The 288,358-nt window shown below is 39.6% G+C and overlaps 4 protein-coding genes and 2 non-coding genes across 13 annotated transcripts; 3 read left to right on the forward strand and 3 right to left on the reverse strand.

Moving 5' to 3' along the window:
* Window positions 1-3,576: 3,576 nt before the first annotated feature.
* On the reverse strand, window positions 3,577-37,216 carry WBP4 (WW domain binding protein 4). Of its 2 annotated transcripts, none has more exons than XM_030830373.3 (10): window positions 36,606-37,216; window positions 35,542-35,614; window positions 33,080-33,142; window positions 32,867-32,990; window positions 28,781-28,948; window positions 27,661-27,707; window positions 27,110-27,185; window positions 24,949-25,154; window positions 21,162-21,325; window positions 3,577-6,461 (listed from the first exon to the last, which is right to left on the reverse strand). In XM_030830373.3, coding segments are annotated over exons 1-10 (1,134 nt in total). In that variant the 5' UTR covers window positions 36,608-37,216; the 3' UTR covers window positions 3,577-6,250. The 2 variants fall into 2 exon arrangements, with proteins under 2 accessions (XP_030686233.1, XP_060143802.1); XM_060287819.2 differs by lacking the exon at window positions 36,606-37,216 and adding an exon at window positions 36,180-36,433.
* On the forward strand, window positions 36,716-142,311 carry ELF1 (E74 like ETS transcription factor 1). Of its 5 annotated transcripts, none has more exons than XM_060287818.2 (9): window positions 36,716-37,417; window positions 88,124-88,422; window positions 109,854-110,034; window positions 122,806-122,913; window positions 124,516-124,611; window positions 130,302-130,385; window positions 131,334-131,526; window positions 132,482-132,925; window positions 140,388-142,311. In XM_060287818.2, the coding sequence occupies exons 2-9, from the start codon at window positions 88,351-88,353 to the stop codon at window positions 140,980-140,982; spliced, it is 1,773 nt and encodes a 590-aa protein (XP_060143801.1). In that variant the 5' UTR covers window positions 36,716-37,417; window positions 88,124-88,350; the 3' UTR covers window positions 140,983-142,311. The 5 variants fall into 5 exon arrangements, with proteins under 5 accessions (XP_060143801.1, XP_030686228.1, XP_030686225.1 ...); XM_030830368.3 differs by having other exon boundaries at window positions 36,717-37,417; window positions 124,444-124,611; XM_030830365.3 differs by lacking the exon at window positions 36,716-37,417 and adding an exon at window positions 65,569-65,658 and having other exon boundaries at window positions 124,444-124,611.
* On the forward strand, window positions 37,448-37,519 carry TRNAE-UUC (transfer RNA glutamic acid (anticodon UUC)). Its single transcript has one exon. It is a non-coding gene; the product is annotated as a tRNA-Glu (tRNA).
* TRNAK-CUU (transfer RNA lysine (anticodon CUU)) lies at window positions 55,126-55,199 on the reverse strand. Its single transcript has one exon. It is a non-coding gene; the product is annotated as a tRNA-Lys (tRNA).
* A 9,782-nt stretch (window positions 142,312-152,093) lies between the features above and the next one.
* SUGT1 (SGT1 homolog, MIS12 kinetochore complex assembly cochaperone) lies at window positions 152,094-195,395 on the forward strand. Its single transcript, XM_030830364.3, has 13 exons — window positions 152,094-152,252; window positions 152,346-152,403; window positions 158,834-158,924; window positions 159,597-159,666; window positions 160,371-160,441; window positions 161,533-161,586; window positions 161,971-161,987; window positions 163,311-163,345; window positions 164,989-165,085; window positions 165,882-165,989; window positions 181,600-181,690; window positions 185,638-185,819; window positions 194,832-195,395. Exons 1-13 carry the CDS (start codon window positions 152,215-152,217, stop codon window positions 194,931-194,933), a joined length of 1,014 nt encoding a protein of 337 aa, XP_030686224.1. The 5' UTR covers window positions 152,094-152,214; the 3' UTR covers window positions 194,934-195,395.
* Window positions 195,396-209,656: 14,261 nt separating this feature from the next.
* On the reverse strand, window positions 209,657-238,205 carry CNMD (chondromodulin). Of its 3 annotated transcripts, none has more exons than XM_030830363.2 (7): window positions 238,070-238,205; window positions 237,510-237,650; window positions 231,812-231,952; window positions 224,135-224,248; window positions 218,650-218,803; window positions 214,397-214,566; window positions 209,657-210,285 (listed from the first exon to the last, which is right to left on the reverse strand). In XM_030830363.2, the coding sequence occupies exons 1-7, from the start codon at window positions 238,139-238,141 to the stop codon at window positions 210,073-210,075; spliced, it is 1,005 nt and encodes a 334-aa protein (XP_030686223.1). In that variant the 5' UTR covers window positions 238,142-238,205; the 3' UTR covers window positions 209,657-210,072. The 3 variants fall into 3 exon arrangements, with proteins under 3 accessions (XP_030686223.1, XP_030686222.1, XP_060143915.1); XM_030830362.2 differs by having other exon boundaries at window positions 209,657-210,288; XM_060287932.1 differs by lacking the exon at window positions 237,510-237,650 and having other exon boundaries at window positions 209,657-210,288.
* Between the last annotated feature and the right edge of the window lie 50,153 nt (window positions 238,206-288,358).

Here is a 288,358-nt window from a genome sequence, read left to right on the forward strand (position 1 = left end):
AATTGAGCCATAGAGAGATTAAATGACTTGCCTAAGTCTTAACCAAGGTCTATTAGGTACAGAATAGGAATCGGCAATGAGTCAGTCTGGCACTAGAACTTTTGTCTTCAACCAGTGCACTTTTCTTCCTTTTTTGAATCTTTCTGCTTCTTTTACCTAACAATGTATCTTGCAGATCAATCCAAAAAGCGCAGGGAGGGCCTTTGCAATTTAACCAGTTTTTTTTGTTTGTTTGTTTTTTTATTGGCTGCGCTGCGTGGCATGTGGGATCTTAGTTCCCCAACCAGGGATTGAACCTGTGCCCCCCGGCAGTGGAAGTGTGGAGTCTTAACCACTGGACCACCAGGGAAGTCCCTAACCAGTTATATATATATATATATATATGTATATATGTATATATAAAAGGTGTCATTTACATCCCTGCAGTCCTTGTGAATATTAAGTGCCTCAAAGCACTGGTTTTAAACTTGCTGTTATGGGAACGGCTATAAGGTGGCAGGATTTCTTCATACCCAACTCTAGTCACTTGGGCAACCAGAGCCTTAGAGGAAGTCGTGTTCCTGGGTTGAAATTAGAGTGGAATATGCCAGAACAAACACCCAAAACCTTGGGTCTCGTTACTACTTTTTTTTTTTAATTTAATTTTTATCAGAATAAAGTTGATTTACAATGTTGTGTTTTTTCTAGGTGTACAGCATCTTGTTCAGTTACACATATACATATATCTATTCATCTTCGGATTCTCTTCCCATATAGGTTATTAGAGAGTGTTGAGTAGAGTTCCCTGTGCTATACAGTAGGTCCTTGTTATCTATTTTATATGTATTAGAGTGTGTATGTTAATCCCAACCTCCTAATTTATCCCTTCCCCCCAACTTTCCCCTTTGGTAACCATGAATTTGTTTTCTGAGTCTGTGAGTCTGTTTCTCTTTTGTAAATTAGTTCATTGATATCAATTTTCAGATTCCATCTATAAGTGATATCATATGATGTTTGTCTTTCTCTGACTTACTTCACTTAGTATGATCATCTCCAGGTCCATCCATGTACCTGCAAATGGCATTACTTCATTCTCTTTTATTGCTGAGTAATATTCCATTGTATATGTAATGTGTATATATACACACACACACACACACACACACACACACACACACACATCTTCTTTATCCGTTCCTCTGTTGATGGACATTTAGGTTGTTTCCCTGTCTTGGCTATTGTGAATAGTGCTGCTATAAACATAGGGGTACATGCATCTTATTTTTCCTGGTTATATGCCCAGGAGTGGGATTGCTGGATCGTATGGAAATTCTATTTTTAGTTTTTTGAGGAACCTCCATACTGTTCTCCACAGTGGCTGCACCAATTTACATTCCTGCCAACAGTTCGTTCCCTTTTCTCCACACCCTCTTCAGCATTTGTTATTTTTAATGATGGCCATTCTGACTTGGTGTGAGGTGAGATACCTCATTGTAGTTTTGATTTGCATTACTCTAAGTGATGTTGAGCATCTTTTCATGTGTCTGTTGGCCATCTGTATGTCTTCTTTGGAGAAATGTCTATTTAGGTCTTCTGCCCATTTTTTGATTGGGATGTTTGGGTTTTTTTTGTTGTTGTTATTAAGTTGTATGAGCTGTTTGTATATTTTGGAAATTAAGCCCTGTCGGTTGCATCATTCGCAAATATTTTCTCCCAGTCCATAGGTTGCCTTTTCATCTTATTTATGGTTTCCTTTGCTGTGCAAAAGCTTATGTTTGATGAGGTCCCATTTGGGTTTTTTTTGCTTTTACTTCTCTTGCCTTGGGAGACTGACCTAAGAAAACCCTGGTACGACATATCAGAAAATGTTTTGCCTATGTTCTCTTCTAGGAGGTTTATGGTGTCATGCTTTATATTTAAGTCTTTAAGCCATTTTGAGTTTATTTTTGTGGATGGTGTGAGGGTGTGTTCTAACTTCATTGATTACATGCAGTTGTCAGGCTTTCTCAACACCAGTTGCTGAAGAGACTGTCTTTTCCCTATTGCATATTCTTGCCTCCTTTGTCAAAGATTAATTGACTGAAGGTGTGTGGGTTTATTTCTGGCCTCTGTTCTGTTCCATTGGTCCACGTCTGTTTTTGTGCCGATACTACACTGTTTTGATTACTGTTGCTTCGTAGTCATTGTACAATTACCGTGGTATTGTCTGAAGTCTGGAAGGGTTATGCCTCCTGCTTTGTTTTTTTTCCCTCAGGATTGCTTTGGCAATTCTGGGTCTGTTATGGTTCCATATAAATTTTAGGATTATTTGTTCTAGTTCTGTAAAAAACGTCATGGGTAATTTGATAGGGATAACATTAAGTCTGTAGATTGCTTTGGGTAGTGTGTCCATTTTAACAGTATTAATTCTTCCCATTCAAGAGCATGGGATATTTTTCCATTTCTTAAATCACCTTCAATTTCTTTTATTAATGTTTTATAGTTCTCAGCTTGTAAGTCTTTCACCTCCTTGGTCAGGTTTATTCCTAAGTATTTTCCTTTTTTTGGATGTGATTTTAAAAGGGATTTTTTTTTACTTTCCCTTTCTGAATTTCACTGTTAGTATAAAGAAATGCAACCGATTTAACAGTTTTATATTGATAGACCCTAAGGTTTTTTCAAATTGCTTATTTAGAAATAAGATTAGCCTTATGCCTGTCATTTCTAACATGTGTGAGAATACCTATAATAAATTTCTGGAAGCGGAATTACCCAGTTAATAGATACGTGCTTTTAAATTTTGGTATTTTGTTTTGTTTCGTTTGTTATTTCGCGGTACGCGGGCCTCTCACTGTTGTGGCCTCTCCCGTTGCGGAGCACAGGCTCCGGACGCGCAGGCTCATCGGCCATGGCTCACGGGCCCAGCCGCTCCGCAGCATGTCGGATCTTCCCGGACCGGGGCACGAACCCACGTCCCCTGCATCGGCAGGCGGACCCTCAACCACTGTGCCACCAGGGAAGCCCAAATTTTGGTATTTTGAAAACTTTCTCTATTAGAAGTTGTATCCATGTGTACTGTTCTACAATGTGCATGTTGGATATGGAATGGTAAAAGTAGGTGTGGCCACAAGAGATGAGAATGAGGCTTGGGAGGAGAAAGTTTATTATACTCACAGATCTCAGAGAGGAGGTGATCATGTGCCACTCAGGGCTACAGGGGAAACACCAGATTTGGCAGAAGATGGGAGCAAGGGGAAAGTCTAGGCCAATGTCTTCAACAGAGTTTGTTTGGAAGAGGCGACGTAGGGCAGAGTAAAGTTTAGGATTGGCTCGTTTGAACAATTCAAGTGGTCTCTGGGCTATAGAAGTGGCCTCTAGTTGCCTGGTATCTGGCCCTGGGATGATTTTAGAGCAGAGGGAATATTTTATTGGTGTGTGAGAATTAGATAAGGAGGTGGTTGGGGCCACAGACTTGGAATTGGCTGGTTTGTATGTGAAAGATGTGCTCCTGGTCAAGCCCTTTGTTCTAAGAAGGGCTAACCTTGGGAGAAGCAGTCTCTCAGCCTGCAAACTTTTTGAGATGTAAAGACGTAATAAAATACAGAAAAATTTAAAAGATTAATGCATATATTTTAATAGTGTACAAGATCACCTATTTTCTCACAACTTCAACATTAACAAATTTATGTTTGGTAATCTGGTGAAAAATGACATCCAGTTGTAGTTTTGAGTCATCTGTATTTCTTTTTTTTGCTCTTTTTCTTCTATTTTCTCATTCATTCACTAAAAAATATTAACTGCCTACAGTATGCCATGTACTTACGATGTGGGCACCCTCAGAAAGCTTACATTTTAAGAAATGAATAGGGCCCATTAGAGAGAAAACTACACAACTTTAGAGAGACCTAAGAAAACTGACTAACTGAAAGGACAATGTTGATAGATGAGAAGAATCAATGTGAAAAACAATTATGCCAGCTATTACCAGCTCAGTAGGTGTGGTATGGGATCACAGAGTTTTGGGGGGAAGGCAGAGGTGGCAACTTGAAATAATGGATAGATATGAACATTTTTAAACCGAAAGGTACTATGAGGGTATCTGCTTCACCAGATGTTAAAACATACTATGAAAACACAATAATGAAACCAGTGTGGTGCTGGTACAATAACAGACAACCAGAAACAAACTCTAGTTTATGTATGATGGGTGAGCAAGTACCATACTATTTTAATTATTACAGTTTTTCAATACTTAAAAATCTGGTTGTTTCCCCCAGTACAGTTTTCAGAAGTTATAAAAATTGCATTAAAAAACAAAAACTGCTTTTGACTGTTTGGATTATGCTTCTTTGAATACGATTTCATCCAGAAACCAGACCTCATAGATCCAGGTGTCATAAGGGTTATCCACATATACCCACAATATTAACATGCTTAGCCAAAAAAAACACAAAACAAAACAAAACAAAACCAAACCCCACAGTGGCCATGGGGGAGGGGTCAGAGATTACTGGGACTTTTTTTTAAACACTTATTTCTCTATTGTTTAGAATTTTTATATATAATAAAAATACATTGACTTTATAATCTCCTAACCATACAAAAATATAGGCAAAACAATATAATAGAAAGGTGTGATGGTAGACATGATATCAAATATTTAACTTCTGCAAAAATCCAGTAATTGAAGCTGGTATATTCTCTACTTATTCTTTCAAAGCAAATAGAAAAGTATTATTTTTCATGATTTGATTTACTAAAATTTTTGTGTTTGTCAAGTCTTTTCTGAGCAATCCTTAAAACCAGTTTCAGTTTAAGGTGAACTGCCTTTAAACTTCTGAGAATACTGTCTTGTTACAAAGGTAAAGGAGATAATTTAAAGAATGCATCAAAGAGAAACACTTCACATAATGAGGTGTGGTTTTAAAAATGTCCTCAGATTGTTTATTTTGTATGAGCTAAATATGTGGGTAAAATATAGCAGTACTCCATTTATATCTTATTATCTTTTCCAATTGAGGAGAGTCAAGCACCAAAGTGCACTGCTTATTAGCTAGATGACAAATGGGCTTGGAGAATGTAAAATACTTCTCTGTAACACTATACATTCGTGAAATAGCCAAGTAAGTATACTGAACAAATATAAAGACAAGTCTCCAAATACTATCTGTCTCACCAATGCTAAGTTGACACTGATCAGTATTAGAAGAAAAAAAAATATATTTAATTTACTCTTTCATAAAGTTTTTAATAAGCTATAATTTTCTTACATGTACACTAGTAACCTTAAAAAGACAAATACTACCAAATGTTAACTACTGTACAATTTATAAAAAATATAATTTTAAGAATTTGGAATAATAAAGGGAAGGTACCTACTTCAAATGGATTAAATAAGAAAATGCCACTTTTTAAGAAATTTCACCAGGAAATGGAAAATTTCCAATTTGTCTAAAGGAACACTAAAACCTTTTACTGAAGTCAGAGACCTTGCTATTTTTGTTCAAGACTTCATCTACACAGTTTCAAATAAACCCTAAAAAATATTATCCAGTACATATAAGGCCGCTACACAGAGTACATGACGGGAAAAAAGGACTCCGTCAGAATGAGAAGTCGTGAAGAACAGAGATATGTCTTGCTCACCTTTACATCTCCAGTTCCTAGCACAGTGCCTGGCTCAAGGCGAAAATGCTTAAGCAATGGTTGTTGCTTTGCATTGAACCAGGCAGATACACCCTTCTACCTTTGGTTCGATTTTCATTCCATATTAAGCACGACCTAAGCTTCAGTCCTGGTTCTTGGCCCTTGATGTTAAACTGAATAAAGCAAGCCAATATGCATACACTTCCTACATCAGTTCTTCTGACAGGATCCTCAGGACTGACTCATCACGGGCTGTGAATCTTCTCTTATGTGGTCTAATTCTTATTTCTTGGATAATATCTGCATGCAAAAGTAATGCATTTTCAGTGCAGTACAAGTATGTTCATATGAGTAAGAATGGAATAAAGGCCTTTCTTTTCCATGTTTTAAATAACAGATACATAGCATCTTATGACATAATTAGCAATTTTTAGACACTGAACATAATACACTGTATTACAATGCAATGTGGTAGGCTTCCATTTTAGGAACAAAAATCAATTTCACATGAAAAAAGATTTATTTTACATTTAGAATAAGTCTAAATTTTTAGCATTTAAGTACTGTAAAATAAACAGAGAGGAGCTTTTAAGATGTATTGTCTCCATTCTGTCCAAAAAGCCCGTACAAAAAGCTTTTTTTACAGTTATTGATCATCACCTCGTTGCCTTAAATTTCTAGATTTTCCATTTTCAATTCTTCTCTTTTTGAAGACTGGGGCCACTCCATCTGCCACGACTCCAAGAGAAGTCACTGTTTTTTCTTTAAAAACCACTTTGGGTTCCCCACCAACATCAGCCTCTGAAGTTGATACATATTCATTCTCAGCGCTTGGAAGTTCCAAATCTACCTTCTCACTGGAACAGAAAGTAAAAATAGAACCATTATTTGACAGAGTAAGATAAACTTTCACCTAATGTGTGAGCCCACCAAAGCCTCAAGGTCTTCTTTCTAATGATAATAATAGAAGTTAGAAGCTGGTCGTTTGGGAGTAGGAAACTATTTTAAAACACTGATTTTATAATATTATTTAAGATACTGAGCACCTGTTTATGTGGACACATGAGGAAAAGTCCCATCTATTCTTTTGTTCCTGTTGGGTGTATCACTGATGGAAATGCTTGTACTTATGATTAGCAGTATAAGTTACACAGGTGGATAAATGAGAAGTATCTTTGGAAACGGATTTTGCTGTGGACTGACAAGGACTCTGAAGGCTTACACAGCACAAGACGAAAACCATGGAATCCCAATGTTCTGGTGTAGCGGACTCCGTGAGACTGTTTGCCTAGCATCTCTTTTCTAGGACTAGCCCTTCAACTATCCACTTGGTTAGTATGAATAATCAGACGACTAGTACAGAGCTCAGTACCTAATTAATATGAACCTATCATAGTACCCTACCGTCTACATAGTCAACTGGTTTGTGAAAGAGTAAGTAAGTCACACCATACCCATCAGTCCCGACCATGAGCTTTTTGAACATGGACCAGAAAGACCATTATGTTTAATACTCTAGTGGCTAAGAATGTAAAACCTGTTGGGAACCATATATCCTATTTAGAGAAAGGAGTTCTGCAGAGATAGAGAGTAAGGCTGGCATACAAAGAAAAGTAGGATGGGAGATGGAGAATCCTGCCAGTGTTTCAGGCCTGGTTCCAATAATTCGTGAGGCCCAATTCCTACCCCTCCTACAACTTGTAGGTAGAACCTTTCTGGGAATCTTTGAACTAATAACCTCTTTTTTCAATTTAAGGTAACTCAAGTTTCTATCACTTGAAACCAAAAGATTACCTGGTCAGCATGAAAGGAAGAGTGATGACAATAGAGAAAAGGGAATAAAAAGTAAAGGTATGATTTAAATGTTAGAAGTCCCAGATATTATATTTCCCAGTTGAGAAACCCCATCTAAGAAGAGTGAAGATTATACAGATCTACACTCCTCAATCTCAGAAGAACCCAGGTAATGTAGTCATTCATCTTGATTCTTGGAAATAAAGGGAGAAAAACCTTTCCTGGAGGCCAGGAGAAGTGTGAAAGGTTATGGTAGATCTACAGTAGTAGTTAACTCTAATAACAGCAGCTATATAGTGAATGTCTACTATAAACCAGACAATGCACTAGGCACCTGGAATAGAAATATTCTCTTTTTATTTGGGGTCTTCTAGTTAGTGTCTTTTTTAGCACTAGAACACCTTTTAACTTTTTTTCCCTTTTGGGAACCACCTCTTCTCCCTTCTGAGTTTTGAGCTTAATTTAGTTCAGGTCCAGTCAGAATTCACAGTGGTTAGCTCAGGAATAGGAACTGGGTATGTGATGAAAGCTAACCAGGATCACTTTTGGAAGTCGCAAAGCAGCACCTCTTTTTTGCTGGGATCTCTAACTGTAAGTATGATATAAGCCTAAAGCTTTGCTATCAAGTGGGGAGAGCCTGTGAGAAAGGCAGTCAAGTCAGAGGAAAGCAGAGACAAAAGTCAGAGACATTCACAGTGATTTCTCATCAACTACGGCTCTTGACAACTGCAGTTTAGAGATAACATGATTTTTAGGTGTTTGCTTAGAATTTAATATATGCTATTCAGTTCAATTATCTTAAAAGTACATGATAACAAATTTGCTTCCCTCTCACACAGACCATGTAGAAAGGTCTGTGGTGGTAGAATTGAGAGATCTTTTTATGTTCCAACCTATATATACATGGGTTAAAAAACAGGTTTAAAAGAGGTCTCTAAGCATTGTAGTAATTTTTAAAAATGTAACAATAGTTAGGAATTTGCTAGGACTGCAAAAAACAAAATAAAGAACATAAGTACAAAGGATATAAGAACAAGGAAAATTTCAAATCAGTAATGGATAGTTCAAAACTAGAAAAACCAAAACCAAAAACTATTCTATATAATATAAAACTTGAGGAAGAAGCTATCTTAGTAGATCATGATGTTATATAACATTTCCTCAAAATCTGATGAGGGGATGCAAGAAATAGGAATTCTCACTGGAACAGGTCCTAAATTTGATTTGTTTTGAATAGAGACGCCTTCCGAACTTTATTGTATTAAAAATATATGTTAAATGCCATTTTTGTTTGCTTTTCCTACTTCCCTATCTTCCCTTAGATTGCCAACAATGGTGCTTTCCAAGAAGGCCAGCAGCCCCTAAAGTTGATGGGGTATTCATTCTTGGCTTTGTATTTTTATGTTTTTACAGGAGTGGAAACTGAGGCTTAGAGAGAAGTTAAATAACTTGGTCAACTAAACTGTTAAGGTAGTAATATTATTTGGATTAAAACCCAGGCCTGTGTTGATCTAAAACCTATATTCTTCCCCCTAGACCACTCTGCTTCTGGGTGAAACTAAGAAATTCCATTAGCCAAGCAGAGAAAGATTTTGAGTAATGAAGAACAGTAGGGTTTGGTCGCTGGACAAATGAATCTCTGTCCAACAAAATCTATGAGAGACTCATTTAATTTCACAATCTTGGTGTTTTGTGTTGTATTTTGATAAAGTGATCAAGTCATAGTATTACTTCTTAAGTGGGATTACGGGAGAGATAAAATAGAAAAAGAGTCCATTTTTGAAATCATGGTCCTAGGGAATTCCTAAGTGGAAGCTAACAGAAGTGGCAGTGAAGTAGGATATACACCTGTGTGACATAATCAGAGGAAAAGAAGTTTGTATTTGAAAGAAAAGAGTCTGCAAATAAAATATCTTACAGAGAATACACCTTCTTTTCAAATAACTTTAGAACAGTTACAAAAAATAATTACACAAACACTTCCTCAAAACCACGGTCATTTCCAAATTCAAAATGTAAAAATTGTAAAGGTTATAATACCTGAACACAATGTAATAAAGGTGGGAAAAAAACCCCAAAACTTCCACCTATGTAGAGATTTAAAAATAAGTCCTTTTGGAAAACCACCAAGTCAAAAAAGAGTAAGCAAAAACACAATATTAAATTGTTCCAAAAACAATGAAATCAAGGAATCATCACCCAAAGTTTATGTGATATATGGACAGAATTATATTCAGAGACAATACAGCTTTGATTATTTTCATTAAGAAATAAGAACAGACCCCTTCCTTACCTCCTGTCAATAGTCTTAAGTGTTCATCTGAAGAAAGAACAAACACAAAGAAACTTAAGAAAAGTCAGGGGAAGAAAATTACAAAAGTAGAAATGAAGAAACAGAAAATCCATTAATAAATGGATATGTAATAAAATACACAGTTAAAAGTAAGAGCTGATTCATTAAGGAAAAACAAATTTAAAAAGCCTTTAGTGGAGACCCCAGTCTTCATTCCCACAAAATGATCAACAATTAGATAGCTACCCACGAAGAAAAACAGCTCTAGGAGAGCTCTGGAGTCCATTTAAGAAATTTAAGCAACACAGTGGAACAAAATACAATGAGAATAATTGCAAAAAAAGATAAGAAAGACAACTTCACTTTGCCTGCATCATCCCATCCCCCGAGGTGACACCGCTCAGAGACAAGAGGAAACCTCCCAGTTGGAAACAGTTCCCCTCAACATGAAAAGAAGAGTGGGTGGGTGACCAGCTGATGCAGCCTTTTGGGCCACTGCAGGAAGGTCCTGCTTAGGTTTCACTCCACCCACAATGGCGAAGGTGAGACCTATAGAGACTGCTAGGAACAAGGAAAAAAATCAGGGACGACCAAGAACAGCCATGCAGTGGGAGTGATTGCAGTTCACAGTGATCGGCTCTGCAGGCAAACAAAGCAGCTTTTGCCACTGAAGAAAGAACCAACAGACATCACAGCTGCTTCAGAGCCCTGCAGATTTCACCAGGTATTGTGCTGCACAGCTATTAGCTTTCACTTATGTCAGCTGCCTCAGTCCCTTTGCCCTTGCCACTGCCAGAGCCCAGGAACCACACTGCAGTCAGCTCAGGCCTCTGTGCAAGATGGCAGCCTAGACTCCCATGGCTGACCCCACTGCCATTTGCATGCTTGGGGCTAGCCCCACCAACTCTGCACTTGCATGGTGCTGCCCTGACACCCATCACCAGCCTCTACTGCAGTGCTTACCCTCAGGGGAAGATTGTGCAGCCATGGGAAAGCACCCCGACAGCCAGGGTCCCTGAAGCTGTCAGTGAACGTGTAGTTGACTCTGGCCCTTTGCTGCCTGCCTGGCCCCGACCACTACATACACAGGCATCTATAGCTGGCCCTGCAGCCGAGTGCATTTCACCACCAGAGCCGGCCACCACCACTGCCTGTCCTGGTCTCTAGCTGCTGGACCTGGAAGTGCTGCTGAGGACCCCAACAGCCCTTGCAGCCACTGTGGAACCCTTGCAGTGTTTGCCAAGAACCACACAGTTGTTGGACTCTAGTGACCTGAGCTAAAGTGATGACAACCCCCCAGCCCCACTGCTGCCACATGCCCCCTTGGTGGCCGGTACCACCAGACCTGCTCCAGTGTGCCCCACCTGCAGGTGGAAGTTTTCCCATAGTGACATTAGTCTATAAAGTCTACAAGAGGTTATTCCTTTTTCAAATGTGTAGACACCTACACGAGGCTGCTAGGTTCACCAAGAATCAGGGAAAAATGCCTCTACCAAAGGAATACAGTAAACTTCCAGTAACTAGCCCAACCATCCAACAAAGAGTTCAAAAAAACTGTTCTACAGATGCACTGAGAACTATAAGAGAATACAGGCAAACAATTTAATGATATCAGGAAAACAACAGAAGAACAAAATGAGAAATTCAAGAGAGATAAAAAAACATAAAAAAGAACCAAACAAATCTTGGAGCTGAATAGTACAATGACTGAACTGTAGCATTCAATAGAGAGCTTCAACAGCAGACTTGACCAAGCAGAAGAATCAGTGAGTTTGAAGACAGATCATTTGAAATTCTGTAGTCAGAGGAGAAAAAAAAGAGTGAAAAGGATGAAGAAACCCTATGGGACTTTTGGGACACAATCAAGAGAACTAATGTATGCATCCTTGGAGTCTCAGAAGACGAAGAGATGGAAAAAGGGGCAGAAAGATTATTTAAAGAAATAATGGCTGAGGGAATTCCCTGGTGCATCAGTGGTTAGGACTCTGCTTTCACTACTGAGGGCGCAGGTTCAATACCTGATCGGGGAACTAAGATCCTGCAAGCCACATGGTGTGGCCAAAAAAGAAAAAAAAGACAATGGATGAAAACTTGAAAAATGTGGGGAGAGATTTATGGGTCCAAGTTGAAGTTAGTAGGTCACCTCAAAATTTCAATCCAAAAAGATCTTTTCCAAGACACATTTTACTAAACCTGTCTAAAATCAAAGAATTTTAAAAGCAGCAAGAAAAAAGAATTTCTCTCATACAAGGGAATTTCATAAGGCTAACAGCAGATATTTCAGTGGAGACCAGGATGATATATTCAAAGTGCTGAAAGAAAGAAAAAAAAAAAAGCTAACCAAAAATACTTTACCAAACTAAACTGTCCTTCAGAAATGAAGGTGAGATAAAGACTTTCCCCCAAAAAATAAAAAAACCCGCTGAGGGTATTCATCATCACTAAAAGTGCCTTATGAGAAATGCTGAAAGGTTGCTAATTACCAACATGAAAACACACAAAACAATGGTAAAGGTAAGCACAGAGTCAGATACAAACCAGTTTAATAATATAATATGGTGTCCTGTTAACTACTTAACTCTAGTATAAAGGTTAGAAGACAAAGGTATTAAAAATAGCTATAGCTAAAACAATTTGTTAATGTATACACAATATATAAAGATGTAAATTGTGACACCAAAATAATACTGTAAATCAACTATGCTTCAATAAAACATTAATGGGGGGCAAGTGAAAAGGTACTTTTTGTATTCAACCAAAGTTGTTATTAGCATAAAACAGACTGTCATATATATATGATCTTTCATGTAAGCAGCATGGTAATTACAAAGCAAAAACCTAAAATAGACTCACAAAAGATAAAGAGAAGGAAATAAAAGCACACCACTATGGAAACTCATCAATTCAAAAAGGAGAGAGAAAAAAAGGAAAAAGGGAACTACAAAACTGCCCCAAACCAATAAGATGACATTAGTTAAGTCCTTAGGTATATTAATCTAAATGTAAACAGATTTAATTCTCCAATCAAAAGGTACAGAGTGGTGGATGGATAAAAACACAAGAACCAACTATATGCTGCCTACTAGAGACTCACTTCAGATTTAAAGACACACATAAGCTCAAAGTTAAGGAATGGAAAAGGATATTCCATGCAAACAGAAACCAAAAGAGGGCAGGGGTAACTGTATTTATATCAGACAAAATAAACTTTAAGCCTAAAATGGTAACAAGAGACAAAGAAAGTCATTATATAATGATAAGGGGGTCAATTCATCAAGAAGATGTAACAACCTTAAATATATATGTGCCCAACACTGGAATATATTAAGCAAAAACTAACAGGTATGAAGGGAGAAATAGACAACAACACAGTAACAGCAGAAGCCTTAAATAAACCACTTTCAACAATGGATAGATCATCCAGAGAGAAAATCAACAAGGAAACATCGGACTTGAACAATACTTTAAACCAAATGGACCTTACAGACATATAGAGAACATTCCGTCCAACAGCAGCAGAATACACATTCTTTTCAAGCACACACAGAACATTCTCCAGATCAGATCACCTAATAGGTCACAAAATAAATCTTGGCAAATTTAAGAAGACTGAAATCATACCAGGTATTTTTTCTGACCCAAATGGTAAAAAACCAGAAATCAATAACAGGAAGAAAGATGGAAAATTCACAAATATATGGAAGTTAACACACTCCTGAACAGTTAATGGGACAAAAAAGAAATCAAAGGAACTCAAAAAATATCTTCAAACAAATGAAAATGGAAACACAATATACCAAATCCTATAGGATGCTGCAAAAGCAATTCGAAGAGGAAAGTTTATACTTGATAAATGCCTAATTAAGAAAGAGATAGATCTAAAAAAAACAACCTAACTTTACACCTCAAGGAACTAGAAAAAGAACAAACTAAGCCCAAAGTAGCAGAAGGAGGGAAATAACAAAGATCAGAGCAGAAATAAATGAAATAGAGACCAGAAGAATAGGAAAGATAAGAAACCTAAAAGCTGGTTTATTGAAAAGAAAAACAAATTTGACAAACTTTTACCTAGACTAAGAAAAAAAGAGAAGACTCAAAATCAGAAAAGAAAGAGGAGACATTAAACTGATACCACAGAAATAAAAAGGATTGAAAGAGACTACTGTGAAGAATTATACACCAACAAATTGGATAACCTAGAAGAAATGGATACATTCCTAGAAACATACAACCTACCAAATGAATTGTGATAAACAGAAAATCTGAACAGATCAGTGACAAGGAAGGATACTGAACCAATACTTAAAAACCTCCCAACACAAAAAAGGCCAGGACCAGATGGTTTCATTGGAGAATTCTATAAAACATTTAAAGAATAATTAACGTCAATCCTCCTCAAACTCTTCCAAAAAACAGAAGAGAATATTCCCAAACTCATTACAGGAGGCTGGCATTACCCTGATACCCAAGCCAGATAAGGACACTACAAGGAGAGAAAACTATAGACCAATATCCTCGATAAATATAGATGCAAAAATTCTCAACAAAATATTAGCAAACTGAATTGAACAGCACATTAAAAGGATCATACACCATGATCAAGTGAGATTTATCCCTGAGATGTAAGGACAGATGGTTCAACATTTGCAAATCAATTCATATTGATTGAAGAAAGATAAAAATCTTATGATCATCTCAACAGATGCAGAAAACACATTTGACAAAATACAACATCATTTCGTGATAAAAATACTCAACCACTTGGGAATAGAAGGAACATAACATCACAAAGACCATATATGACAAACCTACAGCCAATATCATACTCAATGGTGAAAGACTGAAAGCTTCCTCTCTGTGATCGCAAACAGGACAAGGCTGCCCATTCTTGCCACTCCTATTCAACATAGTACTAGACGTCCTAGCCAGATCAATCAGGCAAGAAAAAATAAAGGCATCCAAATTGGAAAAGAAGTAAAATTATCTCTCTTTGTAGATAAGATGATCTTATATATAGAAAACCCTAAAGACTCCCCATGCCCCCCTCCCCCTCCAGCAAACTGTTGGAACTACTCAATAAATTCAGTAAATTTGCAGGATACAAAATCAAAATACAGGAAATTCCCTGGAAGTCCAGTGGTTAAGACTCTGCGCTTCCACTGCAGGTGGCGCGGGTTCGATCCCAGATCAGGGAATTAAGATCCTGCAAGCTGCACAGAGTGGCCAAAAACAAAACCAAAATCAAAATACAGAAAGCAGTTGCACTTGCATATACTAGCAACAAAACATTTGAAAAAGAAAAAAGAAAACAATCCCATTCACAATGCATCATAAATGATAAAACACTTAGTGATAAATTTAACTGAGGTGGTGAAAGGTCTGTATACTGATAACTACAAGACACTGAAGGAAATTGAAGACACAGACAAATAAAGATATCCTGTGTTTATGGATCAGATCAATTAATATTGTTGTAATGTCCATACTACTCAAAGCCATCTGTAGATTCAATGCAATCCTGATCAAAATTCCAATGGTATTTTTCACAGAAATAGAAAAACAATCCTATAATTTTTATAGGAACCACAAAAGACCCCAAACAGTCAAAGCAATCCTGAGAAAGAAGACCAAAGCTGGAGGCATCACACTTCCTGATTTCAAACTATACTACAAATCTTTAGTAATCAAAACAGTATGATACTCTCATAAAAACAGAAACATAGACCAATGGAAAAGAATTGAGAGCCCAGAAATAAACGCTCACATGTAGGGTCGACTAACATTTGACAAAGGAGCCAAGACTATTCAATAGGGAATATATATTCTCTTCAATGACTGGTGTTGGAAAAATTGGGTAACCACATGCAGAAGAATGACATTGGACCCCTATATCACATCACTCACAGAAATTAACCCAAAGTTTATTAAACACTTAAACATAAGAAATGAAACTGTAAAACTGCCAGAAGAAAACATTTAAAAAAAGCTCTACCTGACACTCGTCTTGGCAATGATTTTTTGGATATGACACCAAAAGCATGGTCAACAAAAACAAAAATCAACAAGTGGGACTACATCAAACTAAAAGCTCTGGGCAGCAGAAGAAATAATCAACAAAATGAAAAGGAAACGTACAGAATGGAAGAAAATATTTGCAAATCATATATTTGCTAAAGGGTTAACATTCAAAATATATGAAAAACTCATAACCCAATTACAAAATAACCCCAAAGAATCCAATTAAAAAATGGGCAGAGAAAATGAATAGACATTTTCTGAAGAAGACATACAAATGGCCAAAAGGTACATGAAAAGATGCTTGACATCACTAATTGACAGAGAAATGTGAATGAAAACTGCAATATCACCTCATACCTGTTAGAATGGCTAGTATTAAAAAGACAAGAGATAACAAGTGTTGGTAAGGATGTGGAGAAAAAGAGATACCTTCAGCACTGTTGGTAGAAATGTAAATTGGTACAGACACTATGGAAAACAGTATGGAGGTTCCTGATATTAAAAACAGGACTACCATATGATCCAAGATTCCCACCTCTGCATATACATCCAAAGGATATACAAACAGGATCTTGTAGAGATACCTGCACCCCCATGTTCACTACAGCATTATTCACAGTAGCCAAGATATGGATAAAGAAGATGTGGTAGATACATACAGTGGAATATTATTTAGCTATGAGAAAGAAGGAAATCTACCATCTGTGACAACATGGAGGGACCTTGACAGCACTGTGCTAAGTGAAATAAGACAGAGAAAGACAAATACTATATGATACCATTTATATGTGAAATTGAAGAAATCCAAACTTACAGAAACAAGAGTTACAGAAGTGGTTACCAGGTCTGAAGAATGGGGGAAATGGGGAGATTGAGCAAAAGGTACAAATTTCCAGTTGTAAGACTATTTGGGGGAATCTAATTTATAGGATGGTGATTATAGTAATCATACTGTGTTACATACCTCAAAACTGCTAAGAGACTAGATCTTAAATGTCCTCACCACAAAAAAGCCAACCAACCAACCAAACAGAAACATGGTAATTAAGTGTGACATGGAGGTGTTAGCTAACACTATTGTGGTAGTCATTTTGCAACATGTCAATCAAATCAACACACTGCACACTTTATTTATTTATTTATTTTGGCTGCACCATGCGGCTTGTGGGATTTTAGTTCCCCAACCAGGGATTGAACCCAGGCCCTCGGCAATGAGGGTGTGGAGTCCTAACCACTGGACCACCAGGGAATTCCTATGCACACTTTAAACTTACACATGTTATATGTAAATCATAGTATCTTAACACAGCTGGAAAAAAATTCTTTAACAAATATCATCCCAAAAGAATAAAAAAGTTTACAATGTGAAAGGATTTAAAAATTGAAAAATTTCAACATACAGGAAGTTTAATGTATTACCATATGTTTTAAATTTTAAGCCCTTGATGAAACACAAGATTTTAGGGGAAAATATGAATTACAGAAACTGACTAGCTGAAGCTATTTCCTACCCCTGCCCCCCCTAACACCAGCTGCAGCATGTAACAGTGACTGAGTGCTTAGGTGTTCTAGGTACCAAGTATGAACACAGTGATAAATGTGTTAACTTGTTTTTTTCTAATTTATTCCTCACAATAAATTAGAAATTAGGCAGGAACTATTATTATCCCATTTTACAGATGAAGAAATTGAGGCTCATGTAGATTAGGCAACTTGCCTAATGTCACATAGATAGTATCCAAGAGACTAAAAAAGCTATCAAAACTTACCTCCCCCTAGAACTCCAGGACCAGAAGATTTTACTAGTGATTTTTTTAAAAAACTTTCTAATCCCAGGGAAACTATTAACCATTTTAGAACATTAAAGAAATGGAAAGCTACCTAATCCATTTTATTTAGCATAAGTCAGATACAAAAATCTCATAAAATTATCATACATTTAACAAACAAAAACAAAACTAAACCATAGACCACCATTTCCCAATCAGTTTTCCACATCAGCGCTATGGCTACTGAAATTCACCAAAATATATTTCTGATAATAATCCTTGAACAATCCAGAAATAAAGCACACTTCCTTAACATAATAAAGATTATCTATCTTAAGCCAATAGTCAATATAATCCTCAATATAAATTTTAGAGACATTTCTATTGATATCAGCAACAAAACAGATGTGTAGAAATGCCCACTCCCCTTATTATTATATAACATTGGGCTTAAAAATGTAACTAAAATAAATACGACATGAAATAAATAGGAAGTAGTATCAACAGAAAAAAATAAAAAATATTTGCAGACAAGTTTCTACATGGAAAACCCAAGACTCAAAAGAGTAAGTCTTAAAAATAATAAAATAATCAGCAACATAATTGGACACATAGGCTTTTTCACACCACAATTACTGGTTTACAAAATAATGGAAAAAATGGACTAAATCTGCAATTAAAAATAGCAAAATATATAAAAGCTTATTCAGGTACTTAATAAACATGTACTAAGCACCTATTATGTGCCAGTCACTGTTTTTAGTCCTGGGGTTACAGAAATGAATCAAGTAGACTAAGTGGCTACTTAGCTTACATTCAAGAAATGCAAGCATGAGACTTACACTACAAAATGACTTGAGTAAAAAGAGGCATGTACAACATTTTTTGATGAAACTATGAAATATTGAAAACATCAATTTTTGCCAAATTCAACAAGTATAATTTATTTGTAATATTTATATAAATATTGTTGAACACTTGCAAATGATTTAATTAACATGGAAAAAATGGGAAGAGACTACTTAAGAAAATTTGGAAAAAAAAAATACAGGGATACACCACCAGATATCAGAACATACCATATAAAAGGATATAGTTAAATCATAATAATTAAGGCTTTATGGTACTGTCACAAAGATAGATGGACCAATGGAACAGAATAGGTAGCCAGAAACAAACTGATAAATTTAAGAATTAAACACAAGATTAAAACAAAATGCCACTTTAAAATGGGGAAGAATGGTACTGGCAAAATCGGTTTGCCAGGTAAGATAAAAAATTATTTTACAATCTCATCTTGGGACTTCCCTGGTGGTCCAGTGGTTGAGAATCCGTCTTACAATGCACGGGACACCGGTTCGACCCCTAATCAGGGAACTAAGGTCCCACATGTTGAGGTGCAACTAAGCCCACTTGCCGCAACTGCTGAGCCTGTGTGCCACGACTACTGAGCCCACGTGCCACAACTAGGGAAAAGCCCACGCACTGCAATGAAGAGCCCGCGAGCCACAACTGAGACCCGATGCAGCCAAAGAATAAATAAATATTTTTTAAAAATCTCATCTCATACAATGTATCAAAATTATTAAAGATGGATTAAATAACTACATAAAAGATGGATTAAGTAATTACATAAAAATGTGGGCTTCCCTGGTGACACAGTGGTTAAGAATCCGCCTGCCAATGCAGGGGACACGGGTTCGATCCCTGATCAGGGAAGATCCCACATGCTGTGGATGGAGCAACTAAGCCTGCGCGCCACAACTACTGAGCCTGTGCTCTAGAGCCTACAAGCCACAACTACTGAGCCCGAGCGCCACAACTACTGAAGCCTGTGTGCCTAGAGCCTGTGCTCCGCAGCAAGAGAAGCCACAGCAATGAGAAGCCTGTGTGCAGCAACGAAGACCCGACACAGCAAAAAATAAATAAATTAATTAAAAAAATAATAATAGTTACATAAAAAAGAAGTAAGATCACACAAACCAGGAGGAGATACAAGTATAAACTTGACTTTTGGATGAAAAAGGGTAGTATCAATAAAACAGATCACAAAGGAAAAGAAATCAGACTAAACATTAGAAAGTTCTACACATCTAAAACCATTATAAGCACAATTAAAAGTCAAACTACAAATGTGGAAAATCCACCATAACTACTACTAATAAATGGTTAGTGTCTGTACTACATAAGGATCTTATGCAAGTAAGGAAAGACTAATACTTCAATAGAAAAATATGCAAAGACTATGAACAGACAATTCACAGAAGAGTAAATACAAAACACTGATAAATACAGGTATATGAAAAAAATGTTTCAACCTCACCAGTAAATCTACTTAGGAAGTCAGACACAATCCATCACATACTAAATTGGCTGCTGTTAAGAATAATGGCTTTACAGTAAACTTATCACATGGAAAACAAAATACTCAAATTTTAAGAAATCTCAACTTTGAAGTACAGGAGATATTGGTATAGGAAGGCCATCCTCCTATTGTAAGTCACTTAGGAAATCACTTAGGGGCTGAAGTAATCAATGCAGTCTATTATTTCTGCAACTTCAACATATACAGTCAATATACTTACGGTCCCTGGCACTATGTAGCATTAAATACACATTTCCTAATATTTCATTAAGTAAAATAAGAGCTGAATATTTAATAAAAACATTTTAATAGTTCAAAGCTATATTATGGTACAATATCACTAATGAATCAATTCTTATTAGAACAAAGCTGTCCAAAACTTGTATTACTCCGTCTTCTGAAAAAACATGACCTTTTCATTAAAGTACAGTTTTTTGGTTTGTTTTTTTTTGGCTGCCCGCACGGTACGCGGGATCTTAGTTCCTCGACCAGGGATCAAACCCAGGCCCCCAGCAGTGGAAGCAGAGTCCTAACCACTGAACCGCCAAGGAAGTCCCCTAAAGTACAGTTTTAACAATGAATAATTTCACTTTAGAAGTATGCATGGAACAGTTATATTACATTACCATTTCAAAGCATTAATGTTTGGAGAAAAACTGCTTAATTCATATAAATACTTTTTTCCCACCTGAAGATATTTTTTAAGCATTTAAGAAACACCAATGTGTGAAGGTGGGGGTGACATTTTCCTTTCATTGTGTAAATGATCCTAAGACAATAGCTGATATGAAAACATATCAGCTATTGATATGTATGTAAATGTAAACCAGGTATCATCTTTACCATGATCTTGTTTAGTTGATAAAACTGCCATTTTTTGAATAAAAACTTAAAAACTTAGCTAAGTGTCACAAGCCATTTTCAATACAGTAACAAAACAAGAGCTTTTTTCTTGCCTTTAGATAGATCCCATGAAGCATGTACTGAATATGCAGGTATTTGTTTCTCTGATAGAATAACGATGGTTGAGCGTGAGAATGCACATGTGTGTATGGTATGTTAGTGTGGGAATGTGTGGTCAATAGAAAGGTCATGTCTTAGTAAGAATTAAAACAATCATTAGTTTACTTTAAAAAAATAAACCTTAGCTTACATTTTAAAATATTTAATTAGAAAAAACAAAACCATTCTAGAAGTAAAGGAAATGAGCTACACTTTTAATGAGCACCTTATTCCTGAAATTAGGTACTGCAATTTATGGAAGTAATGGGACGTAAAATACCTGTAATAACAGTGGCATTAAGTTTCAGGTACTTACTGGGACTCAACCTCTTGTTTAATTTCTTGCCATTCTCCATATGGGTTTGATTTTTTATGAGCTTTGGGTTTTTCTTCACTTGGACCTGATGAATTCTTCCCTTGGGTATTTTTTTCTTTCTGTGTTTCTGGTTCAGTTCCTTTATCACTATTTTTATTTTTTTCCTGAAATGTCAAAGTTAAGAAATAACAAACTGCAAGCAAAACTGCCAGGACCAAAAATTTCTTTAACGTAGTCTTGGTATTGATTTATAAATAATACATTAACTCAGCAGTTCAAATTTGCATGTAATACAACAAACGTACATAAAAGAACTCCTTTAATGCTTGATTAGGTTTTTCATTAAGTCTAAAATGCTAACACATCATGGCCAAGGCTGTTTTTTAAAATAATATAACACGATCCTATTAATGTTCTACCCCCCCTCAGAGACATACACTGGCCTTTTTATCCTCTCTTCTCCACTTTACTGCTTCTCTCCTTACTTACATGTCCAACAGTGACCTCCCTTTATACTGTGCCCCTTTTGAATTTAACGCCATGTCGCTGGACCCTTCTATACCCATTATCTATTTAAAGAACTCCCTCAACAAATTAGTGTTAACTGAAATCCATCTTCATGTTGAGGACACTGCCAAAACCTCACTGGCCTGTACAACTGGTAATGATGTGAAATTGGAAAAAGACACACCCCTGTGGTAGAAATAGCTCCCAAGGAGCCCCTGGAGAGGGCTGGTGCTTTTATCATCTGGGATAACAAAGCCCCGTGGCCCGGTTTAGCATGTGGACCATGCATTAGATTTCAGCCTCTTCGTAAACTTGCACAACCATGGGTGGCAGTCCTGGAACACTGTTTCGTTTGCAATTCTTTGAATGGATGTTAACTCATTCCCTTATGCTGCTGATATCACAGAAGTAGGAGACAGCATCAGCTTTCTCTTAGCCAACCTGACTGCTTCCAGGCCACGACATTTTTAAAGTGAGGTCATGCAATACATGCCTCCCCCTCTGAGGCTCACACCACCTTCTATATAGTTCTCTTCCATTCTTCCTCTCATGATCTAATGACCTCTGGCCACTACTCCATATATATATTTTTTAATGTTCACACTTAATTGTATGTATGTTTTTTCCTTTATTTATTTACTTTTTGGCCATGTGGCATGTGGGATTTTAGTTCCCTAACCAGGGACTGAACCCACGCCCCTGCATTGGAAGCGCAGAGTCTTAACCACTGGACCGCCAGGGAAGTCCCCATTTCTCCATATCAAGTGATGACTCTGGCAACTCTGTATGTTCTCTCTGTTCAAATTCTTGTCCTCCACACTGTAAAGCAACTATACTCTAATAAAAACGAAACAAAACAAAAAACCAAAACTCTTGTCATCCCAGAGCTTAAAAATTCCCTACCCTCAGTTTTGTGACCCACAAAACCAATGACTTTGGCCTTCACTATATTTCAGCTGCCTAATAAGATATTCTCCTCATATGTAGTACCTGGTGCATAGGTAGTATTCAAATATTAGATCCTCACACTTATGTTCCTTTTAATTTGAATGAGGTCATCACTCAAAAATGCCCCACTTACGAAATCATAAACTCCAAAAGCCCACCCTCTGACCACAATGTTATTCTTTTGGCTTTCTGGCTCGCTTACTTCTACAATACCTCCTATCCAACATCATTACCATCTCTACTACCTTAATTTCCTGTGTTCTGAGTTTGTTAGTCTCATCTAGACTTTACATTCTTCGTTATCAGGCCCCAGCCCACGGAGAATCACGTTATAAACATTCTTTTGCTAGCACCCTTAAAATATCTTTGTCCCTATGCCTGTCTATTGCGTAGGACCTAAAAATCTCCAACACAAATCTATCCAACCATTAGTTTGTCAAGTGTTACCAAAAAAAATCACACAACCATACAAACTGATGAGATTTCAGAATTTATGACATCCAATTTCAGCAGAGACTTTAACACTGCTTAGTAATGTGTCTCCAGTTATTTCTTCTCCTGGTCCCCTTAGTGATTATTCAAAATACATATTCAGCTCCACAGGGCTGAATTAATAATTTTATATTCATATCATGGAATACTATCCATCCATTATTTTAGTACATGAAGACTTAATGATGTCTTTGTGACAGATTAAATTGGAAAGTGATAATAAAACCTTATTATAGTATGACTCCATACCTTGTTTAAAGCAATGTACAAGTCTGAATAGAAAATTATAGACCAAAAACATCAAGGTATTATACTGATTTCTCTGGGAAACGGCAGGATTATAGTTTGTCCTTTTTTGTTTATCTGTGTTTTGTAATATTTTGTTTGCTTGAAGTTAATAATATCTGTCCCACGTTGGATGCTGGGTTACCTGAATTTCACTATAAACATTGTAAGATATCTACTACACAAGAGCTTTCCTGCTGCTCTTCTATAAACTGGATACATTCCTCACCCTAAGTTCCACCAGGATTTATGGGGTAGGTTGAGAAGTTGCAGGCAATGACAAGACCCTAGGTAAGGCTGGAAGTGCCCTCTCTCCAGCATCCTGGATATTACTTCACCTCTCAGGCCAGTACTCAACCATGGATCAATGCTATGTATCTTGTCTGCTTTGGCACCCAGGCTCCTGAGTGTTCCTGGAAAGGTCACAAAAGCAGGAGGACTAGCTATACTAGCTATACTATACTAGCTATACTATTAACACTACTAAAATGTCTGTTCTACTTTCCCACCATGGTTGGGTACTTAGCACCACCACCTGTCAATCCTCTTACTTACTTCATTTCTTCTCCCACCCTGGCTCAGTGATTATTTTAGTCTGTTAATGTTGTCAAGCTCCCCAAAGCTTCTCACTCTCAGCAAGCAATCTTGATTTCTTTATACATGAGTAAATTGAGGCTAAAAGACAGGACTCTTCTTTCCTGGCAGCAAATCATCCATAGTCATACCTTACAGAAAATGAAAACCTTACCTTCTTACAGAAAATGAGTTTATTCCTTGTTCAAGACCAACCTATCCACTTACCCTTGTTGGTATTCCGTTTCTACCTCCTTTGGAGTCCCTCTTAAGGAAAACATCACCACCACAAATCTCTCACAATTAAAAGTCAGTATGTAGCCACCATCTTATCATCTAATTTCTACTTTTCATTACATATCCAAACCACATATACACTGTGAACCACTTTTCATCCTCCTGTAATCTGAGTTTTCCCACCTAAAACTCTGGTATAACTGCTAGAAGGATATCAAGGACTTCCTTACTGCAAAATTCAATGGACATTTTTCCTTTTCTAGACCTAGTTAATCCCTGATGTTCTCTACTCCTTTGGCTTCTGGGATACTGAATTCTTCTGCTTCTCAGCATACCTTCCTAATCATTCTTTCCTCATTCTGCCTTGTGGGCTCCTCTTTCTCTCCTGTACTTAAATGTTTAATATTCCCCAAGGTCATTTTCCTAGGTTACTTCACCCACTCTGAGACTTAAATTACTACCAGTATGTTGATGATACTCAAATTAACATTTCTAGCCTAGACATTCATACTTGCGTGTTCAGACAGCTCTCTGAATGTTACAGAGGCATTTCAAACTTAGGAGGTCTAAAAATGAATTTACTATATTGTTATCAAATAGATATCAATAAATGATACAACCATTTATCCGGGTGCCAAAATGCATCTCTTGGTTTTATTTCTATCTTCTACCAGAAAGCTGAAGAAAGTCTGTAGATCTTTTCATAAATTAACAAACTGTTGTAAAGAGTAAATCGAGAACTTACCTTAAACTTTATTTTTAGCTTTTGCGTTTCTGTAGAGACCTCTCCTTTTTTTCCTCCCTTTTCTGCTTCTTGTTCCCCATCAGAATCATTATGTGAATCTGATGATTTGGACTCTTCTAGGGTGCCAAGTGACTTTTCATTGACTTTACTAGAAAGCAGATCGCCAGAGTGTGGAATGAAATCATCAGGTTTTTCCCATCTGGATTCTATTCAACACATTTTAATAGTCATGTTATTTAGTTACCAATTCTATTTAGAAGAATATTCCCAATATAATGTTTCCTGTCACTTACAGTATATTAAGTGACAACACTGCATCTGTTTCACACCATCACTTGATCAAGAAGATAATAAATAAGAGATCCCAAAGGTCTTGCTATTATCTTTCAGAAATTAAATTCAAGCAATCTGGATTCACTAGATGTATAAACTACAGCCCCAATGGAAAGAGACCTAAGAACTGGTAATACTTTCTGAGGACTCAAAATTTAACCAACACCAGTTTCAGAAAACATCGTAATGGGCACACATGAGATTTCCTGAAATTTATTTATCACAAAATTTCCCTGGGATCTTCATAAAGTGGAATAATATGGCGAAGATCTGAATGAATATAATTTGTCATTTTATAATAAGGGGGAAAAAAAAACTCAGTTGAACTCTACTGCCACCCAGTGGTTTGTTGGGCTTTTAGTAAAATGATAGCAGTTCTAATTATCTGCAGTTACTCTCTATTTATAGTTTAATAAAAGGGACAGGGATTCTAAAATTTATTGTTCAACTGGGAAAGTTTTAAGAGTAAAGGGGGCTCTATTAATAAGCAAATTGATCCAGATATAAACTGAAATTGTTGAGGGAAAATCAGTATGTATAGTCCCTCATTAATTACAGGGTTCTTTCCAGCACTAATGAAAAAAATTACTTTTTCCTTGTCTTTATTTCACACAAGTAATAAAAGAACTTACAAGAAATAATTGGTTAAGCATCTAATATGTACCAGGCACTGTTTGGGGAACTTTAGAGACACATGACCATCATGAACTCACAGAGTACAGGATCAGCTCTACTTAAGAGCAAATATAGGCTCAGTGACTTACCCACAATCATAGAGCTGGTAAGGGAAGCTGTGCGTTGAGCTCACTCAGATCTAACTCTATAGTTATTTGTTATTTTATCTTTATAAGGATTCAGTACATCAAGTTTACTGAGGTAGAAGCATTGTCATCATTGGGCAAGCTGGGTATCTACTTGGAGGTCAAAAGGGCCTTTTCCTCCTAAAAGACTTAATGCTATGTAGCAGTCTTTGGATAGCAGGAATTAAAAAACAAACAAACAGGGCTTCCCTCGTGGCGCAGTGGTTGAGAGTCCGCCTGCCGATGTAGGGGACACGGGTTCGTGCCCTGGTCCAGGAAGATCCCACATGCCACGGAGCGGCTGGGCCCATGAGTCATGGCCGCTGAGCCTGTGCGTCCGGAGCCTGTGCTCCGCAACGGGAGAGGCCACAACAGTGAGAGGCCCCACGTACCGCAAAAAAAAAAAAAACAACAAACAAACAAAGCTCAAAGTTACACCAATACTATAGCTATTTTGGTATATTTAATTGCAGAAGAAACCAACTATAATTACTGGCAAGACTAGTTTTATGAAATTAGATAAAATCTTAATTTGAAAAACAGATAATAATTAGGTAACAATAATTCTGCATGTTTTATAAATATTTATATAACTGAAAATTATTAAATTAGTAAAAGTGAAAATTAGACAGTCTTATTAGCCACTGCTAAAATAGCTTCAGTTCTGCTTTTTAAAATAGGAGAAGGCAAGTTGAATGAGGTGATCTTCCAAGGTAATGATTATATTTCTAAAATAATCCTGATAAAAACCAATGATGGTAGAGAAAGTAAAAATGATTTTCAAAGTAAAAAAATTTGTGAATGCAGTATCACCTGAGAAGAACAACACATGGCTCAGTATATTACAGAAATCTTTTTGCTTTTCCATTGTATTAATGTTTCTAAATTATAAAAAATACATACTTGCTACAGAAATATGTTTATCACTATACTAAAATTCTCAAGTTCAGACAATTCCTCAGCAGGCTAATAAGCAATGTGAGGTACAATTTTAGACAGCTTAACAGATAAACAAAGGTAATACTTACCCCCTGTTTCTGTATTATAATAATAGGTATAGCCATTTTCACTTAAACCTTCTACCCAAACGGTCTTCACTGCCGTCTAATGGGAGGAAAAAAACCAGCATAAACTGAAGATGTGGTTATATATTAGATAACTAAGGCAGACTCGGCCAGCCTTTCCTTTCCTCTTGACACCTGGCAATTAGGGGTGGTGGTACTGATCATGGCCAGGAAGCTTGATTTGTGTTAATCATGAGCCACCTTTCAGGGAGGGAGGGAATGCCTTGCCTCTGAAAGCCAGGAACAGTTCTTTGCAGACTGACAGGGACATGTAAATGGCAACTGACTGCAAACCAACTAATAATATTTGCCCTGCGTGGACTTTTAGGGTAGACATCACTTTTCCACCACCATGCACCCTTTTAACAAAAGGATTATAGAAAGAAAGAAACAAGGGGGGTTGGGGGGACAGGGAGGCTTATCTGGAAGTAAATTTGCTTAATCAACCCTACAAAAATCCCAGAAGCCAATCACTTAAAAGAATTTAAAAAAGACTATTAATGTGCTTCAGTTACCTTTTTTAAGTTTCCTTGAAATCCTTCAGGTTTCTCCCACTGAGATGCTTAAAACAAAATATACTGCATTTGTAAAATCTTCCCAAAAAAATTTAATTTGGCAAAAAATTATAAGATATTCAACATGAATGAAACACTACGTGTCTACAGTTTAAAACATAATTGAAAAATAAAAAGCAACAACATACATCCCAGTAGTACTGTGAAGAATACATGTGAATGCTATGTAACCAAGAAGGAAGGCCAGAATGAAGGATAAGAAGTTACTGGTACTTCACAAGAATTATTAGAGCTAGGTAGGGCTTCTCTTAAAGATTTCTTGGAATTCAGGCTTGATAAATTTTGACATCTTGGGGCAGGGGAGAGTGAGACATGGAATGAATGACTCCAAAGAGGAATAAGATGAAGAATGCAGGAATTAAAAACAAATATTGCTGAGAGCAAGAGTATATAAAGTAGGATGGTGAACAAAGGCAGCAAGGAATAGGCACCAGAAGGGAGAAAAAATGTAATTAATAAATAATTTCTATGTAAATTTGAGAAAGACTTATAATCCCCAGCATACAATTATTTATGGTTCACTGCTGAACAACACGCACTTCACTTATGGCTCAGTGCAAACTCTCAGAGATTGTTACTATTTCTATGTCGTCAAAAACTGACTATGATTCTAGAGATCTTAATAATTCCCATAATACTGGTAGCCCAAGGTTTTCTTCGTGATTAACTCTCTAATCTCATTTCCTACCTTCCTGACCATTCTTACCTTTTCTTCTACCCATTCCTTTAATATATGTACCACCCACCCTTTCTACTTCTTGTTCTCTTCTTTCTCCTTGTGATCTCATACACTCCTAAAAGTTAAAATATTTACAAAGCTTTATTGAGAAAATATAAAGCTATAATTTATTTGTAAGGAACCCACTATTAAGTCTTTAATTATGACCTTGAGTCACTATGAGAAGGGTACCTTTTTAAAGGGCACATAATTTTTTTACCAGTGGCAAAAACGTAAAGTTAGTCTTTCATTGTTTAAACGTTCCAATATTAACTAAAAGTCCTAACACGAAACAAACTGTCAGTTATCATTCTCTACTATTTTTATGCGTAAATGACTTACCTCCTGTGATAAGATCATAATAGTAATGGTAACCCTCAGAGGTTATGCCTTCTACCCATCTGCCCTTTGAAGGGTCTTTTTTCTTTTTCTTCTTTTCTTTCTGCTGATTTGATGCAGAGGTGGGTGGCATAGTGCTGGTTACTGGTGACACGCCTGGATCTGAAATTTCTGAAGAAAGATGAGAGAAGGGTGAAGTAGCTGATGTAAATTTTTTTTCCTGTTATAAAACACTAATAATTTTATTCCAATTAAAAGCCTGACAAGATTCTTTTGGGAACTTGACACGTTATTACAAAGCCTATTTAGAAAGCTAAATATGCAAGAATATAAGAATATCCTGGAGAATTGTAAAAAAGAAGTGATGAAGGGAATCTAGTCCTACTAGATATTAAAACATTCTGAAACTCTGATTAAAAAACCAATAGTATAAAACTGATCCAGGAGTAGACAAACATATGACTGAAACACAATAGTACAGAAACAGTTCCAACTGCCTATTTCTAGTATTTCTTATTAGAGAAAAAAAAATAATTTAACAAACGATGTTGGACTGACTGGTTAATTATTTGGAAAAAAGTAAATTTATTGTCCACTCCCTGCTCCTCCCATGTTTTTACATCAATATAAATTTCAGATCAAAGATATTTACAAAAAAACCAAAAAGTAAAATAATGTTAAATTTGAATGCATAGAAATTCAAATATTTGGTATGGCAAAAATAAAAACAACAAGAAAAACGTAAGACAGACAAATGATAAATCTTTACAACAAATATGACAGAGGATTAATGTTCCTAACAAAGATCCTTTACAAATCTAACATTCTAACACAAAAATGGCCAAAAAGTACAAAGGTACTTTAACACTTAACTTCACTAATATCCAAAGAAATGCAAATACATACAATTTTTTTTGCATTAGATCAATAATACTGAAAAGAATGACCAATCCACAGTTAGTCAGTATGATCTATTGGATATTTACATGGGTATAAAAAATGGGTAGTTTTTATGGCTTTGCTTTTTTCCAAAGGAATAATTATTCCCAACATTAGTTAATAAAATAATTTTATTTCTAGAAAAAGTATAAATCAGCCCAACATTTGTGGAGACAGCTTGATTTCATTAGTCAATATACAAAATATATTTACACTTTAAATCTGCAATCTCACTGCTAGAAATTGAGCCTACAGAGATAAATGTGAAAACATGCCTACATAAGGGTGCTCACCGAAACATTCTTCCTAACAGTAAAAAACTCCAAGGAACCTAAATGTTAATCAGGAAGAGACTAGTTACATAAATTATGGCATTTTAATGGCATCCTATTATGGCATTTTATACCCTTTATTGAACACTTGTTACAAGTGGTCACAGTAATGAGCAATTCATACCATTATGTTACTTAATTTTAGTAAAAATCGAAAGTCGTATCACTAGCAAGAGGCTATTCTGGTTGACCCCAAAGCTTGTGTTTCTAAACACTCTGTAGCCACTAAAAATAATGTGTATCTTTAATTATTTAAAATAAAAGACGTATTTGACATATCATTTAGGGAATAAATAAAACCACCCCCAAACAGACCACAGCATAAAATGTACAGTATAACTTTATTAAAAAAATTCTAAAGATGTCTGGAGAAATCTTAAAAGCAGCTAGTTTTAAAAACTCTTTTCTTTGCCTATACTGTTTCACTTTTAAAGGAATACATATTCTATTTAGAAAACAAGGCTATTAAAAACATTTGATAGGAAAAACCCAATTAAATATAAAACACTAAGATTTATTTGCTCATAGGGCAGCATAATAGAATCTCCCGATCTACCTAATTGATGAGATGAATTTTCAACTACGTCTTTAATTCTGCAGGAATGCCTACAATCCTTTTTCCCCTTAAAATGAACATAAAGCTTTAACCTTGTAGAAATACTACTACCCCCGCTTTTTAACTAATAATGTCAAGGATATTTTAAAAGTCTGGTCACGGACTTCCCCGGTGGTGCAGTGGTTAAGAATCCGCCTGCCAATGCAGGGGAGAGGGGTTTGATCCCTTGTCTGGGAAGATCCCACATGCCATGGAGCAACTAAGCCTGTGTGCCACAGCTACTGAGCCTACGCTCTCCAGCCCATGAGCCACAACTACTAAGCCCACATGCCACAACTACTGAAGCCCGTGAGCTCTAGGGCCCACGTGTCACAACTACTGAGCCTGCGTGCTGCAACTACTGAAGCCCATGCTCCGCAACAAGAGAAGCCACCACAATAAGAAGTCCTTGCATTGTAACGAAGAGTAGCCCCCACTCGCCACAACCAGAGAAAGCCTGTGTGCAGCAACGAAGACCCAACGCATCCAAAAAAAAAAAGTCTGGGCACAACTGTTCTTATGTGATGAGGGCAACGCCAATTAACTGTTACTCTGCTTAAAAAGTTAATCAAAAGCAGTTTTTGTTAGAAAATAAAGAATACCGTTCCATGTTGACTACTGCAACCATTATGCAAGATCAACAACTGAGATCTGGTTTCAGGATGATGGATTTGTCATGGAAGAAATGCTTTATAGAAAATTACCAATTTAAAGTCTAAATTCAGTGACAAGATAGATATACTCCACTTAAATAATGCCTTTTATCTGGAAATGAGTTATCCTCACACCCTCAAATTATCTACCTTCTTGCTGGCGGGCATGTGGTAAAATGGGAGCCTTCATACACTGCTGGTGAGAATGTAAACTGGTTCAACCACAGAGGAAAACAGTATGGAGGTTCTTCAGAAAATTAAAAAATAGGTCTACTATACCATCCACTAATTCACATCTGGGTATATACCCAAAGGAAATGAGACTGGATTATGAAGAGATATATACTTATTGCAGCGTTATCACAGCTAAGTTATTCATAGCTAAGATAGGAAACGGCCTAAATGCCCATCAACAGATAAGTGGATAAAAAAAGATGTGGCGCACACACACACACACACACACACACACACACACAATTCAGCCATGAGAAGGGAGGATACCGTGCCATTTGCGACAACATGGATGAACCCTGAGCACATTATGCTAAGTGAAATAAGCCAGATACGGAAAGACAAATACTGTATGGTATCACCTATATGTGGAATCTAAAAAAGTCAAACTTGTAAAAGACAGAGCAAAATAGGGGATGGGGGAGTGGAGGGATAAGACTGATGTTGTTTAAGGGTACAAACTTGCAATGAATAGTAAGTAAGCCAGAAGTCTAATGAACAATATAATGAACATAGACAATGATATCATACTATAATTATGTAATATGATAAATATTGCTATAATGGCAATCCCATTACAATAAATGTATCAAAGTAACACACCATGTTACATACATATCCAATATATTCAATAAAAAAATTAAAAAGTAAAGAAAAAAACTACCTTCTAGTAGTAAAGTCACTTGATTTGTCCACACAAGGTTAATTCACTATAATTCAATTATATAAATAAACATGATTCATAGTTTTGACCATATAGATAAAGTGAACGGGGGTTATAATGCAACGCCAATTTTTTTTTTTTTGTTTAGCGGTACGCGGGCCTCTCACTGTTGTGGCCTCTCCCGTTGCGGAGCACAGGCTCCAGATGCGCAGGCTCAGCGGCCATGGCTCACAGGCCCAGCCGCTCCACGGCATGTGGGATCCTCCCGGACCAGGGCACGAACCCGCGTCCCCTGCATCGGCAGGCGGACTCTCAACCGCTGCGCCACCAGGGAAGCGCCAACGCCAATTTTTTAAATGAATAGATCCATTTAGCCAAATAATTAGAATACATAAAAACTCAAGTGTCTCGGAAATGAACCGCTGACCTACGATAGAGCGAGGACTAGGAAACCCCAAGAGTAACACAGTTGTTGTGAATGGAGGTACTGAAAGATGAAGATTTAAAAGCAAAACAAAAGTGCACAAGCAAAAGTCCCACAGTCTCAATAGGGCTGTGATGTACAGGCAAAGCACTAAGAGTATACCGAGTGTACAACCTCTCTATGGAAACAATAAGAGCTCACTGAGCATGACCTCTGATGTTACTTTTAAAACATGCTGGCTCCTTTTTTACCTGACTCTAAGCCAAGCCTTTTCAAATCCTCTTGGTATGCTTTCAGGGCAGCTGCCTCCATTGCAGCAAACTCCTTTGATGCCTTTTCTTCTTCCTTTGCCTTATCCAGGCTTTTCTGTTTAATCTGAGCAAGACACATACAAAAGTGAAAGCTAGATAAAGGGCTGATATTTACATAGAGAAATTGGCAAAGAAAGAAACAAACTAGATTACCTCACTGATCCTCCTTGCCACATTTTCCTTATGATTCTTTCCTCTTTCATGAAATTCAATGCTCTTGAAGATTAAAAAAAAAAAGAAGATACAAAGGAAAACTACACATAATGTTCACAGCAAAGTAACAGTAAATATATGGAACATAACAAAATTGAATTACAATTGGCAGAAAAGATAAAAATAATTCTAATGCAAATTGGTCCTTTTTATCAAATGATGCTAAGGAACTAAACCACATTATTTATTATTATGCCCTCTGACTACGTTTCCTTTGGTGCTTAAAATAAACTATGATGACCATATTAATAGAGAAATAGACAAGGTACCCCTGATGACTAATCTAGTGAATATGATTGTAAAGAGGACTCAAACAAGACATGAAGCCAAAGGAGGAGTGGAAAAAAAAATCTTAACTTCAAGAAACACCTCTCAACATAAAATGTCAAAACCGGCGAATCTCTAGAATTTGTACTGCTCTACTTGCCACATTAGGTAAAAGACACAGAGAATAAGCAATGATTCTTAGAACCTTATTCTTCCAAACTGCGAGAAAAGTAGATGTTAAAAAACTCCTCCTAAATTGTAAACAAATACTATTACTATGTGGTAATGGTACAAAATGTAAAACTTCTATGCAGGGCAACTTGGCACTATCTGTCAAAATTAGGCTGCTGTAACAGAGAACAAAGAAACTCCTTATATACTGATGATGAAAGAGCTCCAGCATATGGTGTCCAGTTTAAAAAAAACAACTGTGATGCACGGCAGTGTAAACAGCATGCTACCTTCTATGCGTGCTGGAATCAGAACCTGTATCTATGCCTATAGAAACAATGGAAAATTTAAAAAGTGGTAACCTATAAGGAACGATGGTAAATGGATGGATGGGGACAGAGTCGGTGAGTGAATGCTATTACCTATTTAACAGCCAGAATGCTCCCTAAATTACAAATGTGTTGTTGTATGCAGTAAGAAATTTCTGGTAACTTTTCAAAATAAGTTTTGTGAGTCAATTCTTATCTAACACATTTCCTGATTATTCTAAAGTACTGCTGTGAATTCCTCTTTAAAGTGTGACTTCATAAAGCAAATATTCATCCTCTATTTTTCATATGTTCGTTTCCTAAAGTTGGTTATATTACACAAAGAATATTTAAGGCCTGTTCAAAAACAAATTAATTTTGTTTCTAAAGGTTAAATCAATGTATATTAGCAATTCAAGAAGATGAAGAAAGACTATCCTAGAAGGAATTATTTACTCTGGATTGGTGGTCCCCAAACTTTTTGGCACCAGGGACTGTGGAAGACATTTTTTCCCTGGGGTGGGGGGTGGGGGGTGTTGGTTCAGGCGGTAATGTGAGTGATGGGGAGCGGCTGTAAATACATATGAAGCTTCACTTGCTCGCCCACCACTCACCTCCTGCTGTGCAGCCCGGTTCCTAACAGGCCGTGGACCAGTACCACTAGAGGCCTGGGGGTGGGGGACCCCTGCTCTAGATCACTCAAAAACACTGAATTGCTTGGATACTTCCAGGGAAGAGACTATCAGTGATTTGTGTAGCTTTTAAAATTTGTGGCATTTTTTTTTTTTTAGGATGGCTAAGTCAAACAAAATAGTCAAGAACTTTAGCAACTATTCAAAAAGACAAAAAAAAAGCAAGACAAAACTGAACAGAAAAAATCCTTAAACTCTTTGCAGATAATACTAATAAATGTCTATCAAAGAAACATAACACTGTTAAAGATGGGGCTACTGTTCTTCTGTGCCTCCCACTCTACCAAATAATAAGGATATGAATATACATTTAAAAGATACCCTACCGTTTATGTACTATGTACATAGAGTATGACATGCATGAGATGGGGAAAAAAACAAAAATCAATGGTGCTTTTTGTTTCATGTCTTAAAAGCTGAATTTGGACCAAGACATACAGTAATAATGTGCTTAAAGGTTCCTATTTTCACATTCCATGACAAAGGTAACAATGTTCTTTCAAATTTAAGCATTTAGAGATATAAAGCTCTGCATCAAACATATTTAACTATCTCTAAAACAAAACATACAAGAAAAAGTACAATGTCGCTTCTTTCTACATATTAAGGGCTTTCTGCTTTTACTTTTCTTTGTATACGACAACATTACAAACAGCACCATCATAACGTAGGTGTTTCATAAACATTAATGCGATGACCCACGCAATGTCCAGTTCCTTAATGTGACTGAAGGGCCACAGAGAAATAATTTGGCTTAGTACATAATCAAATTTGGGCTGATGAAAAAGAAGGCGGCTCACAGCTTTCCTACAAGGAATGAAAAGACAACAAAAATTGTTCGATGTTTTGAAAAATCAAGAGCAATGTATATGAAACTGTTTTGTAAGCTCTGAGTTTAGATCAAAAAGGAACATTTCACATGAATACAATATTATGAGAATCTTTAATAGAGAAATTATCATACAGGCCTATTGTCCGCTATCCAGCACTTGCAGTAATCACAGAATTTCTTTGGTTGGGACTTCCAGTAGTCTGCCCTGGAAAAGGAAAAACAAGTTTAAGTTTATTTACAATTAAAAAAGGTAAATTTTTGCATGATTTACAACTTCTTAAAAAGGCCGAAATATAAGCCTCTGCTACTGAATCTTGACTTGTTACACACAGCACCCTGCTTTATTATTTAGCTGAATGAAATCAGTCAACTGAAATTCTGTTGCCAGTAGAGTGGGAAAAGTCTGCAACGGATTTAAAACGCCCTTAAACAAAATAGCTTTTTAAAAAATGCCTCATTTGTTACTGTCATCAATGTGAAGAAATAAGGAACATCTTGGAGAAGATTATCTATTCTTTCCATTCCTTTCTGGCATTTTTGGAGATTACTGTTAATTGAAACATGAAGAAACTCATAAAGTTCACTTTAAATCAAGTTATTTCTACCCAAAAAACAAAACATAAGACACCTCTGGTGGGAGGCCGTGGTTCCTCTGAGACTATCAGTTAATACAGTTTGTTCTTGAGCCTCATGGCAAAAGAGAATTAGAAAAGCCAAAGGATCCCTCGGCCGGCAAGACCAAAAAATAAAAAATAAATTCATAGGCTAACCAAGGCTGGCCGCTTCTAGTAGGCGGAGGAGGCAGCGGTGGCCGCAGCCCAACCCTACAATTTCACAATACCCCACGGTTCAAGCGCTACAGAAACCAGAAGGATGCTCTCGGCCCCCAACCGTGTAGGTGGCGGGAGCGCTCCGTCGCTTTGCGGCGGCCGTCCAACCTCCAGGGGCCGCAAGCCTCCCTCCCAGAGCCCGTGCTCCAGGCCCCCAGGGCGCTCTGGGGGGTAGCATCCCCACCCCGCCCAGAAAACGGGCCCCGCCTGTCCGCTGCAGACCCCGAGCGAGTTAAAGAAGCTTCCGTCACGCCCCCCGGCTGAGGGCGGGGGGAGAGGGGTGGTGGCGGAGCTAGAGACCCGGAGGGGGAAAGGGCCGCCCGGAGAAACAAGACCTCGTTGTTTAGAGCCTGAGACCCGACTCACATGACAGGACCAGCCGCTCCGCGGGTCGCTCCGGGCCCGGCTGAGGCTCGTGTTCCCCACGCGGGACGAGTCGGAGCCCAGCTCACCGCGAGGCCCACCGCGGTCTGTGAGCCCGGACACCTCCCTTCTTCCCCCGGACCAGTGTTCCACGGTTCCCAACTACGGGTGCCCAGACGACTCAATCCGCGTTCGAAATTTCCTCTCCTTCCCCTCCCCCTCCAGGGGCGGTACTCCCGGCTCCGGAGAGGTGGGGTTGCTATAAACGGGTTGAGGTCACGGAGAAGGGGCGAAAGCGCGACGGGACCTGAGCTGAGGGACGGGAAGCTCAAGCCTCACGTCCCCGCGTCATCCCGCCTTCTCTTTTTTTCCCTGAGATCCAGAACCTCCACCCTTCTTCTAGGCTCGCTGGCTCGTGGCCGAGGAGCTCGCGCGCCGCCTCCGCCCCGAACGCAAACAGCTGTTCCTAGAGACGTCGCCGCCCTCAACTTTGCCAACTAGTCCGCACGCACTTTGACCAGCAGAGCAGCCCGGACCTGTAGGCTGGGGGCCGTTGGCGGAGTTAAAAAAAAAGAGGTGAAACAGCTGGTTTCGGAGCCGAGAGTCGCTTGGCTCGGCCTTGCCTCAGAACTTTCCTGAGGCGGCGGAGCGACCCAGCCCCGCCCCCCGGACGCCCGCGCGCTCGGGTCGGGCGCGTTCCCTGGCTCGCGAGCGCGTGGGCAGCGGCGGTAGCGACTCGGGTGGCGCAGAGGCGGCGGCGGCTGGAGTGGCGGTGGGCGGTGGAGCTGGGGAGCGGCGGCGTTTGCGCTTGTCAGGTGAGTCACCGCAGCTTTTTCAGCAGCACTTCCCATATGGTCTAGCGGTTAGGATTCCTGGTTTTCACCCAGGCGGCCCGGGTTCGACTCCCGGTATGGGAACGGTGTATCTCTTTTTAGAAGTGGACAGGGGGGACTAACTCATTTTTATTTCCAGCGGCTCTGGCTCTTTTTTCCTGCCCCCTACCCCAGGTGATTTCGTGGAAAACGCGCGTTCGAGTAGTTGTTAGTGACGCCGTGAACTGGGCTGCGGCTTTGGGAGACACGAGTGCCGCGCCGGGCGGGCTGGAGGAGCGAGTGTACTCAGGGTTCTTCTCCTCCTGCCGGAGGCTGGCGGGGCTGAGCTGCCGGGAAGGAGTTTCACTTTCCCCGGGGCCGCCCTCCCGCCCCTCCGGCCCCCGGCCGTCCCTTTCCAAGCGCTCGGGAGGTGATGATTAACTCTGGCTTCTCCTTATCTGTCCCCAGTGCCCCCCTCGGGCCCACACCCTCCTCCTCGGCCGGCCCCTTCTGACGGTCCCAAGCGAAGCGGGTCGTGTTGCCCCCTGCCCTCGGCGCCCGGGAGCCCGCGCCCGGCTTGGAGCCCCGTTGTCTCGGCCGGGTGTTGACTAGAAACACCCCCGACACAAAGCAGCCCCCTGGCGGGGGGGGGGGGCGCGGGGAGGCGCCGAGGGCTGTCCGGAGATCCTCGGTGCCCGCGGGTGCGCTCTCCTGACCGCGCAGCTGCCCGCGGCAGCCGGATTGGCCGCGTGTCCACCCCGGGCTCCCGCGGCGCCCGAGCCCCGCCCCGAGGCCGGCCTGCGAGGTCATCCCAACTTGACATTGGGGGCGCCGGCCGTAGTTCTCAGAAAGTACCCCAGACTCCGGAGCCACAGACTTGAGTGTTTCTGCTCGGAAAGGCCTCTGGGGAAGGGCGTCCGTCCCGTTCTCCGCCCACGTCCGCCCCCCCCCCAAAAAAAACACACACACACACGCTGTGGAGAAGAAAAATACCACTAGGATGAGATGTCTTTAAAGAAGAAATGTGACTTTCCAAAAGGGTCTAACGTTTTGAGCGCCGCGGATAGAAAATCCTGGGGTGGAGGTGGGGCTTGGAAGAGAGAAAATTGGCCGGAGACTGGGGAGGGGATGTTATAACAAAGTTTCACTGTATTTTTAAATATAGAAGCCCTGTGTTTATTACAAAGAAGGGGCAGCTGTGTCAGCAGCATGTGAGCTGTAAATGAAACAAAAGCGTTATCTTAAATGCAAGCTGAAATTAGAAAATGGGGTGAGCTCTGATGTTTAGTCTATTGGGCCTCCGGGAACAAATGAAGAAGGAAAAAGTGGCTCTTGTGGACGAGTCTCTGGTCAGTGCCATTACGCAGAGCAGAAGGATTAGTTGTTAGTATGTGCCTTCCCAAACTGTGTTTGATAGTTTTAACTGCACAGTGAATTTTGAACTAATCTGTTAATGTGGACAGTATGATTAAGGATGAATTACTTTCACATTGTAAATAAACTTCCACAACTAAAAATGTTTTAGATCATCTTCATTAGTTCAAATATTTGAACGTTTTCTCTACACCAAGCATCATCAGATAGTCTTGGAAGTTAACTGATGTTCAGGTTCTTCATGTTAGGAGGTTTTGGAGAGAATCCTGAATGGAGTCATATTTTGGCCCTTTTGATTAGCTGTATGACCTTGTGGTAGATCTTTCACCTTCTCTGTGCTCTGGGTTTAGAGCCATAAATTCTTGATGATACATACCACTCACAACCTTGAGAGTTAAAAGAATTGTTGAGCAATTCTTGTGTCGGTAATAAGAGTGGAAAAGTTTCATTTAAATAGAGGATTGTGTCATTGTTCAGAAACCATTTACTAAAGAATTAGGCCTGAGCGTGGAAGGAAGGAAAGATCCTTCTGCCTTAATTGCCTCCAGAAGAGCTTCAATCTTGACCTCATATTTTGTGACGACTTGGTATCAAATTGTGCTAAAATGGATGTGATTTTCAACTGAGCACCCGGTATAATTGCAAATAGCTTTATATATATTTGAGGGTATGCTGAGAGGAGTAGTTTGGTGACAATATATCTGTCCGAGACATAGACTTATATATTGTTGTGTACCAGGCACAGTTGGCTAGGGCAGCATCTGAGTTGCAGAATTCCTTCAAGAGCACATAGGTGAGAAGTCACTTCTACTCAGGGAAGAGGACTAGAGACCAGACAAGGAAGGGAGAGTGTTTGCCCTGGACCTTGAAGAACAGGTTGGATTTCTCCTGGTGGGGAATGTGTATCAGAAAGCGGAGGTTGGGGCAACAAGTGTGAGGCTGGCTAATAGCCTGGCTGGGTAGGAGCACACAGTGCCTGGAGGGAGAGCCATGGGGGTCAAGTTGGGATGGTAAAAAGGGAATTTTAACTGGATAAATTTTGACTAGGTAACAAGTTGTTTTATGGCATTTACGTCACTAGACTTTTTAAAACATTTTGCGTCTCTTTGAAGAAACTAAATATAGCGTAATATGTAAAAATTTCTTTTTTTTATGAGTCAAACAATATAGAAACATGTAGAATATTTTGTGCCCATGGGTTTTATGTTTAGCAATTAGATATTAATTTTTAACCAATGGAGTGGAGAAAATTAACATTTAAAAGAATGAAATCTAGGTTTAGATTATGAGAATGATCTGCAACTATATTCTTACTGGAAATAGTCTAAGACAGAGCTGCTAGTTACTGTCGGTGAAGCATACACCTTAAATTGGTCAGGACTAGGTGATAACTTTGTAAGGGTTCATTCATACGCTTGTGCCTTGCTTCCAAAACACCATTGGTAGTCATGTTTTACATGTTCTTTCTTGAGCCACAAAATAAAGTGATACTAAATGAGTGGTGTGGATTACCCAAATAGTCTCTTTACTATTTGTTACTATTAGGTGCAGCTAGAAGATGTACGACAGTTCAGTAAACGTTTGCATAGATGAACACCTGTACGTAAAGAAATGTAAGGGTTGGGAAAATGACGATGGCATTTTAAAATCCAAAGACTTTACCCTGGTCTCTGAGCCTAACATTGTCTAGCCTCTACTTGGGTCCTCAACGCCACCTCCTCCCTCTTCTCCCTTTTCATTGTACTTTAGCTGCACTGGCTTCTTGCTTTTTGTTCCTTGAATGTGCCATACTTGTTCTTTTCTCAGTCTTATGTCTTGCTGTTTCCACTGCCTGCAGTATTCCCCCTCCAGCTCTGCACATCTCACTCCTGTCAGCGTTACCTTATCAGAGAGGCCTTTCTGTTTACCCTCACTAGAGACTCCCTTTTCTGGTTACTGTCTGGTTACTTTATGCTGCTTTATTTTCTTCTTTTGCGTATCTGAAATAAACATGTTTGTTCCTGTTTATTTCTTGTCTTATTCTACTAGAATATAAGTTCCATGAGAGTAAGGATACTGTGTAGTGAGATCACTCTTGTTCTGTAAGAGTCAAACAGTAATGAAAAAGTTGGTACCGTCATAGGTTGCTGGGGGAAATGTAAAATGGTGCAGCCACTTTGGGAAACTGTTTGGCAGTTCTCTCAAAATGTTAAACATAGAGTTGCCATGTGACCCAGCAGTTCCACTCCTAGGTGTATACCCAAGACAGATTAAAACATGTCCATGCAAGAACTTGTACACAATTGTTTATAGCAGCATTCATAAGCAGAAAGTGACAGATAACCCTAATGTCTGTCAACTGAGGAATGAATGAATAGAATGCAGTGTACCCATACAATCAAATATTTTTTGGCAATAAAAAGGGATGAAGTAGTGATATATACCACAGCATGGATCAATCTCAAGAACATTATGCTAAACAAAAGAAGCCAGGTCCAAAAGACCACATTTTGTATGAGTCCATTTATATGAAATGCCCAGAATAGACAAATCTGTAGAGAAAGAGGATGGATTATGGTTGCCTAGGATTGGCCGGGGTGGGGGAGGATGACACGGGGGATGGGAAGTGATTGCTAATGTAGGTCCAAGGTTTCTTTTTAGGGTGATTACAGTGTCCTAAAATTACATTATGATGATTGTTGCACAACTCTGTAAATATACTAAAAAACATTGAGTTCTACTCTTTGTGTGGGTGAACTTCATGGTATGTAAATTATATCTCAGCAAAACTGTTAAAAAAAGATTGAGGCAATCAAAAATATAGAATATTTTGTCTACATTTTACGTTTATCATTTGGATATTAAATATTTAAAAATAATAATGGAATGATTTAACACTGCAACTCTAGCTCCTAGATAGTCCAGGAATGTAGCAAGAGCTCAGTATATAACTGACGAAGGAGGTTGAAATATACAGATAATTACGATACAGTGCATAGTGTAATAAATGCTTAGAGGAGACTAAGCCAAGGGTTACAGGGGTTTGAAGGTCTCTAAAATGTCACATCTGGGTTTGTGTGAAGAGAATGGGGAAAGGCCTCTAGGAGGCAGCGTTTGAGATTGGCTTGGAAGGCTGCTTATGCTTTGCGGGTGGAGATGATTGAGCGGGAGACAAGGCTATAAGAAGGAAGCAGGCAGGAACAGAGGTCCCTAAACAGTTGCTAGCACATTTTGGCTGAGCTGAGAGTACAAATAGTATAGGAATGGACCAGTAGTAGTATAGTAGTATAGTGTAAGAGTGCAAGAATAGGCTACGGTCTGTAGCAGACAATGTCAGTGCTGGCAGATCTCCTCTGATGTCTTTTTATCATCCCTCCCAACCCCTAGTGTGCTTCTGATGGCTCATACTTGGGAAGAGTTGTATCCCTTGCTGGCAGAGAGCTGGAAGTACCTGGGGGTTTATCCCCCTTCCCCTAATAGCTCTCAACCCGAGACTGTCCTGTCAGGAGAATATCTTCGGAGCAGGGACTTTGACTTTTCCCCCCGTTCTGTATCATCAGCACTTGGGGCAGTGCTTGGCACTTGTTGAGCATTCAGAAAATATTTGAATGAATGAATGAATGAATGAAAACCAGGAAGTTGCAAGGTATATTCAAAGTGAAGTTTATTTCCTAAATCCCCTTGACTCTTGCAGAGCATTTAGGAGATTTTGGAAGGTTGTGATTGTGAAGGTCCTTGAATTTTGGAGTAAGGAGTTTACTTAGCTAAAAGAAGGAATTTCTGGTAATATGATACGTGTTTTAATGAAATTAATTTGGCAGTAGTGTGCAGGATGAACTGGGGGATGGAAGGGTTGTGTCTGTGGTGTCCACACTGACCAAGGTTGGGGGGGTCTTCTGCAGTACAGTAATAATCTAACAACTCTCCTTGCCTCTAGTGTCTCCCTAAATAGGGTGGTGGCAAAAGAGTATAAAGGATTAAATAGAAGACGTGCATTGAAGGAAAAATTTAAGATGTCAGGAGTATAAATACTCCTCAAAGAAATAGGGAAGTTAGGAAGCATAGATTTTTTTTGGAAAGGACAGACAATTTTTGCGATTGTTGGCCAGACAGTAAATTATTATTGCCCACCTGTGTGTGTGTGTGTGTGTGTGTGTGTGTCTTTTTGATCACTGAAATTGTACCTTGAATTCAGAGACAAAATTAAGACTGTGAGACTGCCACCCTGTGGACAATATAACTTAGAACTGAAATCCTCAAAAATTATAATAAAACTTGATCCACTTGAAATTAACTATTATAGAACTGATTATGGTTCTTCCATATTGGTATATGTGGTTATGCTCATTAAATAGAAAGTTGAAATTAGTTTTTTTTCTGAACTTTTTCTGGGGCTTTTAAATAAACGGAATTTAAATGAAATCAGTAGCTTTAAAATGTTGCAAAGAAATTCAGGAATGCCTTTTAGATGGCATACTTCTTTCTCTAGAAATTTCATATCAAAGAGTGTGTTTTTTAAAACATGGTGGCATGTATGCCTGTTGTAAGGTGGTGCTTTTTTCTTGTATATTTTATCCTATTTTATACATATGTCCTTGAGAGTTATATTTCTTGAAAAATATGTGAGGACTTCCCTGGTGGCACAGTGGTTAAGAATCGCCAGCCAGTGCAGGAGACATGGGTTCGATCCCTGGTCCTGGAAGATCCCACGTGCTGTGGAGCAACTAAGCCCGTGCACCACAACTACTGAGCCTGTGCTCTAGAGCCCGCGAACCACAACTGCTGAGCCCGCATGGCGCAACTACTGAAGCCCACGGCCCTAGAGCCTGCGCTCCGCAACAAGAGAAGCCACCACAATGAGAAGCCCATGCACCGCAACAAAGAGTAGCTCCCACTCACCGTAGCTAGAGAAAGCCCGCGCGCAGCAACGAAGATGCAACGCAGCCAAAAAAAATAAAAAAATAATATAAACACTTGTTTTGAAGAAAATAAATATTTAAAAAAGAGAAAAATATGTGAAAGTGTACCCCATCATTTTTTTCCTCTTAAGTGAAAGTGGCTTTCCCTTCCCATTTTTATAGAGTAGGATTCTATTGTTAGAAATTCACCATGCTTTGAAGAATTGCCTTCATTGTAGTTTTGTAAATAACTTGGCTTTTATTACAGGTTATTTATTTAGAAGGGCAGTCTGCTCACAAATTAAACTGGTAAACTAGCTTGAATCAAAATGAAATTGTGGGTGTGAAAAAATTGTTTGCTCTCTGCAACTCAGGAAATGGTTTTGTCTAGAACTCTGCAGAATAAAACTTTCCCAGCAGATGAGCTGCTTACAGCCTAATGTTGTAAATGGCTTACACGCTTGTTTTCCCTGAGGAGTCTGGAGGGGTGGGGTCGCCATTTAGCGCTGGAAGTTTGTGTTAGCGGTAAAGCGGAAGTGGGCTGAAGCCCCATTCTGAGATCACAGTCATGCATCCTTTCTGAATGTGATATCCAGGATGAGGAAGAGAACGAATGGCGCATCTACTGAACCCCTACCCCCTTCACTTTAGGGACCTTATGTTTTGGTCACGGAGAGATTTTCAAATGTAATGTTAATGGTTTAAAATATTCAAATATTTCTGAGTTATTTTTCTCAAAAGTGTAGCATGACAAACATGATAATAGACTTTCAATATTAGGTTTTGTTTAACCTTTTCAAAGTAAATAGATGAGATTGTGACTTTTCTGAACTATTTTTTCCTACATTTATATCTTATATTCCACAGTTGATGTATATGGTGTGATTTGAAGTAGACTATTAATGGTGAAAATGCAAATGCTTATCTAGGTCTGCAAGGTACATTGCCATATAAAAAACAGTATTATTTAGGTACTGTTTAAGGAAAGTAACTTTCAAAATACTTCATGGTCTATTTGCTCCTTTCCTAAGTATTGGGACAAAGAGCCAGTAAAATTAGAGGTATATTTCTGTTTTCTAACCTTCTTTAATGGTTTAATTATCATATCATTTTTAAAACTATGGAATTGAACTTATATAAAGACATTTTTAGCTTAATATTTAGCCTGCACTTAAACTTTGTTATCACGTGGTATCTGCCTTTTTAATGCTAGAATGGTGATTCTTTTAGGATTAATGGTAGTTAGTGTTCCCTTTTACTTTCCAAGCATGGGTTCATTTTCATAACTAAGTATAAAACATTTTGTTCTTTGAAAAATAATTCCAGCATAGATGACTTGAATTTTGATAATAACAATAACAACTGTCTCATGAGTTTTGTGTGTCTGTTGGGTGTGTGTTTACAAATCTTAATAGGTCTTTTATTTTAGAATGCAGACTATTCACTATTAAATAAATACCTTTGATTTGAACCTTTTTTTTTTTTTTGCTTTATTTTAGATGTCTAGGGAGGTACTTAGCCTAGTGACTTCTAGATCCAGAGGGTCTTCTAGATAGTCTTAAATATTGTAGTTTAATCTTTTAATTTAAAGTTTCTTTTGGGTTCAAAATCCCAAGATCAGGATACATTTCTGATTTAGGATGTGTTGATATATTGCTTTGTGTGAAGCTTTTTATCTGTTTCCAGATTTAATTAAACACTTAATTCAAGTTTTCAAGGTTGTAATGGGATTTGTTTTGCCCCATCTGTGCTTATCACTGATACCTTCCTATGCCAAGGGACCCAGTGACCCTATTACCTGGGAAGGATGGGGCCCTGCCACCGAGTCATCCCCTGAGTAGGGCAGGCACTGACCCAGTCACAGAGCTGAAGTGGAAAGGAAGAGTATGATGGGAAGGGTCTGTCCCAGAAAACAGGTGGCAGGTAGGGGGAGGGGAAGCATCCTGATGGAAGGCCAAACATAGGCTTAAGGAATTCAAAACTTCTTGCAGGCAGTTGGCATCAGGAAATTTCAGATATGAGAGGGAATGCCTTTGCATTATTTATTCTCCCTGTTTTTTTTGCCCTTTCACATGAACCACAATTGTTTTTTAATTAACTGATTTATTTTTTTGGCCGCGTTAGGTCTTCGTTGCTGTGCGTGGGCTTTCTCTAGTTGCGGTGAGCGGGGGCTACTCTTTGTTGCGGTGCACGGGCTTCTCATTGCAGTGGCTTCTCTTGTTGCGGAGTGCGGGCTCTAGGCATGCAGGCTTCAGTAGTTGCAGCACGCGAGCTCAGTAGTTGTGGCTCACGGGCTCTAGAGCGCAGGCTCAGTAGTTGTGGCGCACAGGCTTAGTTGCTCCGCGGCATGTGGGATCTTCCTGGACGAGGGATCGAACCCATGTCCCCTGCATTGACAGGTGGATTCTTAACCACTGCACCACCAGGGAAGTCCCCTGAACCACAATTTTATTGTCCCTTAAATCCTGCTTTGAAAGACTGTTTCTTCTTTTCTATTTTCAATACCTTCTAGAATTGTCTTTTGCTAGTTCATGGAACATATTTTAAGAGGGCTTTTTACAAGTTTGTAGGAAAAAGAAAGCACATAAAGTTTATATAAAAGTAAATCTGCCACCTCACACTCATTAGGATAGCTACTATCAAAAAAACCCAAAAAACCAAATAACAAGAGTTGGTGAGGATTTGAGGAAATTAGAGCCCTTGTGTTCTGTTCATAGGAATGTAAAATGGTACAACCACTACGGAAAACAGTTTGGTGGTTCTTCAGAAAATTAGAAATAGAATTACCAAATGATCCAGCAATTCTGTTTCTAGCTATATACCCCAAAGAATTAAAAGCAGTCTCAAAGAGATGCTGTACTCCCATGTTCTTAGTAGCATTATTTACAGTAGTGAAAAGGTGGAAGTAACCTAAGTGTCCATAAGTGGATAAATGGATAAACAAAATGTGGCATACACTTACATGGGAATATTTTTCAGCCTTAAAGAGGAGGGAAATTCCGACACGTGCTACAACATGAATGAACTTGGAGAACATTATGCTAAGTGAAATAAACCAGTCACAAAAAGACAAATACTGCCATGATTCCACTTACATGTGGTAACTAGAGTAGTCAGAATCATAGAGACAGCAGTAGAATGTTGATTGCCGGGGGCTGGGGAGAGGAGGAATAGGGAGTCATTTAATGGATACAGAGTTTCAGTTTTGCAAGATAAAATGAATTATGGAGATTGGTTGCAAAACAATATGAATGTACTTGTTACTACTAAACTGTACACTTCAATGGTTAATTTTACCATAATTTTTTAAAAAGGAAAATTTGAATTTGTATTTGGATATGCAAATTGTAAGAGAGTAAAAAGTATCTGTAAGGAGATTGAAGTTACTTGATTTGGTCAATATTTAGATGCTTGGGATGTAACAACGAAAAAATCAGACAAGATCCTCATGAAGCCTACCTCTTAGTGGGAAAGATAGACATTGATTGAACAAGTAAAAAGTGTGTTTGAGTGTTACATGCAGAACAGGGAGACAACTAACGAGTAGGTGGCAAGGCGGCTGTAGTGAAAAGGCTTCCCTAAGGAAATGACATTGAAGTGGGATTTGAAGGATGGGTAAGCACTGGCTAGGAGAAAGAGAGGGATGGAAAGTGATGGGAGGCTGAGGGAGTAGCATTATGGAAATGCTCCAGAGCAGCAAAGAAAGGGTATTATGCTTTGGAAAATGGAAGAAGGTGCTGAGGGCTTAATGTGAAATGTGATGGGAGATGAGGATGGCAAGTATCAGACCATATAAGGCATTGTAGGTCATGTTAAGGATTTTGAGTTTTACCTTAAACAGAGTGGTTAGACATTGCTGTGTTTCAAGCCAGGGAGTATGGAGGTGAAATGGAGTGGAAGTAAGAAAAAAAAATGTGTCTTTTTATACAGTGTACCCTTTAAATGTAAATTACCTCCTTAATCTGGTGCTTGAATGTCAGAAGGAAAAGTGGTTCAGTTATGTTTATTCAGATGATATATTGGTTGCCAGTGTGGCCTGTTAATGTGGTAAGATGTACTTAAAGGGTGAATTTAAGGGAATTGTCAAGGGTAATTGAGTAGAGGCGATTTTTACCTTTATATTCTGACTTGTTAGTTGAAACCGTAGAAATGGATGAGTTTGCCAAAGGGAGAGTCTGGAGTGAAAAGAGGCTTTTCAACGGAACCTTTAGGACATCCAGTGTTCAGTCATGAGATAGAGGAAGTGGGGCAGAGAAAGCTGAGGAAGAGTAGTGCAGCATTGGGGGAAAACCAGGAATGAGACTTACGAGTCTAACAAAACAAGCTCTGAAAGTGTTAATTGGGTTTAGCCCAGTGTGGTCATTGACCTTAGTTAGAAGAGATTTAGTGGCATAGTACAGGCAGGATTAGATTTGATAGACGAGAATGAGTCAAAGAATGTGTGGGAAATGAAGAAATGGAGTATAGACAAATCTTTGAGGAAGGTTGGCTGTGAAGGGAGTGAGAAAGGATGGTAGAAGGGATTGAGGTGTATGTGACAGTTGGGGTGTCAAATAACGGAAGCTTTTTTTTTTAAAGAAAAGCTTGAATTAAAATAAAAATCTTCTTTAGATCTGTGAAATATTTGAAAAATGTATTACACACGTTGCTGATTCCCTAAATAGGATCTACTGAATACAGATGTGAACCCATTGACTTAATCTAGATATGGTATTGTGGGACTGTGTACACACAGGTGCAATCAGACCTGCCTGGTGAGGTACAAAGGTCTGTTTGTCACTATACTAATTTCTGGTCATCTGGGCAGTAAATATTGCAGAATCCGGAGTTCACTTAAGACCAACTAATTTGAGTCTTTGGTGTAGGACTCTGTGTGTGTGTGTGTGTGTGTGTGTGTGTGTGTGTGTGTGTGTGTGTGTCTTTAGATGATTCTTATGCATCTGTTTTGTGGACTGTCTTTGGAGAATCATCCCAAGAATGTTTTACTTTGAAGTCTTCTGAATCCTTTTTTTTTTAAAAAACATTTATTTATTTGTTTGTTTATTTTGACTGCACCGGGTCTTAGTTGAGGCATGCAGGATCTTAGTTGCGGCATGCCTGTGGGATCTAGCTCCCTGACCAGGGATCGAACCGGGTCCCCTGCATTGGGAAGGTGAAGTCTTACCCACTGGACCACCAGGGAAGTCACTGAATGCTTTTTAATAGCTCTATCACGAGGATTAAATGAGGTATGTATGTCAAGCACTTAGCAAGGAAAGATTTTCATAACTTTGCCTGTATGATTGGAGTAGTGGTAGTGTTTTTGTTTTTTAGCATGAACCTAGCTTGATCTTTTTTCCTGACTGTAAGGGTAATACACATGTCCCCCCCGCACCGCCCCCCCCCCACCGTAAGTCCTTCTTTAGCCACTTTTCATACTTCTTCCCTCCTCCCTGCTCTCTAAGGGCCATGGTGCTTCCTCCTATTGCCTTGCCTTTGTTCACTCCTACAACTTCCTCTGCTGATAGTACTCTGCCCCAGCCTTTTACATGACTGCCACCTTATCATTCAGGTCTCAAAGCAGCTGTCATGTTTTCTGAGAGGCCTTCCCTTATCTAAAGTAAGTTTTCTTGGTCACCCTTTGTCACTTTGTTGATTTCCTTCATATGTGGGCAGGGACTATGTTCGAATTGTTTACTTGAGTCCACAGGTAAACTGACTATATCCTGAGTCTACAGAAGAGTGCCAGGCACATAGAAGCTACTTAAATACCAAATATCACAGATGAATAATACAAATCATAAAAATTTTACTAACCGGCACAAGTACTGTTAGCTTTCAGTTGATCATTACTTCAGATACTGAAATGTGGACCATATATGCATAAATGTCAATTGTGCAGTGATACATGCTGTTTTCTGACTTGCATATTTCATGTAAATACATTGTGGAGATTTTTTTTTGGTACACTGTTTTATATAGATAATCATTCTTAACAGCTGAATAATATGGTACGCTCCATATAATGAGATATGGTTTCTGTAACACCTAATTTATTTAACAGTTTGTTTTCAATTTTTTACTGTTTTGAACGATGGTACTGAATTTCTCTCTGTATCTTTGTATATGTTATTTGTTTTGTTAGAATAAATTACTGAGACTGAAAAGGTACGTAAAGACCTTTTGGGGACTTCCCTGGTAGTCCAGTAGTTAAGAATCCACCTTCCAGTGCATGGGATGAAGGTTTGAGCCTTGGTCATGGAACTAAGATCCCACATGCCGCAGGGCAACTAAGCCCTCACGCCATAGCTAGTGAGCCTGAGTGCTGCAACTACAAAGCCCGTGCTCTCTGGAGCCTGTGTGCCACAACTAGAGAGAAGCCCGAGTGCTGCATTGAAGAGCCCACGCGCCGTAACAAAAGATCCCGCATGCCGCAACTAAGACTGGACACAGCCAATAAATAAATAAATCTTTAAAAAATATAAATTAAATGGATTAAAAAAAAGACCTTCTGGTTGTGAAATTGCCTCTGGAATGCTATTCTTATACTCTCAAAAATAGAGTATGAAACCATTTATTTCCCCATACCCTCTCTAATCATCTTACTTTTTGCTAATAGGTGAAAAATGGTATTGTTTCTCTGCTCTGAGGTTGTGAGAATGAACATCTCTTGTATTTGGCCACAGTTTGTGAAGTGCCTCTTCATGCCCAATGCCCATTTTTCTAATAAGAGTGTTTTTTTCCCCCCCAGGAAAAATCATTTAATATTCATTTGCCAAGCACAGGGTATATTCAATTTGTGGGTTAACACTTAAAAAATACAGACAAAAGGCAGAAAATATTGATTTTAAAAGAAGAAAAGGGGGAGGACATTTAAAAATCCATTTAAAATTAAAACTTTTCACAGAATCTCTAAAGTGGATCTAATAAATCCTGTGTCTCAGTATAAGAAACAGGCTTAATAAGAGTGTTTGATTCAATTAATAATAGTGTTTTCTTTCCTCCACATTTTATTACGAAAGTTTTTAAACATGCAGCAAAGCTGAAGTTTTATAATGAACACTCATACACCCACTATCTAGATTTTATCATTAACGTTTTATAATATTTGCTTTACCATACTTTTATCCTTCTATCTAAAGTAAATTGCAGGGACGTCCCTGGTGGTCCAGTGGGTAAGACTCCGTGCTCCCAGTGCCGGGGGCCTGGGTTCGATACCTGGTCAGGGAACTAGATCCTGTATGCATGCTGCAACTGAGAGTCTGCAGGCTGCAACTAAGGCCGGGCGCAGCCAAAATTAATTAATTAATTAAAAAAAAAAGTAAATTGCAGGCATTAGCACATTTCCATCTAAGTACTTTAGCATGCTTATCACTGACTATAGTTTCAATATCTGTTTACTTTTTTCCTTTTGAGGTACAATTTTTGTAAAATTAAATCCATGAATCTTTTTAGTTTAAACATTTTATTTCAATTTAAAACAATTGGATGTTCATTGGTCAACCTTTGAAGAGGACAAGGCTTTTTCTTTGAGAATGAGCTCACTGTTGCATTTCCATATTGTATTGCCTTTCTTATATATTGCCTTTCTTATGTATTGCCTTTCTTATTGGCTAAGATTTCTAGTTGGTTTTTTAAATGGAGCAAGAACTTTAGTTTTTGTAAAGCATTTGTTGAGTTTCAACAAATGTTTTTGCCTGGGTAAGCCAAACCTAAGACTAGGTTTTGTTTCTTTTTTCTTTTTTTTTTTTTTTTTTAATTTGTCATATGTTCCCCCTAGTTTATCCTTTGCCTTACCTTTGGTTATGGTGCTTTTAGATTTTTATGTAGTCAAATGTCATTCTTTTCCATATCTTTTTTTTTTTGCTGTTTGTGTCATACATGGAAAGACATTTCTTACCAAATAGTATATAAATGCTTATATTTTCTGCTGGTCCTTTTTTTTTTTTTTTTTACATTTAAATCTAATTGGAATAATGTGATATAGGTTTTGTTTTTTTTAATGATTAGCAGTGGTTTGAAATTGTTAGTTAGCTAATACTGTCTAATGAGCCCTCTTCCATTCTGTGGGGTTTTTTTTTCCCAGACAAAATAGGATTTAATGTTTTTGTTGATGCTGTTTTTATTATAACCTAAGTTTGTATAGTATCAGATTTCTTTCTTTGGTAGTATCAGATCTCTTTTTAAAAAAAATTATTAACGTATAGTTGATTTACAGTGTTGTGTTAACTTCTGCTCTACAGTGAAGTGACTCAGTGATACACATACATTCTTTTTTATAGTATTTTCCATTATGGTTTATCCCAGGATATTGAATATAGTTCCCTATGCTATCCAGTAGGACCTTGTTACTTATCCATTCTATAATAATAGTTTGCATTTTTTTTTTAAAGAATTCCTCACTTTTCTTATTTTCTTTCAGATGAACTTTAGCAGAGTCTTGAAGGATGGGGTGAAAGGATGGTGGGGAAGCAACAGCAAGAGCCAAGGCAGAGAGATCAGTAAATCCTGGGGACTTGTTTCTCTAATTTGTAATTGTCTGAATTCTTAATCTGTGTAACAGATGACACATGCTTATTTTAGTATCCTTAAATTTGGGAGATGTCTCTAGGGTGGTTCAAACTAAATTCTAAAGTTCAAAATGTTTATGAGGTTTTAACAGTTTGGGATGTTATAGAAAGGGCATAGGATTCTAGGGTGAGAATGGTTTTAAATCCCTGCTTTAAATGAGCAGGTCATAATTTTTGAGCAACTATATGCATCACCTATGCTGTTATTTTTCATGATTCTGTGGGTGGACTGGCTGCTTCTTCAGAGCTGACTCAGCTAGGGCTGGATGCATAATGTAGGGTGGTTTCACTTACATGGCTGGGACCTCTCTGTGTGGCTCTCATACTCTGTGGTGGCAGAAGGGATCCTAGCAGCATGAGAGGGTAAGCCTCTGTGTGCCTCAGCTTTTCAAGCCTCTGCTTGTGTTTTATTTATTACTAATCCATTGGCCAAAGGAAATCACTTGCCCAATTCTTCATTTAAGGGATGGAGAAGTAGACTCCGCCTCTTAATGGGAGAAGAGGCAAAGTCAGTCATGTTTCACATAGGGAATTTGAAACAAATTAGTAGCTATTACTGCAGCAATTTAGCACAGGAGGTAAAGGCCTTAGCTACCGGGATATCTAACATAAAAGGCAGTGAGAACAGGCTGTGCAAGACCTGGGGGGGAGGAATGCTTGATGTGTTCATGGGATAGCAGGGAGATATCAGTGTGACTAGAAGAGGGGGAGCAAGCGGGAAGTAGGAAGAGATACAATCACAGAGGCTGGGGCAGGGTACGATCTTGCAGTCCTGAACAGTTACGAAGACTTTGTGTGTGTGTGTGAAAAGAGGCACTATGGGAGGGTTTTGAAGCTGGAGAGTGATATGATCTGACATATCTTTTTAAATGGATTACTTCTGATTGCTGCTTTGAGAGTAGACTGTAGAGAGAGAAGCAGCAATCAGAAGTAATCCATTTAAAAAGATAGGTCAGGCTGCTTGGACTGCCTCAGTGATTGATGCAGGTAAGAGATATCAGTAACAATGAAGTTGAGTGTTAGGGTTTTATATATATTTTGAACATTGAACCAACAGGATTTCCTGACAGATTGGATGTAGGTATATGACAGTCAAGAAAGCCAAGGTTTCTGGTCTGAGCAGCTAGAAGTATTGAATAGCCACCAAGATGACTGGAGAAAAGTGTGGGTGGTAGGGTACTTTTTGAAGGGAACATCAGGAATTCAGGTTTGGATATGTTAAGTTTGCCAATCAGACATTGGAATGGAGTTGTCAAGTTTGATAGAGGAGTCTGTGGTACAGGAGCAAGACCTGGAGATAGAAATTTGAGAACATTAAAATACTTAGAGCATCATATATGTCCAAGAAGTATTTCATAAAATAAATAAATCTAAATTACTTAAAAAATTTCAAGTTTTATCTGTATAAGTGGTATGGTTTCAAGTATGGGAGAAGAGCAGCAGAGCAGTTTGGCTGTAGCTAAAATGTGTCCTTTGTGATGAGAGTAAATTATGAGTTCAAAAAGTCATTAATTGGGCTTCACGGGTGGCGCAGTGGTTGAGAGTCCACCTGCTGATGCAGGGGACACGGGTCCCTGTCCAGGAAGATCCCACATGCCATGGAGCGGCTGGCCCGTGAGCCATGGCCGCTGAGCCTGCGCGTCCGGAGCCTGTGCTCCGCAACGGGAGAGGCCACAACAGTGAGAGGCCCGCGTACCACAAAAAAAAAAAAATGTCATTAATTGTCTGAATGGTGTTGTGAAACATGAATAAATAAAGCCTGTAGTCTAAATATTTTATTTGAATATTCCTCTTTACTGAAACGTTTACCAACTTGTTTCTAATTTGAGAAGTTTATTGACAGGATGCCGTATAAGTAAAAGCCTGAAAAGGACAGAAGACGAAAGTTGAAAGAAAGGGCCACTGATTAGGATAATCAGTCCTAATCTATTGGGGAGTCTCCTCCTTTGTTCTGTCTCTAATTTTATTTGTAGACTTAACATAATGCGATGTTCAGGTGTAAGCACTGGGACTAATCCAGAAGCTGTTCTCCTTTAACAAATGCAGAGCTTTGCTGCTGTGGGCTTGACCATTAAACAGGGCTGCCAGACCCAGCCTAACCAACCTATTCATCGGAATTGGACTGTTCAGGAAAGTGAGAAAGGGGCCTCGCTTTTTGTGTAATTTAGACTTACAGAAATGACCTGGGAATGGCATGGACTGTGTGGAAGAGAAAAAAGCAGATTTATGATTGAGACAGTATTTAGTTGAACCTCCAAATGTTTTCATTCAGCAAATATTTATTAAACACTGTTGTGGGTCAGGAATGCTATCCAGCTGAAATAAATGACCAATGAGACATGTAAATAAATGATGAAAAAACAAAAAAGAGTGTCTTCACCAGATATTCCAGCAGAGTAAGCAAGAGGAATTATAAAGGAAATCAGTTCACCTTTAGGTCCCCGAAAGCTAGAGTGCTTTGCATATTTTAGCAGTGTATATATGTATGTATGAATGGATAAACAATGTGATTCGTTTATCTATTAGATCACTTACAAAATACTGTGGGAGCACAAAGGAGGAAGTGACCAGTTCTTCCCTCTAATGGTGAAAGAGAGATTCCCCAGGTGGGGAAGGCCAGCAAATGTGGAGTGAGAAAGCGTGACATGCTCTCAATTAATAAGTTCAGCAAAGCTGGATTATAGGGTGAATGTTGGGAGGTGGCATGGTCACAGGTGAGGCTGTAATATGGTAGACCAAAGTCAAGATGCAAAAATGTATTGGAATTTACTCTGTGGGTGCTGGTAGGCCATTGGAAGTTTTTTGGGTTTTTTTAATAAGAATATTAGGAGGTAGAATTTATGAGAAATTCCTTTAGGAGGACTTCATTCTTTTTTTTTTTGGCCGTGCTACATGGCTTATGGGATCTTAGTTACCCTGACCAGGGATTGAACCTGGGGCCCCAGCAGTAAGAGCGCTGAGTCTTAACCACTGGACCACCAGGGAATTCCCGGAAAGAATTCACTCTTGAATTGGAAAATCAAATGTTGATAGAATTTTTAAAGTTATAAACATATACACTGAAAGTGAGCACAGTAAGTCATATAATTTATGGTAGAATCTGTTTTATCCCTTTCAGATAATATATATGATCTTAGTGCAGGTAAGACCTACACTAGGTAATCAAACTACACCAGGGTGATCAAAATATGCAGGATGGCATTGGTTTGTTCCTGAAAGAGAAAGAAATGTATTTTTGCTTTATGAAATTATTGCGAACCTTTTTCTTAAAGATTCTGGCATTTAACTTACTTTGAAATGATTTTAGGCTCATGGAAGAATTGCATTAATAGTACAGAGAGTTCCTGTATATTTTTCATTCATCTTCCACTCATGTTAACATCTTATATAGTCACAGTACAATGATGAAAACTAAGAAATTAACATTGGTGTAATACCATTAGTTAAACTGTAGTAGGATTTTTTTTTTTTTCGCGGTACGCGGGCCTCTCACTGTTGTGGCCTCTCCCGTTGTGGAGCACAGGCTCCGGACGCGCAGGCTCCGGACGTGCAGGCTCAGCGGCCATGGCTCACGGGCCCAGCCGCTCTGCGGCATGTGGGATCTTCCTGGACCGGGGCACGAACCCGTGTCCCCTGCATCGACAGGCAGACTCTCAACCACTGTGCCACCAGGGAAGCCCTGTAGTAGGATTTTTATAGTTTTTCCACTAATGCCCTTTTTCTGTTCCAAGATCCACCAAGGATACACAAATTACACTTAGTTGTCATATATCCATTCAAATCTGTGGTGGTTCCTTGTCCTTTTTGACCTTGACACTTGGAAGAGTACTGGTCAGGTATTGTGTAGAATGTGCCTCAATTTGATTTTGTCTGATATTTTCTAATGATTATGGACTGGAGTAATGAGTTTTTGGGCTACTGGAGTTAAAAACAATTTTTGTTTTATTTTTTAACTTAATCATAAAGTAGAATTGATTCCCTTATTTGCTGTACAATTCTATGAACTTTAATACAAGTTTAAATTTGTGTAGCCACCAGCAAAATCAGGATATAGAACAATTCCATCACCTTCATGCTCTGTCCCTATAGTCAGTCCCACCGTCCCCCCAATCCATCCCCTACAACCACTGATCTGTTCATCATTACGGTTTTGTCTCTTTGAGAATGTCATGTAAATGGAATCGTATAGTATGTAACCTTTTGACGCTGGCTGCTTCTTTCACTCAACGTAATGCTTTTAAGAGTCATCCAAGTTGTATTTATCAATAGTTAATTTCATTTTATTGCTGAGTATGGATGTAGTATTAGTATGTTTGTTTATTCCCCCTTTTTGGATAGGTATTTCAGAACACATTATGTGTCCTGGCACTATAATAAGCAATTTAAGTCAATTTTTTGTGGATTTTCAGGGCTAGTTGCTAACGTTAGTTTCTTCATTTCTCTATTTTGACCAGCAATGTAATTAAGAGAAATTGAAGTTCTTGTTTCTTTAACATATCCTAAAATTCCCCTACTTTTCTGTTTATATTTGGTTCTTTTTATTAAAGAGCAAAAGTAATAGCAAGGTGAATTTTTTTCATGTTGCTTGGTTTTAATCTTCGGGGCTGAGCCTTCTGTGATTCAGGCCTACAGCAAAAACTCAAGCCAAGTAAGTCATCGGTCCACAAGGAATGATGAATTTATATTGAGTGCATTTATTTATAAGAAAGCCATAATACTTAGCTTTTTTATTAGTCTCCTTGTAAGTAGGGCCTTTAATTTGTTTTATAGATAAATAAGAAATATCAAATAAAAATAGACATTGTCTAAATCAGGGTAGTGTAAAATAAGAGGCTTGACCTCTATCATATTGTCTTAAATTTTACTAATGGCAAAAGGTAGTTGTCTTTTGTTTTTAAGAGCATGGAGTTTTGGTGTATTTTAAGATGAACTTTTTGGGACTTGTGTTAAAAGTCTATTTGCTTAAATATCCTACTGCCATAAGATAAAAAAATGTTTCCAGAATATTAGTATAGGTTTTCTTTTTTTTAAAACCTTTTATTAGTAAAGTGTAATAAGTATAATTGAATTTTTGGAGGACTTTATAAAGTTTCCAGGTTGTTCTGAATATCTGGTAATTTTATATACTACTTTCAATAAATTATATAAAAATTTGAGGAGGAGACTTCTCTTTTAAATGTAGCCTTAATGTGATTTTTGTTTTCAGTTCCTCAAACACTATTCAGAGGCCTCAGAGAGGCTATGGAGTAATAAAATGTCAGAACTAAAATGGATTTTCAGAATTACCAGATTTCTAGACTCTCTCAGTATTTTACAAAAAAATGAAACTGAAATCCCATAGTGGTGTGAAGTAACTTGTTCACAGTCACAGTTGGTTGTAGAAGCTGCGTGATACAGTTCCTCCCCTCAAGTGGGTAACTGGTTTATGAATGTAGACACAGAGTTGTACAAAATTAACTGCAATACAAAATGGAATGTTCTGGGCAATAAGAAAGGCACTGCTTTTCTTAAACAACAGTCTCTCCATCACCCCAAAAATCTTTTCTTGACCCCTTCACAACAAAATTACTTTCTGTCTTTAGTTTCTCACCCCTCATTCTCTCCTAAACTCTATCTGATCAGATGTTTTGCTTGTTTCTTTTTCACCTTTACCACACCATGAAAATTCTTCTTTCAAAATCAGCAGTGATGTCCATGCTGCTAAATCAACTGTCGTTTTCCTCTCAGACCTCATCTCATTTGATCTGTTGTCAGCATTTGGCACAGTTGCTCATTCCTTCCTCCTGGAAGTACTTCTACTTAAATTTCAGGTTAATGCCACATTTGCCTTATTTTCCTGCTGCATTTCTGGGTACTCCTTTTCAGCCTTCTTTGCTAGTTCTACCTCATCTCCCCTACCTCTAAATAGTAGAGTGTCCCCAAGCTTCTGTCATTGTTACCTTTTATATCTGTAGCTTTAATATCAAATAGATGTTAATGACTCCCAAATTATATATACCTAGCCCAGACCTCTACCCTGGGCTTCAGGACTGTGTATTCAGCTCCAGGACAATACCATTTTGACATCTTTACTTGGATAGCTAATGAGCATCTCAAACTTAGTGTGTTCAGTAACTCCTGATCTCCCCCTACCCCAAACCATCACCATCTGTGTTCACCTTAATGTGTTCAGTAACTCCCGATATCCCCTTACCCCAAATCTATCACAGTTTTGGCATCTGCCGTCTTCCAGTAGCCAGAAACTGAGTTTTGAAGCCTTATTTCCCCCACAACCCACTTGTTGTCCATTCAGAAATCTTGTTGGATATTCCTTAAAAACATACCCATAATTTACTCATATCTTCTTCTGCCTCCTTTGTCTAAGCCATTATCATCTTTTCTGAGTTATTGCATAAGCTTCTCCTTTCTTCCAACCCTGGCCCACTGCAGGTTTTTTTGCAACACAGCAGTCAAATCTTATGACTCAGCTACTCCAAACTCCCCTGCTAAAGTCTCTAAACAGTGAGGCTCTCCCTTAGTTTCTAGTGCTCTTCCTCCTTCTGTTACTCTCTTCCTTATTTTCTCTACATGAACCACACTGGCCTCCTTGCTTTCCTTGAACATATCAGGCAAGCTCCCTGTTAGAGTCTTTGCATGGGCTTTTTTCTGCCTGAAATGTTCTTCCTTAGATGTGTCTTCATGGCTAGAGGTCTTTACTCAAAAGTGACCTGGCAAAAGGAAGTCTTCCCTAGCTAGTTTGTGTAAATTGTCATATTCTTCTCATTGCTGTTTTATTTTTTCTTATTCGTCCTTATCACTAACATACTACACATTTTATTGTGTCTTTTATTTATAATCAACATACTATATATTTAGTTCATAACATTTCTCTCTTCCTGGCTAGAATGTAAGCATCATGTGAGTAGGGGTCGTTTATCAACAATGTGTCGTCTTCTTCACTGCTGTATAACAAGGGCCTAGAGAAGTACCTGGCACATGGTAGGTGCTCAGTGAATATTTGCTAAATGAATGAGTGCCTAAGAGTACCTCAGATCTGTTACTAACTTGACATTGGTCAAGTCACCTCTCTGTAGACCTCCTTTTCCTATTGTTAAATGAGACTAGATTGTATCAGTGTTTTAGGTTTTCTTAAAACACTGAAGACTTAAATGAATGTAGTATCAAATTTCCTTGAAGGTTTTTATAAGAATTCAGTTACTTAACAGAAAAGTTTAAAAACCACTGGACTGAATAGAGGATCTCTAAGTTTCCTTTCAGCCTTGTGGTCAGTTCTTGTAATAATAGTTATAAGTGGGGCAACAGAGGGAAGCTTTCATGTAGAGAAGGCATTTGAACTAAGATTATGAAGGATGGATGAGTAGGCAGAGATAAGGGAAAGGGTAGGAAATAAGGTAAGTGCTTTCCAAGCCCAGAGAAGGCAAACAAATAGGAATGGAGCAATCCAGGTTTCAGTAAGGCTGGAGAGAGAGAGAGAGAGAGAGAGAGAGTATGTGTGTGTGTGTGTGTGTATAGGGGTGGGGAGGGAGGGAGGGAGAGAGAGAAAAACAGACCCGAGATAGACAGTGAGGAAGAGGTGGAGAGTGGGGAAGATAGGACTGGAAACAGGTAAAGTGAGGTCGGATTGTGAAAACTTTGAACACCATGATAAGTAGTCCAGCTTTTTGCCTCTAGGGAATCAAAGTTTGTTTTTCAGCCATGAGTGATCATCACATCACTCACAGAGTTGTTCTTTAGGAAGATTTCTCTGAGAGTGGTGAAACATGAATTGAAAGTAGGCAGTTGGTGGTAGAGAAAGGGACAGTTAAGATGTTGTTGAGATATTATTTTTCTCTGATATGTTGCTTTTACCTGAAGAATAGCAAAGGAGGAGCTGAAGTTTCACTCTCATCTCAATATAAAAACAGAAGATTTCCTCTCTACAACATTTGGAGGTTGCTGAATCGTAAGGTGACAAGAGTCTTTCTGAGCAGCTGCTGTGTGAAGAGCACTAACTACATTAGGTTCTAGGGCTCTGTAGCAGCAGAGCAGTGGTTCTCATAAGCCTGGGCTCTATCCACACCACTGAATCTGTTTCTAGGAGTAGGCATGTATCTTCAGAAGTTTCTTTCGGTAATTCGGAGGTGCATCCCTGGTTACAATCCACTGAAGTAAAAAATATATTGTCTTCAATATTGAATTTTAAATTGCAAGAGATAATTTCATGGTGATATAAAACTTGAGATTGCACTTAGCATATTACCTGGTAGCATTATAAAGAATATAATTGTACAGTCAAGTCTTGGTTATTTTTGACAAGAAAGGAAAGTCTAACACCCAAAATAACACATACAATAGAATCTTGTAACATAGTTCCATGAATTCAGCTGTATCAAATCATGGGTCAAATCAAACAACCTAAGTGTCCGTTGATGTATGAAGGGATAAAGTAGATGTGTATATATGTATACACACACATACATACAATGGGGTACTACTCAGCCATAAAAAAGAATGGAATCTTGCCGTTCATGACAACACGGATGGACCTTGAGGGTATTACGCTGAGTGAAATTAGTCAGACAGACAAATACCATATGATTTCACTTATATGTGGAATCTAAAAAACAAAACAAATGAACAAACAACACCAAACCAAACTCATAGATACAGAGAACAAATTGGTGGTTGCCAGAGGGGAAGGGGATTAGAGGGTAAATTAAATGAGTGAAGGAGGTCTAGTTATAAAATAATTAAGTCATGATGATGTGATGTACAGCATGATAACTATAATCACTAACACTGTATTGCCTTTTTAAAAGTTGCTCAGAGAGTCTTAAAAGTTCTCATCACAAGGAAAAAATTCTATGGTGACAGATGGTAACTAGACTTACTGTGATCATTATGCAGTGTGTACAATATTGAATCATTACATTGTACACCTGAAACTAATATAAAGTTTTATGTCAATTATAACTTCAGTTTGAAAAAAAATCATGGGTGAAATCATGTCTGTTAAAAGTATTTTCAGTGTACAGGTAAAATCCTGATATGCTAAAATTTCCCTTCAATGAACTGTTTGAGAAAAGTTATTCATTCATGTCTGAGTTTCTGCTATGTGTTGGACCCTGTCTTAGTGGTAGGAATACAGTAATGAACAAAGCCAGGCAAAGCTGTGGCCCCTTTTGCCTTTGGTTTGCCTCTGAAAACACACAGACACTTGACCAGGAGGACGTTCTTATGGATGAGTCTTATAATCTGAAGGGGGAAGGGGAAGGGGGTCTTGGTTTAACAAATCTAGTGATAGATAATAGAGAATTACAATTAAGCTCACATTTGGAAATGCTGCACGTTGCTCAGAACCTGGGATTACGCTTTGGAGGTTTTAACATCAACAAAATTAATGCTGTCCTGCTGAAAGATTTATAACACTGAATCTTGGTCTTTAAATTTTTATTTTTATATTTAAATAGTAGGGAAGAGTGATTTTGGTCATTTATCATTTTAATGGTTTGATCTTTTCTTCTTCCATCTCTGGATGGAAACATGTTAGCTGCAGATCCAGAAAGATTCAAACCATGCCTTTTTCTTAGCCCAGGGTTCCTAGATATGAAACTTAGACTGTTCTGTATTTTCACGTACTAGAAGTTCTCAAATTTGAGTTCAAGGAGAAGAGGTAAAAATAAAAGGGAAGAAGAGAGTGCTTGCTTACACAGTAAATGCTTTTCATAAGTTCTATTTTTAAACAAAGAAATGAACAGTGTCTTAACTTCAGTTGGCATTTAATAAATTCATTCAGTTGACATCTTTCTCAGCTAATAGTTCAAATATAAATGTTGGCAATTCCCCCAGGTGTGACAGCTCTATATTAAGATATATACTGACTTTGATATATATCTAATTTTAGAAATAAACATACCCACAGTATATACAGGTGCATTATATTTCCATCACAAGTCTAAGATGCCACATTTTATTTACAAATTTAGAGACCTAAAGTTTGTCATCCTGAAGTATTTGATACTGGTTGCTTCTGCTATGAAGCATAATAATAACAGCTAATGTTTATGAAGTGTTTATTAAGCGCCTAGTACTGTATTGTACATGAACTGGATTTCTTTTTCAAGTCACATTTGTTGAGGTATAGTTTATATACAGCACAATTTGCCCTATTTAGTTATACAGTTTTGCAATTTTTGACATGTACAGGTATTATAACCAATACCACAGTCACCATACAGGATATTTCCATCACCCCAAACAGTTCCCTTGTTCTCCTTTGTAGTCAACCCGTTCCCCTCATTCCCATCCCCTGACAACCACTGATACAATTTCTGTCTTTTTTGTTTTGCCTTTTCTAGAATGTCATATAAATGGAATCATACAGTACGTATTTTGAGTTTGGCTTATTTCATTTAGCCTTATGCTTTTAGATTCATCCATGTGGTATCATCTGTCAGAAGTGTAGAAGTTAATACCTTTTTATTGCTGATAGTATTCCGTCGTATGGATATACCACAGCGCGTTCATCTGTTCACCAGTTGGTGGACATTTGCGTTTCCAGTATTTGGTGATAATGAATGAAACTGCTATAAATATTTATGTAGTTTTTTTTTAATAGACACATATTTTCATTTCTCTTAGGTAAATATCTAGGAGTAGGACAGCTGGATTGTAGGATAAGTGTATGTTTAACTTTATAAAGAATTGCTAAACTGCTTTCCGAATAGGCATTCCCACCAACAGTGTGTGAGAGTTGTAGTTGTTCCATATCCTCACCAGCCCTTGGTATTGTTAGTGTTGTTGTTGTTGTTTTTAATCTACTGTAATGGTGTGTAGTGGTATTCTGACTTTAATTTGCTTTTCTCTAGTGAGTAATGATGCTGAGATCTTTTCTCTGCTTATTTACCATCTGTATCTCTTCTTCGGTGAAGTATCTGTTCAAATAGTTTGACCATTTAAAAAATTGGCTTGTTTTCTTATTTTTGAGTTGTGAAAGTTCTTTCTATATTCCAAATAGTAGTATATGAACTGACTTTAATTCTCACAATAACTCTTTGAGTTGGAGGTGGATACTGTTAGAAGTAATTTCCCAGGATTACACAGCTAATAGGTAGCAGAGCTAGGATTTGAACTCAACCTGTGCTGAACTGTTTGCCAGGGTTTTTTTTTTTGTTGGTTTGTCTTTTTTTTGGGTGGAGATTGATTTTTGGGAGCTGTGAATAGAACCAGGATCCAATTCCTGTAGGTGGTAGGATAACGCTTATAGAGACACCCCTGAGCAAAGGGGCAATATATTACAGTAGCAGCTCTGGATTGCCTCTTTGGGAACAACTCAGATGTTTGTTTCTGTTGAAGAGGGGTGATTATTTTTACTTTACATCTTTTACTTCACTTCTACATACCGGTGGCCAAAAGTACTTTTAAATTACAGTCTGAATATCTGCCATTATCAAGTAATAAGGTACTTGATACAAAAGGATTTTCTCAATAGCAGAAGCAAACCCTTTTATATATCTATACTTCATAAAAAATTTCACACATTTGGTGTTAGTCATTTGTTTTTTAAAAACCTTTATCATAATAATGCTGACTTCTAGGCACTTACTATTTGGTGATATCCTCAGGGAATATGTAGAACTTACTGACCTTTCAGAGTGGCTTTGGACCCCAGTACTTCTAAAGTTATAGTCATAGTCTTAGATGTTTTTTAAAAATCTTTCATTATCCACTCTGTCACTTGTTGGTTCGACATCATCCTTTCACTAGTCCCTCTTTCACTACTTATAACTTCTAATTCTGATTAGGTAAAAGATAATCAGATCGTTAGGCTTATTTGTGGATATTATCTAAGATACATTTTAACTCTGGGAAACGACTTGGGGGATTTTCCAGTGAAAATTTCCCGTGACTGCTCAGAGGATCTTTTTCCTTGGTGTTTGGGTTCCAAGTAGTCATTCTGGATAAATGAGCTCTAAAGCAAGTTAAATATAACATTTGTCAGTAGAAAATGTGATGTATTTTTCTTTTTAGCATAATTTTTATTAATAATTTGTTAAATCGTGGAGATTATTTTAGTAAAAATATTAGTCAAGCAGTGTTCAGTGGCATGGATAGACAGGCACTTAATGGACAGAAAGTTAGTTTACAATCATTATGTTTTGTAGCAGTTTGTAAAGTTCCTGTCAGTGACAGCTTGTCCTCTCAGCTGTGCCTCTAGTAAGGCAGAATAATTACTTCCAAGTAATTAACTAAAGGAAGAAAACCTTGCTAAATCTTATTTACTTTTTGTAAAAGATAGGATGAAGCCTAGCTAGTGAGTTGCGCTTCTTCATTTCAAGTACTTTTGGAAGTACTTAATGCTTTTAAGCCATTCTGATCAATTTAAGCTCTTAGAGTAAATTAATAAATACTCACCCAGAGGACAGGGTAAGTAGCTGTAATAATTACCGTTTCCACTGCTTGGGCACATTGTCAGATGTACGATGACTTGGAGAGCAAACTGCACTGGCCATATGTTTTGTTGACACCCTGGGGCTCACCAGAGCTGTAACAGGGTGCTTTGCACACGGTTGGCTTCTATGTGTGGACAGTTTTGTTTGGAAGGTAAAGAAAACTGTGGCTATCACTTGGCAGTAGTAGAGTTATGAACAGTGATTGCATTGATAATTTGTTTCAAATAGAGTTTTGTGAAGCTTGCAATTCTATTTAAAATCATTTTGCTATATTAAACTTTAGTTCCTTTCTAATCCCAAGTTTGCTTTTTTATTCTGAAAACCAGATTAGTAATTCACACTTACTTTTCCATTGAACTTTGAATTTTCTAGTGGATTTTATCTGTTTAGCGAATGTATAAATCTGCATGTGGTATTACAGTGTGCTAGCTTTTCCAGATTACATAGCAATATACCCCTTTTATATAAGAGTTAATGAGTTGCCAGGTTAGACTCAGCAGGCCATTGTTACATTAAAAGCCAGAAAGTTTGCTGTCTCTCTTCCATTCCCTTCCCTACTTTTTTTTTCTTTCATAGTTTTATTTAGTTGCTCTATGAAAATAACTTCTAAAAATTGAGATTTTTATTTTTTAAAACAACATAGAGGTTTTTCATTTTGCTTCCTTACAGGTTCTATCTCATTGTTAATTTTAAATTATGGTAATTAATCTGAGCTGAGTAATGGTTTAATCAAGGTAGACCTTGCTCCTTGGCTGTGCCTCTCTCCTTTTTCTACCCCTCTCCCCGTTTTCACCTGTGGATTCGCATGTCTGACCTAGCAGAGTAATTGGGTCCACGGCAACATGGGCGTGCCTCCCTTAGAAACACTCAGTCTCACATATGACTCATAAGCTGAAGCACAGACACCACTTCCCCAATCTACAGGAGCCATTTTAACAGCACAAAACTTGCCGGATTGCTTTTTACTTTCAAGCCCAAAGGACAGTATCTAAAGAGAACGAGAATATTTGAAGGTAACTTGTTAAGATTTTGCGTGTTTGCTTCTGGCTGTTTCCTGAGCCTGATAAACGGAGGGTGGTTCTTACCTGTCGAAGGACAGGGCTGAATGTGTTCTTTAACTCTCTGGAAAAAATGTGTGTAGTCAGTCACATGCCTGATTGAACTTCACTACTAGGGGGAAACAAAGCTTTCAAGTTCTGGAAAGTTTTAGATCTTCTTGGTAAAGCATTTTTTATATTTTGTGTGATTTTTTTTCCCCCCCATATGACTTGAGAATAAAGGAGATTTTTCTTACTTTCTTTTTCATACTACAAAGCAAACTAGGTCAAATTCCAATTTTTAAAAATGTAATTGTATTTGTGAGGGTACCCTGTAATTTACAATTAAGTAAACTATATTATTCACCTGTGATTTGGGTGTTAAGAAGTTCAAGAGCGAAGATTTTGTTTTGGCGTTTTAGTTAAGGGGAACTTTGGGACACCTCAGTCATAGGTGTTGCTCATTGACTGTAATGCCCTTTGTAATATCCTTTTTTCTTTAAAGTTAATGAAATTATACTAAACACTTAATTTTGAAAACTATATAAGTTTGAGTAAAATGAATGGTCATTTAGATAACAAGTTGAAGTGATTATTAAATAAAGAGGAAGAAAGGCTAGAATGATTCATTTACTATTAGAAAAAAATAATAAAGTTTTATAATTCACACTGGAAACTTATTCTGTGTAACAGCCTTAGAAGCATAGCTAGTTTCTGAGGAAACGTAGTATTTTGATTTGTATAAAAAGAAAAAGTAAAGAGTATTAACCTTCTGTCTATACAACTATTCTTAAAATTTGCTTGTTTGGAGTAAAAAAAAAAATACCTAGAAAAGGTTGCTTAGTTTTTTCCTGAAATATTTCTCATTATTGAAATTAGGAGATTCTGGTGTGCCTTGAAGTTCTAGGTGCTCTGAGAAGCTGGATGCAGCAGTATATTGCTTACGAAAGTTATTTGTGAAACTAAAATTTGAATGAAAGTAAAATTTGAATATGCAGTGATTCCAAATACAGTTTTTAGAAATAAAATTTGCCAAGTCATTTATTATTGAATGTAATGATATTTAGCTAGTTCTTTGAGAATTTGCTGCTAATAAATTTCTGACTGCTTGAAGGCCTGTCAGATGAAAGTGAAGATTTCTAGGCCATCAATTACTATTTCTTACTCTTTGAAAGGATTGTTCATATTATCAGATCTCAGTTTATGGTCTTATAAGACAGGCACAAGCAGACATTTTACCAGTTCAGCTCTGAGCCATTTGCTGTCATCTTTGTTTGCATATTGCTGGTTTAGTCAGCTTTTGAGTAAGCAGAGGTTGTATTTACTTCTAGTGTGCTCTGTGTGAAAAATCTAATGAAACTTTTTTGCCTTTCTTTCTCTCTTTTTTTCCTCCCTTCCTTCCTCCCTCCCTCCCTCCCTTCCTTTTCTTTCTTTCTTTTATTTTTTTTTTGAGTTTTTAAAGGCCAGCGACCCGCAGAGAAAAATCAAGGGGCACACAAAGAAGCAAATAATTAAGATTTTATTTATTAAAGAGAAGTAGAAGAATTTAGTTTCTTAAAATGAAGACATTGGTGCAATTCAAATAAAAATAAATACCAGTCATATATTTCAGTTTCTTATTATGTGGAGAAGACTGAGGTGGGGCTTCAGGGAGAAGGGAGGAAAAAAAAAGCATAGAAGCAAAGGAAGGCCAGTACGACTTATTAGGCAGTCCCCTTCCCATCCCACCCCTTTCCTTTTATAAGGTTGAATATGAGTTTAAAGTGAGTCATCAGAATTAAACTTAGAATTACCAATTTGAAGAACTTAGCGTTAAAAAAGACTGAAGATCATCCAACTGCCTCACTTTTATAGTTGAAGAAACAGTGGCTCAAAGAGGTCTTGTGACTTGCTCAGGGTTATGTAGTGCTTGATGGCAGGGCTTCCAGCCTGGAGCTGCTTCTGCTAGCCCACACCAACAAGTGATGCTTTGTTTGAAATGGTCTGTATTTCCTCAAGAGTAAATAAAGCCTTAATTAAGTTGCTTGGTGATCATTTTGGTGATAAGGTATGACCAAATGAATTAACTAATGATTTTGAAAATGTGTTCAAACTAAGTTTCCTTTTTCCTCAGCGAGAGGATGAGCCATTTGTTTAATTTCTACAACAGCTTTTTTTCACTACTATTAGAATTTTTTCATAGTTGAAGCATTGTGACATTGCATGTTTAAGATGGGCCTCAGGGAGATGGAAATACAAGGACTTGGGAATTTACATTGAACTTCCAGATAGAAAGACAGGTTTATTTCCACTTTAATTTTACCTCATATTGTTTTGGGAGGGCATATACTGTTTAGTATGATACCTTGTTCTATTAAAGTGTGTGTGTTAAACTTTGCATATGTTTACAAAAATCTAGAGGTCTCTAAACTCTAACGTAAGTACAATCTTGACTTTAACCTTCCCGTAATTAATAATCTCATTCCATTTGTTGTACCCTACTCCTCTTCTTTGAAAGTTTACTTTACATACTGGGCACTTGAGTCTTAGAATCTGGGGAATACAAAATCTTTGTCTATTCACTTTTTGATGTGTTTTTATTATGGTGGTTGAAATTTACTTCAGATCTGCCTTTCTTTAGATTTTTTAAATGCTTTGCATATGACTGTTGAATCTTTTAAATTTCCAAGTCCCCTAACCTAATTCAGCGTCAGATCCTCCACAGTGTGGCCATCATTGTTCTAAGCAACGAACAGGGCACAGAAGGCTAGAAAACCTGGGCTCTCGTCTCACAAACTTAGATTCTTACTGGGAAAACGTAGGTGAAATAAGTAAAGAATGGAACCAAACCACTGAGTTGTTAAATTTCGGTTCAGACTGTTTGCCTAGAGGTGAAAGGTGACTGAGACTTAAAATAGGCAGAAAAGTCTATGAGTCTTTAGGAATTATGAGTATTGAAGAATGAATAGCATTTATGTAGGTTAAGGAGAGTGTCTTCAATAAGAATAAGAATATAAGCTCTTAGAGAGCAGAGATGTTTTATTCTATTTCTTCACCTTTTTCAACCTTTGACAGAGTATCAAGCACAAGTGTATAGGCCGGTGTTATTTGCTGCATTAAACCCTTGGCTGCTCAGTTGGGCAGGTCCTGTTAAAGTTAGTGGTAGCAAATCTTTAAAGGGCATGTGGCCTTCAACTTAATCTCTGATGCCTGCACATTGCAACCAAAGAAGTAATTAACACCTGCCTGGTAGTATACTACCTTTAAAGTAGTAATTTTTGACCTTTGGTGTAACAGAGAATCACCTGGCTTCAACTTAGAGATTTTGGTTCCTTAGGCCCTGGGGTTTGACTTATCCATCTGCAATTTTAATAAGTACTCTAGATGACTGTGATGCACAGGCTGCCACACTTTCTTGGAGAGTTTGCAGGCTTAAGAGCTGTGAAGAGTGATTAATCAGTTACTTAACATTTTAATATCTGAATTTTTAAGGAACAGTGGTATTTTGAAGCCCACGGCCTGTAGTAAGTAAGAAAAGTCACTAGAACTTATTTAGCCTCGTCTCCCTACCCCAGTTATCCCTTTGTCTGTTCCAGTTTTTTGCTGTGGTATGTTTTTCAACTTTGTGGCTCTCCCTGTTTCCTTTTCTCTAATTCTACATTTTCTCCTCCGGCTCCCCATTCACTACCGGCTTGACCACAATATATAATTAAACTAATTATTTTTGTTTTTCAGGTATAATTAGCCTCTTCTTTATCTCTCAGCGAGCCATCACACTCTCTCCAATGTTAGTTTTTTTTTTTAGTTCCCTTTGGTGCTTCATGGTATCTCTCCATTCTGTTTTCCTTGGGTTAGAGCCAAAACAGCCCCTTCCTGATTTAGGGTAGCATTATAGTCTTTGAAAACCCTTCTCTCCTGGGAAATACACTATTAGTGTTTGTAATTGTTTGAGTCTGGCAGGGAGTAACTTTTTTTTACCGTTTGAGTTTCTTTGGACATTTAACTGCATAGTTGATGGCATATTTGTAGGCTTTGCATTACATTACGTCTCATCTAATGGGATATAGGTGTTCACAGACTCTCATAGAAATGGGAAGAAGAGTCCCATCAGTTGAATGGTCTGAATATAATTTTGCTACCATCAGTTGGCCAGAATATTTTGCTCCTTTGTTTAGGAGCTGCCTCATAGAAATGGTAGGAATTAAATTAGTAATATCATTGAGTCAACCTAAATGATTAGGGCAGTTTTCAACTGTCTGAGCAATCTTTCTCCCATTAGTAGAAGAGGAACTCCTAAAGAGCAAGTTATTTGTCACCTCTATCTTTGTGTCTTGTCAGACGATCTGTATACTAGAGTAAAAGTGGCTATTGAGCTATACTACAAATGTGTAGGCACCCCACCCTTTTTGAAAAAAATAACTCCTGGGCTGTTTGCTTTGTTGGTAGAGGTAAACTTCTCTTTTCACTTTCATTCCCTTACCCCTGTAGGAATTCAGAGCTCTTCTTTCATTTGTCTTTTAATGCTGAGTAGCAGGATATCAGCTCTTTTTTATCTCCATATTTTGTAGCTTGAGATTGGTTGCCAGCATCAAAACAAACCAAAAAAAAAAAGCACAACAGTAAACAATATGAATGCCTTCTGGAGTTTTTATGAAGATTGATTTAATAATTTTTATATTAAAAAGCTATCAAAATGATGCACATTGTTAAAAATCTAATAAAAAGCCTTTAGTGAAAAGCAGCCTCTCTACCCCTTCCCACTCTCAGTCCTGCTGCCTAAAGGCAACCACTTATACAAGTTTTTGGTTTTTTGATTTTTCAAACTTGAATTTTCTTGGATCTATCCTTTTCCAGTCTTCTACCCCATGGAATAGAAGTTCTTCAAGGTAGCAGGAACCAGTGTGACTTCACATGATATAAAGTCACGTAAAGTTCATTTTCTATGTGGTAGATGCTCAGTAATACAGTGGTCATTGTATTTGTGCAGAGTTGTATGGTACAGTTTTACAAATCTAAATTAAAGAAAATTGGTTATTTTCTGTGTTTTAGAAAACAGTCCTGTAAACAGTGAAACTAGAAAATTTTACAATTAAAACTATAAAAATGAGGTTTTGATTTAATAACTTAGTTTATATGCATCTTATTTTTTATACCAAAATACTAAATGGAAGCTGAGTATTGTAATGGAGCAATTCATTATCCTTTTTTCTTTAAAACTGAAATGTGCATGTGGGGGAATGTATAAAACATATACAGTTTAAATGTAATTACATAGTGTTTACCCATGTCACAACAGAAATAGAGCCTGTTTATTAAGATAGAAATCCCCCAGCGGGACTTTCCTGGTGGTCCAGTGGCTAAGACTCCCTGCTCCCAACGCAGCTGGCCCAGGTTTGATCCCTGGTCGGGGAACTAGATCCCTCAGGCCTCAACTAAAGATCCCGCATGCGGCAATGAAGATCCCAAGTGCCACAACTAAGACCCAGCACAGCCAAATAAATAAACAAATATTTAAAAAGAAAAAAAGAAATCCCCCACTCTGCCCATGTCTATTTATCCTTAAAAATAACTATTATCCTGATTTTTGTGATAAGCTTTTCTTTATAGTTTTACCCCTTTGAACTTTATTTAAATGGATCACACCATATATATTCTATAGTGACTTGCTTCTTTCATTTAACTCTGTTAGCTTTATCTTACTTAATTTTAATTGCAGAGTAGTATTACATTGTCTGTATCGGAATGTATTTATTCCTTCTTGTTGATGGCAGTAGATTATTTCCAGTTTGGGAACACTCTTGCACATAATTCTTGGAGCATACATGCAAGCATATGTGAAGAGTTTACAAAGAGTATGGAGAGAATGAATATTTAAGATACTTCAGAGTTTTTCATTATCTTTCCTAGGAACAGATGCCTGCTATTGATGCCTTCCTACCCATTCAGCATCTTACTATGGTGTTTTGCCCTGGGGACTAAAATCTTCCAGGACCCTAAACAAATGGGCAGTTGATGCCTTTAGAGTAAGTTGCAAACATTAGTATATTTGACCACTAAACACTAAGCAGTTTAGCATGGCTGTCATTTATTAACTAGAGTTTAATTAGTTCAAACATAATTTTGAATAAAAAACAAATTTTGATAGACCATTATAATCCCTATTATATACATAAAAACAATATTATTATTGATATGTATGAAGTAAAGGTATAAAAATATAGACAGTTGGGGCAACATCAATTTTAGAATAGTCGGAGGAGATTGGTGAGGGATATACAGAAGGCTCTAACTATATTTGACTTTTTTATTCTTAAGAATCTGAAACAAATTATGGAAAAGTGTTAATGTAATGTGAAGCTGGGTGATGGGTATGTCAATGTATTCTTTCTTTGGTTGAACTATTTCACAGTAAATTGTGCTATATAAGGGGTAGTTTATTTTTGCCCCACATTTACATATAACTGAGAAATAATGTTTAATTTGTTGAGGAGTAGAAGTTGATTTTTTTAAAAAGTGAATAAACTCTACATCAGTTAAAAAAAAATCACCATTTCAGTGAAGGAGATTAGGTAGATTCAGAATTAAGTTATAATAGGACCGTGCATCTGTCCCACATAACTAACAAGATGGCTCTGGGCATACTTCTTTTTTTAATAAATTTATTTTATTTATTTTTATTTTTGGCTGCGTTGGCTCTTCATTGCTGCGCGCGGGCTTTTTCTAGTTATGGCGAGCAGGGGCTACTCTTCTCTGCGCAGACTTCTCATTGCGGTGGCTTCTCTTGTGGTGGAGCACGGGCTCTAGGCACGCAGGCTCAGTAGTTGTGGCGCACAGGCTTAGTTGCTCCGCCGCATGTGGGATCTTCCTGGACCAGGGCTCAAGCCCATGTCCCCTGAATTGGCAGGCAGATTCTTAACCACTGTGCCACCAGGGAAGTCCTCTAGGCATACTTCTGATGAGTAAATGATAATTTCCAGTTGAGATCCATTGGAGCTATAGTTTGCTAGAAATAATTTAGTCTTTAGAATCATCACACATTCAAATATTTTTCAAAAACACATTTTAGAACAAAGATTCATAAAACATAATTGATATAGTATTAACTGACACTGATAAACTTTTAAGTAGCTAATACCCCAAATCAGACTTTTACATCTAACCAGATTTATTACCATAATTAGTGTTTCATCTTGCTTCCTGATATGGGTGTCATCTTGTTTCCTTAAAATTCTTACTATAATGATAGTAATTCTTGCATTTTTAGTGACTTTTTTTGTTATAAACTTGATATGGAATCTTTATATAAGATTTCCAAAATTTAATAATGTAAATGTGGGAGTTGTTATAAAAAGGGAAACATAGATCTTAATCCAGTGTTTTGCTTTTGCAGTCATCTCTTGGCTCTCTTTTTTGAGCTCTTTTTCACAGTGTCCGTATAAGTAGTGGCAGGGACAAAGAGGAACAAATGAAAGTAGAAGTCATAGGATTTTATAGTTGGAAGGGTTCTTAAAAGTCATGCAATTCAGGGGGCTCCTGGATTTGTTATTATTATGTTCCTTTTCATCCTATATAATTCATTGATTTCATTCAACAATTATTTATTGTCTGTTAGGGAGAATTCTTGATGCTGGGGAGTACAGCAGACAGAGATTTTCCTATGGCAATTTAGAACATATCCATGCTGATGGAACCAATGCCGTATTTTGTGTTCTTGGCCGCACTGTGTGGCATGTGGAATCTTGGTTTCCGGATCAGGGATTGAACCCGTGGCCCCTGCGTTTGACGTGCAGAGTCTTAACCACTGGACTGCCAGGGAAGCCCCCAGTGCTGTGTTGGTGGTGGTGTGTAGCCTGTACCTTTTAGGCAAGATAGAAAAGGTTAGACCCGCAAGCTTCTTGTTAAGATCTCTACACATGGCATTCCTAAGGTGGGCTATAGCCTTTGTTCTGCAGAAGGTCAGAACACTTTGTGAGAGGCATCACTGAAGATGGGCTGCTTTTTGCATCTTAGATATTTCTGTTTGTTATAATTGAAGCCTAATAATCATGATTTATCTTTCTTTGGTAATAATATTTTTCTAAGCACTGAGTCCTAGCGAATGTTTAAAATTCCTTTCCAGGTAATCTTTGTGTTTATTTAGAATTTTATGTCTTAAAGAAGCTTGTTAAAGTATGCTGGAAGAATATATACAGTATTATACTATTTATATAAGGTTAAATATATACCACACAAAGCACACATATATTAAAGCATAAAGAAAAAGAACGTGAAGATTTTAGATTTAAATTAGAATAATCTGAATTAACGTTATATGTGTTTTAGTTTGAGAGACAGTTCATATTTAGAAACAGAAATTTGTGTTATTTGTTTATTCAGAACGTTTTATGGCATGAACTGTTAAGCTGGGTGTTATATTTGATCCTTTCGTCTTTGGATCAGAGACAAATATGTGGGCTGTTATAGGATCATTTATAACCTGTTAGTCTTCCGAATAAACTGAAAGGAAGGTGTACTGTTCGTCTGCACTTGGAAGAATAGAACAGCTGCTCACCATTGTTAGCATATTTGATTGTTGAGAAGTGGTAGACGCCAGGTTCTCTGCAGATGTCCTGAGACTTTTCTGACCATTTTCGGGTAGTTCGACCCAAGCATCAGAGCCAGAGGCTATGGGAAGGGAGCTAATGTGTAAGGAAATGGACAATTCCCTTAGAGTTCAGGGAGCATTTATTCCCTAGATACTGGGGACAGTTGAGGGTAATACATTTACAAGTAAGAGCAGAAATATACTAAAGATATGCTAGGAAGGCACTAGTAGCTCTTAACACTGTTGAAAAGAATGAACTAGATATTTTCATTGAAAAATACTGAATAAAAATGAAATTGTTTTCCAAGATACTCATTTAAGAAATGTTACTTGCTTTAGGAACATGGTGCCATGTTTAAAGCTGATTATTACATGTATATTAAATTCTCTTTAGGAAAGAAAGACCATAAGATGAGCTTACTTGCAGTAAAATATTGAGTCATTGTGGACATTGACCTAGAGACAAATAGCACTATAGCCTGGTGAAATTGTAGTTGTGGTAACTTATAGCTTAGGTAAGAATTGACCAATGGAGAAGATGGCTGTATTGTGCCCAAGTTTTTATGGAATATGACGCATATGAGTGATGAATTGAGGTGATTCTTAGGAATTATTAGTTGGGGAGGCAGCTAGGCATGATGAAAAGTGAGCATCTCTGTTTTAGTTGTAATTAATTGCAAGCTTGCTTAAAATGACTTAAAACAGTAATAAGTATTCACCTATTGGGAATGGAGTTCTATTTGCTTTGCGTATAGTTGGGGAACATATATGAATAGATAATGTGAGCCATGTTTTGGATATACTGAGAAGAGAGCAAGGGAGTGGAGGTAGTTAGATTGGGGGGGAACACAAATTGTAATCAGGGAGAAGTGCTCACAAGGAGCCATGGTAAAAATGACCAGAGATCAAAGAGGCAAGGTGTCTGTCCTGCTGTTTTGAGTCAGTTGTTCAAAGTAGTTTTTTGTTTTTTGTTTTGTTTTTGGTGGTAGTTATCTTTTTTGAGAGGTAAAGGCAGGGTGGGGAGAGCGTCTTCTGTCTAGGTGGTCACATGTTATTTACCTAACCAGTTGGGTAAAATAGTTTGGGGGCTGTCCTGTTGTTCAGAGACTTGATTTTTTTACTCACTCATTGTGGTTTTCAAGTCTTAATTTGTAAGGTACTTACTCCTAAGAATACTTCTTAAGAAATCTATTAATAACGAGTCTTCATGTGTGTAATGAACTTAGATCCCAACCTCAGAATACCTTTTTAATTGTTCTGTTTTCATAAACACTCTTTGCCAATTCTATCTTATACTTCTGACACCAGGCTTTGATACCTTTTCACATAAACTATTGGACTATTTATAAAACAAGACATAAAGATGTAGCAGAGAAGGCAGGAAATACTTGACGTTTGTATGCCATATCTTGTTCTCTGCTTCCTGTCAGTTAAACCACGATGAGAGGAACAGAGACACAGATGTACAATTGCTGCTCTAATTTCCCATTCGGGAGACCAATTAGGTATAAAGCTTGTTTCATTAAACTTCTGTCACTTGTTGATTCTAGGCATGTTGTAGTCTTGTTTTGTGTTATATGGGTTGTATGGATCACAATTAGATGTTTGATATAGAAAATATAAAATGTGTTTACTTTTGTGAAATTTTTATAAGTCATAAAAGACTGGCATTCAAATTTGTATCTATGGTATACATGCAATATGAAATGATAAGCTAGTATGTTGGTCTCAAAATTTTGACAAGCATTAATTTATTTTTGTATTTTGGTTTATCAGTATTTTTTAAAACTTTTAGAGCACTTTATGGTTTACAAAGGAAAATCTTACTAGGTACAACTTTAAGATGATGAAAGGAAGCCCACAGAGGTTGACCTATCCAAGAAAATAAAGTTAGTAAATGGCAGGACTAGGATTTGGATGCAGGTCTTCTGATGCTAAATCTTGTGTCCTTTTAGGAAAAGGTTTGTTTTCATTAAATTACTATTTTACCTATTATTCAGTGATTTAACCTTTTAGGTTTTCCTTAGCTTCTTCTATCTGCAATGTCCCCCCAGCAAATAATTACTGAATATTATGGGAGAATAAGCTTTGTAGCCACTTCTGCTATATCTTTTGTCTTAGCTGATAGACTGATTGCCCGTAGTGTCATAGTGTTTTTTTCCTGTCCTTCTCCCTTACCCACTGGTGTCTGGCAGATAGGTCCCTAATGAGCACTTGTGAAATAAGTAAAAGAATGTAGATAGTACTGATATGATTTCTGAAGGCCACCTAGTATATAGGAAAAGATAATACAGGGGGAATTTTCTCTTCTTCCTTGAAGTGTTTATATTTGTGAAGGGAATGCTTTAAAAAAATTCCAACAAACTTTTTTGGTTGTTGTTAAATTTCAATTAACTCAAAGTCAAATTAAAAATTAAAGTGAAATAGAGGCCCTGAGGTTTGCCTGGAAGAAGTCAGCCATTGGATTTAGCTGTATCTATTTTCACCTCAAATTTTCCCTTCGCCTCTCCTTATGTGCCTACAGATGGTCTGAAAGGTAAGAAATTCTCCCACAACTCTTACTGTCCACTTCGAGTGGGAGAGGTCACATTTTCTGTGTCTAGTTGCCAGGGATCGAGAGGTACCTGGAAGTTAGACATGGGAGGAGAGGGGCAGAGTTTCTTCTGTTCATGGGTTGTAAGATAACTGTATTGCGTGATAGTCTCACATTTTTAAAGCAGAATATTTTGAGGGGGAACATCAAGATCACCAGATTAGAAGCCCTTCAAAGGCAGAAGTTTTGGTCTGTTTTGTTCTGTGCTGTATTCCTGCCACCTAGAATAGAGTCTAACATGTTGTAGGTACTCAGTGGAGTGTATGAATAGATGAATGAGCAGGAGCTGAAGTCAGACGTGCTCAAACTCTCTCCGAGCATCTTGAGTATTCCTTTGACAAATAGTTACCATGGGCCGTCTGTGTAAGCTGTGGGAGTATGGTGGTGACCATGAGAAAGTCCTTTTGCCCTTATTTGGTTGGCTTTGTCAACCAAATGCATGGTTATTACTGATATGAAGATTAAATGACAGATATAGCAACATACTGTAGCATAAGGCCTGGCACATGTAAATAGTAGCTATTATTTTCTTCTTATTTATTTCTAATTTGTTATCATCTCTTTCTTAAATTCCTTGAGGATAAGTATCATGGTTTCTTCGTATCTGTGCAAAAACATCAGTGGTTGTAGAGATGTTTAAGAATTACGTAAAGTAGTATATATGTCTTGCTTTATAAATTGTAAAAGCACTTATTAGACACTAAGATATTACCAACAAATGATCACGTAAATGGACCTTATTGTGCTGTTGTACAATTTCTGGATGTGTCTTCATGCTAAAGTATTTTTAAAAATCTAATAAGTGCCTGTTATATCTACTAAAGCAACTTTGAATTCTTGAACTTCCAAAGAGTAAGGCAAAGCCATAAAGCAGAAAATACTTCTAACAAAGAGCAAGTTTAATGCAGCTAGACATTCTTACAGGAGTATCTCTCTTCTAAACATCACCCTGGAAGGAAGTAGATTCCTTGAAAGTTGGTGATAGAAGTCTCTATTAAGTGACTAAGAAACTTTCATCTGTCATGGGTATCATATCCTTCTTCACTAACTGAATCAGCATCATCTTTTCAAAATACTTAATACTAAATGGCAATATACAATCATCCATAGATGCAGTGAGTTCATAGATTTCAAAGTTTCACTGGTATCCAAATGGATGTAGGACAATTTTGATGTTCAATTGAAGAACTTGTAAGAAAGGTTATATCGTAATAAGTCATATCTTTTTGAAAATTTTATTTTCCTATTTCTCCCTTCTTCCAATCCTTAGGCAGAGAACAAAAAGTTGAAGTAAACTAGTGATTTTTGTTTGTTTTGAATAACCTCCCCACACCCTGGGTAGTTTAAAAATCATTGTTGAGAATTTCTATTACAAGTAATTAATGAAGAATTTAAGGAGGACAGTATACACATCAGTGGCTAGAAGTTATCAGTGTAGCAGTCAAGCTATGGAATGTTTGTTTAAACTGTCCTCATCATTTTTAGATGGTAGTTACCAGATCCCACTTGCACTGGGCTTTGTAATCTTGGGACCACACTCTGTTGTTGCAACCGGATATGAAAACCTCCAGGAACTTTGCACTTCTTCTTTCCAAATCAAGCCTAAATTCCACTGCCTGACTTTCAAGACCCTCCATAATTGGTTTTGCTTTGCTTATTTAACCACATTTTCTACTATTTCCCATTGTCAACTCTTAGCTCTGGTCAGGCTGTTAAGTATCTCCAAACTTACTTTGGTAGGTTTTGATTCTCTTTATTCTTCTGTGTCTCAGCCTTCTCTCTGTCTCTGTCTCTCTCTCTCTCTCTCTCTCACTCTCTCTCTCACACACACACACACACACACACACACATGCATGCACATATGTACACATGTATGCACATATAAGCAAACATGCACATACACACACTTTCCCTTTCCCTGTGGTCTCTCCACATCCTATGTCACTTTAAGGTTGAGTTTAAGTCCTTTATTGTCTAAAGTGTTCCCTTGATCCATTTGACCGTCCCCTTTTCTGAAATGCTACAGTATTGATCAGCTTTATTAGCGTTTAATTAAATGCTAACTTTTGGTGTTCAGTTGTTTTCTCTCTTGGTCTTGTTTCCTGAACTAGATTGTGAGCTTCACAGGAACAAGCCCATGCAGTATCTCTTTGTCTTTCCCACAGTGCTGAGCTAAGGGGAAGTTCACTAAATATTCACCAATTTTTTTTTTACCACCAAGTCTATCAGTAGACCATGGTTGCTTCTGAAAATGGATGTTGTGGAAGGCCTAAAAATTGAACTGTTCTGTATTATAAATCTTTTTTTTTTTTTTTTTTTTTGCCACACCATGCGGCCTGTGGGATCTTAGTTCCCCGACCAGGGATCAAACCCGTGCCCTCGGCAGTGAAAGCGTGGAGTCCTAACCACTGGACTGCCAGGGAATTCCCTGTATTATAAATCTTTATATTACTTGTGAATGATATTTAAAGTTTGCTTCAACTTAAGATATGTACAATAGGAAGATACGAAGTTACATGTGTAATTTATACTAAGCCCATGCCCCTCCACTTTCTCATCTCACATCTTGTGGTTTTACTGCTTCTAGTTTTTTTGGTGTCATTGAGTTTAGCATCTTAGGTGAGAGCCAGGTACTTAACGAGGATGATTGTAGGAGGAATCCCATTTTAAGGATCTTGACATGGAGCGTCAGAATCTTTTGATTATATCCAAACTTATTTAAACTAGATTTCTATTATCTAGAGAAGAAAAGGGGTATGCTATGAAATTGGGGATATTCTCACACATAGTGAGCAGGAAGTTTTGTGCACAAGGATCTTTGAGTCCATCAAACTTGTTGGTGACTTGGGAAAAGGTGAAAATGCTTTGCATCTCTAGAGTTTATATCCTTAAGTCTGGTCCCACTGTGACTTGGAAGAGGCCGCTAAAATGCCACAGGTATAAAAGGTTATGATCACCCAAGAAGATGTGGAGAGATCTGGATTGAGCCTATCATTCAGCACAGATGAAGCCTGGGAAAGGGTAGTACATACAGGGTGCTGGGGGGAATTGGGGCAGGGCCGACTTGGGCTTCTTTAATTCGGGGGTGGGGTAAGGGGGCCATGAGAGACTATAAAATGCGGAAATGCTGGTGTACCTATTTTTGAGATGGGAGTGAAGAGAAGTAAAAAAATTGTGACAGAGGTGTCCTTTTTAAACTTGGTCCGTGAACATTCCCAGTCAGTCTTCTGGTGCAGGTGATCAGATACCCCGTTTTTACAAATCTGACTGGCTGCATTTTTCTCATACCTTTTGGGACATCATGAAGAGCCACTTCAGCCCTGTTAATGAATTTGAAGTTTTTCTTATAGGCAGTGGAAGCCACTGCTTAGTTTTTTTTTTTTTTTAATTAATTAATTAATTATTTTTGGCAGCGTTGTGTCTTTGTTGCTGCACGCGGGCTTTCTCTAGTTGTGGTACATGGGGGCTACTCTTCGTTGCAGTGCGTGGGCTTCTTATTGTGGTGGCTTCTCTTGTTGCGGAGCATGGGCTCTAGGCGCGCAGGCTTCAGTAGTTGTGGCACGTGGGCTCAGTAGTTGTGGCTTGCGGGCTCTAGAGCACAGGCTCCATAGTTGTGGCACACGGGCTTAGTTGCTCCGCAGCATGTGGGATCTTCCCGGACCAGGGCTTGAGCCCGTGTCCCCTGCATTAGCAGGCGGATTCTTAACCACTGTGTCACCAGGGAAGTCCCTTTTTTTTTTTTTTAAATTGAAGTATACTTGATTTACAGTGTTGCGTTGATTAGTTTTAAGTAGAGAAGTAAGTTGATCATGTTTTCATTTTTGGTTAATTACTCCTATTGCAGGGTGAAGAACCACAAGGGGAGCTAGAGTAAAGGTAGTAATGACCCATCAATTGAACACAGAGCTCCTATCACCTAAAAATACAATCTGTGGCCGTTAAGCTTTTCATGTAACCTTTGATTTTGTTTTCACCTGATGGTGTGTCTCTTCCTAAGAGTGAAACTTCTCATGACAGAGTAACAGTCTCTTCTAGAAGAGTATTGTGTAGTGTGGGAGTTAGAGATGGCAGGAGCTGTGTCCTGTAGCAAAATCTCCTGTGGGACTTCACAGCAACATCCCTGGCTTTTCCCCTTCACTTTGGGCCAGAAGGAAACACTGTTATTGATGGGAATCTGCCATATTCTCAGGTGAGGGAACCATTGGACTAGAGCGTATCTTTTCTCTGATGATAATATTAAACAGGGGAATAAACAACCACAGAAATGAAACAGTTTTCTTGTGAGCTGATTCTTGTTTGTTACAGAAAGAAAAATGTTAACTGCCTGATCAGGTCTTGCTGATAAGCACATTTCAGCATATTTTTGTTCCCGAGCTAGGTGTGTTTTGTCGGAGTTTAGATTTTGCGTGCTGGAGGAAAGAAAGTTCCTTCAGTCAGTTTATTTGCATAATAAAAACACCAATAAATGACATTTTTGACAATTATCACTTTCAGCCACTTGGGGAAAGTAAATTTTTTTTTTTCATGACCAAGGTTAAAAGACTATCTGATTACTGTTGGGTATTTCTCTTTGGTTTTAAATTCTCTTGTTTTCAGAACATGCTCAGAAAAAGGGTTAATCTTGAGACCACAGGTAAGAACAGGTCTAGGTATGTGGTATGGTTTTGCAAGGTGCTACAAATGCTGCCTGAGTGTAATGTGACACCAGGTAGGCCCAAGTGGCCAATGATGGGAAGTGGAGAACAATGTGAAAGAACCGGCCTTTCAGGTCTGGGGAGTGAGTAATTGCAGCCTGTCCTCTGAGTACTGGAACTGTTCTGGGGTGTCAGCAAAAAGGCCAAGCATAGAGAAGTCAGCCTGTTCCCTTGATCATATTGACTTTGTGGGGTTTTTGTTGTTGTTGTTGTTGTTTCACTTTAGCATGGTTGAAGCTAAGGTGAGCTTATTCAGGTTTCCAAGGCCTGCTTTGGCTTTGCATATATCACCAGAATACAAAAAACATCAATTTGTGTTTCATTCACATGGAAATAAAAATATACTTTTGAAAAAGATCTAAGTACTTCACTTCCCCTGCCCTCCCCCTCAGTTTCAATGAAAGATGCCTAAAGCAGCAGAGCTACTTAAAAGATACAGATGGTTATATATATGGTACTTATATGATTCCAAGAACATATTTTTAAACTTTTTCTACATTTTCTTGAATTCCTTGAATATTTGAAATGAGTTAAAGGTGGTAGTATAGAACATTTTCTTTTTGAATTAAGAGAACCCTGAATGCAGTAGGGAATGATTTGCTCCTCTGTGACATTTACTTGTATTTTTTTCTCTTCTATTTTGTGTATAGAGTACATGATTTAGAGAGTGCTATGCAGTGAGATTTATTTTACAATTAGTGTCTTTTTTTGTTTGTTTGTTTCCTTATTCAGTAGAAACTGAGGGTCTACCCTTGTTGGGGGAGGTTAAAGTCTGGTTACTTAACTGTAACTACATTTTGATGTGTTTATTATTTTTTTTTCTTATCTACAAGTTTTTAGTGTGATAGCAATAGTGTATTCAAAGAACTAGCAAGAAAAATGTCAATAAAATTTATTTTAAAGTATTTTAATGAGTTATTGTGGTAGCTTTATAAAAAGGCTTACTGATGTTTCCTTTTCACTTTTTTAGGCTGAGTGAAAGGTAAAGCAAGATAGTATGATATGATAGAACTTGGAAACAAACAACAATAGTAAAATTTTAAGATTTAAAGCAATAATAGAAAAATCTAGAAACTCCTCTTTTTCAGTTATTCCACATAAAAATGTGGAAAATGATTTACCAGGTAGCAAATATGTGTATGGGATTTCTTATTTGTCCAGATATTCTACTAATGAAAAATACTAATGAAGTTCTATTAATGTAGAGAATTGGGCTGGGAATTGGGGAAAAATAGAGAATTGTTGCTTTCTTTGTCATTAACTGTCTGTGTGACCTTGGACAAGTCAGACTGGGCTAGGCCCAAATTCTCTAACTGTTCAACAAATGCATTGTCCTAGGTAATCCTTACATCTTTTTTAGTTCTAAAAGTGTATGATTCTACACTTTTCAGATTGAGAATGGGCAGACCCTTGGAAGATTGTATAGAATTTATCTTGTTACCACTGATTTATTATTTTCATTTCTGCTGGGAGCTAATATAAAGCATTCTACCATACTAGAAAACAACTGGAAAGGCCTAACTATGGTCTGTTACAGAAGAATTCCATTCATTACAGTTTATGGATTTATTGCTTGCTTCTCATTTCTAACTTGAATAGCTTCTCTTCTCTCACGTTTCTTGCTCTATTTTCTTTAGTTTTTATTGTATTTCTTCTAGTTTCATGGTTTTTCCAATATACTTCCTGTTCTTACGATGGGTGTATCTGTATGCTGAAAAGGGTGGTTTATCAGGTTACCACTTCATATAAAAATACTTTCCGTTCAGGTACTTGGCATCTGGGGTTACTACATAGTTCCAGTTCTTTAGATACTCCCCACCTTATAAATACACAAACACACACACACACACACACACAGAGTCTGAATACTTTATTAGAGATAGTCATTCAAATTAAAGGTAGTCATTCAACCACCCAATTGCTCTAAGTTGGTGTATTTTACCTTCTTTGGGCCAGAACTGTCTAATCTAAAAACTTGTTCCTCTTTTATTTGATTGGTTCCCTTTGTCAGTTTTCATATTGAGCGTAATGAGTTGGTAGCCTAATAACTTCCAAAGGTTGGCAGTGATTATTTAAAAGTATCATTATGAATTAATGGGTTTATAGACCCTTGTGTTTAAAGCCCTTTTGAAGGGAACTTAAATTTGCATTCAATTAGGGATTAGAAGGCAAGTGTGAAAAGTATTAAAAACTGATTTTGACTATCATATGTTTATAATACCTGAAATCTTTTATAATAAGTTATATAACAATTAACCATTGAGTTGGCTGTAGTAGCCAGTAATGTGGCTAAGGGTTTTGTATTTACAATCAGTAAATTCATTTTGTTTGGATTAGGGACATAATGGAACTCTGTGTTAAGGGAGCCTTGCCAGACAGGGTGTGGTCCTAACCTTGAAGCAACTGGATTTATCAAACAGGTGCCAAATTTTTAGGCACTGGAGTAGAATTATACTTTTGTTGATAATGGGGCTATAGTGTTCTTTGTTGGAGTCTAGCAAATAGCTGTGGTAAAGGAGACTCCTAGGGAGTATGGAAATGAGACTTAAGGAATAATTTGTTATCTGGCAAGCATGTGTTACATATCTCTTGCACTGTACATAGATTATAATGAAGCTAATGTTTATTGAGTAAAATTTATATGCCAAGCATTCTGCACATACATTCGCATCTCATCTTCACAGAAACTCTAGATGTTGGTGGTGTTATGCCCATTTTACAGAATGAGAAAACTGTGGCTTATACCTATTTTGCAGAAAGAAGAGACTGACACTAAGTAAGTAACTTGTCCAAAGTCACAGTGCAGAAGATTCAAACCCAAGTGGTCTGATTCCAGAGCCTGTGCTTCTAACCATTTTGCTTGAGCTACTACTTTACCTTAAATTTGAAGCTTAGTTTGGCAATAAGCGGTGAGGACCTCATTGATGAGACATTCCTTTGGCATGTCTCCTTGAAGAATAAGAATATGGTCCTTACCGAGTTGAAAGATATGACAGCCAGCTTGGGGAGTTTTTATTATTTGATGGATTCCCAACTGGATGACTGCACAAAACTGTGAAGTAAGTTAACTGTCTGTGTCTTTGTGTTGAATTAATAGTTTTCACTTTTTACTTGTTATTTTATAAAGACTAAGTGACACTTTGAAAATGAAATATGTTTGGAAACTATTAATACAGCAAAGTGTTCCTGAATATAATACATATAGCTAATGGTTAGTAATTCAACCAATTTTTAAATTTCCTGAAGACCTTATAATTTTGTTGGGAGTAGAAAAAAGCCCTCTACTTTACGCTAAGTACCCATGTTTTTTCCACACTAGAGCAGATTTGAGGAGTAAAATGATAAGTTTAGTTTTGGACATGTTGTAGACACGTTGACTGTGAGGAGCACTGACACGGACTTATCCACTAGACAGTTTAGTGAGTGGATTTGGACATCGGGAGCTGAACTAGAGAAGGAAGTTTGTTTTTTCTAATTTGATATATGTATTTACTTAGAAACCTGTGTTCTAGGGAATTCCCTAGCGTGGCAGTTCAGTGGTTAAGACTCCGTGCTTCCACTGCAGGGGACACGATTTCCATCCCTGGCCGGGGAACTAAGTTCCTGCAAGCTGCACGGTGCGGCCTAAATAAATAAATAATAAGAAAAAAACCTTAAAAAGAAAAAGAAACCTGTGTTCTGAACTATTACAGCATAAAGGATTTGGGTAGATTTAGAGGCTGTGTATTGTAGTCATGGACAGAGTCCTGATTGAGATGAAGATTCTAGTTATAATTCTGTTAATGCTTTCAGATTGTGAGACCCTGGACACAGAACTCAGTTTACTCATGAAAAATTGAATCATTGATCTAGGTGTCCAGTCTCATCTCTTGCTGAAAAAATTTTAATACACTGAGGCTGTGTTACTTAAGTACCTCTAATATGTATGGGTGGTACCTCTGGATCAGGAATTAGAAAAATTCTTCCCAAGAACCACCTTGGTGCCGTAGGCTGTATAACTACTCAGAGAAGAGGAAGAGCAGTGGGATAGAGTGAAAGAAGACAGAGGGTCAGAGGACTAATGAAGCCAATAAAATAATGGAGGAGCTTTCCTTTACTTACACATTTTCAGTTTATGAACTTCTATATAGAAATGAACAGAGTGAAGGTATCTCTTCCTATCCTAACAAAGGCTTAGTGATGATGGGCTGTCATTTCAGTTTCGGTTGATTACTGTTGGTTCCTAGTGTGTACTGTAAGATATAGGTATGTTGATTGCTTGTCCTTATTTTTGAGACTAAAAAAAACATTTATTAAAGAACAGTAGCACTGTGGAAGTGCTAGTAAGAAAAGGTTTGTGACTGCAATGGAAAAGAAAGTGAAACTTTACACAGATGTGTTCACACTGGTCATTGGGACAGTGTCACCTTTGTATTTATGAATAAATGGATTTTGGAATAGTCTTTTGGAATCTAACCTTTTACAGAGAAATTTTCCTATCAGGAAACATCCCTTGATTCTGGTTATACTTTCTTACTGTGGTTCTTTAAGTTTAGAATAATGATTTCCGTCTTATCAAAAGTACTACAGTAATTCTTTCAAAGAACATACATAGAGCGTAAATATCTGTGATAGATTTTCAAAACAATATCTGTCAATATTATCCTTTTTATTATTAGTATTATATTATTATCATTAATATAATCCTTTTTATTATTATTACCAAACCGCAGAGGTTTGGTAGGTACAGAAGAAACTTTAGACAATGGTTATTTACCCAGAGAAGTTTTGCTCTAATTATTTTGGTGCCTGGTACATAGCTTTGCAAATAATAGATACTGAAACACGTACTCAGTTGAATTAGGGGGACATAATTTTCAAGTGTGAGACAGTGTACAGTTAGTGCTAATTTGGTGGTAGGGGCAATAAGTACTGTATTTTTGAAGGCCCATGTAGGTCAAGGCATAGAGGTTGGGAGGCTCTGTGAAAGAAATGGGACTTGAGCATTGAAAGATGGAGAAGATGGGAATGGGTACTGAGAAGTGGGAGGGGAATTCCAGGAATGGGGAATAGTAGAAGTTGAAAATGGAGGTAAGAATGAATGTAGTTTGTGTGGAGGACCTAAGAAGGAAAGCCTAGTACAGAAGAATTGGGTGAGAGTTTAAAGGAAAATATTGTATGTATGTTTTATGTTTCTATGTCTGTCTGATGAATTTTGGTCAAAGTACTTTCCCCCGCACCAGACATGGTACAGTACTCAAAAACTACAGTGCTAAAAATACTTTCCCAGTGTTGGAGTTGAAGTCTTTATTAAAAGAGATGGAGTGGGTGTGGGAAACTGCTGGGTTAGAATTTAGTGAGTAGAAATATTGAATTGAATTGAATTCTTAACTTTTTTTTTGGATTTCCTGTTAGGGAAACCACAGTCATCCATGATGACCCCCTAGAGTCTGCAATATATACGAAATTGGCTTTACTGAAATTAGGAAAATGAGTATGTGATTTAGCTAGCACATACTGGCTGGATTTAAGTTTTCAGGGAAACTGATTTCACGAGATCAGCTTCATTCCTGAACTTGTCTCTTTAAAATTAAAATTGTAAATGCTGTTTCAAAGAACTAGATGTTATTTAATGTGCTTATTTTTATGTCTTTGTCTTTTCATGTCATATTTATGGCCATAACCGTATGAAGCAATATTTAATAAAATTGTGATAAACTTTTAATTTCCCTTTACTTTTGTTAGTAGTGGTAACTTTAAAAAAATATATTGTTAAATATGCAAACATCTTTGGCAGGCACTCTTTAAAGTTTTTCTCCCTCTGCTGCGAAATTGTTTTCACTCTTAAGTTGCGTTTCTGTTTTTCTATTGTAAAGTGCACTTCTTTGCATGTTCTAATTTGCCATGACGTGGTCAAGTGCTGTTTCCTTCCTGTTGCTTGCAAGCCTGTGCTAGAGATAAGGATACATTTCAGTGCATTAAAAAAGAAGCCACCGAAGACAGGCTTAAGCATGGTAAAGCATTCTACTTATCAGAAACCTTTTTAAAGAACAGAAAGAGTGAGCTTTATTTCTGCTTATTTTTAAAAGCTCTTAAAATAGTACTATTAAACTTTAAATGTATTAGACAGATTTTAAATCCTTATATATATTAGGCCTAACAAGGATACTGTCTGAATGTTTCTATTAAGGCAAAAATATATGTTATGAAATTACTCATGGAGTAGGAATTCCTATGTGTGTGGTTTGCTAGGTTAGTAGAAAGAAGGAAATTGTTTATATATGCTTTATTGCAATTAAAAAAACCTAGTTATGGCTGGGTAGATTTTTTTTTTTTAATAAATAGTACTTTGTAGTTTAATGGGGGTTCGGGTGGGGGGAGAATGGCTTCAATTTTCAGTAATGAGAGGTGATCTTATCTTAGCAGGAATGAAATCTTAAAAGAAAATATATGTCTAGTATTTTTTAAAAAAAACAACCCTGTATTCACTAGTCATGTTGGTTTTGTTTAAAAACATTAACAAAAAAATGCTTTGGAGACATTGCTGTCTGTATTAACTGTTATATTCAAAATAGTATGATTGCTTTCTCATAACTAACTTATGTTTTTCAGGTCAAGAAGTTCTAGAGAAGAAAAATTTCAGAAAAATTGCCTCAATTTAAGTAAAATCCCAGTGAACCAAGAAAATTTGAAGCACCTTCCTTAAAGAAAACCTGGTATACAGTAACTTCACAGACTTAGCTTGGGTTATTTACACAAATTGGTCACTGGACTCTGCTGCCTGGTACTTGAACCTGTTTGGAATTTTTCTCATGTGGATCTAAGGGGAATGCTTTATTATGGCTGCTGTTGTCCAACAGAACGACCTAGTATTTGAATTTGCTAGTAACGTCATGGAGGATGAACAACAGGTATGAATGAGACTTAGAGAAAATCAGATTTTAATAAATTTATTATTTTACTTTTTCTATTTGTCTCAAAATTATTTCCTTTAAAAGACAGTAGGAGAAACTTTATTAATGTAAAAATTCAGATATTAAAAATGTGGAGGTAATGTGATTTTATGTGTTAAGTACTAGTTAATTCATTAAGAAAGAATCTTATCCTTAGCTTTGATGTGGTAACAAGGATATAATACTATTGGGGTTAGCTTGTTTTTCTGTAAAATGAGACTTAACAGGAAATACCTTAAGTAATTATTTCAGAGTACTTTGAAAAGTTCTAGATGACATACTGACAAGACATGTAAATTTTTCTTAGGACTGGTGATTGTAATAGTTGCTTGCAATTACACAGTTTTAATATATGTGGTTAATTAAGATTTATAATCCTGGACTATTCCTTCAAGGGGATGGAAAGATGTTAGCAGTCTCATTATCAGACATCATTTCAGTCCAAAGCATGTGACTCTGAGGAAGTTACTTAACTTCTCTAGATCCTGATTTCATCATCTGCTGAATGAAGGGATTGAACTGAAGAATTTCTAAATTGGCTTTCTTTTATTGAATTTATACAAGATGTGTAAATTACTATTTCTAGAGTGTAAGAAAGATCCAAGAGATAACGAGAAAAGGACTGAGTTAATTCTGGTCTCCTCCCTCCCCACTAGAGGTTCTTGGGACTTGATAATTTACTTCATTTTGAACAGGTTATTTGGGAATGTAAGACGTGATGTGAGAGAAATCATGTGTTAGAAAGATTCATTGTACTGGGAAAAATATTTTGAGGGCTAGTAGACTTAAAATAATGTCTAATAAAGTTGATTTGAATATTGAAGTAAGCCTAATCCTAAATATCTAACTTTAATAGGCCAATTATAATGTATCATGCTTTTATTCTAGGTGATTCTTACTTTTGGCAGGGTATTGTAATTTCTTAGTTCTTTGTATTGTACTGTTGAGTGAAGAGACAGAATAAAACATTTATAAATAAACCTACAAACGGTGAGAATTTCGATTAAGGTGCTGTAAAATCAAGGTGAGCTTTGGCTAGGGAGGAAAAAAGTGTGAGGGAGAAGATTGCATCCCAATTAAAAATAGTTTATGGATTTAATCTAGGGACAATAGAAAAGACATTTTAGAAGGAGAAAGTGTTTTGAATTTGTTTTAAAACAGTATGTTTCTGTGTACGTTAAGGTTTGAAAACTGTGTGTTTACTGTGCAGCCCTCGAAGATGAAAGATGTGGTGAGGTTTGTTCTTGGGATGTGGCCACAGGGGACAGAGCTCTAAGCCGCTCACTGGTATATGCTTCCAGTGCACTGGCTTTGACACTCTTTAACCATAAGAAATACGTTTTACATCATGGTGCAGCATTCATACATGTATCTATATAGGCTTAGAATAAGTTTTCCAAGACAGTACCTACCCTTACCATCTGTGATGTACTTAGTTTAACTTGGAGAGGTTATTAATGACTTTGGATAGGGAGATGCATTAACATCACAATGCACGTATATATTTTTTCTTATTTATTTATCTATCTATTTATTTATAAAAAGTTATTTATCTTTTATCTAACAAAATGAATATGTATTAGTTTTTTCAGATATTATTATAAGGACTTAACAAATGTGAAACATAGGGCAAATACTATCATCCCTATTTTACAATGAGGAAATTGAGAGAATAGATAGGTTGAGTGACTTACCCGAAGTCATACATACAGTTGGTAAATATTGGAGCTACAACTTGAACCCAAGCAGTTTGACTCTCACTAATGATGTTGAATACTCTTGCCATGATGTATGCTGATTGTACTATATTATAATCAGTTGGCCAGGTTTAGGGTTTTTCCATCTGTGGCCATGAGCACAGCAAACTTAACTTGATGCTTGCAGGGGTAGATCCAGTAGTGTCAGATTTATTAGCATCTTATCTATTAAGTAGATGTAGCTCTACTTTGTTGTTTTTTGTTTCCTTAAATTTGTTTTCGGTATAAAAGTCGTAGCATGCCAATTATAAAACAAGTCATCTAATAGAAAAAGAAAGTAAATCGTGAGAGTCTCTTTTCAGTTACTGTCCCTAATCCTGTTCTCCCCAGAAGATACCAGTATTGACTATTTGATGTGTAATTTTTTGGACCAAGGCCTAAACAAAAGAACAATATACATACATACCAATCTATATACACAGGTTGTTTTTAAGATACAAATGAAAGAATGTAATATCTTTTTTGTGACTTATTTTCACTTAATGTATTATAAATATTTGTGTGTTTGTATGCCGGCTCTGCATCATTTATTTTTCTACATGGTGGATGGATTATAATTTATTTTACCAGTATTTGATCATGAGCAATTGGCTATTCCCACTAGTTTGCTAATATATTATAAATGAATATCCTTGTTTGGGAGGCAATAGACCTATAATGGTTAAGAGCTCAGATACTGGAGTCAGAGCACCTGGATTTGAATCTTTGCTCCACTACTTACTATCTCTGTGACTTTGGGCAAGTTACTTAACCTCCCTGTGTCTTAGTTTCCTTACCTGCAAAACAGGGATCATAATAACAGACTTGGTATTGTAGTTAGGGTTGTGACAATTAAATGTGTTGATGTATATAAAGTTCTTAGAACTGTGCCTGGCACATAGTAATATTTACTGAGCACTGTCATTTTATTACTTCACGTGCACGCGCATGAAGTTTGTAGTGTATCTTTGTACACTTGTATGACTATTTCTGTAGTAAATTTTTAAAAGTAGAATTACTGAGTTTACTAAAAGTATATTCAAAAAACTGTATCAGTTTCTACTACCACTAACAGTATATTTCTCAAACCGTCACTAACAGAAATCCTTTTTTTGTTCAGTCTTTTGGGTGAAAAAAATTACATTAAAAAAAATTAAATTTTACCATTTAATTTGCATTTTCTTGACTACTAGTATTGAGGTTGTGGGATTGTTCCATTAGCTTTATTTATTGTTGATTTGAATTTTCTTTGAATTAATAATATCCTTTTGCCTGGTAGTTCTTTATATATTATAAATTTACATCAGTGTCATTGTCTTCTAATTCACTGTACAGTCAATGGTTAACTCTCTTTTTATGACATGTGATGCAGATATTTTGTCCCAATCTGGTACTGTCTTTTAACAATATGATATCTTGTGCCCTATAGAAATTTTAAATATTTATGTCATAAAATTTACCAGTTTTTTTGGTGATTTTCGTTTAGGAAAGCTTTTCTTACCCCTAAAACTATTAAATACTCTCCTATATTTTCTTCTAGTATATTTTATAGGTTTAACTCCTTAGTCCATATGAAATCTACTTTTTTTAAAAAAAAATTAATTTATTTTATTTATTTTTGGTTGTGTTGGGTCTTCGTTGCTGTGTGTGGGCTTTCTCTAGTTGCGGCGAGCGGGGGCTCCTCTTGGTTGTGGTGTGTGGGCTTCTCACTGTGATGGCTTTTCTTGTTGCAGAGCACAGGCTCTAGGCTAGTGGGCTTCAGTAGTTGTGGCTCACGGCCTCTAGAGCGTGGGCTCTAGAGCGCAGGCTCAGTAGTTGTAGAGTATGGGCTTAGTTGCTCCGCGGCATGTAGGATCTTCCCGGACCAGGGCTCGAACCTGTGTCCCCTGCATTGGCAGGTGGATTCTTAACCACTGCACCACCAGGGAAGCCCTGAAATCTACTTTTGTAGGATGTGAGGTATAGGGATCTGACGACTCTCCTCTCCCACAAATGGGGATATTGGCCCTTCACCATTTATTGAGTGTTTTATGATTTCCACACTTAGACTGCTGCCTCTGTTGTATACTAAATAACCATATGTATAGACTTTAGTTTTGAACTTGCCCTAGTGTATTTTATTCCATTTACCTGTTTTGTATTGTGCCAATCTCACATTGCTTTCATTAGTATCACTTCATAGATTTGATATCTGATAAAGATATTCTTCCCCCCTCCAAAATTGGGATAGAGTTTTGAATGAATTTTAGAACTGACTTGTTAAGTTACATAACTCTGTTGGGATTTTGACTTTTCAAAGTTAAGAAGTATTTGTATCTTTAAAATAATTTGTTTGTTTTATGATCCTATATTGGTTTAATTGGTTGGTCTTTATAAAATCACTGTTTGAAGGTATCAGATTAGAATGTATTTCCTGTTTTTAGTTATGGTCTGTGGTTATTAATGTAGTCGTCTAAAGAAACTGACACCATTAATGTGTGGTTTCCACCACCTTGATCATTTTCCCTTATATCAATTCGTACTCTTTTCAGAATTGCTTGGAAGAACTTTAGGCAGGAATGAGGAAAGGGGTGTTGGAAAAGAAATATCAATATTGTTATTTCTGACAAGCCATTTAGAAGTCTGTTCTTGCTATCCATTCCAAACTGGGCCTATTTGTAGGTGAGAGCGAGGTACTTCTGTGGGAGAGCAACACTGTCGGTATTGAATTACAGTATACTTTCATTTGAAAGTGCCTTGGTTTGACCTTATTGAACAGGTATGTTTGCCTGGTGAATGTATGAGATAAAAAGAAAGCTGAAGGTTGTGGACCTAAGTATCTAAAGAGAAGGAAACTTGACTATATGCTCAAATATTCCAGAAGTTAATTGAGTGAAAAACAGCTGTTAGTTTAATGCTTTTTATAATTTTGGTATATCATTACATTATATGTTTTTTCAGATGTTGGTTCTAAAAGTAGAACTTAGCAAATCATAGTTATTTGTGCTTAACGGACTCAGCTCACTAGGGAGAACCTTGGTGACATACTAGGGAAAGTAAAAAAAATATTTTTATAGAATCCCGTCCCAATGTAAGGAGGTGGTCTTATGACTTTCGTTCTTAGGGTGTAAATTGGCTCACTCTGCTGATTCCTAGAAGCTAAAGTGTAAACTGCTGTCTTTTCACCAAGCTGCCCGTTAATTCTCATTCAGTGTTTGGCAATCACTACCCAGTGTAACAGAGGTCAGCACAGAGTGCTGTGGATACAGAGAAAGGAGCCTTTGACGGCACTGCAACTTTGGGAAAGCTTCACCATGGAAATTACATTTGAACTGGACCTTGAAGGAAGATCCAGTTTATCTGACAGATGAAGAAGAGGAAGTGTTTCAGAACAGTGGACTGTACCAGAAGTTTTGATGTATTTCTCCTGACTGTATAATCAAACTAAACACCTTAACTTACGGTTAGAAGCTTTTCATAGTGTGACTGTTTCATGCTCTTTTCTTTCTTGTACTACATTAGTTTTGCCAGCCTACTGTATGATTTTCCCAAATGCTTTTCTGCTTCCCCACTGTTTGATCTTCCACATTCATACCTGTTACCTGTTTAAGTTCTAATCATCTTTCAAGATTTTAGGACAAAACCTACTTATTCCAGGAACTTATCCTAAAATCATCCCTTCAGGAATTAACAACTTTATCCTGTTATTCCTACATGACTTAATGTCATTATATACATTTGCCCGTTAAATTTTTATATATACATTATTAATTTCCCAGATAAATGCTGAACTACTTGAAGAAAGGGTTGCCTCCCCCCCTTAATATTCCCCATGCCTTTAACATAATTTATCATATATTTATGGGTTGAATCCTCTTAAAGTTTCTTCTTCCTTCTCTTAATCTTGTTGGTAAAATGGTGTGGGATCTATATCTGTTCAGTTATGGCACTTATTACATCAGAAGGCCTTTCTTTTGGTTTGTTTGTTTTGCTTTTGTTTTGTTAACATCTTTATTGGAGTATAATTGCTTTACAAAGGTGTGTTAGTTTCTGCTTTATAACAAAGTGGAACAGCTATACATATACATATATCCCCATATCTCTTCCCTCTTGCGTCTCCCTCCCTCCCACCCTCCCTATCCCACCCCTCCAGGTGGTCACAAAGCACTGAGCTGATCTCCTGTGCTATGCGGCTGCTTCTCACTAGCTATCGATTTTACATTTGGTACTGTGTATATGTACATGCCACTCTCTCACTTTGTCCCAGTTTACCCTTCCCCCTCCCCGTGTCCTCAAGTCCATTCTCTAGTAGGTCTGCGTCTTTATTCCTGTCTTGCCCCTAGGTTCTTCATGACCACTTTTTTTTTTTTCCCCATAGAGGTCCATCCACCTCACTAAAAATAACTCAGTTTGTTCCCTTTTATGGCTGAGTAGTATTCCATTGTATATATGTGCCACATCTTCTTTATCCATTCATCTGTCAACAGACACTTAGGTTGCTTCCATGTCCTGGCTGTTGTAAATAGAGCTGCAGTGAACATTGTGGTACATGACTCTTTTTGAATTATGGTTTTCTCAGGGTATATGCCCAGTAGTGGGATTGCTGGGTCATATGGTAGTTCTATTTTTAGTTTTTTAAGGAACCTCCATACTGTTCTCCATAGTGGCTGTATCAATTTACATTCCCACCAACAGTGTAAGAGGGTTCCCTTTTCTCCACACGCTCTCCAGCATTTATTGTTTGTAGATTTTTTGATGATGCCCATTCTGACTGGTGTGAGGTGATACCACATTGTAGTTTTGATTTGCATTTCTCTAATGATTAATGACGTTGAGCATTCTTTCATGTGTTTGTTGGTAATCTGTATATCTTCTTTGGTGAAATGTCTATTTAGGTCTTCTGCCCATTTTTGGATTGGGTTGTTTGGTTTTTTTGATATTGAGCTGCATGAGCTGCTTGTAAATTTTGGAGATTAATCCTTTGTCAGTTGCTTCATTTGCCAATATTTTCTCCCATTCCATCAGAAGGCCTTTGAATGAGAGGTGATATCCTGCCCCACAACTCTCTTGACTACAGTACTTTTTTTTTCTGGGACCTGTGTGTCCACATTCTCACTTAGTGCATGGGCAGTATGGCATGTCACCGCAATTCCAAGACCAGAAACAAATATTCATGGAGTTTTTTTCTTGAAAATGTATTTAGAACTATTGTGTTAAATGTGTTTAGTGAAAACTGCCTCAAATAACTTAAGATTTGTTATTGAAATTATCAGTAAGTAAATATCCATTTAGAGTTTTCATGTTTCTTGGGAGACTCGTTCAAGTTGTAGAGAGGAAGTTTTTGACATGGTTGTATCTTGAGAACGAGGTTGTATTTTGTAGACTGAGAAAAATATAGATCACATCAACCTGCCATTTTTTAGCTGAAATGGTAAAATTCTGTTAGGCCAGGGAGTTAGTGTACCTTAGAGTAGAAGGAATGTGTTGACAGTATTCTGTGTGTAACAGCAGCAGTGTTGTGGAGACAGGAAGTTGGAATGATGCTACTAACCTGTGCGTGGACATGGTAGAGCCTCTGTTATTTACATACAGTTCCAGATTATATTGACCAGTCTATCTGTTCCTGTTGTCCTCATTCTGAATCTTGCCAGGTCAGATTTATCAGACCCATTAAAAGTTTGACCATCTGTGAAACTAACATACAGAGATTGCTTGTTTCTTTTCTGTACATGTGGAAAAGCCTTCATCAAAGGAGTTATGCTATAGAGCTCCCATTACAAGCCTTATTATGTTTGGGAAAAGTCTGACTTTGCATAAGGCCTAAGGCCCTCTTCAGGTTATATGAAGGGCCAACCCTGCTTGTGGCCTAGAGTTTGGCCTGGCTTATCTCCCTGCCGACTACCAGCAGCAAGGAAGCTGATGGTTGTTAAGAAAGAAGAGTTGGTGAGGGGAGCAGGAACTTACTATCACTCTCTTTTGCAGAGTCTTCCTCTAAGTGTCCCCCAGCCATCACACAGAGGCTCCATGACAACGTCTTAAAAATGAATATGGATGAGATCATTGCATAGGGTAGGACATGGACTGGTCTGGCACCAGAAACAGTCAGTGCTGAATTTTAGTAACTGATGTTTACTTAGCATTTTGTTCTGCATACTTTGTGCTTTACAGGGATTGTCCTAGTTAATTCTTACAACAACTGATGAAATAGGTATTCTAATTCTCAATTTACAGAAGAGTAAAGTGAGGTTCCGAGAAGGGGAGCAACTTGCCTGTAAATGCTAAAGCTGGGAATTGCAACCAGCTTGTGCCTTAAACAACTATATTTGGATAATTCCAGCCACTAATACGTGTAAGTGGTAAAAAAGTAGTTTTAAATGTGGAAGAATTATTATACTTGCATTTGTTATGTTAGCAAAAAGAAAATGTTATTCATTGTAGTTAATTTGTTAGTGTAGTTACAGGTTGACAGTCTTCGTGCCTGATAAACCTGTGTATTTCTTTTTTTAAAACAACAGTTTGTTTTGTTTTGTTCTTGCTTCTTATTTTTTATTTGTTTTGGCCGCACTGCACTCGGAATCTTAGTTCCCCGACCAGGGATTGAACCTGGGCTCTCAGCAGTGAAAACACCAAGTCCTAACCACTGGACCGCCAGGGAATTTCCTAAATAACAGTTTTATTGAGATATAATTTATATGCCATATAATTCACCTATTTAAAATGTGTAATTCATTACACGTCTAGTATATAAATGGCATCCATCACCATAATCAGCTTTCAAACATCTTAATTATCCCAAAAAGAAACCTCTACTCATTAGCGGTCGTGCCCTGTTCTTTCCCCCACTCCTAGCCATTAGCAACCACTAATCTACTTTTTGCCTCTATGGATTTGACTATTCTGGACATTTCTTATAAGTGGCATACAATATGGTATCTCCTATGACTGACTTCTTTCACTTAGTAGAGGGTTTTCAGGGTTGTAGCATGAACAAGTACCTCCTTTTTGTTATTGAATAATGTTCCATTGTATGGATAATACCACATTGTATTTATCCACTCTGTATACCTTTCTGGAGAAGCTATTTTTTCAGTGAGGTTTGTGTTGGTCAGTTTTTTTTGAGGATAGACTTAGCAGTCTCTGTTCTCCCAGATAGTACTCCATCTCCTAGAGCACCCTTGCTAAGTAAGGAAATTAGTACCTCTTTGATGTATCTCAGTTTAGCTATGTAATCTTGACATTTTTTTGCCCCCATTCTGTTTCACTTAACACATAACACGTAAAGGATAAGCCACTATATATACAGGTGGTGTTACTGTGTTACTGGCCTTTCCTGTTTTAAAAGCCATGGTCACCTTCAGTACTATTTAGAGAATACTGATGACGATAATGTCCTTTGATTTAGTGAAATAAAAAGAAAACTGATAAATTAAAAGAAAAAAAACTGTTAATGGTTTGTTAAAGTGTGAATTTAACAAAGTGATACCCTTAATAATGTTCATAAATCTAATATGCCTAATATTAAATAAGTTAGAATACAGGCAGAATTTTTTTTTTAACACGGTTATAACCAAAATTCTCAATATTAGGCAATTCTTTTCTTGGAAAGAAGAATTGTAATGGCTTGGTGATACGTTTGTGAGCTTAACTGTTTCATCTGTTCCCACCTCTTGTCAATTAAGAGTCTTTGTGATGTAGCATCAAGTGTATCAGCTTGGGGATGAGGCTCCACAGCTTACTAGCTGTATGATTTCAGACAAGATTTTAAATTTCACTGAGCTTTGATTTCCTCCACCAAAAGTGAAAGTTACTTCCCAAGGTTATGAGCAGTCAATGTTTATGTAAAACATTTAGCAAGAGCGTAGGGCAAAGGAAGTAGTCAATAAATGTGGCAGTTGCTGTATTAATGACCTGAGGTAAATCAAGAAAAGGCATTAAGGTTTGTAGTGTTGCACTGTGTACTCTGCATCACTCAGTTGTTTTGGATAAGTGAGGTAATGAAGGCAATTTTTATGACTTGGATACCAGATAGACAAATACATTCACCTTTTTTTTCCTTAAAGTTTTCCTATTTTTTCTTTGATACTTGAGAATGACTGACTTGTTTCTAGAATAAGCCAATAAACTTTTCATTCAGGATTTTAAAAATCTGGGAGATTCATTCTGTAGGGGAGCACTCTCCTTTAACATTGTAGCATGTTAAGTTTATTTTGATGTAGTTTGATCTGGAGTTCAATTTTTTGCAGTGACTCTAATTTCTGTCATTGTCTCTGATCATCTAGTGTGACTTTTGATTCTGGAAAAGGCTTTGTTGTAGCTAAACTGCCTATATTCACGAATGCCCTGGCTCATTTTATTCTACGAGTTGTACATATATAAGATTCTTGTCAAAGTTCATCTTTTAGAAGTAGGAATTACCTCTTTAATTATGATTTTACTTAAATTCTTTGAGTTATACAGAATCTGCATGTTTAAAACATTTATCAGTCTGGTACTGACTGTTGTGATGTTGCCTAGTTAGTTTGCAAGTCAACATTTAAACCTGGTTAAAATTTACTACACCTCCTAAAATTTACCTTTTTTTTTAACCTCGTAATTGATTCTGTTCATACTTAGCTAGCCACACACACACACACACACACACACACACACACACAGATACACACACACACACACACACACACACACACACCCCAATATATTAAGCTTTTAAAGTGGGCACTCTAGTAAAAAAAACTAAGATTGTTTTCAGTGATTATTTTACTTTTTTGAGATGCATGGCCAAGTTGTAATTTATCCTGACTGAAAAAAGAAAACTCTGGGCAAAGACTAAAGAAGGCCAATTGTCATGAAAGACCTAAAATGAGATTAGACTTAGCTAAATCAACTCCACAGGGGTTTACAGTGGAATTTCAGACATTATCTTGGGGAAGTCTGGAGAAAAGACCATTTTACTTAGACCTTTCTGTTTTTCATGGTGCTGTGCAAGAGAAAAGGCTTCTTCAGAAACACTCATCTCTACTGGAGTCAACAGAAATAAAACAAAATTTTTCAGCTGTAGCTCTAACACAGTGTACATTAAGAAAAAACAAAAACAAACAAACAAAAAAAATATATATATTTTTTTAAACCCACACTTTAGCTGAGATGAAACTTTTATTATGACTATAATTTATCTGTAGGATCCTGTACTTGTGGACTCTGGAGTCAGATTGCCTGGGTTCAGATTTCAGCTCTGCCTCTGGCTGACCAGTGGCAACAAAACAACAGCACAGTGTTGTGGGTTAACTGGCATAAGCCATGTGAAGTGCTTAACATAGTAACTGCTTTCATCATCACCACCACCACCATCGCCACCACATTAAGAATATCATTTTATTTTTACTTTATTTTATTGTTTAGTGAGGAGCTCTCAAAAATAGAGACTGGAGGATACAACATTGTAATGAGTTCCTTTTTAATCTGATTAAGGAAGGACTTTGACTATGTTAATTACCAGGAATTTGAATCATTTTTCCCCTTATACCAAGCCCCTGGCTGTAACATAATGTTTATCTACATCATGGTATAAAAGGTACATAACCCATGAAAACCTAGGATATTGGAGAACTGAGGGGACTGACAGAAGCATGTATTAAAATTTTGTGCCTTGATGCTGCTTTGGATGTTTACCTGTGTGCCAAGAAAACATTACCTGCTGTATTGTTAAGTAAAGTGTAAAAATAACACTGCCTAACATTTTGTAGAGCCGTTTATAGTTTACAGAGTCTTCTCCACGTACTCTTTGATTCTCACAAATCAACCTGCAATACAGTATTCTTTCTATTTCCTGTAGTAAACTATTATCTTGAATTTATTACTGGATAACTAGAAGCACTATATTAGAATCCTGTAATAGATTCCTAGGGCAGGGTTACAAAGGTACCCAGAGTATTGTTCAAAATAACCTGGCTTATTTACTAAAGGTATCTAGATTCCTATTCTTTTAAAAAAAAAAAAATTATTTATTTATTTTTGGCTGCGTTGGGTCTTTGTTTCTGCGCGGGGGCTTTCTCTAGTTTGCGGCGAGAGGGGGCTACTCTTTGTTGCGGTGCACGGGCTTCTCATTGTGGTGGCTTCTCTTGTGGAGCATGAGCTCTAGGGGTGCAGGCTTCAGTAGTTGTGGCACACGGGCTTAGTTGCTCCGCGGCATGTGGGATCTTCCCGGACCAGGGCTCGAACCCATGTCCCCTGCATTGGCAGGCAGGTTCTTAACTGCTGCGCCACCAGGGAAGTCCCATCCTATTTTAATAACATTCTTTTAGAATATCAGTTAGTAGATGGTTTGTCTTATTATCTGTTTATTTCCTCATTAATTTTTTTGACAGAACGTGATTTGTTTATATTTCTATTAAGAGATGATGCAGAACTGTGTAGGGATTTTATATACTGCTTTAGCTAGTGCATTGAAGTATTTTTAAGTTTTCGGAATGTTAGTCATCAATGTTTGGTGTTCTGTTTAAAATGAAAATGTACTAGTAACGACAACAACAAAACCTGGGGAAATTGCCAGGGAACAATCTCCATAAGCATAAAACTGGTAGGCCCAAAGACTTCCGTGGGTGAGTTATCTTAAACTTTAGTGAATCATTTAAACAGTTTCAGTTCAGAGAGAGAAGTTCCCTAATTCATTTTTACAGAGCCAATATAACACTGATGCCAAAAACTGGCACAGTATATGCATACACACATGAACAATAGGCTAATTTCAAGATGGATATTTTGTTTAACTATATGAGGTAATATTTATTGTCTCTTAGCTTTACCAAGTCCTGTAGGTGATGTGCATTCTCTCGATCCTCACAATAAACCCTGGTACAGTATGGCAACTGTTTTCCCCATTTTATGAATAAGGGAGGTCTTTGTAAAGAGGAATCTCGAGAGGTTTGAATGAAGGAATGAGTATTGCCCAGAAGCACAACTGTAAAGTGGCAGCGCCTGCATTGGAGTTGAGTCTTTGACTTGAGAAAGTCCAAAATCTTAACCATTATGCTAGGAGAGATATAAGAGATAAAAGGAACTTTGAATGAAAGAGAGAATCTGGAAGAATATTAAGTAAATAGCCTTTTATAGGGATTAAAATTGTGATAAATACAATAGGATTTTTATTTTCTCCCTAATACATTTACATATTAAAAAATTTTTAAATTAGATTCATGTACTACACTTTCAGTCAGGAAGACTGTTTATAAGTTAGACCAGTGTGTTGGGTAATGTGCACTGCAGCTCCTTAAGTAAGACTTTTCTGCCTGATTGCTAAAACTGCTTTTCATTTTCTTTTAAAATAAGACTAGAAGGGCTAAGCTCCTATAAAGAGAACTTGAGTCAATCAACAGAAGTATTCTCATTTGCAGATAATGAAGCTGTTTTAATGACAGATTTTCAAAGTATGCCAGGAATCTGGCTGTGAAGAATCCTTCACAAGAACTTAGTGCTGAGTCCCAGAGACCAGCTATACAATCCTGGCTTGTTTTGTGTAATACATTAATTCCTGAAATCATTTAAAATGCACTTTGGAAATTGGTAACAGTGGTAGCTATTGGGGATGGGGAACTATATAGAAAGGGGGACAGTAATGTTTTACACTCTTGGAATATAAATATGTTCATATATAAATCTATTCCCCAAAATAATTTTTAAAAAATGTACCACGGGAACTTGTATGAAGGATTTTAATTTTGACTCATTTCGTTCACCAGTCACCCTAATTTTGTGCGTGTATATCCACATAGATGTGCTGTGTCTAGAGATTTTCTTTAATATTATTATGGTTCATAGGAGGGGATGAAGGAAGACCATCCTAGTGTTTGATCTGGTCCCAGTCTCCTCCCCCTAACTGCTCTGCTTTCACTTCTGCCTGAGAATAGTGCTCAGAGCTGAGAGCACTAGAGTACAATGAGTTGAAGGTATTTTCAGGTTCTTTTTCTCCCATGATATGGACCTCTGCTTTTTAAGCTTTTTATTGAAGTATAGCATAAACACAAAGATGCACAAATCATAAGTGTACAGTTTGATAAATTTTCACAAAGTGAACACATATGTATCCAGCTTTTGCTTTTAGTTGGAGCTAAATGGTTGTTGCTGGGAGTAGATGGTTTATGTTTCATGCAGCAGTTTTCTAAAAGGACTCTTCTTACTAAAAACAAAACAAAAGGGACTTCCCTTGCGGTCCAGTGGTTAAGACTCCGTACTTCCAACGCGGAGGGCGTGGGTTCGATCCCTGGTCAGGGAAGTAAGATCCCACATGCCAAGTGGTGAAGCCAAATTGAAAAACAACACAAAACAAAAAAACATGCCTGTCAATGTACGATTGTAGTAAGCCAAGTCCTGCCCCCCCAGCTTTATTACATATAACATTGTTTAAGGTGTGTACAATGTGATGATTTGATTTGTGTGTTTGTATATATGTATATATAGTAAGTCAAGTTTTAAGAGTGTTTATTTTTATCTAAGTCAAATATTGAAGGATTTTGATCATCAAAAAATTCATTGAATGCTTGCTATATGCCATGCAGTATAAGTGATGTATTTACATGTTATTGAATTTTTACAACAACTCTAGAAGATACTATTATTCGTATTTTAGATGGACACAAAAACTAAATCCTAGAGAGACTGAATCATTTGCCTGAGTTCAAGCACCCAGGGCATGGTGTGCAGTCTGGCCTTAAATAGGGTCATTCTGACTCTAGGGCCTGAGTAGTTACTGTTATATCCTGTTTTCACCATGTGTATTTCTGGTGCATTTGCTTCATGGTAAATATTGTCAGATTGTGTCCTGATAGAGTAAGGGGTGGGGTTTTTGTTTTTTACATCAAAGGTGGAGGAAGTCATTTCAAAGCAGTGTCTTCATAGGATGAGGCTTCGGGACAGCATTCTGATCGGAAGAGAGGGCACAAGATAAGTTTTTACAAGTGCGCTGTGCTTAGTTAGTTTGCATGTTTTTTGGAATGGGAGATACTGAAGGTATCTCCCACACCCCACTCCTGGTATCGCCTTGACCGGGGGCAGAGAGATGGTGTAAACTACTGGAAAGGTGCTCATTTAGCATCTTATCTTTAAAGAGGATTATCTCCATTGGGGAATTTTTCTTTTCTTTTTCCTTTTAGCCGCGCCTGCTGCAGGGCATGCGGGATTTTAGTTCCCCAACCAGGAGACCAGGAATCGAACCCGGCCCCCTGCAGTGGAAGCATGGAGTCTTAACCACTGGACCACCAGGGAAGTTCCTCCATTGGGGAAATTTTTAAAGACTGTTTTTAACCACCTTTTTGTTTAGGAAAACATTTGATAGATACTTCATTTTAAGCAGTTTCGTAGGCGATCGGCAGGACGTTTCACAACAGCGCGGACCAGATTGAGCTCTGCTATTGGAGAAGCTTGGCAAACAAGTTATTTGAAAGTTCTTTTGCTTTTTTATATCTGAAAACTTGTTGAATAATTAATAGAGTTGGAATAATGATCCATAGTTTCTTAAGTATCTGCCTAGGGCTTTGGATCATGGTATACTGAGGAAACAAGCAAGCCTACTCAGGGTAGTAACATATTGTACTGCTTACAGATTGGTCACTTTCCTCCTCTTTCAACTTGATGGTGTTTCCACATATATCATCAGCCACAAATGGCAACTACATAGTGGACAATGTTGAAATTTGGGGAATTGTTTCTCTTTCCCGCTAACACTTGGTTTGATTTTTATTACTGCTGCTAAAAAAAATTGTTAATTTTGCTTTCATCACATGTCATAAATTTACCTGAAATTAATAAAAAGGGAAACCGGTATACGTATTTTTCTGTCCAGACCTGTTAACACCTTCACTAAAGTTACAAAACAGTCAAAAGTCAGTTTTTCACTACAGTTTAATTTGCTGTGGAAGTAGAGGCTTTAATAACTCTGATCTTTAAAACAGATTTTAATTCTAAAAAGCGTTCCCTCTCTCTTCTCACCCATCATTTGTGATTTATTTTAGTTCTATTCCAAAAGCAAATGGGAAAATAATCTGCAAGTGCCAAATAGCAGAAGATCTCGTAACGTAATAATACAACTGTTTGTCTCTTTGGATTACTAGTATCTCAGACATTGGCATAAACAATCAGAGTTGACTCAATTTAGGGAATGCAGTTTAGAATCTTGTAATTCTTTAGAGCAGTGGTTCTGACCCCTACATACTCATTGGAATCACCTGAGGAGCTTCAATAACATGCTCTGGTTACATCCTTAGATATTCTGATTTGTTTGATCCCGTACAGGGTCAGGTACTGATATTTTTAGATGTTTCCCAGTATATAGTCAGGGTTGATAACCACTGGTAGTTTACTGAGATTCCCTGGTTCAAATAAAAGGTACTGAAGAGGCGATGCTTATTTAATCTAATTATTTAAATGAGGAGAGGGTTTAGAGCTGATTTAGAAGATTTGGAGAAAAAAATTTTTTTGAGTAGCCAACCAAATGAAATGTAATATTTTTGTTCGGGCATCAATGAAGTGTTTACTCCCTCATTTCTTAAAAGGAGGTAACAGATCTTATTGCTAACTATTAGAAATGTGGCCATTTTATGACTAGCTCTGACCTTCCTAAAACTCCCTTTTTAAATAAATCTTGGGAAGGAGTCTGGTCAAAATGATATAGAAAAACTAGGTGGATAAAGTTTGATGGTCTTCAGCAAAGAAACTTGACGAATAATGTCTAACCTTAATTTATGAATAGTAACAAGAATATATATATATCTATCTTTACTGCCATAAGCTGCCATAGGATAAAGGGAGCTGGTTGTCATATGAGAGATTTAAGCTAAATAAAATGGAGTCCTGTTATGGGCTGAATTGCCCTCCACCCCCCAAATACATATGTTGCAGTCCTAACCCCTGATATCTCAGAGTGTGACCTTGTTTGGAAATAGGGTCATTGTGGATGTAATTAGTTAACATGAGGTTATACTGGAATAGGGTAGGCCGCTAATCCAGTATGGTTAGTGTCTTTATAAGAAGAGAAAACTTGGACACACACATATACAGGGAGAACACCATGTGAACATGATGAGGGTCATTTACAAGCCAGGGAGAGAGGCCTGGAGCAGATCCTTCCCTCAAAGCCCTCAGAAGGAACCAACCCTGCTGACACCTTGATTTCAGACATGTAGCCTCTAGAATTGACAGACAATCCATGTCTGTTGTTTTAGCCACCTAGCCTATGGTGCTTTGTTACAGCAGCTCTAGCAAACTAATACAAGTCCCAATATTTTATTTATTAAAAAAATTTAAAATCTAGGAAAATTCAGCATTTGGAATTTGGCAATTTTTTCATTTAAGAGGCTAGGGTCCATTTCTTTATATGGAATGTTAGAATGTGTGGTTATGAAGTTTTTAGGTTCCTGATGATTCAGTTACTAGTCAGTCAGTTTAGTCAATCAGTTTATAAGGCAGGAGTTTACCATGAGCCCAGATCGGCAGCTGGAGTTTCTGGAGCGTGTGTTTTCCTTCTGTTTATGGTAATAGAGGGAGAGATTCTTTCCAGTCACCTGAGAGGGGTTTCCTAGATCTATTTTGTATATACAGATTCAGGCTTGTTACCTAAGATTCAGAGTTGGTCTGTTTATTGTATGTGAATTAATAGCACCCTGGAGAAATTAGAGATGAACAACTATGAATATATATCTCAGTGGACTAGAAAAGAGTGGCCTATGTTTTTCATGAGAGGAGCAAGTATCTAGAAGGAGAAGACAGTATGGTTAAATTGGGAGTGATCCTGGGAAGTCCCTGGTGACCAAGAGGGACTGGCTGTGCCTTCAAGACAGTTTATAATAGATTTGGATTGGAGAAGCCCTGAAAAAAGATAATATTGAAAGTCATACTGCAAACACAGCTCCTTGCCTATTCTGTTTTTCTAAACAGAGCTAAGTAAATGTGCCAAAAAAACAAAAACAAAAACCAATCCCAAAACAAAATGGCACCATGTTTAAGACTGGTTATAGTAGGGAATAGGTAAAGAACATGGACTCTGGAGTCAATTTAACAGTCTTCCGGGGACTTCCCTGGTGGTGCAGTGGTTAGGACTCCGAGCTCCCAATGCAGGGGGCCTCAGTTCGATCCCTGGTCCAGGAACTAGATCCCACACGCATGCTGCAACTAAGAGTTCACATACCACAACTAAGGAGCCAGCAAGCTGCAACTGAGGAGCCCACATGCCACAACTAAGGAGCCTGCCTGCTGCAACTAAGACCCAACGCAACCAAATAAATAAATAAATACTAAAAAAAAGTCTTCCACTTACAGTAAATTATTTCCTTTCTCCTTGAGACTTCATTTTCCCATGTATAAAACAGATAATCTTATGTGTCTCCTTAATTGGATTTTGTGATGATGAAATAAGGTGGTAATCCATGTGAAGCAATGAGCAAAATGCCTGGTGCTAATAATGTTAGCTAACAGCAGTAGCAAAGCCAGAAGGTTTGTGACCACTTGTGCATGCGACTCCCTCCCCCAGTTTAGTCCATAAGAATGAGTAATCTCTTCTACTGTAATGTTATCAACAGGCAGTTTTCAAATCCATACCTTTAAAATACATCTTAAAAGCCGGAAGTGCCCTTGGGATCAACTAGTGCTCTTCTTTCATTTAAAGTGAGGAAGATAAGATCATGATAGTAGGATTGGAGAAGGCCTTGGGTCTCCTGGTTCACAGTCTTTCTTCTTTACTACAGGTTGCCACTCTCTAAATCACACAGCCACATGTCCCTTTTCATTCTTAAGTAACCTTTTACTTCCGTGGAAACTAATTTTTTCTCTCTACTTTTTGTGTGTTTGAAATTTGTCTTAAACAGTTTTAAAATTATTTTAAAATTTGAACTGAAATTAAAAATGATTGTTTAACGCAAATTAGAATATGCTTGATTATCCACAGACTGCCTCTGTTAGGGAACAAAGAAATTGGCAAGAGTGGTTGCTTCTGGAGAGGGGCACTGAAGTAGATGTAGCATTGATTATAGTGGTATATGACAGGGTGTTCTAACACCTGTACATCTGGAGACTAGAGTCATCAGCTCCAATCCAGTTACAGAGTAAGAGAATAGGACAAGGCAGAAAGTAGTAACACGTATCTGTAGTCCTTTGAAACTTGGGAACTTTATAGGTTCAGAAAAAATTTTGGAGATGTCCCTCGTAATAGCCACACTCTAAACACTCACTACCCAAACTTAAGGAGCCAAATAGATGTGGGTAGGGAGAAATACTTTGCTTTCATTTGAGGGCTTCTGTGAATTGCATCGACCTGCCTCTGTCTCTGACTTAGTGGTGATCTTGGGTAAATTTTTTAACCTAATTCTTTATCTGCCAGTGGATAGAAATGATAAGCCCTGTCCTTACCTGGTACATGGAGTTGTTGCGGCTTAAAATGAAATCATGAGAATTAACTCAACTCTGGGCTCAGCCTTGTCAGAAGACGAGGAGCTTAAGTTTAGCTCTTAGGAGAGAAGAGGAGAAGTGCTGTCAACAAGCATGTGCTCATGCTAAGTTGGGTTGCATGTGCAGCATTCACTCTCAAAAAAGAGAAGGGCAAGGCAATGACTATACTTTGGCTACTCTATATGATACTCTCTCTAGTGCCTCCCTGTGTGTGTTTTACATTGTAATGTTTGAGCCTCTTTCTGTTTTAAAACTTATGATTTGGAGAGCCAGTTCCTTCTGACTAACTTTCCTCTTTTCTGAAATAGGAAGAAACATTTTAAAATAAAGCAATCCAAATATGTTTTAGTATTAATGTTATCTATAAATTTCAGAACATAACATTCTTGAAGGCACAGATAGTATCTGTTTAGTACCTATGATACCATATATTTAATTTAGGTAATTAAATTCTTATATAAGAAGTAATATTTAACTTCTATGCACTGCTACAAACATTAATTTTAAAAGATTGAGGCTGCTTAGTTATAATGAAATCATAAATAATATTTTCAATATATATATATTTTAAGAAACAGGATATTTACATGAGCTATCTTCCCATAAGATACTTATTAATTATGAGAGGAAAAATAGTAACTTTATGGTAGAGAAGCCTGGTACACCCCACCCTAACTGAATGATCAAAGTTAATATCACTAGTAATGGGACAAAAAGGTATTTTTTGACCTCCTGATAAGATGTATTTGAAAGGACACAAGATTACTTTTTTTTATTCTAGCCAAAAATGCAGACTGAATCTAATGATGAGTTAATCCCACAAAAACCCAAATTGGGGGACATTTTATGAAACAAATGGCCTGTATTCTTCCAAAGTGTCAAGATCATGAAAGACAAAGAAAAACTGAAGAACTGCTCCAGATTAAAGGAGAAGAAATTGTTCTAGATTAAAGGAGTTGTCATGAAGAAACATGATATTTACTAAATGAAACTTAGGATCCTGATCTCAATTTTTTTCCCATTTTTTGAAAAAAAGACATTAATGAGATGGAGAAATTTGAATAAGGTCTATAGATTAAATAATAGTACTGTATCAGTGTTACTTTCCTGGTTTTGATAATTGTGCTATCTTTGTATAAGATAATGGTCATATATTTAGAAAATATATACTTAAGTATTTAGGGTTAAAGGAGCAGTATGTCTACCACTTTCAAATAAGTCAGAAAAACTATAGATATAGAAATGATAATATAGAAAGAGGATGATAGACATGATTAAGTGTTAACATTTGGGGAATGTGGATGAAGGTTGTAGGAGAATTCTTGGTACTACTTTTACAACTTTTTAAAGTCTGAAGTTTTTTAATTTTTAAAGTAAAAGAGAAATGTAATGACATCTTAATCGTTTTTTTCATCAGTAGACGGTTTAGTGTATATTAGTGGTTTAGGGGATGATGATTTGCAGAGAAATGTTACTATGAAAGTGTAACAAATGAACAGAACCCTTACCATATGACGAGTAGAGCAATATAAAACAACTTAATAAATGTCAGCATTTTTACTATATTTAAAAAGTAATTCTTTTATAGATAGCCCTTATTATATAGTATTATGATTCATGTATACTTAGGTACATTCAAAACATTTTTTTATTTGGCTTTCACTTTTAACATTGAATTTTTTCATGACTAATTCACTGATTTTTGAGTAGGCTGTTAAAAATCCTCTCTGCCTCAGTTTCCTCATCTGTAAAATGAGATGGCTAGACTAGAGTTCTTCCAGTTCTCGACTTCCCTGATCTTATAACCAGATAGAAAGTGAAAGTTAATTTTCCCATTTGAACCAAAAGCAGTTAGTTGTTAAACACGGCCTGTGTGCCAAGTGACAGTGTAATATTTATTAAGCTCATAGATTTTTTTCTGTCAAAGAAACTTTTGCTGAGATTTTAGTTGTACATTTCATTTGTATGCCACTTCTTATGCATTAATGATACTAGTTTTTTTAATTTAGTGAGCTTTAAAAACATACTTTTATGGGACTTCCCAATGAAAACTTGGCTGTTAAGACCCAAAATTGGTAATGAAAGTTTTATTTGGTCTTAGTAGATATATATTCTCTGTATCATAGAAAGCTTGTCAATATACAAGTAGCTGATGATGTGAAAACTGAATTGTGTAAAATAATTTGGGTTGTATTTAACAAAAGCAAAACTTTGTTAATCCTTTCTTTCCTTCACCCCTCCCAGCTTGGCGATCCAGCTATTTTTCCTGCCGTCATTGTGGAACACGTTCCTGGTGCTGATATTCTCAATAGCTATGCGGGTCTAGCCTGTGTGGAGGAGCCCAATGACATGATCACTGAGAGCTCCTTGGATGTCGCCGAAGAGGAAATCATCGATGAGGATGACGACGACATCACCCTTACAGGTGTGTGTGCCTCTGACAGCACCTTCCTTCAGCATAGTTTTAGTCAGTGGGTTAGCCCTGTGATTTGGGGGATATAAAAAGTTCTTGACTCGGTTTTGAGTAACTCCGTTACCGGCAGAAGCTAGAGCCCTGTGGGAAGAAGGAAATGACGTTTTCTTTCTCATCTGCCTGTGCTTCATGGTGCTCGCTTATCTCCTCCTCCTTCTTTCCTAAATAGACAGAGATGAACGTGACGAAATAGAAGGTGTGTAAGAGGAACCAAACCAGCTCGGTTCACCAAGTTTTCACTGAGCACTGTTTGTGTGCCTAGCTCTGTACTCCTGATAACAGTGAAAGGTTGTTTGCAGGGCAAAAGATAGGAATATTCTTTTGTTACTGCTGCTGCAGGAAGCAAAATAGGAAGCCATGACCCAAATGTAGGATAAGGTGCCGAGGTTTAAAGATTTGTTCAGTCAGAACTAGTAGGATATTTCACACTGAATGTAAGTGTTGAGGTGGTGCTTTGTTCCATCAGTTTTAGAAACTGGTGCATGCATTTGTAATTTTATACATTTACATTCATATATCTTGGCCAGAGATGTTGGAGGTGTTTGAGAAAGTTAATTACTTAGAAGCAAAGATTATTTGAATATTCTTTTTTTTTTTTAAGTTTTATTTATTTATTTATTTATGGCTGCATTGGGTCTTTGTTGCTGCATGCGGGCTTTCTCGCGAGTAGGGGCTACTCTTCGTTGTGGTGCGTGGGCTTCTCTTGTTGCAGAGCACAGGCTCTAGGTGCGCAGGCTTCAGTAGTTGTGGCACGCAGCCTCAGTAGTTGTGGCGTACAGGCTTAGTTGCTACACCTCATGTGGGATCTTCCCAGACCAGGGCTCGAACCCGTGTCCCCTGCATTGGCAGGCAGATTCTTAACCACTGCGCCACCAGGGAAGCTCTGAATATTTATTCTTAAATTAAAAACCAGAAATTAACATTAGTCACAGTATTATCAACTAAACCTGGACTTTATTCCACGCATTTCACACTAACATCCTTTTTCTATTCCAGGATCCTATCTTGAATCTCACATTGCAATTAGTTGGTAATTTTTCCTAGTCACTTCCAGTCTATGACAGTTCCTCTGTCTTTCCTTGTCTCTCATAACCTTGATGCTTTTGAGGAGTACTGGTCAGACACTGTACAATGCTCCTCAGTTTTATTTCTGTTATATTTTCTCATGATTGGAATGAGATAATCCATTTTGGGCAAAAATACCTCCCAAATGGCATTGTCTTCTTATCATTGTATCATATTAACATAGTAGATTTTTTTAAAAGTACAGATTTAATTCTCACAGCAGAAAAAGAAAACTGAAATTAGAGAAGTTAAATGACTTGCTTATGTCATGCACCCAGTGACTGAGTCATTGATAACGTTGATGAACAACGCTTAGTTTTTGTACTGTCCTCTTATTTTTTACAAAGCATGTTCTCATATATTCACATTTTTGTTCAGAGCAACCCAGTGAAAGTTTTTGATAAATCTATATTTGTTTCTCGCTTATCAATAAGACAGTTGGATTAATCATATTAGAGGTTTCAACTCATCACTGACTGTGTACTTCGTGTTTTGTATAACAGAATGACCACCACTATGCATGTATGTGTTGTGTAGCTAATGGGGTTTTCTCCACAGTGCGTTCTGACCTACTTTCTTGATGCCTTAGGGTAAGGCTACACTCTTTGTGGATAGGGAACCAGGGTCTCCCCTGAAGGGGTGTTTATTCCTGGTTTTAGTCACTAAGGAAGATACTGGCCCTCAAAGAAGAAGTGGAGACTAGGAAAGCAGATCTTGGATCTTTAGGGGAAGGAATTATTTCTTCCTTCCAGTTGTTCACTCTCTTGGGCTTAGACTTGAAGATAGCTGATGATGAGATGCAGACAAGCTCCTTCCTTCCTGGAAAACAGAACTGGTATGGAATGGATCCAGAAAATAAGCCGCATCTTGAAAATCAGATTTGCTATTTGCATGTTTCTTCTCTCTTGCCTTTCTTAACTTCCAACCCAAGCCTTTGTTTAACTCTTCTGTACTTGTTCGAGTCATGTCATAAGAAATGAAAGGATCTTATAGCCCTCCTTAGTCCAGAGTGGGAGAGGGGAGAGTACTGTGCTTTTGAGAGACTACAGGGAAGATGATGATGGGGATAGGACAGTTTATAAACTAATTATGAGACCTAGGTAGCACTTCAGGTGATAAGGAATATTGTTAACATTTTTAGGCATAATAGCATTGTGTTAGATTCTTCATCTTTTAGATACATATGCTCAAATACTTAGAGATAAAATACAGTGTCATGGATTCCTTCAGAGTAATCCTGGGGGTCAGGGTGTGTGTGAGGGGACCTTGAGCAGTAAGTGAAGTATGGATGAAAGATCGACTATGTTCTGATAATGATTGATGCTGAGAATGGATATGTGAGAATTCATTATACTATGTCCCATAATTTTGATTCTGTTTTGAAATTTTCAATAAAAAGGTCAAACTATTTTTATGGACTTGAGGGTTATATTAGACGGCAGCTGTCATTGATAACCCCTGATTTCAAATTTTCATGTTCATCAGAACACTTTTTTTTTTGTTTGTTTGGTACGCGGGCCTCTCACTGTTGTGGCCTCTCCCGTTGCGGAGCACAGGCTCCGGACGTGCAGGCCCAGTGGCCATGGCTCACGGGCCCAGCCACTCCGCGGCATGTGGGATCCTCCCGGACTGGGGCACGAACCCGTGTCCCCTGCATCGGCAGGTGGACTCTCAACCACTGCGCCACCACCCAAACACTTTCATTTTTATCATTTATTTATCTCATATCAAGTTTGATGTAAATTTTAACCTTTAAAATGTATAATGATAAAATACTACTTTTATCTGTTTATATGTTGGGGTTTTATATAACATTTCCTTTGAAACAAGGCTGTGCTATAAAAAATTTATGAAAAGCATTTGACTATGAGCTTTATCTATGTGGAGATCCTTCCATTACCAGTCTTGAGTCTAAAATTGAAATTATTAAAGGAGATGGACCCCTTTGGACCCCTCAGCCAGCTATCTGGGATCCAGCCCCACTCACAGGTGGGCCAACAGCAGCTTTTGGACACCCTTGACCCCACGGCCAGCCATATAAGGAACTGGCCCTGCCCACCAGCAGGCTGACACTAGATCTTGGGATCCCGAGCCCCACAACTACCCACTCTAGAACCTAGCTGTGCCCACTTGTCAGCCAACACTAGCCCTGGGACCACCTGGGGTCCCTGGCAGCCTCCACGCAAGGCAGGACCTGGCAAACAACTGGAGCACAGGCCAGCCACACCTACCAGACCATCCACAATAGTTAGCCTATCACAAGAGAAGGACCCACGCAGTCCACTGGGGAGCACCCCAGAACACATAGCTCTGGTGACCAGAGGGGAGACCACTGCTGGGATGCATAGGACGGCACCTACAGAAGACCACTTCTCCAAGGTCGGGAAATGTAACCAACCTACCAAATACATAGAAATAAAAAGAGCAAGTTAGATAAAATGAAGCGACAGAGGAATATCTTCCAAATGAAGGAACAAGATAAAACCCCAGAAGAACTAAGTGAAGTGGAGACAGGCAGCCTTCCCTGTAAAGAGTTCAAGATGATGATCGTAAACACGTTCAAGGAACTATGGAGAAGAATGGGTGCACAGAGCAAGAAGTTAGAAGTTTTTAACAAAGAGTTAGAAAATGTAAAGAACAGCCAAACAGATGAAGAGTACAGTAACCGAAATGAAAAATACAGTGGAAGGAATTAACAGTAGACTAAATGACACAGAGGAACAGATCAGTGAGCTGGGAGACAAGAGTCGTGGAAATCACTGAAGTTGAACAGGAAAAGGAAAAAAGTATAGAAAGAAATGAGACAGTTTAAGAGACCTCTCAACAACATCAAGCGTACTAGTATTTGCATTATAGGGGTTCCAGAGGAGAAGAGAGAGAGAAAGGGGCAGAGAACATGTTTGAATACATAATAGCTGAAAACTTTCCTGACCTGGGAAAGGACATAGACATCCATGTCCAGGAAGCACAGAGAGTCCCAAACAGGATCAACCCAAAGAGGAACACATCAAGACACATTGTAATTAAAGTGGCAAAAATTAAAGAGAGAATTTTAAAAGCAGCAAGGGAAAAGCAACAAGTTACATACAAAGGAACTTGCATAAGGCTGTGAGCTGACTTTTTAGCAGAAACCCTGCAGGCCAGAAGGGAGTGGCTCAATATATTTAAAGTGGTGAAAGGGGAAAACCTACAACCAAGAATACTCTACCCAGCAAGGCTTTCATTCAGGTTTGATGGAGAGATCAAGTTTTACAGACAAGCAAAAGTTAAAAGAGTTGAGCACTAACAAACCAGCTTTACAAGAAATGTTAAAGGGATTTCTCTAACCAAAAAAGGTCACAACAAGAAATATGAAAATTATGAAAGGAAATATTATGAAAGGAAAAATCTCATTGGTAAAGGCAAATATACAGTAAAGGTAGTAAATCAGCCATGTATAAAGCTAGTAGGAAGGTTAAAAGACAAACATCGTAAAACCATCTGTATTCACAATGAGTAGTTAAGGGATACACAAAACAGAAAGACGTAAAACATGATGTCAGAAATAGTAAACGTGGAGTTGGGGAATAAAAATGCAGGGTTAAAATGCGTTTGAAATTAAGTGATCAACAACTTAATAGGTATATTGCTATATACAGTGTGGAGAATACAGTAAATAACTAGATAGTATCTTTGTATGATGATGTGTCTTAACTAGACATATTGTGATCATTTTGATATGTATAGCAATAGCACATCACTATGTTGAGGAACTAACAGTGTTGTAGGTCAGGTGTACTTCGAAAACAAATAAACAAACTCATAGAAAATGAGATCAGATTTGTGGTTACCAGAGGCAGGGAGGGGTGGGGGGAATGGGAATTGGACCAAGGTGGTCAAAAGGTACAAACATCCAGTTAGAAGATAAAAAAGTACTAGGGATATAATGTACAATATGATAAATATAATTAACACTGCTGTATGTTATATATAAAAGTTGTTAAAAGAGTAATTCCTCAGTTCTTATCACAAGAAAATTTTTTTTGTGTTTCTTTAACTTTGTATCTGTATGAGATGATGGGTGTTCACTAAACTTATTGTGATAATCATTTCATGATGTATGTAAATCAGATCATGCTGTACACCTTAAACATACACAATGCTGTATGTCAATTCTAACCTCAATAAAATTGGAAGGAAAAAAAAGGCTTGTCGGTTTTATTGTTGCTTACAAGAAATTTTTGTAATCCATTTAATGAAGGGCAAACATTTTCTCTATATTTTTAAAAGCTTAGTTGTACTTTTTTTTTGGTTTTCATTCCTGTTTCACGTAGCAGCCACCAATTTATTTTGTATTTCCTGACCTAAGCACTGAAGCGAAGTGGAATAAACAAAGTTTTACAAATTAGATTACTGATATTAACGACATTAAACTTGCCTTACGTTTTTGAAATTCAGAAGGTAGTATGATTTCTATAGATAGTTGTGGAATGATTTCTGTATATAGTTGTGGAATGATTTCTAGTGTATATGAAGTTTAAAAAGCAAGGGTCAGTACAGCACGAATGGTTACCTATTATTTAGGATAGGGGAAAGAATATAAATGATATGTATGTGTTTGCTTACATTTAAAAATAGAAAGATATGGGCTTCCCTGGTGGCGCAGTGGTTAAGAATCCGCCTGCCAATGCAGGGGACACGGGTTCGAGCGCTGGTCCGGGAAGATCCCACATGCTGTGGAGCAACTAAGCCCGTGTGCCACAACTACTGAGCCTGCGCTCTAGAGCCCGTGAGCCACAACTACTGAGCCCGCGTGCCGCAACTACTGAAACCCACATGCCTAGAGCCTGTGCTCCACAGCAAGAGAAGCCACAGCAATGAGAAGCCCGCACACCGCAGCAAAGAGTAGCCCCTGCTCTCCACAACTAGAGAAAGCCTGCGCCCAGCAATAAAGACCCAACACAGCCAAAAATAAATAAAATAAATAAATTTTAAAATAGATAAAACCAAAAGCTAATAAAAATATTTTAAACTTAGTGGTCACTTTTTTTTTCTTAAATACTTATTTACTTATTTATTTATTTGGTTGCGCCGGGTCTTAGTTGCGGTACGAGGGATCTTTTAGTTGTAGCATGCGGGATCTTTAGTTGTGGCATGCGGGCTCTTAGTTGGGGCATGCGGGGTCTAGTTTCCCGACCAGGGCAGGGGTCGAACCTCGGCCTCCTGCATTGGGAGCATAGAGTTTTAACCACTGGACTACCAGGGAAGTCCCAGTGGTCACTTTTGAAAGATCCCATTTATTATTCTGAAAATCAGTAAATAACGGAAAAAGAACCAAGCGTTTAATTTGCCTTTATTGTATGAACCGTAGCTCAGGGTAACCAGATAGTTTATGACAAAGTTCTTCCTTATAGAGAATTCTAGCTAATAAATGCTAAAGGAATGATAAGATTAGAATTATCACCATTTTGAAATGCCTAATGAAATAGTGCATCTAGGTAACTATCATCAGTAACTTCTAAAGCCATTAGGTAAAAGGCTGATGGAGAATTTTATGCTGGATAGATCAGGTTGGCAACACCTGAACCTGCTTCTCAATCCTCGAAGTACTGAAGGAAGACCTACCTACCTTCAAAAGGCCCATTGAATCACACAGCATCACCTTTGAAGTATTCTTGCCAAAGAATTGAATGCGAATCAAATCAATCTTCTAGATGTAACTACCAGTTTACAGGAAATACACGGGGGGAGGGATATGGTAAGTGACACCACAGGTATATAATCAGCAAAATTTAGAATGTGGGAAACTACAAACAGATGACCCTGTTTCTCCTAAGATGAACAACAAAAATGGAAAAAAGCCAAATACTAAGGAAGGTACGTGCCACCAAATGTAATGCGTGAACTTTGTTTGAAATCTGGTTAACAAACCAACTTTTTCAGATTAAAAAAAATCTGAGACAGAAATTTCAATATTAAGTGGATATCTGATTTAAAGAGTGATTTTTAAAAGATGTGATCATGGTATTGTCTATATACTGTAATATTTACTATTGAATGATAGGCTCTCTGGGGTTCACTTTGAAATAATCCCATGTCTGTGTTGGGCCAGGGAGTATAGATTAAGGAAGATTGACTGTTAAGTATTGAAGCTGGGCCCTTGATACATTCAGTTCATTATAAATATGATTTCCTATATGTTTGTATATGTTTGAAATTTTTCATTATAAAAAGCTTGATAAAGAAGTGATTTGAAATTCTCATTGTATTTTCTTAATTGATAGGCAACTGAATAGTTATACATACTAATTTTATCATTTTTATTGACCCAGTAGACTTTAAAATATTTATAAAACTTACATAAATGAACATTTAGAGTTATATAAATGTTTAGAAGATGGTAATTAATTATGGAGCTACCTGTGCCTTACTTGCCTGATTTTTTCAAAAATTTAGTTTTAGGAGGATATTTTCTTCGATTCATAGAATTTCAAAGCCTTGACAGAGGAGCAATATGCTTTTCTTCTTTTTTTTTTAAATAAATTTATATATTTATTTATTTTTGGCTGCATTGGGTCTTTGTTGTTGGGTCTTCGTTGCTGTGCGCGGGATTTCTCTAGTTGCGGTGAGTGGGGGCTACTCTTCATTGCCATGCGCGGACTTCTCATTGCGTTGGCTTCTCTTGTGGCAGAGCTTGGGCTCTAGGCGCGCAGGCTTCAGTAGTTGTGGTACGCGGGCTCAGTAGTTGTGGCTTGCGGGCTGTAGAGCACAGGCTCAGTAGTTGTGGCGCACAGGCTTAGTTGCTCCGGGGCATGTGGGCTCTTCCTGGACCAGGGCTCAAACCCGTGTGTCCTGCATTGGCAGGCAGATTCTCAACCACTGCGCCACCAGGGAAGTCCCGCAATATGCTTTTCTACTATGCCTTAAATCTACAAGATTTTAAATAGGAGGCTTAAGTTTTTAAGAGCAAGTGTTACAATGCCTTATTTTAATCATTTTGCTAGACTTTTTGAAGTATTTATCTTTTCTGGTTTTAACTATTATGGAGGAATTGGACTTCTAAGCACTTTTTTTTTTTAAATTCTTTTAACGTTTTTCTTGGAGTATAATTGCTTTACAATGGTGTGTTAGTTTCTGCTTTATAAAAAAGTGAATCAGTTATACATATACATATATCCCTGTATCTCGCCTCTTGCGTCTCGCTCCCTCCCACCCTTCTAGGTGGTCACAAAGCACTGAGCTGATCTCCTTGTGCTCTGCGACTGCTTCCCACTAGCTATTTTACGTTTGGTAGTGTATATATGTCTATATATACACTACCACTCTCTCACTTTGTCCCAGCTTAGCCTTCCTCCTCCCCGTGTCCTCAAGTCCATTCTCTAGAAGGTCTGCGTCTTTATTCCCGTCTTGCCCCTAGGTTCTTCATGACCTTTTTTTTTTTTTTTTAGATTCCATATATATGTGTTAGCATACGGTATTTGTTCTTCTCTTTCTGACTTACTTCACTCTGTATGACAGACTCTAGGTCCATCCACCTCACTACAAATAACTCAATTTCGTTTCTTTTTATGGCTGAGTAATATTCCATTGTATATATGTGCCACATCTTCTTTATCCATTCATCTGTCGATGGACACTTAGGTTGCTTCCATGTCCTGGCTGTTGTAAATAGAGCTGCAGTGAACATTGTGGTACATGACTCTTTTTTTTTTTTAATTTTTTAAATTAAATTAAATTTATTTTTTTATGCAACAGGTTCTTATTAGTCATCCATTTTATACACATCAGTGTTTACATGTCAATCCCAATCTCCCAATTCATCACACCACCACCACCACCACCCTGCTGCTTTCCCCGCTTGGTGTCCATAGTTTGTTCTCTACGTCTGTGTCTCAGTATCTGCCCTGCAAACCGGTTCATCTGTACCATTTTTCTAGGTTCCACATATATGCGTTAATATATGATATTTGTTTTTCTCTTTCTGACTTACTTTACTCTGTATGACAGTCTCCAGATCCATCCACGTCTCTACAAATGACCCAGTTTTGTTCCTTTTTATGGCTAATATTCCATTGTATATATGTACCACATCTTTATCCGTTCGCCATGACTCTTTTTGAATTATGGTTTTCTCGGGGTGTATGCCCAGTTGTGGGATTGCTGGGTCGTATGGTAGTACTATTTTTAGTTTTTTAAGGAACCTCCATACTGTTCTCCATTGTGGCTGTATCAATTTACATTCCCACCAACATTGCAAGAGGGTTCCGTTTTCTCCACAACCTCTCCAGCATTTATTGTTTGTAGATTTTTTTTTTTTTTTTTTTTTGCGGTAAGCGGGCCTGTCACTGTGTGGCCTCTCCCGTTGCGGAGCACGGGTTCCAGACGCGCAGGCTCAGCGGCCATGGCTCACGGGGCTAGCCGCTCCGCGGCATGTGGGATCTTCCCGGACCGGGGCACGAACCCCTGTCCCCTGCATCGGCAGGCAGACTCTCAACCACTGCGCCACCAGGGAAGCCCTGTTTGTAGATTTTTTTGATAATGGCCATTCTGACCAGTGTGAGATGATATCGCATTGTAGTTTTGATTTGCATTTCTCTAATGATTAATGATGTTGAGCATTCTTTCATGTGTTTGTTGGCAATCTGTATATCTTCTTTGGAGAAATGTCTGTTTAGGTCTTCTGCCCATTTTTGGATTGGGTTGTTTTTTTGTTTTTGGTTTTTTATTTTGCAGTACGCGGGCCTCTCACTGTTGAGGCCTCTCCCGTTGCGGAGCACAGGCTCCGGATGCGCAGGCTCAGCGGCCATGGCTCACGGGCCCAGCCACTCTGCAGCATGTGGGATCTTCCCGGACGGGGGCACGAACTCGTGTCCCCCGCATCGGCAGGCGGACTCTCAACCACTGCGCCACCAGGGAAGCCCTGTTTGTTTTTTTGATATTGAGCTGCATGAGCTGCTTGTAAATTTTGGAGATTAATCCTTTGTCAGTTAAGCACTTGTTTTTGATAGAATATATAATTAAAATTTAATTGATTTATTTTTCATTATAATTAGGGGAGGTAGTCTCGTAACAAAGACTGTGAATCTCCTAATGAAGTTTTGTGTATCTTGGTATGAAAATGAAAAGGACACCTACTTTTAGAATTAAAAAACTAGTCAAAAATATATTCAGGTGCTCTAGAGTGCTTTTTGTAGTAACTCAGAAACGTGAGCACTGGCCTTAAGAGGAAAAGCTTAAAGCCTTTAAAAGAGGAAGACTCTATAAGGGTTAAATTGCTGTTAGAGAAATCCAGGCTAGATTAAAATCCTTGCCTCTTTTTATGTTGGCTGTCTTCTTGTTCCTTGTCGTCCCTGTGACCTATAGATATTTGGGTTCAAAGATATTAGCTGAGGGAATGGAGCCCAGAAGGTTGGAATTCTGCAGATACATCTTTCATATCTGGAAGAAGGAGGTTCTCTTCTGGCTTGGCAGGTTGTGGGGACTCCCAGTGTTAGCCAGTATTTTATGAGAGAAAATGTGCTTTGTTGGGAGTTTTTCCTAATTGAGAGGAGCTGACTAGTATATAATCCAAGATCCAGAACTTCTTTGAAAGCATCATTCAGGAATTGTCTCTGGTCTCTGCTGCTTCAGCAGACCATGCCTTCCATTCCTATTGTGGGATTCCTCCCTTGGGGAGGCAGTCAGCCACATTAGTCAATTTGTAAAGCAAATTACTTAATATGCTGTTATTATAATAATCTTTAGCTGTTACACATTTTGCTTTCTAATGGTATAGACTAATTATCTCATTTTCTTTAAATGCATAACACTTCTTCTCATGCCCTTGCTTCTACTATTATTCTTGCTTTAATTTCTCTCTCTTCCTCTCAAAGTATTTAAATCCTAGCTATCTTAAATGACTCAGCCTAAACCCATCTCTTCAGGAAATCTTCCTAACTTATAATGATATACAGTGCCTGTAGTCAGTCTGCTCTATACTGTAAAACTGATCACTTTGTTATTTTCTTAGACAGTATCTAAGTATCTGTTACCAATAGATAAGGAAAAAGGTCATGTCCTATACTATTGTATCTTCCACATTTCCTTGTACAGTTACTTAAGAGTGATAGTCATTCAGTATTTTTGCCAGCTGGGGATTTGGAATTAACGAAGAATTTTGTAGATTCTTGGAAATCTTCAGTCTAAAAGAGAGTGTGAATTGTTTAGGAAATATTTAGGATAATAAATGTTATAATATTCTAATGGAAAGTTAAGGTAAATTTCAAAGAACTACAGATTTCTTGGAAATCTGGTTATAATCTTAATAATGAAGAGGAAAATGATTTTGTTGCTTCTCTGGATTGAATAGGAATAGGGAGAGTACAGTGTATAAATGATCACTTTCATTCATTTGATTGAGAAAAAGAACTTTTGCTTTAAGTACTATGTTTGTATTTACTTTCTAATGTTTTGTAAAATTAAAAGGCTTATATTCATTGAGTTATAAACTATCAGTCCAACCCTGAATCTGAAAATCATGATTTTATTTATATATATATTTTTTCAAACTTTAAAAAATAACATGTATAATTTTGTCAGTATTGAGGGGAAAATATAGCAAGTAAGTACAAGGGATTATGGATGATAAATACCACATTCAGGAAACTTGAGTTTATCCATGCAAAGAGAGCATTGGTAGCTCTATTTAGTTTCTTGGTGCTGATCCTAGAACTGAGGGGCTAAAAGCCATTCAAGGAATTTGCTGTGCAGCTATTTCGGACACCTCTCTGGGATGCAGAGAAGTGTCTAGTGTCTAGCATGTATTTGGATTAATTTTCATTTGTATTTTAATATTTTTAAAGAGCATAAAAAAAAAACTTGCACTAGGCACAGTTCACAGTAGGGAAATTAGTGTTCTATATTACACATTAGAGAAGAAAGGTACCAGAATACTATAATTATCAAAGAGTGTTTAGATTCTAATCATGTGACTACGACTAAAACTTTTGGTGATGATGGCAATTCACTAATTATAGAAGAATGGAAGAAGATTCAGAAATTAACAGAGACTCATATTCATTCCTGTGAGTGAATTAAGAGTATTGCAATCAGTTTTAGAGCTGAAAGGGACCTAAAACTATCAACCCAGTCATTTTAAAGTATGGAGTCAACAGAAACAGCACGACCTGCTCAGTGACATCTTAGTTTACTATTCATGTAAATACAAGAATTATCAGGAATGACTGGTGTTTTCCTCCTGGAGTATGAGTTCTATTTTGCTTACTTTTTTATCTCCCAGTGTCTTGCAGAGGTTTTTGGTTGTTGTTGTTGTTATTTTTAATAAAACCCCCGCATCTTGCAAAGTTTTAAATGAGAAATAATGGTGATTTTCAGTACAGATTTTATATGTTGAGACAAACTATTGTTATCAACCAGAGTACTAAGTGATGTATCCTGGTTCAAGAGATGAGAATCTATGCTTTTTAATTCATTAATTTATTTATGTATTTATTTATTTACTTAGGCCATGCCACACGGCTTATGGGGTCTTAGGTCCCCGGCCAGATATTGAACCTGGGCCCCTGGCAGTGAAAGTGCTGAGTCCCAGCCACTGGACCACCAGGGAATTCCCGAATCTGTGCTTTTTAGAAGAACAAATGTCTTGTAGCTAATTCTGTTTTCTCTTTAAATGTATTGTAGTTGAAGCTTCCTGTCATAACGGGGATGAAACAATTGAAACTATCGAGGCTGCTGAAGCACTCCTCAATATGGATTCTCCTGGCCCTATGCTGGATGAAAAGCGCATCAGTGAGTGTTGTGTTATGACTGTTCATGTTTATATGCTTTTTTTTTTTGAAGTATAGTTGATTTACAGTATTGTGTTAATTTCTGCTGTACAGCAAAGTGATTCCATAATACATATGTATACATTCTTTTTTGTATTCGTTTCCATTATGGTTTATCATAAGATATTGAATATAGCTCCCTGTGCTATAGTAGGACCATGTTTATATGCTTTGAAAAGCTCTTCTTCCATCTCTCTCTCAGATGATAAATATCAAGAGACGAGAGACCATGTTTTATCTTTTTTTGGTCCCAAGTGCATCTTAAGGTACAGTACTAGTTGAGGCACCTTTGCTAAAGTGTTCAGTTAAACAAGATTTTTTTTTTTTAATTTGGGGAGTGAGGACATTAAGGATAAAAAAGTAATTTAGTTGTCAAATAGAAGATTATGCAGAATTTCTTCTTAACCTCATTGGTGAAGTATTTAGGGCCCAAACTATTATAATTTAGTGATCTTTAGTCAATATTGATCTTTATTGATCAATAAAAATTGATCTTTAGTCAGTATTCATCAGTGAATAGGCAAAAATCCATTGCAATGTTTTCTTAGACTTGATGGCATAAAATTCACTGCCACATTTATTGATCTGCTTTTAAATCCATGTTCTCCTTTGGATGTAGTCAAACTCATAAACTTAATTATTATTAAATCAATTTAAGATGTTTATTGAATATTTTCTATATGCACAGCAATGTATCAGGCAATAACATGTTATGGAAATGAACAGATCTTGTTTCTTTCCTCAAGCTGACAGTTTTCTTTTGAAGATAGTTGTTTATGTAAATAACTGTAAAAGCCAAAAATAAAGGCCATGAGAGGGATAGCAGAGTGTTCTGGAAGGAGAGATTTCTCTAGTTGAAAACACCTGAGACAGGCTTTATGGAGGCAGTGTTTTGACCTGGGCGATTAGTAACAAATAAGCTTTTCATGGGTGGAGGAGACAGGAAGGGGCATTCAACATAGGCAGAGGCAGACACAGACCTGTAAAAAAAAACAATAAAATGTTTGAGATTCAAAATGCTTTGGTATAGCTGAAGTATAAGCTTCATAATGGTTTGTAGATTGTGGAAGCTCAGAATGGCATGCTATGGAGTTTGGGTTGTTCCTATCATTTTTCCCCTGTAAACTATGGGAAGATATGTTAATTTTATTTTTCTTTCTAATCTTCAGGGTGTACAGTTTTTATAGAGAAGAATAATATGGTCAGGCCACACTTAGGTTTTAAAGAAAAACTTTAGCAGCAATGTGAAGAATGGAGAAGACAGACAAGATAGACTGGGGATAGGAAGTCAGGTAAGGGAGGCGTTGAATAGTCCCATCAAGCCTGGACTGCCTCAGGGTACTTGACTTAGGGCAGAGGAAATAAAAAGCAGGGACTAGATTTCAAAATCTTACTTCTATTTTAATCTTCAAAGAAACAGGAAATATTTTATGAAATTATTTTGATTTATAATACAAAGTTGATTACAATTAGTTGATTTTATTTCCATTAGATAATAATATATTTAGTTCATCTGAAGATGACATTGTTGTTGCCCCAATCACCCATGTATCCGTCACATTAGATGGGATTCCTGAAGTGATGGAAACTCAGCACGTTCAAGAGACATATGCACACTCACCAGGACGCTCATCACCAGAACAACCTAAGAGAAAGAAAGGTGGGTGGTTAATTTGTTAAGGGAAAACAGTCAACTCTTGATGTGGAATCTAAATATAACTTTTATTCAAGGATATTTCTACCTGAATTAAAACTTACGTGAGAAAAAATTGAATGTACAAAACAGAGTTATTTCTTCGTATTAGATGAATTTAAAGAATTATTTTATACTTTTTTATACATTTAAAATACTTGGTCTACCTCACAGAAAAGGGATTTTCCAACTTTCTAAAGCCTCAATCTTTTATCTAAACTCTTTTATCCAAGCTCAGAAAGAGCTCAGGGGTAAGGGCTGAGGTCAGTTTCCTTCCGCAGAACATAGTTTGAAAACCACCAGCATAGATTCCAGTATAAGATTCCAGTGGGAAGAATACAAGTTGGGAATCAGCAGGTAAGTAATTGAAGAGGGAAATGTTAAGAATGTGTTAGAGGGAATTTTAAAGTTTTCACAAATTAGGACCATACTTACATTCTAACACTGACACTCTTCCCACTTCATTGCCTTTTGATTCTACCCCAGCTTGTTTGATATTTTGAGTTTAATATCTTGGTTGATGGCATCACCAGCCACCACATAACCTAACTTCACATGAAAGTAAGGGAAATTCCAAGAGCCAAAAATGCAGAGGAAAATGAGAGTGACCTGACACTGCAACAGCTCTGAGGGCTGAGAAGGACATGTCAGTCTGGATGTCCAAGGGGCTTGGTTTTATTGCCCACATAGAGTCAGATGCTTAAGTCTTGGTCCAGTGCAAGATGGGCTATTAGACAGAGACCTCAGCATATAATTGGGATCCCTTAGCTATACCCTAAGGGGAAAAACAGTCCACCCTTTGGCACAGACAGATGTTAAGAAGCTTGTATTTCTTAGCTGGGTGGAAAAAATTTTTCCTTTGAGAATTCATAATCCTAGGTTTGTCTTAACTTAGGTTTATGATTAGATTTTAAACTGTTACTGACGTTAGGAATTTCCAGCCAAGTAATTAACATAACAATGGCCCCAGGCTGGCAGTAACTTTGGGCACCAGGCGAAGCTCTTGTAAAATTGCTTTGGCACGTCGTATGTTTAATCCAGGCTGCACAGTATTTCTTCAAATAAAACCCTGTTGAAGGTGAACTCACGTTTCAGTATCACAGAATGCATAAGAAAGATACTTCCTGAATGAGAAGCAGCAGACATAGAAAACCCTAAGGTTAGTTTGCTAAGAACCTCAGATAATAGGATTATCAAATAGAAACTTTCAATGAATATGATTGTAATTATTAATGCAAGGGAATAAAAAGCATTGTCAAAGAATGAGACTATTAAAAAATACCAGGTGAAACTTCCTCTTCTAGTCCAGATGGAGTAACAGAACCTGACTTGGCAACAATTTATTGGATGTGTCACCAAAAGCACAAGCAACAGAAGCAAAAATTAATAAGTGGGACTACAATAAACGAAAAGACTCTGCACAGCAAAAGAAACAATCAACAACATGAAAATGCAACTTACAGAATGGGAGAAAATATTTGTAAATCATATATCGGATGAGGGGTTAATATCCAAAATACATAAACAATTCGTATAACTCAATAGCGAAAAAAAATCCAATTAAAGAATGTGCGGAGGACCTGAATAGACGTTTTTCTAAAGGAGACATACACACAGCTAGCAGGTACATGAAAAGATGCTCAGTATCACTAATCATCAGGGCAGTGTAATCAAAACCACAGTAAGATACCACCTCACACCTATAGAATGGCTAGAAAAAGTGATAGAAAAGACAAGAGATAGAGTGTTGGTAAAGATACGGAGAAAAGGGAATCTTTCTGCACTGTTGGTGGAAATTTAAACTGGTACAGCCACTGTAGAAAACAGTATGGAGGTTCCGCAAAGAGTTAAAACTAGAAATACCGTATGATTCAGCAATCCCACTTCTTAGGTATATATCCAAAGGAAGTGAAAACAGGATGTTAAAGAGATACTTGCACTCCCATATTCTCTGCGGCATTATTCACAGTAGCCAAGATTTGGAAACAACTAAGTCTTCATCCACAGATGAATGGATAAAGAAGATGTGATATATAAATACACAGAATGGAATATAATTCAGCTCTGAGAAAGAGGGAAATCCTGCCATTTGTGACAGCATGGACAGACCTTGAGGACTTTCTGCTAAGTGAAATAAGTCAGAAAGACAAATACTGTATGCTATCTTTTTTTTTTTTTTTTTTGTGGTACTAGGGCCTGTCACTGTTGTGGCCTTTCCCGTTGTGGAGCACAGGCTCCAGACGCGCAGGCCCAGCGGCCACGGCTCACGGGCCCAGCCGCTCCGCGGCATGTGGGATCTTCCCGGACCGGGGCACGAACCCGTGTCCCCTGCATCGGCAGGCGGACTCTCAACCACTGCGCCACGAGGGAAGCCCTATGCTATCATTTTATGTGGAGTCTGAAAGAGCCGCACTCATGGAAACAGAGAGAAGAATGGTGTTTGTTGCGGGGTGGAGGAAATGGGGAGATGTCAGTCAAAGGGTACAAACTTCCATTTATATGATGAGTAAGTTCTGGGGACTAATGTACAAGCATGGTGACTATGGAAATTTCTAAGAGAATAGATCTTAAGTGTTCTCAGAAAGGAAGTGATTATTATGTGAAGTGATGGGTATGTTAACTAACCCTACTGTGGTAATCATTTTGCAATATATAAATATATCAAATCATCATGTTGTACCCTTTAAACTTACACGATATGTCAATTATATATCAATAAAGCTGGAAAAAAAAACCCAACAAAAACAGAACCTGGATTTACCCTCCTGTTTGAAACAGCTAAAACCACAGATAAAATATATGAAGCAATGGTACTAAAGAAAGTGGTGGACATCTGTCAACAAAAGTGAGTGATTCCTGGGAAACAGGAAACCAATGAGGTGAGCCCTATGATTACCCCACCTTCCTGCATGGAGGAAATATTTTTGGAAAACAGTTTGAAAATTCCTTAAAGAACTTAATGTATACTTAACATGTGACCCAGCCATTCTACTACTCAGTATTTACCCAAAAGAAATGAAGCCATACACTTAACAGAAAAACTTATGCATGAATGAAGGTTCTTAGCAGCTGTATTTGCAGTAGCCCCAAACTGGAAACGACCCAAAGGTCCATCACCTGCTGATTGGATAAACAAATTTGTGGTATATCCATACAATGAAAGACCACTCAGCAATGAAATGAAATGTACCATTGATACATAAAACAAAAACGGATGAATTTCAACATAATTATGCTAAGGGAAAGAAGGCAGACTCCCTCCCCCTCTGCCAAAAACAAGAAGAGTATAGTTCTGTTTATATAAAATTGTACAAACTGTAAATTAATCTATAATGACAGAAAATATATGAGTGGATTGGGCAGGGTGGGGAAAGGTGAGATGTGAGGATTACAAAAGGGCACAAAGCACTTTTGGGGGCGAAGAATATGTTTATTATCTTTGAGTGTAGTGATGGTTTCACAGGTGTATACATATGTCAAAACTTATCAAATTGTAAATTTAAACATAAGCAGTTTATTGTATATCAGTTATACCTCAATAAAGCTGTTTTTAGAAAGTGAAAGACTAACATCCTATTTAATGGTGAAAGGCTGATATGATAAGGAACCAAATAGAACACATAATATATGGGTTAAACAGCAAATGAGTCACTGCTTAAGGGAGAATTTAGTGAGCTCCAATACAGATCTGATGTAGAATAAAAAATATGAAAGAGTTAAAGATGTGAGGATTGCGTGAAAAGGTCTACATGTTTAATCAAAGCTCTAGGAGGAGAGCATGTGTAGAGTGAGGAAGAGGCAGTATTCAAAGATAATGACTGAGGAATTTTCAAGAATGATGTTAATCCCAGCATGGTGGATCCTGAGTAGCATAACTAAAATAGATCCAAGCCTAAATATATTATGGTAAAAATGTGGAACATCAAAGACTCCCCTCCACCCCCCGTCAAATAAAGAAAAGAAAAAAAAAAAAAAAGGAAGAAGAAGCAAACCAACCAGGGAGGATCTGCATTACCTGAAGAGGATTGATTATTGGATTGGCAGCTTACAAGCTCCCAGTAAAGGCTGGAAGGGCTGGATATGTTCAAAGCACTGAGAAGAAATAACTGTTACCAGAATTTCTATACCCAACTAATCTGTAATTCATGTGGAGCTGTGTACATTGCCACCGTGAACAGTAAGGAAGATGATGGAGAGGATGGATATTGGGTAGGCTACTGACAGTATCTGCCATGACTAAAACAAGTGGAGGAAAACTGGGGAATAAAGAAAATATTATCAGAGCAAGTCAATAAATAGCATAAAGTAAGATGGGAGGAAGGATAGGAGCTAACTGAAGTCTGGCTTCTCTCAGTCCTTACTGTCATGAACACAGTTAGCTAGAAGTCTCTATGTCATGCAGAGGTTCTCTGCAGATGTCTGCAGTGATGGAAGTTGAGACACCAGGCTCCTACAGTCTACGTTTGTACATCTGGTAGTTTCAAGAGGAACCTGGCCTTAAGAGTGACTTTTTTGACCCTCTTTTCCTTGACTCTTACCTTAACTTCAGAAATGTTTTCCTGGGAATTAGCAGTCCAGTGGTTAGGACTCCATGCTTTCACTGCCCAGGGCCTGGGTTCAACCCCTGGTTGGGGAACTACAATCCTGCAAGCCACGCGGCATGGGCAAAAAAAAAAAAAAAAAAAAAAAAACGTTTTCCTATTCAGTTTGTCTTGGGATGTGTTGTCACTAACCTTGTGACTTTAGCTAGGATTCTGCTTTTCTAAATTACTGCCTATATTATATTACCCCAGCATTCACCCTTATGATCTAAGATCAGAGAGTCAGCTTCAAGAATGTAGGGGTAAATGGTACTAACTAAAGTATCTATTTATGCTTAATCTTCATTGTCTCTCATATACAGGGTGGTAGTCTGTTCAGACAGCATCATCAGCTTAACCTAAATCATAGGCAGCGTTGCTACCGAGTTGTGGTTCTAGATAAGTGGCAAAAACAGATCACAAACGCAGTTTTAGAATAGTTGGTTGACCCAGACTAAGGCTGCACAAAATATAGTTTAACTCTGTTGCATTGGACTTGTTTAGGACTGGATGATGGATAATCATAAAGTAAATTTGTTTGCTGTAAATTGAAAGAAATATAGAAGAATGAGATGTTTAAAAATACACAATAAAAATGGACTATGTGGTTCACAAAAATTTAGCCTCACTTATTTTTTATATCTCTAGAAGTTTTGGGTAGTTTCCAGTATTTGAGAACTAACCAAGAGGCAGACAAACTGTGTGGCTTATTTTTTGAGCCCAAGTTTTATCAGCATCAACAATATTCCCCCAGATTTTAAGAAAGCACTGTCAGTATTGTCACCTCAAAGACAAAATGTAAAGTTTAAACTTAACCTCATTTTTACAAATGAGCCAAAGTATCGTTTTCTACATAAAAGTGTTTGTGATCTAACCTAAGTTAATGTCAAATTTTTACTGAAGTTATTTTCCTTTTAATAAATAGCACTTAGGAGACCAATATATGTGTTCCATGTATAAAATATTTGGCACTTGAAATTTAGGATAAATGACAAAACAGCATTTATAAACAGCTAAATTGTCCATTCCCTCTCTCTTTTGAGGGCAAATATTTATGTAGAGCCATTGTGATTTCAGGGAGAAAAACTAAACCACCACGACCAGATTCCCCAGCCACTACACCAAACATATCTGTGAGGAAGAAAAACAAAGATGGGAAGGGTAAGTACTACTACTGTAACTTCCCTATAATACTTATGGGTCAAGTAACATTCAGATTGCTTTAAAATGTCTGCATATTTTAAGTAGAAACCACCAGCTTTTATTGAAATGGATCTTATTGCTGTCACATGCTTATAAGGTATGGTTACCACCTTCTGTAGAAAGACTGGTAATAATGTAGTCCAAGAAATCCATCTAGGAGATTTTCACTTACCTGTCAAAATAATCCATCCTTTCATTTTTTTTTTTTTTTCGGTACGTGGGCCCCTCACTGTTGTGGCCTCTCCCGTTGCGGAGCACAGGCTCCAGACGCGCAGGCTCAGCGGCCATGGCTCACGGGCCCAGCCGCTCCGCGGCATGTGGGATCTTCCCGGTCGGGGGCACGAACCCGCGTCCCCTGCATCGGCAGGCGGACTCTCAACCACTGCACCACCAGGGAAGCCCATCCTTTCATTTAATAAAGAGCTTCTTGGAAGAATTCAGCCACGTTAGGTTTTCAGTTCATAGACACTTTATTATATTGTCTTGGAGTTTTAGTATTTTCATAACTGCTGCCTAAATTTGAAGAAAATTTTTAAGGCTAATCTGCTGGCTCTTTATATAAAAAGAACAACTATTGAAAGGTTTTGTACAACTCTTTCTCAGTTTCTTAGGCGTAATAATGGTTCTTAAAGAGGCTGAAAAAAAAATTTGTCTCAAAGTGCTTTCTCCCTAAGTCATTACACATCTAATTGGCAGGATTGCTCTGTTCAGACATCTTATACGGGACTAATAAAAAGATCTATGTTAGACCCTAAAATTTATGACCATTATATCACCAGTACTAACTGAACTGTGTAGTATGTTTGTATAATTATAGATGGAACTTAAGAAGACCTTTAGTTGTGTTTTATTGTGTTCTTTCAAATGAAATTTTGGGCAGTTAAAAAGAAATTGCTTTTGTTTCAGGAAACACAATTTATCTTTGGGAGTTTTTACTGGCACTGCTCCAGGACAAAGCTACTTGTCCTAAATATATCAAGTGGACCCAGCGAGAAAAAGGCATTTTTAAATTGGTAGATTCTAAAGCAGTGTCCCGGTTGTGGGGGAAGCACAAAAACAAGCCTGACATGAATTATGAGACCATGGGAAGAGCCCTCAGGTACGTGAGGCTTCTGTAGTTCACTGTGTGACCAGTAGCGGTTCCTAAATACTGAAAAGTAGGTGACTTCTAAAAAGTGCATTGGTTAAAGAAATGGTGAATTTTATTGTTGAAGGGCTAAAACCTCACTGCTTGTAGAAATGAGTGTGTATTTAAGTTGAAATCTTATTTCAGTCTGGGAAAACGTTCTCCTTCCTCCCCCTAAATCTTCATGCAAACGAGATATTTTATTTATGAAGGGATCAGAAAATGTTAAGCTGTCATCAGAAATTGTAAATTGACCACAAGGCTCACGTTTTGAGTCATTAAACTTAAGTTCAGCACAAAGTAACAACTAGTGGTAATGCAGGCACTGAATAAGAGGGTGCATTTTTAAACATGAATCTCAGGTATGATGTGTAATATATTGTGTTGGAATAAATTAATGCTTCGAGCATAATATTAGCCATTGTGAAAATGTTGAACAAAAGTATCACTTAAACCCACTTTTAGTTTGTGTTTCTTGTGATCATGTCATTTAGTCTTCAGGATCTGGGTATATTTGAGAAAGATTTATTAGAAATATCAGTGATCTGAGAACTCGGTAAACTTTTAAAACCAGAACTATTTAGTTACAGTTGGCATTTTATTTTTTAACTCACACTTTTTAAGTTCTTGATTTAATTAAAATAAATGACAGAATTTGAATCACTTCTATTTGTACATCATTAAGTTTTATACAGAAAATTGTTTCAGATTAACTGAAGCAAATTTAAACAGGTTAGGGACATTATAATTATAGTAAGCTATGGAAGAGAAATAAAATAACTACCCTTCATTTAGAAAGTCTTTTCTCACCTGTTTGTTTCTAGCTTTAAACTTTTGTTTATGATTAGGAAATTTTTATTGTGTTGAAGATTATTTTAGTTTATGTATAACTGAATACAACATTGATGGAATTGTCTGCTTTGAATAGGTACTATTACCAAAGGGGTATTCTGGCAAAAGTAGAAGGTCAGCGCTTGGTGTATCAGTTTAAGGATATGCCGAAAGACCTTATTTATATAGATGATGAGGATCCAAGTTCCAGCATAGAGTCTTCAGATCCATCACTGTCTTCAACAACCACTTCGAGTAGGAACCAGGCAAGTCGATCGAGAGTATCTTCAGGTCCAGGGATAAAAGGAGGAGCCACTACAGTTCTAAAACCAGGGAATTCTAAAGCTGCAAAACCCAAAGATCCTGTGGAACCTGCACAGCCATCAGAGGTTCTTAGGACAATGCAGTCCACACAGACTCCATATCCTACCCAGCTCTTCCGGACTATTCATGTAGTACAGCCAGTACAAGCTGTTCCAGAAGGAGAAGCAACCAGTAGCATGCAGGACGAAACATTAAATTCTTCCGTTCAGAGTATTAGGTGAGAAAATTAAACTTACTGGTGCAGATAATTGTACGATGTTTCTGACCAGAGTCGTCGTTAAACGTGTCAGGATTCAGAAGTGAAAATAAAACTTATATACATGTCAAGCTAGAACTCTTGGTCAACAGATTGTTTCAGCAGCGTTGCATCAGTCCTGTGATTGTATCAATGATTCCTTATTTTTATTTATTTATTATTTTTTTTAAAGCACTCTTTTTTTTTTTTATAAATTTATTTACTTTATTTCTCTTTGGCCGCGTTGGGTCTTCGTTGCTACGCGTGGGGTTTCTCTAGTTGCGGTGAGCGGGGGCTACTCTTCGTTGTGGTGCGCGGGCTTCTCACTGCGGTGGCTTCTCTTGTTGCCGAGCATGGGCTCTGGGTGTGTGGCCTCAGTAGTTGTGGCGCATGGGCTTAGTTGCTCTGTGGCATGTGGGATCTTCCCGGACCAGGGTTCGAACCCATGTCCCCTGCATTGGCAGGCGGATTCTTAACCACTGCATCACCAGGGAAGACCCTATACCTTACTTTTAAACTGTGACATTACTTGATGTTATTCAGTCAATTTGAATCAGTTCTCTATAGCTTTGTGTAACTGAATTGATCCATATAAGAAGGGATCCACATATAAGAAAATCCAGAGAATAGTTTCAGATCTTTTTTCAAACAAAGTTAGAAGCTGTAAAAATTTAACATAAATTTACATATCATGACCCTTTGGAATGCATTGAGTTCTAAGAAATCCACATTAGTCTTTGGGAAGATACTATCTTCTCAGATAGTATCCAGAATAGTTCTAAAGTTCAAACAGGTTGGAGGCCAAGAATCGAAGGTCCTCTTTTTCGGGCTTTTAAGGGGCAGAGTTGGAAGAATAGTTTTGTGGTTTAATCAAATCTGCCTCATAACCCCAGAAAAGACATGAAACAACAGATTAGCCTGCTCTATTGCAGACACTTGGGACTGGTCTTGACTGATTTAGAATGGGGAAAAGGGAGGAAGGCAGAAAATTAGATGGACATTTTCAGGTTCTGTTTTTCCATTTCTACTGCCATGAATTTCCAGAACATGAATTATAATAAAATATAGGAGCCCCTCCAAATCCAGTAAAAATGATTCTTTGATTATTTTCATTAGCTGACTTCAATCGTACAGTTGTATATTCTAGAATATAAATGCTGGGTTTTTGTTCAATTGATCTTGAAGTATACATTACCTAGAATCAAAACAGACTTATAGACGATTCAGTCTTCCTTGTATGGTCCATTTAAACTTTCGACAAGTTTGATTTAAGAGAATTGAATTCTCTTAAATCGTTGACTTGTAAGGAGTATAAAGATCACATTTTTTCCATCTTAATTAAAGAAGTACTTATTTAACTCTGTATTTTCCCTTTAATGTTTTATTTTCCTCTAAGTTCTGTTGGTTACTTATGATGACTGAATATCTGATGGAAATTATGTGGTTCCTCGCGTTGATTTCTATGCTCTTTGTCATCTTATCATTGTATGTATTTGTGTTGATATGAAACATACAATGGCCACAGCTGATCACTGGGACTCCCTTCTTGGACTGATTCAGTTGTTTTTTAGCATCTCTAATCAAAGTTTCCTTTTTAGACCTAGAGAATAAAAACAAACCAGAAGAAAAACAACAAGAGCAACAAAAACACATACCTTTAGCTCTGAAAGATAGTAAATTGTGTATTATATTGGATAGTTTATTACTCTGAATGTCAATTTCTGAGTAAGACTCACTGCCAGATATTAAAACATTGTAATTACACTCCCTACCTCTGATTTTCAAACTGTCTTTGGTGTACCTTTCAGAATCTTCATTTCCACAGTCTCAGAGTTCTGAGGACTCTCTGCCTGCTTCCTGTTTCTCCTATTTTTTTCTCTGGCAACCTACATGTTACCAATGCATATCATTATGTGATGTTTCTGACCAGAGCCATTCTTTGTTTAATGGCTCAAGAGTCAGCATTCGTGATAGTGCCTTCTTGCAGCTTTTGTTAGATCTAATTTGCACACAGAGTGCAGTCCAATTTCTGTAGCCTCCACTGCCAGCTCTCACTCTACTCATAATTCCTTCCTTGCTCTCCAGCTAAAGCTTACTTCTTGCCTGTACCACATTCTGGTACGTAAACCAGGTGTTTCCGGTGACTTTAATGCCTGTCTCCTGCTATACATTTAAATCTGTAGGAGCTAGATTCTATTCATTGTCCTTTTCCTAACACCTAACATAGTCTGACATATAACACCCCTTCGTATTTATAGAATTTATTTTGAAGTAGTGTATATGATCATTCTTTTTTTTTTTTTTTTTTTTTTTTTGGCGGTACGCAGGCCCCTCACTGCTGTGGCCTCTCCCGCTGCGGAGCACAGGCTCCGGACGCGCAGGCCCAGCGGCCATGGCCCACGGGCCCAGCCGCTCCGCGGCATGTGGATCTTCCCGGACCGGGGCACAAACCCGCGTCCCCTGCATCGGCAGGCGGACTCCCAACCACTGCGCCACCAGGGAAGCCCCGTGAAGTAGTGTATATGATCATTCTTTATCTCCTTTTAGAATAATGAGTTCTCTAAGTGGACTACTTATAAAATGAAGCAATATAAAATTTAACTTTCCAAACTTAAAGACAGTTTTTTTGTTTTCTTTTCTTTTCTTTTTTTGACCATGCTGTGCGGCTTGTGGGAGGGATCTTAGTTCCCTGACCAGGGATTGAACCCAGGCCCATGGCAGTGAAAGCGCTGAGAACTAACCACTGGACCAGTGGGGAATTCCCAAAACACAATTTCTTCTTGTAGAAATTATTATGTATTTATATGAATGTATGTATGTATCCACATACATTGTTTTTTTTAATATAAATTTATTTAATTTATTTATTTTTGGCTGCGTTGGGTCTTCGCTGTTGCACATGGGCCTTCTCCAGTTGCAGCAAGTGGGGGCTACTCTTCCTTGTGGTACATAGGCCTCTCGTCGCAGTGGCACCCCCTATTGCAGAGCACGGGCTCCAGGTGCGCGGGCCTCAGTAGTTGTGGCTCGCAGGCTCTAGAGAGAATGCAGGCTCAGCAGCTGTGGCGCACAGGCCCAGTTGCTCCACAGCATGTGGGATCCTCCCGGACCAGGGCTCGAAACCCGTGTCCCCTGCATTGACAGGAGGATTCCTAACCACTATGCCACTGTGGAAGCCCCACATACATTCTTAATCATTCATTTGACTTTAAAAAAAATTATTTTCTCATTTGGTTATATTTTATTTTCCTCCCCCAAATCCTACTTATTTTCACTGTAAGTATCCCAACTTTTAACTATGAGAAATTTCAAAATATGGGAAGGCTGAAATAGTACACTGAACAACTATACCATCCACCTGGATTCACAGTTGATAGCATTTTGCCTTATTTGTTTCCTCTCTATATTTATTTATACCCTTTTTTTTCCTCTTTGGCTGTTTGTCAAGTCAGTTGACATCACCATGACATTTCACCTCTAAATACTTCAGTGTACACTCTTTAAGAATAGAGACATCCTAAATAATCATATTATCACTCCTAAGAAAAGTAACAGAAATTTGGCTATATCTTTCTTGACTACTTTTTAATAAAATCAAAGACCTTTGAAATATTTTTTCTATAGTTGAGGGAAGGTCAAATGATTATGACTTAAATTTAGATTATTAAATTAATATACAGCAAGAGATGATACTTTCAAAGAACTCTCTATATTCATATACTTTACATATATTAATGTATAGAAAATCCTTATTGCTCAGTGAGGTGTAGGTAATATTCCTGTTTTACAGTTGAGGAAACAGAGTCAAGGAGAGGCCACGGAGCCTGGTCACCTTTAGTAAGTGGTGGAGATAGTGTTTTAATGCAAGCAGTTTAGTCTAAAGCAGTGAACTTAATGAGTTGCCATACTGTCAGTTAATTCACATAATCACATGAAATATCACTTACCTACAATGAAGTAGCAACGTATTTTTTCTCAAGTTTTTCCTTTGCTCTTTTCTTTGTATCTCACATAATTGCACATAGAGTTATCCCTCAGTATCCTCAGGGGATTGGTTCCAGAACCCCCTTTGGAGTCCAAAACCTGAGGATGCTCAAGCCCCTTATGTAAAATGGCATAGTATATGCGTATAAGCTCCATACACCCTCCCATATACTTTAAATCATCTCTAGATTACTTATAATACCTAAAACAGTATAAGTGCTATGTAAATAGTTGCCAGCATGTGGCAAATTCAAGTTTTGTGGTTTGGAACTTTCTGGAAATTTTTTTGGGGGGGGCGTGGATATTTTCCACCAGAGAGGTTGGCGGAATCTGTGGATGTAGAGACCGTGGATATGGAAGGCCAGCTGTATCTATATTGAAATTGATTAAATTTCCTTAATTGATTTAGGGTATATATGCTCAGTTTTACAAATTTTAACTTTGGCTTCACAAAAATAAACCTCTGGTAAAATATTTTCCTAAAATTGTTCCTTGGTAAATCTGCAAGTCCATATACCAACCCAGTATAACTTATTTCTCAATAATGTTTATCCAAGTACTAATAGTTTGTCTTAGGGTCTTTTAAATAATTAGCCTCTAAAAATGTATAATGTATACATTATACATTTTAAAGCAGTGTAATGGAGTAGAAAGAATGTGGGCATAACCTTCTCGCCCTCCAGCCTTGTCAATTATTAGATGTGACGCTGGATCACATTAACTAACTATTCTGAGTCTGTTTCCTCCTCTATAAAATGAAGATGATATTATTTAAGCTTACAGGTGGTTGTAACAATTAAATGACACTTTCTGACATCTGATATTCAACAAAAGCCAAATATTATATTGTATATGTTTCTTAGCTTCAGAAAGTTTGAGGAATTTTAAATTACCAATACTGTACCAGTTGGTTACAAGCAGCTTACGTTTTTTAAAAGTAGTTAACTGTAATATAACCTTTGGTATATAATATAATGAGACACAACTGACAGTTTAATCATTAACTAAGAAAAAAAATAATTTAAAATTCCTGTGTTTAGGAAAAGGCTGTGTAGTATTTAATCCTTTAATCTCTGAATTTTTTAGTGAAAATTTATTGTTTTAGAATTTGTTCAAATAAGCTAATATATTTACATTGCAGATATATATATATATATGTGTGTGTGTGTGTCTCAGTATATATATTTTCTGGCAGATGGCAGTCAGGTGTTCAGGAAAGGGACATCTTTTTATGACTTGAATAAAAGCATTGAAAGTCTAGTGGTAGCCCTGATGAGCAATAGGGAAATTTTCCAAGTACATTATTGCTCATGCCACATCTGAGAGAAGGAAAGGGGAAGGGGGAGGGGTATGTATTAAAGGTTGTTAACTCCCTACAGTTTAAAGATCTAATAGAAAGTATTCATCTTTGGCTGAAGTTATTCAGGACTTAAGAAGTGACAGTATGTTGTAATGGTTAAGCACATAGGCTCTGCAGTTGAATGACCCCTTTTCTTATCTAACTGCTCACCTTATGCAAGCTGTTCAACTACTTTGTGCATTAATTTTTTCATATGGAAAATTGGGATAATACTTATAGGGTGGCAAGGCTATACATATTTATAGATACAATCTGTGTGCTTCCTATATGCCAAGTTCTATTTTATCTATACATACATGTACATGAACTCTTGGCATGGGAAGCCCTTGGGTCTTTTTTATTTAAAAAATGGTATCTGTCAGCTACTATTTGCAGGCTTAGATTCCACCCAAGATATCCTGATTCAGGCGGGCAGGGAAGAAGGGAGGCACAGTGTATTTTGGAAAAGTGCCCTAGTTCCCGAAGTTATTCTGTATCCTTCCTACTCATCCCTTCCTGCCCAATAGTATTAGTACATCTGGCCATACCCTGCCAGCCTATTAAATCTTCATTACCTGACTCATATTCTCTTCTAGCAGTGTCCTTCAAGAGAGCTGCCGATCTCCTGCTGTAGACTACTCCTAACAGTGGTGACTATGGTGGCAAACTGAACTTGGGAATCAGTATCCTACATGTATGGGTGGGCTGCAGTTATCATGTGTCTTTCTGCTTCCTTTGAACTTCTTCTGAGTTGTGCTGAGTCATCTTTCCATCTAGCCCATTTGTCTTCTCCTCCGGAATTTCATTTCTCACATGTGACAGGCCACATAATTGTAACTTGCTAAAATTTACCTGTGATAGTCTCCTGGCAATAATTAACATTTGGTTTACGGGGACTAATCCAGCTCCTAGCCATTTGGAGTAGCAATCATCTCCCTTTTGTAAAATAGCTTTATAGAATTCAGAGGAAACACAGTTGAGATCCAGATGCTGAGTTTTTTCAACAGCATTTGTTTTATATTAACAATGGCCATAACTGTAAACTTCACAGCTGTGAACTTTTAAAATTAGATTGACTTATAATATCATTTATGTACCACTTTTCTTCAATAAATGGAATTAAAACCTTACATAAACTGGATTTTACGTTAAAGGATTTTTTAAATTTAAAAAATTTTTTTTGCGGTACGCGGGCCTCTCACTGTTGCGGCCTCTCCCGTTGCGGAGCACAGGCTCCGGACGCGCAGGCCCAGCGGACATGCCTCACAGGCCCAGCCGCCCCGCGGCATGTGGGATCTTCCTGGACCGGGGCACGAACCTGCGTCCCCTGCATCGGCAGGCAGACTCTCAACCACTGCGCCACAAGGGAAGCCCACGTTAAAAGATTTTATGTTAAAATTGTATCTTTATGACTAAAATTTGTGAAAATTACTTGAGCTGAGAAAACTGCTAAAACACGCCTCTATTTTTGCCAAGGGTTGGCCTTATTTTTTATTCTATCTGCCAGCCTAAAGAACCCTCATGAGTTAATTATATTCATGACTTGTTTTATGTAATATGAACCGTGAACCATTAAAATTCTTCTAATAATTCTGTCTCATACATTTAAGATTGTTTTTTATTTTAGTTAATTGAGCGTTTTCTCTATATATAGAAAAACAGGTTGAAAACAATTATAATCATGTGAAGTTTGGTAATTTGGTTGGGTATATTGATGACATTACCCCTCAAATATTAAAATGATAGTGAGTCCAATATGTTTATTTAAAAGTCCCTAATTTTCTTTCAGGCAGCTTATACATAACTTCCTTGGGAAACATTTTGATATCCTCCTCCCCCAACAAAATTGCTTCCCCATTTGTGTTAATATAGCACTTAGGATAGACTTTTTTTTTTCCCACCAGATGGTATCATAGTTAATGGACTGAGAGTTTTGTGTTGGGCATTTCTGTATGTAGAGTGTTTAATGCAGGGTCTGGCGCAATGTTTATGTTGTGTTGAAAATATGGGAAGGAGCATTTGAAATGAATAACTCATGTTCTGTCAAAGTGAGTTGTCAAATGTTAAGTTTTAAACAATGTAGAATATGCTAATTTCCTCACTTTTATTTCATAATCTCAATAGGACTATACAGGCTCCAGCCCAAGTTCCTGTGGTCGTATCTCCTGGGAATCAGCATTTGCACACAGTAACACTTCAGACAGTGCCAATCACAACAGTTATAGCCAGCACAGATCCATCATCAGGTGCTGGATCTCAGAAATTTATCTTACAAGCCATTCCATCATCACAGCCCATGACAGTACTGAAAGAAAATGTTGTGCTCCAGTCGCAGAAGCCGGGCTCTCCTCCTTCCATTGTCCTGAGTCCTGCCCACGTACAGCAGGTTCTTACCAGCAATGTTCAGTCCATTTGCAATGGAACCGTCAGCGTGGCTTCATCTCCGTCCTTCAGTGCTACCACACCTGTGGTGACCTTTTCTCCTCGCAATTCACAACTGGTTACTCACCCACCTGGCACTGTAATCACTTCAGTTATCAAAGCTCAAGAAACAAAAACTCATATACAGGAAGTAGAGAAAAAGGAGGTTGAAGATAACTTGAAAGAAGGCACTGGGGAAACTGAGCAGCAGTCACAGCCTTATGTGATGGTGGTATCCAATGGATTTACCTCTCAGGTAGCTATAAAAAACGAACTGCTGGAACCCAACTCTTTCTAAGTAATATACCAAAGGAATTACAGATGGTGGTTTTTTAATTGAACATTTTCAGTTGTATGCAAACTATTGATTGATTCTAAGGTAAATTCTCCAAATGTTCCTAATTTTATAGTTACTTGTTAAAAATAATAACTTAGAGTTAATTTTGACTTTGTTAGATGAGGGGAGGAAAACCCAAGTGTTTCCTTTTGTTCTTCAAATGTTTCAGAATTCAATTGTGAAGGAACAGGCGTTTTATACTATGAAGACATTCTTTTGAGATTTTTTCCAGTGGCTATATCATAAGCATTTTTAAAGTTTCTTTTTAAATTTTACATTGTATTAGCTTTTCTGATTCTTCTGTAAATACAGTACTTAAATATGACATCAGGAAATTTATATAGGAGCTATTTTCATTCCACTTGTATAGGTTAAGTCTTGACTCTTTCAAATGCAAGACACCTATTTTATGCCTTGTTAAAATTATGATTTCACTTAGATCGACTTTAGTTTGTTGCACTGTATATTGAACTATGACTATGTAAATTATAACATTAAAAATCGAAATGTGCCCATGATATGGCTGAACCTGTTTCAGAAGCAGGATAATGTAAAAGTATCAGCCTAAGAGTGGCTCTCCTACTAACTAGTTGTATAACCTTGGGCAAGCCACTTGACCTTTCTGGGCATCATAAGAGGAGGGATGTATTGGATTAGATTAGATGAACTCCAATTTCCTATCTAGTTCTAAATTTTATGATTCTAAGCCCTATGTTTTAAGCTTATCTCCTACTGTAAATATAGCTAAAATATTGCAGAAAAATTAATGACCCTACAAAATTCATTTTGCTGTTACCTGTTAAGATTTGCTCTGAACCTGAATTCCTCCTAAATACTTTGTTCATTAACTCTTTAGGCCACTGTGCATTGTGGTCCACTAGTAAAAAAACTTATGTTGCTGAGTGCTAAATGATATACTGCTTTTCTGAAAGAGTCAGGGCTCTTTAAGGCCCCAGAAAGCAACCAAGCCTTGGGCTAATCTGGCTGAGTAGTCAGTTGCTATAAAAGCATAATTGCTTTATATTTTGGATCATTTTTTTTTATTGAGAGTGGGGGGAGGGGGAATTGCATACAAAGATATACATTATATATCCCAGTTTCTGAAATGCAATAGTTTTTAGATTACTTTTTCAACTGTAAATAATGTACATTTAATTTCACAAGAAAAATTGTTTTCTGCAAATTTTCTAGTATAGCAAAAAGAAATTTTTGTAGTTGAAAGAATCATTATGTTTAGAGGTCTAATGTTATATGTTTTCATGTTACAGAGTGAATTTGTATTTAAACAAAAATTTAAATTTTGGAATCCTCTAAACGTTTTTGTATCTTTAATTGGTTTATTATTAAATAAATCATGTAAAAATCCTGTGTTTTTGTTTTCAAGAAAATGTTCCTTAAGAACAAGTATACGGACAATGTTGCTAGTATTACAGTATTATTAAACGTTTATATAACAGCCTCCATTAGTCAGATTAGAATTGCAGAATGTCATCCTCTCAGTTTTCCTTTCTACCATACCAAATGGCAGTTTCCGGACACGACACAATGGATTACAAAGCTCCAAAAATTAGAAAATAAAATGTTCCCAGCGATAATATTAAACACACTCTAAAAAACAAGTTTTCTAATTAGAAATTAGATCAGTTAATTGTTAAACTTGGAAAACACAGAAACAGAAAAATGTAACAAAATTAAAATCTCAATCCAATACGCCTATACCCAGTAGTAACTTCCACTTATTCATTTCCTCATGTCAGTTAATATTCTTCCCAAATATGATTTTTTTTTTTTTTTTTTTGGCAATACGCGGGCCTCTTACCGTTGTGGCCTCTCCCGTTGCGGAGCACGGGCTCCAGACATGTAGGCTCAGTGGCCATGGCTCACGGGCCCAGCCGCTCCGCGGCATGTGGGATCTTCCCGGACGGGGGCACGAACCCACGTCCCCTGCATCGGCAGGCGGACTCTCAACCACTGCGCCACCAGGGAAGCCCCCCAAATATGATTTTTAAAGGAGCATTCTTATCTCTGAAGATGGAGGGAAACAGAGAAGAATCTGAAGGAACAGACCTTGCTAGTTTTCTCCAGTTTACTACCCTTAGCTTATACCCTTCTGTTCCATTGTTTTTCTATGACTTTCCATTCTTCATCAAACCTAGTATAAAAATGTTCAGGCTTAACCATTTCTTTGAGTCTTCATTTCCTTATGGAAGCTCCCACGTTACAGAAAACTTAATATGCTTTTCTTCTTTAATGTCTTTGTCAGTTTGAGCTTTAGGCCCAGGCAGGGACCCTAAGAGGATCAAGGAAGAGTTTTCCTCCCTTAGAACTCTAGCCATGCATCCCCTAATATAATCTCCCAGTACTGAACTCCTGAATAGGGACATAACTCTTACTCAGTACGTGGCCTTTCTACATCAAGTCATTGATTCAACATGTATTAAGGAAGTACCTGCAATGTTACTGTCACTGTCCTTAACTTATAAACCTGCTGCTTTCCTCACTTTCCATTCATTCTTTTTCTTAAAAATTTCATTGAAGTATAGTTGATTTACAGTGTTAATTTCTTTTATACCGCAAAGTGACTCAGTTATGCATTTATATATTCCTTCTTTTTTTGGCCACTCGGCATGTGGGATCATGGTTCCCTGACCAGGAGCCAGACCCGCGCCCCCTGCAGTGGAAGTGTGGAGTCTTAACCACTGGACCACCAAGGAAGTCCCTATATCTTTTTCATATCCTTTTCCACTGTGGTGTGCCGCAGAGTATTGAAAATAGTTCCCTGTGCTATACAGTATGACCTTGTTGTTTAAACATGCTATATGTAATAGTTTGCCTCTGCTAATCCCAAACTCCCATTGCTTCCCTCCCCTAGCCCCCCCACCCACCCCGCTCCTTGGCAACCACAAGTCTGTTCTCTGTATCTGAGTCTGTTTTTATTTCATAGATATGTTGATTGGTACCATATTTTAGATGCCACATATAAGTGATATCATATGGTATTTCTCTTTCTGATTTACTTTGCTTAGTATGATAATCTATAGGTCCATCCATGTTGCTGCAAATGACATTATCTCATTCTTTTTGATGGCTGAGTAATATTCCATTGTATATATGTACCACATCTTCTTTATCCATTCATCTGTCAGTGGTTCTTTAACCCACTGTAGTAGTACATTTGCCCTATTACCCTGAAATTACTGTTGCAAAAGTCACTAAAAAGGAATCAATTTCCATATTGCCAGATTCCCCCCTTCTTCTCTTTCTTGACCTCTCCAATATTTGATAACCTTTTATAACTCACTGTTCCTTTAAACTCTCTATTGCCTTTACTTTTGTGCCCAACTCTCTCCGTCCTCTTCCTGCCTTTATAATAATTTCTTAATGTTCCTCTTGGGTTGCTCCAGAGACTTTTTCAAAGGTTAGAGTTCTCCCAAGTTTTATCTAAAGATCACTGTTCTCTGTTGTCTTCACCTTGTCCCCCTTCAATGTGTTCTTCCCCAGTGCAACAGGGGTGCACTTAATTGTACCAAGCCATTCAGTGGTTTCTTACTATCCTCAGCTGGATTTGAGGCCCTGCATGGTTTCACAAAATTCCTTGATCCCACCAGCCTTATCTTCAAATTTTACTCTCCAAATCATACTGTCAGATAGGATTTGGATGCTTTCAATTGCAAGGAACCAAAAAACCCTATTCAAAATTATTCAATAGTACAAAATTAGAAGTCTAAAGTTCGGAGGTTTCCAGGTTTGTTAATTCAGGAGCACAGTAGTGATGTTGAGCAACCAGATTTCTTCCATCTTTCTGCTTTTCTCAGTATTTTGGTTTAGTTTCCAGGATGGCTTCTGCTGTGGTGCAAGATAGCTGCAGCAGTTCTTCTATGTTTCTGTTTATCAGTAAGGAGACCTTTCCCAGAGCACCCTGAGCAGCCATCTCTTCAGAGCTCATTGGCTAGACTGGTCATATATACCCCTTCCTAAACCAAGTGCTGGCCAAGGAAGCAGGATTACCATAGATGACTTAGTCATGTGTTGGGGAGATGGACAGTCAAACAAAATTGGACTCCATAGCAAGGAAGAAGGGAGGAATGATGTAGTCTACTGTCATCTATACACAGCCTTCTTCCCACACATATACTTCCAAAAATGCTCACACCTACAGAAAGCATGATTTCTCTCCTAAAGAGAGATCAGCTGAAGTGTCATCCAGCTACTTGATCCAGTTTCATGACTAGGGTCTTCAAGGTGATTCGCAGTCCTCTGTTTCAGATCACCTGTGGCCCCTGCTTTCTTGTCCTCCACTGCCACACCAGCATGAGCACTGGGAATAAATCTCTTTCCAAGGCTTCTCAGCTTTAGGATACATTTCTTGATGGTGTCAGTTTGATGTCCTGTCTCAGGGTCACCATTTTCCCAGTCTGGAGTAGTTGTCTTCAGTGCCTTGCATCCTTTCTTTTCCATCTGGCGGGTGATACATACTAGAGTCTGTTTTGTAGCATTCCACTTCCAAATACCAAACTGTCAGTTTGGGTTCTTGGTCGTTAGCAACAGAGATGGATTCTGGTTTTCAGCATAAAAGAAATTTTATTAGAAGAATATCATGCAGTTTACAGAACAGACAAAAAGACTAGAGAATCAGAGTCAGTCTGTGTCACACAGTTAAACAAATCGCAAAACCATATTGCACAACTGGTCCACTTGGAGCCACTGTTGCCAAGCGCCTAAACACCGAGCTTTGTACCACTGTCTCTACTGCTTCCGAAATTTGAGAGAATAGAATTTGCATCTAGAGAGAATAACCAAGGTCCTTCCTTGACTCCTTACGTTAACTAGCTACCAATTTATGTGACTGGCTGCCCAAAAGAATGACCGATGTCCTCTATCGGGGCAAATCTAGATTTTTATGGGGTACACAGTTTGGTGGTTGGATGGGTGAGGGGAACTTACTTAGGAAAAACAGAAAAGTAGAATACCAACTTAGAGGGTTTGAAGGGGCTTATGCAAATGAACAGCCCTAAACGCTGTACTTGCCAACTCTTTGAGCTCCCTTTACTTTCCAGACCTCTGCACTTGCTGTCACTCTGCTTGGCACAGTTGCTCTCATTCTATTTGGCTAAATTCTATCTTCTACCTTCAGGCCTCAGCTTAGACATTACTTCCTCTGAGAGCTTTCTCTGAGTTCTTAAAAGTTCCCCACTACTGTCATAGAGCCTTTTAGTTTCTCATTTGGGCACAGATGACACTATAATAATTGACTGCTGGTATGTGTGATTCCAACACTACATTATAAAGAGCCAAGACTGTAGTCATTTTAGTACCCTCAGTCCCTACTGTAATATCTCCACATAGTAGGTACAGTACTCCATAGTTATTAAATGTGACTAAGCTACATACATGTTCTCTTTACCTGTTTTTATGTTCGTGTTCTCATGTTGCTAACCACCATCTGTGTGCCAATGACTATCAATTCTTACCTACAGCTCCAAGCTTGTTTTACAGATAGCTTTATAGAGCTATAATTGACATACAATAAGTGGCACATATTTAAATAGAGTATAAAATGAAATCATCGCCATAATCAAGTAGTGAACCTACTCATGTTTGGTGAACATTAGCCTAAAAGTTTCCTTGTGCCCCTTTGTAACCACTCCCTTCCTGCTGATCTGCTTTCTGTCTACATAGATTATATTAGTTTGCATTTTCTAGTATTTTATGTAAATGGAGTCATATAACATGCGCTATTTTTTTTGGTCTGGCTCCTTGCACGTAGCGTTAACTTTTTTGAGATTCATCCATGTTGTAGTCTGTATCAGCATATTTTTCCTTTTATTACTGAAAAAATTCCCTTGTTTTCTTATAATATTCTATTACATGGATATACTAGTTTATCCATCCACCTGTTAATGGACATTTGGGTTGTTTCTAGTCTTCAGCTATTATCATTAAAGCTGTTAGGAATATTCCTGTACAAATCTTTATATTGGACATGTATTTTCATATCTGTTGAACAAATACCTACGAGTGGTCTGGCTAGGTCATACGATGGTTGTACCATCTTACGTTCCCACCAGCAGTGTATGAGGCTTTCAGTTGCTCTACATCCTCTTCAACATGCTCTTTTATAGTCAATATTTTTGCCATTTTAATGGGTGTGTAGTAGTATCGCATTGTGGTTTTAATTTCCCTAACGACTAATGATTTTGAGCAATTTTCATGAGCTTACTTGACATCCATGTATCTTCGATGAAGTGATTGTTCAGTTTTTTTGCCCATTTAAAAATTCCCTTGTTTTCTTATTACTGAGTTTTGAGAACTCTATATATTCTGAATACTAGCTCTTCATCAGATATATGATTCACAAATAATTTCAAAGTGCAGAAACTTCTAAATTTTCATAAAGTTTATCAACTTCTTTTATGGATCATGCTTTTGGTGTCATATCTAAGAAATCTTTGTCTAACCCAAGGACACAACGATCTTTTTTCTAGAAGTTTTATAGTTTTAACATTTAGGTCCATGATCCATTTTGAGTTAGATTTTGTAGATGGTGCAAGGTATATATTGAAGTTCACTTTTTTGCTTTTGTATATCCAATTTGTTGAAAAGACTATCCTTTTCAATTGAAAAGTCTGAAAGGACTATCTTTTTCAACTGTCCTTTCTGCCCTGAATTACCTTTGGACCTTTGCTTAAAATCAGTTGTTCATACACATACGAATCTCTGGACTCTCTTTTCTGTGCTATTGATTTGTCTATCTTTGTACCAATACACAAGATTGATGTGTTGAAATCAGGTAGTGTTAGTTCTCCAACTCTGTTATTTTTCAAAGTTGATTTGGCTATTCTGAGTCTTTTGCATTTCTATTTAAATTTCAGAATCAGTTTGTCAACTTATAAAATGGAAAAAGTCTTTGGGATTTTGATTGGGATTGGGTTGAATCAATAGATCAGTTTGGGAAGAACTGACATCTTAAGTCTGAATCATGAGCATAGAGTATCTCCATTTGTTTAAGTGTCTTTAATTTCTCTCAGCAATATTTTGTAATTCTCAATGTATATGTTTTGCACATCTTTCGTCAGATTTAATTTTCAGTATTTAATATTTACTGCTATTGTAAATATCATTTAAAAAAATTTCAGATTGTTTTTCATTGCTGACTGTTTTAATCTTTCCCCCTACTGAAGCATAAAGTGCACAAATCTTAAGTGTATAAGTTGAAAAAATTTGATGTGTGACTACATTACTGTAATTGTCACCTAGTCAAGATATATAACATTTCCCACATCAGGAAGTCTTCCTCATGGCCCTTCCCAGCCAGGAGATCACTCTCTGACGTCCCTCACAATGTTTTTTATTTTCATATAAATGGAATCAACCAGGATGTACTCTGTCTGGCTTCTTTAGCTCAACATGATGTATGTGAGGTTCATCCATATTGTTGTGTGTACTGGTAGTTCATTCTTAGTCTTTGATCTCTAGTATTTTTCTTCTGTGAAAGGACATTTAGGTTATTTCCAGTTTTTGCTACTGTGACTAATGCTGCAATCAATATTCTTGTACACAAACTTAAGTATTCTTTTCTCTTGGGCATATGCCTAGTGGTAGCATTTCTGGGCAATAGGGTTCATGTACGACTAGCTTTAGTAGATAGTGTCAAAGTTTTCTAAAGTAGCTATACCAATTTATACTCTCCCTAGCAATACGTGAAAGTTACAGGTGTTCCATATCCTTGTCAATACTTGGCACTGGAATTCTTTTTAATTTTAGCCATTTTGGTGGGAGTGTTTAGTACCAAATTATGATTTTACTGTCCCTGATATAGCTATTGATGTAGAACTTCTTTTCATATGCATATTGGCCATTTAGAGAACATCTGAAAATCAACCAAAGTAATTAGCATTAACTTATTAAAGAAAAAATAAACATGGACATTTCAATAAAGGCAGAAAAAGCATTTTATATTGAATGCTTTCTCCCTAATGTTACAATCAAGATAGGAAGTCCATCATCACTACTTTTACTCAACACTATAGTAGACATCCTAGCCAGTGACAACCAGCAAGAAAAATAAAAGGTATAATGATTGCACAGGAAGATGTCAAACCATCTATCACAGATCACAAGACACTGTGATGACTGAAATTCTAAGAGTCTACAAAGTATTAGAAATAGTAAGGGAACTTAGCAAGATGGTTGAATATAAGGTCAATATGTAAAAACCAGCAGTGTTTCTATACACTAGCAACAAATATTAAAAATTTAGAATGCCATTTAAAAAGCATAAAAACCCTCAAATACCCAAGAATAAATTTAATGAAAGATATGTAAGACTTCTACACTGTAACCTACAAAACACTGCTGAGAAAAATTAAAGACCACTTAAATAAATGGAAGGGTGTATTATATTCATGGATTGGAGGAATCAACATAAAGATGTCAGAAAAAAAAGAAATGGAGGCAACCTAAATGTCCATCAACAGATGAATGGATAAAGATGTGGTATACAAAAAAAAAAAAAAAAAAGATGTGGTATACAGATATACGATGGAATACTACTCAGCCATAAAAAAGAATGAAATAATGCCATTTGGAGCAACATGGATTGGTACAGAGATTACCATACTGAGGTAAGTCAGACAAAGGCAAATATCATATGATATCACTTAATATGTGGAATCTAAAATATGATACAAATGAACTTATTTACAAAACAGAAACTGACTCACAGACATAGAAAACAAACTTATGGTTACCAAAGGGGGAAGATGCGGGGAGGGAAAAATTAGGAGTTGGGGTTAGCAGATACAAGCTAGTATATATAAAACAGATAAACTACTGCATAGGATAGGGAACTATATTCAATATCTTGTAATAAACTGCAATGGAAATGAAAAAGAATATCCATCTATCTGTATCTGAATCAGTCTGTGTACACCAAAAAGTAACACAACGTTGTAAATTAACTGTACTTCAATTAAAAAAAAATTAGGATCAGTTTTCCCCAAACAGATTGATCTATAGATTCAATGCAAGCCCAGTTAAAATCCTAGCAGGATTTTTTGTCTTGGGGCGGGGGTGGGGGTGGGGGGTTCTTTTTTTTTTTTGAAATTAACAGGTTCGTTCTAAAATTTATAAATAAATGGAAATAAGTTCTAGAAAATGTATAAAATGTAAATACAGAGGCCTTTGACTAGCCAAGGCAATCTTTAAGAAAAAGTTATAGGGCTTCAAGACTTATAAAGCTACATTAAGATAGTGTGGGACAAGGTTAGACAGACCAACGTAATAAGAACCTGGAAACAGACCCTCATATATGTGGTCATCTACTTTACAGCAAAGGTGCCATAATCATTTAGTGGGGGAAATGGCAAATGACAGCCTTTTCAGCAAGTAGGGCTGGGTCAATCGGCTATCCATAAGGGGGGAAAAGGAAACTTGATCCCAACCTCCTACCTTTCATAAAAATGAATAAACCTGTCTGTGAAAGGTAAAATACTCAAGCAACAAGAAGAAAACACAGGTGACTATCCTCATGGCTTTGGAGCAGACAAGGCCTTACATATGATACAAAAAGCACTGATCACAAAAGGAGAGATCAGCAAACCCAGGCAGTTTTACCTCAATTATTTCTGTAATTCTTACGATCCCCTACAATCACTAACCTATTTAAGAGTCACTTGGCCTGTAATACAGCAGTTGTCTCCCAAAAACTGTTCTTTTCCCTTTAATCATTCTTCCATAGTACAGACAGAATAACATAAAAATGCAAATTTAACTGTTACTGCCTTTTTTGAGTAAAACTCCTATAACGGGTTAACATCTTTAAGAGAATTACATCCAAACTTCTCAGCAGATTACAACTAGCCCTTTATAATCTGGCAGTTACCTGCCTCTCCACCACCCAGTCAGTCTGCTTCTAGCTTGAATTTTGGCTCTACCAATTTCAGAGTTCACATTATCACTTTCTAACATTCGGCCTATTCTGCCTGAATTGCCTTTTCCATTTCCTTCACTAATTCGAATTCATCTTTCCAGACTGAGGTTCCGGTACAACTATTTGAGGATTCCATCCGTATACCTTATATTCGGCTGCGTCCCTTGTTGCTATCACATCACTGACTATTGCCCTTCTTTGGTTTTAGCACTTTGAACAAAACTGGCTTAAGTTTCTGGAAGGCGTTAACATCATTGAATCCCAGGACTTAGTTTAGATTCGGGATGTGGCAGACACTCGAGTTCAGTTACTTGTTTACCTCTACTGAGAGCCGCTCACTCCCACTCCTTCCTGCTCCCCCCCCCCGCCCCCATCCCCGTCCCGTGGAACTTGCTGGAAGCTTCTTCTATCTGAATTGCACGGGTCAAAGGGCGGTGACGGAAGGCCTGACCAAAGAGGTGGAAAGTAAAGCAGCACTGAGACAAATTCAGGCCACCTTTCTCCCTTCAGTGCCTTCGGATGGTACACGTTTGTCTTCTGTCTGGGAAGCCAAGTAGGAAGAAAGCCTGGGCCTGTGTCGTTCTGGGGAAAGGAACAGTTCACCCGCACCGGAACCAAAAGGTTTCCTCCAGTCCAGCCTCTGCAAGGGCGGAGCGACTTCCGGCGAGTCCGAGGCCTTTAGGGTTCCCAGCGCCAAGATCCCGGCATCGACGCGCCATCCGGAACTCGCTCCCGGAAAAGAACACGTAGCCGAGAACGTCACGGGTCACGAAAAGCTTGGCTGCCTCCGGGAGCCATGATGAGAGCTGCAGAGAAAAGGGAGCTCGATGTACCTTGTGTTATTATTATTAACAGACATACAAACGACCCCAAACGCCACACGTTCCTGAGCGATAACAGTACGACACAAAAGTCCTTTCGACCTACCACCCACTGAGGCTCTGCGCCTGTGTGGGTGCGCGCAGGGACTGGTTTACGCCGCGGCCTGCGTAACCATGGCTGCAGGGGGCGGGGCCTGACAGGCTGCTCGCCGGCCGGGGGTGGGGGCGGGGTGGGCCAGGAGAGTCGGTCCTCCAAGGTCCCAGCCCAACACGCGCCCGCGCTTCACCTCCCCTCCCCTCGCGGCACGCTACGTGGCTGCTCATTGGCTACGTAGGACGGAAGCTCGGTTGGTGTTTCTCCAGAAGTTCCCCCTTGGGCGGCGGCGGAGCTGGTAACCTCGGTAGGAGCAGCACCAGCAGCGGTAACAGTAACTGTTAGAGATGGCGGCGGCTGCTGCGGCACCTGCAGCAGCCCAGAGGTGCGTGTTTTTCCTTCTCTTTGCTATTATTTGTATCCCCCTTCGTCTTTCTTTAGTTAGAGAGCCCTGCTGAAGTCGTTGTTTTCCTGGCAGGTTTTTCCGGAGCTTCTCTGATGCTCTGATCGACGAGGACCCCCAGGCGGCGTTGGAGGTGAGAGAGCCGGTTCACTGTGCTCTGGGGAACGCAGCCGCGTTGGGTTCCGGCCCACCCCGCCTCTTCCCAGCACTGTCTTCCTGGGGTCGGGGCTGCTGCTTTTCCTGTCTCAGCCCCGATGTTGACAGACTCCGCCTCTCCCTTCTGTGTCCCGCAGCGGCCCGGTTACGCTTCCCATCCCTAGTCCGTTCCTGTATCCTTGGAGCTGCTTAGTAAAACCTGCTCTCCATTTTGGGGGTAGAGGTAACATTCATAGTTGGTCTGAAAGGGCTTGTTTGTTTTTTAAATGGCATTTGTGACTGAGAGCAAAAAGTGAAATCTAAGGCTTGATGTTTATTCATTCGGTTTTTCGTTTGACAATCATCCTTGCCATTTCTGTGTACCAGGTTTGTGCTGAGTGCGTGTATGAACTCACACTATTGGAACAGAAACCTTTTCCCGTGTGTGCCCGAAAATTTCCAGATGTCCAGTCACTGTTCATTACCCACTCATTTGTTTATTTCTCAAAACAATTTCTTGGGGGCAACTGTGGAAGGCACTGTCTGCTCTGGATTAAAGTCTTATTTATGTATTTAACTGACTTGGAAGGCACTTTGTGTTTGTGTTAAGTGAAAAACTATAACGCTGTGAAGGAAAGCAAAAGAGCAAGAGTTAAATAATAATTTGAAGTAATAAAGAGAGCCCAGACTAAGAATACATGATGTAGTGGGTCACAAAATTTAGCCAGGGGTTTCTTGCTTTGAAGCATAAAAAAGAGGAAACTTTGTTTTGCTCTTATGGCTTAACATATGTAAGGTTAGGAATTTGAGGCAAGAGAACCTTTTTCCTAGCTATGACTTCTAAAAGAAATTTGTTCCGTGGTTAGTGGAGGAGGTGACATTTGAGAAGAGGCATGAGGGAGTGAGCTTGGAAGCTCTGGGGAAAGATTATTTCAGGCAGGAAGAGGAGTCAGTGTCAGGATGCTGAGGTAGGAATGAAGTCAGCTGTGCAAGGAGCAGCAAGAAGGCCCATTTGGTTAGAGTGGGATGAAAGTGGAGTAAGAAATGAGGTGGGGAGGAAACAAGGGCGTGGGTCCTTTGGGGCCTTTTAGGTTGGATTATGCTTTTGGGGCTGGGATACGAACACCTTCAAATAAAGTGGTTGATTACTCGGTAGTGTTGTGATGTTTCCTAGTGATGCTTTTGGGATCACTATTAGAGTAATGTTACCAGAGGCACTGAGAGTTTTTCTCCATAATTCCTTATGTCAGCTAAATAGCTGTTAATTTTCAGAATCTACCTTTGTTATGGTCCTCTTAGGCCCCATGCCTCCTTTGGAAATCTAGTTTATATAATAGTTGCTATTAAAGGATATTAATGTAATGAATTCTTTGTCACGTTACATCTCAGTTACTTTTAAAATTATCTATTGAAGTGGGATATCTAACACAAATCTTAAGTCTGTACTAATGAACTTGAAGTTTTACATGTATGTATACCACCCAGATCAAGATATAGAATACTTCCATTCTCAAGGCTTTCTCGTGTTTTTCCCCAGCCAATAATTCCTCTTACCCACCTGTTCTGTACTCTGTCACCATCAGTTAGTCTTTCTTGGACTTCATATAAAAAGTATCATACACTAGGTATTCAGTTGAGTGTAGATATTCTGTCTTGCTTTAAACATTATGGGAGATACATCCATAAGTTATTTGCTTTTCACTGCTGTGTAGTATTCCACTGTATTAATATAGCACAGTTTATTCTAACAGTGAACATTTGGGGTATTTCCAGTTGTTAGCTAGTATGAATAAAACCACTGTGAATTTTCTTGTACATGTATTTTGGTGAACACATGCAGTCCTTTTTTTGGGAGTGCATTTGTTTTTTTGTTTCTAGGAGTGAAATTGGATAGTGTGGGTGTGTGATTAGCTTTAGTACATTTGTCCGTAAAGTGTGGCTCTTGGACCAGTAGCATCAGCATCACTTAGGAACTCAGAGAAATGCAAATTCTTGGACCCCACCCCAGATTTTGTTTTTTATTTTTTTTGGCTGCGCTGCAGGCATGTGGGATCTTAGTTCCCCAAACAGGGATCAAACCCGTGTCCCCTGCAGTGGAAGCATGGACTGCCAGGGAATTCTCCACCCCAGATTTTCTGAAAGTACTTATGAATCTGGTAGGCCAGTTCTCCTTACCCGTCCATTTTACAGAAGAAAACAGACCCAAAGAAGTCCAAGTGATCTGTCATAGAGATGTATGTGGCCAGTTAGAGGCAGAATAGGGGCCTCAGGACACATGTTTCCTGATTCTTAGTCTAGTGCTGTAGAATAGCGGCTTTCAAAAGCATGATCCCCAGACCTTCTGCAGAAGAATCACCTGGGAATTTGTTAGAAATGCAGATTCTCAGGACCTACCACAGGACCTACCACCTGAATCAAAAACTGGGAGTGGAGAGAATGATCATGATAAGAACCAGCTTGTGTTAAGAGGAAATGTTCTTTTTAAAACTTAAGATGACCTTCTCACAGAGATAAACAGGCAAATGTTAATTACTAAGTAATTGGTAATAATGAGTAGGGCCGGAACCTTGATGAGAAGTGAGAGTCTGTTTCCCTCTAGATTTTCCCAAGGGTTGGTTTAACAGTAGCTATTTTAAAATTAAGGTCGCTTGATATTACATCAGTTAAAATGTCACATTTTTATATAAGACCATCAATTAAGAATAAAGAGAAAGTGTATCAAGCTGATTACATTTTTCATTCATTAAACAAACAACGTTAGTGGCAAATGCTGTACTGGGAGCCAGCGAGCTAAAGATGAAACTACTGTAGTGAGGGAGTTTGTAGTCTAGTGGAGAGAGACAGGCAAGTCAACAGATCATTAAAATATAAGTACTCCAGTGGAGTGGTGTATCAGGTACAGTAAAGAGCGTAGCAGAGGCTAACTGGGGAAGTAAAAAAAACTTTGCAGAGGAAGTCTTAATTCAGTAGAGGGAGGAAACATATATGTGGATTATGAGAATCTTTTGAGGCCCAGTGTGAGTAGTGCTTAAGAGCATGGGCTCTGGAATCAGACTGCTTGGGTCCATAGCCTGGTTTCAAGAAAGTTCCTGCTATCACTTTTCTGGATCAGGTTTCCTGTCTGTAAAATGGGATTAACTAGGACCACTTGAAAGGGTGATTATGAGGATAAGTAATGTAAGGTACAAGGGTGAGGCCCTTGAGGTAGACATCTTACAGATTCTTCTCTAGGTTCTAGCCACGCTGGCTTGCTTTCTGCTACTCAAATGTGTCGAGCTCAGTCCTGGTGCAGGGCCTTTGGACTTGGCAGTTCTTTTGCCTAGAACGTACTCTCTATTGACTACCTCTTGTTTTGCTTGGAAATGCTCATCACTCTAGATTTCTCTGAAATGTCACCTTCTCAAGGAAGCTGTTTTCTCTGACGACCTTATCTGAATTGGGCCCCAATGTAAGCTTCAAGAGTGCAGGGGTTTTGTGTATCTGTTTACCACTGTGTTCTCAGCGTAGTGCCCGGGATGTAGTAGGCACTCAGGTGTGTTAGATGACTCCTACCACAATTCTTGGAACAACTGTGAGGTGCATTTACAAGGACGCTGAGGCTAAAGAGATTAACTTGCTCAAGGTTATCGAGTTTAGAAGTGACAAGTCGCAGGTTCAAGGTATCAGGGTCATCTTCTGGAGGAGTGGGTAGGATTGGGGTGTATGATACAATTGTTTGGGAGCTGACTTTGAAGTAGTTGACCACAGATAGCTTTGTTGAGGGCATAGCTGGTTAGCATAAAGTATACCAGTTCTACATGGTTATGTGATTTTTCTCTAGGGGTGCTTGCTAGTTTAGGAATGGAGAAGGCTTGATACTCTTGTTTATCCATGATTGGGGTTTAGCTGTGACTAGAAGAAAATGGCAAGTGGAGACAGGCTGAGATATTCAGAGCTAAAGGCCTTTAAATGTTAGGTCAGTCTGAGCAGTCTGCTTTTGCTTTTAATCTTAACAAGTAACCTTTTTGGATAGCATTTTAAGAGAGCCAAAGATTTGGAAATTAATTTTCTAAGATCCAAGTCTTAAACAATTTTAATGCCTTAAAAAGGAATTTTCCCCCTCTCGTTCTGTGTTATCAGGGTACTTCCTTTATCATTATCTTGTTAAAGATTTCAGTGTAATTATATTTTACACTTCATGGGTTTCTTTACTTTTGTGAACTATAACACAACCCATTTTCTGTGAGAAGTACTATATCTTTGGATACGTTTTGTGTAAGTCTGATTAAATAGCCCTTTGCTGCTGTGATTCAAATGTTGGCCCTGAAGTCCTTGCCTTTTGAGATACCTCTCTTTAGTCCCTTTGTATTCTAGCAGCCAGCAGCTGTTGTCACAGAAACAGTAGAACACTGAAAACACTGCCACAAGTCAGATGTAGTTAAGACAACCACAAGTAATTATTTTAACGTCACTTTTTCTGGTATATTCCTTATTCAAAATAAATTTATTGTTGTGTTTTATTCATGACTTACAAGTTGGTGTGTTATAATGTTCAGTTTGTGTTGAGTGGTTTTTTGGTAACTTTTTTTATTGATAGCTTAATAAGTCAGTTGCTTAGTTTATTTAACTGAATGACCATAACTGGTTCTCCTTAACCAACAATTGGTTTGTGTTTTTAAAGGTCACTTGCAAGTTGGTTCAAAATTCAGAAGTTTATACCTGACTCCTAAAGAAAAGGAATATTTTATTCATCTTTGAACCTCCAGTGTCTGGCCTATGTTTATTCCATAATATGTGTTTAAAAATACTTTTTGAAAAACAAACAGAAAAACCTGACTACTGAAAAAAATAAAAATACTTTTTGAATTGATGATCCAGATATTATTATAATCTGTAACAGCCTTTTTGACCTATAATATACATTTTCTGGGTGAGGAGAGGCTGGAAATGTGGTTTTATGATATATTTGAGTAGATATGTAGGAAGCCATCAGCTGTTTTCAAAATTGTTTGAAAGCTTAGTGGAAGATGGTGTTTTTAGCTTAAGAATTTCAAAGTATTAGAAAATCTTGTATTAGTACAAATGTTAGATGGTGTGTGAAAGAAACTTGGAGTAAAATTTTACCATGAGGCAATGTTTAGTGGTTAAAATTTGATTTGGAGTCAGACAGACCTGGATTTGAATCCTATCTCTGGCGCAGTCACTGACTAGGAAGTGAGGGAATGGATTTTCTGCGCACATCTGGGGGAAGAGCATTCTAGTGAGAGGGAGCAGCAGGTGCAGGGTCCTGAGATGTTCGAAGAACAGCAAGGAGGCCATTGTGGCTACAATGGTGGCGCAAGGAGAAGAGTTTTAAGAGGTGAGATGAGAGGGAGAGCAGAAGGTTATATCGAGGAGGGCTTTGCAGATCATTGGAAGGACTTGGGCTTTTGCTATGAGTCAGCTGGAAAGATGTTGGAAAGTTTTGAGCAGAGACATAGTAACAAGATCTGATTTTCATTACTGCTTGGATCAGGGTGATAGGGGTTAAGATAGTAAAAAGTGGTTTAGATCTTAGGTATGTTGGGTTTTAGGTTTACGATTACCAAGTATAGTATACATTGCTTTGTGAGAATCACACTGCGAGGTTCAAGCAAAGCCACATGTGTGGCTATTGAAGTAATTTTGCCTGTTAAGGAAACTACCAAGTCCCTAGGGTGTGTGGGCAATGGGTAGAGAATCAAAGCCTTCCTGTTTGCCTGCATTTGTCCTTGGCTTCACTGATCGTGCTCTCTCTTCTTGCATCAGTATTGTTCCAGCTACCACTTATGAACTGTGACTGCCCAGACTGGCAGAGTTTTAATCGCTCTGTTAATTCTTGATCAACTGATAGTAGCTATCTATGAGATATTGCATCTGGGCTTTTGACAGAATGCTGTAATTTCTTAGGCCATTGATAAGAGGATAGGAGAGGACCAGGTAAACTTGATTATGTATTTATTGGTTCCATTAACCTCTCTGAGCTCTAGGTTTAACTTCCATTTTTTAAATTTTTTTTATTTTTGTTTTTATTGGACAGCTTCACATTTTCTAGGCATCTCAAACTGTACATGATCTTTGAATCTTCTCCAAATTAGAAGGAGAAAATCAGTGGTGGTCAATGTATATGAACTAAACTCTCCAGAATAAATGAGGTGATAATAATGACCATTTATTGAGTTCTGCTGTAGGCCAGGAACTGCTAAGTGCTTTAGGTAGATGTTACATTCAGTTGTGGTCTTTTGAGGGGAGAAGGGAGGAGAAAGGGGGATATTGATCCTCTTGGAAAGAAAAGCTCCAAACTTGTTTCCCTGTTATCTTTCCTCCAAATACTTTATGATAATAAGTTATTTGATTAAAAATCATGTTTAATTAGAATTCGATGGCTTTTAAAAAACATGTACTGACACTCAACGTGTTTGTATTTGTAGGAGCTGACTAAAGCTCTGGAGCAGAAACCAGATGATGCACAGTATTACTGTCAAAGAGCTTATTGTCACATTCTTCTTGGGAATTACCGTGGTAACTTTTCTTACAAAGTATACTGACTCTATAAGTTACTTACAAATTTTGCCCAAGATACAATGAATCAAATAAAATAAAGGTTATCTTCCAGGATTTTTAACTTGGTCTTTCATACAAGGTAAAGTAGCCGAAATGTGACAAACATGTTAAGCATCACCCATTTAAATTTTATGGTTGTCCGTTCTTTCTTCAGTGGGTGTAGAATTTGTACAGATTTCATTCATGGTTACTGGATATGCTAACAAAGAATAACATCAAATTTACTATTTTACAAAGTATTTAAATGAATTCCCTTGTTTTATTTTTTTATAAAAAGAATGTATTTCTATATTCTGTAATTTTAATTATCTGGATAGATAATCTGAGTAGGGAGAAATTAAATACCTTGAGTCAGATTACATAAATGATGTTAATGAGAAAATTAGATGAACTTTGTGATACAGAGCTTTATTCATTGCCTGAAGCGCTTTAAGAAGGAAGTTCAATATTAGGTCATTAGGAAGGTATGAGGGTAATTTTATTTTGGATTAACTTTTCCTAATTTAAAATCATTTGTCCATTCCACCAGCTTGAAAACTTAAAAATCAGAGGCTAATTCAAATTTTGTGTGTAGTATTTGTTAGGATCCATAAGTAACTGACTAAAAAACCCATTTTTTTTCATATGCAGACGCTGTTGCTGATGCAAAGAAATCTCTTGAACTTAATCCAAATAGTTCCATTGCTCTGCTGAGAAAGGGGTATGCAGTAACTACTCTTCTTGCTGGGTCTGGACTATAGTTTCTTGAATGAATTAATTGTAAGCTTTATATAAATAGTAAATTCTGTATTTATACATTTTATAGCTGAGATAGGATTCAATTTTAGGTATATTTTATACTTTTATTGTAGTATAGTTAGTATATATATATATAGTTTAAAATAGTGATGGTTGAAGGCAAAGTCTAGATGAAACTCTTGGATTTCACATCCCTTTTTTGCTTCATCATTTGGAATTTACTGTATTTAATTGACTAGAGAACATCTGTTCCTCACCCAAGCTGGACAGGCTACATTTAATGAAGACTCTGTTATCTGTGTACTTTATATCCCAGTTTGTTTCTGTTGATAAGTGTGACTTTATTCTTTAAGAATCAGAAACGTCTTTAATTCCTTAATATAACTATATTTTGGAATAAGCAAGAATATACAATTAAAATCAAGAAATTCCTTCTGAAATGAGTTCCAAAATTGGATTCTAATTATACTAGAATTTATTATACTAGAATTATACTAGATATTATAGTAGAGTATTTTAGGAAATCTCTTGGCTGGCTTATTAACATATACTTAAATTCTTTCTTTTAATAGTAGGGAAAATAGTTTCTTTTTTTTTATTATTTAGAAAGAAGGCTGTTTTTCATGATCTCATGTGTGTGTATTTGTTTTTAATATTCTCATGCAGGATATGTGAATACCATGAAAAAAACTATGCTGCTGCTCTAGAAGCTTTTACAGAAGGACAGAAATTAGATAGTAAGTATTAGAATTATATGTTAGTACACTAATCCATTATACCTATGTGTCTTAAATACCATAGCTGAATTTTGTTAGTGTAATCTCAAGTTAATTATAGAAACCCAGCTTTTTTCTCTTCTTGATGACATTTCGTGTTGATTGCAGAATTTGAATTTACTTAAAAATTGATTAAATTGGCCTTTCTTTAGCACTTAAATCACAGATAAACTATCATCAGAAGCAGAAAACTACATAAACACTTAGTGTGCTCCCAAGTACTTAGTCTGGCTTTATTTTTTTTCTAATGGATAAGTGAAAGTATAATTTGCTCTCACATTCAGAAGTCTATTTAAGTTATTATCCAGATGGCTGAGATAATGAAATCTTAAAATGAAAATTTTTATTGAGAAATGAAGTGTTAAGTTTGGGGTAAAGTATGATAGGGTATTGAAGAAACATGGAGGTTTGAGAGTATTGTGAGTTTCTAATATCACCTTTTTGAGAGAAATAGATGAAAATTATCACAGCAGTATAGATATCTGTGCATAATATATAGAAATTGTAAAATCCAAGTATCAAAAACTCTGCAGAGTACAAAAAGGTTGTAAGTAATCTATAGTTACAGTACATAATCCTAATTGTGTACTATCATTTTATCTTCATCTTATGATAGAGTGTCATCACAATTCTCCAAAGCAGTAGCTCCTAACTGGGAATGGTTTTGCCCCATAGGGGACATGGAGCAGGCTTCAGTAGTTGTGGCTCGCGGGTTCTAGAGCACAGGCTCAGTAGTTGTGGTGCACGGGCTTAGTTGCTCCGTGGCATGTGGGATCTTCCTGGACCAGGGATCGAACCCGTGTCCCCTGCATTGGCAGGCAGATAAAATTGATTTTTTAAACATCAGAATTCTTCAGGATGAACAAGTAACTAACAGGTTTAATATTAGGATAGCTATAAACTCTGTTAGGACAGGTATTTTTGTCTAATTCACTGTTGCATCCACAGTGCCTAGAATAGTGTTTGGAACATAGGTATTCAGTAATTATTTGTTGAATGAATATGTGAGGTTGTGCGGATGAGTGATGTTACAGTCAGTTTGTTCTTTCTAGGTACAGATGCTGATTTCATTGTCTGGATTAAAAGGTGTCAAGAAGCTCAGAATGGTAAGTATGCAGGTTTCCCGTGGTCTTTCCGTTTAAAAAGAAGTAAATGTTTGACATTTGTTTGTTTTGAACTTTATAACTTATAATTTAAGTAGTGGATGTTCTCTTAGGTTGGGCTTTCCCAAGGTATTTTGATTTTTTTACCTCATTCGATATGTTGAAAGAGAAATTTGGATGGATTTGTTTTGCAGTGGTATTACTGGTAAGAAATTACTGAGGAGTCTCAAGTGACTCCAGGATGCAGTTAAACCCCTTTCCCTTATTAGGTATGCATGGAGAATTGGTTTGCTTAATCACTATGTTTGTGCCATAGAAATCATGTATGTAATTTTGCCTGTACACGTACTGTTACCTGAAAATGTTTCCTTTTTATGTTTTTAATAGGATCACAGCCTGAGGTGGTAAGTCCAAAGGTTTTATCCTTTGTGTGTGTGTGTGTGTTTTTTATTTTTTTTTAATTTTTGGCTGTGTTGGGTCTTCGTTTCTGTGCGAGGGCTTTCTCCAGTTGCGGCGAGCGGGGGCCACTTCAGCGCGGTGCACAGGCCTCTCGCTGTCGCGGCCTCTCCCATTGTGGAGCACAGGCTTCAGACACGCAGGCTGAGTAGTTGTGGCTCACGGGCCCAGCCGCTCCGCGGCATGTGGGATCTTCCTGGACCGGGGCACGAACCCGTGTCCCCTGCATTTGCAGGCGGACTCTCAACCACTGCGCCACCAGGGAAGCCCCTATCCTTTGTGTTTTTACTTAATTATATTATTACTAAGTATATTTGAGGCTGGACTCGGAATGAGCTTTCTGTCAGTTACATATCTCTCTAGGGCAGTTTTACTAATTTTCTTCCTCCAAACGCTGTCTCTTCCCTTCTTACTTAGGGACAACTTGGAGGCCACCATTGACCCAGGACAAGTTCTTTAGATTTACAGTCTGAACTGGCACACGTAGTTTAGAAAAGTTTGGATTGGTTAAGAGTCACTTTGTTTCTCAGTGGTCAGTGTAGAATGTTTGTTGCAGAGAGGCCAGCCATAAATGGTGTAAGACAATATCAGGAAGGCACCATGGAAATAGTGCTTCATATGTTTTTCCAGAGCAGTTTGATGCCATTGTTAAGCCTGAAGGTTATGCTATAGCCTTAAAAATGTTTTTTTAAATGTTATTGTTATTTTCAGCTTAGAGAGTTACTGAATCTTGAAACTGGACATTTTATATGTAACCTTTTCCAAACATATCTTCAGAAATTTTTCTGTTTTTTATCCTTCTTTTAATTTAGAAGAAAAACGGTTTTTTGAAATTGAAACTCGTAAAATTTTAAAAATGCTGAGTAACAGGGAGATCAGCTCGGTGCTTTGTGACCACCTAGAGTGGTGGGATAGGGAGGGTGGGAGGGAGGGAGATGCAAGAGGGAAGAGATATGGGGACATATGTATAACTGATTCACTTTGTTATAAAGCAGAAGCTAACATCATTGTAAACCAATTATACTCCAATAAAGATGTTAAAAAAAATAAAATTAAAAAACAACAACTGAGTATTCTAATTCCTGTGAAGATGAGTATTATTTAACAATTATGGATACCATGCTCTGTAAGAAGTTTTCATGTAGTTATTCCATATCAAAGTATTCCATATCAAACTGTAACACTGGGTAAATTAATAATACATGCATTTTTAATATGCAGTTACTAAACTAACTTGTAAAAATCTTTCTCTTTGAACTTGTCAAAATCAGTCTGCATCCCAGAGGACTTATCAGTCAAAAATCAAGTAAGTGTTTGTTTTTCATAATGCGTGATAAATATGCCTAAAGGGAGAAAACGCTGTTGTTTAATAGTAAGCAAGTCCTTACCTGTGATTTAAGTATTTCTTAGTTTATAAAAGAAATCATATTAAAGCCTTGAAAAACTAATTGTAAGACTGTTAACTGATTTGAATTAGTGTTTATATTAAGGTTAAAATCAAATCAATTGCCAATTAAAACTTACTTCACCTGATTCCACATTATGTCACCTTTCCATGTATTAAAGAGAGTCTCTTCCATTTAAGTTATTGCTGTTACCTAGGTAAATAAGTTAGTAGACTTGATAGAATTGTAACTCTACCTGCCTTTTATATATGGAGTAAATTTTTCATAGAATAATTCTGCATGAGTTGAAAGTCACTTGCTGAGGGCAGCAGTTACAATCATGAATAAGTATTTAGCAAGGATTTGAGTTATTTTTAGTTGGTCATTAGCTGTGTGTACAGCTTGTATTCTCAGTGTAACAGAAAGAAACACAAGGCATTAATCTCGGGCTTTGCATCCTAACTGAATTTCAAAGGAAAACTGTGCGTCTTTTAAAGATCCAGTGCTTTTGACGTAAAATGGCTTGAAAATCTTAAAACCATTTACTCGTGTTCTTTCTGGGGAGATACAGGATGACTCTCCAAGTACCTAGTAAACAAGGAACTTTAGTGACAGGAGCAGGGGTAGGGTACATAAACTTTATAATTGGAGCGTTTGGAGTATAAAATAATCCCACATTGATGTAATAAATATACCATGTATCAGGGTACTGTGCTTAGTCCTGGGAATGTGATAGTGGCAGGATAGATAAATAGCTCTGCTCTCATGGAGTTTATAATCCACTCTAATTTGAAAGTGATGATATATTTTTAGAGCTTTCAGTGGGAAAGATACACATAATTAGAATCTCTAGGCACACTAATCTTTCCACATACTTTGAGATTGAAGGAAGGTACTATGTTTAATATTGTGCCTGGCAGAATGAGTTAAATTATTTTAATTTTAGCTCATTTGCTTCTGTTCCCTGTGCTCAGGGCTGTTTGCCCTCAGCTTCAGTAAAGAGATCCTGGAGTGCAGGGTCAGGTTGACCTGGGTCCAGTGTAACACCTGCTACTGATGTGCCAGTTGCCTCACCCTTCTGAGCTTACTTTTTTTTTCATTTGTAAAATAGGGATGGAAGTGTTTACTTCTTAGTATTAGGTTGAAGTGAGAGGATAAAACTGTTGGTGTATTAGAATTGTTACCTGTTAGAATAAATTTTATCTTTAAAACTAGCTGTGCATGTGGCCTCATGCTGTGTGGTGTGGCCAAAAAAAACCAATTAGCTTAAGCACAACAGTATTAGAGATATGTTAGAACCTAGAAAATTATGTAAGTATTTATTAAATCCACTGGAGGGGTTTTGGACATCATCAACCTTACTTTTCTCTTCCCTTAGTACAGGTCATATGAAATTAGTTACATAAAATTGTTTCTGTGAATCAACAGCTGCTTTGCTATTTTGTTCCTCAAGGTGGAGCTCTTGTTGTTCATCAGATTATATACAGTTTTTATCTTGACAAAACAAGCAACAACTTTAAGAAAATTTAAGTTCGGTTTTAAGTTTCCTTTTTCTTTTTTATAGGTATGACTGGTATCAAACAGAATCTCAAGTAATCATTACACTTATGATCAAGAATGTTCAGAAGAATGATGTAAATGTGGAATTTTCAGAAAAAGAGGTTATTATAGTTTTTGAATTATTTTTGGTTGAGGTTAAATACGTTTATTTGTAAATATAAATATATATTGCAGAATAATCTATAGAAGTCTATTAGATATATATCATTTTTTCCTGAGATAATGTGGAAAATGCTGATGAAAATCTGAAGCATTGCTTTTCCATTTGAATCATTTTAAGTTTTGAAATGAGTATGTATACTGTAGGTTATAGCTAGGTGTGCATTGTTTTCTCTTTCTTTAGATTTGGAATTCAAAGCAGAATTTGGTTGACAAATATAAAAGACATTAGTAAGATACGTGCTTTGGTTACACATATGTGTGGTATACTTCATGAAAAAGATCCACTTAATTTTTGTGACTTATATATCTTAGAGTTTACTAACCATATTAAATGAGTATAACTTTCAATAACTTGGTTTCTTAGCATTTAGTAGAAAACCTTGTGATAGATATTTAAGAGCGTTCATGGTAGAACTAGATGTTTTGCACATGAATATTTCTTTGTTACGTACTGTCTTATTTTGTTCTTGTAGATTGAGTTTCCTTGAGATTTAAATGTTCAGTATGTGTTATGAAACATACTCTGTTCTGCTACTTAATTATGTATACGAGAATTCATGCGAAGGATACCAGATTTTTAAAAGATTATTTTGAGATTCTTAAGTCTGATATTCCATAGAAAGTTTTGAAAATAATCTGCAGCAGTACTGAAGTTCTGTAATTGTAGTCAGTTTAAGTACTTTACCCTTCTTTAAATAAATTTATAAAATGTGCTACTAATTTTGTGATCATTAGTTGTCCGCATTGGTGAAACTTCCTTCTGGAGAGGATTATAATTTGAAGCTGAGACTTCTTCATCCTATAATACCAGAACAGAGCACATTTAAAGTACTTTCAACAAAGGTAAGATAATTGAAAATGGTTGTCAGTGGTAATCTGTGATTGTGAGCTTATAGATCCTTCCAGCTACATATCTTTAAATTAAATACAAACAATAATTTTTGAATAGTTTTTCCACCTTCCCAAATTCTAGGAAAATGGATTGTAAAAATCTAACCTCAAAAGTGTTTATATGCTTATTAAGATAGGTAGAATACTTCTCAATAAAGAGGTTTTCATAAAAGATACAGTGATCAGCATTTTTTTAAGATTTGATACTGACAGTGTCTCATGTCTTGAACTTGTCATTTTGGTCTGTTGTGATATACAAATACTTCTCTCACACTTTCTTATGCAGTTAAAAATACAGACTACTATAAAGATGAATCTGCTTTCTTGTTTTTTAGTTAAGCTGACTTTTAGGTTACTTTGTTATGAAGGATTAATGAATAATTTAAATTGCTGTTTGAGTAACCATAATTTTTAGATTCCTTTATATTTTCAAAAAGAAGTAAAAATATGCAATAGAATTAAAATTCATGGTATATATCAGCTACCAGTCAAAAGATGTAGTACGAGTACGTAGAAGTATAATTTAGGAGGAAAAATACTAATACTAAGCTGAAAATCAAAAAATCTGACTGGTTCTTTGCTTGCCCTGTTAATTTAGAGTAGTCACGCATAGGACAAGATTTTCAGCATCTATAAAAATGAGAGGGATATGGACTGTGAACTCTGAAATCCTTTCATCTGTAAGATTGTATGAAGGTATATGATGAGTTAATGAGTAAGAATGATATAAATTCCATTACTACACCTTTTTTATGCATATGTCCTGCAACACAGTGCGTTATTTAACTTTTGAGTTTAGTTGTGTGAATTTTCCTCTCATAGAATAGAATCAGGGTTGGCCTGTGTCATGAAGAATGGTAACTGGGCCTGCAGGAAGAAGGGGACACCTGAAGAGGGTTGGAGCAGGAAGTAAAGAAGTAAAGAAGCAGTAGTTTTTGCATCTAGTTAAAAAAGATCTGCTCACTTATCTATTGGAAATGTACAAAGTACAAAGCTGTTTACTTAAGAGGCAGAGATAGGAAACAGTTGCTTGGACAATAGAAAGTGAGAAAAAGGGTGACATACTGTGAAGATTTTCATCTTACTGGCCCCATCCACATTGGGTAGAATTTAATAAGATATATTGGGTACAATAAGCACAAAACTATAACTAGATTTGAGAGGGAGATAGGTCAGAAAATTAGGAGTTTGGCATTTTTGTACATCTTTCTATTGAGAGGTTGTTAATGCATGTTTTTTTGAAGTAATTTAAATGTAAATTGATTTGTGTGATAGATGGCAAATAACTTAAAAACCTGTGTTACTGAGCCACCTTGTATAATGGAATAGTGTGGTTGGTGAATACACAAGTATGTGTGGCTACAATTGAGGATTTAACTAAGCAGTGTCCTGTCTTATTCTTTATTTTCCTTTGAATCTTGTGAGTGCTTATTGATTCTAACCATTCCCCAGCCCCTCTTACTGTGTTCCCAGTTTACTTTTTTTGCCCCTTGCTCCTTTCTTTAAATGCTACATAACTACTTTCCTTTCCTGTATACTAGTTTGTTTATATGTATACATTTATTTCCCTTATTCTTTTTTTTTTTTTTTTTTTTTTTTTTTGCGGTATGTGAGCCTCTCACTGTTGTGGCCCCTCCTGTTGCGGAACGCAGGCTCAGCGGCCATGGCTCACGGGCCCAGCCATTGCGTGGCATGTGGGATCTTCCCGGACCGGGGCATGAACCCATGTCCCCTGCATTGGCAGGCGGACTCTCAACCACTGCGCCACCAGGGAAGCCCTATTTCCCTTACTCTTAGTAAGTCTTCTGAAGATAAGAAGGTGTCATATTTGTGTCTATGTATGTGCTTCATGTAGGGTTACCAGATACGGTATAGGATGCCCAGTTAACTTTCTGTTTTTATTTTTCTGAATTTTATTTTATTTATTTATTATTTATACAGCAGGTTCTTATTATCTGTTTTATACACATCACTGTGTATGTATCAATCCCAACCTCCCAGTTCATCCCACCACCACTCCACCCCCGCTTTCCCCCCTTGGTGTCCGCTTTCCCCCCTTGGTGTCCACTTTCCCCCCTTGGTGTCCATACATTTGCTCTCTACATCTGTGTCTCAATTTCTGCCTTGCAAACCAGTTCATCTGTACCATTTTTCTAGATTCCACACATATGCGTTAATATACAATATTTGTTTTTCTCTTTCTGACTTCACTCTGTATGACAGTTTCTAGGTCCATCCACATCTCTACAAATGACCCAATTTCGTTCCTTTTTATGGCTAGTATTCCGTCGTATATATGTACCACATCTTCTTTATCCATTCATCTGTCGGTGAGCATTTAGGTTGCTTCCATGACCTGGCTGTTGTAAATAGTGCTGCAGTGAACATTGGGTTGCATGTGTCTTTTCATTTTCGATGTACCACAGTTTATTTATTTAAATTTATTTATTTTTTAACATCTTTATTGGAGTATAATTGCTTTATAATGTTGTGTTAGTTTCTGCTGTATAACAAAGTGAATCAGCTATAAGTATACATATATCCCGATATCCCCTCCCTCTTGCGTCTCCCTCCCACCCTCTCTATCCCCCCCCATAGGTGGTCACAAAGCACCAAGCTGATCTCACTGTGCTATGTGGCTGCTTCCCACTAGCTGTTTTACATTTGGTAGTGTATATATGTCAATGCCACTCTCTCACTTCATCCCAGCTTACCCTTACCCCTCCCCGTGTCCTCAAGTTCATTCTCTATGTCTGTGTCTTTATTTCTGTCCTGCCCCTAGGTTCTTCAGAACCATTTTTTTTTTTTAAGATTCCATATGTATGTGTTAGCCTACGGTATTTGTTTTTCTCTTTCTGACTTCACTGCGTATGACAGACTCTAGGTCCATCCATCTCACTACAAATAACTCAATTTCGTTTCTTTTTATGGCTGAGTAATATTCCATTGTACATATGTGCCACATCTTTTTTATCCATTCATTTGTTGATGGACACTTAGGTTGCTTCCATGTCCTGGCTATTGTAAATAGTGCTGCAATGAACATTGTGGTACATGTGTCTTTTTGAATTATGGTTTTCTCAGGGTATATGCCCAGTAGTGGGATTGCTGGCTCGTATGGTAGTTCTGTTTTTAGTTTCTTAAGGAAACTCCATAGTGGCTGTATCAATTTATATTCCCACCAGCAGTGCAAGAGGGTTCCCTTTTCTCCACACCCTCTCTAGCATTTGTTGTTTATAGATTTTCTGATGATGCCCATTCATTCTGACCAGTGTGAAGTGATACTTCATTGTAGTTTCGATTTGCATTTCTCTATTGGTGTTGATGCATCTTTTCATGTGCCATCTGTATGTCTTCTTTGGAGAAATGTCTATTTAGGTCTTCTGCCCTTTTTTTTAATATATAAATTTAATTTAATTTATTTATTTTTGGCTGCATTGGGTCTTTGTTGCTGCGTGCAGGCTTTTTCTGGTTGTGGCGAGGGGGGGCTACTTTTCGTTGCAGTGCGTGCACTTCGTTGTGGTGGCTTCTCGTTGCGGAGCACGGGCTCTAGGCGCACAGGCTTCAGTAGTTGTGTGGCACGTAGGCTTAGTTGCTCTGTGGCTTGTGGGATCTTCCCGGACCAGGGCTCGAACCCACGTCCCCTGCATTGGCAGGCGGATTCTTAATCACTGCACCAGCAGGGTAGCCCTTCTGCCCATTTTTTGAGTGGGTTTGTTTTTTTAATATTGAGCTCATGAGCTGTTTATATATTGTAGAGATTAATCCTTTGTCCGTTGATTTGTTTGCAAATATTTTCTCTCATTCTGAGGGTTGTCTTTTGGTCTTATTTATGGTTTCATTTGCTGTGCAAAAGCTTTGAAGTTTCGTTAGGTCCCATTTGTTTATTTTGTTTTTATTTCCATTACTCCAGGATGTGGGTCAAAAAAAGATCTTGCTGTGATTTATGTGAAAGAGTGTTTTTCCTATGTTTTCCTCTAAGAGTTTTATAGTATCTGGTCTTACATTTAGGTCTTTAATCCATTTTGAGTTTATTTTTGTGTATGGTGTTAGGGAATGTTCTAATTTCATTCTTGTACATGTAGCTGTCCAGTTTTCCCAGCACCACTTATTGAAGAGACTGTCTTTTCTCCATTGTATATCCTTGCCTCCTTTGTCATAGATTAGTTGACCATAGGTGTGTGGGTTTATCTCTGGGCTTTCTTTCCTGTTCCATTGATCTATATTTCTGTTTCTGTGCCACTACCATATTGTCTTGATTACTGTAGCTTTGTAGTATAGTCTGAAGTCAGGAAGCCTGATTACTCCAGCTCTTTTCTTTTCCATCAAGATTGCTTTGGCTATTTGGGGTCTTTTGTGTCTCCATACAAATTTTAAGATTTTTTGCTCTAGTTCTGTAAAAACTGCCATTGGTAATTTGATAGAGATTGCATTGAATCTGTCGATTGCTTTGGGTAGTATAGTCATTTTCACAATATTGATTCTTCCAATCCAAGAACATGGTGTATCTCTCAATCTGTTTTTGTCGTCTTTGATTTCTTTCATCAATGTCTTATAGTTTTCTCAGTATGGTCTTTTACCTCCTTAGGTAGGTTTATTCCTAGGTATTTTACTCTATTTTGTGGCAATGGTGAATGGGATTGTTTCCTTAATTTCTTTCTGATCTTTCGTTGTTAGTGTATAGGAATGCAAGAGATTTCTGTGCGTTAATTTTGTATCCTGCTGCTTTACCAAATTCATTGATTAGCTCTAGTAGTTTTCTGGTGGCATCTTTAGGATTCTCTATGTATCGTATCGTGTAATTTGCAAACACTGACAGTTTTACTTTTTCTTTTCTGATTTGTATTCCTTTTATTTCTTTTTCTTCTCTGATTGCCATGTCTAGGACTTCCAAAACTATGTTGAGTAATAGTGGCAAGAGGGAACATCCTTGTCTTGTTCCTGATCTTAGAGGAAATGCTTTCAGTTTTTCACCATTGAGAATGATGTTTGCTGTGTGTTTGTCATATATGGCCTTTATTATGTTGAGGTAGGTTCCCTCTAGGCCCACTTTCTGGAGAGTTTTTATCATAAATGGGTGTTGAGTTTTGTCAGAAGCTTTTTCTGCATCTATTGAGATGATCGTGTGGTTTTCATTCTTCAGTTTGTTAATATGGTGTATTAATTTGCCTATACTGAAGAACCCTTGCATCCGTGGGATAAGTCCCACTTGATCATGGTCTATGATCCTTTGAATGTGTTGTTAGATTCTGTTTGCTAGTATTTTGTTGAGGATTTTTGCATCTATATTTATCACTGGTACTGGTCTGAAATTTTCTTGTTTTGTAGTATCTCTGTCTGGTTTTGGTATCAGGGTGATGGTGGCCTCAAAGAATGAGTTTGGGAGTGTTCCTTCCTCTGCAACTTTTTGGAAGAGTGTGAGGATGGGTGTTAGCTCTTCTCTAAATGTTTGATAGAATTCACCTGTGAAGCCATCTGGTCCTGGACTTCTGTTTATTGGAAGATTTTTAATCACAGTTTCAATTTCATTACTTGTGATTGGTCTGTTCATATTTTCTATTTCTTCCTGGTTCAGTCTTGGAAAGTTATACCTTTCTAAGAATTTGTCCATTTCTTCCAAGTTGTCTACTTTATTGACATAGAGTTGCTTGTAGTAGTCTCTTATGATGCTTTGTATTTCTGTGGTGTCCATTGTAACTTCTTTTTCAATTCTAATTTTTATTGATTTGAGTCCTCTCCCTCTTTTTCTTGATGAGTCTGGCTAAAGGTTTCTCAATTTTATCTCCTCAAAGAACCAGCTTTTAGTATTATTGATCTTTACTGTTGTTTTCTTTGTTTCTATTTCATTTATTTCTGCTCTGATCTTTATGACTTTTTGCTTCTACTAACTTTGGGTTTTGTTTGTTCTTCTTTCTCTAGTTCCTTTAGGTGTAAGTTTAGATTGTTTATTTGAGATTTTTCTTGTTTCTGGAGGTAGGATTGTACTGCTAAAAACGTCCCTCTTAGAATTGCTTTTGCCACATCCCATGTGTTTGTGTTTTTTACCTTTTTTTCCCTGTAATTGATTTCTAATCTCATAGCATTGTGGTCAGAAAAGATGCTTGATATGATTTCAGTTTTCTTAAATTTACTGAGGCTTGATTTGTGACCCAGGATGTGGTCTATCCTGGAGAATGTTCCATGCACACTTGAGAAGAAAGTGTAATCTTCTGTTCTCAGATACAGTGTCCTATAAACATCAATTAAATCTGTCTGGTCTGTTGTGTCACTTAAAGCTTTTGTTTCCTTATTAATTTTCTGTGTGGATTATCTGTCCATTGGTGTAAGTGAGGTGTTAAGTTCCCCCACTATTATTGTCTTACTGTCAATTTTCTGTTTTATAGCTGTTAGCATTTGTCTTATGTATTGAGTTGCTCCTTTGTTGGGTACATATATATTTGTAATTGTTATATCTTCTTTTTGGATTAATCCCTTAATCATTAGGTAGTGTCCTTTCTTAGCTCTTGTAACATTCTTTATTTTAAAGTCTATTTTATCTGATATGAGTATTGCTGCTCCAGCTTTCTTTTGATTTCCATTTGCATGGAATATCTATTTCCATCCTTTCACTTTCAGTCTGTATGTGTCCCTAGGTCTGAAGTGGATCTCTTTTAGACAGCATGTATGTGGGTCTTGTGTTTGTATCCTTTCAGCAAGCCTGTGTCTTTTGGTTGGAGAATTTAATCCATTCACGTTGAAGGTAATTATTGATATGTATGTTCCTGTTACCATGTTTTTAATTGTTTTCAGTTTGTTTTTGAGAAGTTCCTTTAGCATTTGTTGTAGAGCTGGTTTGGTGGTGCTGGATTCTCTTAGCTTCTTGTCTGTAAAGCTTTTGATTTCTCTGTCAAATCTGAATGAGATCCTTTCTGGGTAGAGTAATCTTGGTTGTAGGTTCTTCCCTTTCATCACTTTAAATATATTGTTCCACTTCCTTCTGGCTTGTAGATTTTCTGCTGAGAAATCAGGTGTTAACGTTATGGGAGCTCCCTTGTATTGGTTGTTTTTCCCTTGTTGCTTTTAATAATTTTTCTTTGTCTTTAATTTTTGTCATTTTGACTACTATATGTCTCAGCCTGTTTCTCCTTGGGTTTATCCTGCCTGGGACTCTCTGAGCTTCCTGGACTTGGGTGGCTATTTCCTTTCCTATGTTAGGGAAGTTTTCAACTATAATCTCTTCAAATATTTTCTTGGGTCCTTTCTCTCTCTCTTCTCCTTCTGAGACCCCTATAATGTCAATGTTGGTGCATTTAATGTTGTCCCAGAGGTCTCTTAGGCTGTCTTCATTTCTTTTCATTCTTTTTTCTTTATTCTGTTCAGCGGCAGTGAATTCCACCATTCTGTCTTCCAGGTCACTTATCCGTTCTTCTGCCTCAGTTATTCTGCTATTGGTTCCTTCTAGTGTATTTTTCATTTCAGTTATTGTATTGTTCGTCTCTGTTTGTGTGTTCTTTAATTCTTCTAGGTGTTTGTTCTTTAACTCTTTGGGGTCTTCGTTAAACATTTCTTGCATCTTCTCAATTTTTGCCTCCATTCTTTTTCCGAGGTCCTGGATCATCTTCACTATCATTATTCTGAATTCTTTTTCTGGAAGGTTGCCTATCTCCACTTCATTTGTTTTTCTGGGGTTTTATTTTGTTCCTTCATTTGGTACATAGTCCTCTGCCTTTTTATTTTGTCTGTCTTTCTGTGATTATGGTTTTCATTCCACAGGCTGCAGGATTGTAGTTCTTCTTGCTTCTACTGTCTGCCCTGTGGTGGATGAGGCTATCTAAGAGGCTTGTGCAAGGTTCCTGATGGGAGGGACTAGTGGTGGGTAGAGCTGGGTGTTACTTTGGTGGGCAGAGCTCAGTAAAACTTTAATCCACTTGTCTGCTGATGGGTGGAGCTGGGTTCCTTCCTGTTGGTTGTTTGACCTGAGGTGACCCAGCACTGGAGCATACCTGGCTCTTTGGTGGGGCTAATGGCAGACTCCAGGAGGGTTCACCAAGGAGTACTTCCCAAAACTTCTGCTGCGAGTGTCCTTGTCCCTGTGGTAGCCACGTCTGCCCCCTGCTTCTTCCGGAGTCCCTGCAATACTAGCAGGTAGGTCTGGTTCAGTCTCCTATGGGATCACTGCTCCTTCCACCTGGGTCTTGGTGGGCACACTACTTTGTGTGTGCCCTCCAAGAGTGGAGTCTGTGTTTCCCCCAGTCCTGTCAAAGTCCTGCAATCAATTCCCACTAACCTTCAAAGCCTGATTCTCTAGGAATTCCTCCTCCCGTTGCTGGACCTCCAGGTTGGGAAGCCTGACATGGGGCTCAGAACCTTCACTCCAGTGGGTGGACTTCTGTGGTATAAGTGTTCTCCAGTTTGTGAGTCACCCACCCAGTGGTTATGGGATTTGATTTTATTATGATTGTGCCCCTGCTACCATCTCATTGTGGCTTCTCCTTTGTTTTTGGATGTGGGCTATCTTTTTTGGTTAGTTCCAGTGTCTTCCTGTCGATGATTGTTCAGCAGTTAGTTGTGATTATGGTGTTCTTGCAAGACACAGTTCTTGTCATTTTTTTTCTTTTCCTTTGTGCTTCCTCTAGTTTCACTTGTTCACAGGGTGCTTCATGCACAGGCCTCACACCTGGCACTTCACATCAGTGACTATTGAGAAATGGCTGATCTGACATCTCAGCTTGGCGGGCTGGCAAACAGTGAATAATTTTTAAATATAAGTATGTTTCATTTGCTAAATTTGGCATCCTTAGCTGTATGCACTGTGTGTAGTGAGTGAGTGGTCAGTAATTGTTCAGAGAATGAATTTATATTGCATTCTGATGTTGGCCTTATGAAGCTGGCAGGGTGTAGTAAGTATTTTCCTTCTTAGTTTTACAGGTGAAAAGAAATTGAGGTTCATGGACTTAAAATGCCTTCCCCAAGTTCACAAGTTACTAAATTGTTCAGTGTGGCCCAGGAAAAATACTTATCCTTCTGTAAAGCAGTTGCTTCTTTTCATAGGTTTTTCTGTCTGGACTGAAGAATTTATATTTGTAGGATATATTCGGGAGGATGATTATTTTTATTGTCCTAACCCGAAGTAATATATATTACTTTGTTAAACTTCCAGTTTTTAAGCTGTGTTTTATGGGAAACAAATGGAAAGAATTGTACTTAATTATATCTTAATGTAAATGATGAAATTTTTGAATCTTTTTTATACAGCAGAGGGAGACAATGTTAAAATACTGAAAATCTTTCTCTGGGTTACTGAGTCTTGTTTAGTGATGACACTAAAAGGGAAAAATAGTAATTTGCTTTTCATACGTTTGCAGGCGTCTTGAATCATTTATGTGGTTGGATAAAAGGGTGCATTTTGCTTGGGAAAATATTCCTGAAATTAGAGATTCTGTAAAATCTGTGGTTTAAAAGGGCTATTTCTTTGCCTTTTGAGAATCCTGTTTTCTTTCTCACCTTCAAATATGCATGTTGCGGGCTTCCCTGGTGGTGCAGTGGTTGAGAGTCCGCCTGCCGATGCAGGGGACGTGGGTTCGTGGCCCGGTCCGGGAGGATCCCACATGCCGCTGAGTGGCTGGGCCCGTGAGCCATGGCCGCTGGGCCTGCGCGTCCGGAGCCTGTGCTCCGCAACGGGAGAGGCCACAACAGTGAGAGACCTGCGTACCGCAAAAAAAAAAAAAAAGAAATGCATGTTGTATATTTATGTAATAATAACCATTGGTTAAGTGTTATTAATTCAAACTAAATCTAATTTGCAATGAAAAGAGGAAGAGGTAATATCCTTAAAATACTGAAATAGCATTTCTTAACTAAATTTTTTCTTTTTTCGGGGGGGCTGGTGCCGCACTGCTCAGCTTGCAGGATCTTAATTCCCTGGCAGGGATTGAACCTGGGCCCTGGCAGTGAAAGTGCTGAGTCCTAACCACTGGACTGCCAGGGAATTCGCTCAATTAAATGTTTTACAGTGTAATATGTAATATGTTTTTCTTAGTCAGAATTCATATTTTTTTAGTACCTTTAGTAGTTATTTCTACGTTCTACTGAATACCAGCTTACATATCTGCCTATTAATCCATTTTTTTATTAAGAAGCTGTAGTGGTTCTTTTATTTCATTTTGTTAATATCGTGACAATATTCTCTTATCACAATCACAGGATTATAACTTCAGTAACAGCTATGCTGTGAAATATTCATTTTAAAGATTAATATTCACTCCCTGTAAGAAAAAATTAGAATTCTCAGAATCCTTTGGAGTAAATTTGCCCTTGTGGAAATGTTCTTGTGTTCCTATTTTTAGTCAAAGTAATTTTTTGTATTGTATCAATATAAAATATGAAGGCTTTTAACTGAAATTGTGGGAAATAAAAATGTGTGTCTTAGAGACAAAGAGCCCCCTTCTGCCTTCTTAACCCACTGACATTTGAGAAGTTTTAAAATTCCTTTACTTGATATTCATAGAAGAATCTTAATTATGATATAATGGGGTTGGAGGTGTCCCGGCAGGATACTACTGCTTTTTGAAACACACAGATGTGTGTGGGGTTTTGGATTATTGTTTTGTTATGCCTTTTTGATATGGTCGTGGTAATAGGGTTTTTTTTGTTGTTGTAGTTGTTTGTTTTTTTAAATAACTTTAGTTGCTGATATCCACAAATTGTAGAGCTGCCTTTTCTATTAATGTGTATACATTTATTTTCAAAAGAAAAGGATTTTACTGTCCATACTGTCTGTAGCTGTCTTGTTAAACTTATTCATTATGGGTATTTTTTTTATGCCCTTAGATGTTTTACAGCAAAGTATTTCATGATAGGCATTTACTGTAGCTTATTTAGCCAATGCCATGTTGTTTGACCTTTGGAGAATTACAGTAGGTAACTGTTTTGATTGCTGTGTATTATCCCATGTAATCCTCACAGTTACTGAATGGTGTAGGTATTGTTATTACCTTTTTACAGGTATGGAAACTGAACCTAGAGATGTAAAATAATTTGCCCAGATTTTCAGCTAATTGTAACAATGATGAAGATATTCATAATAGCATTCAGTTGTTACTTGCCAGACACAGTGCTATATTGTTTTCATACGTGGTTTTATTTAAGCCTCAAAAGAATCCTAAGTGAGGTAGACTCTATTAATCCCATTTTACAAGCGAAACTGAGGCTCAGTGTGATTAGTCATACATCCAGCAAGTGGCACCTATTTGTGACTCTTTTGGAATTACACAACTGACTGTTTTTGACTTGTCCTCAACCTCTGCTTATTTCTGAGGAAATAAAATAAGTAAAACTTCTAGCAGAAAAAGACACTTCCAGCAGGTTACTCTATTTATTGGCTCTCTCATCTCTAAAATATAGGTGGTTTTCTCTTCTCACTTTCTGTTAAGTGAGATGATATATATGAAGCACTTAGTACATGGGGTATGTAATAAGTGCTCAATAAATATTACTGCTATTATTATTTAATACTGATGATTTAGTTTTTATTCAGGTTTTTATTCAGGTTGTAAAAGCAATAAATGCATATCATAGAAAATTTGGAAAAATATAAGTGAGCTGAGAACGTAATCAGTCTCATTACTGATGACATTTTGGCATACTTCCTTCCAGATAATTAGATATTTCCCAAAACTTAGGTCTGTCACTACAGATGATGGATGCTGGAATTTTTTGTTTATGGGAATGTGTCTTCTGATTGATTTCTTCAAGAGGAATAGAGGTGGTGGTCTTATGCACCAGCATAGTGCCTGGCTCACAGTAGGTACTCAATAAATACTTGAACTGAGCTTCTAGAACTTCGGAGAAGTTTATTCAGTTCCTCTTCATTCATTACCATCTCTTGCATTAAAAACAATTATAGGGCTGCCCTGGTGGCGCAGTGGTTGAGAGTCTGCCTGCCGATGCAGGGGACACGGGTTCGTGCCCCGGTCCGGGAAGATCCCACATGCCGCGGAGCGGCTGGGCCCGTGAGCCATGGCCACTGAGCCTGCGCGTCTGGAGCCTGTGCTCCGCAACGGGAGAGGCCACAGCAGTGAGAGGCCCGCGTACCACCAAAAAAAAAAAAAAATTATAAAATGATTTGAGTGTAAAAATAAAGACAGTAGATATGCAGTCTGGCCTCAGGGAAGACCGAGCTATTCTAATATTGGACAGAGGGTTTTGGTACAGCAATTAAATGTGCAAAGAGCTGACTGAGAGAATACTGGAAAAGCTGCATTCTAGAGATCAGGAAACATTTATTGACTGCAGACTTGAAACAGATGGTTCTCAAAAGTTTGCCAGAAAAAAATGTTTACCAGTAAACTGCACAGCCCTCTAGTCTCTGGGAAAGATTCCTTCACCATCAATTTGTAGTAGTAAGTGGGAGGTCACTTACCTCTTTTTAAGAAGGTAGTGTCTGGAAGAGCCTTGACCCTTTAGAAGTATGACTTTTCTTTAAACCTGAAGTTCCATTCATTGGAAAAAATTAAACTCTCTGCTGTGCAAAGGAGACCTTAGAAGTGGGTGGTAGTACACATAATATTGAAAACTGACAACCCAACAGAGGAGGGATTCTTAGTAGTAGTTTGTGAATGCTGCTTTGGGATATTACGGCACATTGAAAGCCTTCCCTGTGCATATGAGAGCAACATTCAAGCAAACTACCAAAGGTTTGTTTGTTTGTTTGTTTTTTAATTGGAGTACAGTTGCTTTACAAAGCTGTGTTCATTTCTACTGTACAGCAAAGTGAATCAGCTATACATATTCACATATCCCTTCGTTTTTGGATTTCCTTCCCATTTAGGTCACCACAGAGCACTGAGTAGAGTTCTCTGTGCTATACAGTAGGTTATAAACTACCAAAGTTTTAAGTTAACTTTTAAATTATTTTTGACTTAAATAAAAATAGAATGGCTGATTAATGGTCCCAATAAAAATATCTGAAATTTTACTGGTGGTAATTTGAGAAGTATCTGTCAGAATCATTTTTAAAAGCATATATAAGCATTAAAAGTGAAGTAGGTGTAAAAAGGAACTCATAGAATATTAGTCTCTCCCCCCTTTTACCTTTTAAAAAAGCTGTTTTAAATGGTTTATTATGTGCACCTCTTTTAATGAATGGATTAAGTATAATTTCAAGTTCAGGTCAGCATGTCTCAGTTGAAACAGGTTGTGACTTAGGGCTTTGGCTTTATAAAGACCTCTTTGTTCATAGTGCACAATTATTTAGGTTATAGAGGCTTTCAGAGATGTGAGTGCTCTTCATGTGAAACAAGGGACTTTTTATAGATGGTGCTTAGCTCAGGAACACGTGTGAATATAGGGTGCCCCGTGGCTGAGGTTAGTTAAGGATAGTTTTGATGTACACACTGTTTGTGAGGTCTTCATTTCTGGATGAGTTGAAAATTAAAGGAGCAAGATGCAGTTTTAAATTTTAGTATAATATTAATAGTCCTTTTCAGTAACTATTTCTGTGTCATTGCAGCTGTTGGATTTCTGACCCTTTTTGATAAATATCCCAGCAGTGACAGCTTAAAATAATCAGAGTACTTTCACTTAATACTGTGTATGAGAAAATATTGATAGTATTTTACTTTATAAAAGTTAATCATAGTTCATTTTAGGGAATTCTGGAGATCCTTTTAAATGTTTGATTTTATTTATGTAGAATTTAAACATGTAAATTACATTAAAAATGCTAATTGTTTTGCCCCTTTTCTAGTGAGATTTGTTTCCTGCTTTTCTCATGAAAACATTTTTTGTTACATTTCTGTGCGCCTTAAAAAAATACCCTTCCATTCCATCACTTCATATCTGACTGAAAATATTGGCAGATTTCTTTTAGTGTTTTGTTAAAGTATTTTAAAATGCACATTTTAAGGATTCTCCCCCTAAATGCTGTTGGTAGAAAGATTACCAGTAATTGTTAATTTAAATGATTCATCTTCCCCAAAGGGGTCAAAGAACCAAAGTGTGACACAGTAGGCTTTTCTTTTTGTAAAGTCTGTCTTCTGGGTGTTTTTCTACTTACAAAAGTAGTAATTCTTTTCTTAGAAAAAACATTAGAATATAAAATTCTAATTTGATTCGTAAACCATTTGCATAATAATTATAACTGTGTTTATCATCACTGTAAATGCTTATTTTTGCTAGGCTAAAAATGAGGGCGAGAGCATTATTTGAATAAGGAAAGCATAAGGTAAGTGCTATGCCAGTGTATGTTACGGTTAAGGGTAGATTCTAAGGGAGCAGCCTTGATTAGAGAGTTAAAGATGCTTTTAACATTTCATTGTAGTAAATGGCCTTAGTTTAAGCCTTCCGAAGCTCCTCATGGTCTGTAAAAAATATGTAAAAATGTTAGCATAACTTGTGTTACCAAACCAGGTCCATCTACCCAGTGCACAGCAAGCCAAACACTGGGACACCGGGGTTTGCAAAAGGGAAAGGGTTTGTTCGTGAGGCAGCCGAATGAGGATATGGGAGAACAAATCTTGTATCTGCCTCACCAGAGGTGAGGGGCTTGGGATATTTATGGGATAAAGAAGCAAGGTGGTCTGAGGTGTGGGAAACGATGATGAAGTGAGGTCATTGGTGTTCTGTGTAGGCATATCTGAGTTACATGCTGCTTCGTGGGATGCATGTTCAGAAAATGGCGTTAGCATGATTTGGGGGGTGAAGATTTTTGCCCTCTGATGTCAAAAGGTCATCCATGAGATACTCGAGACGGCCCAGTTGAGTGGTCAGTGGTCTTGACTGGTTTGAACTGGGCAAGAGTAGCTCCATGTTCCTGGAAAACAGTTACCATTACTATAATGCCCCATATATCAGAGGTGTTTTATATAGGGAATAGTTAAAGGAGTCTTGTGATATGTTGTTCAGGTTACATGAAACTTGGAGGGTATGCAGTTTGCAAGAACAATTAAAGTGAGCTTAATCAGTGAAGGCAGGTTACAGGATGTTATTTATCAAGCAAGTTATAGTTTAAGGGATCTACCTGGTGACTGCCCTCAGTTTCACTTGTATCATTTTTATACAATGGAATGAATTTCTCTACTCTAAAACAGGTTAATGTACATGGAAATATAGCAATTCCTTTAGAACATGGTTTCTCAGTGGTGGGCACTGTTAACATTTGGGGCTGAATAATGCTTTATCATGGGAATTGCCCTGCATGTTATAGGATGTTTAGTAGTACCCCTAGTCACTCCTCACTCCCACCTCAGTTGTGATGACCCAACAGTGTATCCAGACATTGCCAGATTTCCCCGGGGGACAAAATTACCCCTGGTTGACAACACTGCTTTAGAAGAAAAGCATGTGGATTTCAAGACTCTTAATTGTAGTTTATAGTGTGTATGTATATTGTTTTTGAAGGGTGGCTTTTAAGTAGAAACAAAATAAATGTTTCAAGTTTTTCGAATTTAACTTGGTATAGTTTAAGGAAACTGTTTGAGGACACTGTTCTTATAAAACATTGATAAGTTAAAGAAATTGCATTTTTTTCACTGTTTTGTGTATTTTACATTGAATAATAGATTTTATTTGGTGTTTCCTCTAGATTGAAATTAAAATGAAAAAGCCAGAGGCTGTGAGATGGGAAAAGCTAGAGGGGCAAGGAGAGGTGCCTAACCCCAGACGGTTCATAACAGGTTTGTTTTCTGGCCTTGATGAGCTTTAAATTCATATTGTGTTATATAGTTGAAATTAAATAGTAATGAGTATTCTATTTTCATTATTTATGTTCCCAAGATAAGATACATTGAATATAAGGAGGTTGCTCTGTAATGAAAACAGAGTATTTCTTATGATCGTTCTAACTTCTTAAACTCCATAAGAATACAGATAAATGGCAGCAAAAGCCCAGAGGGAATTGGGATTTATTGTTTATCATGTCAGTTTGTGATGTCAGTTGGGGGTTGTTTGCTTTTGTGTGTTGGCCTTTCCTATTTTTTCTTTCTGTGTTTTACGTGAATTAGTAGTTTACTCTGCTGATGTATCTCCTCCTCTTCCCTTCTCCCCTCTTATTTATTCCTTTCTGTTTCTTCTAATTATGTCAGCTCTAATTTCCTGGAATTTCAAGGCTTCACAGTGAAAAGTATCTAGCCCATTTCTCCCTCTCTCTCTCTGTCTATGTCTGTATGTCTGTGTCTCTCTGTCTGTCTCTCTCTCATGTTTTGGCTGTGCTGGGTCTTCGTTGTGGTGTGCGGGCTTCTCTAGTTGTGTGGTTCAGTAGTTTTAGCACACAGACTTAGTTGTGCCACGTGGGATCTTGGTTCCCCGACCAGGGATCAAACAGGCCCCCAGCATTGGGAGCGCCGAATCTTAACTGCTGGACCATCAGAGAAGTTCCCCATTTCAGTATATTTCTCTTTTTTTTTTTTTTTATAAATTTATTTATTTATTTTTGGCTGCGTTGGGTCTTCATTGCTACACGCAGACTTTCTCCAGTTGTGGCGAGCAGGGGCACTCTTCATTGTGGTGCACGGGCTTCTCGTTCATTGTGGTGCACGGGCTTCTCGTTGCGGGGTCTTCTCTTGTTGTGGAGCACAGGCTTCAGTAGTTGTGGCTCATGGGCTCTAGAGCGCAGGCTCAGTAGTTGTGGCTCACGGGCTTAGTTGCTCCGCAGCATTTGGGATCTTCCCAGACTGGATATCGAACCCGTGTCCCCTGCATTGGCAGGCAGATTCTTAACCATTGCACCACCAGGGAAGTCCCTCAGTATATTTCTAAGAGGTGGAGGCAAACAGCTAATGAAGGCCTAAGGCAGGCTTAGGGGTAGAATAAGGTTGATTGCTTAACCCTTTAAGGGACAGACTATGTTGTGGTCAGTTCTGAGCATAGGCAATAGGCACATAGGTATTTTTCTAATGGAATGATTAATCTGTAGGACACACTTAGAACTACAGTCTAAGACTATTTTATAGCAATGGCCTCATTAATGAATGGAGAGAAATTTCCTTTGATTAGAGATAATGTTCTGATTTGATGACTGAAAAGAGGTAACTCTAAGTTTCAGCTACTTTTAGATTTTTCACTGCTTTCTTCTATAAAAGAAAATATAATTTCCTTATGGCACTTTGTAGAAAACACTAAGTTAGCCAACAGATCATTTTTAAATTTTATTTTGAAATGATTTTAGATTCTAATAGAAGTTGCAGAAATAATAGAGTTCCCATGTACCCTTCACCCAGTTTCCCTGCATGATAATATCGTAACTAACCTATAGCATGATTAACAAAGCCAGGGAATTGACACCAATAGATAATTTTTAAGAATTGAAATACTTCAAGTTGGTATATAAGCTGTTTATTAAGCTTCTGCTTCCCACTTTATGTGAAAGGTATAGTAAAGATATTATGCACTCTTCTTGGGGCTGACTCCCAGATACTTTTGGATTGAGGTTTATATATAGCTTAAAGCATTTTTTAAAAGAAACATCAACACTTTTAATATAGTATCTCACCTAAGTCTAACAGCAGCCCTGATATTAGGTAGCCTAGTATTGTTCTTCCTATTTTACAGGCTCAGAAAGGTTAAGCAACTTGCCTAAGATTACCTAGCAGTTTTCATTGTCTGGGACTAAATCCAGCCATTTAGAGTCTGACCCTGGTTCTTCTACCCCATGTGTGATACTGCTTGTTGCTGCATTTTTAACAATGGGAAGTCTCTGCTGACATGAGTATCTTTGCAGTTATTTGATATCAATATTATTGTGAATAAGCAAGGAAGTTAGGTTACCTGTCTCTCAGTAGTTCATCTACCATCTCTACAGGTGTTAACTTTTTTCTGAGATTAAAGATTTTTTGGTGTTATAGTTACAAACTCTCTAAACTCAGTGCCTTGGAGATTCAAGATGCTATTCCTCCTGACCTGTTATATTTTTGTAAGGAGTTAATATGCTTGTCAGAGTTTTGACAAGCTGGAGACTGCAGATAAAGGCAAGTTGATTAACCTATCTGGGTCAGCTTTCTTATCTGTGAAATGGAGATTAGAACTGTGCTCCCATCTGGCGAATCAGCGTTAGGATTAATTAAACCCATGTTTCCTAGGTTCTTAATTTACCATGGCACGCATGTTTTTGTTTTCCTGGCTAGTAGTGAAAATGTACAGAAGATAGAGGAGATTACTTGTAGAGGAAGGATAGATAAAATTTGGAAAACAGTATGCTTGCCCTGAATAAAACTGTGGTGTGCTGTGGTTTTGTTTTGTTGTGGGGTGGGGGTGAGATGAGCAGGGAGGGAGTTGGTTTACAGGTGAAGAGAAAGGATGGAAAAGCAGAATGAACAATTAGTAGTTTCTCAACTATTTTGAGAAAGGGCATATATAGAGCTCTAGGCAGCAGTGCAAGAGGGACGTTTAGACTAGCATTCATGTGTCCTAATATACTCATAGGGAAGTTTTGAATCCGTTTTTTTTTAAAGCTCTATAGCTGTACTGTCCAGGGTAGTAGCTGTGGCTACTGTACCTGTTGACTACTTGGAATATGACTAGTCTGGATTGAGATGTGCTCTAAATGTAAAATACCTACCAGATTTTGAAGACTTAGTATGAAAAAAAATATAAAATATCTTAATATTTTTATATTGATTTCATGTTGACCTGATATTATTTTGCATGTATTAGGCTAAATAAAACATATAATTAGGATACATTTCACCTGATTCTTTTTAGTAATGTGGCTACTAGAAATTTTTAAATTATGTATGTGAGTCGCATTTGTGGCTTACATTATATTTCCATTGAATAGTGGACAGAACTGCTCTTACAGCTCTTAGGTAACTGTTTAGTTACCTTTTAATTATTTGTGTGTGAAGATCTTGATTCCCTTGGTCTTTGGGGCAGTGTTGGCAGTGCCTGAGTCCCTGGGTTCGTTGCCTCTCTGGCTGCAACCAGCCTCTGTTTATCCCAATGTGCCCTACAAATATTGTCATTTTCTATGTGTGCATGATGTGGGCGCTGAACTCTAGATCATCACGTGTAGTATTTTTCAACATTCAGGAATTCTTTATTGTTTTCTCCTACTGAAGTAATCTAATATTTTTAATGTGGGGAGAGGATCGAGTCTTAACTCACTGGCAGATGGCCTGGCAGTTCAATACTTTCAGCTTATTTCTACTCTGAAAGATACAAGTACCTCAGGAAAAGCCACATTTTTAACGTTTATTAAAACTGTTTAGAGAAATCTGTTAATGAAGCATCTTTTTAAAAAATTACTATTTTTAGAATTGTTTGTACTATCTTTGCACCTGTTTTGTAAACATAAAAGTTCCTGTATGCTTCTCACCCAGTTTCTCGTATCATTAACATGAAGGATCTGTTTTTTAATCTAATTTTGCATAATGTACCAAAAGTTTACACTTTGAGTTATTTTGCTCAAAAGAAATTCCCAGATTTTACATTATGCTAACTGATTCAGTTTTTAGAAGTGTAAATGTTAATTATTGATTTATATATCAGAAAGACATTTATTACAAACATGAAATTCAGTGACTTAAAACTATTTGCTAAGATGTTGTATACATCATGATCAGAAAGTTACATATGCTTGACATAATCACATGTTGATTAATCACTTTTGTCTTTTTTTACTCCATAGATATAAAGAACCTGTATCCATCATCATCTCATTATACAAGAAATTGGGATAAATTAGTTGGTGAGATCAAAGAAGAAGAAAAGAATGAGAAGTTGGAGGGAGATGCAGCTTTAAACAAATTATTTCAGCAGATCTATTCAGATGGTTCTGATGAAGTGAAACGTGCCATGAACAAATCATTTGTAAGAATATAAACTTTAAGAAAATCTATTGTAGTAGTAAATTTCACAAATTAAAAAAAAATAAGTATGTAATTTGAGATCAGATTGCATGTACTGTAGTTGGGAGACCATTTTGAATGGACTTTGTCTGAACATTTGTTCTTGCTCTAAACTTAGAGTAATTACTGAGGAAGTTGGGAACTTGTGGAGGAGGTGAGAAACAAATGGTATATTCCAAATAAATTTTTTCATCAGGGAGTTAGAACTTGGAAGTCTTAAGAAATACCAAGGTTATAGTGAGTGGATGATATAGAGTTATTTCAGTTGGATTTATCACAATAGCTGAGTGAGCTTCCGGTGTTTACCTTCTGGTATCGTGTATAATCTCAGTGTCAGATGAAGAATATAGAAGGGAAACTTCCAGAACAGTGTTTGCCAAGTAGAAGGTGCACATTAATTATTCATTGGTTTGTTAATAATTTCTGTATTGATTAAGAAAATCCAGGCTTTTTGCCAGGGCATGAATACCACCTGAATTAGGCATCAAGTTCTGAGATTTTAATGACAAGTCATCACTATAGAACCATGTAGATTTTGCTTGAAGCTGTAATCATTTGACTTTTACCCGTAGCTCTGGAAATGTCACTGTCTTCTTTTAAGGTGTTGATATTTACAGTAGAAAGTTAAAGTTAATATTTAATAATTAAAACTAACATATAGGTAATAAGTGTGTTTGTGGCTCAGATATTCCATGTAAGTTACCAAGTGGTAACTGATCATGATTATGCTTTTCACTATTGCCTTATAAAATTGTTTTTAATTAAACTTCTTATTTTGAGATAATTGTAGACTCACATGCAGTTGGAAGAAGTAATAGAGATCCCTTATATCCTTTACAGTTTTCCCCAGTAGAAACGTCTTGCAGAATTATAATATTACAACCATGATATTGACAGTTAAGATAGAGAACATTTCTTTTTTATTTATTTGTTTATTTATTTATTTTGGCTGCATTGGCTCTTCGTTGCTGCACGTGGGTTTTCTCTAGTTGCGGCTAGCGGGGGTTTCTCTTCGTTGAGGTGCGCAGGCTTCTCATTGCAGTGGCTTCTCTTGTTGTGGAGCATGGGCTCTAGGTGCGTGGGCTTCAGTAGTTGTGTGTTTTACTGGATATACCTAAGTATTGGGTTCTTTTTTTTGAGTGATTATAAATGGTATTATATGTTTAATTTTGGCATCCATGTGTTTGTTGTTAGTATCTAGAAATACAGGGTTTTTTTGTTTTGTTTTTAATGTTTATCTTGCATTTATCTTGTATTTACCTTGTTGAACTCACTTACTGGTTCTAGGAGATTTTTTTTGGTAGATTCTTTGTGATTCCTTGTGATTTTCTATGTAGACAATCGTATCTTCAAATAGGGACAGTTTAATCTCTTGCAATTCCTATACACTAACAACAAAAGATCAGAAAGAGAAATTACAGAAACAATTCCATTCACCATTGCAACAAAAAGAATAAAATACCTAGGAATAAACCTACCTAAGGAGGTATTTCAGATAGGGACAGTTTAATTTCTTCCTTTCCAATATGTGTGCCCTTTATTTCCTTTTATTGGCTAGAACTTCCAGCACTATGTTGAATAAGATTGGTGAGAGTAGACACCGATGCCTTGTTCTCCATCTTAAGAGAAAAACCATTCAGTCTTTCACCATTAAGTATAATGTTAGCTGTAGGTTTTTGTAGATGCTTATCAAATTAAGAAAGTTTTGCTCTATTTCTTTTTTTCTGAGATTTTTATCATGAATGGCTGTTGACTTGTCAAATACTTTTTCTGCAATATTTCTGCATGTGGTCAATATGATTAGGTGATTTTTTTCTTTAATTTGTCAAAGTGGTGATTTTATGTGATTAATATGATTGATTTCTGCTGTTCTACTGTTGAACCAGCTTTGCATCCCTGGGATAAACCCCAGTTGGTCATAGTGTATAATTCTTTTTATATATTACTCAATTCTATTTTTAAATACTTTCAGCATTTTTGTGTCTATATTTATGAGGCATGTTGGTCTACAGTATTCTTTTTTGGTGCTTTTTCTGGTTTTGGTATCAGGGTAATACGTCATAGAATGGATTGGGAAGTGCTCCATCCTCTTCTTTTTTGGGGGGAGGGTATTTGTAGAATTAGTGTTGTCTTTAAAGATTATTTAAACCAATGAAGCCATCTAGGCCTTGATACTTCTTTATTTGGGAGATTTTAAATTATGAATTTCGTTATCCCAGTAGCTTATAGGACTCTTCAGGTTGTCTATTTCGTATTGAGTGACTTGTGGTAGTTTGTTTTTGAGGAATTGGTCCGTTTAAGTTGTTAGTGTTGGTAGGGTTCCCTTCAACTTTGAAGGGAACTGCAGGGTCTTTTGATGACTGCAGGGTCTGTAGTGATAACCCATTTCATTCCTATAATGGTAATTTGTGTCTTTTTTTTTTCCTTTGTCTTGCTAGGGTTTGTCAATTTTATTTACTTTTTTTTCCCCAAAGAATCAGCTTTTTGTTGATCTTAAATTTTTCCTCCTATTTTTTTTGTTCTAAATTTCATTTATTTCTGCTTTTAATTATTTTCTTCCTTATGCTTACTTTGGGTTTATTTTGTTATTCTTTTTTTAATAGGTTCTGTGGATATGAACTTAGATTATTGATTTGACCCTTTTTCTTTTTTCTGTTATATGTGTTTATGCTATAAATTTCCCTCTCAGAAGAATTCAGCTGTCTTCCACAAATTTTGATGTTACTTTTTCATTTTTATTCAGTTCAGTATATATTTTGATTTCACTTGAGACTTCTTATCCTAAGTATATATTCCACTTGAAAAGCATGTATATTCTGCTCTTGTTGAATGGAGTGTTCCATAAACGTCACTTAGATCCTGTTGATTGATACTCTTGTTGATTTTCTGTCTTACTGTTCTACTGATTGAGAGAGGGTCTTCAGCTATAATTGTGGATTTATTGATTTCACCTTTAAGTTCTGTCAATTTTTGCTTCACATATTTTGCAGCTCTGTTGTTTGGTTCATATGCATTTAGGATTGCTGTATTTTCATGGTGGATTGACCTTTTTATCATTATATAATGTCATTCTCTAGCTCTGGTAATTTTCTTTGCTTTGATGTTAATATAGCTGATTCTTATGTCTTTTGGTTAATTTTTGCATGATATATCTTGTTCCGTCCTTTTACTTTCAACCTTGCCTAAGTCGTTTTTTAAACATTTTAAATTTTATTTTAACAATTTTATTGGAGTATAGTTGATTTACAGTGTTGTGTTAGTTTCAGGTGTACAGCAAAGTGATTCACTTATATATATTCATTCTTTTTCAGATTTCTAAGTCATATTTAAAGTGAATTTCTTTTAGACAGCATGTTGGGTCATGTTTTTTTAAATTTATTCTGCCAGTCTCTTTTAATTGATGCATTTGGACCACTTAACTTTTAATGTAATTATTGGTACATTAGGACTTACTTATGTCTACCATGTAAGTTTTCTGTTTGTTCTGTATTTGTTTTTCCTGCCTTCCTATGGGTACTTGAACGGTTTTTAGAATTTCATCTTGATTTATCTATAGTGTTTTGTAGTGTATCTTTGGTTGCTCTAAATTTTATATTAGCTATATTATACTTAGTTTATCATAGTCTACTGGTGTTATTTTTTTTGACACTGAATGACGTATAGAAACCTTACCTCCCTTTATGTCCTTTTACTTTTTCTCATTTATAATTTTCTTAAATAATTCTTCTCTATATGTTTAGAAACCACATCATACAGTGTAATAATTTAGAAAACGTAGAGGAAAAGCAAACTCTATTGCATTTATCTATATTGTGACCTTTTTCTTTCTTCCTTTCTGACTTTCAGGTTTCCATTGTTTGTTTCTTTTTTTTTTTCTTTTTAAACTCCTGAACACATTGTCTCCTCTCATTTTTTAAAAAAATATTTATTTATTCATTTTATTTTTGGCTGCATCAGGTCTTAGTTGCAGCATGCAGGATCCTCCGCTGTGGCTTTTGAGCTCCTCATTGCGGCATGTGGGCTTCTCTCTAGTTGTGGTGCTCAGGCTCAGTAGTTGTGGCGCGTGGGCTCTGTAATTGAGGCACGCTGGCTCTCTAGTTGTGCCCCACATGCTCAGTAGTTGGCCGCACACAGGCTTAGTTCCCTGACCAGGGATTGAACCCGTGTTCCCCGCACTGGAAGGCGGATTCTTAACCACTGGACCACCAGGGAAGTCCCTCCTTCTGTTTGGAGAACTTCCTTTGGGCATTCTTTCAGAGTAGATCTGTCCATAACAGATTCTTTCTATTGACAAGGATTTCTTTGGGTTTATACTGGTTGGGATTTACTCAGTTTCTTGTATCTATAGGTTTATGTCTTTTGCCAAATTTGGGATCTTTTCATTCATTATACCATTGAGTACTTTTTCCGACCTTCCTTCTTTGTTTTCTTCTTCCTGGAACCCAATGACACAGGTATTGGATATTTTGTTACAGTACTATACATTCCTGAGAACCGTTCATTTTATCTCTGTTTTGTCTCTGTCATTCAGATTGGGTGATTTATATTGTTCTGTTTTCCGGTTCACTGATTCTTTGCTCTATTCTCTCTATTCTGCTCTTGAGCCCATTCACTGACGTTTTTATTTCAAGTGTATTTTTCAATTATAAAACTTTCATTTGGTTCTTCTTTATGTCTTCTGTTTCTTTACTGAGGTTTTCTATTTTTTTCATTTGTTTCAAGCTAGTTCATAATTCTTGTTGAAGCATTTTTACCCTGACTGCTTTAAAAATGTGTCAGATAATTTTAACATCTCTTTCATCTCTGTGTTAGCATCTATTGATTGTCTTCTCTTTTTAAACATATAATCTGAAATCTTCCTGGTTCTTGGTGTTTTTCACCAGTGCCAAGTGATATTCAGTTGAAATCTGGACATTTTCATGTTACAAGACTCTGGATCTTATTTAAACCATCTGTCTTAGATGGCTTTCTCTGACAACCCCTCTGGCAAAGGAAGGGAAGTCACTACCTCACTATTGCCAGGTGGAGGTAGAAATCCAGGTACCCCACTCTACCTCCGTTGACACCCCAGGACATCTCCTTGTTACTGCTGGGAATAGGTAGGAATTCTAGCTCCCCACGTGGTTTCCACTGACACCACAGGCAACAGAGGAGGCCGGTTTGTGATAGCATAGCATGGGTGGAAGTTTAGGCTCTTCATTCAGCCTTCACTGGCCTGGGTGGGGATGGGACCACAGTTTTTTACTGTGGTGTTTAGCTAGAGTGATTATTGTCTAAAAGTTTTCTCTCTTTCTGTTTGTCTTTGTCCATTGGCTAGAGAAATAAGGCTTTTGTTGGGACTTTTTTTGTTTGCACCCTTTGGCATTTCCAGCCTCTTCAGTTCCAGCTCTTGGAAAACATAAGGCAAAAAGAAAACCCAAAGAACTCACCACCAAGGTCCCTAGCTGATTTGTCTTCTTTTCACCTTTTAGAGTTGTCTTATATTTGTTATTTATATAACATACAAGGTTTTTAGTTGTACTTAGTGGGAAGACTAGGAAAAAGTACACTCACTTAATGCCTCCAAAAGGAGAAATCAGGGTTTTGTTAGTTTGTTTTGCCACGCTGGGCAGCTTGCAGGCTCTTAGTTCCCCCACCAGGGATTGAATGTGTGCCCCCTGCAGTGGATACATGGAGTCCTAACCACTGGACCGCCAGGGAATTCCCTGAAATCAGTTTCAGTGTTGACTTTTAAGAACTTCTGGACAAAATAGTGTGTGAGATTTCAAAGTTATATTAGAGAATCTGTGTCCATTTTCATACAGAAACTTTGCTAAGTGTAACCGAACCATACGTATGCATAAAATAAGCCATCTGTTTGGCAGCATTGACCTGGAACATACCAAGGGCTTGCTTCTGTCTTTGTGGGGGAATACAGGCATACCTTGGAGAACTGTGGGTTCAGTTCTAGACCACCATCATAAAGCAAATTTTGCAATAAAGTGAGTCACACTTTTTTGGTTTCTCAGTACATATGAAAGTTATGTTTACACTATGCTGTAGTCTACTGAGTGTGTAATAACATTATGTCTAAAAAATAATGCATGTACCTTAATTTAAAAATTCTTTATTGCTAAAATATGCTAGCTTTATCATCTCAGTCTTCAGCAAGTCATAGTTTTTTGCAGTAGTAGTATCAAAGATCACTGATCACACATCCCCATAACAAAGATAATAACAGTGAAAAAGTTTGAAATATAAGAGAGTTATCAAAATGTGACAGACATGAAGTGAGCACGTGCTGTTGGAAGAATGACGTCAATAGATTCACTTTTTGCAGGGTTGCCACAAATCTTCAGTTTGTAAAAAATGCAGTATCTGCAAAGTGCAGTAAAGTGAAGCACAATAAAACGAGGTCTGCCTGTACAAAGAAACAGACTCTATCTTAACTCTGATCTCTCTGTCTAATTGGGCAAAAAGATCAACATATACAGAATAATCATGGAAGTGCTCAGTTGCACTGCAGTCCATAAGAAGAAAGGGGAAAATAAATGTCATCAGCAAATATGATCAGATTATAAATTAAATCTGCTTCGTTTAGTTCTCTTAGGAGTAGTTATTATATAAACTTGTCCCATTTTATTCAGTATTTTATTTGCAGCCTACTGTGTGCCAGGCTACTGCACTTAGATCTAGGATATAAGTATTGGTAAAATATGTTTCTTTCCTTTTAGAAACTCTCAGCTTTAGTTTGGAGCCACGGGTGGGAAGCAGGTATGAGAAGGCAGATTCGTAAAATTTTATCAGTGCAGTGTCATAGACAAGTCCTACAGGAGTAGCTAGAGTCCTGACTAGGGTCAAAGAAGGCCACAGAGAGATGGTGACATGTCATGTTTGGAGGATAACTAAAGACATAAAAAGAACCGGGACAGAGGAGAGCATCCCGTGCAAAGGAACCCATGGCTAGGAGCTTGGTAGAGAGTGTGGGGCATTGGGATTATTTTGAGACTCCAGTGTAATGGTAGCATATGTAACTTTATACATTCACCAGTAACATAGCTGATTATTTTCAAATGTTTAGATTTTAACAATTTTCTATTCTTTGCTGTGATCCAAATCAATGAATTTTTATTGCATTAACAGTTACAGCTTTATTTTTTAAATGTATTTATGAATATGCTAGGTTTGTTAGTAGGTGTTATATTCAGTGGGTAGTAAATAGATGACCAGCGCTTTACTGAGACACTAACTTTATGTGTCTGTGTATGTGTGTACCTTGATTTAAAAATAATTCCAGCATACACTTGTGTACATTTGACAGAGAGAGAAGGGTCTCTTAAAGTTCTCTCCAACTAGAAAGAGTTTACTTCGCAAAGTCTTCACTGTGCTCAGCAAAAGAGATGACATTATCGTTTTCTTTGGGAGCCAATTTCATTGGGTTGGCCAAAAAGTTCGTTAGGTTTCCCCAGTAAGATGGCTCTAGTAGTGCTTAGTTGTCTTTAGCTTCATTCGAAACAGTTTTGTTAGATTGTATTGTGACAGCTGTCATATCAGGGTGCATTTTTTTAAAACTTATCAAAATTAGTGAATTTTTGTGTAGCTATTTTAATATTGAAGATGGAAGGAAAAAAGCAACATTTTCTGCATATTATGCTTTATTATTTCAAGAAAGGTAAAAACGCAACTGAAACACAAAAACAGATTTGTGCAGTGTATGGAGAAGGTGCTGTGACTGATCAAAAGTGGTTTGTGAAGTTTCGTACTGGAGATTTCTCACTGGACGATGCTCCATGGTTGGGTAGACCAGTTGAAGTTGATAGTGGTCAAATCGAGACATTAATTGAGAACAATCAATGTTATACCATGCGGGAGATAGCTGACATACTCAAAATATCTAAATCAAGCGTTGAAAATCATTTGCACCAGCTTGGTTATGTTAATCGCTTTGATGTTTGGGTTCCACATAAGTTAAGTGAAAAAAACCTTGACTGTATTTCCGCATGTGATTCTCTACTTAAACGTAATGAAAACGTTCCATTTTTAAAACAAATTGTGATGGGCAATGAAAAGTGGATGCTGTACAATATTGTGGAACAATATTTCGCTTGTGGGGCAAGCAAAATGAACCACCACCAACCACACCAAAGGCCAGTCTTCATCCAGAGAAGGTGATGTTGTGTATATGGTGAGATTGGAAGGGAGTCCTCTATTATGAGCTACTTTTGGAAAAGCAAACAATTGATTCCAACAAGTACTGCTCCCAGTTAGATGATCTGAAAGCAGCACTTAATGAAAAGCGTTCAGAATTAGTCAACAGAAAATGCATAATCTTCCATCAGGATAACACGAGACCACATGTTTCTTTGATGACCAGGCAAAAACTGTTACAGCTTGGCTGAGAAGTTCCCATTCATCCACTGTATTCACCAGATTATTGTACCCTTGGATTTCCATGTATTTCGGTCTTTACAAAATTCTCTTAATGGAAAAATTTCAATTCCCTGGAAGACTGCAAAAGGCACCTGGAACAATTCTTTGCTCAAAAAGATAAGTTTTGGGAAGATGTTGCCTGAAAAATGGCAGAAGGTAGGGGAACAAAATGGTGAATACATTGTTCAATAAAGTTCTTGGTGAAAATGAAAAATGTGTCTTTTATTTTTACTTTAAAGCTGAAGGGACTTTTTGGCCAACCCAATATTTTCATCTGAAGGTGGTTTTTCACATATACCTCTGTGCTGATTAGCAGGGAGACATGTGCTTTATATGGCAGTGTGTGTGGACATGGTCCTCCTACCTAACTAGAGTTTCCTTTTCAGATTTTCACACGATATGGTAACTTATCTGGAAAGCCTGAGGTTAAAACAGAATATTGTCTTGTGTATATTGAGCCAAACATAGCTTATATTGGGGACTCTGTGCTTGGAATGTTTTTAGAAAAATATTCTGTTTTGATTACATGGACCAATAATTAATCTATTTTTATTTTTTATTGCAGATGGAGTCTGGTGGTACAGTTTTGAGTACCAACTGGTCTGATGTAGGTAAAAGGAAAGTTGAAATCAATCCTCCTGATGATATGGAATGGAAAAAGTACTAAATAAATTAATTTGCTGTCACTGTATTGCGTATGTTCAGCTAACGCCCATTGTGTATTAATACTGCATTCTTGAATTTTGAACACTGAGTACATCTTTTTAAAGGATTATACCTCTTTACCTCTTTGTGCTTTAGAAATTATTTTCCTTCAAGTGTTCTAAGAGTCTAATGAAGAATGAAGATCATGTTTTATCACTTTTGCCCTTAAGGACTTCAGATATGCTGAAACGGAATGAAATATCATTTGCTACTAGATAGATTAATTCTTCCTAGTTGTGAGAGTGGAGAAATTGTTAATGGGATATCTTGGGTTATTGCCTTATTTTTGATGCAGTATTCTGTTAATAATTTATTAGACGTGGCAACTTTGGGTGAGCATAGATTTCTGAATTTCAGTGTTAAATTGTTTGCTTTTAAAAACTGCTTTTGAATGGAGTTGTAAATACAATTTTTCTATGAAGAAGTTTGGTTTATTTACTTTTTTCTTAAGTTTTTAATGAAAACTTTGAGAAATTATTTATCACAGGGGATTCCCATTTGATTATTTTTATGGGAAGTATTTGTAATTGCACTGAGAATTTTGGTCCTTACCCTTCAAATTCCTGTATAAAACATTGACACCTGTGTTTATCATGCTGCAAATTTAACTGTACTGAAGGCTAATCTGTGAAGCGGGGTCCAACAGTAATTTAGGAGAGCCCAACTCCACTTCTTGCTGCTTTTGCCACAGCAGGATTCCTGAAATTACAAGACTGGTGGTTTGGTTTGTTTTTTTTTTCTTCTTTTTTTCTTTATTAGAAAATCTCTCTTCTTATAGCCCCATGCTTTTGGTGGTTTAGGGCAGCTACTGAGAGAGTAATATGTATACATTTAGTATCTATTCTGTTTATAGAGTAAATAGATAACCATGGGAATACAAAAACTAAAAGACATGATCGTTGGCTTCAAAGACTTTATAATCTAGCAGAGAGAGAAAATTAACATTCAGGAAGGACTTATGAATGGTTGAATGGTGAACTTACTACAAATACAGTTTTTAGATAGAAAAAATATCTATCTGTGATTAAATGTTCTGTGATTAAAACTATTGACAGTCTAAGCTGTTATAAAGCAAAGGTCATGGATGACCTGTAGGTGTGATTCCATATTGTAATTTCGGAACCATAGAGGGTGGTGTCTATTAGGTCTCACTAACATTATGTGGCAAGGAAGTACTCTGTACCCTCATAGCTGAGGATAGGGTAAATGGGGAGCAAATTAGCCGCCATCTCCAAAAAGACTGGGAATTCAGCCTCTTCCTTCTAGTCATTTGACATGTGTAGGGGAGTTCATAAGGAAAAAGTGGTGGGGTGATACCAGGTCATGCCCAGACCTGCTGTTACTGCTTGTTTATGCATGTAGGGGTTTTCACTTGTCCTTCTGCCCACTTAGAGTTACAGGCTACTTTTTTTGATCTTGAACACTGAAGGAAAAGGCAAAATTAAGTTCTTGCATGTATGAATTTCTAAAATTTTCTCCTTAGGAAACAAGATAGTGATTATGTTAAGTTTTCTCAGTACCGTTAGTCCCCAGGGGTAGGGAGGCTCTTCTACAGAGATGGTAAGTCAGGGGCATACCCCAGAGACGAGACTCCTGGCTCTAGCAAGTCTCTGCCACCCACTAGCTTTAAAATCTTTAACAGGTTTACAGCCTTCCTATGTTTTATTAGTTCCTTTATCTGCAAATCCATAGGGTCTTAAAGTTTAATTAAAAGTCCATGATTCTAAATAAGGAAGCATTTCTGCCTCTTAAAAGCAACTTTTTTCTTTCTTAGGAATGACACTATTATAATAGAAGTTGGGTTTTTTTAAAAGGTCTAGTACTAGTTTTGCTTTTATTTAAAGGATACACTGTCTAAAGTGTGTTTATCTGTTGTCTAGATTTGCTTAAGGATGTCTGATTCAGGATTTTGCTGAGCCAAATGGAGTTCCTAATATACATGACTATGTTATATTACAGTGTTACCTTGTCTAAATACAATAGGTTTATGGGTAAAGAAGGGAATTTTGCGAAGTAGGTTAGACTGCTTGCCCTAAAGCACCACTCTAAAGTACTGCTTCTCTTTCACCATTCTAGACAATGAAAAATTGTGAGTCCAGAAAGTTAAAAAACTTCATTTTGAGCCTTTATCTTTATTCTCTGCTATCTCAGCTTGGCTATATTAATTGGTTCCACTTTCTTTCTAGACTCCCATTTCCTTCCTCCCTCCTTCCCTCCCCCCTTCCCCCCTTCTCCCACATGGCTTTCAGGATCTCAGTTCCCCCACCAGGGATTGAACCCGGGTCATGGCAGTGAAAGCCCAGAATCCTAACCACTAGGCTACCAGGGAACTCCCTAGACTCCCATTTTCAGTTCTCAAATCTTGGTTCTCTTTGTGCTCTAGTTACCCTTTTGTTTCTTTAGAATGTACATTTTTCTCTTAGTATTTATTTTCCTTTTTGAGGTTCAGTCTTGGAATACATTTTTTTCTATCTTTATATGGAATGGAAGAAAAGGATGGTTTGCACTAATAACTACAGTTCTCCCGCACTCCGTCCCCAGCCCCAAAATTTCCATTCCTTTGATTTGAGATATTCACTAACTGCAGAACATTGAATTGTTATTGTCTCCTTGAGTCTGGAAAAACTTTTATTTTCTTCGCAGGCTAACTATATAGGACAGGGAGAAAATAATTGACCTGTCCTAGATAAATTTTTTAGATAAATTTCAAATATTTAAAATGAAGCCATGGGCTTCCCTCGTGGCACAGTGGTTAAGAATCCACCTGCCATTGCAGCGGACACGGGTTCGAGCCCTGGTCCGGGAAGATCCCACATGCCGCAGAGCAACTAAGCCCTTGCACCACAACTACTGAGCCTGTGCTCTAGAGCCCGCGAGCCACAACTGCTGAGGCGCGCACACCTAGAGCCCATGCTCTGCAACAAGAGAAGCCACCACAATGAGAAGCCTGCGCACTCCAATGAAGAGTAGCCCCTGCTCACCACAAATAGAGAAAGCCTGCACGCAGCAACAAAGACCCAGCACAGCCATAAATAAATAAATAAATAAAATAAATAAATAAAAATAAAATGAAGCTATGTCACTATGCTATTATGAATAGTTTAGATAGACATTTTAATTTAGTTCACTACTGAAATGTGTTTTGGCTATCCTTTCCCATTTTACCTTTTCTCCTTCCCCAATTATCTACATATCAGATTAGGTCGTTGATCTGAGAAATACATCACTGACCCAGAGCAGTATTGCCTATTAATTGACCATCTGATCTGCTTAGTGCACTTTAATTTTATTGGGATCTTCCTTGTCCAGGTTAGTGTGCATGTCTCTGACTTGTAGCTATTACTGATATTTCCAAAAATAGGTAGAACTTTTCTGGGTGTTACGTGGTGTTTGTTACTAGAGCCACTTTTTTTTTTTTTTTTGTAACCAGCTAGCTGTAAAGAAGTTTACCTTGACACTCTTACCTGCTATTTTAGCCCCATATTTTAGCATCCATAACAGCATCTGGATATCTGTTATCTCTGCCTTGGAGGAACCAGGGAGAGGAAATAATAAAAGCTAAAAGGACAAAGTAATGGTTTCTGTGCCAGGAAGAGTCATGTATAGTTTTAAATAAGGGGGATCTTCAACATTGATCTGGTTTATTTTGTCTCCAACTACGCATATTCTCTTGTAAGACCATTTTACACGTATCAAGAGATTTTATTTTGGAAACACTGGGTACTGGTGGGTAAGTTGGAGATACTGCTTTACTCAAAAGTGTTACTATTTGGTGCCACATTTGTGATTTACTTCTGAAATTAATTTAACTCTTAGCCTCTCTTCCTACCTCAGTAAACTTATCCCCCAAATCAGCTAAAATCATACACATTGCTAGCCCATGCAGGCAATAACAGTGATAGCTATTCTGTACTAGTGCTTTTTATGGGCCAGGTGTGCTTTATATGTACTACCTCGTTTATAACAGCCTTGTGAGGTAATGATAGCATCTGTCATTTCAGATAGAAAAATGAGGCCCAAGTTAAGTTCTTTGCCTAGTTCAGTCCACTGATAAGTGATGGACCTGGGATTTGAACCGAGGCCTGTCAGAATTCAGTTCCCATGCTTTTAACAACTGAATGAATTGGGTGGACGAGTGATTTTTATTAATTAATCAGCTGTCTCACAATGAAGCAGAGGATGTGCAAGTTGAATTTTTTAATTCTTGTACATGAGCTGGGAAGTACATTTCTTAAAGATCAGAATGTTATCATCAGTTTCATAAGTAGGAAAGCTTATTAGGAGTCCAGATCTCTTGCCTCTTGTAAAGGTAATACAAGCAAGTAGTCTTGACTTGCGTTGAGGGTTTTGTTTCTCAAATGCAGATAATTACAGAGAAACAAGATACGCTTAGAACTGTTACAGGTGAAAGAAGACTGGCACATCATCCTGGTCCAATTCTTGTTCTTTAAACTTGGGAGCTCTCACACTAGTTTTCCTTGTTCAAATACTAAAATTGTTTCAAGGTTTTTTTTTTTCCTATCTAGATACGTGTATTAGGATCAGTGTATCACTGATTTCTTTAGTAAAATTGGAACGATTCAGGTTTAGTCCCTTTGTTCCAATCATGTGAACATTTTATATATATTCTGAATTTTGCCTTGTCTGGAGTCTTCTAAATGTTACCTTTGCTGTGCCTTCAAATTTGATTTTTTAATTCTTATTTTTGCATTGAGACTTCTCATACGTAGCTCGTTGACTTTATTTTCTCTTATAGGATTCAGTTATACAAAAGATGTTTCAAAAACAGTACTCTTGGCCCAAAAGCAATTTTTACATATCAAAAAGGAGTAAGGAAGATAATCTTCAGTGCTTGTGTATGGGCTTTTAAAAACCATGCTCTACAGTGCAACTGCAAAAGCTCTAAGTAATAGTAAACTGTTATACGTACTGTGTGCTTGATGCTCTGTTAAGTGCATTAAAAGGCAATATTGCATAGTAGTTAAATGCTGGACTCAGAAGACAGCCTGCTTGAGATCAATCCTGGCTACACCGCTTACTAGCTGTGTGACAGTGGGCAGGTAGTTAATGTCTCTGTGCCTCAGTTTTCCTATCTAAATTGGGCTAATATACCCACCTCATGGACGTATGTGAGTTGAATGTGTTAATACAGTTCTACAATTATTTATCCTCATCCAGAGGGCTCTAAAAACTAGATTTGTGTGTGTGTGACTCAGTGGTTAAAAAAACAAAAACCTGTCCTAAACTTGCAGTTTGAATAGTCATATTTTCCTGCAGAAGTATTAATTTGTTTAATAACAGTGCTACCACAGATCCTGCTGAGGTTATTAAAAAATCAATAGTATATCTATACTAAATTCTAAAATTCAAAATCCTGAATTCAGAAACACATCTGGCTCCAAAGTTTTTGAATAGAGTTACATGTACCTGTATATGTAAAGTGCAGAGAGCAGTGCTTAATGTATATGCATTTAGGCTGCGAGTTTTAAATACTGTAGAAAGCCTTTTTGTTCGAAGTTCAGTCCTTCAAGATTCAGGATTCTGTCTGAGGAAAGTATATCAGCTGCTTAAAAATCATTAGTATAATTTAAAAAATTATAGTGAGAGCATAAAAGTTCGCAGAAAAGCTTTTATTTTGAATGAGTAGTTATTTTAATTTACCTAAGCAGAGCTTAAATATGCAAGTATTGTCAGCAGTACTTTAAAAAGAATCATAAAGTAGGAACTTCCGTGGTGGCACAGTGGTTGAGAATCCACCTGCCCATGCAGGGGACACGGGTTCGAGCCCTGGTCTGGGAAGATCCCACATGCCACGGAGCAACTGAGCCCGTGCGCCACAACTACCGAGCCTGTGCTCTAGAGCCTGTGTGCCACAACTACTGAAGCCCGTGCACAGCATCGAAGAGTAGCCCTCACTTGCTGCAGCTAGAAAAAGCCCGCGAGCAGCAACAAAGGCCTAACACAGGCATAAAATAAGTTAACTAATTTTAAAAAAAGGAATCATAAAGTATAGTGGTGCCAGAACACACAAACTATATGTAGAATGTTAAGGGACTTCCTTTCAGAAGTTCTTTGATTTTAATTCCATTTTAACTTAAATTCAAGACAGTAAAACTATTAGGGCTTATAAAAACAAGTCGCAAAATCATGCTACTTGTAAACCACAGATTCTGTCCTGTTATTTCCATCAGTGTAGAGAAACTGATAGTTTATTTACAAGAGTTCATCAGTCTGTTCCCTCTCTACCCTGCTTCCTGCCCCTCAAACAATCAGTGGGGAGCAAAAAATATGTGCAGTCCTTTGTATATAGACACTAGTACTATACATTCAAGTTTGGGGGTCTTCTCTCCCAACTACCGCTTTTTGTCACTCATTTGTATTCAAACATTGACCTTTTCTGTGACCTAATTGACTACAATTGAACACTTTCCTAAGCTAGCTTAACTTAGTGCCTGTGAAATATGCTAAGAAATTGAATATTTCCTTGGAATTACTACTTACTATTTTGCTATTTATTAGTTGCAAAATGATCAATTTGTTTCGACTACCACAGAGGTAATGGTCTCATAGCAGAAAGGACACTAACACGTGAATTTGGAATCTTAAAATCCCAGTTTTGATATGTTAATAATGGTGTGTTTTGAGGACAAGTGACTTAACCCTTCTGAATTATTTTTCTCATCTCTAACACTAGATGATAATTACCTGTCAGGACTGTGAGGACTTAACTAAGTCCTGACTCAAAAGTATGTGACCAATAATTGTCACTTAGTATAAGTCCTTGATTTTTTTTCTCAGTGCTGTTGAGTAGTAGAATTCCTAAAAGGAAGGTAACAAATCTGACTTAGCTGCTCTTCAAGGGCAGCCTCAGCCGTGTTTTCAGCTGTATCTGTCACTGTTTCACTGTTACCTAAGCTCCAGGCACACAGGAATAGTCTGTTTAGGGGTTTGCATACTTTCCACGTAAAGGGCCATATAGTGAATATTTTAGGCTTTGTGTGGCACATAAAGACTCTATCGCATGTTCTTCTTTTTAGTTTGCAGGCCTCTGCTCTGTCTGAACATCCCATGTATTTTTATTCCTTCTTCCATCCGACCTGGAAAGCTTCAGTTTCCTATTGATGTGTCAAAACTAAGTTCATATGCCACCTCCAGGAAAGCTGTTTAATCTTGTGCTACTCTGTCAATGACTGGCTTTGTAGCAGTTGGATTGGGTTATTTGCTTATGGTTGAGGCACCCATTAGATCCTTTGATAGAATCAAACCAAAACCACAGTGTCCTGTGAGCGTGTTTGAGAGTTTGTTCATTATCAAGTCACTACAGTTGACTCATTTCTTCCCTCGTGACTGAGCTGCTTTGGGGAGGGTCGAGGGGGCTGGCTTTGAACTTTGTACCTGCAGTACCTGGTGCATAGAGAAGCTTTCAGAATTTGGTAGGTGGTCTTAACGCTGCACAGAGGAATGCCCTTATTTTCTTCTCTTCATTCTTTTAAGTGTCCTCAGTTAGAATACTCTTGTTAAATCCCCCCTTCCATCCCCTCCACAGGAATTCACTCCCACTCCAGCTGTGTTGTGGTGGAGGTGCCTTGTTGATGCATCTGTTAAGGCACCGCTCAGAGTTTCAACCAATTTTAGGGTTAGTTGCATGGTGTCTGTTTTACCCTGTGTGTCCTACTTCATTACATTGTTATTTACTTATTTTTGGATCTTTGATGCCGAGCACAGTGCCTTTCACATGGTAGACATTCAAGTATTGAAACTCTTGTTGCACACTAAAGAATTAGTTTTAAAAACTGTACTTTGTTTATAATATGTGCCCTTGAAATTATTTATTCATCAATATAGATAGAATAGTAATTTAAAAATAGATATTTAACCCTGGTCATGAGAGCTAAATCTAATTTGTTATTCAGTTATCTACATCACTAGAGGGAATAGCAATTATATAACTAATCAAAAGCCATGTAAAACATATTTTTTTGTGTGTTGCCATTTAATTTTCAGATTGCTTTTATTCCCTGCTGATTGTTTTAAAACCAAAATATATGTGTTTCCTTAAAGAAAGGACTGAAATTTACTTTCTAATTAGGTTAGTCATCCTTTGAGAAGAAATTTTGAGCCCAAGGAACTTGGGTAAAGGAGGCCAGAGTTTTACAAACCCCGGAATTGGTTTGGGCATATGCACAGGCCTGGAAACTAAGAGTGAGTCGAGCAGTTTCATTTATAAGCATACCAACTTCTGGAGGCAAAAATTTGGACTGCTTACTAGTACATATTTTTTTTTCTGGAAAACCCCCAAAGAGATTTTGAGCTACTGAATACTACATGAACCTCTTCGGTGAGGGTTACGTACTTTATTTTTTTAACAATACCTTTGCCGTCTTTCAAAAGCCATATACTTTTTTTTTTGGATTGGGTTTTCACTTTAATATTGGTAATAGAATAATATATAGAATAATATAGATAAGTGACAAATACATGTTCATGGTATGATACCCATTCATTCATTCATCAGCGTTGAGTGCAAGGTATGTGCCAGACACTGCTCTGGACACTAGGGATACACTGGTGAACAGATGCCCTGCGTTTATGAAGCCTAACTTACGGGGGAGATGAGCAGAATGTATGTTAGAAGATGTTAAGTGCTAAGGGAGGAAACTGCACGTGCGAAGAGGCCCGTAGGTGGTTGAAATTTGAGATAGGAGACCAATTGAGAACTCAGGGAGCCGACTGGAACTCAGTACAGACTCGAAGGAAGCAGAGGGAGCGGTGGAGATTCCTGAGACCGAGCACCGCCAGCAGGAGGAGCAGCAGACGTGCAGGCCTCGGTGTGCGTGGGCGCTAGGAAGGCCGTGGGGCTGGGGCCGACTTGGTCGGGATTGAGTGAGTGGAGGCAGTGGGGGCCTCAGTCACGTGGGGCCTTGCAGGTGGTAGAGATGACGTGGTGGTAGCCAGTGCCAGGGCTCGCCCCAGCTTAATGTGGAGTCCTGTTGTCCTCAGTGCTGTCAAAATTTTACTGGTTATCGTCCTTTTTAAAAATGTTCTGATTTTTATCAAGTGTATATACGGTCGAATCAAATTTAGTTTATAGATCTAGCAGGGATTGCAGTGGAGTTTTGCTCTGAACACCTGATGGTATCGATGTGAATGAATTTGAGTCGTGGTATATGATTTAGTGGGTATAGGCGAAGGCCTCAGGTTCAGTACTTCATTGAAATATTTATTTCTGTTCTTTTAACACATTAAATTACAGATAATGTCACATTTTAGTGTAATCTGTGTTTAGCAAAGCTGTTTCCTGTTCTGGAATATAAGTATGGTTATAGCATACTAGATGCTGAGACAAAATTGGATTAATTAGAATGATTGGTTGTGGACAGGGACTTAATGAGTGTGGCATAGGATTTTATGTTTAATAGAATTGTCAAAATCAGATCAGCAGGCATGTTTTTATGGGCCGTCTGCCAAGGCTAGAAGTCGCTTTGGTACCTGTACTCCCTTAAACATGTGTTTGCATTCCATTCCTTGTCAACGTGAGACAAAACAAAGAAAAATAAAATCAGAATTTTAGAGCTGGAATGAATCTTAAGTACTGTCTGGTTTTACAGATGCATTTTTTTCCAGAGCACTCTCATACACTTTTTTCTTCATAAGAGTTCTTCAACTCACACAAATAGTTAGTTGGTGATAGAATCAGAATTTAACTTGGATAAAACTTATTTACCCCAGTCTTGTACTGATCTTCTGACAGTTGTCTCAAATATCAGGCAACTAAAAGTTCCAGCATTGGGAAGATATTCTGTATAAGATAGTGGTTCTCAAGCTTGAGGGTGAGTGACCCTCACCTGGGAAGCTTGTTTTTTTTAAAATGTAGGCTTTCTCTGTTTCCTTCCTGAGATTTTGAATCAGTAGGTTTGTGATAGGGCCCAGTAAATCTGTGTTTATCATGACCTGGTGACTTTGAAGTATGTGACCTGGGACCTTGCCCTTAAAAAAATGATTTCGCAGAGTAAAGGTGAGAGAAAAAGTGAGGTTATTAGCACTAATCATCTCTGATGTCTTATTTCTGAAAAATTTTAGAAAAAAGTAAAAAGCTACTTGAGATCTTGTTCTTTTGAAGAATTTGTTTCCCTCTCACATAGAGGTAAAGGCAGAGGAGAGATGCTTAATGATTATTTTTGTTCCTCTGTCATCAGAACCTTAGGGTCATTATGATACAAGTCACTGAATCCATATAACCACAATGGTACACCACATGAGGAAGGGAAATCTTTTTCAATGAAAGTGAAACAAATTGAGACTATTTGGACAAGATGCTAGTTTATCATTGCTGAGATATTACTAAAACTGAGCAGAGAATATTAGAAGAGTCAATATTCATGGAGTATATATGGAATATGATAGTACTGATTGATGATAAGGCACTATTTCTTTAGCGACTGGAATATTCTCAGATGTTGCCTGATTACACCTAGGTGCTAAGTGAATTAAAAATTATGGTGGTGCTGGTGGATTAAGTCGAGTAGAATATGTTAGGGAGATCTTTCTGGAGTGGAGATCTTTTTCACTATGTAGTTGTATAGTTACCTTAGTAACTAATAGGCAGGAATATGGTTTTAGTTGAAAAGAAACCACTTGCCTTTAAAAGCATAATGTCCTAGATGAATGGATAAAGAAGATGTGGCACATATATACAATGGAATATTACCCAGCCATAAAAAGAAACGAAATTGAGTTATTTGTAGTGAGGTGGATGGACCGAGAGTCTGTCTTACAGAGTGAAGTAAGTCAGAAAGAGAAAAATACTGTATGCTAACACATATATATGGAATCTAAAAAAACAAAAGGTTCTGAAAAACCTAGGGGGCAGGACAGAAATAAAGATGCAGACATAGAAAATGGACTTGAGGACGTGGGGAGGGGGAAGGGTAAGCTGGGATGAAATGGGAGAGTGGCGTGGACATATAAACACTACCAAATGTAAAATAGACAGCTAGTGTCCTGCAGCTAATGTCCTGCTAAGAGAAGATTTATGCTTGGTAAGTTTATTCCAGGTCTTTGACTATGTCAGTATAAAGTAAATTCATTATAGAAAGACGGATAATAGTCTAGGTTAATGGAATATAGGTAGTTGAAAATTTTTAGTAATTAAGTAATCCACACCTTTGAAAGGCTGAAGAACAGGAAGCTAAAGAAATCATGTTTTGAAAAAAAATGTATTGCAAGTAAATTTGCAAATACAATGCTAGTTTTAAGAAAAAGTGTACAGAGGTTATTTCTTCCAAACTATCTCATTGCTATTAAAATTTTTGTAGCCATGTTACAGATGAGAAAAAGATTGATTCAATTACAGAAATTTGATATGAAGAGAATATTTGTAAAGGAAGAGGCACAAAGAGAACAGGAATATGACATATCTGTAAAGTTATTAGTAAGCTCATTTGTTTAAAGGAACTTAAAATGGTTTTTAATAATTTGGTGTTTTAACCTAGTGATTTATTTATAGCTTTGTAGGTATACTGTTTCCAGTACCATTACTTATCTTTATCACTCTATGGTGATAACATAGACCCTAATAAAGACTGACGCCTGTGTATTTGATTTAAAAAATATTAAGACATGGTAAAGGTTCAGTAAACCAAACACCTTAGCAAATATTTGCTAGGTCAGGTTATACACGCATAAATGTATATATAGATGTACTTACCTTTTACACAGTAAGTACCCAAAAATTGTATGTAAATTGATTACTTTTGAGTGTAGGCAGTTTAAATAAAACCTGTGGTTGAGTCCCTTTATTGTTAAAGGTCAGTCAACACTAACTTAGTCTTGTAAATTTGATTCTAACATACTGGGCTTTTCAAAGTGAAACCTGTATATGCATATAAAATACGATCATGCATATATGTACCAAAGCCCTTAAAAGGAATTCAGCTTTCTTTTATAAACACCAAAACTCACTCTGCCTGTAAACTGTTTTTGCTAAAGTTTGCATCACTGACTCTCAAATTTGCACCTTTCTGTCTGCATACGCTACTAGGACTATCCTGTGCATGTAGATTTTTGTCAGCTCCCTCCTTTCCCCTCAGTAAATCCGTTAACTTAAAAAAAATGTGACACTTCTATAGAATAAATGTTCATAAAGCAAATTAGCATATTCAGCTTATACAGAAATACAAATTATTCCACTCACACAAGGAATTTCTACTTTGTAAAAATGTAGCTTGTATTTTGGAGTGTAATAAAATCTGGTGTAAGAACAACTGTTGAGTGGGTTAAGTGATTATTCTGAATATATTTACTTTTTTAGTGTCAACAGTTATTTGAGGTGGTGGTGGGAAGGAGGTATGAGGATGAAGTTAAACAAGTTTTTAACATTGCAGTGGAAGTTTGTTCCATGGGATATGTTCATGTAACATAGAACACTTACTGAAGCCCAGCAGTACCAATTCTTCATTTTCTCTCTGTGCTGACACAGCAACATCTGTCACATTCAAGACTACTGAGTCAAACTAGGACCTTAGGACCTTGAAAACGAACCTGTGATGTCCATTAGGATTGGTTTATGTCACCACTGAGAATTAATTAAACGACAAGTCAAGATTCAGCACAGCAAACTGGGCAGCATTTGCAGCTTTTGGACTGGCCTGGTTAGAGGTTATTTAGGGATTGGCACCAGTTTGCAAAAAGTTTGTATTCAGCAGTGTCCTCTCTTCTGTAAAGTACATTTCTTCCTTTGTACGCTTGATTCTTCTCTTTCAAAGTAGACCTTCAGTTTTCTTCATTGAACACAATTTGAGTCTCTTTTGTCATTCCTATGATTAATCCAACCTTGAGTTTCCCCTCTGCCCTTAAAAATCCATTTCCTTTCATGTTAAGTTGACTTCCTTGGGTATTGAGTGACTTTTCATAACACAGCATAATTCCATTCTCTGTTAATTAAATTAAGTAAATACACCTCCTGTATTTCATTTAATTGTGGTGCTTTGAAAAGGAAACACCTTTTCAAGAGGCAGCCTTCCTTCCCTATGACATGCTCTCCTCGCTAAGTCTGGCATCTCTTCAGTTCTCACATGGAAAGCTACCAAGGGGATCCAACTAAAATGGAAACCAGCCTCCTCCTTGCTGGAAACCTTTCATTGGTTTCCTATTCCTTATCCCCAAATAAATTCAATTAACATGCAATATGAGTAAGATACAGCTCCTGCCTACATTTCCTTTTTTTTTTTTTTTTTGGGCCACACCTTGTGGCATGTGGGATCTTTCCAACCAGGAATCGAACCTATGCCCCCTGCAGTGGAAGCGAGGATTCTTAGCCACTGGACCACCAGGGAAGTCCTACATTTCCATCTTGATATTGCCTACCTCAGCCTGAATGCTCTGTTTTCCTGCTCGAACCATACAACCTCACCTCTACCTGACCTATTCCCTCTGCCTGGAATGCCCTTCCTTTCACCACCCGGCGCTCTCCTGCTCATCCTTGAGTACCCATTGAAGGCATTCTTTCTCCAAGAAGCCCAATGATCCCATCTTCATCAAGGCCTTTGGTGTACCGAATCCCAATCATCTGTTCTCTCATTAGACCACAGGCTCTTGTGGGGTGGGATCACTGGCTCAATCTTTTTTTTTTTTCCTTTTATTTCCAGAACCAAGTACATACAGTTTGCTGGGTGGTGAGGTGGGAGATGGTGTGCAGAACCATTGGCACTTATTTGCTTAGTTAGTAGAGTGACAACCATTTTGAAAACTCAACGTGTAAAATTTGTAGCTGTAGGAAGTTGCTGCTGCCTGAACAGTGTGATCATTACATATAATTCAATGTGTATCTTTCCTTCATCCCTTTTTTCTCCAAAGACTAGCTTGCTGTACACTCCATTAAATGCAGGTATATGAGCGTTCATCTCATAACCAAGTTTTAAAAATTCCGTATGACTTTACAGATGTAAATTGGCAACACTAGATATACAGTAGTATGGTGTATATAGACTATGGGACTGTCATGGTATCAAGACCTTTCATCTCTGAATCTTTGTGTTGTTTTGGAAAACTTTTATTTTCCTTAAGAAAGTTCTTAATCTCTTAAACTATGAGAGTCAAAACTAAAATGTCAAAAACATGAAATACCTGCTCATCTTCCTGATCTAATATTTCAGTTTTTAAAGACAGTCCTTGTTCCTGAGATTCTTTATGTCATTATAGATACATAAGCCATTCCTCCTCAGCCGTGTCTGTCAAGCCACACTGCCAGCCCTGTTACTAGGAGAGTAACTTATTGGTAATTGGACTACATCAGCAGCCTGATTTGTACTGCAAAGGTAGACATCATTATGCTGCTTCATGCCCAATGACCACTTTCTGAAAGCAGACTGAAAGGGTGTGAAGACCTGGTTTTCAGAATGTCAATGAAAGTCCTTTCCCCACAAGTCTGATTTACCTTCACCTGCATTTTTCCTCTGTATCCTAACGCTTGCTAATTCTCTTTTCTTGGGGGTGACTGTTAACAGGGCAGCCACCTCTTAATCACATGCCAACACATAGTATAGATAAAGAACTTCCTATGAGCTGCCTTATAGTGTTCACTCTCAGATGCCATTATATGTCTTGTTTTCCCTTTTCTGTCTATGTTTTTATCTAGGAACTCTGGGGGCACATTTGCAAGACTGGGAAAGAACAATAAAGGTTAAGAACAACTGAGGAATTATGTACAAATAACAACAGAAGACAATTGTTTTAGTGACGATTTAAAAGGAACTCAAGTGCACAGTTGAGATCTTTGACAAATTGTAAATAATTTTTCATGATTATTTCAAAATAGCTTGGTAAGGAAGTCTTAAAAGCAGGCCTTACTGGCAAAGAAAAGCAAAAAAGAGCAAGTAATAAAAGGATTATGATGATATTTTAGACTTAAACTACCCTTTCAGTACATTTGCAATTCTGGATAAAGTTCTGTAAAGCAGTTCAAAAATATTCTGTTAAGTGTCTCGAATAACATTGCTCAGATGGAATATAAAATACTTTGTGGTCCCTTCAGCATCAAGATGCCTCAAACTTTGGTTGTTTCTGGAGTTAATTCTTTACAGCACCTGGTATATGAAGTGATTTCACACTATGCCCAAGATGCGGGCCACCCACCAGCTACATGGCATGACAACTCTACAGGCTGAACGGCAACCCTGGTAATTATAAGGCCATGGATAATAGCCCCCCAGTGGTTCACAGATCTTCTGGCAGTGGGTGTAGCTCCGCCTGCATTCTATACAGCAGATTCCTTCATGATCCAATCTAGGGTCGAATGTCATGCCTTCTCCTTCCTGCTGCTGTGAAATAAAAGAGAATTATTTGTGTCTCCTTCATAATGAGAAGTTTATAGCATCCACGTTATTTTAAAATAAGGTCCTGAATGTCTCACTGCTACCAGAAATCAGCATTATTTTCTGTAAGAAGTTTTCAATCTTTAAACCTTATAATTCAGAAATCCTTCTAACATCAGGGAACTTCCATCCTAGCTAATCTGTCACTGGCAGGAAGGTTTGTTTTTTTTTTTGTTTTTTGAATGTTATGGTGAAGTTTCTCCATGCCTTAAATGAGCCATGGTTACCACTCACTAGTGACTCAATTTGTTTTAAATAGGAAAACAGGGAGCGTGATTCAAAAGTGGCGTTTCTGCCACTGCTGCGGCACCCTGGTGCCTTCTTGTAGTAATGGCTTCCAGGGCTCTGGGGAGCACATTTTAAAACGCATTGATCCAGGCTAACAGCAGATTGCTATTCCACTTGAACTGGCTGAGAACACTGCCAGGTCACTTAGCTTCTGCCTTCGTGTCAACATAAGGGTCTGTAACACTCAGAAGAAGACACCATACGGTGTAAAACTTCAAGACCTTAAACTTTATCTTCTAGTTTCTATGTGCCATCATTATAGTTACATAAATACAAACTCGTATCGAAGTAAAAGTCACCTACAGAACCCTATTTTCACTGCCGGAGAGATCACAGAACTGGAAGAAATGTGCCCCTGCCAAGTTATGTAATATCTGGTTTTCCTTTTCATGGATTTCTAGTGGTAAAGAGTCTATATCCTCTTTAATATGGCATTGAATTACACTGGCAAAAAACCCTTATCATTCATGTAAATTCTTTGTTCAATTTAAGCCTCTTTCCTGGAAGAATAACTTGGGGAGATGCAGCACCAACATAGGTTAGGCTTGAGCTAAGTGAACTTAAGCAACCCTATCACCTTTCTGGTATACTTTTTAAAAAGTCTTTATTCAACTTTTTTTGCTGTGTGTGTGTGAGGGGGTGCTTTCTATTATGAGAAATTTCCAACGTATTGGAAAGTGGAGAAAATTGTGTGCCAAACATCTAGATTTGACAATTGCCAACCTTTTGTCAAATTTGATTTTTTAAAAAGTATTTTAAATTCTGAAGTAAATTTAAAGAGACTTGAGGGCATTGTGACATTTCACCCATAAATACATTAGAATGTCTTACCAAAATAAGATAGCATTTTCCTGCACCACACTGCCATTATCACACCTCACAAAACTAACAATTCATTAACACCATCTGACACAGCCTATGTTCAGATTTTGTCATCAAAGTATTTGTCTTACTCTCTTAATACCATTTTTTTAAAAATTCTTTAGACTCTCCCCTTTAGACATTTTTTCCCCCTTATCTCTTGAAATAGGTTCATCTGGGACAGCAAAATTAAAAACTGCCTCATTCATTAATTGTCACTGACTCTTCCAGGGCAGTAGTCAAAAAGCCTGTTGGTTGAGGCATTTCCTCACCTGAGGGTTCAACAAAAGTTTGTTAGGATTAAAAAGTTGGCAGAAATCTCAGGTTCTTGCCCTGAGATATTTCCTTAAAGGGATATGTGAAGGACGGAGATCACGGGGAAGGTGTTCCTGCTTAAAGCTCAACATGTAATAAAGGAAAAAACTGTTATCAGTGAAATTTTTTCAAGAATATGGATCACTTAAGCCTGAAAGCAGGGCAGTCACATCCTGCCCTTCTGTGGAGGGGCTGATGCCCTCATCCCTAGAACCAGATGCAGCTAGGCCAGCTACTTAGAGAATAAACTATATTAAATTTTCTGTTTGCCTATTCAGTTTTTGTTTTTGTTTTTTGTCTGCGTTGGGTCTCTGTTGTTGCACACGGGCTTTCTCTAGTTGGGGTGGGCGGGGGCCCCTCTTCGTTGCGGTGCGCGGGCTTCTCATTGCAGTGGCTTCTCTTGTTGCGGAGCACGGGCTCTAGGCACACGGGCCTCAGTAGTTGCAGCACATGGGCTCAGTAGTTGTGGCTTGAGGGCTCTAGAGTGCAGGCTCAGTAGTTGTGGTGCACAGGCTTAATTGCTGCACGGCATGTGGGATTTTCCTGGACCAGGGATGGATTACCCGTGCCGCCTTCATTGGCAGCGGGATTCTTAACCACTGCGCCACCAGGGAAGTCCCAGATTTTATTTCTTCATTATTCTTTGAGCTTTAGGGAATGAAGTACTGTGGTGTCCTGAGTTATCTGGTAAGCCTTGGGTTACTTAAAAAAAAATACTTTTTTGCTCTAAATCTTTCTAAAATATATTAGTCTAAAATGGTAAACTAGAAAATATATTTGCAACACATGAAACGAGGAAAGAAAATGTACAAGTGACTTCTCTGTGTATGAAAAGATGCTCAATCTTACACATAACTAAAGACTGGCAAGATAAAGATAACCAGGAGATACAGTTTTACACCCAAGACTTTTTAAAAGTTTGATAATAAATTAGGCCTTTCATTACCATTTGAAGACATGTAGCTGCTGTAATTCCCCGGAAGACAATTTAGTGTCCTCCATTAAAATGTAAAATTCTTTGACCCAGCAGACCCATGTTTCAGTATTAGTGCTAAAGATATACTCCTACAGTGTACAAGAGGTATAGACTAATAGCTAGCATGGAGTAAGGTAGTGCTTCCTATGCGCCCAGCACTGTGCTAAGAGCTTCACCTGCATTACCTCATTTACTCCTTCCCATACCCTATGAAGCATGTACAAGGTGTATCTTATTAACACTATTTGAGGAGGGACTCCTCTGGTGGGGCATTGGTTAAGAATCCGCCTGCCAATGCAGGGGACATGGGTTCGAGCCCTGGTGCGGGAAGATCCCACATGCCACGGAGCCGCTAAGCCCGTGCACCACAACTACTGAGCCTGCGTGCCACAGCTACTGAAGCCTGCACACCTAGAGCCCATGCTCCGCAACAAGAGAAGCCACCGCAGTGAGAAGCCCGTGCACCCCAACAAAGAGTAGCCACCGCTCACCACAACTAGAGAAAGCCCCCATGCAGCAATGAAGACCCAACGCAGAGAAATAAATAAATAAATAAAATTAAAAGTTTAAAAAAAAAAACGGTATTCGAGGAAAATACATGTCCACCAAAGCAGAACTCGTTCAATTTCTGTACATTTATCCACACAATGGAATATAATGGTGCCATTAAAATGAATGAGGTGGATCCATATAAGAGATACAAAAAAGCTTCCAAAATACTGTGTTGGAACTGAAAAGCCAGCAAAGTGGAAGTTGTGTATGCTTTTTGTGTTAAAAATGTGTGTGTGTGTGTGTGTACACTGATACAAAGGAACTGGGCAAATAGCCATTGTTAACAGGTTGCTCAGGGGAGGGTGTCTGTGGTAGAAGGGAAACTCACTTTTCATTGTATACATTTTTATACTGTTTTAAAAAAATACATGCATGTATTATTTTTTCAATTAAAACACTAGTTACACATAAGTACTTATTTTTCTATTTTCACTTCCTGCAAAGTATAGTAATGGTAAAACTACATTTCATTGAAGATTTGAGAAGTTTTTAGCATGTTGGTGTCATCCTTACAAACACCAGTTCTCGAGGTTTCTGTCTAAAGTGTTTGATCCCCATATGTGAGTCTGTCTCCCGAATGGACTGAGTGATCTCAAGGGCAGAAGTTACTCCTGTCTGTGTGCACAGGGCCTGGAAAAGAGCAGGTTCTCAACGAATGTCTGTTGAATGGACGAATAAAGTGGATATAAAGGAGGAAAGAGAATACTTTCATCCTGTGTGTTGCCTGCAGGGCACACTCTCGGAAATATTTTTAAATCATCAAATTCCTGATATGAATTTGTCTGTATAAATTCGCCTGTGACTCAAAAAAGGAGAGCACAGAAAACAACTTTGAACAAGGAGTACAACCAATCAGGATTTTACACTACAGAAGCAATGCTGGAGTTGTTACCCTCATTTATAAACCCTGCAACAAACGAAAGATGTATTTTTTTAAATAATTGGGTAAAAGTCTCAGTTGAATACTAGATGCTTATTTGAAATCTCAAGCAGAAACATCACTGCTTCAGTGCTGGGTTTAGTGCAGTCATCTGAACCTGTCATACAAACACCAGTACACACGTGGTAAGGGTTGTCTGGATTGAAGGGCTCTGAATCCTCTTGAACACTGGGTCTGGTTTCGTTATTTGGTCTTCCAGGCCCTGGGTTGCCCCATGGGCCACTGCGTAATCTTCTTGTGGTCATTGTTGTAACAACTTTTCTTACCAATTCTCTTCTTTCTCTCTGGATTTCTGCCCAAAAAAACCCAAAACTTGCTGTAAGTTAATTCCTTTATTTGAATAATTAAGGAAATTCTGTGTTTATCAGGGTGAAAAACATAAGAAAAGGATATTAAAACACATACGACCAGATCCTATTTAAATTTGTATTAATGATTTTCATAAGAATAAAGCATGTTTCACAGTCTTGGGTTAGTAGTTAAACATCAGATAATCAGAATTTGGTTTATCATACTAACTGAGGCAGGTGTTGTAAGATAACTGACAGAATCCATTCTCAGTTCCCTTTTTCTTTGCCTGCCTCTACTTGGGGGCTGAGAAAGTAAAACAGCACTTATTTCGCTAGACTCCCTTGCAATTAGGAATGGCCAGATGGCACGTAAGCAGACTATGCTAGTGCAGTTTCTGGGAAAGCTTTTGCTTTCTAAAAGGGGACAGATACAGCTTCCTCCATCTCGTCCGTCTTCCTCGAATGCAGATGTGACATCTGGGTTATGTGACCAGAAGTGATAGGCACAAGGATGACAAGCCAGCATGCCACAGATAGCAGATGGTGAGCTAGAAAGAGAGTTGACGATAGTGCAAAAAACCTACCTCCAGACTTCTGGCTGTATGAAAAAAGTCAACCCGTATTTGTTGAAACCACTGTTGGTCTGCTATTCTGTTACTTGCCGCCCTACACATTCCTCATGAGTTTACTATATAGGTATAAAGCTTTACAGTTTTCAGAGGATTTACTATTATCTTGGTTGATTCTTTTAAAAATCATTTGGGATAGAATAAGCAGATACTTTTATACAAAAGGGCAACAAGGCTCGGAAAGACCAAGTGACTTGGCCGAGATCACAGAAGGTGGCAGAGAAGAGGGTCGAACATGAACTTCTCTGGCTTCCAGCCCACTGCCCTCATCCTCCACAATGCCTCATGGGTCCTGCAGCAGGACTGATGGCTGCCGAGTAACAAGAATGGAGAGAGGACCACACAGGGTGGCTTTGGCATCTGAGTCTCAGTTTCTTCTTCAGTAAAACGGGGATAATAATAGTATCTAATTCAGAGGATAGTAATAGAGTTCAGGAGAATTTGTTTCTAAGGGTTCTAGCATAGTGTTTGGCATATCATAAGCCCTCAAACATCAGGTGATGATGATGATATGATGCTATGTTATCTGTAAGGGCATGCATGTGCGTCCAGCCGTGCATAGCTTCCCCAGATAGCTTCTTGGTTTCTGTGGCAGGGCTGGAGAGGCATCAGGGAAACCTGGATTCAAACCTCAACTTCACTCCTTTTTTTTTTTTTTTTTTTTTAGCAACTCCACTTGTTTTAACTAACAATGACCTCAGGAGAGTGATTCAATCTCTGAACCTTAGTTTATTCATCTATAAAGTGGGAATATTACTAGTTAGCTGGACAGTTGTTGGCAAAGATTAAATGAGGACAAGATGTAAAGCTCTAGCACAGTACGGTGCCTGGTACACAGCCCGAGCTCAGCAGACTTCAGCTCCCACCCCCCTCCCCGCTTTCCTCTGACCTTGTACAGCGTCATTCCCAGGGTCTCTGATGATATGGTTACATGACACTGATAACCTGCCAGCATAAAGATCCAAGGGCAGGGGTTGCTGGACCCTGGAGCTGGGAGGCTTTTATTAGAATTAGGTGGCGGGGAGCCAGGCATCCTCAGGGAGGGTTTCATTTTGTTGACTTTATTGTAAAATATGACTGCATTTATGAGACTGGAAAAAAATTCCCTCACTTTTAATGTCTATGATATTCCATCCTATGACTACACCAACACTTATTTAATCCTTTTCAAATCTGGGGCCATTTAGGTGGTTTCTACTTTTCTGGTGTTGTATGTAATGCATGTAATTCTTGGATGGATGGTGTGATGACTGAATACTTACGATGTGTAATTAATACTTAATGATACATAATTGAATACTTAAGATGTGCTCATGGGATTTCCCTGGCAGTCCAAGTAGTTAAGAGTCTGTGCTCCCAATGCAGGGGGCACAGGTTCGATCCCTGGTTGGAGAACTAAGATCCCGCATGCTGCACAGTGCGGCAAAAAAAAAAAAAAAGATTCGGTCATGCTGTTAGCTGTGAGGGGCCAAGTCACATCTTGGATGTAGGAAACAAGCTCCTTCCCAGAGGGTGACGGTTCTCATTTTATCAGTCATCCCAGCACTGCCAAGAGCGCTGCCTTCCCAACCCCACCCCCAGACCCCTTGCCCTGCTCTTTTTCCATAGAACCTTGGATCATCCCATACGATTTCCTTGTTTTAGTTTAGTGTTTATGTACTGTCTCCCTTTAGCTACAATGTAAAACTCCTGGGGGGGCATGGATTCTTGTCTCTTCTGTTCATCAGCACATTCCAGGTGCCTAGAACAAATGAATGGCACATAATAAACGTGTCAATAAATGTTTGTTGAATGAATGAATGAATCCATGAATGAACTCTCTGGGTAAGAAGCATGTCCTCAAACAGAAAGTGATCAGAGAGAGGGCTACATGTAGCAGAGTTGGAAACTTTTGTCCTTGACTGGAAAAGGTGACAAGGTATTGGAGAAGGAGTTCCTGGGTAGTGGAAGGCAAGAAGGCCCATTCCACGTGGAGGCAAGTGGGGAACTGAAAGCCAGAACTTGTAAATGGCCAGAGAATTGAGTTGCGACCACCCGCTGGGGCAAGACCTAGGATGGCAAAAGCGATGGTCCATTTGGCAGCCCCTAGAGTTGTGGCAGACACCGCTCAGAGGATTCCTTCTCACTGAGCATGCGTGTAGCTTTGGAATTCTCAGCCCACTCTTCCAGTCAGCCACTTCCAGCAGCTTATAAATTGCATCCTATTTGCTTCGCCTGGGCTAAAAAGTAACCGTCTTATCCAAGCTTTGGAACTGAATAAGACTTGTGAACTGTAGGAATAAGTTAGCCATGGCAGAATCAGAAGCCTGGAGTGTGTGTGTGTGTGTGTGTGTGTGTGTGTGTTTTAAATTTTTGGCCGCACCGTGCGTGGCATGTGGGATCTCAGTTCCCCGACCAGGGATCAAACCCATGCTCCCTGAATTGGAAACGCAGAGTCTTAAACACTGGACGGCTAGGGAAGTCCTTGTTTATTCCAATTGTGCTAAAATATATATAAAACTTACCATTCTAACCATTTTTAGGTGTACAGTTAAGTGGCATTAAGTACAGGCATATGGCTCTGCAAACGTCATCACCATCTATCTCCCGAACAGTTTTCATCTTACAAAACTGAAACCTGCACCTGTTAAATAGTAACTGCTCGTTCCCCTCTCCTAAGTCTGGTGGTTTTAATTCCTGTGTTTTCTTTATTTCCATGCTGCTCTCTCTCTGAGTTCAACATAATCTTTCTGAGAACATAGCCTATCTAGGCTGTGCTAGGAGAGGGGTCTTTTCCCCCCGCTTGAGCCAGAGCTACAAAGTAGGACTTTGGGAGGCCAGTGGGGTGACTGGGATGGGAACCAAGAGAGCAGCCCTGGAGACAGACAAAATCCAGGAAAAGAGCCTGGCCTGCAGAGCTCATCAGCTGCCCTTCTCCACCCGGAAACAGCCCACAGGGTGCTCCAACCTAGCTCTGAACCCCAGGGGCCCTTCACTTATTTTCCCCGGACTTGGAAGTGGACCTTGAACTTAAGGAATCTCAGCCTACGCCCACAGCTGCTTTTGGCTGCCCCAGAATTCAAGGTTTGACCATAATAAGGATTCGGCGGTGTAACAGCTTCTTAGACCCCTGATTCTCTGCTTTAGGAACAAAAAAATGTAAAATTGCAAAGTGCAAACAACAGAGATTAGGGGCAGAGCGGAAGCAGTGGGAGTGTCATAAATAAAATCCGCAGGTAAGGCAGAGGTGTTCCGGGCCCACCTGCTTCCTGTCACCCCGCTGCTCTGGCCCTGCCCTGCGACATTCACGGCTGTCCTTTCCCTTCCCTTTGATGTCTCATGCCAATTACTGTGACACTGTGATGTGCACCCGGATTCATCTTCCTTGTCACATGCTTGGGCCTGTGCAGGGGCTCACAGGAACCTCACCAGGGCAGGGAGAATTCCAAGCAGCGTCTTAAGAATTAAAAATGTTACCTTTGGGGTAGGTTGGTTTAAGCCAGAAAATAGGAAGGTCACCACAGAGTTCTAAGATTTTAGAACTCAAGAAGCTGTCGTCCTTCACGGGCTGGTCTACAGCCACCCAGATGAGAGAATTTTCTTCATATTTAACAGGCATGATCTTGCCTTCCTGTAAGTAAGTGAAAATGAAATGCACTGAACAAAGTGGGCATGGAACATGCTGCATATTAAGATTCATGTGTTGGTAAAAGATTATTTCGCCCTATAAAAACTTAATGAGTTTGGGATTAGCAGGTGCAAACTAGTATATATAGGATGGATAAACAACAGGGTCCTACTGTATAGCACAGGGAACTATATTCAATACACTGTGATAAACCATAATGGAAAAGAATATGAAAAAGAATATATATCTGTTCAACTAAGTCACTTTGCTGTAAGCAGAAGTTAACAAAACATTGTAAATCAACTATACTTCAACAAAATTTAAAAGAAAACTTAATGAGAATTCTCTGTGTATATGTGTGTGCATTCGCGTTTGCACACGTGCGCACGCACCCACACACACACGCACTCTGAAGTTCTAATCTCTTCTCTCTGTAGCTTTTCTCACAACATTCCACACCCCTCATGCCATCCTGCCTTTGGATAACTCGAATGTGTGAACATGAGCGTCCTGAGTGGAAGTGAAAATTACTTGATGTCAACTTTGAGATTTAGGTTAACCTGATGTTTTTGATCAAAGATGTTTTAGAGGAAAAGCAACTGAACGGACTCTGGAATCTGATAAAGGATAGAGGAGCCCTTCGTGTGAAGTGAAAGTCCTTTGGGGGCTTGTTCTGCCACTGCCAAACCACGATGGAAAAAGCCGGCAATTGGTTCTTTAATGTCTTCAGTTCAAAGTAGTATTTAACATAAACCATTTCTACATTTCCCAGCTATAACAAAACGTATTTCAGATGTTCTCTGCATCAAGCACACCACTGAGATTTCAAAGCTAAATGCTGAGTTTTCTCCTACAGCGAGATGCTGAGAATAGTTTGATAACCTAGGAGACAAATTTATTTTGCGAGGTTGCTCCTTTCATGCATTTATTAGTTTGCAATAGGTTGTAGGTTGGAGAAATTAAAATGTTTTCTTATTTTTTAGCTAAAAGCAGCACTTCATTTATGCTTTCTCTCTCAGGCTTCTGGCTGCCTTAAAACAAGTTAAAGTTATTGGAGGTAGCTAACACTCAGGTAATCCAGTTATTTACCTTAAGTTAAATGGCTCCATCCAGGAAATGAATGTTCTTTGGGTATAGGAGCTTTTAAAAGTTATACAAACCTGGGCTTCCCTGGTGGCGCAGTCGTTAAGAATCCGCCTGCCACTGCAGGGGACGCGGGTTCGAGCCCTGGTCCGGGAAGATCCCACATGCCGCAGAGCAGCTAAGCCCGTGCGCCACAACTACTGAGCCTGCTCTCTACAGCCCGTGAGCCACAGCTCCTGAGCCCACGCGCCTAGAGCCTGTTCTCCGCAACAAGAGAAGCCACCGCAATGAGAAGCCCGTGCACCGCCATGAATAGTAGCCCCTGCTCGCCGCAACTAGAGAAAGCCCGAGCGCAGCAATGAAGACCCAAATAAACGTAGCCTAAAATAATTTTTTTTAAAAATAAATAAAATAAAAGTTATACAAAACTGATGAAAAATGTATGAGAGCTAGTGGTGCATAAATCCACCCCATCACAACCTAAAGTGTGTGGGCACAGAATGGGGCGATAGGAAGAATGCACGTGTGCGCAACCTACAAGCTAGGGGTGTTAAATAAAAAGGATATGATGTTGGGCTTCCCTGGTGGCGCAGTGGTTGAGAGTCCGCCTGCCGATGCAGGGGACACGGGTTCGTGCCCCTGTCCGGGAGGATCCCACATGCCGCGGAGTGGCTGGGCCCGTGAGCCATGGCCGCTGAGTCTGCGCGTCCAGAGCCTGTGCTCCATAGCGGGAGAGGCCGCAACAGTGAGAGGCCCGCGTACCACACACACACACACACACACAAAAGTGTATGATGTTAAATAAAAAGCGTACGGCACATACTTTCAGCTGCCGACCCATCTCCTTCCTCCCTCCCTCCCTTTCCTTGCAATACAATCCTGCTTTTGTTGGTGGCAGCAATCTGCTGGCCCCAGGGGAGACACCTGCTTTCTCAGACTCCCCGGCAGCTAGGGGTGCCCGTGTGACCAGCTCTAGACAATGCGATCCACGCTAAAGTGTGTTGTGGGGCTGAGAAGGCATCCAGCTTTTCCCGAGTTAAGAGAAACCACGGTTGACACTAAGCGTCTTCCTGCCTTCCTTACTTGACTGCGTGGTTGATGTTTAGAGCTGGAAGGAAAGGACGAAAAAATCAGAGATGCTGGCCACGGTGCCAGTGTCTGGGGCTGCCTACCTCCACATTACTTACTGTGGAGAAAAATCCTTATTTGTCTAAGTCACTCTAAGTGTAATGTGCTGCTACTGACAGCCAAACACATTCCTGATTCCCACAAACACGTTGCCTGAATTTGGTTTTGTCCACCAGAGAAGCCACCACACACCCTATAAACAACCAAAACACGAGAAAAAGCATTCACCTCTATGGCCTAAGAAAAGACTCAGAGGCAAAGATTTAAATACAAAACTATTCACCACAGTGAATTATATCTGTATTCAAAAAATTATTTTGAATTATTATTATTATTTGAAAAATGGAAAATTGAAGATACCTGTATTCAAGAACAAAAGACTTTTAAAATTATAATCATATGATGACATACAATACATCCATTATAATCTACGTTTTAGAAGACCTAAAGTTAAGTGAAAATAATAAGAATGTACACCAGTATAACTTCAATTATGAAAAGAATATCACATACATTTGCACATGGAGAAAATCCACCAAAACATTAACATTAGCTATCTGTGGATTATGCAATTGTGGGTGATTTTCTTCTCTATTCTTTTATGTATTTCCCAAATTTCTACAATGACAAAGTATTGTTTTTAAAAATCAGGAAAAGGGACTTCCCTGGTGGCAAAATGGTTAAGAATCTGCCTGCCAATGCAGGGGACAAGGGTTCGGTCCCTGGTCTGGAAAGATCCCACGTGCCATGGAGCAACTAAGCCCGTGCGCCACAACTACTGAGCACATGAGCACAACTGCTGAAGCCTGCACTCCTAGAACCCATGCTCCGCAACAAGAGAAGCCACCGCAATGGGAAGCCCGTGCACCGCAACGAAGAGTAGCCCCTGCTCGCCGCAACTAGAGAAAGCCCGCACGCAGCAACGAAGACCCAACGCAGCCAAAAAAAAAAAAAAAAAAAAAAAATCAGAAAAAAACCCCCACCTTGTTTTTAAAAAAATCAGAAAATGAACTGCAAACTTATGATAAGATCTCAGTCGGCTATGGTTGAGGAGTTGGTTCTTTATATCCACTCATGGGGGAAATGTCAAGAGTTATTAGTTCACTAAAGGCTTCATAACAGAAACTGAGTGATAGGACCATTAAAAAAAAAGGTAATGCAATAAGGGATGTTCAAGGTCAGAACACAGGCGGTCTCCGTCTCATTTTTAGACTCTGTACCAGTGGGTCCACACTTGTGTTCTGAAGGGCGCAGCTCATGGGGAACAAACCAGATCATGATCAGAGGAGAATCACGAGAGGGATGAAGGGCTGGAACCCATCTCACAGGATGAATGGTGGGGAAACTGGGAGTAGAGGAGATACTGAGGACATGAGAGCCAACTTTTAAAACTCACGGGTTGGTTTTAGCTCTTGTTTTGAGACACCTGGGGCTGCTCCTAGGAGAGCAAACAATTGGACAGTTTCCAGGCACTTTTGCTTATTCTTGTTTTTCCTCAGCTGCCCTGAGGGAGCTGATGCCTGATATATCTCCCTCTCGGGGATACTGGAAAGATCAAAGTGATCATAATAAAATTAAGAATGAAAGCAGCAGCCGTCTATTCATTGTCTATCGAGTTCAGGGCCGTGGGGACAGGGCGCACACTGTAGTTTGTAGGTGGCAAATCTGAGGCTCAAAGAGTTGAAGTCACATCATAGCAAGGGTCAGAGCTGGGATTTGAATGCACTTTTTCCAAAGTCCATTTTTTTCCCACCCTATCCTGCCGCAACTCAAATGGAAGATGAGAACGAATGCGGTTACTTTGTAAGCCCTAAAGCACCAAATAAGTGTAAGGTATTATTGTTACATGTGCCTTTATAACTCTGTGTGCAATTCTTAACATAAATTTTTATAAAGCCAAGCTCAAAGGCAAGCTATTAATAATAAATGGATGAACAACGTTTAAAGCACCTCACAAGCCTGACACGTAGGAAAGGAATTCGATATATGTTGAGTAGCCTCCTTGGGCTGAACTTGAACCAGTGGGAAGAAATTGCAGAGGGAGTCACTCAGCTCAACGTAGGGCAAAACAATTAGAACTACCTCCCATGAAGGTGCCTGATGCACAGGGAAGGAGCGCCCTGTTGCTGCTTTCCAGCGGAGGCTAAGGGATCAGCTATGGTGAATTTTCAGGAGGAAATCCCCCTGCTGAGCGGCGCTGAGGCTGGAGTGAGGCTTGAGGCTCCTGAGGCCCCTTTAATGAAAAGATCCTAACACGTGAAGTCCTTTATTATTATTATTTTTAAATGTATTTATTTTTGCCTGCGTTGGGTTTTCGTTGCTGCGCATGGGCTTTCTCTAGTTGTGGCAAGCGGGGGCTACTCTTTGTTGCAGTGTGCGGGCTTCTCATTGCAGTGGCTTCTCTTGTTGGGGAGCACGGGCTCTTGGCACGCGGGCCTCAGCAGTTGCAGCGCGTGGGCTCAGTAGTTGTGGCTCGCGGGCTCCAGAGCGCAGGCTCAGCAGCTGTGGCTCACGGACTTAGTTGCTCCGCGGCATGTGGGATCCTCCCTGACCCGGGCTCGAACATGTGTCCCCTGCATTGGCAGTCGGATTCCCAACCACTGAACCACCAGGGAAGCCCATGAAGTCCTTTAAGTTGTCATTTTTTTAAAAAATTCTTTTGGTTGCACTGGGTCTTAGTTGCAGCAGGTGGGCTGCTTAGTTGTGGCATGCCAACTCTTAGTTGCGGCATGCGTGATCTAGTTCCCTGACCAGGGATCAAACCTGCATCCTCTGCATTGGAAGGCAGATTCTAAACCACCGCACCACCAGGGAAGTCCCCTTTAGGTTGTCGTAATCACTGATCAGATAGTTCCCTAACATCAGGCAAATAAGGGCCATGTCATGACCAATCCCCTTTATGTACTTTAAAATCTGGTTTTCCAAAACCTCCAATTATACTACATCATGTAAGAATGATCACTTGGAACCAATGAGTAGGACCAAAATAATTAAGTTCCTTTGGCAGAGAAGAAAGAGAACTTATGTTCTGGTCATGAACCTATCCAGGAACTAGAGACAGAAAGGGTTGTACCTTCAATGTCTGCCCAAAGCCCTTGCTGTGTGGTGCAGGCTGGTACCCACCAGTTCAGAGGAGATGCTCTGCTTGGTCACGGTGCCCACCTCAGGAACTCGAGCCTTCACCTGTGCTTTGATGTAGCACTTCTCCCCTCCAGCAAAACGGATTCCTGTGATGCCCTAGGAAACAAAAGTTTATGCATCCGTCTATCCATCCATTCATTTATTCAGTGTATTGAGTGTCTACTGTGAGCTAGGCACCATTCCAGGTCCTGGGTACAGGGATGAACAAAACAGATGGAGTCTCTGCCCCCATGGAGCTTATCTTTTAGTGTTATTTACCAAAAATAAAACAACAGAGATAAAGTCAGGTGGCGTTAAGTGCTATGGAGAAAAATAAAGCAGAGTGCAGAGATAGGAGTGACAGGGGATGGTGCTTTAGATCGTGTGATGGGGAGGCCCCTGCCAGGGGCTGCCTCCAAGCTGACAGAGCTGTTCATTGCTCCATCCATCCTGCCAAGCTCAGATGAAATGCCATCTTTCCTGTGCAGCTTTCTCTGGCCATCCCAGGCTAAGTGGGCTTCCCGCTCTCTAACTCCCTGAAAGCCCTCCCATCTTCATCCCTCATTTGGCACTTGGCTCTCAGGGCCCTTGCTCCTTGTGAATGTCACCTCCCTACGCAGCTCTAAGCTTGAGATCGATCTGAATGTTTTCTTTTTTGTTTTTGTTTGTTTGGTGCTCCCACAAAGGTTCTCAAAAGATGTTGGTCCAATTTATTAATTCCATCAGTTCGGATTTTTCCTAAGTCGCTGAGCCCAGAGTAAATAGTAGCTTTCTATAACACTGGGAACTGAATTTTGCTCCTAGACCTTATCCAAGGACTTGGACGTTTTGTTTTCGTCCCCTGTGAGATATAAACAGTGTCTCCTCCTCTGCCTAGGGAACAGCCTCAAGGGAAACCTCAGCCGCAAGGCTCCAGTCTTGGCTGACAGCTGGGCACTGACTCCGCCCGCGGAGCGCATCAGGCATAACGGTATGTTCTGACCCAAGAGTGTTTACTTTCCCTCTGCTGGTTAATTTCATGACTAGTGAGTGGCCAAAAGCGGTATTAAAGACCTACAAATTTTATGCCATCATAATGTAGATACCAACACAAATCTGAACATCTCAACTGATCAATCTTCTGTTGAGCTGAGACAAATGTCAGGAAGATACAGAACTTGTTCTAACGTCAACACCAAGGAGCGGGAAGAAGAAAAGCCTTTATCAACCTAGGGGCCTGGCTCAGGAGTCAGCCCTCTTAAATGAAGAACGAAGTCAAACGTCATTCCTGCTTGAGGATATTCATGGACGGTTACACCATATGGAATCTCAGAGCCAGGAGCCCTGCAAAATGGGGTGGGTGACAGACTGGAGAGGAGAAGGAAAGGCTCCTTCTTCCTGAAGCTTCTCGTTATCTGCCTTGCAGCCTGATTGGCCACATACACATGTAACACGTTTCACTTATTCCTCCCAGTGTCACCTCTCACCCAGAGAGAGGTGGCGGCGTGACCCCCCCCCCGACCCCCCTTTACAGAGGATGGACTCCAGGCTTACTGCAGAGGGTCTCGACTCTGCACCAAAATCACCTGGAAAGATTTTAAAAACACAGAGGCCTGGGCCTCTCCTCAGAGATTCCCATTTAATTGGCCTGGGGCCGTGCCCAGACACTGGCATGCTAAAAAGCTCCCCATGTGTTTATAACGTACAGCTGGAGCTGAGGACCACCAGTTTAGGGAGAAAGAAACTTGTTCAGGGTAACAAAGTTTTAAAATAACTGAAACAGCCTGCTATGCACTGAATGTCTGTGTCCCCCCACATTCCTATGTTGAAACCTAACCCCCCATGGGATGGTACCCAGAAGTGGGCCTTTGGGAAGTGATGAGGTCATGAGGGTGGAGCCCTCATGAATGGGATTAGTGCCCTTTTCCCAGAGAGCTCCTTCCCCCTTCTGCCATGTGAGGACACAGTGAGAAGACAGCTGTCTGTGAGCCAGAAAGCAAGACCCTCACTAGACACACAACCTGCTGGCACCTTAAGCTTGGACTTTCCAGCCTCCAGAACTATGAGAAACAAATTTCTGTTGTTTAAGAGTCACTCAGTCTATGGCAATTTGTTATAGCAGCCTCAAGGGACTAAGACACAGCCTCTGGACCCAAGTTTCTTCTGTACTAGTGGCTCACAAACTTTCCCTTGTATTCCAATCACCTGGAGGACTTGATAAATAAAGTACTGTGTTGGTCCCCTCCCCGAGAGTTTCTGATTCAGGAGGTCTGGAGTGGGGGCTAAACTGTATACTTCTAACAAGCACTCAGGTGCTGCTGCTGCTGGTGGCCTAATGAACACACTTGGTGAACCACTGCCCTCTACCATGCTATCTCTGGAAGGTCTGCTGTTCTTAATCTACTTGTAAGTCTAGGGCGCATGGTTTGAAAAACAGAAGGCAGGGGAGGGGGATTACTGCCCCTCTATGTGATATGTTCTTTTAACTTCAAACTCTCATAGCCTCTGAATCTGAGATGCCAGGGAGGAAACACCATAGAGCTATTACCATATCCCCAGGGAGAGAACTGACGCTCTGGAAGGATTCACAGCCCTGAATGTGAGTGTAGTATGTATTGAGTTAGTTCTGACAGTCTACAGGCTGCATAGAAAACCGAAACCCCATAGGGATGGGCCCTGTGGGAAGGAGTTCACACTTATTAACCACCCTGTCTAGATACAAATCCATATCAAACAGCCAGACATGTTAAGAGATTAAACAGAGGGAAGGGAAAGTCAAGAAAATATCCTGTTTTTGCAAACAAACAAAACCTTAGAAGCTGGTGATAATGAAGAAATTTGCTAAAAAGGTAATGAGTGAGGATCCCAGTGATCTAACATCCTTTTATCGAGTCGGCTAATCTCATGTTAGCTGCACCATTTTTTTCTTTCTAGGGGATCTCATTTATTTCTGTGGCTTAAACCAGAAGTTTCCAAGGAGGGCAAGGGGTCCTTTCCCCAGGGGGCCATTTAGAAACTTTTGAGGGAGTTTTTTATTGTCACCAAAACTGGGGGCTCTCTGGGCTTTTGTTGGGTGGGGCCCAGGGGTGTCAGATCCCAACCAGCTCAGGGGGGCCCTGAAGAACCAACCACCTAGAGCCCTGGGTGAAAAGCCTGATGGTAAGCATCTGTGCCTAGAACATAACACCGTTTTACATATAAAAGAGTGATGTTTGGTATAGTCTTAATGTACAACCAGTTTCCTAGGACTGGAATTACTGTGCAAATGGAGAAAAAATGGTACTTTCGTTTACTGTTTGAGAAAATTACCTGGTATTTAATTTGTCAACACACACTTAGGTCAATCTGCATTTTAGGCTGTGGCACAGACAGTGACCCAAGCATATGACTTTTATGATGTTTTCTAGTGCATCAGGCTCAAGTCCAAATTTTATTATAAATTACTTTCAATTTATTTTTTCTTTATGTTATAGTTGGGGGCCATACTGATTCTTGAAACCAATAACCTACTTACCTACCAGGTAGGTTGCGCTATCCTTTCCCACCCCCCTCCCACTTTTTTCCCTTTTCCCAGCTCTTTAAATTAAAAATTTCAAATATACACAAAGTCAAAAGCGTTGTATAGTGAAAATCTGTATATATCAGTTTATTCTATCTTAATTTCTAACCGGGATTTTTGTTATATAAATGGGTCATTAGGTCTGAGAGGGTTGGCTTAGACCAACATCACTCATGCTATTGAGGGTGTAACTTTCTAGAAAGTAACTCATATATTATCAACAAACTTAGCTTCTGTGTTCCACAGGGTATTGACAAAGACTCTCCTGACCTAACTCTAGTCAGGCTCCTCTGGGTCCTCTGTTTACTAGGCCCCAACCTTGGGCTCTGTCTTGGCCCGTTTATTCCAGTTTTAGCAAGAATCCTGCTGAGTCAGCCTTGGTCTGATCAACCTGGATATTTGATCTCCTTGACCTGCCTGCAGCAAAAATCCTGTTAGGTCAGTTTAGCAAAGAACCTCTTAGTAATTTTCCATCCACCAACACCTCCACCCTGTTCTTTGGCTATAAATCCCCACTTTTCCTTATTGTATTCGGGGCTGAGCCCACTCTCTCTCTCCTACTACAAAACCCCACGGTAGTAGCCTGCCTTGAATGAAGTCCGCCTCACCTTCTTTAACAAGTGTCCTGAACAACCTTTTCTCTAACAGTGTAGAGCCTGGAGCCCTTTGTTCAGTGCTAATTCCCTCTCAGGGGGCTTTTTTTATCCATTGGCTCTACTACAGTCTTGGTGGGGTTAGCGGGGAAGGCTGTTCACTTACAATTCAGAAACTTTCCTACTCTGGCCCCACCTGCAACTCCATTTTCTCATCTTTGCCACCTCCCGGGCTACTTAGAACTTGGGAGCAGACCTGAGCACGGGTATTGCGTAGTCTTCCCTGGGCCTGGAAAGCCCTGCCCCAGCTTCTCTGCCGGTCAAAATTCTTCTTCCATTCTTCCAGACCTGATTCAACTGTTGCTGATAATGAGCAGGTCTCTGTGGGGCTCCCGGGCACAAAAGCCTTTCTGTGTCCCCTATTTCTTTGGTTACAGGAAATAGGCATCATTCAGCCTTCAGGATCTTCCCTGAGTTCCAACGGGCAGGTTCAAACAGTTGCTAATTAAGGAAGGGAAGGGATGCAGAGACCAGGGAGGAACAGTCAAGAAACAATAGTGCAGCCTTGGGGCAGGGTCCTGGTTCCCCATCAAGGGATACAAACAACAATATCTTTGAGCTGTTTTGCAGATACTGAAACCCCCTCCAGGTGGGAGAAGTTAACTGTGTGCTGCCCACAAGCCTGTAGACCCCAGACCAGTTGGAACCGGAAGGTTGATGATGCTGACTCCTCACCACCAACCCATCAGAAGAGTGTCCACGAGCTGATCACACCCTTTTTGAACCATTACTGTAAACTCCTCACTCCCCCCTCCAGGTTGGGACACACAGTTCTGAGGGCATTAGCCCACTGTGGCTCCCTTTGCCTGGCAAAGCAATAAAGCTATTCTTTTCTACTTCACCCAAAACTCTGTCTCCAAAAATTAATTCAGGGTTGGGATTTTCAGAGACTGGATTCGGCTTCCTCGCCACCTCTGTAAAACCTGCTCCCTCCCCCAACTGACAGCGGTGGCCTCCTCCTCTCGATGGCTCCACGTTTCTGTTCACAGCTCCATGGCAGCGTGTTTCCCGGCCTGACCTGAAGCCACTTCTGTGTGGATGTCCGCCTCCTGGACATGGACTGTAAGGTCCTTGAGGGAGGGAACAAGTGTCAGTCATCTTTGCATCCTCCATGCTTCACACCATCCCTTGCACACAGTGGGCTCCAATAGCACTTCCTGAATTTGACTGACAGTTCGGAATACAGGAGAAAGTAATACTGCAGGTACCATAGTGGCTGATTCATGGGTTTTCAAAAGTCCGGGCTTATTTAAACCCATAACATGTTCTATCCATCAAAAAAATGTTCTACTCACCAGTTCTGACTTAGAGAAATATGGAAGCTTTCAAAGACGATTGATCAGTTTATAAAATATGTGTGGCCCCATTGGCCTCTGAGAACAAAACACAATCAATACCATTATTAGAACCAAAGGATTATAAAACAGAAATATAGGTTTGGGATTAAATTTTTTTTTTAGTAAATTTATTTTTGACTGCATTGTGTCTTCCTCGCTGTGCGCGGGCTTTCTCTAGTTGCGGCAATCAGGGGCTACTCTTCGTTGCGGTGCGCAGGCTTCTCATTGTGGCGACTTGATGCGGAGCATGGGCTCCATGTGTGCGGGCTTCAGTAGTTGTGGCACGTGGGCTCAGTAGTTGTGGCTCTCAGGATTAGCCGCTCCGTGGCATGTGGGATCTTCTCAGACCAGGGCTCGAACCCATGTTCCCTGCATTGGCAGGTGGATTCTTAACCACTGCGTCACCAGGGAAGCCCAGGATTAACTATTTTAAAAGGATATTCCTGATACATGCATATCTTGAGAGAGATGGATCTTTTCTTATTTAACTGCATAACCACCTTTGCATATCTTGATATTGTGGCACATCCTGGGTATTCAATTTTGTTCTGGGTTGGATGAATAGAGCATGTGTGGGAGTCACATTTTATAATTTTATATTGAGCAGTGCAAAGGAAAACATCCCTTTTACCTTGTCCTCGGTCTTGCAGTAAAAGCCTTTAATAGGTCCAGAGAAATTATCCCTGTGCCTTGACCAGAACCATCTGCAAAGCTATGACTAAGCGAAATGCAGCCACGCACACATGGGGCTGCAGAGCTTGGCCCCGGGGCAGAGCCCACGCTGAACACAGCCAGCCCTTGTCATCATCAAATAATGTGTAACATCAGCCGGGCTCTGAGGTTAGCATCTGTTTGTTATTCAAAAGGGCTTGTGAAGTGTGTTTGGGTCTCAACAAGGGGAGTTCTTTCATTCGAATGAAAAGCATCTCTAGTTTTTCTCATCAGTCAGAGGAAGACAGGTCGATGAGATGTTTGCAGGCCAATAAACTATCAGGAGAGACATTATTTTCAAGAGCCTTTTTTCATGAAGTCTCACCGACTCCATCTACAGATTTAACAGGAGAGCACAAACAGTGATGCCTCTTTCTCATCTCAGAACATGAAAGAGAGGAAGATATTTATGGTGGCCATCCAGAGAGGAGGCCTGCAGTGACACTTCGGTTCACAGATGTCCACTGAAGCATCAATGCGTGGCTTAATGTCTCCAACTGCCTGTAAATTGAATTTTTGAAAGCAAACATGTGTGCCCTTTTCAAAGGAGACTCGAAGGTTTCATCTGTAATAGGCCATAGTCAGAAAGCAGATGATACGCCAGGGGAATTTCTCCACGCTCACTTCCTGGATTAAACGGGAAATCTGAAGAATTGAGAAACATGTATAAATAGATCCCACCTGTTGTTGATGAGATTATTAGGTCATTAAAGTTTCCCTCCTCTTGACAAGTGCCACTTTCAGACCTTGCAATGTTCTAGAGGAGCTTGAGCATTTTATTCACTGTGTTAAGAAAGCTGCTTGGAAAGAAATAGCTCTCGCAAGTCTTTCTGCCAAAACTTTTTTTTTAAGTTTTTTAAAAAATTAATTAATTTTTGGCCATGTTGGGTCTTCGTTGCTGCTCGTGGGCTTTTTCTAGTTGCGGCGAGCAGGGGCTACTTTTTGTTGTGGTGCGTGGGCTTCTCATTGCGGTGGCTTCTCTTGTTGCGGAGCATGGGCTCTAGGTGTGCAGGCTCAGTAGCTATGGCTTGCGGGCTCTAGAGCGCAGGCTCAGTAGTTGTGGTGCACAGGCTTAGTTGCTCCGTGGCATGTGGGATCTTCCCAGACCAGGGCTCGAACCCGTGTCCCCTGCATTGGCAGGCGGATTCTTAACCACTGCGCCACCAGGGAAGTCCCTCTGCCAAGACTTTGTATAGTTCTAAGAACTTGGTTTTTTTCAATGCTAAGGTGTTGCTTTTTCATTTTGAAAATGTAAAGGACACAGAGTGGTCCTCTCTCAGAGAGAATACGCTGCACGGTGCAGGTGGGTTAGTGGTACCATGGCTGCCAAAAAGAACAGTTCCTTCCCATTTGGATGTGTGTGAGGGGCGCTCCTTCTCCCTGAATGAGAAGTCTCCCAGGCTTCCCTGGTTAAACTCCTAAATGCATGAAATATACTTACATTCTGGAAATCATTAACTTCAATCGCTTCTTCAGCTCCACTTCCCATTTTAAAGGTCTCCAAGTTGTTCCCAGCATCTATTTCCATTGACCCATCTTGTAATTTCCCATTGATACTCATGGTATAATGGACATTGTAAATCTGGAAGAGAACATCAGAGTTAGTGATGCCTCCCTTTTAGAGTAATTCAGGGCTTATCTTTAGATCTGCAGTATATAAAGTAGCCTTCCTATTTCTCAGAGATACACTGAATCATTCTTAATAGTAAGGATGATTATCTTAGTTATCTGTGAGGACTTTATTCATAGACCAATCACTTAATACATGATTTCTTAAAAAATATCTTAAAAGTAAAGCTTTTGATAGTCTCTGATACTAAATCAAATAGCTCAGTGATTTGCAATCTTGGCTACATGTAGAAGCATCTTAGTAGAATTTCCAGCTACCATGGTTAGGTTCTCCCCACTGGACTGATCAAATCCGAGCCTGTGGGGATGGGGTGTGAGCACAGATCTTTCTTTTTCTGAAGGTCAATTCTACTATGCAGCCAGAGTTAAGACCCATTGATGGATAAATGGAAATTGAGGAGGCAGAGGGTTAACTGGGCTGTTATCTGAACAAATCTGCAGTGGCACGTCACTTTGAAGGTATTTTTTTTTAAGTCCTTCAGGCAAGCTTTGGCGTGGAGTGTGGTATACAGTAAGAACTGCAGGCAGGACTAGGATATGCCTGAGATAGAGTAGCATTTACAGAGAGCAAGATCAATGTGCACATCTGTTTCAGCTCAAAATAAGAGGTTCTCATTTTAATGACTCTGTGGGACAGACATGGCGTCATAAAGCATTATGTTACGAGACTTGTGGGGAGAAGAGAGGGAGGCTTGGCATTGTCCAAGAGCACTGGCCCAGGAATCAGAAAAACGATGGCCACACCCCTTATCCCTGTGTCTTGGGAGTTACCTTGAGTGTAAAACAATGAAGTGGGACCTCAGAAGTGATTTTTTTTTTTTTATGTTGGGGGTAGGAGTTTATTACTTCATTTATTTATTTTTGCTGTGTTGGGTCTTCATTTCTGTGTGAGGGCTTTCTCTAGTTGTGGCAAGTGGGGGCCACTCTTCATCGCAGTGCATGGGCCTCTCACTATCGCGGCCTCTCTTGTTGCGGAGCACAGGCTCCAGACGCGCAGGCTCAGTAGTTGTGGCTCACGGGCCCAGTTGCTCCGCGGCATGTGGGATCCTCCCAGACCAGGGCTCGAACCCGCGTCCCCTGCATTAGCAGGCAGACTCTCATCCACTGCACCACCAGGTAAGCCCCCTCAGAGGTGATTTTCATTTATGTCCTTAGAGTTCTGGGGCTTCATGGAGGTGGTCCAGAGGTGAGGGGAGCAGAGTAGGTGGGACTGTGAGGTTCCTTTATCCACCCCAAGCCCCAGCCCCATGCAGTTTAACCAGAGCAGCTCTGCTTCTGATCTCTTTTATGTGTTGGATTTCTGAGTAATATCTTGTTTAAAATTCCACCATTAGAAATTTTTTTTACAGTGTACCACTAAATTAGATGATCCAAAGGGCTCTCTTAGTTTAGACATCTGGTAAGGACAATAGTTTAAAAAGTAATTCACACACTGCTCCTGTTCAGTATGCCGCTGCTCTAGAACATTCTCTGTGTCATGGGGTAGTAGGTGGGTTCCTTTTCTTATCTTTTCTTCCTTTTTCTTCAAGGTATATATATGTATATATCTATATCTTATATATGATATATAATATATCTCTTATGTGATATATAAGCTATAAAATCTTTAAAGGGGAAGGAATGGGAACTGATGAAAGACACTTGCTACTTAGTGTCAGGTCAGTAGGTCAGAACCGCAAAGACCTCAGATTCAATTCAAGTCTGATTTTCTCCCTCTTTATGACGAATGGCTGACCGCAGCATGGACAAACCCCGGGAAAAGTATCTGTTGTTATTGGATCATTACTTGTAGAAAACTCATTATTGCAAGACCCACAGGGTGATATTTTAGTTTATCAGCAGAGACGTAGAAACGGCTTTGCTAGCATGTACCCTTTTAGGTAACAGCCCTCTGTCAGTTGAAGAGAAAATGCCGGCGTGCAGTTCAGCCTCATTCTCAGTGACCCTCCTTCCCTCGTTCTGATGAACTCCGATTCCTGCAGGACACCGTCTTCACAGCTCACCCGATCATAAGAACCACGTCTAGGGGCGTCCCTGGTGGCGCAGTGGTTGAGGGTCCGCCTGCCGATGCAGGGATCACGGGTTCGTGTCCCGGTCCGGGAAGATCCCACATGCCGCGGAGCGGCTGGGCCCATGAGCCATGGCCGCTGAGCCTGCGCGTCCGGAGTCTGTGCTCCGCAACGGGAGAGGCCACAACAGTGAGAGGTCCGCGTACCGCAAAAAAAATTAAAAAAGAACCACTTCTAGGGGTTCTGCTTTAGGGGAAGCGGGAGCAGAGCCCAGCAATCTGTTTTCACTTTGCACCTCAGGCGTCCTCACCATCGGCCAGTTTGGGGAAACCTGTTTTCTTTGGCTGAGCCAGGGCTTTCTGCAGGTAAAGCTCAGAAAGCAGGCTCTGTTCTGCCCCTGTGCTCTCTGAGCAGCCCCTATTCACTTGAACTAATTTTGGCTGTCCAAGGGCACATGGCAGACAACGCGCATGTGAGTTTCTGCTGGCACGAGTGTCCTTCCTTCACTCATGAGACAAGAGGCTCTTTTTTTTTTTTTTTTAAGCATTGCACATAAGCTTTTTACTACTCAAGCAACCCTAAATTTAAGTAACTGTTTGCAAATTCTTAGCGGGTCTTGAGGAGACAAGATCGCAACACTAGAACTGTGGCTTTTATCCTAATTTCACTTTCCTCTACCACCCTTCGCCACCTCCCCGCCAGCAGAAGCTCCCTAACGAGGCGTCCTTTGTAATGTAGCTGCAGCCCGGCTTTCATAAGCAGTACACTGTCTGCATGGGGCAGCAATGGAGGTTTGTGCCCTCCTGAAGTGCCTTGGGTTGGGGGGTGGTAAAAAGTCGGAAGTTATTTCCGAAGTACTGGGCCCTGAGCTCAGAAAGTGGCTCGGTTGGTGGAGCAGTAATCACATTATCTGCTCCAAACTGATGGAGCTGTTAGCACCTAAGGCTATTTCTGTCCAAGCACAAAGAAAGTTTATTATGTGCCAATAGTCTGCTCAACATGGTACCTTTTACAGCCAAGGAGGTTTGCTAATGAGTTTCTAATAAAGCCTGGGTTCATAAGATAATTACATCATGTTTGGGACAATGTCTTGAAAAATCAGGCTGAGAATAAAGTCCCCGAGCAATGATGTCTTCGCCTCATCCCACGGGGTAGGGTTGTCAGTTATGTCATATTGGTGGGCGTTTCCCATATTTCAATGCCTTGTTCCATTTACAATAACGTGGATGAAGCATGGCCTCAATATTTGAGCCCAGTCGCTTGTCCCCTGATTATTAGCACTCCAATGCTTCAGAATTCTCTAGCTGCTTTCCAGTAAACCTGTCCTAAGGGGATTTACCCATATGAAAGGCATAGGAGGTAAATTACTGCTGGCTCTCCTCTATAAACCAATATAGAGCAGCAGAGGCATAGATAATCCCCAAAGAGTGGGTAGTTCATTTGGTTGGGGATGTCTTTCTGTTTGACAGAGACTTGATTATGCTTTGTTTGGGCCATTTACATTTGTATTCAGGGAAAGCAGACCTGTGCCTGTGCTATGCATAGACGGTGCCAAATTTACTCTATTTAGTATTTTGTGATTTGTTTTTCAGACTTAAGTAATGGATCAGCATGGAATATTTTGGGAGTTAAAAAAAAAAACAAACCTACCACGATTTTCTTCATTTTCCTGCCTCTATAAGAGACAGGGATAACTTTGATTGTTGGCAATAAAATGTGATAAACTATTCCTCTGTATTTTTAGAATTTAATACTGCTCTCTTGAACCAGACAACCAACCATCTTGCAGTAAAGTACAAGTTATGATAAAAGGAGGCCCTGCTCTTTCAGGGCGATCTTTCAATCTCTCTTTCTAGAAGCTTGTCAGTTAGCTGTGTTTGCCTTGAATAATTAAATGCCAAATGGTGTTCATTTTCATACATACCAGGACCAAAATCTTTACCCGCTCCCTCCTAAAAAGCAAAGCTATTTTTGTACCCAAAGGACCTATACCATTGAAGTTTTGTCATCTAAAAGATAGCATTTACATTCGAAGATGGTACAGTTTCCCAAGGGATGACAATCTAAACCCTGCTGTTAATGGAGGTGGAGATACTGACATCGTTCTCATGTTCAGATATGCTGCTTTCAAATGTGAGCATCTGGCCCAGCTTCTATATTTAAAATATACAAATAGATTACGGCACTTTTCAAATATACACAAAATACTGTGCAATTCTGATCTTCCAAATCGATGCTTGTAAATTTGATATAGTCTCTAAAACAGACTCTGCTAAATGGCATGCTTATCTACGTTAGGCATTTGAGTTAAAAATACAAATTATGCCGTGACTGCAGAAGATGTGATGTGTAAAATGGCTGAATTGCTTTCAGCACCATTTTCTCTAAGTACTGGGATTCATTCATGCTTTGAATTTCATGGTGGGAGAGAAACGGGAAACAGCAGTCACAGATCCTCTGAGGGTAGTGATTAAGAAACAGCCCTTTGTGTGCACCCTGGAGATGGAATTCTTTTCCATTAATTGAAATACTTATACCAAGCCTGGCAATGGTCATCAAGATAAAATGCCTCCCTTTACGTAGGTGAACAAAATTCAGAGTATTTAACAAAAACACGGGTATTTTGCTTAGTTGGGTCAGAAACACTTTTTAGATTCCTTGAGAGCCAACTGAGCTCTAAAATAAATAGTTGCATACAAAGAAAGTAGGACAGCAGTTAGTAAAACATTTACCATTAAATCACATGTGACCAAGCCAGAAGTGATTTTTAAAGACATTTGCCATCTTTAAGGAAGTTAGATCTTTTTTTTTTTTCCCCTTACTGCATGAGAGAAGGGGGCATTAAAAGATGAGAGAGAGAGGGAGAGAGAGAGGGAGGGAGAGAGAGGGAGAGAGAGAAAGAGAGAGAGAGAGAGAGAAGACAGAAGGGAGAGGGAGGAAGGGAGGGAGGGAGGGAGAGAGAGAGACAGCGCTACTGAGAGGTCAAATTCGTCCCCTTATTGGGTCTGAATGTCCCTCCACTGTCTTTGTCTTAAATTCACAGCCTTTCTCAGCTGGGAGAGGGCTTAGTTCCATTTCTTTCCTAAGGATGAGTAAAGCGAGGCCAGAGGGGATGTGCCTTACCCATGGTCACTCAACTGCTTAGCGGAGACGCCAGGCTGGGATGGGCCAAAAAGAACTTTCTTGGAACCGTCCCCTGCTTTTCCCCGCTACTCTGTCTTTAACATCTTCCCATAAAGCCCTGACTGGCTTTTCTGCAAAGTTGCCCGTGAGTGGGAAGCCGCATCGTGGAGTTGGTTGGAAGAAGGGGGAAGGTACCCGGGAGGCCCCGAGGGGAAAGCATCAGCTGGGGCGAGGGGGCCGCTCTGGCGCCACCTAGGAGGGGACACGCGAGTGACAGAGAGGACCCCGCTGTCCCGCGCGCCCCCAGGCCCCGCGCCCCTCCCGGCCTCGCGCACCCTGACTCGTGCCCGCAAGCCGGCAGCCGCCCTCCGGACTTACGTGATTGTCGCTCCCCTTCCAGAAGTAGAAGGCCCCGATGGCCCCGAAGAGCAGCAGCGCCGCCCCCGAAATGAGGACCACGGCTCCGACCTGGAGCAACCGCGCGGGGCTGGTGGGCTTCACGGTCACCGTGGCGTACGCCTGCGGGCCGGCGGGAGAGGGACTGTCATGTCCGCGCGCGGCGACCCAGCGCATTGGGGGTGTCGGACAGCTCGCCCGGGGCTCCTCCGGGCGGCCCTTTTCGCCGCGCTTGCGTCCATGGGTCCCTGGTGCTCGGGAGTGGATGTGCGCTGAACAAACTTCGCGGTGCAGGGCCATCGCCCCGCGGGTCTCTCTCCGCCTGCCACCCAACGCCCCCTCTTTCCTCCCTATCCACCCTCCCCTTCACACCAGACTGGGGATGCCAGGCCCCTTGCACACGCACACGCGTGGGGCGCCACCCCAAACCCACATTTGGGCGCCCACATTTGTTCCCAGCTCCCCAATTCGGTGACACAAATCGCTGACCCGGGACAGGGGATACGGGCCCCGCGTGTCTGGGGCTCCCAGGCGGTACTCACCGGGGGGCTACAAAACTCAACCTCGTCGGGTCCCACCAGGGCGATGGGCACTTTGTCCGAGTTCTCCGTCATGGCTGCGGTCACAGGAGCGGGACACTGGGCGGCTCCGCGCGCGCCCTGGGCTCTGTCCTGCTGCCCCGACGTGCCGGGCACTTTAACGCGGCGCACGCGCGCTTGCTTGCACCGTGCCCCGTCCCTCCTGGGCCAGCCCAGCGCTCCCCACCCCTCCCAGCGCCTCACCTTTCTCCTCCCTTCCTTCTCCCGCCTGGAGCAGCAGTGAGTTCATCCTGCCTTCCAGATGCCCCTCTTCTCGCTCTCTCCCGTCTACTGCCCCCACCACTCCATCCCCGCACCCCCTGCCCCAAACATCCTTGTAAACCTAAGTGTGTCATGGTGGGTGGTGCTGAGCGAGTAGACTAGGGGTGCTGACCCCAAGAAATGCTAAATCGCCGGCACTCCTTCCACCATCCAAGGATCTCTTAGGATGTCAGAAGGCTCTGCCGTGACGCCTGGCTGGAGGCCCATTTCCTGCAGTGTCCTTGGATGTGTGTGTTGGGCGGTGGTGCTGGTGGAACAGGACGCAGAGGAGAGCAGGGCCGTGAAGGTGGAACTGGGGACATGGGCCAACGTTTGCCAGGGTTTATGCTGGCCTGGCGCTGCTGGATGGCCCTGGGACAGGAGCGTGGATCCGGGTCTTAGAGATGGGCCCTTGTCACTGGTTCCTCTAGGAGCCTTAGCAGGAGGGTACAGCTGCAGCAAAACTGAAAGCCAAGCAAAGGGGCTGGAGGGAAAGAGCTGGTGAGACCAGACTAAGAGTACATTCTGGTTGACTGACTAAGTTAAACAGAGACAAAAACAACAATGGCAACACGCATACACCAAAAACACCGATATGTCCAAAGGAATAGCTAAGTATATATGTACATGTATAGTATGTATATTATACTATATACACAGAGAGATAGACAGATCGATATAGTATATAGTATGTATTTTTAAAGCAGAACAGGAGAGAGTTTTTTCACTTTGGGAAATGCCATCTGCCAGTACTAGGACTACGTGGTACCTCGTTTGGATCCAGGTTTCATCAATTGGGTTCTAGCTTGGTGCAGAGTCCTTTGCTGGGGAGTAAGCGGGGTATGGGACGGTGCAGGGGAGGACCTGCGGTTTCCTGAGCAGCGGGAGGTTGGGTGGACAGTACTTTGGTAGGAGGAAGTGTTGGATTTTGAGGGGATGCTGATGAGAGGGGGCACGTGGTGACAAGTATGATGACAGCGGAGCTGGGAAGGAGCAGAGGAATGGAAGAGACTTGCACAGAAGAGTCTGTAGGTCTCTGCCGGTGCTGGGCTGGGGAGACTGAGGCTTCAGGCCGAGGGAGGCTGGGAGAGTGGTGGGAGCCCAAGGGAAATGAGGAAGTGGCGAGGAGCAGTTGGGAGAGAGCGGATATGGTAAGACTAATTTCAGACTTGTTGAGCTTGCTGTGGGGAATGGAAAAGAAGAGCCCGGGAACGTCCCAAACCTGCCTTGGATTCAGACAAGGCACCACTGGCTGCACCTCCCACTAGACGTAAGGGGCTGAAAAACCCCCTTACACTCTGCAGAGGCTCAGCCCCAGGGCACTGCTGCAGAGTTCAAGACCTCCTCTCCCAAGGGCACTTGTAATGGGAATTTCAGAAGCATTAAGAGTAGTCACAGTCAGAAAATTGGGAGAAGATCCAGGATAAAGTAGTGATGCAGGAAGAAAAGGAGAGTTTGGGAAGGATGGGTCCGCAGAGTCGGAGGCTGAAATCACGGAAGCACGAAGGAATACACGGAAAGGCCATTGGATTTCCCAGTTAGGAAGGCGCGGGAACCAAAGAGACAGCAGTTCCAGTTGTCTTATTTTTTGGGCACAGAAGACATGCCTCAAAGCATCATAGAGTGACTAAAGATATTTGCAACTCATACCACAGACAAGGAGCTCGTTTTCTTCAATAGAGAAGTCCTCAGAATCATAAAAAGACCACCAAGAGATAAAAGGATAGGAACAGAGACTCCACAGAAGGGGAAATTCAAATGGCTCTTCAACAAAAGAAAAATGCTTGACGGCATTTATAAAAAGGCACGCAAATGAAAAGTATTCTTTTTCACCTATCAGACTGGCAAAAATAAAAACCCTTGTTAAAACAATCTGTTAGAGGGTATGAGGGGAAACGAGGTCTTGTTGCTGTGGGTGGGTGAATTGGTACAACTTTTATGGAGAAAATTTAATTCCAAAATGCAAAGCATAATTTCATTTCTGTGGATTTATCCCACAGATGCGCACACAAGGCTGGAAAAGTCCTCTACATGCAAAGATACTCCTTGTAGCATGTTTGTTAGAACAAAGGACTAGAAACGTTTTCAGTGTCCACAGCAGAGAATTTATGGTACGGCCTCACAGAGGGATCTTGGCAGGCATTTCAAAGTATGAAGAAGCTTTGAATGTACTGATCTAAGAACATCACCTAAGATACTTTAAGTGGAAAAAGGAAAGGGTAGAAAATGTTTATAAATGCCTCCATTTGTATAAAAGATACAAACAAGGGAATTCCCTGGCGGTCCAGTGGTTAGGACTCCGCGCTTTCACTGCCGAGGGCCCGGGTTCGATCCCTGGTCAGGGAATTAAGATCTCACATGCTGTGCAGTGCGACCAAAAAAAAAAAAAAAAAAAAAAAAAAATACAAACAAGAATATGTATATGCATATGCTCTCTGGAAAGACACACAGCAGGGTTTGCCTCTGAGGAGAACCATGGGGCTTGGGGACACCAATGGGAGGAAGGTGCTTCACTGTGTACCTTTTGGAACGTTCTGAATTCTGTCTGTGCACATGTATTAACTATTCAAAAAAATGAGTGAATAAAACAATAAATAGGGCTTCCCTGGTGGCGCAGTGGTTGAGAGTCCGCCTGCCGATGCAGGGGACATGGGTTTGTGCCCCGGTCCGGGAAGATCCCACATGCCGCGGAGCGGCTGGGCCCGTGAGCCATGGCCGCTGAGCCTGCGCGTTCAGCGCCTGTGCTCCACAACGGGAGAGGCCACAACAGTGAGAGGCCCGCGTACCGCAAAAAAACCAAAAAAAAACCCCAAAAAACAATAAAGAGCAGTCAGTGGGTGGGGAGGAAGTGAATGCTGCAAATGGAGGCGATTCTTTCGAGAACTTTGGCTTTCAGGGGAGAAGAAAGTAAGGAGGACAGACCAAGGGAGTTGGAGGATCAAGGAAGTTCTCCCCAACCCACCCAGGTTGGAAAGATGTTTGAAGGCTGAAGGGGGATGGGAAAGGAGGGGGTGGAGCCAAAGCAAGCGAGAAGATTAACTCTGAGAAGGAGAGAGGGTCTGGGGGAGTAAGTGACGATAGGGATGCTTTGGGGTTATGGTTGCTGAGCAGAGGGTGAGGAGTGGGGCTGGGGATGCAGGACTCTGCCGCATTCATACAGCCAATGATGCCTGTTTCAGGTACGACACAGAAAGTAGCTGACTGGGGCTCGAGGGATGGCGGTGAGGGTTGGGCAGGGAGACCACTTACATCCTCTGAGCACATTCTCCCCAAGTGGTACATTTTCAACAATTTTAAGGTTATACGTTTATACAATGATCGTTAAGAGTGATGAAAAGATAGTAGAGGCAAGAGCACGGTGGGAGGTCCGGGGTGAAGGGGATGAAGGGATCCCCACTTCACAGACTTGCTCCGCTCTGCTCATCCCCCTGCTGTACCTAATCCATGGGCTCATTTCCTGGGGGTTGGGACCCGACTCTGCCCTTGTGCCAGGCACTGTGCCAGGTCTGGGGACACAGCAATGAGCCAATGAGACATGGTCCCTGCTCTTGAGTTGCCTATAGTGGAGTGGGAAAGACAGTCATTGGCCAGGTAATTGCAAAATAAAGGTGTCCTTGCCTTTGTGATGATAAGAGGGAAAAGTACAGGTACCCCAAGATAACATAACATCTACTCTACATTGGGCAGGGGAGGAAGGAGCCCCTGAGGAAGTGACATTTAAGCTGAGGACTGAAAGAAGAGTAAGAATTTTCCAGGTGGAGATGGGCATAGGGGCGTGGGAAGTGTGGAGAGACAGTGGGTTCAAAGATCTTGAGGTGGTAAAGAATTTGGCATTTGAAGAAAAGAGAGGCTGGATTGTAGAGAATGAGAGAAAGGAGATGAGGCTACAGAGAGAGGCAGTTATCTCATCAGACAAAGCTATGTTAAGAGTTTTGAATTTTTTTCTCTTGGGATTGGGAGGTCATAAGGGGTTTGAAACAGTGGAATGGCACGATCAGGTTTGCATTTTAAAGACATCATTTTTATTACAACCCACACAAACTCATGATAAATTTTTTACCTGAATATTTTCTATTATAATGATTTTATATTTTTTCAGACACCTTTTCCTGGTAGCCTAGATCTTTGGCTATATATAGGGAAATACTTTACCAGACTATAGAACAGTGCTACACCTGGAGTTGAAAACCCTCTTTTCTTTCCTAAACTTGTCATATACTTGCTGTGTGACCTTGGGTAAGGTTTTTCACTTCTTTGGTGCTCTTTTTTTCTCATCTTTAAGATGAAAGAAAAGTCTAAAAGACGTCTCAGTTTGTGACCTTCTATAAGTCTATGTTTTTCCTTACAGATAGTCATAGAAATAAAACATTACTACTTGCAAAAAATGAAATGAAATGAAATAATAGAAACATCATTTTGACCTCCGTGGGCTAGAATGACTAAATTGGAAGGGGGCAAGATTGAAAGGGGTAGATGTTTTAGGAGGTTCCTTAGCAGTCCAAGCGAGAGAGATGATGGTGGTTAGGACCAGGAGAATCACAAACGATGGGTATGGGAAGGAAGGAATGGATTGGAGATTTCTCTTGGAGGAAGAATCAACAAGCTCTGAAGGTTGATTGAGTGTGAGGTATGGGGCAGAGGCAGACGTCAAGATGACCCCTACATTTGGAGCACAAATAACTGGGTAGATGGAGGGAGCGCTGGCTGAATTTTGGACACGTTAAATGTAAGCGCTATAAAAATTCAGGTGGAGAGCTTGTACTTGATAGCGTCAGGGAAGAGGCAGAGGGGCCATCTGCTGAGACAGAGAGGCTGGGAGACCGAGCAGGGCTTCTGAAGTGTGGGAGAAGTTGATAGCAGTTGTATGAGAAACACAATATGGAGTTTATAGAAGTTGTGACCATTTGGAGCTGGAGAACAGAAAGGTGCCAGGATCCCATCAGCTCAGAACAAACTAGGAGCAGGGTAGAGGGCGCTGGATGACGTTGGGGGTGATGGGTATATTGGTCAGGGTTCTCCAGAGACACAGAACAAATAGGGTGTATATAGGTAAATAGAAAGGTATTTATTACAGGGGATTTGTTCACACGATTATGGAGTCTGGGAAGTCCCATGATCTTCCACCTAAAAACTGGAGGCTCTGGAAAGCAGGTGCTGTTAATTCCCAGTTAGAGTCCTGAAGACCAGAGAATGAATACAGATGTCTGAGGACAGGAGATGGGTGCCCCAGCTCAAGCAGAGAGAGTGAATTCACCCTTTTGTTCTAGTCAGACCCTCAACAGACTGGAAGATGCCCACCTGTATTGGTAAGGGCAGATTTTCTTTACTGAGACTACTGATTCAAATGCTAGTCTTTTCCGGAAATGCCTCATAGATACCTATAAATGTTTTACCAGCCATCTGAGCATCCTTTAGTCCGGTGAAATTGACACATAACCATCACAACATGTTAATAAACTAGATGGGGAGGAATTCTTTCACAATGTATATGTTATCAAATCACCACAACGTAACACTTTAAATATCTTACAATTTTATATGTCAATTATACCTCAATAAAGCTGAAAAAATTAACCATCACAATTGGGTATTGAAGATGGTCTTGGGAAGGGCAGAAGGTCAGGGTCTAGTGATTCTAGGGTATGGGCTGCAAAGGGAGGTCCTTGAAGTTGGGAGGTGCTGATGAACTTGGAGAAGGATTGGTGTGATGGTGGTGGCCTGATGGGTGGGAGAGGAAAAAGCTATGTAGGTTGTAATCAGAGGGGGAGAACACAGAATTTGAGATCTTAGAGGTGGTTTGGTTCTGCATAGAAATGTGGTCTAAAGTGTGGACTTAGGGACAGCGGGGATTGGAGATGATGCTTCTGGGAGTTGAGGATATTGAGGTCAGGGTGATTTTGAAGTTGAAGTAGGGGTTATAAGGATGTGACGGAAAAATAAACTATAAGAGAGTTGCAGAAATTGTTAAGGAAAGAGGGAGAATGTTCTGCATGGAACTCCTTGGCCAGAGATGAGGGAGTGAACAATATGGTGTGAAAAAAAGAAAAAGAAAAAGATGGCGTGAATGGATGCATGAACGTCAGAAGAAGAACTCTGTTCCAAGAGGGTGGTGAAACCCAGTCCGGGAATGGACTGCGGAGAACCAGAAACAGCTTTTGGTCTCCAGAGAATGCATGGAGTACCTCTCCTTTCCAGGAGAGCGATAGAGGAGCAGCATAGAGCTCCAATATTAGCACTATTGTTGTAGCTACTTTCATACGGGTTTTCTATCACTACCGCTTCCTGTATACACTGGCATTTAGGTGAGGAAATGGTGGACAAGTGGTTAAAAGAGGGGATTCCAAAAGAAAACAAAAACATTAACTCAAAAAGATATCCACACTCCCATGTTCACTCTAGCACTATTTACAACCAAGATATGGGAACATCCTAAGTGTCCATCAATGGGTGAATTGATAAAGAAGATGAGCTATGTATATACAACAGACGGAATACTATTCAGCCATAAAAATGGGGAAATTCTATTTTTGACAATGTGAATAAATCTTGAAGGCATCATGCTAAGTGAAACAAGAGAGAAAGACAAATACTGTATGATCTCACTTACATGTGGAATCTAAAAGAAAAACAAAACGAAATCAGAAAACTCACAGAAAAAGAAATCAGATCTGTGGTTACTAGAGGCGGGGTGTGGGAGGATGGGCAATTGGAGGAAGGTGGTCAAAAAGTACAAACGTCCAGTTAGAAGACAAATAAATACTAGGGAGGTAATGTATTTACAATATGATGGCTAGAGTTAACACCGCTATGTGATATATATGTATATATATAGGAAAGTTGTTAAGAGAGTGTAGCATAAGAATTCTCATCACAAGGAGAAAACTCTTTTCCTACTTTTCTTTTCTTTTTATTGCAACCATATCAGAAGCTGGACGTTGGCTGAACCTATTGTGGTAATCATTTCACAATATATGTAAATCGAACCACCATTCTGTTCGCCTTAAACTTACACATTGATGTGTGTAAATTATTTCTCAATAAAACTGGGGAAAAAGGGATTCCATGGTGTCACTAACACACACTTACTCTACTCAGGCAGTTGGCATCTCTCTATGACTTTCCCGTGGCAACATCGATGTCCACGACTAGGGGGACCGAGAGGGCGTTGATGTACGGCCGTCGTAGGCAGTTAAATCTCGGTGTATCGTTCCAGTCCCTGTATCCCCGTGCTCATGAGCTAGCTCATGGGTTCTGTTTGCTTTTCCTTTCCCACTTCCTGCTGTGCAGCCAGTTTGGAGTTAGTGCAGGGAACATTTTTATACTGACAAAATAAAAAGTCATTTCACTGATGGCAGATACACTCCAGAAAAAAAAAAAAAAGGTACATTCCAATGCTACATACCAGGGGTTAGTTTATTATCTGCCTTTTGGGGTCATCAAAGCAGGACTTCTTCCTTTTAGCTTAGCCAATTTGGAGCCTTTAAAATTTCTGTCAGTCCACATAGATAGGTTAATTTCCAGATGATTTTTCACTACTCATCCCTGAGCTGCCTCCTTCTCTTCATCTAAATGCCAGAGTGTATAGAAAGCGTGCAGAACGTAGTGGTGCAGAGCCTGTATACGTAATGGGAGCCGTAGCCTGCCACTGCACCCCTCTAGGCGGCTATTTCTTGGCTCATTGGCTCCATCTCACCTTTCCACTCTCAGGAACTGAAATCCCCCTCGATGGAGGTTTATGTGGCAGTAATCCCTGGGATATCATGAGAACGTCCTCTGTGTCTGCCTGCCTCCCTTCAGGCTTGCCCCCTTCAACCCCTTTGCACTGTAGTGAGATCCACTTCCCAAGGAAGTGCAACTCCCATCCCCTCCCACCTCTGCTTAAGACCCCACAGTGGCTCTCAGTGCCCAGAGTCAAGTCCATCTTCCTTCAAAGAACATACGAGGCTCCAGCCATTGCTCCAGTTGCCCATTTGCCTAGTTGTTTGTCTGTTTTCCCCGCCAGACTGTGGTGTAAGTTTCTGGGAGGTCAGGACTGTGTCTTATTCACTGTCATTCATTGGATAGATGCATAGTTAATTAATTAATGAAAAGAGAAGCAGCGCAAGGGCCATCGAAAACAAGTCATAGTTTAGGAAACGTTGCTGGAAAGGCTCATGTTCCTTGTTAATTGCCTTTGTAGAATTAGGAATGGTCACTCACCTTATGGTAGGAGCTACTCGTGTGTTCAGTGACCATCATTTTTAGCTAAAAACCAGAACTCATGGTTTGACAGGATTTTTCCTTCCTTCCAGATAGGAGAGGTGGTCTGAGAAATGCAGTTTGCATGCTGATTCTTGGAGTACTTCAATGAGTTATGAGGATAATGACATAGAAAATGAAGTATTAATACTAGCCTGTTTTGGGGGGGGCAAGAAAAATATAACTAGCCTAGTAAATCCAGGACCTATGATCACGGATCATAAGGATAGCAGAGCAATTGGCATCTAAACTGTACGACGTTGTGTTGCTGGGGACTGTCTTGTACAACTTTGGACCCTTCCAATGTTTAGTGGTGTGTGTCGAACATGGTAGGTCATTGGTAGATGTTTGTTGATGTTGAAGAGGGAGTAAGTCAGTCATCTCCTCTGTGTTGCACATAATTGCTCAGGGGAACGGAGACAGAATACTCAGGAACATCTAGACACTCTTCACAACAGAGCAATTACCACCTGAGCCCGTTCACTGTGATTTGCCCTGGGTTTCCCTCAGAGAACAGCTCATCCAATTAACAGTTTATTTATTTATTTAAAAATTGATGATTGATTGATTGATTTTTGGCTGTATTGGGTCCTCGTTGCTGTGGGTGGGCCCTCTCCAGTTGCAGCGAGTGGGGGTCACTCTTCGTTGAGGTGTGTGGTCCTCTCATTGCGGTGGCTTCTCTAGTTGTGGAGCACGGGCTCTAGGTGCGGGCTTCAGTAGTTGTAGCACGCAGGCTCAGTAGTTGTGGTGCACAGGTTTAGTTGCTCCGCGGCATGTGGGATCTTCCCAGACCAGGGCTCAAACCCGTGACTCCTAACCACTTTGCCACCAGGGAAGCCCAACAGTTTATTTAACATGACTATGACTTCAACACACCTTGCCTTGGAATCACTAAGGAAAATGGGCCAAGCTGGTAACTTTCAAGTCCATTCATATGAATCTTTATGGTCCTCCAGCCATACTCATCCAGATATGTTTTTCCATCAATTGTGGGAAATTCCTTCTAAGAAAAAGAACTGTGAAAATAGATAGGGAAAGCCAGTTGAATTCTCTTTGCTGAAAGTAATAAACATGGGAATAGAGAGAAATGAAGATGGGGGCCTCCTGAAGGATCATTAGGTCTGCCTCTTCTGCATCCTTGCTGAATAGCTACTGCGTGTCAACCCACAGCGGGCGCAGTAAGTGGGTAGGATCCCTGCACAGCAAGTTAATCCATATGCAAACACGGTGACCCCAATTGCTTTGCAATAGAGAGCCACATGGCCTGTGCCCTTAAAATACATCGTTTGGGCAGCTGCCAGTGGGCTAATTTATCCCAGCTGGCCAGAAACAGCCCTGAGATCATCAGCGCTTTTGTTAATTGGGAGAGAGGGTTAGAGGAATCGAGATATTCCTGGGCACCAAGCATTCATTAGCCACCTGGCCTCCCTAAATTATGAGCCTGCCATGATTTTCCCAGTGCTTCGACTGAAATTTTAATATTTGGAATGTATTAATAACTCGGAACATGTCATTTCCTAAATAAGCAATGCCCTTCTGGACTCATTGGAGAAGGGAGCCCAGAGAATGGTTAAATGACACAGATATTGGCTACTCAGTGAAATGAGCAGTGTGGAGGTGACCCTGGAAGTTCTATCCACGGCAGCAAATACAAACAGATGCGACGTATGAATGGACCTCTGGGTTGATGCCCCTGATTTCTATTCATTTGTTCTATTCATACAGCATCTTAACGGGACCAACCTGAGGAGAAATGGTGAAACAGATGATAATAGCAGCTAACAATTCTAGAGCACATGTTCTGCACAATCACCGTGCCACGCAGCTTATACCACGGACTCTTCAGAGCAACCCCATGGGACACTGTTACCATCCCTTGGGGATATATGCTTCACAATGGCAGGGACGTGGCCTGTCTTGTGTACCTTTTTATCCCCAGCACCTACAACCATTCCTGGCATACAGTAGCAACTCAATAAAATATTTGGTGGATGAACAGTTAAGTCTTCATTTTAAAGGAGGTGGTTGAGGTGTGGCAAAGTTAGTAACCCATCCAAGTTGTCCAGCTCTAGAAAGTGACAGAGCCAGGATTCACATCTTACTCACCGTCCCCAAGCATCCCCGTATTCCGGGTGCTCAGAGTCCCATCAGCCTCCCATTTAGGTCTGTTTCTCTTAGTGCTCTGTTCTCCAGTGCTCTGCCATTCATATGTTGAAACTCTGGCCCCCATGGATGGTATGTGGAAGCAGGGCCTTTGGGAGGTAATTTGGTTTGGATGAGGTCATGAGGGTGGGGTCCTGTGATGGGATTAGTGCCTTTATAAGAAGAGGAGGAGACATCAGAGCTCACTCTCTCCACCTTGTGAGGACACAGTGAGAGGGCAGTCATCTGCAAGGCAGTAAGAGGGTCCTCAACCAGGAACAGAATCTGCCAACAACTTGATCTAGGACTTCCCAGCCTCCAGAAGTATGAGAAATAAGTGTCTGTTGTTTAAGCCACCCAGTCTGTGGTATTTTGTTATGACAGCTTGAACAGATTAAGACAACCCTTCAGGTACACTCATCAACATTTCCCTGTCCTGTGTCCCACTCATTTAAGGCTCTGTTCTCCGCCATTCAGCAACAGCTGGTGACATGATCAGCTTCCTGCCTCCCCTTCCTGCTCTCTCACCCCTCCAACATCTGTGTTGTACAACAGAGTTTACAGACAGTTCACATATGTGAGCTCACATGATACAAACACAACTTGTGAAAGAGGCAGCACAGTCATTATTATCCCCATTTTAAAGATAAATAAACTGAGGCTTAGCAGGATCAAGTGACTCCCTGTGGCCATGCAGCAAAGACTAGGACTCAGTTCTCTGACTCCCTAGCCCAGTGTCCCTTCCCCAGTACCACACTGTGGATGATGTCATAATGTGTCATTCATTCAAGAGCAGGTCACCTCATAACTGGAGGCTGATGGAGAGGATGTCAACTTAAATGAATGACCCTCCTATGGCTGCATTTTGGGCAGGTGAGCTCAGATTTGGGGTACCTCGAAGGACTCTGAATTAGCAGGTGTCTCTCTTTCCTACACCTAAGCCTGAGGCAGGATCATTCTGAAAATCTCCCAAAACCTGGCAAACAAGTTCACTTGCCTAACCTGCATATCCGATGGACCTTCAAGCTCTGACCATTCTTTTTTTTTTTTAATAATTTTATTTATTTATTTATTTTTACTTTTGGCTGCATAGGGTCTTCGTTGTTGCGAGCAGGCTTTCTATATTTGTAGTGAGCGGGGGCTACTCTTTGTTGTGGTGCATGGGCTTCTCATTGCTGTGGCATCTCTGGTTGTGGAGCACGGGCTCTAGGCACATGGGCTTTAGTAGTTGCAGCATGTGGGCTCAGTAGCTGTGACTCATGGGCTCTAGAGTGCAGGCTCAGTAGTTGTGGCGCATGAGCTTAGCTGCTCTGCGGCATGTGGGATCATCCTGGACCAGGGCTCAAACCCATGTCCCCTGCCCTGGCAGGCGGATTATTAACCACTGCGCCTCCAGGGAAGCCCAAGCTCTGGCCATTCTGTCACCTGCGTTGGCCCCTTCTGACCATCCCCATCACATCTGCCCTACATACCTCAGAGCCTCACCCTGTCCTGCTGGGGCTATTGCTAGGGTCTCCTAACTGGACCCCTGCTACTCCTCTGCCCTGTCCAGGCCACCTCCCATGTTGGGGACAAAGTGATCTGCCTGAATAACAAATCCAGTGACCTCATCCTCCTGCTTAAAAACCTGTGCTTGAAGACTATAAAACGTAGATGTGGCTGACTTAAAAACGGAAAGATAACAAAAATTAAAAAAACTTTCTTTGGGGGGAAGAGTTGAAAATTGCTTAACTCTTTTTTAAAAACCTGCCTTTTTACTTTCTTGTGGAAAGTAAGCTCATTGAGAGCAGAATTTTATTAATTTATGACACGAAGTGATTAGACACCTAAATACTAAGTAATATGTGGATGAACAACCACACCTGATGTGAATTCTACTAAGGACTTGGATCTGTTGTATGTCATAAAGTTCCCTGGTGGCGCAGTGGTTGAGAGTCCGCCTGCCGATGCAGGGGACACGGGTTCGTGCCCCGGTCCGGGAAGATCCCACATGCCACGCAACGGCTGAGCCCGTGAGCCATGGCCGCTGAGCCTGCGCTCCGCAACGGGAGAGGCCACAACAGTGAGAGGCCCACGTACCAAAAAAAAAAAAAAAAAAAACAACAAAAAATTCAACACAGAATCCACTTACATCAACTTTATTTTTTAAAGAGTATACCGATTTTTGACACCAAGGAACGAATCCAAAAGAAGGAAAAGTCAATAAAAGTGAATAACAAGTCAACAAAAATGAAGATGATCATTGTGGAGTAATTTATAATGAACAACTAGAAACAACCGAAGAGATGTTAAGTAAATTACGTTGTGTCAGTTTGATGGGTTATCATGCAGTCACTAAAACTTAGAATCAGGCAGACTGTGTAGCAACAGAAAATGCTTATGATATAATGTTAAGCACACAAAGTGGAATAGCAAATTGCATGTATACCTCATTACAACCCTAAAAATCATGTTTACATGTGGCAAGGACTAGCAGGAAGCAGGGAGAATGAAAACAGATGATTAATTCAGCCAGTGGAATTGTAAGAGATTCCTCTGCTTTTGGCATTTGTGTGCTGTTTTTCATGTTGTTTGTGCAGTTTCAAAAGGATGCTGTTCCGCCCTTTGGGGAACCACTTGCGAGACTGTCAGTCCCAGGAAGGCATATAAACAGCAACAAGAGCTGCAATTCCTGAATATACCTTACTACGGAGTCTCTCCTGTGGGCCTGGCTCTGCTGGTGGGAATACACTGATCCAACCTGATTGTGGCTGTTTGCACAATCGTTCCCAAATAGAACGTTGCTGCAGAAACGCAAACACTGGAAGAATATTTACACGTAAATGTGATCATAGCCATGGCCATTTACCATCTTTTTTTTTTTTTTCATTTAAAAACAACTCAAGTACAGGCTGGGAAACTGGACTGCTGTGGAGGGACTGTTGATTGGGGTAGAAGTTTGAACTAGATGATCTGAAGTCTCGCTGAATCTACGAGCCTCACCCATCATCCGTGTGACGTTTATACACATGTGGCCAAGGCTCTTCGCTGTTCATAGGCCGTCTCCTCCTCCAGGCAGACATGGTGCATCACTAATGAGCAGGACACTGGGAATGGCTAGGCCAGGCTCTGCGGTCAGGTAGTCCTGGGAGCAAATCCCAGTTCTCCCAGTGACAAGCTTTGTGACTGTGTCTGAATTACTTTGATCTCTCTGAACCTCCCTTTGCTCATCTGTACAACTGGGACATCAAAACTTATCCCCGAAGGAGTGTAAATTGGTGCAGTCACTATGGAGAACAGTACGGAGGTTCCTCAAAAAACTAAAAATAGAGTTGCCATACGATCCAGCAATCCCACTCCTGGGCATATACACTGACAAAACTATAACTCAAAAAGATACGTGTGGGCTTCCCTGGTGGCGCAAGTGGTTGAGAGTCCGCCTGCCAATGCAGGGGACACGGGTTCGTGCCCCGGTCCGGGAAGATCCCACATGCTGCGGAGCGGCTGGGCCCGTGAGCCATGGCCGCTGAGCCTGTGCATCCGGAGCCTGTGCTCCGCAACGGGAGAGGCCACAACAGTGAGAGGCCCGTGTACCGCAAAAAAAAAAAAAAAAAAAAAAAAAAGATACATGCACCCCTATGTTCACGGCAGCACTATTCACAATAACTAAAACATGGAAACAACGTAAATATCCATCAAAAGATGAATAGATAAAGAAGATGTGGTATATATATATACAATGGAATACTACTAAGCCATAGAAAGGAATGAAATAATGCCATTTGCAGCAACATGGTTGGACCTAGAGATTATCATGCTAAGTGAAGTAAATCAGACAGAGAAAGACAAATGCCATATGATATCACTTATATGTGGAATCTAAAATATGACACAAATGAACCTATCTATGAAACAGAAACAGACTCACAGAGAAAAGACTTGTGGTTGCCAAGGGTGAGGAGAGGTGGGGGAAGGATGCATTGGGAGTTTGGGGTTAGCAGATGCAAACTGTTCTATATAGGATGTATAAACAACAAGGTCCTACTGGATAGCACAGGGAACTATGTTCAATATCCTGTGATAGGGGCTTCCCCGGTGGTGCAGTGGTTAAGAATCTGCCTGCCAATGCAGGGGACATGGGTTCGAGCCCTGGTCTGGGAAGATCCCACATGCCACGGAGCAACCAAACCCGTGCACCGCAACAACTGAGCCTGCGCTCTAGAGCCTGTGAGCCACAACTACTGAAGCCCGCGTGCCTAGAGCCCATGCTCTGCAGCAAGAGAAGCCACCGCAATGAGAAGACCACGCACTGCAACAAAGAGTAGCCCCCACTCGCCACAACTAGAGAAAGCCCGCATGCAGCAACGCAGCCAAAAATAAATAAATAAATTTAAAAGAAAGAAAAAAAAAATCCTGTGATAAACCATAATGGAAGAGAATATGAAAAAGAATGTATATATATGTAAAACTGAATCACTTTGCTGTGCAGCAGAAATTAACACAACATTGTAAATAACTATACTTCAACAACATAAATTTAAAAAAACGACCTATCCCTGAAGGTTGTTGAGAGCATAGAGAGGAACAGGCGTGTAGTAGGTGCTAAATTAAATGGAGACACACGATAGTGACCCAGGAGCAAGCTGGTGGGCTTACAGACATGGAAGCACAGGAGAAGTGAGTTTTAAGTAGGGATTTCAAGGAGCATATCAAGTGCACGAGCAACAGAAAACTGCTGCTAACATATGCTACGACGTAAAGTTGGGAGTCACTGCCGATTCACAGATGGTGAAGATCCCGCTTCTCCTGGGAGCAGCTGTACCAAAAACAAACGTGAGCAATCAAGAGGCTCCTAACTTCTCATTTAATTGCAAAAAAAAAAAAAAAAATCAAATGCAAAAATCTGAGAATCACCATAGGCACCTGCTCTATCTTCCCTGAGTCAAGATACTGTCTGCAGCCACGAGATCATCCTTTCATGCTGCAATTCAAAGAGTAGCTTCCCTAATAAGCTGGCTTCTCAGACTTATGCCAGCTACACATGTCATGTGAGCTATTTTCTGTTTTAAATCCCTAGCAATTCTCTTGGGACCAAGATTTCCTTTGACATTGAGATTCGGCATTGAATTCAAAGATTCTTTACATAGTTACACAAGAATTCCATAAACGAAAACAGAAACACTTGGGACTTTTTCATCCCAATATTAAGTTTTTCTCTTCTCACCCAGCCTTCACGTTGTTTAGGAAAGTAAGAATGTGGAAAGGAGAGTAGTTCTTAATGTTTTGTACAAAACTTAAAAAGCAATCAGCTAATTTGATGTCTCAAAGCGGAGCTTGAACACCCGAGAAACTTCTAGTATTTCAGGAATGTGGAAACTGAGCGAATGAGCATGTTGCATGAAAGGATTAAATACACGGCAAATACACGGTATTTTCAGAGTCAACACAAAACCCCCTGGGTATGTATGGCAGCTCAAGACTGGTTTTATGAAACCCACTGAGCCAAGTTTTGTGCTGAAGCCAGCCAGATCTATGAAGGGAGCTGGACAGAGGCGCTATTCATAGCACTTGGGGATCTTTGTGGAAACAGCTTACAGATTTTCTGACAACCTGGTCTTTCAGTTCAGATGAATGAAACTCTATTGTTTGGTCATGAGGAACTTTAATTAAAAAAGTTGTCACCAGAGCTGTTTCTCATGGGGTGCATGTGTGTGGAAATGACAGTCTTTAAATTTTGCTTGAAAAATGAAATTAGACACCAAAATCAATGCCAAAATAAGGTTAACTTTGAATGAGAAAATAAGGAAAGTGACAGAATGCCAAGTTAAGGCTAATAACTTTTGGGCTTTGTTTGTAGATACACTGTCTCCCACACTGGACCCCAATTTAGATTACTCTAAAGAAGGAGTGTCTTGGGTACACAGGACAGCTGGCCATTTTGTAGATGGCTGCTTGAGTATCGTGTTGTTTGAAACTACCTTATTTAGTCCTCTTCATTTCGAGTATGTTGGTTTGGTTCAGGTCTTAGTGGTGGCATTCCAAGACACACTTAGCTGCTCTTAAGTCATGGATGTTCTTAGCTGGATCTAAAATGCCAAATATTGTGCTCTATAAGGGCATGTTAAGACTTCTACAGTTTCCCAGGCATCTTCCATTTGTAAATCAGTTTAAATTGACTGCTGGGTAGACTATTGCTCCAATATCCCATGAGCTGAGCTGAAACAGTCAACATAGAACCCAAGGATGCTAAACCTCTCAAAACATCTGGCTCAACAACTGCCTGTTAAAGAGGAAGCAGATTTATTTCTCCATCTTCTTCAAGGGCAGATGGCTTAGAAGAAAGTACAGTGGATTTGTACTTGATAGAGCTGGGTTTGAACTCAAGTGGAAAGAGGGTGAGATTTGGAATTTGAGATGTGGGTCTTATATGGACCAATGTTAGCAACTGTGAAAACCTTCTCACCCCTCAGAGCCTCAGTTTATCTCTGAGAAATGAACCTATCAGTAACATTATTCTCACAGGACTGTTAGGCGCGTTCCATGGAATATGATGTACTTGAAAGTGCTTTGTGTCTTCTAAAGTACTGTACTAATTTAGCCATTATTCTTACTAATTGTGGAACCTTGAGCCAATCTCTTAACTTTCCTGAGCCTTGGTTTCCTTCTTTGTAAAATGGGGAGAGTAATAGCAGTCCTGTCCACTCCATAAAGTTTTCTTAAAGTTCAAAATGAGATAACGTGAAAACCTGGGTAAATGGCAAAATACTTTTTTAGCAATTTAGAAAAATTAATTTAAAAATATTCAAGTGAAATGCCTTGAGTGTTGTCCATTTGGGGGTGATTGAATGATTGCTGTTCCGTGTTGAATGTTGCCATTTGTTTCGTTTGATATACAGGTGATTTCCAAGATTCTAATAATCCCTTAAGTAGTCAACAGCATAATTGTAACTTGGGGGCTTAAGAAAATATGTTCTCATGTGACCAAAAAGTTGTTTCCAGTACTTCACAGGACAGCCTCCTCTTGAAAGCTGGCCCATCATTGTACCCGCCTTTTCTCCTTTTGGTAGATATAACCCCTGTTTTCTTATCTCTCTATTGTCTGCTTCAGCAATACACAGCTAGCACATATTGGCCTGCAGCCAACGCTAATGTCCTCATTGCTCTTTTCACTCTTTGAGAGTTGGAAGAGATGATCTCTGCTAGCCGTTGGGCACTGCTTCTGCAGAATCTTTACGGAGCAGGAGGGGAATATTAGAGACACTATGGAAACAGACACATTCAGACCACCTCGATGGACAGGCAGAACTTAAGCAATTGCATAAATGTGCCTCTTTGAAGAAAGTCCTCTTCTTGCTGTGCAGTAACAATGTAGCCTTTGAGGGGTTTTATGAGCTTTTTCCGTGCTTTTCAGTGCTGGTGTATAATAGTGTTTCATAGTAGCCAACATGTCTTGAAAGTTTCTGTCATTGCCTTTATCCAGAGAGGGTTGGCTTGGCCCAGCTGAAGATAGACTCTTCCTTTAGAATAAAGTCCAAAGACAGACACAGTTGACATTATCTTTGCGATTTCAAATAAAACGTTCCTTGGTGAAAGGCGGTATTGCTCCTCTTCCAAGATCTATCAATACTGGCTTCCAAGCTGGTCTTTGCATTTCACAGAGAATGCGAGGGACAAGCATTTGTACTTTTCTCCGTCCCTGCAAAGTCCTTCCTTAGCAGGTCCCCACTTCATCAAACAGGACAAAAAAGATTTTTCTTTTCTAGGGGATTTTGACTTCCAAGGACCGACTGGGAGGTTAAAAGGCCATATGAGCTGATGTAACAGACCCAAGGACTGATCTGTTTTTCACATTTCTCCTAAATGAAAAGCAGAAAATGACCAATTTAGTTAAAACTTGAGAATGTGAAGTAGTACAAAGGACTAAAAGTCTTTCTGAAAAATAAAATAACCACCATAAAAACAAATAATAAGACTTGTTAGCAGTTACCCAAGTAGTGAGAGCAAGGGGTGGCACAGGTAAAGATCTGTGTGTGTGCTGGGATTAACAGATACACACTACTGTATATAAAATAGGTAAACAACAGGGACCTACTATATGGCACGGGGAACTATACTCAATGTCTTGTAAAAACCTATAATGGAAAAGAATCTGAAAAAGAATAGATAGATAGAAAGAAAGATAGATAGATATGTGTAACTGAATCACTTTGCTGTACACTTGAAACTAACACAACATTGCAAATTAACTATACTTCAATTAAAAAAAAGAATCTGGGAACAGTGGCATGGAGTTGGGGGGAATGGAGATTTTAAACACGATAATAAAACCCACTAAAAGTTGGGAAAAAAAAGATCTGTGTGTGTGTGTGTGTGTGTGCGTGCGCGCGTACATATACACAGCTGTTATTAACAGACAAGATGCAGAAGAACGTAACGGTTAGTAGCACAGACGGTCTTGGGTTGAGTCACAGGTCCCAAAGTTACTTCTTTGAGTCTTAATTTTTTCATCTGCGAGTGGGAAAGATAACAGTGCCTACTTCATAGGATTGCCACGAAGATTAAATGAGATATAGGGAATAGGAAACACAACAAGTACCTGGCATAGAGCAAGCCCTTGGTAAGTACTGTTATTTTATTATTCCCATGTATTCCCTGTGAATGTAAGCAGTGTAAAGATATGATGAACAGTCACCCAGTGTTTTTTGGGTTTTGAGATTGGACTTTCTGCCACTTACAGCATCATAAAAGGGAAATGTGTATCCTTTAGTTCTAACAATTTTTCTTGTCCTTTTTGGAAGTCAATTTCTTTCCCTATGTCTTCACATTTTTGAATGTCTTCAGAATGATCATTTTTTAAAAAAATTTCCCATTAAAAAATTCCAATTTCTGTGAATTTTTCACATCTTTATCTTCCACTTCTTTTATTCTGCTGGCATATGTCTTCTTCTCAAATGATGCTTAAAAGTAGCATTTTAGTCTAGTTTCATTGATGTAATACCTTCCTTTATATCTAAGAGGATATGAATTACAGTTTTAAAAAATTATTTATTTGAATGTTTGAATTACAGTTTTTAAGGAATTTTTCTTCTATTCCCTGCATCGTCTTTATTTCCTCTTGGTTTCTTTGTCCTGTGTATTGGTTTTGGACTCTCTTTTCCTGCAGTGGTTTTCCTCACTTGTCTGGGATCCTTGGCTGTCATTGCCACTTAAGTGTGAGGTTTTGAGAAGCTGAATGGGAGCTCCGTGTGCATGAGCAGGACTATGGGCTGGTGTGGAAGATGGACGGGGACACTTGGCTTTTTGTTGGGGACACCCACATGTTTTTATCTGGGAGGGAGTCTTTCCCTTGGGCCCATCAGTTTTCTTGGAGAGGAATCCTCTGTATACTCTTGTCTTGAGAATTTCAATTTAGTTCCAGCATTTGGGGAGCAAGAAGGGAAGGGGCAGGAGGTTCTGTCCATACAGCTTGCAGTATCTTCTTCAATTTTTCCTCTTTTAGATGCATCTCATCTTGCCCTCACCTGTGCCTAGGCCGCAGACTCCCACCGCTGTCTTGGTTATCCTCCCAGAATGAACCTAGTTTTCTGCTGGAAGGACTGTTGCCTGGCTGCATGGATGGGGCAGGTACCCGGGGCATGAACTGCTTCTTACATAGACTTCCCATCAGTCATCCTCTTCTTTGCAACCCTGCTTTGTACCTCTGCCTTCAGGGGTACATAATATTACCAACTCCTGAGTCTTTCTGCGGTCCTGGGGTACAATAGGCTCGCCTCTGATTGCCTTCCCTGAAGGCACTTAGGACTCAGCTATCTTTTTTGACTCTCCATGTAGTTTCCATGTTACAGAATGTTATTGACATTTCTCGTCTGCTGGGGGTTTTTTGGTATATTTTTAGCTGTTTAATTTTTTTTTTTTAGTGTAATTTTATTTATTTATTTTTGGCTGCATTGGGTCTTTGTTGCTGCGCGCGGGCTTTCTCTAGTTGCAGCGAGCGGGGCTACTCTTCTTTGAGGTGCGCAGCTTCTCATTGAAGAGGCTTCTCTTGTGGAGCACGGGCTCTAGGCACGCGGGCTCGGTAGTTGTGGCTCGCGGGCTCTAGGGTGCGGACTCAGTAGTTGTGGTGCACGGGCTTAGTTGCTCCGCGACATGTGGGATCTTCCCAGACCAGGGATCGAACCTGTGTTCCCTGCATTGGCAGGCAAATTCTTAACCACTGCACCACCAGGGAAGTCCCTCTTTAACTCTTTTGCTGTCATTTTATCAGGCTTTAGGAGGAAGTGGAGATAAACACCTGTGTTTATGTCATCAGAAGTCCACCGAGGGAATTTTAACAATATCTCAGCACCCAGGTCCCATCTCAAGATTCCCATGCGGAGGCCTGGGGTGGGATCTGGGCGTTCCCACATTTTAAGGGTTCCCAGTAGGGTGATGAGGTGAGCCGACTTGGTGGCTCACTGAGCCCCAGTGGAGTGTGGCTTTCGGCGATTTTCTCATGCGCACTTGACTTCTCTCCTTCTTGCTAGAAGCACAGCAGTAGGAAACAGCTAATTGGCCCCTTTCTAGGTACCTAGTACTGCGTTAAAGATTCTCTCGGTTGAGGATGATAGAATCAAGCAATTTGGCCAAGAATTTTTAGTTGATACCAATAAATGGTGGAAAAGGTAGGGACTGAAGCAGTGTACAGGCTTCCCTGGTCTCTCATTAATTATTTTTTCTGGGTGGATGTGATTCTTCACGAGACTAGAACCATTTCGACTATCAGACTTGGTCTTACGTCTCAACAGATCCAAGTTTAGAAAGGAGGGGTCTCTCCCTCCAACCCTACTATTCCCATCCCAGTTCAAGTGTGAACAATGCTGGGGAAGGGACTGGGATGGCTGGCTTGGGTCAGGTTTTTACCTCCTGATCAATGGTGATAGTGGGTATTGTAAGAAGACGGCAATGGCGGCTTCAGACCTTGTAGTGAAGGAGGAGCGGGAGGGATGGTCCTTCTAATGGAAGAGGGAGAGAGGGCTGTTCTCAAAAGAAGGGAGGAGTTCTGGGTAAAGGGAAAAATAGATCCATTACAGTCCATACCGTTGGCTATTCAGTACCTGGGTATGTGTGTACACGTGCTCATGTACACATACACACACACACACACTCTCTCTCTCTCTCTCTCCCCGTCTGAGATCTTTCCAAAGATGCAATTATCTTGTGCAAAACCACAAACAGGCTTTCCTCCTCAGCCTTTAGAAATGATCGAAAGTCATTTCCAGATTCCACAATTCCACATCTTTTGTGATGTCCATTCCTTTTCATCAGCTCCGGATATAGCTTCTTATGGTCCTGTAATTTACAGGCAACATGAACATTTAATTTTTCTCGACTTACCCAAGTTCCCAAGGCTCTAGTCTCAGTGGGCTGAGTCCCCAGACGTGGCAGGTAACCGATGAACAAACAGCTTAACTGATTCTTACCAAAGAGAGAATGAAGGGATCCTGACCGCCTTCCCTTTGCTGCTCTGGTTGCCTGTTGCTGGGCAACAAACCACCCCCAAACAGTGGTTAAAACAATAACAATCCTTTTTTTTTTTTTTTTTGCTCATGATTCTGGGGGTTGACTGGGCTCAGTGAGGCAGTTCTGGCTCGTGGTCTCAGATAGTGGCTGGGGCTGGGGTCCTCGCAAAGTCGTCTTTATCCCCTAATGGGCTCCCTGTGCAACTCTCTCTCCTCGTGGTCTCTCCGTACGGCGGTCTCAGGGATCTAAATCTCTTCTATGGCAACTGAAGGCTCCCAGGGCGAGTGTCCCAAGAGAAACTGGCAGAAGCCCTGTGGCTTTTTTCCTCCTAAGCTCAGAAATCCTACACTGTCATTCCCACCACATTCTGTTCATTGAGGCAGTCACTAAGTCTTGCCCAGTGTCGGGGGGAGGGGACAGATTTCTCCTCTTGATGGAAGGCGTGTCAAGAATTTGCAAACGGTATTTGTTTTTCTGACTTACTTCACTCTGTATGACAGGCTCCAGGTCCATCCACCTCACTACAAATAGCTCAATTTCGTTTCTTTTTATGGCTGAGTAATATTCCATTGTATATATATGTGCCACATCTTCCTTATCCATTCATCTGATGATGGACACTTCGGTTGCTTCCATGTCCTGGCTGTTGTAAATAGTGCTGCAATGAACATTTTGGTACATGACTCTTTTGGAATTATGGTTTTCTCAGGGCATATGCCCAGGAGTGGGATTGCTGGGTTGTATGGTAGTTCTATTTTTAGTTTTTTAAGGAACCTCCATACTGTTCTCCATGCTAACACATATATATGGAATCTAAGGGAAAAAAATGTCATGAAGAACCTAGGGGTAAGACAGGAATAAAGACACAGACCTACTGGAGAATGGACTTGAGGATATGGGGAGGGGGAAGGGTAAGCCGTGACAAAGTGAGAGAGTGGCATGGACATATATACACTACCAAACGTAAAATAGATAGCTAGTGGGAAGCAGCCGCATAGCACAGGGAGATCAGCTCGGTGCTTTGTGACCACCTAGAGGGGTGGGATAGGGAGGGTGGGAGGGAGGCAGACGCAAGAGGGAAGAGATATGGGGATATATGTATATGTATAACTGATTCACTTTGTTATAAAGCAGAAACTAACACACCATTGTAAAGCAATTATATTCCAATAAAGATGTTAAATTAAAAAAAAAAAGAACTTGCAAACGTGTTAAAACAACCGTACTGCCCTCACCTCAACCTGTTCACATTTTAGGATTTTTCACTTTGAACACTCCACTCCTGGCCTATACAGGATTCTTTTGGTTGCATGTGACACGAACATAATTCAGATTAGCGTGTAGCCAGACCACTGAAGGGTGGGGTGACTGGAGCCGGGGACTTCAACATCTGCCGCCTCTCTTCCTTTTGAAGAGTCCCGGGGACTTGCTTAAGATACATGCCCATCCCTGGACCGATGACTGTAGTTATGGGGTGTCTACTGTTCCTGGCACAACTTAGAATGGGGATTACCTCTTGGTCAGTCACTGTGGTTAAGGTCATGTAAAAAGGTAATGCCTCCCATGTGGACGCTGAAGTAGAGGTGTGGGGGAAGGGTAGTTCCGGAAGGAGGAGGGCTTTTCCCAGAGGAGGTGGGAGGTGATGGGCTGACTGAGCAATAAAAACTTTTATGTATATTTTTATCTCATTTAATTCCAGCAATGATTAAATAACTACTGTTATTCCTTTTTAGCAAATGAAAAAATTGAGGCTTGGAGATATTCAGTATCATTTCCAAGGTGACTCAGCCTAGTGTGACAGAGCTGAGTCCTTGATCTCCATCTGTCTGCATGCGCAGCTGTGCTCAGAACACTATTCTCCCTCCTCAGTCCCCAGCCCACATTCTTCAGGGCAGACAACGAAGGTTGGAGACTCAAGGAGCTAAGGGGGTGAGAGGGAGTACCCCAGGGGCACAGGGCTCTAACCTCCAGCTCCTGTGGTTCACTTTTCTCTCCTACCCACCGCACTGCTTCCAGCTGAGCTGCTGCCAGGGCCACTGCTCCTCCGAGTGGCTGGGGAGCAGCCTGATGTCTACTGGTGACTTGGTCCAGCTGTCTGCCTCCTCTCATCCCTTCATTCAACTGAAGCGAAGCTGGACTTTCCCCAAAGGAATCTTATTAGGAAATGCATGGAGAAACACATCCCAGCCAAACAACACAGAAACACATGAGTTGAGGAGATGAATGTGATCACAGACTGTGGATTTCTTAACTCCACTGAAGTTCTGCCACCAGCTAGTTTGGCTGGCGCTGCTTTTGCCAGACCCCCAAACTTTTTGCTTCTTCCCCCAGCATCAGCTGCTGTGATTTTCCAGAGGTGATTTCACCAGCTCATTCTGTTTTATAGATTTTATTTATTTATGGCTGCGTTGGCTCTTCATTGCAGCACGCGGGCTTTCTATTGTTGAGGCGAGCCTGGCTGGGGTGGGGGGCTACTCTTCGTTGCGGTGCATGGGCTTCTCACTGCGTCGGCTTCTCTTGTTATGGAGCATGGGCTCTAGGTGTGTGGGCTTCAGTAGTTGTGGCACGTGGGCTCAGTAGTTGCGGCTCGCAGGCTCTAAAGTGCAGGTTCAGTAGTTGTGACGCACGGGCTTAGCTGCTCTGTGGCATGTGGGATCTTCCCGGACCAGGGCTCAAACCCGTGTCCCCTGCATTGGCAGGTGGATTCTTAACCACTGCACCACCAGGGAAGCCGCCCCCACCACCAGCTCATTCTTGAGGCTGATCCTACCTTTGGGTAGTTTTAGTTTCATTGGTCATGAAGTCAGAGGCTCACCAGTGGCCACATAATCCCCAAGGAGGACACCCATCACCCCTTGATAATGGCCCCCTCTCACCTGAAGGGGACTGGCAGGCCCCATACCTTCCACTGTCCAGGATCGAGTGGGATCACCTTGGTTTTTCCATTCAGGAACAAACATTTCTTCCATTCAGCTCATCTGCAGGACCAAGGTCATTGATATGGCCACAACCCAATGGAGGTCAAGGCTTTTTGGCTTTTTGCTTGTGTCTACGCACACATAAAAATTTATATATTTATATTTATACACACACACACACACACACACTCTCCTGGGATATATGTTGCAAAATTCTGACCACTGGAATTTCTCAATCTCAAAATGCCTCATACGTATGGTAATGACAACCCTCATGTAGTCAGAGGATGGGGGAATGACAAGAGATTTCTCTCTCTGGACCTTTGTAGACGACAATATATAGGAGGCCCTTCTGTTTGTGCAAGAAAGAAGCAGAAGGACCCGAGGCAGGTGTTGTTTCTAAGCTTAAAGCTCTCGGGTTGGGGAGGGAACATTTTTCTTTGAAACAGCTGAAAGCAAGACCAAAGTAAAATTACAACAGTTTGGCAGCATAATTTTAATAAATTTTGTTTTTTCCTGGCACAGAGATTCATCAGATCGTGGCTTGAAGCAACAGAGAGATGACAAGGAAGGAAACAAGTGTTGAGACACTGGCAGTCACCGTGGTAGGCGCCTCGGATATTATTTGCTTGTGAGAGTGGTTCATGCTGTTGCTATTCCTCAATGCTTTACCGACTGAAATTAAAAAATGATGATTTAATGTGTTCCCTTCCTCTGTCTACTCTTGAGAGAACCAGCGTTATGACCTTCCCAATTAGTGGAGTGTTGGATGGGTCCCTATCAGGTCCTCGTCTCCTGGCCACTCACCTGCCTCCTGCCTCTCCTGTCCCCTGGAGCTGGGGGTCACGCTCTGCCACCTCTCAGGCTGTGGCTGAAGCCACGGAGAGCTCAGCTTTTCTGGGGAGCTTCAGAGAGAAGCAGGGGGCTGCTACCATGCTGGTGGAGGGAGAGGGGTGGCAGCTGCTAAGGCCTCCATAGGATGTTTGGACACTCTAGAAGTCCTTCATTCATTCAGTTACTGGATCATTCCTTTATCTGTTGACTACGCATCTGCTACGTGCCAGGCTCTGTGCTGGGTGAGGGGGATGCGGGTGACAAACAGGCAGCCCTGCTTCCTGTCCCCTAGGGCTTATACGTTGTCCCTGTACAGAGCCCTGGGTCTGCTCCCAGGTGGGGCTCTGAAGCTGGTTTGTGCCCGAGTGCAATGCAGCCCTAGTGGACCCCTGGACAGCTCATGACTGCTGTGATGGCTCTGGTACCTAGTGAGGTGTTCCATTTAGAGAGCATTGTGGGTAGAGGAGCCCGATGTTGTCCACGCATTGCACTAAGTAGGCGACTGGTCCTCTGCCACATTCTCCTTCTGCACAATCCTTTGAGCTTGCGGTCTCCTGATTTCCGACACTAGCTTTAAGTGGGGATAAAATCCGACTTTCGGGCTTCCCTCGTGGCGCAGTGGTTGAGAGTCTGCCTGCCGATGCAGGGGACACGGGTTCGTGCCCCGGTCCCGGAAGATCCCACATGCCGCGGAGCGGCTGGGCCCGTGAGCCATGGCCGCTGAGCCTGCGCGTCCGGAGCCTGTGCTCCGCAACGGGAGAGGCCACAGCAGTGAGAGGCCCGTGTACCGCAAAAAAAAAAAAAAAAAAAAAAAATCTGACTTTCTTCTTAGCATCAATGACAGATGGTCTGCAAATCTTGACTACCCTAAGTAACACCAAATAAAAATGATGCACACATTTGTGAAGGATTTCCTACTCAGAGTTGTCAAATGCTGTCAGTTTTCTCCCTCTACGGTTCCTCTCCCAACCATCAATTCCTCCCTTCCCATCTCTACCGCCCCAGCTCAGTTCCTCATTATCTCCTGCCTGAGATGATTGCATCTGCTTTCTTACTAGTTTCCCTGCCCCCATTCTCTCTGCCTTTGAAATCATCCCCCATAATGCTGCCCGATTAATCTTATTAAAGTGTGGCTCCGACCACGTTATTTCTTGGCTCAGAAACATTTTGTGACATCTATTAAATTGTCTTGTAAATGAAGAGAACACTCTTGGCCTGATGAGAGGCAGGCCCCCATACCATATCTTCCCCTTCCTGCATTTTATTGCTATTTCACAGCTCACATTCACACTCCCAACATTTCAGCCAGATTGGGTACTCGCTGTTCCGGAAGCTTGCCCTACACTTAGTTGCTTCTCGGAATCCTCCGGCTGGAATGCTTTTTCTCACGGTCTTCACCTGCTGGAACCTCCTAGCTATGCGTGAGGGCCCGGCTAAACTGGCTTCTCCTTCTCCAAGCCTTTCCTGTCCCCACAGTGGGATGTCATTTTTCCCATTTTGAATCAGCATGGCAAGTCTTTTGTTCCTCTTTTATTACACATGTCATAATTTGCAGTGAGTGCCCTCTTTGGAGAGCAAATTCCTGAGGGCAGTGACTTCCACCAGGCCCTCAAAAAATGTCTGCAGGGCTTCCCTGGTGGCGAAGTGGTTGAGAGTCCGCCTGCCGATGCAGGGGACGCAGGTTCGTGCCCCGGTCCGGGAGGATCCTGCATGCCGCGGAGCGGCTGGGCCCGTGAGCCATGGCCGCTGAGCCTGCGCTTCGCAACGGCAGAGGCCACAACAGTGAGAGGCCCGCATACCGAAAAAAAAAAATGTCTGCAGATTCTGGTGTGTGAGCATCTTATCCATCTGCGCATTCCTGGCATGTAGTGCATCTCAGAGGCACCTTATTGCTTTGTGGGAAAACAAAACTGAGACCCCTTAGCTCTTCTACCAGTGCCGTTATAAAGGAATAGAAATTTCTTTTTTTATTGAAGTATAGTTGATTTACAATGTTGTGTTAATTTTTGCCGTACAGCAAAGTGATTCAGTTATACATATATTTACATTCGTTTCCATTATGGTTTCCACCATGGTTTATTGAATATAGTTCCCAAGAATAGAAGTTTCTACACTGCACACATGTTCATTGATTATTACAGCATGCCATGTATGAACAGAAATCCAGCTCAACCCAGCTTAGTCAAAAAAGGGACCTATGGGAAGGACATGGGTTTGCAGAATGGAAGAAGTTGAAGGAACTAAGTAGTTTCAGGAACTTCAGGGCTTGGACTCAACACCTCTGTGTGTTGGACAGACCCTCGTTGCCTCTCATCTTGGTTCTCTCTGGGAGATAACTTTAAAAAAAGGATGGGAGAATGAGTAACGAGAAGGATGAAGGAGTGCGGAGGGGACTCATCGGGGTCATACATGATCATCGAAGGTGATTAAGTGGATGCCAAATCTCAATCCTATTACTTTTGACCCAAAGTGCAAGACTTATAGGACAATCCTCAGAGTCCCTAATTGTGTCCTCTGGCTTCTGTGGCAGAAGCAAACGCACAGGGCAGCCTGTCCCTTCCTGTTTCAGATGGAGAGGCGTGTAGGAGCTTCAGAAGGAATGGGTAGCAGAGAGCTGAGGTGGGAGACGAAGCTGGAGCAGGCTGGTGGTGATGGCAATGGTGAAATCAGGGAGTAGGGTGGACGAAGGACCAAGCTAAAGAGAAGGCTCTAGTTCTGGATTAATTCTGGCCCTAGGCATGGAGTATTGGAAGCTTTTTTTTTAAATTTATTGGAGTATAGTTGACTTACAATGTTGTATTAACTTCAGCTGTACAACAAAGTGATTCAGTTATACATACACATATATTCATTGTTTTTCAGATTCTTTTCCCATATAGGTTATGACAAAATATTGAGTAGAGTTCCCTGTGCTATACAGTAGGTCCTTGTTAGTTATCGATTTTCTATATAGTAGTGTGTGTATGGTAATCCCAAGCTCCTGATTTATCCCTCCCCTCCACACCTTTCGCCTTTGGTAAACATAAGCTTGTTTTCAAAATCTGTGAGTCTGTTTCTGTTTTGTAAATAAGTTCATTTATATAATTGTTTAAAATTAGATTCCACATGTGAGTGGTATCATATGATATTAATCTTTCTGTGTCCGACTTACTTCACTGAGTATTATAATCTCTAGGTCCATCCATGTTGCTGCAAATGGCATTATTCCATTCTTTTTTATGGCTGAGTAATATTCCAGTGTATATATGTACCACATTTTCTTTATCCATTCCTCTGTCTATGGATGTTTAGGTTGCTTCCACGTCCTGGCTATTGTAAATAGTGCTGCAATGAACATGGGGGTGCATGTACCTTTTCGAATTATGGTTTTCTCTGGGTACATGCCCAGGAGTGGGATTTCTGGATCACATGGTAACTCTATTTTTAGTTTTTTAAAAAACCTCAATACTGTTTTCCATAGTGTCTGCACCAATTTACATTCCCACCAACAGTGCAGGAGGGTTCCCTTTTCTCCACACCCTCTCCAGCATTTATTGTTTGTAGACTTTTTGATGATGGCCATTCTGACTGGTGTGAGGTGATACCTCATTGTAGCTTTGATTCTGGCTCTAAGCACAGAGCACTGGAAGCCAAGCCTTTTGGTTTTGTTTTTGTTTTTTGTTTGTTTTTGCGGTACATGGGCCTCTCACTGCTGTGACCTCTCCCGCAGCGGAGCACAGGCTCCGGACGCGCAGGCTCAGCGGCCATGGCTCACGGGCCCAGCCGCTCAGCGGCATGTGGGATCTCCCCGGACCGGGGCACAAACCCGTGTCCCCTGCATCGGCAGGCGGACTCTCAACCACTGCGCCACCAGGGAAGCGCAAGCCAAGCCTTTTAATGAACAGGAGTGAGAAAAATGTCCTGGTTGCTGGAGCAATTAGATGACTTGAAAGGGCTAAAAAGAATAGCTAAAGAAGCAGGTAATGAGAGATACATGAATCCGTGAGGCTATGACGGAGGATAGGAGTCATTTGCTTACCAGAGGGAACGTGAATATTTAACGTTGTGAATCTATAAATATTTAACTACGTTCAGATATTTAGGCACTGAAATTGCCTCTTTAAAAAATGAGGTTTTTCTGAATACAGGGCCATTTTTCTCAGGGCACAAGGTAGCCTAAGCAATTCCTTTAAAAAATCATTTTTGACAACTTCCCGTGGATCACAGAATACAGCCCATTGTGTGTTGGAATCCCTTCTGATACACTGATCAGGTGGAGTGGAGTAAAATCTTGATCTGGCTTATTTTTCACCACACCCAGGATGTCAGAAAACCTCTTCCTGGTTTCTTGACATTTAAAAGCATATCCTTTCCTCGTTCTCCCTATGGCAATCTTGCAAGACTCCTCTCTGCGCAAAATCATGCCCCAACGTAGAAAATACATGCATTTAGGGAGTGGTTAACAACAACAAAATAATAGCTAAAAATGGGAGATGGGCGCTTAGGAAAGGAGAGGTGGGGAAGGAAAACCTCCAGGATATTTGGCCACAGATACAACCTCAGGCAGACTAGTTCTAGGAAAGAGTTTGCATGGAAATGGAAGACATGGAACTTAATTCCCTCTGAACCGCCTGTGCCCACATGCCCTTTGGAAGTCTTGTGTACCCAGGGCTCAGGTTCCATAGTAAAGATGGCTGCTCTGCACACACCCTCTCTTCAATGTCCCTCTGCTCAGAGACCATGTGTCCCCAAAGAATCCGTATCATCACTTACTCTTTGTCTCTCAAATTCTCTGCATCTGAGGGCATTTCCTTTCCTCTCAATACCTTCTCTACGTTCACATTTAAGGGAAGACCCTTCACACGGCCCCCAAGCAAATGGAGGGGGCTAGGTAAGCTTCCATCCATCTCTGTTAACCCTTCACCATTGCCTACACCCCCTGTGCTAGTCAGGGTTCTCCAGAGGAACAGAACCAATATGACAGAGGTATAGCTAGAGATACAGGTAGAGGTAAGAAGAGACTTATTATAGGAATTGGCTCATGGGATTATAAAGGCTGAGAATTCCTACAGTCTGCTTTCTGCAAGCTGGAGCACCAAGAAAGTCAATGGTTTAAGTTCGAGTCCGCAAGCTTGAGAATTCCAGCCTGAGTTTGAATACCCAGTGAACCAGGAGAGCTATAATGTCTGACATCCAAAGGCAGGAGAAGATGGATATCTCAGCTCAAGCATGGAGAGCAAATTCTCCCTTCCTCCATTGTTGTTTTTTTTTGTTCTACTGAAGCCGTCAGCAGATTGGACGTCACGATTGGACGTCGCGATGCCCACCTGCACTGGGAATGGTGATCCTTCTACCAATTCAAATGCAAATCTCTTCCGGAGACACCCACACAGACACACCCAGAAGTAATGTTTTTACCAGCCGTCTAGACGTCCCTTAGCCAGCAAGCTTGCACATAAAATTAACCTTCACACCTCTCCACGTCCACTGTCCTCCGTGTGATCTCAGCTCAGTGGGTGTGAGCTGTGGTGGTGGGTGTGAGTTTGAGGAAACAAGGCGGGAATGGAAATGCAGTGCAGTAAGAGCTGTCACTGCCCAGTCCTTCCATATACAATCAGCCCCCAAACTACATTTTTGGCCGTATCAGCCTCTGCCCTAAATTGTAGGTCACAGGAGTCAGCTTGCTGTTCCCGCTTACAGCCATACCTCTGTCCTCTGCGCTGACCTCAGTCTGAAAATCCCATTACCCTTTTCCTCCAGTTCCTCAAGGTCCACTTAAGATTGATTTCCTCGAATCTGACAATGTTTGTTAGACATAAAATGCATCTTTTGATCTAGCAGTTCCACTTTTAGGATTTTAAACTAGAAAAAGACATATTAGGATTCAAAGATCTAAGTTCAAGGATGTTCACAGCAACTGTCAAGAAGGTGAAACAAGCTAAATGGCCGTTTGTAGGGGAGAGTGAAATAAATTGACACCTCCTCACAACGGAATACTATGCACAGTTTGAAAAAAAATGAGATTGATATAGAACAGAAAAATGTTTAAGATGTATGGTTAAGTGAAAGAAAAACACGTTGCAAAACAAGATGAGTTATAAAAACAAATTTTCTTAGAGAATAAAAAGAGAGATAAGAGCATAGGCAAAGTCTAGAATGTATTGATCCTAAACTACTGGCAACATGAATTATCTTTGGAGGATAAGACTGGAGGACTTTTTCTTTCTTCAATATTTGTGTAATATTTGATTTTTTTTTTTTTTTTACAAAAGGCAAAAAACTCTACTTCCTTAGGACATCTTCCTGGTAACTCCTCATTCATTTTTTGTATGAATTTGACACACGTTAAATGGCCGATATCTGACCCGATTTTGCTACAGACACAGCAGTTCCAAAGCATCTGATCTACTCTCTCTTCAACCCCTCAGCATAGCACCAGGCTCTTGCCCGAACCGACTGAATTAATTGCACCTTGGCACTTGGTATTTAGAAATATGCCTGTTAATTGTCTCATGCGAACATCCTTAAATGTATCCACAGTGTTAATAGGATTTGCCGGATAATTTATACTCACATTTTGTAATGAGTATACACACATTTCAGGTGTGTGTCTCATGGGACAATTATTGATATGTTCGTGCAGGGAGAAAACAGAACTTCAGGATGAATCCTAGGAGCAGGAAAGACTCTGAATGTGAAGAAAAAATCGGCAAACCTCTAACTCTTTCTGGTTCTTGATTTCTTCTTAAGACTTGTCAGCTAAAGGGAGTTAGGAGGCTTGAACCAAGGCCAGCGTAATTTTTTTCACCCAAAGCAAGGCTTCAAGCTGCCTGGCTGTGAGGCTGAACACTGACAGCGGTGCTGGTTGGGCTGATTGTTCATCAGGGTGCTTCTTCAGAGACAGTCTGTTGGTCTGGAGGGGTTGGCCACGTTTCTTCATTAAGTATTTGTCCTTCTTTCTTTTCTTTGACACAAACAGTTATGTTATTAGTCTTCAATGACTGATCTCTGACGTCAGATTTTCCACAGGCTCAGATAAGAGTTCTCTTCGTGAACACAAGCAAATAGTTCAGGTGGTCGGTTTGCTACTGGAAAAAAAAAAATTCAAATATACAAACTTGGGAACCTAGATGAAATCTCTCCGTTTCAAAGGATGGGTGTGATGAAAAATGAGATCGCCTGCTTTCTTGAGTTACCTCTGGGAGGAAAGCCTGAGAAACAGACACCATGCATCCCAGGGATGGGAGCTCAGAGCCTGTCCTGAGATTTCTCACCTGCCAAGCCTGAATGGAGTCCATCGCACCCTTGCAGGGGGCCAAACTTGCCTAGCACGTGAGAGGAGGGTCAAGGCTTAGGACTAGATGGTACTGCAGCGATGAACAGGCATCGTGTTTTTGTTTTGGCCACACAGCACGGCTTGCGGGATCTTAGTTTCCTGATCAGGGACTGAACCTCAGCCCCCTGCCGTGGAAGAGCAGAGTCCTAACCATTGGACGGCCAGGGAAGTCCCATAATTATTTTTAAGTAACTTAAAATCAGAGTGTGTTAGAACATTAGAACCAGATGGGACTGTAGAGGTTATCTAGTTTCCCAAAGTTCTGCAGGATAATTTTAGGTGCTCAGAAATATAAGGGAGGAAGCGTTCTATGGTCAAGTACATTTGGGAAATGCTGGATGTAGTAGAAGCTGCTGGTGCCCCGCTTCAGCACAAGAGACTGACTTCCAGCAGCCTCTGTTTGTATCTCATTGTCTAAGGCCCTTCCTGAAGTCATGGAGGGCTGGTCTGTCCTTACATGGAGGGCTGGTCAGTTCTTACATAATCGGCCAGGGGTACCAAGAACTTGACACTGACCCCAAGCAATCCTTAAATTATAACTGGAGAGAGTTGGTGTATAAACACCCCAGCAATTTTGCCCCTCAGGTGGGATAACTGAGGCATGTGCTCTACACTGACTCCTTCAGTTTCCCCAGTGGGACCGAGGTCCAGTTGCCCTCAGTGGTAGCTGGCTTAATAATGCATCCTTCAAAGCAAGAAAAAATGAACAGATTTCTTTACTACGGAACTTTCCAGAGCCTTTAACATGCTAATATACTTTGTGACTATCTGAGAGAGATTCAGTCTGCAGAATTTCCCAAATATTTGACTACAAAACCATATTTTTTCCCCCTACGGACATCTCTTGAAACCAGTACCCCAAGCAAAATATTTTGGGAGACATTCTCTTCATTTTACTGATGAGAATGTCATCAGTCTCTACATTTTACTGAGAAGAGGACTTTCCCAGGAAAGTCAAGGATTCATCTGTTTAAAGCAACGCAGACAACAGTGGGAGAACTATGGTTAGAATCTAGGTTTCCTCTTCTCTCCTCACTACACAATTTTGCATCTGTGCATCCTATCAGGTCAGCACAGTGTCAGAGTTCTGAGGTCAGACGGTGGAGTTGGGAGTTAGGTCTCAGGGTTCCATCTGGTTCCATCGTCAGCCACCTGCGCTTCTCTGCTTCGTCATTTACAATAATCTTTTGTCTTACCTTCTTCATATGTGAAACCAGGGAGTTAAGGTGGCTGACTCTTTTTTCCTGTGGTAAAATATATACAGCATAAAACTTACCATTTTAACCACTTTTAGTTGCAGTGGCGTTAAGTATATTCACACTGTTTTGCAACTATCATTATCATCCATCTGCAGACCTTCTCCATCTTCCCCAACTGAAACTCTGTACCCATTAAACATGAGTTCCCCATTCCCCCACCCCTCTAGCCCCTGGCAACTACCATGTTACTTTCTCTCCCTATGCATTTGACTACTCTATGTACCTCATGTAATTGGAATCATGCTGTATTTGTCTTTTTGGGACTGGCTTATTTCACTTAGCATAATGTCCTCAAGCTTCATCCATGTTGTAACATATTGCAGACTTTCCTTCTTTTCTAAGGCTGAACAATATTTCACTGTAAGTAGGTACCACATTTCGCTTATCTGTCTTTCATCAAATTTGGGAAGTTATCAGTCATTATTTCTTGATGTATTTTCTCTACCTCTTTCTATTCTTCCTTCTGGAGCTCCTACAACGTGTATATTGATCTGCTTGCTGACGTTCCACAGGTCCCTTAGGCTCTGTTCACTTTTCTTTAGTCGTTTTTTTTTATGCTTCTCAGCCTCATGTCCTGTCTTAAGTTTGCTGATTCTTTCTTCTCCCTGCTTAAATCTGCCTTTGAATACCTCTAGTGAAATTTTCATTTCAGTAACCGTATTATTCAGCTTCAGAATTTCCTTTTGGTTTCTTTTTAGGTTTTCTATTTGTTTTTTGATATTTCCATTTTATTTGGACATCATTTTCTTGACTTTCTTAATATCCTCCTTTCGTTCTTTGAGCATTTTTTTTTTTTTTTTTTTTTTTTTTGCGGTACACGGGCCTTTCACTGTTGTGGCTTCTCCCGTTGCGGAGCAACAGGCTCCGGACGCGCAGGCTCAGCGGCCATGGCTCACGAGCACAGCCACTCTGCGGCATGTGGGATCTTCCCGGACCGGGGCACGAACCCATGTCCCCTGCATCGGCTGGTGGACTCTCAATCACTGCGCCACCAGGGAAGCCCCCTTTGAGCATTTTTAAGACATTCCTTTAACATCTTTGTTTAGTAGATTTGTCATCAGGTCTGTTTGAAAAACAATTTTTGTTGATTTTTTCCCCTCTGAATGGGCCATATATTTGTGTAGAAACAAATATATGGCATGCGTTGTGATTTCTTTTGAAAACTGGACGTTTGAATCTAATAATGTGGTAACTCTACAAATCAAATTCTCCCCATTTTCCAGGGTTTCTTTTTTTTTTTTAATTTCTTTTTATTATTGCAGGTTGCCTCTGTGGGGCGAATTAGCCTGAGGTGTAAACTAAAGGCCTTCTTAGGTCTTTTCAGAGCCTTTCCCTGGGCATGTGTAGTTACTTTCTAATTTTCCCCATGTATGCAGTTGTTTTTGAACATCCTAGTCTTTAATGGCTGGCTCCCAAACAGGGAAAAAGAGAAAAACGAAGAAGGTGGGGGAAAGAGCCTTGTCTTTTGAATTCCCTGTTCACTTTAATGGGGGGAGGGGCTTGCAACAATGGTGCAGGGGAGGTACAACAACAATGGCTGCCTGTCTCTTTACGTGCACCTCTGTGATCAGAAGCAGCAATTCCTGATCAGAGCACAGATCCCTGATATTTGGAGGACAGGTTCCTTTTTGCCCACTCTGGCTCCAGAAAGCTGTGTTTAAGCTACTTCAGGAACACATGCACAGCTGCCTGCGCATGGGTGGGGTTGGAGGATAGGTAGCTGCTACTACTGCTAAAGGCTGAAATTGACTGAAATTAACTGCAATTTACCATCCAAGTCTGCCCCTGGAAGTTGCAAGCCTTCAATAGACACCAGACTTCCGAAGTAGTTACATCAGGTAGCTTCTGCCAGTGCAATTGCTGTCTAGCTGAAGAGACAAATTCCTGGTGCTTTTTATTTATCTTTATCGAAGTATAGTTAATTTATAATGCTGTGTTAGTTTCAAGTGTACAGCAAAATGATTCAGATAGCCATCTATCTATCTACATCTTAACTCTCCATCTTCCCAGAATCCTCTCCTTGTGTTTAATTTTTTGAGGAATTGCCATATGTTTTCCATAGAGGCTGCACCATTTTACATTCCTGACAGCAAAGTGCCAAGAGTTCCAATTTCTCCACATCCTTGTCAGTATTTTCTGTTTTTTTGATAACATCCATCCTAACACCTGTGAAGTGGTGTCTCACTGTGGTTTTGATTTGCATTTTTCTAATGATTAGTGATGTTCAACATGTTTTCATGAGCTTACTGGCCATCTATCTTTTTTGAAGAAATGTCTGTTCAAATTTCGCCTTTTTTTTTTTTTTTTTTTTTTGCGGTACGCGGGCCTCTCACTGTTGCGGCCTCTCCCGTTGCGGAGCACAGGCTCCGGACGCGCAGGCTCAGCGGCCATGGCTCACGGGCCCAGCCGCTCCGCGGCATGTGGGATCTTCCCAGATCGGGGCACGAACCCGTGTCCCCTGCATCGGCAGGCGGACTCTCAACCACTGCGCCACCAGGGAAGCCCCCCCCCCGCCCATTTTAAAATTGTTTACTTTTGTTGTTGGGCTGTAGGAGTTACTTATAGACTGGATATTTAGCCATCTCATCTGCCTTCTTTAAAGCTTCCTTCCTGTCTTAACATTTATATATCTTAAAACCACATTAAAACCACACCTACTGTTAACTCAGTAAACCTTACACTCTATCATAGATACCTTAGAACCTGGCTACCCAAAATGTGGTCCCGGACTGGCAGCATCAGTATCACCTGGGAACTTGTTAAAAATGCAGAATCCTGGGTCTCACCCCACATCTTCTGAGTCAGAATCTGCATGTGAACAAGGTCCCCGGGTGATTCACGCAACATTAAATCTTGACAAGTGCCGCTCCGGTACACAGTGCGGCTGTGTAAGAGGTAAGGTGAATCGGGCATTTGTATTTTTCAGTTTTTGATTCCAGAATTGTCCCATCCCAGCATTCCTGCTCTTTTCTGCTATTAAAAAGCAAGACCGGGCTTCCCTGGTGGCGCAGTGGTTGAGAGTCCACGTGCCGATGCAGGGGACACGGGTTCGTGCCCCGGTCCGGGAAGATCCCACATGCCGCTGAGCGGCTGGGCCCGTGAGCCATGGCCGCTGAGCCTGCGCGTCCGGAGCCTGTGCTCTGCAACGGGAGAGGCCACAACAGTGAGAGGCCCGCGTACCGCAAGAAAAAAAAAGAAAAAAAAAAAGCAAGACCAAGCTATGTAGTTCTGATGGCAAAGTCACGAGTATGTGGCCCTTCTTAACCCTGACACACTGAGATGGATCTTTTTCTCCAGGGTTGAATCAGATCAATCCGTATGTCTACATCTTTTTTCTATATATTCCTCTTTTTTCCCCTTCTCCCTGCTCCAGAAATAAATGTAGCCAGTGGCTGTACCTTCTGTTTCTTTCCAGAAAAAAAAAAAAAAAAAAGGAACAGATTCCCACACTGGTTTTCAAAGGCCCATCTGACACTGTGTTTTATTTCTTAGCTGCTCCTTGTAAATTGCTTGTAGGCAATTCTCTTCAACCTCCAACTGGGGCTTTGTGCAGCAGAGGTGGTTATTATCTCAGCAAGCTAGTGCCATCAATCCGTCCCTTCTCCCATGGGATCATTTGCCTTTAATGAGAGCACTCCCCAAGTGTCCACTTCTGAGCTGCTGGGGAGGGTGCAGTGGCCAAGGGTGAGACCTCTGTACAATAAACCTTCGAGTCAATGAGACTCTTCCCTGACACCTGTATGCTGCACACTCATCTGACATATTGCATTAGCCTTGAAAAATACCTTTGGCTCAGGTAGATTTCTGGAAATGACAATAATGGACACGATACCCATCTTAATAGACACATTCACCTTGAACACTGGCCAGCTGCTTTCTGTGTTCCCTCATGGTGAATCTCGCTTTTAATGGCTTACTGAATTCCCACTTACTCAGTCTAAATTGTCTTTTAGTGATGTGAGCATTATCCTTGTTTGTACTGATTTCCATCACATAGAGCACACAGGTAGAAGGAACTTGAAACTAAAATATACAGTTAGCTTCTCACCATTCCTCAGCAGGAGTAAATCCAAAAGGAAGTGTTGCCAATTAAGGAAGTTCTTGGCCTCCTTAATCAATAGAAATTGATCAGAGGCCAGACAAGAAATTCAGGCAAGGCTTTATTGGGGCCCCTGCTGCAGCAGGAGGGAGTGAGAACAAGTAACAGGTTCCCTCGCTCACTCGGGGGGTGGGGGGTGGCAAGCTGGCCCCTTATATTGGGTGACGATAGGGGCAGGTCCAGGGGTCGCGTGAGAGGGGTGGCTTAAGTGTTTTGCCCACCCCTTTGGTGGTGGTGTGCGCATGGGGCACGCACAGCACCCTGCTTTTGCTCCCTGCTCTTCAGAAGTGGCAGTTGTGTCTTTTGGTCTTTTTGTATCTTTTTGTCCATAATTTGCCCCAACTGTGCATTTTTAGTCCCTTATAGTTTCTTTGTATTTTGTTGCTCAAGGATACGTTTGTCCAAATGCAAACACTGCAGCAGAAGGTGCCAGTTCCCAGGTCCCAGCCTATCTCAGAAGGAAGTAGGAGGGAGGCATCTCTATGTGAAATGATACTCAGTTTTACTCAAAAACCTCAGCCTCTGCCCCTCTGATGTCTCTCACAAAGGAAGGGGCTTCTTGGGGGAACGATGGTATATGCAGTGGATGTTGTATTTGACAAACCAGCATCGGTTCTTCTCCCTTTGATTAGTCTAAGCCCATCACAGTGACCCTATTCCCCGCTAGTGACCGGCTCTGGAATGGTACATGATGAAACGAGGCCGGCAGTGATGTCTGGGGGTGGTGTAGGGGTGGGGACATTCTGGGAGAGGTTTCCTTGTTCTACAGAAAAATGCTTCCACTTTTTCCCCTTGACCTTGTCATGTCTGGAGAAGACACCTGGAAGTCCTGACACCTTGTTGCTATGAGCTTGAGGAGGAAGCTGGCACTGAGAACAGCAGAGCAAAGGTTGGACCTTGATGACACCGCCGAGCTGCTACTTCAACAAAACCTGAGACCCTCGGGCGTCCCTGATGGTGCAGTGGTTGAGAGTCCGCCTGCCGATGCAGGGGACACGGGTTCGTGCCCTGGTCCGGGAGGATCCCACATGCCGCGGAGCGGCTGGGCCCGTGAGCCATGGCCGCTGAGCCTGCGCGTCCGGAGCCTGTGCTCCGCAACGGGAGAGGCCACAACAGTGAGAGGCCCGTGTACCGCAAACTGAGACCCTGACCTGTGGTCTCTCTGTTTTGTGAGACAGTAAATTTCCTCATTGTTTAAGTCAGCTTCTGTCAGGAGTTTTGTTTCTTGTAGCCAAAGCATTCTGATGAATTCAAAGGGAAAATACGGACAGTGTCCCAATATTTCAGTGTTTTGCTTTTTTTTTAGTTTGCAGTGTTGTAAGCTCATGGCATGAAACAGATCCATATTCCAACGCGTACAGAGACATCCCAATGCTGAATATAAATTAAATATAACTTTTAATCTGCACTTGCATTTAAACTACCTACCCCAGGACTTTCCTGCACTGACACAGATAATCGAGAGCTGGCTATTCTTTTTCCACTGAATTATGCACCTTTTAGGATGCAGAGGGGTCACTCTGGGTCCCGGCTCTCCAGTCCCAGTCTATTTCCTTTGAACTTGGCTGTGGGCCCTTCCAGGCAGGCTCTAAGCACACTTAAGCATCGCGATGTTCACAATGTGTGTTTCAACTCCATTACTTTACGGGCAGGATAAAATTGATTTATGAAAGGAAGTTTTAAAATTACATTTAAACTTTAAATTACATTTAAGCTAACATTTAAAATTGAATATTAGTTATTTTCTGAAGAGTTGGTTCCTGCATATGGTACGCAATTCAGAGGCAGTGAAAAGAAAGTTTACCCTTCACCCCAGGCTCCAGCCACCCAGTTCCCCTTCCACGAGGCAATCTTTGTTACTGGTTTTGAAAGGAAACCTATCTCCCTAATTCACTCAGGCTTCGGTTCAACTCAGGACGTGAACCTTGCTGATACAAAGGATATTATGGAAAGTTGGATAGAGCCCTAGACTCACTAAGATTGTGCTCTGGTCCTGACCTTGAGAGAACAGCTGAGCCCCTGACCTTGGTTATATCATTTGGGCTTCTTTTATGGAATGGGGGTAATAATGCCGATTCTACTCTTCTTATGTGCTTAGTTAAACTTCAGACGAGATACAATAGTCAAAGTTCTCTGGAAAGATAAAAAGGCAACAGCAGTTGAGTGGAGACAAATGAAAATAATTTACCCCATTGGGATCCAAAAATGGAATACACAGTTTTCTTTCACCTATTTAAAATTCTGTTTAATGCTTCAACAATTTCTGCACGAGCTGAAATAGAAATATAAAAATAAAGGATGATGTAATCTATTGTCAACAGGTTCTAAGTAGATGGCATCACTCTTTTGGACCCCTTCTGAAGTACAGGAAGTTTTAGGATTTGGGTAGGTTTCCGTTTGTTGCTGTTGTTTTTTTGCAGTCTAGTCATTGAGTACTTTTGCACTGCAAGGGTAAAGGATGTTAAAGCAGGACCTGGTTTATACAATTTCTGGGTGGTTGTTATGTCCTGGAGTAGTATGGTAGCAGCGGTGGGTCAAGTTCCTGCAGTGGGTGTCCTGATCGTAGGACTTGAGGGTCCCCTTCCCCGTGTGTATACCGTGCTGTATGTGCCTGGCAGTGGGAGTGGGGGTGATGAACAGGTACCACTGGGGGACAGGGTAGCGGCATCCGGACTCCCCATGTTGGGCCTTAAGGAGAGAACCATCGTTTGAGAGGAATTAAACTGGCTTCTGTTTCAACTGGAGGCTTTTAGGAACGATTCTGAGCTGCAAGGAAGAACTGAGGGAGGCTGAGGAGGGAAGCACCCAGGGCTGCCAGGGCTGCCAGGGCTTTGCTGGGTTGGGGAAATGAGGGTTGGCCGGCAGGGAAAAAGCCAGCATTGTGAGAAGCCGACTGCCGGCTGCTGCGGGAGGCCCACGGCTGCAATGTGCTCCTCGTCGGAGAGATGTGCTGTGTTTATCCTGGCTGCTCCCCGGCAAATCCACGCTGAGGCCCCACCGCGGGACCCTCGGGTATGAAAGGGCGCTTCACCCCTGCGGGGCCCCTCATTGGCTTCCTGGCATCTGCGGTTCATCTGTTTAGACTTCGAGCCTGACAGAGACACTGTCCCTTTGTGGGTGACTTCTGTGGCCGAGAGAGACTCTCATTCTTTTTAATTTAATTTAATTTTTTCTGAAAACTCCAGCTACTGTTGTAGGATTGGACCAAGATTCTGTGGTTGCCATGGCAACGGCACCTTCTCCTACCTGAGAAGAATTCCTTTTTCTCAGGAGGCACGCAAGGCCTGCCATCCCCACCCCCAGCCCAGGTCGCTGTGGTTACAGACGGTCATTTCTGGAACGCTGGGGGTGGGTATACCATGGTCCTGATTGACAGTGTCACTCCTGTTGCTTCCCTCTGTCCACTGCCCAGGTCCAACCTGAACACAATAAGTGTGAATTTTGCAAAATAGGACTCTGACAGTTTACCTCCCTGCTTTTACATCTTTCCTTTTCCAGTTAAGGTCAAGTCAGTAAACTTTGAAACAGCATGGCCTAGTGATTAGGCTCAAGGCTCCAGATTCAAGGTTTTGAGCTTGAACTGCAGCTTTGACATTGACTAAGTCTATCCCCTCAAGTAAGGTTCTGAGTCCCGCAGTTTTCTTACCTCTAAAATGGGAATAATAATTGTACTTTCCTCACAGGACTTCAGTGAAGATAAATCAGGATTATGTGTGCAAAGTTCTTGGCACGGTGGCTGGCACGTAGTAGGAACTCACAAATAAGGTGTTTGCTGTTATTATGATGTGTCAGAAGCTGTGCCAGGGAATTTTAGGCTGAAACAACACAAAGACAGATACCTGCAGCCACACACCATAGCCCGATCTAGCCTTAGGGCGGGCATACATACCCAGCTTCATCCATACTCGCCCTGGTTTCTAACCTGTTTCTGGTAGCTGGATCATCAGTTGCTCTCTATCTGTTTGTCGACTGAAAAAAAAAAGCACAACCTAAAAGTTGAGATTGATGTTTTATTCAGTGGCCAAATCTGAGGACTTAAACCTGGGACACAGCATCTCAGGTAAAGCTGAGAAACTGTTCCAAAGAGGGAGGTGGGGGAGCCAGGATATAGAGGAGTTTTTGCAACAAAACCAGGTGGTCGGAACATCAAAAGGTTACTGTTAATAAAGGAAAACCAGATATCTCAAGTTAAGGAATTAACGCTTTTCTATGTATGGGAAGATGCAAGAGTGTGGGCTCACTGAAATCATTCCTTTGATACGCACCTCGGCTCTCTGGGCCCAGCATCCTGTGTTTTCTCATCCTGAGTTTCCTCAGGGTGCACCGCTGTGGATGACGGTAGTGGCTGACTGCTAGATGGGCTTGGCAGTGGGCAGCCCATTTATCTCCATCCTGAGTTCCTTCAGGGTTCACCATCCGGGAGGCTGTAATGTGGTGGCTGGATGGCTGCAGCACACTTTGTTTACTCATGTGGCAGGCAGTATTTCAGCTCTCATGTTCTTGGAGTGCACATGCCCCCATCCTGGCTTGACCTTACTTTGGTAACTGCAGCTCTTTCCAGAATCCATCCTTACATCCTTTTTTTTTTTTTTTCTGATTCAGATTCACTGCTGGCAAGACAAGCCTCCACAGCTGAGTTTCTATTGCTCATGCTGTTGGACACGCATGCCTATAAATAAGGCTCTTGTTCTGGGCTGATGTGGTCAGCTCAGCACCTCTCCAGACGAGTCTTGCTGACTCTCTCTTGTCACACAACCCGTTCCCAGTGGGTGTGATGCAGGCGCTCATGCCAGTGCATCCACTGTCTCAGCACAGAGCCACACTGCTCAGGAACTGCCCCATTCCTACCCTGCCACTGAGTTCACCCCAGACCAAGGCAGACTCCTCCTAGTACCCTGGTCTTGGCTCCTTCTTGTCTGATAAAATTTCCCATGAAGCTTTGGCGGCGCTTACAGAGATCCTATTCTTCCCTATCCAAAAGGCTGCCTTGGATTCAATCCGGGTGAGAACCAAATCTCATCTGACAGACACCTGCTGGACCAGGTGGGGAGATGAGCCAATCCTAGTAGCAGAAACACAGTCCCCTGCCAAGCCCCAAAGTTCATGCAAATAGCAGCACAAATAATCTACTATCATGTCTACCCTAGTATCTTATATAGATCTATGTTATGAAGTAGGAGAGTCACGTGTAGCTATTAAGTGCCTGAAATGTGCTGGTCTGAATTGAAAAGTGCTTTACGTGTAAAATACACACTGTCTCCTGAACACTTAGTACAAAAAGTAAATGATCGAATTCATATTTTTACATTGATTACATGTTGAGATGATAACATTTTGGATATATTGGGTTAAATAAAATATATTATTAAATTAACTTCACCTGCTTATTTTTACTTTGTGAATATGGCTACTAGAAAAATTCAAATTACACGTATCTCGTGTGTGTGACTTACATTATTTTCCTACTGGGCAGAGCTGTTCCAGATTGTAGTTTCTCTGCAATAAGTTAAGGATCAAGGAAAATATATGTGACTCTAGGTATTTGAATCAGAGAGGGATTTAACACAGGGAATTGGGGGCTTACAAAACTAAGACTGGAGGAATGAAAATCACCAGCAGGGGTGTGGGTGTGGGGGAGGAGTTTTCTTGACTTTCAGATCCACTGCTGGCTTTCAGAGAATCAGGAGGTACTGCTTAGGGCAGAGGTCAGAAAAGTGCAAGAAAAGGCTGTTGCTGGTCCCAACTGCTGCACAACACTTAGGTAGATAGTTGGTAAGAGTTTCGCTGATTTCTGCAAAAACTCACACCTGACAAAGCCCATGTGTCCACTACCGGTGCTGGAGGAAGAATAATTGGTCCCCTCTCACCTCCCTTCTACCTTCCAAATCTCATGCAAACACACCTCGTTGGCAGAATGCAGATCATATCCAGGATCCCAATGCCGTGGATTCCAACCCTGTGATATACAGGGGAACCAGAAGGAAGTGTATGCTATTTGTTCCAAATAGACAAAAAGCAAAACAAAACAGAGTAGTCTCATATTCAGCACAATCCTGGAGTAGACTCATATTCACCTCGGGGTCCAGCAGCACACACAGGTGTTCAATAAACATTGAAAAAACTATTCTTGTGCGTGTATATTTATGTTGGCGCCAGCATTTTGCTATTGTAGATAATGCTGCAACGGACAGTTGCATGTATGACTCTTCCTGTTTTTATTGATATATTTTCTAGGGATAGACATTCAGGAGTGGTCTTGCTGAGAATTGTTTAGTTTTGTCATGTTGCTTTCCAAAAGTTGTACCAATCTATAGTCATACACGTATTATATATACAAGAATTCTATACGGAGGATGGCTTTTTATGTCACCAACCTTGTGTGTTAATGTTGTTTGCTTATATTTGCTCTAATTTAGGATGTATGGGGCGATCCCAGTTTTCTTTGGCTTGGATACTGGTGAGACAGTAAGCAAAAGGGTTACGGATGGGGCTGATTAACTAGGATGCAGATCACGATTTCTTTCATCTTTGAAGGCCTCTAGCTGCCCAAGAACTTGGTCCAGTTTAAGCCTTTCCCGCTGTTTTATGTGTCCTCCCTTTAAGATTAACTAGGAGTGGCAAACTTTGAATCATTGAATTCTTCCCTTCTCCCAGTGAGAGTTAAGGATAATTACACAGACATTTAACATTTGTCTCAGAGAAGGAAATATTAAATGGTACCAGCTAAATGAGCCTTTTATTTTCTTCCCTGCGTCTTGCTGTGTTTCAGGATGGAGACCCGCATAGTGATGGCTTATGTGTTTATGAATTATATTCTAAGAACAAATGCATTCCTTTTTTCTCTGCAAGGGAGGCTTTAAAGGACACAAAGACAATGCAGAATTGGACCAGAGAAGGGTTTGTGTTTCCTAACCTGTAAAAGGGGATAAGTAACAGGATACCTCATAGGGTTGTCTTGTGGATCAAATAATTTAATACACAGAAAGTGCTTTTCAGTGTGCCTGACGCACAGCAAGTGCTGGGATGGTGGCTGTTTCTGGAACAGGTGAGGTGATGCGTGTTCCTGAACCTGAGCCCTGATGCTTTCAGTCACTTTACCTTTTTTCTCTTTTTTAAATGATCAGTAGCCAAGTGAAGAGGCTGTTGGCACTTAGCTGGGAAATACAATTATCTGTAAAAGTCCTGTGGCCATTTTAGGGTTTATGAGCAGGAAGATGTGTGCAAGGTGCCTAGAATTACAATGTGTTGAATCAAAGAATGGCTGAGCTCGCAGGGGTTTTTGACATATTTTTTGAGATCATATTATAGATGAAGAAATGGAGGCCCATGAAAATGAAGTGAAAGACCCAAGATATTTTAGCCAGTCAATGGCAGATCTCAGAGTACAAGTTGCATCTTCAGACTCACAGACAGTATCTTGCCTGTTCCACAAGGGCACCACACCCAACAGCGGGCCAGCGTCACGAGCATGAAACACCCGGGGTGGTAGAGGGGCATTGCCTTCCCTAGGCCAAAAAAGGGAAGAGATGCTGTTTTGCTAGAGATCCAGTTTCCTTGGAGCAGTGATTCCCAGTTTTTTAAAAAAAAATTTATTTTTTCAGGTGTACAGCAAAGTGATTCAGTTATACGTATATATATATATATATATATATATATATATATATATATTCTTTTTCAGATTCTTTTCCATTATAGGTTATTACAAGATATTGAATATAGTTCCCTGTGCTATACAGTAGGTGCTTGTTGTTTATCTATTTTATATATACTAGTGTGTATCTGTTAATGCCAAATTCCTAATTTATTCCCCTTCCCACCCTTCCCCTTTGGTAATCATAAGTTTGTTTCCTATTTCTGCAAGTATATTTTTGTTTTGTAAATAAGTCCATTTGTATCACATTTTAGATTCCACATATAAGTGATATCATATGCTATTTGTCTTTCTATGACTTACTTCCCTTAGTATGATAATCTCTAGGTCCATCATGTTGCTGCAAATGGCATTATTTCACTTTTTAATGGCTGAGTAATATTCCATTGTATATATGTACCACATCTTCTTTATCCGTTCATCTGTTGATGGACATTTAGGTTGCTTCCATGCCTTGGCTATTGTAAATAGTGTTGCTATGAACATTGGGGTGCATGTATCTTTTCGAATTAGAGTTTTATCTTTTTTGGATATATGCCCAAGACTGGGATTACTGGATCATACAGTAACTCTATTTTTTTTTTTTTTTGCCACACCACACGGCTTGTGGGATCTTAGTTCCCTGACCAGGGATTGAACCTGCGCCCTCAGCAGTGGAAGTGGGGAGTCCTAACCACTGGACTGCCAGGGAATTCCCTATTTTTAGTTTTTAAGGAGCAGTCATTCCCAATCTTTTTGAGAGTGAGGAATACTTTCTAACATCAATAAATTTCATAGAAGCCCCCCACTTCTAGTATGATATAGACTATATATAGATATCCAATGTTAGAGAAAGTGTACAATAATACTAGCTACTGTAAACAGACCAGCACTTTACAAAGGAGAAGCATTCAAAAAGCAGTTGTATCTACATTATTTATTCAAACTCCAGATAATGATTGGATGGCATTTAGAGTCATGAACACTCTGCAATAACTCCACAACCTCCCTGGATGACTTTCACATCCATTGTCATGGGTGGGGGGTTGGGCAGGTTGTAGCTGTTTCCTTTATTTTCTGAGCTCCAAAAGGAGGGAACTAATATAGGGATAATGTAACAAAAACAAAAAGGAGAAGCAGGCTAAAACATTCTGGTCCTCTCTCTAAAATGGTCCAAGGCTAGGCTCTCAGCTACAAGGAGTGAGGCTTGAGTAGGAAAACACACACACACACAAAGCTCTTTCTTGTTCTTTCATATAAATGCAATGGTAAATTGATACCCAATGGGGAATGTTGGGCCCAATAGTCTGAGCGCCAAAGTATTTGGGGGCAGTTAGGGTTCATTAACTGTGGTGAAAAACACAGAGTGATAGTCAGAGCTGAAGCTTTGGCAGCCAGACCTGTACATTTTCTGAGATTAGGTAATATGCATATGACAGAAAGAGATTCAAGCTGCAAAATCCTGCCTATCCCAGGGCAGAGCTGGGAAATGTGGAAAGAGAAAGAGTTCCTGGGAAGTGGTTCTGAAGGGCAGACACCTCTGCCTCTCTGGAGCAGCTGTGGGGCTGCTCTGCGTCGGTGCAGAAGGACGCATGGTAGATGTGGAGCCCTCACTACTGGTCTCACCTGGGGTCTCCGTGGCAGCATCGTGAGAATAGCCATCAGGAGGGACTTCTGGGGATGGCAGCATGGGTGCCGGTGGTCCCTTTCCATGAAACAAACATAAAACTAGAAAAATTGTCCAGAACAACCATTTCAAAGCACTGTCAAATGACCAAAAGCACACAACAAATTGAAAAGCTTTTATTCTTAAAAAACTGCTGGAGTTTCAGGGAAGCACAGCAGAAGTCTCTGGTCTCCTGGCTTGGAGCTGCTTCCATGCCTTTCCACCAGCTAGACTGAACAGAACTGTGCTTTTAAAAGCACATGAAATGGACAATTTTGCTTCCAGAAATTACAGAGTCCATTTGGGGTTTGTGTGTGTGTGTGTGTGTGTGTGTGTGTGTGTGTGTGTGAACCTGTGTTTTTGCTGGCTAAAAGTGGAGGACTCTGTTGGGAACGAATGAGGAAAACCTGCAATTTTGCTAGCCCAAGATTTTGTTCTTGGTTGGAGTGAGTGGTGGCCCTGCCAGAAATTTAATGGGGAAAGTCCTAGAAATGAAAGAGTGCTACAGAGAAGCTGAGAGCATTCTCCACGTGTTCCTGGACTGGGAAATAATGCATGCATGGGGGAGACCCGGGAGAGGGAACACTGAAAACCAAGGAGAATTGACACCTTACTGTGACTTTCAATGTGTTTCTCAGCGCCACACAGATCTGTCGGTAGAAGGATGGAGACCTGGCCAGGTGACTTCCGGTCCAGCACTCATCCCACTGCCCCGTGGATCTGAGACACTGAAGAATCTCGAGGCCGTGAAGTGATGCTGGCTGTCAGTTTAGCTACCTGTTGTCTTGAGTGCATTAATAGTGGTGCTGTGCAGGTGCGATAGAAAGACAGAATAGGGCTCTAATCCCAGCTCTATCTCTTACTGTTTGTGTGAATGTGTATCTTACTCAATCCTTAGAAAAGTCTGGTGAAATAGGCATCTTTACTCTCCCCATGTTCCAGGATACAGTGATATGCAGAGTCTTTTAATCTGTAAAAAAATATTTTTGGGGTGAGTTTTAAGTGCTGTAATGGCTATAAACTATCGATACCTAACACATGACAGGTACTCAATAAATACTTTTTTCATTGCTTGTTTGTTTTTGTTATTGTTATTGTCAAAGATGCAGAAGAAGAAGATGCATGTTGATAAACCCAGAGAGCCTAAACCCCCAGATAGTCAGCAAGAAAATCATGAGATGCGGGTACGAAAACTGCGCTAGGTGAGACATCTGCAGGACCTCTGTATTGTTTTTCTATTGCTGCCAGAATAACTCACCAGAAATTTAGCGGCTTAAAACACAAATTTATTATCACACAGTTCTATAGGTCAGAAATGTGGGTACAGTGTGGCTCGACTAGGTCCTCTGCTTAGAGCTTCATAATGATGAAACATGGGATCAGCAAGCTCCTTTGGAAGCTCTGGGTATGAACACACTTCTAGGCTCATCCAGGTTGTTGGTAAATTAAGTTCCCTGTGGTTGTAGGACTGAGGTCCCTGTGTCCTTGTTGGCTGTCAGCCAGAGGCCGATCTTTACAAGAGATCCTTGCTAGAGGCTGCTTGAATTCTTTCTCATATCTTCCATGTGGTCCCCCTTCCAACCACAGGGGACAAGTCCCAATTATGCTTAGAATTTCTCCAACTTCTTCTGCTGCATCTCTCTGATTCATTTGATGACATTAGACCCACCTGGATAATTCAGGCTAATCTCTGTATTTTACAGTCTGTTACCTTAATCACATCTGCAAAGTTCCCCATCCACAGACTCTGGGGATTAGAGTGTGGAGGGGGTGCATTCTGCCTACCACAGCCTCTTAGGGGAGAGTAGGCAGGGGCAAACCCTTGGCACGGGAAGCCACACTCATATGAAATCTGGAGCAACTAGACGTTAGGGAATGTGATTATGTGTAGATTGGGTTGGTGGGGCCGTCTCTAGTGGACCCCTGCTTTTGTCCATCCAATATGCCTTTCTTTGGTCAAAATGCCCCTTTTCATTCTCTGTGGCTTTTATGTGGCTGCCATTCACAAGATTCTACCCACTTGGCTACAGGATTGATCCAATTTGATCCAAATGGATCAATTAGGTCATCTCCTCCCAGGAATTGACTCCTGTGTGGAGACACACAGGCCCTGGAAGTGACTAGGGAGGATTCAGGGAACGTCCACCCCCTAGAGCTCGCTGGACCGGACCTGATTCAGTCCTTCCTGGAGCTGGCTGGTTCAGCAAAACTTCAACAATGGAACCTACTAAGAATTCTTTCAATGCATCTCTTTTCTGGCTGAAGTTACTCAGAGTTGGTTTCTGTTGTTTACACCAAAGAATCGTAACTGATACACATACCTGCTGTCCCTCCATACCATGGCTACCACCATCATTATATAAAAGAAATTTTTTTCAGGTCTCCTTGGTCATAACTATACTGGGAACTAATT

Source organism: Globicephala melas, chromosome 18 (assembly GCF_963455315.2).
Source record: "Globicephala melas chromosome 18, mGloMel1.2, whole genome shotgun sequence".
NCBI lineage: Eukaryota > Metazoa > Chordata > Mammalia > Artiodactyla > Delphinidae > Globicephala > Globicephala melas.

Coding starts and splice junctions, on each gene's coding strand:
- WBP4 (XM_030830373.3), bottom strand. Junction 28,949..32,866: donor AAGGCTTGGCTTAGAGTCAG/GTAAAAAAGGAG, acceptor ATCTTTCTTCAG/AAATTTCAGATCCAGGCGTG. Junction 27,708..28,780: donor TTATGATCTTATCACAGGAG/GTAAGTCATTTA, acceptor TTTTGTTTTAAG/CATCTCAGTGGGAGAAACCT.
- CNMD (XM_030830362.2), bottom strand. CDS start 238,141: ATGACGGAGAACTCGGACAAAGTGCCCATCGCCCTGGTGGGACCCGAC. Junction 218,804..224,134: donor AGAGCATCTCCTCTGAACTG/GTGGGTACCAGC, acceptor ACTTACTTACAG/GAAGGCAAGATCATGCCTGT. Junction 210,289..214,396: donor ATCCAGACAACCCTTACCAC/GTGTGTACTGGT, acceptor TTTATTTCACAG/CAGCAGGAAGGAGAAGGCAT.
- SUGT1 (XM_030830364.3), top strand. CDS start 152,215: ATGGCGGCGGCTGCTGCGGCACCTGCAGCAGCCCAGAG. Junction 152,404..158,833: donor ACCCCCAGGCGGCGTTGGAG/GTGAGAGAGCCG, acceptor TTGTATTTGTAG/GAGCTGACTAAAGCTCTGGA. Junction 160,442..161,532: donor AGAAGGACAGAAATTAGATA/GTAAGTATTAGA, acceptor TGTTCTTTCTAG/GTACAGATGCTGATTTCATT.
- ELF1 (XM_030830368.3), top strand. CDS start 88,351: ATGGCTGCTGTTGTCCAACAGAACGACCTAGTATTTGAATTTGCTAGT. Junction 131,527..132,481: donor ACCATGGGAAGAGCCCTCAG/GTACGTGAGGCT, acceptor TGCTTTGAATAG/GTACTATTACCAAAGGGGTA. Junction 132,926..140,387: donor TCTTCCGTTCAGAGTATTAG/GTGAGAAAATTA, acceptor TAATCTCAATAG/GACTATACAGGCTCCAGCCC.